We start from the raw sequence: 279,655 nt of genomic DNA, 5'->3' as shown, positions 1-279,655 counted from the left end.
TTTATATATACATAAAGAGAGAGAGAGAGAGAGATACATACTGTATATATAATATGTATATAATACAGTTGAATATATAGTATATACATTATATAAATACAATAGTTATTTTTACTGGTTAAATAACTTAAACATGAATGCAAATAGAATGACAAGAAACCCTCCATAATCAGTTTTAAAAATGAATGTGAACTGTACATATAGTCTATCAAATTGATTTCTAAGGGAAAAAAAATTCTTAAAAAAAAAACAATATGAAACCATGGTTTAGTTTCTGAAATTTTAATTTACTTCTCATACCTTATGTAATTTAATCTAAACTTCTCTTTACCTGTATGTGGGGTTATTGATGTCTAGTAAATACGTTTTGTTTCATGTGCCTATGCTGTATTAACTATTGGAATCTGTTCAATAAAGTTGTATCAATATAAAAAATAAATATATAAAAATAATTTTGAAAAACTGTTTCCCGTCGCCATTCAACCCTGTCTACACAGGAACGTCTTCTATTCTGTCTGTACTAGAACAGCGATTTGGGTGTTTAAAAATGGAACAATTTGGAAACGAGCTCCAGAGTGAACAGTTTTCAGTCACCTCCCTCCATGCACACAAACAGTGCTGCTTTCTCGAAATGCGTTTGCGCATTGTGGTTGCAGTCAATTGCCATGCGCGAATACGGTTTCGCGCAGGCGCGGGGAAAGAAGGACCTAATACGCATGCGTGTGTGGTTCGTTGGAAAATCAAACCGCCAACGGCTGCCTGGTAAACTACAGCTTTTTCGTGTCTTCTGTGGTCTCGTGTGCGGAAATATTTCATAAAGTTGCTGTCTGCTCGTAGAACGAGCTGCAAACGAAGATGGAATACAAAGCAGGACATTGGCGTGTATTAATTCGACGTCACCCGGAGCATCAGCCTACGAGCTATTGGTAAGGTATGTAGAACCTCTTTTGTCGTAGTGTCAAATATTTCTTGAGTTCTTTTCATTCAGTAACACCACGTGTTTATAGGTAGAAGTTAAATGGGTCAGGAGGCTTTTTGTTTCAATTCTAGACCAGCCAACATTGCTGTCTGATTTGTATTTTTTGCTGTCATTTTAGCGTGGAGAACGTTTAACACTTGCTGTGTTGGGGACCATAAGTGAACCCCAAGCTCAGAGCTAACTCCGCCCACTTCAGACTTTTGAAAAATGTACAAAAAATGGGCGGTTGGGTGCTGGGAACACTGGGAAGAGGGAGAGAAAAAGGACGGAGTTTTCCAGATGAGGTGGGAGTGACCGTGAGGACCGTGATGCCCCCTAGCCAAAAAGTGAGAGTCCCGCCGCAGCACTGATGCTTCAGAGCGACCTAAGGTGAAGGATTTTTCCCCTTCAGAGTCATATTCATATCTGTGTTAAGAGTCCCCTGAGGCAGGCTTTCCAGCTTATTCCTACCCTTCCATGAATATGGGCGCAACTTCCGCTCCGTTCTATCTAAACGGGACTTTGTATAGAAACGAGATGCTAAACGTGACTATTAAAGCAATTTTGATACCAAACTACATAAACTTAGACTGCTTAACCTCAAACGGGATAATATTATTATTATTTCTCTAGCCTCTACTGGAGAGTTCAAATTGATGACATTACTTTAGATAACCTACACGGGCATATTTAGCTAACTTTAGTAGCTTTATATCAGTATGAAAAGATACATTTCTAGTTTGTGGAGTTGCTGAAATTCTCATTTTACAAACTAATCCCTCTTAAATATGGGAATTATATTTATAAAATTATCCATGACTCAAGTTGCCAGCTCTTCAGTTTGGTAAATGTCAAGTTTTGTATTAAGAATTAATGATAAATTAATACTAAAAGAATCACATCCCCGATGCACTTAGACAGTGGACAGCATGTTGTGAGAGACATATTTAACTTTGTCATAATATTAGTACCATGAACATAGCAACAGGTACTGAGCATTGCAGAAAATATGATTAAAAAATTGATTTAACAAAAATGAAGCAGTATTTATTACAGCAAATATTTATTTATTTCAGAACAACCACTGTTGACACTAAATCACTTTAGTAAGCCTTTGGAAGAATCATGTTTTTGCTATTATTGTTACTGTACTGGAAGTTCCACTTCCATTCATAGCTACAGTAGACCCCCAGGAATAATGTGGTATCCACCTTATTTACTTATCTACAGCTTATAATACAAACAATGTGAACATGTGATAACAAAAATATAAATATTTACAAATTCCAGAAGAATTCCTATTGAAACAACTGTCGTTCTTTGTTAGCGTTCATAGTTAGGTGCTGTACTAGAATACATGTATTTAATGTAGCCTACTTCCGTTTTGGCACCGGAAGTTTCGCCCATATTCACATTTGCAGTAGCGGCCCCAGGAATAAGGGGGATAGTGTGGTGGTGGACTGTGGTGGTCCTGGGCACTACCTGTTGGCTCCAGCACCTCCTAAATGCACAATGGGGATATGTGCACGTCAGTGTCATGGCACTAAAGATTTAATAGCTCACTTGATTTTTGCAGGATGCCACAAAGCTCAAGATTCAGAGAGGACAGTTGGAGGGCTGCTCAGAGGACATAAAGGGCTTCTCTCCTGTTTCGACAAAAATGAAGACAACCTCTTTTGCCTTGTTGAAACATTCTTGCCAGATGGGGTACCAGTGGAAAGCCTGCCCCATGTATTGTTTTTGTAGTAAGTGGATCTCAGAAACACTTTAAAGACTCATTTGGATGGTAATGGATGATTTGCTTGTAATTCTTTTCTACTTTTATCATCCTCCCAGGAGCCTCTTGCTAGGCTTCAAGGCAGCTCATGCTATGCATTGACCAGCATTGGGATCCACTCAGGAGTTCCTACAGAGGTAATAATTTTTCCTCTTTAGAGGTAGTTATATGGTATAGTGTAATGCTGGCAAAATGTTTTATTTCCTTCCAGCCGTGTGCATCATATGATACAATATCAGTTATTTTTATAACTGTGTTATCGTCACCTGTAACAACTGCTATCCTGAGGAAGACGGTTCAGGACAATAAGAGCCAAAACTAACAGACTGAAAAACAGCACATATCCCAGAGCAGTTGCAATAATAAACTAGAAAAACACTCAGAGAGCGCAGACCTCCGCCATTAGCCCTATCTCCCAATAGTGAAGAGTCCTTTAAAAATTCCTAGATCCAGACGATGATCTGAATCAGTCCCAAAATCAAATCAGTTCTTCCTTTTGCCATTTCTGACATTCCCTGGAAATTTCATCAGAATCTATCCATAACTTTTTGGGCTATGTTGCCAACAAACAAACTAACAAACCCTGCCAATCACATAACCTCCTTGGCAGAGGTAATAATAATTGCACTGAATGGAACTGTGCAAAATTTCGTTGTACTTGTGTACAATGACAATAAAGATTCTGGTTCAGATTTTTAGGTTTGATAGTGTCCAAATTTTCAAATTTAAAAAACAAAAAAAAAATAGATGTGCAGCATTTTTTCTAAACCAAAACTGTTGTGAGCAGAAAAAGCGCAAGGGCAAGCAAGATGACATACAGAGCTGTGGGATCAACACACACTCTAAGTGGAGGGGGTAGCACCAGTCACAGCTTAGTGTTGATTTTAGAAGAACATATAAACACAGCAACACCCGTCTGATAACTGCTTGACAGCTGGATCACTCTACATGTATGTCTGCATTTTTGTGTCTGCTGTAGCTTCTGCCACAAAACACAAGGGATGTGACAAGACATTCAGCTCACGGGACAAGAAGAGATTGGGTCCACTCCTTTTTTGAGTGAATTCAAAAATTGGATAGTACTTTGCAATCAGTGCATACATAAGTGTTCAAAACTTCTAAGTTGACATGATTTGGTGCTTTACCTTGTCTTCTATTTTTCCTTACTCTTTTTTAAGGTCCTGTTTCTTCTGCTAGTAGTGACTAGGACTCCATTACTTTATACTGTCTCCGGTATTCCACTCTTCTAAAAAGACGCCAGTTATCAAGGATTAATAATGGTAAGCCTTGCACAGCATTTGTACATACCTCAATAGATTCTTTAGATTAATCTGGTCATGTAGAAATACCCAGAATACTGCCATGCCACTGCTTTGTCCAGCTTGTTCTCAGTGTTCTGATGATCACACCATAGGGGGCCAATACAGTTTTCTGTGTGAGTCATATGTTTTCATTATGATTGATTTAAAATTCAGTGCCCATCATCTTTGTTACAGCAAAATCCTTTTGCACCCCAAAGCATTTAGGGTAAGTGTACCCATTAGGCCCACCAAAATCTAAGTTCACGTATTTTTCATAGATACTAAGATGGTTTATAAACATGATCATTTGTTAGAATGAAGGATTAATCCCTCATTTGAAGGTATATTTATTTACTTATGCATATTTTAAAGAACAAATTAAAGAAATGTTATGAATAAAGTCAAAAGTCTGGCATGGCCTTAATTGGTACCTAAGTACCATTTAAGCCCACGTGTGTTCCAAATAAGCCCACAACCACGTTTATTGACAGAAATTTAAAAAATTATTACATTTTTCAAGTAGTAAACATACATTAATTCAGTAACATGTTATACATGTTAAACACAATTTATTTTTTGAACTTGGCTTTAATGTTTGGCTTGTAACAATGGACCACCACAAACATGACTAAGTAGGCCTAAAACTAATTTTCATTGGCTTCAGTATTTAACATTTCATTGAACATTTTATTTAATATTGACAAAATTTGATTCAATATTGACAAAATAAAAAAATGTGTTTGTTTTTAAAAGTATTAAATGACATTACAGTGCATCAACAATATCTTATTGAACTTAGATTTAATGTTTGGCTGTCACAATGATGATTTTAGGACAGTTGCTGTAATTCCTCTTTTTTGTTGGCATTTTTCTCACTATAAACAAATAATTATGCAAAATTAACTGACATAACAATTCTTCTGGGCAGTGTGTGATCTGTGATGTACTCGTGTTAATGAAGTTAGTATAACAACATCCAACACAGGATTACAGCTAAAAGCTATCAAACCTCAAAATTTCATTTTTATATTGAAACACATAAGATGGGCTTAAATGGTACTACAGTGACTACCAGGAAATGAAGATAATATGTTCTCACCAAAATTAAACAAATGTTTAAAGAAATGCCTGTAGCCTAAATATGCTGTAAAACTTGCCATCAGTGTTATTCCTCTTCTGCCAAACTTTCTGAATTATCAAGGAATTCTTGTTCAAAGTTTTATGTAAGATTTATGTAAAATGAATCAGAAAACAGTTTGTGTACTTATCATTTTTAATCATTAAGCAGTGTATCTATCAGTAGGGCTACATGTATTGACTAGTGATTAGCTCGCTACGCTAGCTAGCATGACTCATCTTTTCACATAAAACTAAATAGTAAGAAATTACAAAAAACTACCTGTTTATACACAAAAAACAAATCAATAATTACAAATTACATAATATGAATGTACTTAACAAGTCAGTGGCTGAAAATGGTTGAAAAGAGGTTCCTTCTGAGGGGTCCCAAAACACCAAAGTTTTTAGGCGACTTTATCTGAGCCTCTTTGAGACTGCACAAATGTAGGCGGGCCTTTTTCAATATCTACAAATGTGATTGGTGTCAAACAAAAACTGACATATAATTAAGAAATTGTGTGATTGGACCAAATAATGTATAGCATAAGACAGGCCCCTCTTTTTTTTTTTTTTTTAAATTGACTTCAAAGTCGCCAGTGGGCTTAAATGGTGCCTGGGCTTAATGGGTAGGCTTACCCTAATACAATACAATAATAACTTTATTCATCCCCGAAGGGAAATTATATAGAAATTATATATAAAATTATATATTATATTTACATGTAAAAGCAAATTCTATATTTATTTGGGTGGTCTTACAAGTAAATATATATATAAAGAGCATAGTTTGCAAATATTTATCTTGTGGTTCAACTACCTAAAATCACAATATAACCCTTATGAATGGTTCATACCAAGGTCTTTTGCTAACACTTGTGGTTTGGGCTATTGTGTGTAGCTTTAAATCAGTGTTAATTTCGTCGACTAAAACTATGACTAAAAATGTTCATCGACAGCCTTGTTTTCCATGACAAAAACTAGACTAAGACTAACAAAAATAGATCTGTGATGACTAAAACTGACAAAAACTAAGTTTAGTTTTTGAATAGAATGTAATGTAGTTTTCGTCGGACATTCAAAATCCATGATATCTCTCCACTGTGGGTAATTCTGTCAAAAAACAATGCAGCTGTAGCTCTTCTGTCTCTCAGCTGTAGAAAGCAGGGACCCCAGGTTTGGCAGGGTGCAGAGAACATCCCACTATGACTTGGTGCCAGATTAAGCAAGACAATAAATGCTTGGACTAAAAGTAAAACCTAAAATGTGAGGACTTTTTATGGACTAAAACTAAATGGACAGAAATGACTAAAATGTGACTGAAACTAAAATTCATTTCACTTAAAGACTAAAACTAAGACTAAAATTAAAAATATCTGCCAAAATTAAAACTGCTTTAAATAATGACATCAATTCAAATTTATGTTTAGTTTTTACAGCAATAGCTATGTCACTTTTTTGTGTGGGTCCATATCTTCTTGGATATGTGAAGGAGGGGGGAGCTCAGTGGATACAAGCCTGGGCACCACAGCTTTAAACTATAGACAAAAGCAAATTGCAATTAATATGTCATAACTGTCTCATTATAATCAATAACGGAAAAAGTAATTGGCTGTTGTTAGGTGATTGCTGACTTAATAGCTGGCACTTGTGGGTACATTTGCGTTTCTTCACCATATTCTATTATAGAAATGATCTGTATGTACTGTACACACTGTTTATTTTATTCTGTTGTGCTGATTGTAAGCATGGCTTATTAGAGCCTAGTTTTCTCAAATTTACATCTGTGTAGGCATTAAACTGAAGCACTGAATCACTCTAACTTTGCTTTGTATATGTACTTCCTGCAGAGAGGATGGAGCCAGTCCAAAGTAGAACACCTGATGAACTGTGCTCTAGTCTTCAAGAAGATAAAGTTTCTTGGCCACGTGAAGCTTCCCAAGTGGAAGGCCTTCTTCAGTCAAGACTGGACTCATTACTCTTGAATCATTTAGGGGCAAGTGACTTTGTTTCATCTTCATGCATTACACCAAGGACTACCTGTCATACATATGGACACAAGCTTTTTCTTCCAAGATCTAAACTGCTTTGTGAGTATACAGAAAAGTTATCAGATGTGTTGAAAGGTTTTTTATTTCAAACATATAACTGCAGAGTTTCTTGTTGTTTATTCAGCTTGAATCTTTTGTTAAAAGTAGGAGTATTAGGGCACTACTGCAAAAATCTAGCAAATTAACTGAAATTTCACATGTTTTGTACTGTATTTTTTTACAGTAAATTTCTGGCAACCACAGCTGCTGGTAATTTACCGTAAAAATTTAAAGTAAGGCAGTATTAAGCTACTACTGTAAATTCTGCAAACATCAGCTGTAATTTCTCATGTTTTGTCCTGCATTTTTTACGGTAAATTTCTGGTAACCACAGCTGCCAGTAATTTACTGTAAAATTTAAAGTTGGGCAGTATTTTGCTACTACCGTAAAATCTGCAAACATCAGCTGTAATTTCTCATGTTTTGTCCTGTATTTTTTACGGTAAATTTCTGGTAACCACAGCTGCCAGTAATTTACTGTAAAATTTAAGTAGTTATAATAAAATACCGTTAAACATTATACGGGTCTACTGTTTTTATTACTGAGATAGACTGTATTTAGGTTTACAGGATTTCTGGTGTTTTTAAAGTAATTTACCGTAAACAGGTTTGTTTCATTATCGTTATTTTTACAGCCAATCCCTGTAGAAAATATTGTAATAGAGCTGTAATTTCTACATCAAATTACAGTAAGTTGTACAGCAAATTACCGTAAATATGGTTACAGTATAACTGTTATTTTTACAGCAAATCCTTGTATAAACGGTTACAATATTGTATTTTTTTAACAGAAATTTACAGTTAAAAAAAAACAGGTTTGAACTGTAATATTTACAGTTGTAGAATGTAAACACCGTTTTTTCTCACATTCTCACCGTAATTTTTACAGTAAATCTCTGGTAACCACAGCTGCCAGCGTTTTACCGTAAATTTAACGGAATTTTTTTTACAGTGCACACTTGTACAGTAAGAGGAGAGCCACGAGCTTGGTGCAACATTTCAAGACCTTTTTTTATGATTGTGCCTGCTCAAACAGTTTGACAGTTTCTGTAAGCAACATGGCAATAGCAGGCATGTCTGGCCGACATGGCCAACAATCTTTTGCTGCTTTTCGCCAATTTTTGGCTTTGATTGGCCACTTCTTTTCCCAAATTTTGACACATTTAAGAAACCATTTGCCCCCTTTTGCCTTTGTTTGGCCACTTTTTCCCAATTTTTCCAACTTTTTTAATCACTTTTGCCCAATTTTGCCAACCTTTGCCTACTTTTGCCCTTGTTTGGCCACTATTTGCCCACCCTTTTTAAATCACGTTAAACGATTTTTTGCCACTTTTCACCTATTTTACCATAGTTTGGCCACTTTCTTTGCCCAATTTTGCCTAATTTTTCATTACTTTTGCCTATGTTTTGCCAGCTTTTGCCTACCTTTGTACTTGTTTGTCAACTTTCTGCCCAAATTTGCCACATTTTTGAATCACTTGAACCCATTTTTTTCCACTTTTCACCCATTTTGGCCTTTGTTTGGTCACTTTTTTTGCCCAATTTTGCCACTTTTTTTAATCACTTTTGCCCAGTTTTGCCACCTATTGCCTACTTTTGCCTTTGTTTTATCACTTTCTGCCCAATTTTGCCGCTGTTTTTAAATCACTGTAACCCATTTTGCCACTTTTTGCCCAATTTTGCCACATTTAAAAACAACATTTTTCTTACCAATTTTTGCCACTCTTTGCCCATGTTTGGCCACTGTTTGCCCAATTTTGCCATGTCATCCTATCTGTTGTCTTTTTTCACAATTATTCAGTTCTGCTTTATTAAAGTTGTATCAGTATCTTCTGATTTATTTTCCAGCATCCTGATGTTTCTGCACCTATGACCTAGCTATGAAGTTGACATTATTTTCATACTCATTTAGTTCAGTGTCTCCAACAACATTGTTAAAATTACCAATAAAAAGATAATTTTGTTTTTATGGGATTGCATTTTAAGAATGCTTTATATTTCCAAAGCATAAAAAATAACACTATATTTTTTGTTTTATTAAGAGTGTTTAGTATTTGGGTTAAATATATTGGTTATCACAGTTTAACTTAACAACAGATGCATGGTTTTACTGACCTCCATGATCCCCCAGTTGGCTGGGCTGTAATGTTATTTGAAGAGTCTGTTTTGAATCGGTATGAAAATGGTGGGCTTTGAGATTTTAGCGTAACCTTAAGTTTGTCTTGGGCAAAAAACATTTGAAAACCACTGGGTTAGCACAAAAACTGTAAGCGATGGTTGTATGTTATTAACAATTCAGCCACAAGATAAGCTGACATTACACCATGACTTCGAAAGAATCAGCTTTAAATAAAACTGTGTACACCAGGCCTAAATTTGGATTGGATATACGTCGGATCTTTTACATTTGAGTGGCTCTTTCAGTGTCAGCATGGTTCAGCACAGGGGGGTAATTCATACTACCACACAACCTTTACTTCTTCCTCTTCCTGTGATGTAGCAAGAGGAGGAAATTGATTATTTTGACCTTTAGCACATATTTGTGTAAACAAAAATGTTCCCGCTGACTACAGGCTTTCTCAAAATATCACATTTCATCAGGTAGATTTCTGTACAAGGCACACATTCATGACAAGATGCCAGATACATTTATTTTCATAGGAATGGAGTCTCAACATGAAAATATTTTAAAATATCCTAAAACAAGAGTTAACTGACCAGTTAACTCAGCGACATGGGGTCAGAAAACAGAAAATCATTTTTTGCAACAAAACTTTGAAGAACCTTGTGTGTCTCTCCTTCTTTTAATTCTATTTTTTAAACCTTTCTCTCTGTTGTGTCAACTCCTCCCTGTATCTTTACCCTACTGTTTCCCTCTCTCCATCTCTCCATCTCTCTCTCACTTTGTTGTTTAGTCTCCATCACCACCTGCTCTCTCCTGCTCCGTCTCTGTTTCCTGGTTAAGGTCACAGTCAGGTTACATTCATATGGTTCAGTGAATCCATCACCAGAGCAGTGACCATGCATCATGACACAGAAAAACAAACAGACATGCTGCTACTTCTTAGGGAGTTGTTACTCACTATATTTAAAATGCCAACATTTCTGGAATGAACTCATGCGTTATATAAAACAAACAAAAGGAGAAAACAGGCCAGAAGTACCACCAGACTGTTCTATACCTCCATGAGGTTTATAATGTCCAGACTGGGAAAGTAAATGGGTCAGTCAATGGTTATTGTAGTTACTCCAAAATCCACATGCTCCTATGCTGTGTTCCAGGTGTTAAGAGCTTGGCCCGCTGGAAACAGTCCTGGAGCGTTTTGCAATGGAGCACAGCCCTGGGCGGCTGGAGACTCAAGATCACAAGATCATTAGAAAACACCAAGTAGGAGGAAAAAGTAGCTAAATGACAGATTATTTCATTGATTTTAGTATTTTCCATAAAATTTTGCTTCTGCCATGAGTGAGCACATGAAGAAGTTGAAAGGGTGATATTTGCTAAATGGGAAGTGTAGTTTCATGTAAAAAGCTGTAGTTTTCCACTTCAAAAGTTAACTTTTCCTCATCAATGGTGCCATAGTAGCTTTGGACCCACTGACCAACTGCTGACCTTTTGCTTGTGCCACATATTGAAACGTAATGTTGAGACGGTGTTGATTTAACGGGACTCTGTGCAGAGTGTTGTACTACGAAGCAGGCCAGATGCTTTGCATGTTTTTCAGCTGCAAACACTAGCACTGAAAATAGACCTGGCAGGTATCTCAAGCAGAGCAGAGTGGAGTGGCATCTCTGGGAAGCACCTGAGATGGGCCAGAATGCATGCATGAGTGGAACTGCAAAGACCTACTAGACAGAGAGTGATTAGCTCTGCAGGCGAAGTATGTGGAAATTGGAGGTATTGCATCCAGCTGCCACTGCTGTGCCATTGAGGCATGGAAATGTTAAAACCACTGCAACCGATTAGTCTCATGTCTAACATTTAGCCTTGTGTTGTCAGACAGAAGAATAGGTTCTTTGCAGATGACACACAGTAGCTGAGAATTTCCAACAGGGGGGCAAGAAGTGATTCTGCTGTTCTGAGCTGTTAACATCCAGAGTTGTTCCGATTCCGATACCAGTTTTGGAAATACATCAGATAATTTGTTATCGGCGAGTACACATGTTTATGAACTGATCCGTTTCACTTTATATGCTGCTTTGTTTAGCCATGCTAAATGTTAGCATTATAAGCTGGAAATCAATTCTTCTTCACTGCAGGAACACTGCATGCAAGAGCTACTGTATTTAGAACAGCGAAGAAGAACCAAAGGACCCACTGCAGCAGCAAAGTTTTGAGGCTCGCAATTATTCTCAGTATATGTTTGTTTGAAAAACCTTCAAGACCAGCATTGTCATACACAACTAGAAGTGACACAGTTTATTAAAAGTTAAATAACACTGGAACATATAGATTGTAGCCTCTTGCTTGTATTTCTTCTTGAAGCTAGCCGTTGTGCCGTCCCATTGAAGCTATCCATGCTTTTGAATTACTTACCTCAGTGTTTCTTGCAAGCCTGTAACTTGGAGAAATGATCAATTTTCAATCATGTGAGAGAGTGTCAACCAATGGCAGGCTGTTCTGTCATCACTACATGTTGCCTGAATAGATCATAATGGAGAGAGAGTAGGAGAGGGCCCCCCGTGCTATTGTTTTCTAATATTTATACGTAAACTCATAATAATTAGCATGAAAACATATTAAAGGGTCACAGAGAGGCTGTACATTATGATTCTATTTGTTAACCCATGTTCTGATTAAAATGTAGGGCAAAAATAATGTGCCAGCTTTCCACTGCACAGTCAGTCCAGAAAGTTTACTCTGGCATCGCATCAAACCTCAGTATCAGACGATAACCAGTGTTCTGGTAGTGGAATCAGTATTTGGAAGGAAGAAATGGTATTGGAACATCTCTATTAACATCTGTGCCAAGCATTCAGAGTGTGAAAAGAAAACATTCTTGGGCTGCTTTTGTGTTCTGAAAGTAGTGACACATTCAGGCAGAAGCAAAAGGAATTTCAAGAGGTCATGGAAAAAACGGCAGCAGGCAGTGATTGAAAAAACTCTGTCTAGCCTGGACCAGCAGTGTCACACATCGGTTTTCTATGGTCTGTTTCCACAAATTGTTTTGATCTAGTACAGTTTCACCATGGTTTTGTCTCATTAAACCCACATCAATAAACCACCTCGGCTGATGTCTTTCCAGTCTCATTCGTTGCAACAGGAAATGCGTCTCTTTGAAGAGATCCAGATCATTTGGCTCAGCTCAGTAGAGCTGGTTGTTTGACTCCCAAATGGATCTTCTTTTTTTTACAGTTTAGCTTTTAAATGTGTGTTCAATAATGACAAAAAATAGAGGGAAGAAACTGACACTCTAACCTGAGCTAGCTACTGTGACTCACATTAAAGAGCTGTTTCATTCATAAACAGTACATTATGATTCGGATGCTGGTGTTTATTCAGTTGATAGTTAATCACTGTTTCAATTACAATCAGGTTTGTGACAAAATGAGGATTTTATATATATTAAAGAGGCTTTGCTCACCCTTTACCTCAGTATAAGATTCCTCATATCTCTTGTCTTGCTTCATCTGACTAGATAAGGCTAGATGCTATAGGAGGTCTGCAGGACTGAGTAAGTTGTGACATTGATCACCTCAATGCAAGGTAAAACTGTGGGGGAAACCACCTTTTCTCTATGTTGTGAACTCAGTGTATGTAGAAATATCCTGATGATAATTGCAGTACACCCGTTATTACAGCTTTGTGAATGGATTACGGGGGGGTGGGTTAGGGGGTCGGGCAGGGTGGGTTTGGGTCATACCTCCTTTTATCTTCTTTTAATTAATCTGTCTGTGTGTAAAGCACTTTGTTCTACATTTTCTTGTATGAAAAGTGCTATATAAATAAAGTTTGATTGATTGATTGATTAAAGTACTAACTTTGAGGCTCTAAATAGACCTGGGTGGATGGTGGGGGTTACATACGCTCAGGACCGTCCAAAGACATGGCTGGGCCCCAGAGAAGCCCAGTGAATGGTTCCTTAACAGGTCCAGGCAAAAGGATCAGATTGGTACTAGCTCTTAGGCTTAAATTTGCCTTTTTTTCTTTTTTTTTTTTTTTTGGACTTTGATTGAATTTTGGCACATTTGCTACCAAGTTGTTGTCATGGTCAATTCAATCAATCAGTCTTTATTTATTAAGTGCCACTTCATAACCAAAGATATCTCAAATGTGTGAGCCAGCTCCCTGTCCTATTTTAAGGAACATTTTACATTTTAAAGGGGACATATTATGCAAAAAAACAAAAAACAAAACAAAACAAAACAAAAAAAAACACTTTTTCAGGCTTTTCTAACAAAAATGACCTGTCCACAATCCCCCAAGGTACCAGACCCCCCCCCCCCAACACCTTTCAGAAAATGTGTGCTGATACAAGCCCTTCTCATATTTTCCCCTCATGACCTCATGTGGGGAGTTAGCCCCACCCCAAGGTCAAGGTTTGGTTGGCCCTCCCCACTTGGAAGAAAGTTCCACCCTCCTCTCCTGACCCACCTCTCAGATCCAGAGAGGAGGATCAGGAGAGCCACATCCATTGTGCCACATCCATTTCCTGAAAGGGTCAGAGTCAGACAGCTCATTAACATTTAAAGACACAAACACAGACAGCTCGTTCTGAGCAGGGCTGAAACAGTGGGGTTTTTTTTAGACATACAAAAAATCTAATACTGGAGTGTTTTTTCAGCAGCAAACTTCACAGACATGTTTTGGGGACCTAAGAACAATATAAACTTGTCTTGAAAGGGTAAAATATGTGACCTTTAAAACAGGCTGCATTTTTATTGAAGCAGCAATAAATTGGATTTGCATTTTTTGCTGCTCCAAGTTTTTTGTCACAGGTTACTCTATTGTGCTGGGCCTGTGAACCAGGAAGACCTTAACAGTTTTTTTTTCTTTCATTAGGAGAAATTCATCCACAAAACAAAAATGATGGTTTAATGTTTCACAAATACACCTTATAAAGTGAAAAACTGTCCTCAGTTCAAAACAAGTAAGCAGTCTGAGTAGGCGGAGCAGCACATTTTTACCTGTTATCTTTTGGTAATGTTTTCATGGAGAGTGATAGAATTTACTTTGCATTTCACACCAATTTCTTTTTCCTCACTGCTAAATTGAAATACACGACTCATGGACATGTCTAGGCTTTGCTCATATTTGCAGCCACAGTAGGCTTTATATAACCAGCTAGGAATCTCATCTGTCCAAGACATACAAACAGCATGTGACATGAGTGAGCTCCAGAGACAAAATCAATTTGATTGCATTTTCTGTTTCTATTCCAGTGTCCGCACTCGCCACATGTGGCAAGGTGCACCAATATGAGCTGCTTCAGCTTCAGAGGCTTTCTTTCTTTGATTCCTGTCGGTTATAGATGTTCAGTTTTGTTGTTCAGGTGAGAAGATGTTTCAGCTAGCCAGACAGCAGACGACAGAAGTTTCCTCTAAGAAGGGTTTCTGTTTTGTTGTCAGAGTGATAAAGAAAATCTACCGTGCTGTACGTCAGTGAGGCACAGGAACTTGGAAATATTTCAAAATAAAAAAGTTTATGTTTGAAGAAGACTAAAGGAGGATGATGGCAGATTCATGTTGTTTCTGGAGTCGTTTCATCTCCAGTTTAACCTTGAGGACAGCTGAGAGGATTCACTCAGTAATGCTGTGGGAGTTGACCATCACATGTTTACATGCTTTAAGGCAAGTTTTAGGTGGATATATTAAGAAGCATAACTTTATAACCATCAGATTATTATTTGTAGTTAGAGGTTTCAACTTTTCTGCATTTTTTTCATCAATCAAGTGGATCAAATGGTGATTTGGCTTCCAACTGTGCTTGGACCTGGGCCTGGATCTGAGTACACTTGTAAGCCTGTAGTCAGGGGAGATCAGAGCTTTTTAAAGCAGTCCCTCATGGCTAAAGATCCAGAAGTTAAGTCAATTTGTTAAAATAAATGAATATGTTTAAGTTGAGATAGCAAAAAGAAATCTAAACTGATCAAATAAAATAAAACATGTAAACCAAGTAGAAGACCTATCTTAATAAATGTGCCACTGCTGTTACTCTCCTTTTAGTGATTGATCAGGGATTTAAGAAATGACTTAGAGTGACTTAAGTTAAGATCTGATTAAGGTACTTTGACCTTCATCTGTCTGATTCTTTTTAAAATTCAGTGGTGACACTGGATAAAAGGTCCACCTTTTATATAAAGATCCCCATCTATCTGTCCGTCCGTCCATCATCTTCTGCTTTTCCAGGGCTAGAATGCAGTCATCAAGTCAGCCACGACATCACTCTCCTCAGCAACATTTTCCAGCTATTCCTGGGGGGAATCCAAGGCCAGATGAGGTATATTATCCCTACAAAAAGTCCTGGGTCTATCCTGGGGTCTTCTCCCAGCTGGAAGCCCCCAAACATCTCCAGAGGGATGTGACCAGGGGGCATCCTAAACAGATGCCCAAACCACCTCAACTGGCTCCTTTTGAAATGAAGGAGCAGCAACTCCACCCTCGAGCTCCCTCTGGATGTGCAATCTCCTCATCCTATCTCTAAGGCTGAACCCAGAAACCCTCCTCTTAAACCCCCAATCTCATTCTTTCGTCATTACCAAAGCTCATAGGCAAGGGTTGGAATGAAGATCGACTGGTAAATAGAGAGTTTTGCAGCTGCACCCTTCTCCAGAACAGTCCAGTACAACGTCTGCAATATTGCTGATGCTGCACTCATGTGCACTTAAGCCTGGTCCGATGGAGATCCGATTCATATTTTAGAGTGGGGTACTCATCAGTGAGTGAACCAGTAAAGGCATTTCTAAACATCTTCTGTCTCTTCAGAAGCAGTCATATTCACCTAGCAAGGGCCCATTTCATCCTCTAACCTCCACGGTAGATGTGGAGTGATTGCCATGGTTGCTTTTTCTTTTTCTTTATGGTGTATTTGCAGACAGTTATGTTCTCATAGCCAGTAGTGTGCTCGGGCATGAAGCGATGCTACTAATGTGAAAGCAGACCAGCATCAACCTGCATCAAGGACAACAGCCTATCTGCACGGGGCAAGCAGACATAACCACTACACAGGGATCTTTAGTGCCTCTACCCATGATAGAAGCAGTGCACCTTTAATAACCACTGACTTACAATCATGTTCCCCTGAAAATTGCCTCCTACCTCTTTTCTACTCCTTCATTACAGCAAAAATAAAACTAGGTTTTTCTCAAGCAGACACTGGCTTACATGAGCACCAGGCCAGCAAGAATGAATGAAGTGAAACTGAACTACAAAGCAGAGGGTCAGCTGAAGCACAGCAGGCCACAACAAGTGATTATGGCTGAAACCAACCACAACAACCTGATGTTACTGAGGTGCAGTACTGTTAGAGCTGCAAAAACAAACCACCTCCTAAGCTGGGGAGGATTAAAAAAAAAGTTATTTTCAAGGCTGTTCATCTCTTATGAAGACTGCTTCTGGCAGCTGCTTCTCAGTGAATGTTGCATTCTCATGTTTTTTCCTCAAAACACTCTCCAGCTTGTACAAAAACCACCACTGGTGCTTTTAAACTCTTCCATTTGAATGCTGAATACTATGTTTGCACCTTGAAAATGTGGAGCAGCATTTGCCCACATGCAAAGATGATCGCACACTGAGAACAACTGAGTTAATCATGGAGAAATCTTTGTCATGATGTGTGATATACACTTCAGAATGACAATTTATGACCCTGATGCTACTGAAGATTAAAGGCAAACACTGCACAGTAATGACTGTTGTAAGATGCTGCATCCATTGCTTTGGATTTGTAGATATAGAGTTCAAATTGGCAAAATGGCCAAATCACATGTGGCTTTAAAGGTGGGGGACTGAGAACAAAAGGTGGAGCCAAGAAAGAATCAAAACTCGCAGCTACACCCTCAGTATGGTCACTTCACCACACAGAAAGAAAGTGGCTGTACTTCACTGGCAGTCACACTAGTGTTTGTGCAGGTGAAGGCATTGTACTGGACATAAATGGACACAGCAAAGTTACTGCACAGCATATACTACAAGCAGACATCAAGACAATAAATGCAACTTTAAACAAATGCACATAAAAAAGCTTCCTATCACTGTTTCTGCCCAGATCAAGCTTCTTACATGTGATCACAGTATGACTTGAGTCTGATGTGCACCTGGATCCAGGAGTATGCTGAGGGGAGTCCATTCATGTTTCTTCTACGGTTTGAGTGTGTCCCCAACAAGTGAAAAGTCTATGGTAGCATGAATCAACTTTAGGACAATAGTAGGGCTGGTATCACCCTTCAGGCACTGGGCAAAGAGTTACATGTCCTTCTTTTGATACTGGTGGGCTTTCTGCTGCACACATGTCCGGACAACGTTGAAGGAAGGAGAGAAAACTCTTTGTACTTGACTAGTCAGTGGCAAACCTTTTTGGATGAAACAAGGAGCATGAAGCACAAAAGATGAAATCATGACTTTTTAAACTCAAGCTTAACTCAGCTTACACTACTTGTTAAAATGTCTTTCAGTTTGTCTTTCCATTAATCAATGCAAAAGTATCAATAGTAGTATCAATAAAGATCTGGATTGATAAACAGTGTCAATATCAAAACATATAAATGATCTCTATCTCTAGGTATTACAATCTTGAGACTAGGGATGGCAATATGTACCCAAGTACTTTGTGTAATTGTTGTTATTTCAGTCAGGAGAGACTTAAATTAAAAGCAAACAACAACTGAAACAGTAATGTTCATAATCTTTTGGGATTGGACTTCATGTAGGGGTATGAAGCTAACGGCAGGTATAGGATACAGTTCTGAGATGCTGGACCGGGACACCTATGAGGTGGTTTGGAGGAGGAGACACAGGTATGCGGTATGAGATGAGCAGAAAACCAATGTGGATTTGAACAAGAGGCTGATGAACTTGAATGGAGGTGGCTGGGGTGGAGGAGGGTTGAAGCGTCCACACTGAAGCAACAGGTTCAAAATAGGATAGGTGCATGATGATTGGTTGTGGCAGAATCTGAATAGCTTAGTACTAAAAAGAGTTAGCGTCCATAATCAGCCGATCAGTAGAGCGGGGAGAGAGATGGAGGTAGTTAGAGATATAAACAAGGGTGATTTTAACAATGGCTGAACTACCACTGAGCTCCATTTGAGTAAAATGTCATTGCTAGTGCATGAATGATAATGAAACTTTCTGGTTTCAACTAAATGAATTTACTTGTTGAGATCTAATAAGAGGTAGGATATTAACAAGTGGTACATTCATTCTGCCACAGCTCTGGCTTTTATAGCACAGTGATCTGGTGAACAGCAACACGACAACAACGGTAACTTTCAAGGGACATCACACCTTGATGTCGCCTTTAGGTTTTATGCCCAACTAAAAACCCTCAGTGACATTGTCATCTTTTGTTATTTTATTAATAACTGCATTTAGAAGTACAGATTAGCAGCACACCACAGAAAATATAGTGAACCACCAGCTGACAGAATCAAGCAGTATCTTATTTACTTACATTGTGCTCAAATGAAAGTAGGCTGTAAATATTTTTCAGCTATTTTTTGCTGGAGTCCTTGGTTGTGTTCTCTACTGTGTGGGTGACAGATACTGGGCAGTTTGCATTAGTATCCGTGGGCTTAGTTGTTGATGGCACTGTTAGTCCTGTTAGAGGATGATAATAAATGAAGCTCTTTGTTGTTTGAGAGCACGGGCATCTTTCTGAATGTGTTTTTAGGCAGGCATGATGAACAGCTTGGTGTCAGCCTCAGGCCGGAGTTTCTGATCCATGCAGAGCCAAAATGACGATCTACCCGAGGTGAAGCAGGTGTGAACCGGATCGGCCTAATGCCAGGAATATTAAGATGAAACAAAAGCTTGATGAATTCATAAAAGCTATATTATATGCCATAGACCTTAGACTTGAATAGCTGAGTGAAGCAGCAGGGTGGACACCTGAATGTAATGTTATATAAAACTAAGAGCTGAAAGTGATGACCGACTAAAGTTACGTCCTCTGCAGACACTACATTTAAATTCCTGTTTGAGTTGACCCTGGGTGTATTTATACACTGAAAATGTAACATGAATGGGGTTGTAGACAGCCAAATGGTTGGGTTGTGCCCCATTTATGTGGGTGAGACCAAACGGCTGGCTCTATCCACTGTCCCATTTCTTTCTTATTAAGGTAGAAAACAGCCCTAAAATAAATCTTTAAAAAGGGTTACATGAAATCTTGAAAGCAAAACCCACTGGCTGTACGTCTTTTTTCTAGATTGACCAGTCAAAGGAATTAAAGCAAGATGGAAATCATCATGATCAGAGTAATCAGTGAAGGCTCCACTTTAGCCTGCAATCACTGTCTAAATAAACGGGACAATTTTCCCTTCTTGTTGGCATGTGTCAGACAGAAACATGGATTTGTCCTCCTTTCTTCAGGTTCTAAAACCTGACAGTTTGTGCACACTTCTTAAAAGTTTTTACTCTGTTTATGTCTGACTCATTAAGCTAAAGGAAATGGCTATACACTATTAAGTAAACAAATCTTGTGGGGTGCTAATTTGACTGAAAAGACTCATAAATTCAAGACAGCAGAGCAGGGCAAGTGTAAGAGGTTTAACACACTGTGGAGAAATGGTAAATCTTCTTTGGATAACAGCATGCAAGGTCATAAAAAATTATTTCTTTGGCTCTACAAGGATTCTCTCTTTTAGTTTCTGTTATCCAAATTTTCAGTAGATAGTTTTACATAAGAGGTTTTACAGGACAGACGTGTTTCTTGGCAAAACTCCCCACTTTACAATTGTTCACCAGTGCCAAGCAGCAATCTCTGGTGCTGAAAATGAAGCCGATACAGATGTGTAAAACAAACAAACAAAAAAAAAACCTACAGTTCTACAAGTGTCTACTTCAGAATGGATGCTGAAGCACAAAGAGTCACAATTTGCAAAGACAATATTAAAATTCTGATTTTTACAGCAGAAATAAAAATGTTTACAGCCTGGTTCAAAACAGATTAGGTTGGAATAGTTCAATCAATTATGAGCACAGAAGCCGGGGTCTGCCAGAAGGCTAAAGACCCGCCTAAGGTCCCCTTTTCTGTCTGTGTTGATCAAAGGTGTTTGAGACACTTTTTTCAATAAACTGGCATAAAAGCTTCCTTCAGTAAAAGGCTGATATCACCCAGACTTAGTCCAGTTCTTTCAGCCATTACAAAGGCTTTGAGCCTAAACCCATCTCAAACCAAAGATTCACAGTACAACAAGTCAATTTTAGAACCTCACTGGTGATGGTTGCAGCTGTCTGACCAGCTTTTTCCTTTGTATCTGAGAAAACTTGAGACCCACCAGACCAACACGAAAAAAGATAGTGGTACACGGCGGTCAAAATTAACAAACATTTAAAGTCTTTTTTAACTTCAATAAAATACCCCCAACACAAATGATCTTATCCAAAGACCATTGTATAAATCATTAAGTGTTATATCATGATTTTTGTTTTTGTTATTTAGTTATGCAACCCATGTTGCTACATTTTCTGCATAGCTAATGAATCTATAAGCAATGTACACTTATGCTGTGTTTGATATGTAGGTAAGTTACCTTCATTAACAAAGCTACATTAGCAATATAAGCTTTTACTACATTTCCTAAAGCTAATTTAGCTATACTAGCTATATAGCTACATTAGCTGTGTATTTAATAAATCTATATTAGCGAGATGTCAGCTTATGCTATGTTAGCTACATAGGTATGTCACCTTTATTGCCAAGGAAGCTACATTAGCTACATTTCCTGAAGCTAATTTAGCTATTAGCTATGTAGAAACATTACCTTTGTATCTACTGAAGCTATTAATGTTAGCTCATGCTACATTTGCTAAAGATAATTTAGATATGCTAGCTACTTAGCTAGATTACATATGGAGATAATGAATCTATACTTGATGTCGGCTCTTGTTATTTTCTAAAGCTAATTTAGCTATGTAGCTACATTAACTATAAAGCTAATGAAGCTAAATTAGCTACATTAGCTAATAGTAACTTAGCTATGTTTGCTGCTTAAGCTACACTCCTTTTGTAACAGACCTAGCTACCTAAGTAAGTTTTAGCTACTTTAAAAATGTTGTTAAGCTTAAGCAAACACGGCTACATTGGCTTATGTATTAACGTTAAATGTGTAGCTAGCGTAGCTATGTTAGCTTTAGCTTAAGTTAAAACACCTATCACAAGCTACTATTGGCTTGACTACTTCAAAAAATGGTCTTTACATAATGCAATCCCCATGTAACTACCAAAATTTGTTTATGAGTAAAGTTGAATTAAAAAAAACTTGAAAACATTAAATTTGTCATATCAACCAGTTAAATCATTTTGGTCCTGACGGATGCAGCATCTCACAGTAGTGTCCTGTGAGAGCTGCCATCTACAGCCAGCCCCCTTTTGAAATATTTGAAGATTTAATTCATCTCTGTGTTAAAAGATAGTTCGGCAGCTACTGTGTGAGTGAATGTGATTCATAGCATACCTTTTTGAATTGTCATTTTAGACACAGTTTGTTTAAACCCAACAGCATGGCAAAATACAGCAGAGCATCCTTGACTGTGTTTAATTGGTGCTGCTTAGAAATGTATTTGCTTTATGTCCAACCACCACATTTCTGATGTATTATTCAGCAGTAAATTTGTTTACATTCTTCAAAACTGATGTAGGCGTACGAAGATGGCCTCTGAGTGTCAGGATTCGTTGTAGAAGAATCAGCTCAAGGAATCAGCTCTTTCTCAATTGGTTGGCATGCCTTTTCCCGTGTGAGTTTTTGTGTGAGTGTGTGTGGATGTCTGCGTTATTAAATACTACCCAAATGTCAGTCTTGAGTTCATCAAATGTAGACCTCTACCACAAGGACGCCGTTAATGAAGCAGGAACTTTGCTGCTATTACTGAAATTAAAAACACAGCGTGCTTCACATGGTAATGACAGCTTGTCTTTGACACAGTTTTTAATGGACACACAACAAACATCATCCCTCTCTTTGAATCCTTTGATGTTTTTCATATTCAGAGACTTTCTGACTGGGCGAGAGAGGAACGGTCCACTTCAGACTGACAGAGTTTTTGTTGAGAGTAAACCGCTATAATAATAAAGAACTAATGGACTAATGGAGTGCACTTCCTTGTAGCTCTGAAGTGTTGATAGTGTTTGTTTTTTTATTGATGATACTCTAATTATTTAAAACAGCACTTTAACAGTTTAATGCTTCCCTCTCACTATTGTCTGACTTAATAAACAGATGTTTTATTGGTTGTTTAAAAGGACCAATGATGTAGGAAAACTGCCTTTTTATCTCTAAATGCTCTTCTTCCTTGTCAAGTTATGGTGTCTTTTCTCTCTTGATTTACATTCTAAGGCTTTTTGATTCTCTAAATCGAATTTTCAGTGCCAGCAGACATTGTCTCAGACCTTATTCATCTCTCTTTAGATTGGCAAAAAGGTTCTACACCTCCTTTTTTCATATGCAAAGGTACTTCCTATGACCTTTGACCAGACTTTGATTAGCAATTTTTGGGTTGTTGCCCATTGAGACCAAGAGTAATAAAAGAAATCAGATTACAGAGGTAATTCAGAACAGAACAATCTGCACAGTTTTTCTTCAAAGTCCTAAAAAAGTGACCTTAAACACAGACGTAGACCTTTCCTAGCAGCAGAAGTCACAAATATTGAAATGTTCAGCTTTAGGACCAACTCATTTTTCATTCCAGAGGTGATATTTTGCTGGTTACACAAAATGCTTCAACAAAATGTACCTTTCCACCTTCAAATATCAGTTTCAAAGTCGATTTAATAGCACAGTGTTTCTGGTGACGTACAATACTAGTATTTGGTGTCTGCCGAACGTAGAATCTTGTCTGATGGCCAAAAGCACCACTTTGGACTCATCAGAACAAAGTCTCTGCAGAGTCTCTCCCATCTCAGCTGCTGGAGCTTGTAACTCCTTCAGAGTAGTCATAGGTGTCTTGTTGGCCTCTCTCACTTGTCTCCTTCTTGCAAGTCTGTGAGGACGGCCTGAATTAGGCAGATTTACACGTGTCATATTCCTTCTATTTCTTGATGACGGATTCATCGGACTCCAGGGGATGTTCAATTGTTTGGATTTTTTTGTATTCATCCCCTGACTTATACTTTTCAATAACCTTTTCTCTCTGTTGCTCGGAGTGTTCTTTAGTTTTCATGGTGTAATGGTAGCCAGGAATACTAATTAACCAGTTACTAGAGCTCTAGAAGGGGGTGAATATTTATGCAGTCAGTTATTATACCTAACATGTTTTTGTTTAATTGACATTACTTTCTCAAAGTCTGTTTTACTTAGAAATTAAAGAGGCATTTTTTTATTTTTATTGTCAAAAATTCTAAATTATATTGACCATGATTGATTTTAAAAAAATCACTGAAGAGTAAAACATCCAAGGGGGTGAATACTCTTTACAGGCACTATTACCTTCAGGTCAGAGACCAAACCTCTGTTGAACCCCACAAATTAGAGAAAATAGGTCTCAAAATGTGACTTGAATGTTTCATCAGCAGCAAATTTAAAAAGCCATCTTGGAGCTTTGGCTGTGTTGAAGTGGCCCTTGTAGTAATTAATGTTTTTGTCTGGCTATTGTATACCCTACGGAGGCATATAACCACTAGGCGGTGGTTCTACTTTTCTCATCTATCTTGAAATTAAAGCTTACTGGAGACAGCTGCAGCCTTATTCAACAGCTTGGAAATTGTGAGCCTCTTTTTTGATTGAAGTTAAATCAGAATTATAAAATCCTAGCTATAAAGAAGATGATTTTCACAGAGATATGAGATTCTTAGAAAGTTGAAAATCTATCAGAAAATCCCATTAGCCTTTAAATGCATGTGCAGTGTGTGGGGGTGTCTGGATGTTTGCTTAACTCTTCCCTGAACCCCTGCGGAGCAATGTAGCAGCATCCTTCTCTAAATGGCCTAGTTTACAGAGAATGTATGTGCTGGTGGAGGTTATCACCAGCTTCTTGAGTTTGCCCTCCAGTCTTTGACTAAACTCTGACTGGGCTTTGATCACTTCCCTTTCCCTCTCCTTCACCCTCTGAACTCTCCTCTTTCTCCATCCCGATTCCCTCGCTCTTCCTCCATCAACCCTTCCTGAACCTCCCCCCCTCCCCCCTCTGAACCTCCTCTCCTCAGCGTGCAAGAAAAAAGAGACATCAGTCTCGAAATCAAAAGTGCGGAGTGTTGCTTCTCCACACGAATTCCTACACACCTTTGTAATTGCTGTCAGCCAGCCCCCCGACAACTCAGTTAATTGCCTGCCATCCAATTTAGGGTGAGATTGGGGAGGCGATGAGAGTCTGAGCAAAATGAAAAAAAAAGAGTGAGAGAGTGAAAGAAGAAAGAAATGACAAGGGGCACAAAGAGGGCAGAGGAGGTGGAGAGCAGAGCTGCAAAGAGATGAGGCTGCTAAGCAGTGAAAATGAGAGATTTGGGAGCATCGTGCTTAGGAAATGGGAACAGAATAATATTTCATAAAAAGGGAAATGTTAAACAATTATTGGATTCCCTCCATGCTCTGACAGGGAATCTCAGAATGAGCTGCAATTAGACCCATTAGTGACTAGACGTAATGATTCCAGGTGGGAGGACTGGACAGAAGCTGCCATTGTTCCTGCAGACGTTTTTCTGCAAGATAATTGCTCTAAGTGCTGTCATTAACGCTCCATTGAGGTATATATCGTTCCTCAGAAAAGGTATATGAAGTTTCTGAACCCGCCATTCTGTGCAGCAGTAACACCCACATATAATATTACCATCTGCAGGTGATTCTACCAACAAGGCTTAAAATACAGCAGGCCAGAGAAGGAGACCTTTGTAGTGGAGCTGTAGTGTGTGTCAGAGCTCTGCCAGCAAGGAGGAGGAATAAAAAACAAACAGCAGCAGTGATCAGCAGTCAGAGCTGAACTTAAAGACCACTCCACCCAGGGGATCTCAACCTGTAGAAACATAAGAAGAGCCAGGGCAGAGTGCAGGGAAGAATCTAATAAAGGAAAGCTGTTATGTTGTCTCTTACTCTCTCCCACCAAACCACTACTTACAGATCTCTAGTGTAGCAAATCAAAATGCATCCTTTATTTGTCAAGGCTAAGTTGGCTTTGTACAGATTTTGCCTTCGTCTGATGTCAACAGTCTTAAGATGTGGTAACTGTGCTGTGTTAACAAGCACAAACAAGCTGTCAGCACCAACTGGAGGAAAACACTAATGAAAGCCTGAGCGAGCCCGATGCACCTGTGGGATTATCTGATTGGTGATGGGACCTGGAGTCCTTAATTATCCCTTTTCACCAGTATCTATTTACGTCATGACTTCAGTAATGTACTTACACACTCCTATTGAAAGTTGCATAATTCCACCCACAGACATTCACCAAAAGAACATACGGTATGCTCTTATTTCTCAAGAGAAATGATGTGTCATTCAGATGCACTTTAATTTTGTTTTCTCTTGTTGTATTCCTTTAGTGTAAATCCAAATTCACAGCTTTTGGTTATCTAACTGATCTTTGATCCTGCAGTCACTCCATCACATGTGTAAATCTGCCTGGATGAAGCCATCCACGCAAACTGAGTGACCGTGAAAGAAGAAAACTTGTGAGAGAGTCCGCTAAGACACCTATGACAACTCTGCAGGAGTTACAAGCTTCAGCAGCTGAGATGGGAGAGAATCTGCATACAACAGATTTTTCACCAGTCAAATTTTTATGGGAAAGTGGCAAAGAGAAAGCCACTGTTCAAGAGAACTAGAGTTTTCTTGAACAGTGGCAATGATTTTGCTCTTCTCCCAACTGGCTTCAGCAAGAGTTTGATTCACCAACTGGCTCCACTGATAGTGAACAATGACAATGGCTGTCTGTGGAGCTCAGCATACTCCTTACCAGAGGTGGCTGGTGCATTTTTCTTCGGCGGGGGGGCTTACAATAAAATCCCAATTTAATATGTTATGTATGTAAGGGACATCAAAAGATGCTACTACACCTTGAGTTAGGTCATTCTAATATGACTTTTTACCGCCGCCAAGGAAGTTATGTGATCGGGTGGGTTTGTTCATTTGTTAGTTTGTTCGTTTATTTGTTAGTTTGTTAGCAACATAACTCAAAAAGTCATGAATGGATTTTGATGAATTTTTCAGGAAACGTCAGAAATGGCATAAGGTAGAACTAATTAGATTTTGGGACTCATCCGGATCACCGTCTGGATCCAGGAATTTTTTAAAGGATTCTTTACTATTGGAAGATAGGGCTAATGGCAGGGATCTGCACTGTTACCACTTTACACCAGGAGATGGCGGACATGAGTAACTTCAATTCCAGCATCATGTTTTTGGTGTGTTTCTATTCAAAGCTTTGGAGTTTCTAGAGTCTGAAGGACGCATGCTCAGTCGAGGAGACGAGTCAGAGGGTAACAGAGAGAAAGACAGCGAATTGTAGCAAGAATACTCACAATGCTAGGAGGAATAGAGGAAAATTCACCCTCTGCAATGACTAGGTGTCAGTTGCACTGTTATATTTTCAACTGATGCTGCTCTCCTGGTTTAGCAGGAAGTAAGCTCAGTTCTGCCACATTAGACAGTCGGCAAAGAAGCAGTAGATGCATATTCTCATATACGACTGTCTTTGTGTTATAATTGCAGGTGAGAGATAACTGCACAAGCAGCAAATACATTCAGATGAAGTTTATCTACATGTGTGAAGTAAGTTTTCACATTAGAATTATTATTTTTGTCAGTTAACGAGGATGCGCGCTAGCATCCAGAGCTAATTTAAGCTAGTTTAGTGCACTAGCTGTGATTAGCGTTTGTTAACTGACATGACTGTTTATATTGTCAGTGTATAATGTTTGCTATATGTTACATGTATGACTGGTTAACAGAGGTGTATTTTGTTATAAGTACGCTTGTCCAGTATTTGCACTCAGTCTCACATGGAGGCATTTAGCTAAGGTATCTTTTTTTCTTGAGTGACGTGTAACTGTAAACTTAAGCAGGAAGTAAGCTTCGTTGTATGGCTAGCACACACTGATCCATGCATGATGGTAGGGGGGGGCTGACATCACTGTACAGCATTTTCTAGCACTGTCACTGCTGTTAAGGGAGAGGACTTAAACATAAGACTTACCATGATTCTACATCAGACACTAAAACTACTTAAATACAAGGAGAAAATCATGAATACATATATGAGTGGCTTTTCTGTAGTTGTCTCAATCAAGAGATCAAAGATGGACATTGAAAATGAACTCTCACAGCTGCACCCAAGATCTGAAGCACTAACTACCCAAACTATTCATTAAATTATTGTTGGCCTGGATGTTTAAATCTTAAAAGAAGTTGTCCTCCTTTTTTTCTTTTTAGAGAGTTGATCATCATCAGAATCAGGCTAAAAAAAATTCTGTTCAAAGCAGAGAATTTTGTTACATCTTAAAAATGTGAAGTTTACTGTTGCAGTATAACTTTTAATTGCTTGCTCTGTAAAAGCTGCCTCTTTATATATCTATATTTACATCTATATCAGTCTATCTATAGATGTATATTTGCAGTACATTAAGAAAGTGATCTGGCCCATTCACTTTTTTCAATTTTCTTATGTTGTAGCCTGATGCTACAGTAAAAATATGTTTTTTAATCCTCATTAATCTACACTCAGAACCACATCATGACAAAGTGAAAGCTTAATTAAAGACATTTTGGCAAATTTATTAGATATAAAAAACTGGAATATCACACTGACTGAAGTATTCCTTTACTCAGCACTTAGTTGAAGCACCTTCAGTGGCAATTACAGCCTTGAGTCTTTTTGAATAAGTCATAACAAGATTTCCACACATGATTTTGGGATTTTCTGCCAGTCTTAGCTCTAGCTGGACCATACAGAGTTGTCCCTAAGCCACTCCTGTGTTGTTTGGCTGTGTGCTTCAATCATTGTCATGCTGGAAGGTGAACCTTTGGCCAGTCTGAGGTCCTGAGCGCTGCAGGAAGGGTTTTTATTAAGAATATCTCTGCTCCATTCAGCTTTCCTAGTCCCTGCTGCTGACAACACCCCCACAGCATGATGCTGCCACCACCATGCCACATGACATAATGTTTAGAATTGAGACCAGAAAGTGTCATCGTGGTTTCATGGTTTCATCAGAACAGAAATTCTTGTTTCTGACCGACTAAGAGTCCTTCAGGTGCCTTTTTTTTTTTTTTGCAAACACTAAAGAGAGGCTCCCATCTAGCCAGACCATAAAGTCTGCCAGTGGAGGGCTGCAGTGATTTCTGTCCTTGTCCTATCTCTGGAGCTCAGTTAGAGTGACCATCAGGTTCTTGGTGACCTCTCTTAAAAAGGGCCCTTCTCCCCTGATTGCTCAGTTTGGCCTGGCAACCAGCTCTTGGATGGGTCCTGGTTGTGCCAGCTTCTGTTTTCGCTGCCATGATGGGGCACTGAGTGTAGAATAATGAGAGAAAGCATGAATTTAATCAATTGTAGTGTCAGGCTGCAACAAAAAGTGAAGGGATTCTGAATACTTTCTGAATGTTCTGTATATTAATGATCCAGTTTATACACATTTTATGGGCAAGAGTAAGCACTGAGGGAGAACAGTCTGTCTTGATACAGAATCCGAACCAAGAAAGTTTTACTACTTAGACAAAGAAGAGTAGTGACTATGCCTTGTTAGCCAATTCTGGATGTCAGTACCTGGGTTCCTGACGGAGGGTTCCTGCTGCACACTCCTCCTGTCATTCAGCAGTTCTCTAAATATCATGAAGTCTGAAAATAGTTTCCTTTTTTAGTGAGAGACGTTCTGTGAATGTAATCCAACTAAGGCAGGCTCTGAAATTCTTCTGACAAAAGCTTTAAATCATACACCTTTCTAGTCTTCTGGCTCATCTAACATTACTGTGCTTTAATAGTTCTCAGTCCTTTAACTAGTTCAAGCAAGTCTGATTCAAACTTGGCAGGAAAAGCACACAATGCTTTGCTGTAATAAACCAGCAGGCGCACACATAAGGAAATGTACAGCCCAGGCACTATAAACACAAAGAGACACATAAACAAACCCCACCATTATTGACATCAAACATTCACAGTACCCCACACAGACCGCAGTCAACCTTTTCAATAATGCAAGTTCATCAGCAGCAGAGTCAGACCGAGGCAGACGAGAACAAAACAACCACAGCTAGACTTAAATAAACCCAGCGTTGTTCCTGAAGACGAAGCGGCCAATCCCTGTGCTCCTCCAAAACGAGTCTCCCCTCCAGGCGCTGGCTGCAGCTTTGATGAATATTCATGGGTACATTCGGCGGTACGAAGGTGGGGGTGGGGTGTAAACTTGGGAGAGGAGTCGGAGCAAGATGGCAGCAGGATGCGGAGGTGGTCGTTGTAGCAGTGCGTGTTTGTCGAAGTGTGTTTGTATTTGTTACTCTGGGGACTGTGACTGCAGGAACCAAAGATATATGAAGACCCCGTTGCCGTGGGGACAACTGACATATTAATCAGCTGGAGATTCAGAAGCCCAGAGGTCACAGGTCACGGATATAGGATGTGAACACGTGGGTGCACACTGGAGTGGTGTTTGTGTGTTTTGCTCTTGTAGTGGAATATTTCATCCCTCAGGCTTGTAACCATTCCTTTAAAGAAAAAAAAACAGCGGAGAAAGAATTTATTTATGTATCATCAGAGTACATTATGCTGCAGATAGGTGATGTTTGAAGTCGCATGAGCATTCGGCATTTGTTTGACATTTAAACTGAATGAGGAAAAGGAGAACAAAGCGCAAGGATAAAGACAGGCAATAATGGATTCTTGACAGATTCAGCAAGATGTCAAAACAAGTAAATACATCATATTTTAAAGGCAACACAAAATGTCAGGAACTTTAACCAAAAGCAGGAAAGCAGTGTAGATTATATCAACAAGCGCTTACAAATTTAAGTAAATATATATGCCCTTAAGTTTGAGAAAACCACACAACAAAACGGGCAATGCTAGTTCAGCATTCTAACAATGCAGAAACCCTAGCAGATTTTCATTTATAATCCACTTTCATGACTGGATTTCTTTGAACATTGGGGGGCGACTAGGTAGAGCTGGGTTTGATCCCCAATTTCGCAGTCAAATGTCAAAGTGTCCTTGGGCAAGACACTTAACCCCAGTAAATGTGTATGAATAAGATTAGCTTATACTGATGGCTGATCTCCATAGCAACCTCTGCCATCAGTGTGTGAATCTGGTGTGAATGGGTAGGAGTGACCTGCAGTGTAAAAGCTCTTTGAGTAGTCAGATGACTAGAAAAGCGCTATACAAGCTCTAGATTATTCTATTTCCTATTTAACCGACGAAGACTGGCTGAGATCGAGATTTCTTTCCCAAGGGTGACCTGGCTGAGAGCTCTGCAGCATACGTCAAAATGAATAATACGTATTCAAATAAGTTAAAACAGATAACAATTTATAAAGTCCAAATCTAGTTTGCAATCAAAGTGAAGGAAGCTGAAATCCCAGTAGCAATCTAATATCACAGGCACTGTTCCATGGTGGCAGGTTGTCAATCATTTACGATAGAACAAGTCAAATGAGTTCAGTCTTAAATCAGTCTGGAGAGTATACCATGCAAAACTGAACGCTCTTTTCCTCAATTCAGCCCTTACATAAGGGACAAGCAGATGGAGAATGTCATTAGGATGCAAGGCATAGTGGCTTTTACTTCCTTCAAGAAAAGTACATAAATGAGAAGGAACTAAGCCAAGCAGAGCGTTATAAAATAGGGGAAGCAAACACTCATAGATGGCTAGTCAGATTTGGCATACAGTTCACAGTGATGAGCAACTACAACTTGTAAGAAACCCAGCACAGTGATAAACAGTATTCAAAGACTTTAGACATTTGGCTGAAGCGCTCATATATCTGGCAGCATACACCAAGCTTCATTTTTTGTTTCGGGACCAAATTATGCTCTGGACGAAAGATTATGATCAATAAGAAAATGCAGATGAGATTGAACAACACTGAAAGCAGACTGTAAAGACTCAAAAGACCTCATCATGGTGTTGTTTGTATAAACATTTGACAGCTTTTCAAACAACAGCAATATAAATGGACAATAAAATAGACCCTAAGACCGAACCTTGGGGCACACCTTCAGAAACCTCCCGAAAGGAAGAGGAGGAATCAGCCATCTGAACACATTGTGTTCTGTCAGACTGATAGTTGGCAAACCAGGATGCTGCTCGGTATGAGATGTGAAACTGTGGTCTCAATAGAAAGAGTTACAAAGCATTTTGCCCTTTGATTCAGATAAGAGGCCTAGTCCAAACCCTGAAAAACAGCCCCATACCATTATCCCACCTCCACCAAACTTCACAGTTGGCACAATGCAATACAAAGGTAATGTTCTCCCATCATCCACTAAACCCAGACTCACCCATCTGACTGCCAAAGAGAGGAGCATTACCCTCCACTCCATAAAACACATTTCCACAGTCCAGAATTGGTGTGCTTTACAGCACTGTGACGCTTGGACTTGGTGATGTGAGGCTTGCATGCAGCTGCTCGGCCATGCAAATCCATTTCATAAAGCCTCCGCTCTGAACTTTTCAGCAATTAGCAGAGCGTTGGCAAGTTTTGCACACCATGCATCTCAGCAGTCGCTAAGTTGCTGTTGTTCCTAAATGCTTCCACTTAATAGTATAATATACAGTTGACTGCAGGGTTGAAACTTCTTAAACTGACTTATTGCAAAGGTGGCATCCCTCAAAGTACCATGCTTGAAGTCACTGAGCTCTTCAGAACGGCCGATTATGCGTCACAAATGTTGTAAATGCAGACTGCATGGATAGGTGCTTAATTTTATACACGTGTGGTAACCAGTCTGATTGAAACACCTGAATTTAATAATTAACACTGCTTTTGTCCATTTAGTGGATACAGAATACTATTTAAGATTCGGGTTCAGTCCACACCTGTAGTGAAACATCAAAGTCAACATTCTCCTATGTAAAAAAAAAATTAGATTCTACGTCTTGATTTGCCTGTGTTCAAAACGCCTTCTCTGACTATAAAGGAAAGAGCTCTGGCATGTCTTAACCACATATTTCAACATCATCATTAGTGACTCTCACATGCTCTGCTGCTGACAGGATTTTTCTGCAGGTGTTATCAGGCTACACCACACGTGGGTTGATAAGCGAGTCACAGTGAATGAGAGATTTTTCAGGGATTGCTGAGTACTTGCTGTACTCTGAGGTGATGTTGGAAGACTTAAGGCAAACCAGATGACATCAAAATGTCTCAGCAAATCTCCATCATCAGTCCAAATTTAATTCACAGTATGTTACAAATTGTCCCGAGGAAGGGATTTTGAGACATCAGTCGTGCTGCTCGCTAACGTCAAAGGAAAGCAGCTGCTGCATGACATGATTTCTAGGAATTACATGCAGAGAACTGGTGTGTCCAATAGAGAACTAGAGATTTATCACCATTTGCTGCTTAGTATAGCTGTAGTTTTTGTTGCTTTCTGACCAAGTTTAGTTCAGTGTTAAAGCAACTTCACTTGTACCACACAGGGATAAAGGCAGCAGGATAAATGAATGGAGGCAGCTAGAGGGATAGAAAGAAAAAAGAGGAGGGTGGGGAAGAGAAGAAGAGGCAGAGGGATCAATGGAGGAGGTGGAGGAGTTTGAACAGTGTAAGACAGAGAGGATTATGGTGGATCAAAGAATATTGTTCTAGGCAACACAAAGAATCCGACCGGTGGGAAGAAGACGGAGACAGAGAAAGACCTCAAAAAACTTAGCACAGGGGAAACAAGTCTCAATGATTAATTCAGCAGAACATCTATTAAATCACAGCAGAGGGATGGCTTTGTAGAACTACACTTTATTTCTAATAGTTAAAGTGTGTGTGTGTGAGTGTGTTTTGGCAGGGGAACAGGTGGATGTAACCACAGATGCTACCAGCTGCATTGCAGGGAAAGAGGGTCCGCATCCCCAGAAACCAGCAGAGAGAGAAGGAGCTCTAACGAACGCAGGGTAAAAATAGAAATGGCACTGAAACAGAGGACGATCCACGCTGCCAATATCAGCTGGAAGTCCTGTGGAGGGAAACAGAAAACCAAACTGGCAAAGCTGCCAGCACTTTCTGACATCCTGAGAGTCTGCTGCACCTCAGAATCACAATCGAGGTGGATAGATATGTCGATTTGTTTAGTCGGTGCTTTAATTAAATGTTCCGTCCTGAAGAGCCACTGCAGAATCAATCTTTCTATCCGTCCGTCCATCCGTCCATCTATCTTCATTGTCTTCTTTGATTCTTTATGAAAATTCTTAAACACCTGCATGAAAAAACACCAGAAAATTCAGTTATTCAAGGTCCCAAGAGGATAAACCCCAAAGACTTTGATTGTCTTTACTTTTCTAAGAACCACCAAGATGTAACCTTCAATAATCTCATGATATACTTATGAATCTAAAAGATACAATGTCCAAACTATAGAATTGCAGACATTCATGGTCCCCAGAGGATGAACCCCAGTGATTATGATGTTTGCTCTTCTTTCAACTCTACCGGAAGGTCGTCAATCTCATTAATTTGGTGAAACATTTAAACATCTACAAGAAAAAAGCAGCAAAAATATCATCACAGGCATTCTTGGTCACCAGAAGATGAACTCCAGTGTCTAGGGTGTCCCTTCTACTTTCTTCAGCAATACCAGAAAGTTGCCATTCTTATTTGTTTAGTTAAATATCTAAACATCTACAAGAAAAACAAACAATTAAACAATTAAAAAAGCAAAATTGTCATTGCAGAAATTCTAGGTCACAAAAGATGAACCCCAGTGATTATGATGTTTGCTCTTCTTTCAGTAATACCAGAAAGTTGTCTTCTTAAGTTATTTAGTGAAATTTTTAAACATCTACAAGAAAAACATTAGAAGCGAAAGACCACATAAAGGCACATAGAAGTCCCCGAAGCTATACCGATCCCATAGCTGAAGAGTTCTGATCACTCTTCTCTGTTTGGCAGTCGGATGGATGAGTCCGGGTATGCCGGATGGGGATCGGGAGTTCGTTACCTGTCTGGCTGCATTGTGCCAACTGTGAAGTTTGGTGGAGGAGGGGTTAATGTATGGGGCTGTTTTTCAGGGGCTAGTATTGTTGCCTCACAGCAGAAAGGTTCCTGGTTCCTGGTTCCTAGTCAGGGCCTTTCTGTGCAGAGTTTAACTGTTAGGTTAACTGGTGACTGTAGGTGTGAGTGTGAGCGTGCCTGCTTGTCTATATCTCTATGTCAGCCCTGTGATTGACTGGCGCCCGTCCAGGGTGTACCCCACCTCTTGCCCAATGACATCTGGGACAGGCTCCAGCCCCCCTGCAGCCCCAAACAGGACAAGTGGTATAGAAAATAGATAGATGGATGTTTTTCAGGGTTTGCCCTTGGCCCCTTATCTTTACTAAAGGGCAATCTCAATGATTTAGCATACCAAGACATTTTGGTCAATGCTATGCTTCCAACTTTGTGACACACTGTCTACACCCTGAAGAAGGCACACACAGAATGTGTTGGTGTATCTTCAATGTTTCTAGCTCTGTGAATTAACGGCCTTTTACATTTTCGTGTGCCTGATCCTGGATTATTTTTGCCAGTGTTTTTTGGTCAAGTTTTCCATTCCTATATTTAAATGATTACTATTTGACATGTTAGAAATACAGCATTGTAATGCGTACTAGCTTGTTGCAGGCACTAAGGAAAGGCTTCTTAATATATTCTCTGTAATTAAACAAGATACAACATCTCAAAGAAGACCTTCAGTCGACATGGAAACACTTGAGCCCATGAGGATCCCTCTGAATTAATCAAGCTAACAGTGTTTGAATACAAACTAATAAGGTTAAAGACTCCGTGTGGACAGTCTCCTTTCTTCTTGTTATCTAATGTCAGTGATGTACAGCATGAAGGAGCCGTCTCTCTTTTTGCTGTCTTCTTCATGGAGCAACAGTCGATACGTCATGGCTGCATGCGTCGGTTTCATCTAACAAAGAAGTATGATCTGATGCCTGTGGCTGTGAGAGACGCCTCTGAGGTCGGAGTGATATTGTCATAGCCCTGACTTCTTAGTTTGATTACTATCGGTCTGACGGAGTGGAGAGCGTATTGACTGAGAATGTGAATGGGCTGTCTTAGATATTTATGACCGTCCTTCGCTCATGCATTCCTGATGCCGTGGGAAAGGCCAGAGACAGATTGAGATTGTTCTTCGAATAGTCTCGACCGTAGAGTGACTAAATATGAGTATTCCATCTGTGCAGACAGAGAGGAGCAGTGCGTGTGGGCATTCTCTGTAAAGATAAGGGGAGGTCTAAGGTTGTTTTCTGTTAGTTTTATAGGAAAAGATATCAACAAAATACATTCAAGGGAAACTAACAAGTAACTTTATTGCTGTCAACTTTACAAATGATATTTTCCCACTCTAGAAAAGTGATATGTTCAAGTAGATGGAGGATTTTTGGGGTGTGGAAAGCATTAAATTTTCCCACAAGTATCATGTGCTCACATTCTGCAACATAATCTATATTGTGCTCGAGGTCAGTGTGGACTTACTAAATATTTAACCAAGGACTGCAACCTCACTAAAACATTAAACAAGTATTTCAGGGTGCCTAAAATACCAATAATAGCATAAAAGCAGAAATTACAGTGAACCACAGCTGCAATACTGACTCAGTGAGTTTATCAACTCAAGGAAAGGAAAGATTGAACTCAGGAAATTTTTATCTTTGTGGATTATACAGTATATTGTCATTTAGTAAGGAGAAATTTAAAATAATAAGAAAGAGACAAGGGACAACTTCCTGTTTCAAAAACTAATCATGATTATTGTAATGATAACAATAGGGGAAAGCAGGGTAAGATGAAATAAGATTATATAAATCAACAGAGAGTGTAAATTATAAATGATAGTCAGCAATCAGGAACAGGAAGTGCATTCTGATTTTCTTTTCAAAATACTATGTAAGGAGACGATCTGTTCAATCAATAAACTCTACTACATATTTAAGGCGGATAATGTGGATGCAAAAACAATGTCCGGCTAAAACGCTTAATTCAGAAGTGTAATCTGGTTTTATTTTGAAAGGTTTGTGTTCATTTCATCCCTACCAGTGGTAGATTTCACCAGAAGTTTAATCCAGATTTATCAGTGGAAGTTTTAGCGTGTGTTTTAGCAGAATTGGCATTGTCGGCAGGATCTCAATACAACAAAGTGTGTAAAATTTTTATTCTTTGCCTTTAATTCTATGCACTTATAGTAATTCTCCAAAATCTGAAATTTGGCGAAATTGGCACCCTGTGCTTATTCCAGTATTACTGATATTTAAATGAATTAAGATATTCTGGTTGGGAACTGGATTGTAGAGTTGGATGTGTTTGGGAGAATTTCTGGGGCAGACCCTAGGGTGGTCTGGCCTCGACAAAATAGAATTATTCTGTGAGCTTTTAGGTTTCTGGATGAGTTTTAAAAGTAACACGTCTCTGATAAGCAAGATCAGATCATTAGTTTTTGCTCTGGCAGGAAGCAGACTTAGAGCGATCAAGTTGGTGCACAATAAACAGTTTGTCAACTACTGATTGATAGCTGTTCATAGTAGATCCATGGTAATCCCAACACAAAAACTGAACAATAAACGTAATCTTTAGTATACTGAATATAATGAATTTCTGGAGTTGAGAAGATAACTTTTGAGACTTCTGATGCTGTTGCTAAGTTTACTATGTACATAGTGATGTTTCTGATCTTTCTTAATGATCTGATTTTTCTTACTGTTTGATGTTTTATTTTATTGTTAATACTATCATTGTTTTTTTTTTTGATAGACTGTAACAAGAATGGGTAATGAAGAGCCCACAACAGAGGGTAAAGATAATTCTGAAACATCAGTACAAAAGCCAAAAGATAAGTCTGAAAACAAAAATGCTGCAAATCTATTTGATTTGAATGGTAATGCACAGCATCTCAGGTCTTTAAGAGTGGCAGTCAGAGATGAACCGTCTGCAGCCAGACTGTCCCGGTTAATTGAACCAGAAGGCCAGGGTTTGGTTGAGCCACAGGCTGAATAGTTGCCTGGTTGTGTGAGGAGAATTGCAGTGGATTTAGACTTAGTTTTTTTTTCTTGAGTTTGCCTTGATATTTGCCAGCAGTGACAAGTAGGACATTCAGTATTAACCCAGTTCTGCATGAATTGCAGTCAATTTATTCTTTCCTAACTATACTTTAGAGCTGTTAACTTCATTATTTTTATTGATGTTGAGCAGGAGCCTGGATTTGTGAAAATGTCAGTGTGAGTTTTGTTCATTTTAAACAGGATTTTGTTCTAAAAATGTGAAATCTTTATGCCTTACTGAAGACAAGTGGCCTTTACAGTTGTGCCCTTTATGTTGAATAGTAGAAAATGTGTTCATTTTGAACATGATTATGTCTCAAAATTGGACTTTTATAGGTCCTATGGGGGAAAATTGGCCTTTAAAGTTGTACATTTTATCTTTAAATGAAACTTTTAAGAGGTCATTTGGCACTGAGTTTGTCTTGCTTTGATTTAGCATTATTGGGGTGAAAATATTCAATTGTACTTCAACATAACCTATGGCACAATTTACCCCAATCAAGAGAGCCATAAATTTAAAACGGTTTATTTTTATTTCAAACCAAATATTCCCAGGGATGCCCACATCCTGAGGTGTATGTACAGGTTTTATTTATAGACATTACTGTCATCCTGTCCCTGTAAGGACCGATCAAGTAAAAACTGGCTCATCACTATCCCCTGATCATGAAAATAAAAGTAAAGGTAACAGAAATGTTTTTTTCATAGTAATTTTTATAAAGTTCCACATTTAAAAGGCACAAAAAATATCATGACTATCACAACTGTACGCAAGTTCAAAGGTCAACAGGGAAGCAGGTCATGCAGTGTCAGCGATGGCTACAACAGAAATTCTCTGTGGGTGGAATGTGCTCTGAAAATAACACACCAGAGAAGAAATGATTATGGGCTTGTCCCTGTGTATGAAGAAGAAGACGATATGGACCGGCTTTGTCAAAAAAATTAGCCCAGTAAGCTAGCTACATTAGCTTTTTTGTATGTAAACAATGAGTTACTTGAAACACCTAGATGATGCAGCTTGAACACATCATCAGTGGTAAACCCAGGGTCTTAGGGTGTTCCAGGTCTCAGATCATCAGACTTCCTCCCCCTGGGTGACCCAACCGGGGTCGATCAATCCTGCACAGCTGGAGCTGTTTTAAACCAAAAGGTACTTTGCTCCAGTGATACATTTAACCGCAAACTCTCTTCTAACACACACAGGTGAGACTTCCTCGCATCATCAGTGAGCTGTTTTATCAAGCACCCTGCTTTTTCACCAAAATCATCCGTCATGCACAGGTAGTATGGGATCACCTGGACAGGAAAAAAGTAAAGCTTCAATCTGATGAACAACTTCAGGAAAGCTGAAAGAAACTGGCATAAATTACTGAAAAGATCACCCAAGAACACTTGAAGATAGACTCCTTGAAAGATTTTAAGATGTTCTCAGTACAAAGGCAAGTCCCACTACACAGTGATGTTTGCCTGAAAGCTGTGCAAACATTTCCTGTATTTTAGTTGCAACTGAATAAAGAAAGAGTAATTACTAAAGCTTGTGGTGTCCTTGGCCTGAGGCGTGTGATCAGCACTGCAGTAGAGAGAACACAGGGATGGTAAAGACACAAAGGAGTTCTTTAAAAAGTGTAAAGAAAAGAAAATAAATAGGCAGCAGAGGAATGTCAAATCTCATAAAAGCGTGTCAATAAATAAGAGTTCAGGAGGTGACTTTGAGAAATCAGCTTCTTTGAGCCTTATCTCCTCAGGCAGGTTGATCCAAAGTCAGAGAGCCCTGAGGGTGAAAGCATGGTCACCTTTAGATAGGAGACTTTTAAAGGAATGGCCAGAAGGGCAGCACCTGAGGATCACAGGCTGTGAGCTGGATATATGGTGCCAGTGGAGATGTGTGTAATGTTGTGGCTTTTCCAGATGTGTTTCAGTAAAATCTATGTTAGATATTAACCTTTATCTCACCAACAGTCGGATCTACATGTAGATTATCAAACCTGAGGACAAGGAAAGAAGAGTTTTAAGGAAAAACGGGCAAACCCTAATTTGATCAGAGTTAACAAACCCAAATCCGCTTAAGGGGGTAGTTTTGGATACGATTCACATGTATTCAGGGACAGTATGCACAAAGACAGTCATTGTTGGTGTCTTAAAAATAACTAGAAAAGCACTCAGAGAGCGCAGACCTCCGCCATTAGCCCTATATCCCAATAGTACAGAGTCCTTAAAAAAATTCCTGGGTCCAGACAGTGAACCGGATCAGTCCCAAAATTGAATCAGTTCTTCCTAATGCCATTTCTGACATTTCCTGAAAATTCCATCAAAATCCATCCATAAGTTTTTGAGTTATGTTGCTAACAAACAAACTAACTTACAAACTAACAAACCCTGCCGATCACATAACCTCCTTGGCGGAGGTAATAAAAACATCCATACTCTTCTGTAAGGTGGACTCCATTGTCCACACAGAGCATAAAACAAAGAAAAGGCTCCCGCACTCTCTCACCTTTGCTGATATCTTTATTGGATCACACCGTTTCGGTCTAATAGACCTCCATCAGGTACCATAACAGACCCTCATACCTGATGAACATCTGTTAGACCGAAACGGTGTGATCCAAAAGAGATATCATGGAAAGGCAGAGTGTGAGACATTTTTTCATTGTTTTCAAGCTTCACCCTCATCTCATGCACCTGTTGCACACTCAGGTGTGAGAAGATTTTTTCACTGTTTGCATAGAGCTTAAACAAATGTGGATGCGAGAAACGTAAAGCCTGCCTCTTTTTCTTTTTTTCACATTTTTCGACTTCACCCAACTCTCCATGCCAACAAGAATCAGGATGTCCTCCTCTTAAACATGCAAAACATAGAGTGAGAGCCAAAGTACTCATTCATGCTCCCTTGACCCATCTGTTATGATGGATAGACATGAAATGAATCTAATTAAAAGGAAACCTTCGTCCATATACAGAGCATACAGAGCATAAATGAGAACAAGGACTGTACTGAAAGTAGAATTTTTTTCCATTCTTGTAGATCTTGTGCGGCTGGATAGCCCAGTGGTTTACATTGCTGACTGTGGTATGGAGAGGGAGTTTGAGCGTGTTTTGCCACTGGCCAAGAGGCACATCAGTGGCTTTGCCAAGCTCACCAACACCACAATGACAGACTGAGACAAAAAACAATGAAAAATACAAATTTCAGACCAAGAATTTGTTCTTGAATAAACGTGCAGCGTAGAGACACTGGTCAGTTAAAGCTGAGAGAAGTCAATCAGTATGGGGTTAAACTTCTGCAGCATGAATCAGTTTATTAATTTGAACATTCAAGAATGTTATGAATATTTTTTTACCAATTGAATAAATAGCAGCTCAAACTGCAACAGATGGCAAACTGCATACCAAAAAGACATGAAGATGCATGGGTAATGCAGACCATTACGCACATCACAGCTGTTTATTTGAGGCAGCACCAGTCTGTTATTCGAAACTTCAGTTTTCTTTACACTCTTACAGCAAAACTGAACCATATCAGGACTGACGTTGTGTATGTTTTTAACCGATTGCCGTGTGTAAAGACAATCCCTCCATCATCCATATGCTCTCTCCCTTTCAAAAGATAAATTAAAAAAAGCACAATCACAACAGCATTGTTAAATATCTTGGACTGTTTTTGTGCTGAAAATTAAAGTATCTCAATGTGCCAAATATGCAGTGTGTGCGCCCTGTTTACTGGTCTCTTCATTATGCAGGAAGTACAAACAAGTTACAGAAAAATAGCTATAGTAAACCGACAGAAAAATACTATCACATATAAAAGAACTATCCCTACATACAGGAGCTAGCCCAGCTGGAAACTGGTTTCTATGTGCTGATTTATTTAAAGTTGTCTCATATTCAAGGCCTTTGCACACTGAGTCCATTTTTGTCTGAATGTTTCGCACATTAAAAAAAAAAATTCAGTCTCATGTTGTGCTAATTATGTTTGCACACTGACGCCGAATCTTTTGTCAGTCATTATTTTAACAGAACAGTTTGTTTCTTTTTATGGCATTTTTGCATCAGTCCATCTTCCCCTCACCACCCCTCTCTCTCTCACCCTGATGGAAATTAGTGACTCGCTAAATCTGGTGCAATCATGTTTTGTTTTTTTTACTTTTTATTGACATTCAGCAGTACATGTAACATGTGCATATACTTAAGTTATTAGTCACAACATATCAGTCTGAATGTCCACTTTCTGGAATTGAACAAACAGATAAAAAATGAAATAAGATAAAGTAAATTAAAAAAAAGCAAACAAACAAACAATCACCATAGTAAGAACATTAATACATAGGGAGTGAGATATGATTAGTGCTACATTCACAGTATATTATGTAGAATTGACAAAGAAAAAGTCTGGTCTGCATGGTGTTACATAGTTTATCCATTTCTTCCAGCGTGATTCAAACAGGTCCTTCTTATAATTCACACCTGCTGTTATTCTCTCCATCCTGTTTATGTTCATTGTGATGTTCGCAACCATGTTTTCATTCACTTTTTTTAAATGATCAATGTCATTGCACACTGTCCCTTGATAAATAAACTAAACTAAACTGCAGTTTTGCAAGATTTTATTAGTTGAATATTCCCACATTTACATGCATGCAAATGGCTCAGCAGTTTGCTTGTATTTTGTAAAAAGTTTGCATGGATTTCCCCTTGGCGTGTGATCTGTGAATCTATCTTTTTGCCATTTGCACAACTAAAAATCATGCAGATTGCATGTTGCATGTATCAAATTAAAAAATTTGTGTATTTGAAAAAAATGAAGGTATCATATTGCACATAAAATAATTTGTCTTTGCACTGTATTCACTTTAAAATGATTTTAAAAATCACTGTATTCTCTTTTTAAAAGGTGTCCCAACAATTTTGAAATTTGGGTTGCACATTTTTATGTTGAATGAGTCTTGATTACTCCCAGTATTTTCAGACACTAGTTTGCCATCACTGAGACTACGATCATGTTTTATAAAGTCTTTGGTTGTGGCTCTGCTTGTGTAATACCTAAATCAGAGACTTTATAGGCTTAATAGGCTTTATATATGCAGACCCAAAACTCACAAACCAAAAAGCTGTAGAATGAAAACTCACAGAGAGAAATACCAAGAAAGCACATTTAATCATAAATCTAGAGGAAGCCAAGAGGTTGGATTCTACACAGTGAACACAGCTGGAACAGTGTGAATGTTATAAATCATCACTCTGGTTGTACACTGTAAAAAAAGAAAAACTGTAGATTTATTACACATCAACTTATCTTTCATGAGGCAGAGTTTGATGTGGCTTTGAGTCATGTGTATCTATAGGGGATACAGTGTTTGCATTGGAGCATTATTCCTCAGAGTATGAGTCAGTGTTGGGCTGACATGTGTAAATTGGATCATGGCTATGTTTGAACAAGAGACGCTAGTTTGTGCTACATTCACTTTCACCAGCTGCTGCCATTCATAAGTCATTGTCATGTCGCAAATGACTTCAGAAAAAAACCCAGGGGGGAAGCGAGTAACTTGTTATTTTGTCAGCAGGAGACATTGGGTGCTATGACAAGGATCGGTGTCAGGTTGAAGAGGAGAGGGAGAAACGGGGGGGCACAAGGGTGGGTGGCTGGACCTTGAATTCAGGCTAGCGAGGGACGGGACCCAGCCGAGCGACCGGGGCTGGCAAGGCAGGCGAAAATAAACAGCCGGTCTGAAGAATCAATTCGGCGTGCCTGTCAAAGGGCTGTCAAACTCGCCTCCATGATGGACATTCTGGATGTTCACAGTCTATTTGCCGCCAGGCGCTGGAGCGGCGAGTAAGTGAACCGTGCCGGGGCCGAGCACAGACAATATGAAGAGAGAGTGCAGAGCAATATCTGCTGTTGCCATGCTAGATCAGCATAAACGTCAAGGCCGCTCTGGCGTGGCGTACGGGGTCTTATGGGGAGAAAAGCATGCAAGTGTGTGCCTCTAAGTGGGTGCTTTTGTCTTGTTTTATGTGTGTTTGCTGCAAATTTATCAATGTGATTGTGAGTGTAAACTGAAGCATAAATCAAGCTTGAAATCTTAATTAACCCGATCCATTTCTGTGTGATTTGTTTTCATGCTGCATACATAAACAGCAGCAAACAAGCAGCAGGGATTAATTCACTCAAAATTTCAAGATAGTGACATTGAAGTTAAGTAATTAACAGCCACTTTCTGTTCTCAGAATAATGCAGAACAACCCCCAAAACAAACAGCGTCGTCTGTAATTAGTCATAATTATCAGCGGCCTGGTAGCCATGCTGAGACTCCCACATTAACACGACATTTTAAACCGTCTGCAGCTTTGTAATGGTGTTCATCCAAGAGCTGGTGGCACGGAGACAAAAACAGCGCTCAAGTTGTGTTTTTAGGTTTTATCCTTTGAGTTTGACTTTCATAATGATCAGTGGTGAGTGGATTTCACTTATAACAGATTAATACTGTAGTAAAAAAGCCTATGGAGTCAAAGTCTTAGATTATTAAAGGCACTGAACTGCTCTTTATCAGCAGCTTTTGTTTCAGTCTCAGCAACGTCTGACATCAGATCCTTGAGGATGGCTACACTAGACAATTTTGAGTTTTAGCCCGTTTGAAAAACTCGATAGACCACAGACATGAGGACAGTTTCAACCGACTATTAATATCATAATCTTCAGAGTGAACACCTGAAAACTTGGCCTTACTGTAAGGCCACACCCCTGCTGTTTGTTGTAACAAATGTGACTTTAATAGAAAAGAAAAATTTGGGACAATTGAGATCCTTAACTGACTAAACATGCTCAGATGGGATTCCTTTGACTTTTGGTGCAACCTCAAGTGGCTACTTTAGGAACTGCAATTTTTTTGCACTCTTTGAGGCAGAGTGTGTAAAATTGGGAATAGTAGAAACATTTAACTGTCAGGTTCTGGATTGCAAGCTTACTCCTGGTGGTAACATCACAATAAGTAGAGCAACAGAATTTGTATCTATTATTTTGTCCCTTCTGTGGTACTGTAGGAACATACAAGATGCATGGGGGCCCTCCCTGTATAAAAGGGCTAATTCTAAGTTAAAATCCCTGTAAAGTGATAAAAAAAAAAAAAATCTTTATATTAGGTTTGTTGTATGACAGGCCACTGTGTTATGAACCACCAGGCCAAATTTTAGTCATGAGAAACATTTCTAAATTCATAAAATGAAGCTTCAAAATCATGAAAAATGAGGCAGCAATAGCTGCGTCTGTTGAATGAGCTGAAGCCACGCCAACTCAGCCAGAGCAGAGAGACAGAAGTTAAATTCACTGCTTTCTGGTGCAAATCTCTCCATTAAGATACTTTAATAACCTGTAGGCCACCCTGGCTGATAGATTTGGGAAATTTACCTCACACTAAACAAAAATGCAGCATGTAAGTGTCAGTGAAGGCAGTGACATCAGCTAACAACTGGACTAAGATGAACCGCTCTGTGATTTTGTTTCATTGTAGAGTTGTTAGAGGGGCAGGGCTAGTCCCCATAATGACTGGTGATATCATGGGCTTATATAGTTGCCCTGCCCAAATTAAACCAGTCCAGGAAGAAGGTGATTTTCTAATGGTCTAAGTCCAAAATTCAGTCCCACATAAATCTTATTGTTTTCACATGTTTACAGCAACTTTATTTAAACATATCTAGTGTGTTAAGACACAAAGTTTGGATTTAAATTTACAGGGACTTGAATAAGAATGGAACAATTTTATATATACTTATTCAGACAGGCCTACTTATAAATATTCTGACTTACTTTTACTAAGTTTGTTCCACTAAATGCTACACAAATATTAAATACTGTACCTTTTAATTACTCCAACAATATTAGAGTACAACTAAAAACAACTTCAAGAATAAAAACAATTTGTGGTTTTTAATTGAAGCTGAGATACATACACATGAAGTGTTTCAATCAGACTTGTTACCACAGGTGTATAAGCAAGCACATAGCCATGCAGCCTCCATTTTCAAACATTTGTGATATAAAATGGGTTGTTCTGAAAAGCTCAGTGACCTCAAGCATGGTACTGTAATGGATGTAACCTTTGCAATAAGTTTGTGAATGGTATAATCAGGGTTTGGACTAGGCCCCTTATCTCCAGTGAAGGGTGATCTTCATGCTTCATCATACCAAGACATTTTGGACAATGCTATGCTTCCAACTTTGTGGGAACAGTTTGGGGAAGGCCTTTTTCTGTTCCAATATGACTGTGACCCAGTGCAGAAAGCAAGGACTATAAAGACATGGGTTGATGAGTTCAGTGTGGGAGAGCTTGACTGACCACTTTTTTTCCCCTAATTTTGCCGTTTCTCTTTTTTTAATCCATTTCTACCACATTTGTACAACATTTAATCCTTTTAGGCCACTTGTAACCCATTTTTGACACTATTTTGACACTTTCAACTAGTTTTTGCCAATTTCAACCCATTGTTTGGCCACTTTTTTTTTTTTTTTTTACCAATTTTGTCATGCTTTTTCATCACTTTTAACCCATTTTTGCCACCTTAAGTGACTTTTTCCATCTCCATATTCCCTCATGATCCCTATTTGGCTGGACCCAGAAAGCTCTCCCCTCTATCTCCCCTTATAGGCCACCTTGACTGTAACATTACTTAAAAAGTCTATTTTGTATCAGTTTGAATATGGTGTGCCTTGAGATTCTGGCTTAACCTTAGGTATGCCTTGGGCGAAAAGAAGTTTGAAAACCACTGCTCTACAGAATGAATGGGCTCAAATTCCCACAGAAGCAATCCACAATCCTGTGGAAAGCCTTTCCAGGAGAGTATATTTTTCATTGCAGCATATGTCATATTAGGCCATATGCACAGATCTACATTTAGAAAGTGGTGGGCCTGGGCTTTATCTTTAAAAACTAAAGGTTGTTGCTCATTTTTCCTCTATTTTTCTGCCAAAACTAGCCACTGTAAAGGAAATTATAGGAAGTATTTATAATGCATCAAAGGGGCAGTCTGGTGTTGCATGTCTGCCTACTCAGTATGGGATATTAAGGACCAGCATATTCCTACTTCAATTCGTACCTGACAGGCAAATCCTTGAATCATCTTTACACAAAAACTCCTGTAAACTGATCTGTTCAGGGACTTGTAATTCATAGCATTTAAAATCCTGGCACTTTTAATAAATTTGCTGTTTCTGAGCAGTCCATAAAAGATTTTTGCTGAGAACTTAACCATAATCAACTTTTAGCCTTAAACTGCGTCCTTTACTTAAGCTACTGAAGTTATTGCCTCAAGGCAAGAGTTCCTCCCTATTTGACAAGCTCACTATGAGGTGATTAATGCAGCCAGAGCTCAGCAATCAGATTACTGATCAGATCACACATAATTCATAGCCCTGCAGCCCTGCTACAGATCATTAAGTCAGCCTTGTGTGCCTTTGACAAAACATACAGTTTGTGTCATCTACATGGAAAAGTGACAGCGCTGTTTCCATTTTAATGAGGCAACTTCTCATCCTGATACTATTATTTTAGAAATCCTCTGTCTAAAGTACTGGAGAAAGCTGTCCTGTCTCAGTTACATGAATTTTAAACTCATCATGATGTAGATGAAAAGTTTCAGTGGGGTTTAAAACCTCATCTTGGCACTGAAGCGGCTCTTTAAAGAATTGTTAGATTCGAATTTAACCATAAACTCAGGAGAAGCTGCTTTTCTGGTGCTTTTAGACTGAGCTGCCGCCTTTGACACCACTGATCACATGACCCCTGACATCTGGAGACTTGTGCTGGGGACTGCACTATAGTCGTTCAAGTCATACCTAACAGATAGGACCTTCCCTGTTCATCTTGGGGATTTTTCCTCATCTGAGACAGCCACTCTTACAAGTGGTGTCCCACAAGGCTTTGTGCTGGGCCCCATACTGTATTGGTTTGTTTGCTGATGATGTTCAAATCTACATAGCTGCTACAAAACTGTGGAACAGCTTACCCCTTCATTTAAGATCAGCCCCCACTCCTGAACATTTCAAATCACTGTTGAAAACTCATCTCTTCTCTTTGGTTTTCATGACAAGATTACATCATTTTGTCATAACAGATTTAATAGATTTACCTTTACGTTTCATGTGGTTCTATTTTTTTTATTTTTAGTATTATTCCATGATGATGCATTGTTGTTTTATGTTTTGCCTTTTTTCCTGTGAAACACTTAACAACCCTGATTGTTTTAAATTGGTTGCTAAATTGGTGGCTGAACTTTCAAATAACTAAAAAATAAACTGAGAAAAAATGTCTTTACGTGATTTAATTTTGGGACTATCTGTGAAAATGCAGAAATTGCTGCTATCTAGTCAAATGTTTTTTTTACATTGCAGTGTGGGAATAACACCTCAGAAGTAAAATGTTGAATCTTGATAAAATTGCATATCTGTGGATAAGTCAAAGTGCCCACAATGGTGCCAGTGGACAAAACATAACAAAATGTCCTTCAAAGTGTCAGCAGACAAATATGACTAAGTACCCTCTAGGATAGTGGTTCCCAACCTTTATCCCTTAGGGCCCCCTACTCATATCTAAGAAAAGCTAAGCCCCCCAGAGACCCATTTGGAAACATTAAGCATCAATTTTAATTGTTTTCAGTGAAAAAATCATAACAGGCTACATACATTTGTTCTTCACAGAACATCTATGTATAAACTATCCATTATGCATTTGTTTAATCTGTCTATTTCCACCGGGGTTTTCCCCCAGGTTTGGAAGACATCACATGTACTCCCACTGCATAAGGGTGGGGATAAAACTGATCTCAGTAACTATGGGCCCATTTCCAAATTGTCCTGTCTAGCTAAAATCTTAGAATCATTAATCAACAATCAAATCAAATCATTCGTCTCCAGTAATCATGTATTAAGTCCACATCAGTCAGGTTTTAGAATGAATCACAGTACGATCAGTCTAGTCACATCTGTCACAAATGATATCATTTCTCAGATAGACAAGAGAAAATACTGTCCTGCTTTATTTGGAGACTTAACAAAAGCATTTGATATTGTTGACCATTCCCTGCTCCTTCAGAGGTTAAGAGAAACTGGTTTTGACTCTCTCCCAGGACTACCTTTCAAAGAGAGATCAATGTGTTGTACTTGATAATTGTCGTTCTGTGTGTTTGCCTCTATCAAAGGTGTACCGCAAGGGTCAATACTGGGTCCTCTCTTATTTTCATTATATATATCAACAATATTACATCCTCTATAATATACTGTAACACACACCTTTATGCTGCGAATACAATATAATATTGTTTGCCAATGCTGCACATTCAGCCATTCAAACCCTTCAGCAAAATTTCAATCAATTACAACACGCTCTGTGTATTGCTTTGTTATACGTTATTGACTGAAGTAAGACATCTAGTGTCTCAAAGTGGTTATAACAATGCTTTTGAGTTGTTTGGAACCTTGAGCTTTCCGTAGTTATGCTGAAGTCAGCCATGAGCCCGAACGTAACTTTTCTTCTATTGTTTACAAAAGGTGTTTGTGATATGTTTCTGTGATAAAAGTTGAAAATCTGTGATAAAACCGAAGGTATAGCGATGTATGCTAACCGCTAGCATATCAATGTAATTTCCCGTTTACGTTAGCATCAAGCTAGCGCAATGTTTTTATATCGTTTTTTGGTACATAAGAATATTATAACATGCTGAATGTATTGAATAGGCATCTCTTATGAGAGAGTAATGTACATGTCTTTGTGTGTTCAGTTTTACAGTGCTTCTTGAGTAAAACTTCAAGTGGAAAATCCTGAATCAGAGTTTTCTTGGGAAACTGTTATCTATCTGCTAAGCTAAGATAGCTGGGGCAGAACACTCTGATTTAAAACTGGTTCTCAATTCTAGAAGACCAAATACATGTTATTCTCCAAGGCCACAGATATCAACAACAATAATTTTCACACAGAACACAGGATTGAAAGAGTATCTGAGTATAAATATCTTGGTATTTGGTTAGATCAAAAACTCACCTTCAAATTTCATATTGACTCCCTGGCCAGCAAGTTAAGACAAAAAATTTGATTTTTCTACAGGAATAAAACTAACCTCCAACTGCTAAGTAGCAAACGTATCATTGAAGCCGTCTTTTTATCTGCTTTCGACTATGGCGATGTTGTTTATAGAAACGCCTCTGCCTCTACTCTTAAACCCCTGGACTCCATTTATCACTCAGCCCTCACATTCATCACTGGTGAAGGTTACTCCACTCACCATTGCACTTTATATGAAAAGGTGGGCTGGGCACCCCTGACTGTAAGACGTGACAGGCACTGGTTCTTATTCATTTATAAAGCCTTACTTGGTAAAATGCCATCATATATCACATCTCTGTTAAATCAGTCTCATAGTACTCAACATGATCCAGTAACTTCCTGATGCTTGAAGTTCCACGGGCAAACACTGGAAGAACTGCTTTCAGCTTCTCTGCTGAAAAGATCAAACATTTAAACTGCAAGCACTTGTTCCTACTGGTCAGTTTATAACTATGATAATGAACTATTCTTCTTTTGAATGTAACTGTTGTTAATTGTATTGTTGATATACTTTTTACCAATTTTTCTTTTGATGCAATTTATTGGTTGTATTCTTGACATCATTGAAAATTAGGGAATGCCCTCAATTATTTTTTTGAGATTAAATAAAGGTTGAATGAATGAATGAATTACTATGATGGTGTATAATAAAGAGGATCTGTTAATTCAAAAGAAAAACTCAAAATTCTTAAGTTTAAAAAGTTGTTAATTCAGGGGGAAAAAAGATTTTCTTTTAATTCAACAGTTGTAAATGTACTTGAACCAAAATGTTGAGTTTTTGTGACTTTAAAGTTAAAAATCCAACCACTGTTTTCAGCTTTCTTGTAATTGTTTTTAACTTTTATGCTTTGTAAATTTTAGGTTTTAAAACTTGATATATTTGAGTTTGGTGTCAAAATGTAAGCCTTTATAAACTTTGAAAATTCAAGTTTTTTTCTTGTAAATTTCTAGCTTTGTAAATGTATGACTATCTCTCATTTATTACTCAGAACTGTTGAGATTTTTTGCACAACAAATACAAAAAATCAGCTTTTAGGTTGGCCCTAATACATTAGGTTTCTAATCATGGTTTGAAAAAAGTATATGTACTGTATATATATATATATATATATATATATATATACAGAATGTACGTCTAATTTTGACAACATCAGAGCAGACAGCCCCACTCCCAGATCTTTGGTCCCCAGGTGGGGGACCACTGCTCTAGGATACTCTTCCTGTTGACAAATGACAAAGTGTGTTCCAGTTTGGACACAACGTGATAAAGCCTTTCCTACCCTGTCAAAGTCTCTCAAAATACTACATATGCCTCATTGTTAGCGACAGCTTCTTTAGTAGATTAGTCTTTGGTTGAACTGAAGCTGACTTTACTGTGCAGCATTACCAAGCAAATCTGAATTCTGATCATGAAAAGAATATCTGTCAGGCAAAACACATCAGTCTCAATCTCGAGAGTCTAAAGCCCAACTACTAGGCTGACCAGTGACCCGGTCTGTCACAGAATTTAGTTTTAAACCTTGATGATGCTCGTACTCTTGCTAAATTGACTACTTTATATCAAAGGTCAAACAGCCCATTTCATGTTCATTATTGCTAACTTGACTGTTGAGCCCTGCAAGTTTCAGTTCTTTGAAAATGATAGCTTATATAATCAAATATTGATGCTGAGGGCCATGGGCAAACTGTCATATTTAGTAAGCAGGAAGTGAAACATTGACTTTAACATGTAATGTTGAATAAATACATGTTTTCTTTCATAAGCAGAAGCAGCAAGGTCGAATGGGGAGGTTGTGTTAAGTCTGGCTGTGTGAAAGGTTGGTTTGTATTCAGAAGAAGTTCTTATTCAAAAAAAAGCAAGGAAGACAGCGTTTGCATCAAAAAATGTGTATGCAGCGCTACACATCTTGTGCTCCAGGGGTTCGGAAATTGAAATAGAAAAAAAACAAGGTCAATTGTCCTCTCTGTCTTCTGTGATCCCTCCTCGCTGTTTGTATCACAGCGGCTCTCTGCACCGGAGCGTTCATGCTCCATTGCTCTGGTCTGAGTGCTCGGCTTGCCTTGGGGTGTCTGGGTCCTGCAGCACAAGACAGTAAATCCTCCTGAGTCCTGATAGCTATTGATTAGGTATTCACATCCTGCCTCCTGCCCGGGAGAAAACAGCGCTGGCCCTGCTCTCTCCCTCATCATCCCTCTCTTCTTATTCACAGTCGCACTGCTAGCAGCGGGCCCTCACACAGAAAATACAGTACATTATGCAGAATACTGGCAACGCTTCCTGGCTTTTCTCTCAGCGTCTCTACAGCTCTACAAACATCAAGTATTTGTTTATCTCACACTCTCCTCCTTTTTCCCCTCTTTCTCTCTGACTCTGTGCGCCTTTCACTTTCTGTCATCTTCCCTCTGCCTCACTTTCTTCCTTCTCTCCTCCTCTAACCCGTCACTCTTGTCCAATCCCAGAAGGAGCGCTGCAGCTTTAATTACCACCCACTGAGGGAGTGTGGAAACATGCTCTGGTTTTCTTGTCATCCCCGATTATGATTATGTATGCAGATGACTCTCACATTTTTGCATAAAGTGTATCCTCTTGGTGGGAGGCCTAAACATAGCTGGCCGGGCGTTCACCTTTACCGCTCAGTGACACCGGCGGCTAAGTGCTGAGTGTGCTTCCATGAAGAACCTGACGGTGTATAAACAAACAAACTCTCAGTGGGGTTAAAGCAGAGCCACTGCTTGTCAACAGGCAACTGCCTGAGGCCCCAGACCAGTAAAGGGCCTCTGAGGGCTGACAAACTTGAAACCACTGCAGTGGCTGAAAATGTGCAAACTTTGCAATGACAGTAGGAAACCTCCCTAAGGGGGCCCCATCTGACAACACTCTGTCTGGTTGCATAAGTGTTACTTTTATCATGCTTGTGAAAACCAAAGTTTGTCAGTGAAAGTCACTGAAGGAATGAGGAGGAATTATCCATCTGGGACTGAAAAAGAGGGAAAAGAAGAAGAGGAATAATAATAATAATAATAGGAATAAAGAAAGCGGAGATAACAAAGATTAGGCAATAAGGATGAGAATTCCCTCTCCCCAGCGACATTTTCCAACCTTTTTCAGGGGATCCCAAGGCTTTTCCCAGGCCACAATAGACATGTAATCCCATTAGTGAGCTCTGGGGTCTACCCTGGGGTCTCCCCCCAGGCATACAGGAGGTGTCCTTGTCAGATGCCCGCAACTGAGTCCTTTCCATGCAAAGGAGCAGCAGCTCTACTCTAAAGGCTGAACCCAGACTTCTTTTAGAGAAAACTCAGATCAGCCGCTTGTATCTGAAATCTCAATCTTTTGAGCGCTATCCGAAGTTCATGATCAAAGGTGAAGGCTGAAACATCTAGACTCATAGGTAAGTCAAAATACGGCGCCTTTTGGCTCAGCTCCCTCCTCACTATGACGGTACAGCAAAATGCCTACAGTATAGCTGACACCCCCAGCTGTCTGTCAGTCTCAAGCTCCATTTACAGTGCCTACAAAAAAGTATTCACTCCCTTGGATGTTTAACCCTTTTATAGATTTTATAAATCAGTCATGGTCAGTATGATTTGGCCTTTTTGACCAAAAACAAAAATTCTGAAAAAACTATAATGTCAAAGTGAGATCAGGTTTCTAAAAAGTATGTAAAGTTTTGACTCTGATGAAAACACAGTAGTCATACAAATGTTAATCCTCTTTTTGTGTTCAAGTTTCTCCTTTGGATGAAACGCCTTATGTATGTTACTGGTACTTTGGCTAAGCACCGACCTCCACCTGTGGAGGAGCTGAAGCGTTAGAGACTCTAAAAAGTAATACTAATAAAATAAAAACATGCAAGGTGACATAAGTGATTACGTAAATATTCACCCCCTTCAAGTCATTAAGTTGAGGCACCTCACAGGGATGGGGTGTGAAAAGCCTTTTTCAAGTCAAGTCACAGATTGAAGTCAGGCTGCCAAGAAGCACCCCCACAGCATGATGCTGCCACCACTGTACTTCACAGTGGGGATGGTGCGTTTGCAGTGTTTGGTGTCTACCACATGTAAAATCTTGTCTGATGACCAAAAAGCACCATTTTTGTCTTGTCAGACCAAAAAACTTTCTCCACTTAACCATGGAGTCTCCCACATGCCTTATGATAGACTCTAGTCAAGACTTAATCTGAGGTTTCTTCAACAATGGCTTTCTCTTTGCCACTCCCACTCACTGATGGGCAACAGTTGAATTCAGAGCAAGGTTACTATCGTGAACTAAAACTAACTAAATAACTAAAACTAAAATAAGAAAATCATTGTGGTTGACTGAATCTAAATAAAACTAAGCTTTACCCATACTAAGTAAAACTGTATAGTGTGCTTACAAAGCTAACTAAAATAAAATAAAAATAGAGACAAAATATCCTTCGTTTTACATCGCGTTCCACATTATAATGCAAACGACGTTTTTCTCTGATTTTCTAAATATCAATGCAAATGACAGTCATAATATTTTTCAAGTCATCAACAGTTAGAGTATGATTCAAATGTTTTTGAATAAACTTCATAATGATAACTATTTTTTTTTTTTTTAAATAAAAACCTCAAAATGCACTTTTCCACATATTCCACATTATTAAGCAGGCCACAGGTTTCAGCAATATGGGAAAGAAAAAGGATCTCTCTGCTGCTGAAAAGTGTTAAATAGTGTAATGCCTTGGACAAGGAATGAAAACATTCGATATTTCAGGAAAAATTAAGCATGATCATCGTACTGTGAAGAAATTTGTGGCTGATTCAGAGCACCGACGGGTTTGTGCAGATAAAGACATAATGAGGAAGGTTTCTGACGGACAAATACATCAGAATAAGAGAGCAAATGCTAAAATGCCATTACAAAGCAGCAAACAAGTATTTGAAGCTGCTGGTGCCTCTGGAGTCCCACCAACCTCAAGGTGTAGGATCCTCCAGAGGCTTGCAGTCATGTATAAACCTACTATTCAGCCCTCCCTAACCAGTGCTCACAAGCAGAAATGGTTGCAGTGGACCCAGAAATACATGAAGACTCATTTTCAAACAGTCTTGTTGACTGATGGGTGCCATGCAACCCTGGATGGTCCAGATGGAGGAGCAGTGGATGGTTGGTGGATGGCCACCATGTCCCAATGAGGCCGGGACGTCATCAAGGAGGGGGCGGAGTCATGTTTGGGCCGGAATCATGAGGAGAGAGCTGATAGGCCCCTTTAGGGTCCCTGAAGGTGTGAAAATGACCTCGGCAAAGTATATATAGTTACTGACTGACCACTTTCTTCCATGGTACAAAAAGAGAATCGTGCCTTCTGTAGCCAAATTTTCTTTGCAGCATGACAATGCTCCATCTCATGCTGCAAAGAATCCCTGTGTCATTGGCTGCTATGGGCATAAAAGGAGAGAAACTCATGGTGTGGCCCCCATCCTCCCCTGACCTCAACCCTACTGAGAACCTTTGGACCATCCTCAAGCTAAAGATCTATGAGGGTGGGAGGCAGTTCACATCAAAACAGCAGCTCTGGGAGGATATTCTGACATCCTGCAAAGAAATTCTAGCAGAAATTCTCCAAAAACTCACAAGTTCAATGGATGCAAGAATAGTGAAGGTGATATCAAAGAAGGACTCCCATGTTAACATGGAACTTGTCCTGTTCAGATGTTTTTGATTGAAATAGCTTTGATTTCAGTAAATATGACCCCCTGATGCAACAATTTCTACAAATGACCATTTTCAGTTCTTTACAACCTATAAAATGTTTTAAAAAGCTGTTGTGCTTAATAATGTGGAACAATGCATTTTGAGGTTTATATTTTTTATTTTTTAATATTTTTTTTGTCATTATGAAGTTTGTTCAAAAACATTTGAATTATGCTCTAATGGCTGATGACTTGAAAAATATTCTGACTGTCATTAGCATTAATATTTAGGAAAATCAGAGAAAAATATCATTTGCATAATAATGTGGAATGCGGTGTAGTTTTTGACAAAACCATACTGACTGGCACCTACACCTGAGTCTGGGGAGTGTATAACTGCCTGACTTAATTGGTTAAGACTTCACACAGTGATAGTTTTATGTCTGGAGTTGTATTCAAACATCATCTTTAAAAAAATTGAGAAGTGAATAGTTGCCTGTTTTTTAAATGTATGATGTTCACTCAGCCCTGACATGTATCTGAAAAAACAAACCAGCTGTAAAAACTAATTAAATCTAAACTGAAATTGAATGCAGAAACTGAAAATAAAATAAAAATAAAAATAATGAAAAATCCCAAACTATTATGTCCTTGATTCAGAGTCTCTCCCATCTCATTTCAGCTGCTGAATCTTGTAAGTCCTTCAGAGTAGTCATAGGTGGGCTTGGTGGGCTCTCTCCCTAGTCTCCTTCTTATGGAAGAAGATTTAATGTACAAGTTTCATATTTCTTTTATTTCTTGATGGTGGATTAAACTGAACTCTGGTGTGTGTGTTTCAAGTGCCTTGAATTTTTTTGTATCAATTCCATGACTTATACTTTTCATTAACCTTTTCTGTGGGTTTCTAAGAGTGTTCTGTTGTCTTCATGGTGTAATGGTAGCCAGGAATACTGATTGACCAGTGTCTGGACCTTCCAGATGCAGGTGTCTTTATACTGCAATCACTTGAAACACATTCACTGCACTCAGGTGAGCCCCATCTGGTGAATTGTTAGACTACTAGCACCAATTGGCTGGACCTCTGTTGATCCAGGTCAGTCACTTTAGAGAGGGTGAACATTTACAGTGCTGTGAAAAAGTATTTGCCCCCTGTCTGATTCCTGAGTTTTTTGCATATTTAGCACACTTAAATGTTTCAGGTCATTAAACCAATTTTTATATTTCACAAGGATCAACCAAGTAAATAGAAAATGCAGTGTTTGAATGATTATTTATTTTTTTAAGGGGGGAAAAAAATCAAAACCTATCTGGCCGTGTGTGAAAAAGTTATTTCCCCCCTTGTTAAATCATGAGTTAACTGTGATTAACCACAGTTTTTGGAAAGCTGAGTTCAGTTTCACTGGTCACACCCAGGCCTGATTACTGCCTGATTTGTTGAAATAAGAAATCACTTAAATAGAACCTGTCAGACAAATTGAAGTAGGGTAGATCTCAGAAAGAAAGACATCATGCCACGATTCAAAGAAGAAGAGTGGGTCAAAATTCCAGGAATCGGAACGGGGGCAAATAGTTTTTCACGGCACAGTGTGCACTTTTGTCACTTTTTTGTTTGTTTGATATATAACTTCGTAGACATCTGTTTTCACCTTGACATTTTTTCAGTTAAAAAAAAAAATACTGATTGATTGATGAAATCAGTAAAAGAATTAAACATCCAAAGATGTGAATACTTCTCATAGGCACTTTAAAAAATAGATAACTTTCACTATTTGTATTTGTATTTCAGAATACAAATACCCTAATAATAAATTCTATGAAGAGCCTTATATCTGTTTAATGATATGTCTATCATCTAGAGTCTATCATGTGGTTCTCTTGGTACCTGAGTTGTCCTTTCATGCTCCCACCACTGGGTTTAAGGGCAGCTGTAACACAATTAGAACAGCAGCAACTTCAAACAACGACAACAAAGGATGAGCTCGACATGATTAATGCATCTCTCTAATGAAAAATAATCATTGACTTTGTTTTGTTATTTTCTGCAGGAACCTCACTTCCTCAAAGCTGTGGCAGTAAAGGTAATTTAGTAAGGAAAAAAATTGCAGCTTAGCTATTTATAGCCTGGATGTGAGTAAACAGTGCACAAGCGTAACTTTCAATCACAACTTGAATACATCATTTTTATTTGCTCGGTATATCTCCATGCTGAGATTTCACTGTGTGTATTTACAACTCCTCCTTCTTGTCAAATTTCAACACAGCTTTGGCTAAAAATATGAGCGTGATACAGTTTATAGGTTGAAATACTGTTTTTTTTAACTGCACTGGTTCACTTCAGCAGGGTTTTATACTAAGTTCCAAGTGTGAGGATATGGTGTGGGTGAATGTAAATGTGAAACAGTGATTGTGTGCATAAATGTATGTACAAGGGGGAAGATGAAAAGAAAGAGGTTGTTTACTTTGACTCTCCGGGTGAAAGAAGGGTTGAGAGTGGGGATTTGTGTGTGCTTTCAAGATTGTTTGTCACTGCAGATGTCAAAGTTTGTGTGCATGTGTGACAGAATAGAGGATTACTGTATGTTTGTGTGGGTGTGTGTGAGGAAAAATAGAGATATGTATTCTATTTTCAAGTAGGTGTATGTTTACCGGGGAGACACATCATGATGTGTTTGCAGGTTGTGCACTTGCATGGGATTCAAAAGCAGCCAGGCCTCATGCTAGAGGCCTGCCCAGGATCCTTCACGAACCTTCTCTTAGGTGATTTAGGAAGCTATCGATTTCATGGTCCTGCTTTGTTTTTCCTGCTTTCTCATAAATAGCAGATCAAACTCACTATCGCCCCAGTTTGTTTTGTTCTCTTTCTCCTGCGGGCTATTTACTCTGACATTTCCACTGCTATCCTTGTTACATGGTGCAGTAAAAAATCATTTTTATTTTTTTCTGAACCTCCGCAGACTGTCGGAAGCAATGCCAATGGAGGTGAAGATGATGATTATGGCGATGAAGAGCCTGGGGACAAAAACGATGAAAAGCTTTTTATGACCGTGTGGAGATGATCGTGACTCCATTCAATTCAATTTTATGTTATTTGTATAGCACAGTTCCTACAAATGTAAACTCAGAGCTTTGAGGACAAGCACAGAAAATAAACAAGTTCAGGAGATCTGTATTAAATTCAGCTCACATTAAGAAATGACCCTGCACTTTTCCATGCAACACATTCACATATACTTGGTCCAATACTGGAAATATTACCATGCTGGAGTAAATGGGCATGGCACCAGTAATGCCAAAGCCGCCCACAAGGGGGGGTAAAGGGGAGCGCTTTCTGGGGCCCAACCAAACTGGGAGCCCATAGAGGTCAGGAGAACATGGGCCATTGTAAAGTTAGGATGTGATCCCCTTTTTTTTTTCCTGATTAATAACCAGTTGACAAATATCTTTTTTATTCGTTTGGGCTGTAGCCTTCTTAAAAATGTAAGCCCCTTCTCTTAAAAACAGCTAAAATGGGTTAAAAATGTTAAAAAAGCAACAATAGGGAGAAAAGGACTGACCAAAAATTGGCGAAAAATGTGCATAAAAAATGGTAAAAGGGGTTAACAGTGGCAACTAGAAAAGCATTCGGAGAGTGCAGACCTTCGCCATTAGTCCTATCTCCCAATAGTGAAGAATCCTTTAAAAAATGCCTGGATCTGTCCCTGTGTGCCCCCCACCACGGCATTCGCCGATTACTCCCTCTCTGGTGGGGTGGAAACAAGGTGAGGCTTCCCTACGGGTGCCAACAGATGCACCCATGGTCTCACCGGACAACTTGAAGTCATGGCAGAGGGTGAATATTCCTCTATTTCTTCCAGCACTTGTAAGTATTCTCGCTACAATTCACTGTCTTTCTCTCTGTTACGCTCTGACTCGTCTCCTCGACCGGGCGTGCGTCTTTCAAACTCTATAAACTCCAGAACTTTGAATAGAAACACACCCAAAAACTGCTGCTGGGATTGAAGTTACTCATGTCCGCCATCTCCTGGTGTAAAGTGGTAACAGCGCAGACCTCCGCCATTAGCCTTATCTCCCAGTAGTACAGAATCCTTTAAAAAATTCCTGGATCCAGACAGTGATCCGGATCACTCCCAAAATCTAATCAGTTCTTCCTTATGCCATTTCTGACATTTCCTGAAAATTGTATCAAAATCCAGCCACAACCTTTTGAGTTATGTTGCTAACAACCTAACAAACAAACTAACCAACGAACAAACCCACCCAATCACATCACCTCCTTGGTGGAGGTAATAATGGCTAAATAGTGGCAGAAATAAGACATCACTTTAGATGGCTCATATTGGTCTCTTAAGCATGTATGTATTTAATTTTATCTATATATTTTTAGGACTTTGTTCTAGTTTTGTCATCTTTAACTATTATATTTTACTATAAGAATTGTTTTACCTTTAATAAGTACACTTTTATAATTAATCATATACATTCTTAATCATCTACATTGTGTTATCATGACTATTTTATGTACTTTAGTTCCTTTTTGTAATTTAATTTATTTTATTTCATTCTTAATATCATTATTATTATCCATTTTCTTCTTCTTCCTTTTAAATTGTATTTATTTAATTTATTTATTTATTTAAACATGCAAAAAGCTGTGTATGTCATCAGGGGATTTTATTTGTATGTTTTTCAATTGCTAACAAAAAAATAGCGGCAGAAATGGGTTTAAAGTTGAAACATGACACTCATTGCAAGATTCCCCCTGGCTGGACTCCTTCATGACAATTTCTCTTCGCCACATTTTTGGGTATCATTGGCAAGACCATGTGTCTAATGCTGGTGTGCTAAGGAAAGCAGGGATGCACTTTGATGAGCACCTGGCACACTTTCCCAGGCCTGGTCCAGCTCACCAGATGCCGGGAGTATCCGCGATCGCCGTGAAGGGGATCCCGATGGGCTGACCCAGATGCCAGGAGTGGCCGCGATTGCCGTGAAGGGGATCAGGAACCGGCATATGCTACTATACCTGACCTGTCCTGAGTGATGTTAGAATGATACGAGCCATAAACTGTTTAACTGATGCGGTGAAGTGGTCAGGTCCATTTAGAAGTATTTCAGATTCGTCGGGGTTAAGATTAAGATTTAGGGATACCTGGTCTTTGATAGAGGTCAAGTAGTTATGGAGAGATTAGAGATGATTTAGGGAATGTAGTTTAGCAGAAAAATAAATCAGAGTATCATGGGCATAACAATGAAACATCCTCAGATTGACTGAAATTACCGCCAAATGGCAACAAGCAGAGGGGAAATGAGGATTGGTCCAAGAACTGAACCCTGGGGAACTCCACACAGCAGAGGAGCATGATTGTTTGAACAGACTGTCTGTTATTCAAATAAGATTGAAACCACCTTAATCCACTTATTCAGCTTGTCCAGGACTACACGTTTTTCAAGGATTTTTGATAGAAACTATTTCTTTTGGATGCCGATGCTCACTCAAGACTGTCATTCTGTTGTGTTTGCAGTTATCAGGGCTTCACCTTTTCACATTTTCATCATTAAGTGTGCTAAAAATAACACTTCCTGTTCTTGTATACTCTTATTAAAGGGGTATTTTTGTGACTCAGTTTCTTTGAGTTCTCCCTCAGACCTCTGGTGATGAGCAAGCACATGCTGAAAATGTAATAATGCTAATGTTATAGCAGCAGTAATGACACTGATGAGTGATGATGATGGTCACGATCATTATGAGGCTGCTGATGAAGGCGATGATACGCTGTCTGTAATAATGAAGACAAATAAGGTGATGAAGACAGATGAGGGAGTTAATAAGGTTTTTAATAATAACAAGCTCATGTACCAGTTATTTTGAGGAGTCAAATGTTTGTGTGAGTCACACAGGTTCATTCCCCACCTGCACCGAGGAGGTAATTTTGAGGGATTTGACACAAGCAGCGATGTGAGCGTGGGGTGTTTCTTCTGTGCTATTTTTAAGCCTATTAGCCGGCGATGTTATAACAGATTGTCACATGAGACCAGCTTATTTCTGGGACTATTTTAACATCCTGACATGGCTCTGAAACGGCCACGTTCTCTGGCAGTTTGACAAAGAGTAGCATGACGCAGTTTCCTAACGCTATTACTGCTATTTACAAGTGGGTTAAACATTCAGTGTGTCTTTCTTTTTGGTTGATTTATGCAATAATCTGCCGTAGCTCCAACATCACAGCAGCATCTGAGTCAAACAAACATCATTTAATTGATTGTGGACACACAGATGCTTGGATTGATCACAGTTGGACATCATCCCCTCTAACAGATCAAGGAAACTTCCCAGAGTGTGGGTTCAGTCATATAAACATGAGTCAGAGGTTGTTTATTAGAGAGAAACAGCAGTGTGCCACAGTTGTTTGACAGATGGGAGATGTTGATATGCTGAAGATATATGATAAAAAGGATAAAAGATCAGATCAGTCACATTACAGCAATAGCTTGTTGACAGCCATGTGGTCCTGATGACACACAAAAGTCAGATGGAGGGCAAGGAGTGAAAACAGCAGTTTGAAATTATTGGAGGAAAGTTCAGAAATGTTCTGTTACATATGGTAGAACGCCTACACTTTATGAAAACATGGACTGACTACTTTGCCTGGCATGGAGGCAACGTTGAGCTCACAGAACACTAGTTATCATAGATCTTGTAACTTTATCTTCAATAAGCAACTATCCTCTTATGGTGTATTTACTAAACCAACATTTTGGTACATGGAGGAATTTCATTTAATGGGGGGGGAAAGCTGTTAAAAGTGTCCTTCCTGGCTTTCCCAAAGAATATAGGTCCCTGAAAGCTCTGTAAATAGGCCCCACCCAGTTGTGATTTATTAATGATATCAGTGTAAGAGTTGGATCAGTAGCATTTCTTCATCCTCTTTGATAGTCACCTTGTTTGAGAACTGAAAGTGTGTCAAACTTTTATTCGGTTCTGATGTTGAACATGTGCTCATTTTTAACCCCTTTTCACCACAATAACGGGCAGTTATGCCACTTTATAGCCCATTCTTTTGCCTCTTTGAACTCATTAGTAATATTAATAATAATAGCTAGGACCTACATAGTGCCTTTCTTGAGACCCAGAGTTGCTTTACAGAGGAGTAGACGACAAGACACAACACAAAAGACAAACTCTGAGTGTACGTATGTAAGGGAGGCAGGTTTAGGAGAGACTGTAAGCTGTGGTGGACAGGTGGTGCTTGAGGAGATTTTTAAACATGTCCAAAGATGGAGCATAGTGGGTGTTTTTGGGGAGGGTGTTCCAGAGGATGGGGGCTGTAGTCCTGAAGGCTCTGTCTCTGTAGGCACGAAGTTTACTGGTGGGAACTAACCCAGTTTTACTTCTTTGGTCCAATTTATCGCCACTTCTTAACTCTTTTCCACCACTTTTTCTGCCCTATAGTTGCATCTCTTAATCACTTTGACTTAGAGTATTTGGAGTTCAGCAGAAGCTACTGTTGTAGTTTTATTCTGCTGTCCTTGAAAGCATAATCAGATATGGAATAACAGCCTGGTATGATCATTTATCTGTTGAGTTAAAATCACAGATAACTCGTCTGGTGCAGACTGCTGTGAAAATCATGCACCCATCTCTCCAAACACTATATGAGCAGTCTGTTGTTAGACAGGCACAGAAAATAGTTTCTGATCCGACCCACATTCTCCACTCTGAGTTTCAGCTCTTACCCTCAGGAAGAAGATTTCAGATCCCTCAGACCAGACTGAACCGTTACAAACGTTGATTTTTGCCCATGTCCATTAAATTTCTGAACAACAGGGGATGTGAGATGTGCCAAGAGGCTATGCAATATGCCAGTATGCCACTGCTGCCAGATGTTTGCTTTTATGTAGATGTAGAAAATTGTTAGATGATATGCTGCTGCTACAGGATGTTATGTTCTGTGTTCTGTATGGTCTCTATGTATGTATTTATTGATTTGTAACTGTGGGACAGAGTCCAGGATAAATTTCCTTACGGGGGACATTAAAGTCTATCTTATCTTATCTTATCTTATCTTATCTTATCTTATCTTATCATTTTGCCATGTTTGACCAATTTTTTGTACCAGTTTTCCCCTATATTACCGCTTTAACCCATTATTACCACACTCAGTTCATTGTTTCCACTTTGTAACCCCTTTTCCCCACTTTTTCTGCCTTATATTTGCATATCTTAACTGTTTTTACTACTTCTGACCATTTTTTAAGACAATTTCCCCCTATTTTTACCATTTTAATCAATTTATTGCCACTCTCAACCTACTGTTTCCACTTTTAACCCCTTTTCAACAATTTAACAGGCAATTTTGCAACTTTGTTGGCACTTCAGGCTAATTTCTTCCTCTTTTGGCCCAGCATTGGCATGTTTCCTTGCCATTTTTGCCTCTTTATACAAATTTTTGTCATCATCAATCAATTTTTCAATAATTAAACCCACTTTTAAAACACTTCAAACCATTTGGAAGGAGTTTTTGAGTCCTTTTCACCACTTTTTAACCCCTTTTCACCAGTTGTTTCTGCCCATATATGCTTCTTTTTAACCCATTTTTGCTACTTGACCCCTTTTTACATGGCAATTTTGCCACTTATGGACACTTTTTGCCCATTTTTGCCTCTTTTAACCCACTATTTATGTTTCACCCTACTTTGCCTCTTTAAACCCATTTTTACCACTTTTCCTGGCCATTTTTGCCTCTAATTCTCTCTTTGCAACCCCTTTTTGCCACTTTTAAACAATTTTTTACAGATTTTCCCTCTTTTTACTAATTTAACCCATTAATTGCCACTCTCAACCCCTTTTCACCTCTATTTTACCCATTGTCACCACTCTTAAACTCCTTTTCACCACCTGTCCCAACACATTTACCACTTTTCCAATTATTAAATCATTTTACCCTTAAAGTTGTCTCAGTTTCTTCTGCTTTATTTTCTGGCATGCTGCATTTGTGCACATTATGGCTTAGCTATGAGGTCCGACAATACTTTCCAAATGGTTTAGTTTAATGTGCCCATCCACATTGTTAACATTACCAGTAAGTCTGTAAGCAAGTAAGCAAGTCTGTTTCAAGAAAAGAGGTTGACATTTTGAAAAAGACTACATTGTACAAAAAAAATCAATGATTAAAAAAAAAACATGGTTTTTTACTTTGATAAGTGTGACAAATAAAATGTGGTTATCACAGCTCAACATAACAATGGACCGGGATCTAGCTGACCTCCATAGAGTGAGGTACGTGGTGGAGGCTGGCACGCTGAGCAGCATGTCTGGTGTCATGGTGATGCAATGTTGGAGGGAGAAGGAGTGGAGTTTCAAGTATGAAGCACTGCCATGCAGCCATCTTCTTCATTATTTTCTCATTCTTTTGTTCTTTTGTGCTGATAATTGGCTGTCATAAACTTGAGAAAATAATTATAACAATTTTGCACTCAATTATTGTGTCGGTAGCAGTGCCAGGACCCAGCAGAGAGCTCAGTGTAATAGTTGTTGTCAAGAACACACTAAGCACAGGTGAGCTGTTGTCCTACAGTTTTTGCATATGTCCAGATTAGTTCCCTGATCATGTGTATTCCAACCTGAACGCTACAGATGACTTCTTATACCTTTTTAAATGATCAATATTTCAATGTGATTATTAAGTATACCAAATCAACAATATACAACTCAGTTAAAACATTGTGAACTAAAGTGAGCCGTGACACTCCAGGGCAGAAAATGAGTCGTACTCCAGCCCTGCTTGGGCTCCAATTAGCAGCCAAAAAGTGTTTTTGCTCATGTAGAAAGTTTCAACTGTGCTCTCTCTTTGTGGCTTCCCCCAGCATGATTAAATGTAATTGTTTTATTTTTATACATTTCTGCATTTTCTTCTTGATTTTTAAAAAAAAAAAAAAAAAAAAAAAAAAAAAAAAAAAAAGGTTTCTTAACAAAGGAGGACTTTATTGTAGTGGGTAAATGTAAGTGGGGAATATGCTAGAGACAAGACACATTACACAAATAAACAGTGCCTTTAAAAAAGTGTTCCCCCTCTTTGATATTTTACCTTTTTATTGATATTATAAATCAATCAGTTAATATCACAGGCTTTTTTTGACAAAAGAAATCCGAAAAAGCCTCTTTAATGTCAAAGTGAAAACAGAGTCATTTATAGTGCTGTCAATTAAATAAAAATACGTAATGTAAAATAAGTGATTGCATAAATATTCACTCCCTTTAAAGTGACTGACCTTATTTAATAAAGGTTCAGCTAACTAGTGCTAGTAGTCTCACAATTAGGGAAATGATGATCACCTGAGTGCAGTGAATGTGTCTCAAGTGATTGTAAAGACATCTGTATCAGTTTTCCTGGCTACCATTACACCATGAAGACCAAAGAACACTCCAAAAAACTAAAAATAAGGTTATTGAAAAGTACCAGTCCAGGGCTGGATACAAAAAAATTTCTAAGGCACTGAACATCCCCCGGAGATCAGCTAAATCAATCATTAAGAAATGGAAGGAATATGGTACATGCGTGAATCTGCTTTTTGGCTTTCAGACAAGATGCTCTGTTTGGCAGAAACCAAGCTGCACATCACCACAAACACACCATCCCCACTGTGAAACATGATGGTGGCAGCATCATTCTGTGGGGAATGTTTCTCGCCAGCTGGCCCTCGAAGACTTGTAAAGGTAGAGGGTAAACTCAATGCAGTAAAATATAGGAAGATCCTGGAGGACAATTAAATTCAGTGTGCAAGAGAAGCACGTCTTGGGTATTTTTCAGCAAGACAATGACCCTAAGAATTTAGTGAAAGCTGCACAGAAATGGTTTAAAGACAACAAGGTGAATGTTCTGGAGTGCTCAATCCATTAGGGAATTTGTGGCTGGATTTGAAAAGGGCTGTTCAAGCCTGATCCTAGTGCAATCTGGCAGAGCTTGAGCGGTTCTGCACAGAAGCATGCTGTAAAATTGCAGCGTCCAGATCTGCACGAAGATTGAGACCTATCCACAGACTCAGTGCTGTGATTACAGGTGCATCTACTAAATCCAGTCACTTATTTTACACTGCATATTTTTGTTTAATTGCTATTACTTTGTAGAAATTAAAGAGGCTTTTTGAAATTGTTTTTGTCAAAAAGCAAAATCATATTGACATGACTGATTTATAAAATCAATAAAAGGGGAAGACATGATATTTAAGTCATAGGCTCAGACTAATGAAGGCTATTTTCAATCTTAAGAGTCCTTGTAAGTCAGCAGTCTCGCATTAGCTCAAAGACTACTTCTTTGCCATGAAACAAAAAATTATAAAAGCTGAATAGCAACCATTTATCTCACCATGATATAAGCAATGCCAGAAGGGTCCAAATTAGTTACAAAGCTTTGATTCATACTTGCATTTAGCTAATTTCCCACTGAGTTATCGTCCCAATTAATCCCACAAATGGCATTCCAATTTGTCTCTCTTTTTCGGGGATTCATTGGGGTTTTTAAAGCAGCGCCCTACTCCCATCTCCAAGAACACAGATGCTGCGTTGTTTTTCCTTCTCCGAGAGCCTCTAAACCCCCCACAGATGTGCTCATTTCCCCAGGCGAGGGGAAATGACATGCCTCTGTGCAGAGTTTGGACGTATTCCCTGCTAATGATATAGAAATACTCAGCTAGGCAAGTCTGCTGGGGACAGATCCTGTCTCATTTGGCAAGATTTTTGTTTATATGTACGCCGCTCTATGACTCAACTGTGTCCTTGTGTCGCTCGTGAGTTCCAGCGGTAATTAGGATGGAATCAAAGGAAAAGTGTTGTGCAATACATAAAAATAAAGACTCCTGGGCGCTAATGAAAGTGCGAAATTCTCCACAAAAGCAAAGTCGAATAGGAGAAATAACTGTGTGTAATGTGCCTAATCTGGCACTGATTCTGGTTTCTCCTATTGTCCGTTGTAATTGTTTTATTGGACTGTGGCTGACCAAAACGTTGCCCAGGGACTCACCACCTGCCGAATAATAATAATGATAAAGCCGGGTAAGGAAAATTGAGGCCAGTCTCTTCAGTCTCAGGTCTTTTATTCGACATGAGTCAGACGGCAGAATGTGTTTGTATCATCCTGCGAAACCTAAATTAAATCTAAGTGGATGAGAGCAGGCCTGGGGTACTCTGAGGACTTTGTTTCAGCACGAAAAAGATGGAAGGTTGAGAATTTATTGCGGCTGAAAGTAGCATTCGTGTTGGCAGTGTTGATTGTCTGTATGAGAGGGTTTTAGAAGAAGCTAGGCCGAACTGAAGCAGTGGAGTGAGCTCAGGGGATAAGATGAAGGATTAAGAGGAAAAAAATTGGAGGACGGGTGAAGAAGTTTTCAAAAAAGAGAGAGGGAGGTGAGCGAGAAATGAAGATGAAGCGAGGCAGAGAGAGAAAAAGGGGAAACTGTCGAGAAAGTGTTGAGACAGGGGATGAATGTTTGAGGCTATAGCTTTTTAAAACTCCAATAAAGCCAGCTGGCTCCTGGCTGGCCGCATCGGAAAATAGGGGCAGAAAAAAAGTGCGGCTTTGAGCGGCAAGTCCAGGGGCCAGCGGAGCGAGGCGGGGTCCGGTGAGGCCGAGCAGCAGGGGCAGCCTCCTTTTGTGAGCGAGAACTCATTTACAATGGTTAAGGCAGGGTGAGCTGCACTTAGCCGAGCCAAAACAGAGCTGCAGCTTTCATCTGCAGTATTCAGCACAACTCCAATCCATCATGTGTTTGTAATGAAACACCGGGTGTTCACAATGCACAATTATTCATCATACCCCCCCAAACAGGACCATAAGCATGCTTTTCTCCTTTCACCAGCTCCCCCTGTGTGACTTTTATACAGCACAAAGCTTTGCCTTTAAGCAGCATGGGGGTGAGGATGTGGAGGAAATGAGCCTGCTGGGCAATGATATGACTAAGAAGATACTCTGCTCACAGTAAACACCAATCCAGTCTGGCCAGGCTGCAATAATGACAGAGGAATCCTGCTAGGGCCTCCCTGCCTGCTTCTCTCCACCTTCAATATAAGCATCTTTTTCTGAAATACATTGGGTGGTGAGTTTCTGATCTTTCTTCTTTCATTGAGTTTCAAAGATGTTGCCTCCAAGGCAGAGACACCCAGCTTTTTGGCATGTAAACAGCTTAACTCCAGCTCTGAAAGGACTCTCTCTTCAATAACCTCTCTGTGTATTCAGAATATAGTCAAAACATGGCGATAGACTCTGTTGAAAAACATGCAGAATAGTCAGTATGTTAACATTTTGGATTCATTTTTACAAGTCTTTTTGAATAAAGACTAAAACAACTCATAGCATGTTAATCAGATATCTGTGTGTGTATTTTCTCATGTTTGTATCACCTGACATGGGCCTGCTTGTCTTTTTAAAGATTATTTGGGGGATTTTTTTTTTTTGCCTTTAGGAAGGCTGAAGAGAGACAAAAAGAAAATGTGAGTGGAGAAGACATACACCAAACAGCACCAAGACCAGAATAGATCCTGCAACAAGAGCGATGAGAGCTATAGCCTCTAGAGGGATCTGACTGCAGACCATACATCTCTGATGGCCACTCTCACAGACTGAGATGCCATATATCTCAGCACATTTTTAGTTTAAGACTTTTTTTTTTTTCAGCTTTATTCATAAAAAAGTCTGGCAATTGCATTCATGAAATAACCAAATATTACAGACTATAAAAATAATTAAATATATAAAACAGAGAAAAAGATCAGAGATTAAATCATGTAAAGACGCACTTTAGAAGTAGTTACCTGAACGATGGCTCACTTTAGCTTGGTAAGCTTTAGCTAAAACTAACAAAGCCACACTAGCTACATAATTTACGTTGCTACATAAGCCAGTGTTGCTAAGTTAGCTTTGGACATGTGAGCTTTTGCAAATGTAGTTAAATCTAACATAGCTATGTACATACCTTATGTAGCTATGTAGATAACATAGCTTACATAGCTTCTTTGTGATTTTTGCTTTAGCTACCTTAGCTACATAGCTACGTTAGCTACGCAGCCATGTTATCTATAGCGAAGTAAGCTTTAGCAACATAAGCTTTAGTAAATGTAGCTACAACTAATATGGCAATGTTGATAGCTAAGATATGTAGCTGATTTGTAAGATAATCTTTAGCTACATATCTACATTAGCTACATAGCTATGTTATCTATAGCTAGGTTAGTTTAAGCAACATGAGCTTCAGCAAGCATAACTACAGCTGAATTGGCTATGTTGATAGCATAAATACATAGCTGATTTGTTAGCTACATTAGCTACAAAGCTACATTAGCTATGTAAGCTACATATCTACATTATGTTAAGCTTAGTTAGCATTAGCAACATCAGCTTTTGGTGATGTTGATAGCATAGATACACAGCTGCTTTGTGAGTTTATCTTCAGCTATATATTAGCTATGTTAGCTACATAGCTACATTATCTTTAGCAAGGTTAGTTTTAGCAACATTAGCTCTAGCAAATGTAGCTACAGTTTAATTGGCTTTGTTGATAGCATAGATACAGAGCTGATTTGTGACCTTAGCTTTAGCTACATAAGCTACATAGCTATATTAGCTACATTGCTATGTTATCTGTACCTTGGTTATCTACAGCAAACTGAGCTTTAGCAAATGGACTCACAGCTAATTCCACAATGTTGACAGCATAGATACATAGCTGATTTGTGAGCTTAGCTTTATCTACATTAGCTGTGTTAGATATGTAGCTTATGCTATGCTGTGTCTTGTGCTAAGACAGCAGTGTCCAGTAGGACAGGGAACTCTGGATGGGAGTGATGCAGGCTCCGTTCTTTTTCCCCCCATGTGTGACCTGCTGGAGGTGTTCTGAAAAAGAAAGTTACATCACCAGTGTTTTGTTCTTTGATCATCCCTTTTTTTTATCAGAACATAAAACAAGATAAAAGACAAACTTTCTAGTTTTTTCAATTATTTTTGTAAAACTAAAAAAGAGAAACAGAAAACAAAAATCAGGAAACATAACCCCCCCCCCGACCCCCCCGCCCTTTTATTCTGTATAATTCCCGATTTAAAATGAACTCCCTTGAAGGACCAAAGGCAGATATTTGCCCTGTTTTGGTTTCCTTCATAATTGGGAAACAGCTTGTTTCTTCATTTTGGATTTCTGATTTCAAATTAAAAATGCATTAGCTGTAAAATACACAGACCAATTTTTCCTCTTTAACTTAGATTTTTAGATGTCCCACCTTTTTTAATAAATACTTGAACAAGTTCTAAGCTTAGGCTAACACTCTACTGATAATATCCATTCACCTTTCCTCCTGTAACTATCACATGTTGGTTGTAAAAAATAACTAGCTGATACCAATGTCGAGGAAAAACAGCACTTTTGGATGCTCTCTCTCTTTAAGTCATTTTTCTGCTTCCCAAATTTATCTTGCGATTCCTTCGGGGTTCTGGGGCTGCATGGTTGGGACACACTTCTTTACACCATAAATGTGTCAGCTATCTGCTCTTAAAATGTTTTACCATGGTGAGAAACCTTTCCCAGGAGGAAAAACGTTTATTTTTTGGACATGAACACAATGTTTCCTGGGAAGAAGCGTCTCCTGAGGGAGAAACTGATGATTTAACATGTCTAGTAGCTACATTTATATTTTACCTATCCCACTTTTCTGAAACCTGGGGGCTGTTGGAGACTTAAGGGAAGGGAATTATTTCTCTGCTGGAGCCATCCACATATTTCCTCCTTGGTATCGTCACCTTGGTAGCAGGACTTTAATGAAGAGCAGGACAGGAGTAGACCTGTTGAAGACTGGGACCATCAACAAAGAGAAAGCTACAGTCAGCTAAGAGATCCAAAAGACAATTCTTAGTCAAATCTAGAGTGGTATCAGACATTTCAAGCTAACATCAACCAGGTACCACCAACAGCATTCCACTAATACCACTGTAGTGTCCGCTGGGAATCTGCATCATTAACTGTTGAGCTGTAGTGTTCACTAGGAAGCAGGTCTGCTCACAGAGAACAGGCCCTCCTCAGCGGTGATTTGCCCATTTTCCACTTCTTTTTACCACTTTAACCCGTTATTAAGGCTTTTGACCCCATCTGTTTTTTACCAGTTTCTGTTGTTTTTGACAGTTTTTGCCATTTTTGGCCACTTTTGGCCTATTCTGCCACTATTAACCCACTTTTGTTGCTTTTGCCCATTTTTGCCACTTCTTTTTGCTACTTTTAACCCATTTCTATCACTTTTTGTCACTTTTTTGCCATAGTTAACCACTTTATTACCCACGCCGATGAAATCGGCAGGGGGTTATGTAAAGGGTTCCGTATCTTTGCGTGTTTGTTTCTTTGTTTTTTTGTATGTGTACAAGATAACTCAAGAACGGAAAGTCTCATCTTCACCAAACTTTCAGGGAATATTGGGATAGTGACAGGGAAGAATTGATTTGATTTTGGTGATGATCTGCTCACCCATTCAGTTTTTCTCGGTCTTCGAAATTTTGAACACCAGAGTAATCAATGGGAGCGTGAGTTCCTCGGTGGTGCTGTTTAGGCGTGGGTCTGCCGCCTCAGGCGGCCATTCTAGTTACCAATTGTGGCACTTTTAAGCCACTTCTTTTTGCTACTCTAAAACCCTTTTGTCTTGTTTTTTTGCCACTTTATCTGCTGCTTTCTGGCTTCAATGCCAATTTTTTGTTGCTCTCTGCCCTAGTTTGCGATTTTAAAATCAAATTCTACCTCTTTTTGCTCATTGTGCCATTTTTTTGAACTTTTTTCCCACTTTTGCTACTCTTCGCTCATTTTTTATCACATCGTTTTCTACTTTAATCTCTTATCTTTGGAACTTTTTTGCCATTTCTTTCTTTTCCAGTTCTGTCCATTTTCACCCATGTTCTTTCCATATTTTGCCAGTTTTTGCCAATTCTTATCAAACCCACGTTTTGACTCTTTTCCCAATTATTTAGTTCATCTCTATTAAATTTGAGTTCTTTTTCTTTTCTGGCCTACTGATGTTTGTGCACATTAAGCCTTTGCTCTAAAGTTGAAATTACTTTCCTTATTCATTTAGTTCAGTTTAGTTCATTTAGTGCCCATCGGTGTTATTAACATTACCAATAAAAAAAGGGTTTACATTTTTAAGAAGGCTACACTGTACCAAAGCATAATACATTTTAAAAAATCATTTTTGTTGCTTTGAAAGGAGTGGTTAATATTCAGGTTAAATATAAAATATGGTTATCAGCTTTACTTAACAATAGACCATGATTTTTCTGACCCTCAGAGGACCCAGTTTGCCCATGAATACTGATTAACCAGTGAGTAGACATTCCACTCAAGCTTCTTAGCATTAGCTTGTCACGCAATCTTTTCAACTTAATCTTTTTTTTCCTTTGACATTCAGGCATCAGTGGTAACTAGTTGCAGTTAAAGCTCACCTAACTGCGAACCATCATCATTAACTTGGGCAGTGTGCCAGTTTTTAGAAGAGTATTCTAAGAGGAAAGGGCTTAGCAACATTCAGTTCCTAGAAGAGTCAGTCTGTCAATTTAAAGTTTATTTTGGCAATTAAACACAATATATTCCTGGTTGAAGCCTTCTCTAAGTTAATAACCAATAATCTGTCATGATGATTACTTGTATTTTTAATCCCTCCCTCTTTTCTGCAGCCTTGAGAGTTTTCAAAGGTAAAAAGGTAAGAAAAGTTTTGAAATATTTCTCTGCCAGAATCATCAAAACATTTCTTTCAGAGCGTTGTCACTTTGGCAACCGGGCCTCTTCGCTGTGAACTGCAAATGAAAAGCAAGACAGGAGTGAAAAGGTGTTGTATGCAAGACTGTGAACATCAACAGAGTGGGCGTGAGTGAGTGGATTTGGCCAGAATGAGGACACAGTGCCTGTTGAGAGATGGGGCTCACCTCGCTGTTACCCATAAATCCCAAATGCTCTCATTATTTAGTGAATCCATCTTGTCAGAGGCCGGGACGGTGCTCAATTTAGGCTTCAGATTGCCGTCCAGCTTTATCGAGTGCTCTCTCCGCTTAGTCGGAGGGAAGAGACTCCTTGTGCCAAACTAGGCTGGTGCAATGACGGGCGCCATCGACATCTTTACGGCTTCATCCTCCACTGACTTTAGCGTGGGCTTACACTACATCCTCCCACAATGTGCTGAGTCATGCTGATTTGGTACTGAGGTCTTTTTTGTTGTCAGTGGTTGCTGAAAGTATCTCCATTTATCCTGTGAAGTCAGGCTTTGGCTCTGTTGCTTTTATGAAATCACCTTAAAATGATAATTTTAATACCACTCTGTTGTTTACTCTTCCCCGCAAATGCATCAAAATCAATGTGTGGACTCAAAGATACTCCTCTGTTGGTGGGTTTGTGTGGGTGGCGTGTCATTGTGCTGCTTTTTAACATATCAGTGAGAGGAGGAGCGCTGTCTCCAATCCTGTTTAAGACAGCACAGTCACCGTAGCATCCATGCCTGTCAAACCGAGTGTGTTATCATTAACGCGAGGCAGACTGCGAGGAGTGGCGAAACACGGGGAAACCAAGCCGTTGATGCGGCAGCTGCATGTCTCTCTGTCTAAAACTATCAGGTGTGTTCCTCTTTAGTTAAGCTCGGAGTGTTTTAACGCTGCGGTTGCTGTGATAAGCTTGGGGATGGTGTATTTTCACTGGATTTACCCCTTATGTTTACTAAAGGAAAATCACATGCAATGTTTGTTAATTTTCACTTGGTTCAGGCTCTAGCAGCCAAACTCATAGCTAAAAAGCTTTTGTAAAATCAGGCTGTAGCCAGGTTCAAACAAGTGCCTCCTTGTCAGGTCTTGAGTTTATACGAGAGCTTTAAAATAGAGTAAAAGCATGGGGTTTTTCTCACTGGAACAGATGGTACAACTAAATGAACCCCGTGAAGTTTTCTTGTAAACAAACAGTTATACACATGCAGTGCTGCTCATTAAAATTCATTGTGTGGATTTTTATGGCCTAGCAGGGATTGTGCGGATGTACTTCTCCATTTTTTTACCCTAAGAACATATTCTCAAAATTGATTTTCTGCAAAATCTGCACTGTTTATACCTACGTCTTTTTCTCTCTACACTTCCGACACCTGGGGAGATTCTTATAGAACACCCATGTTTATTTTATTTCCAACTTTCTGACTTTATGTCAGAGATTGTTGAACATACTCCTACATATACAGTGCATTCAGAAAGTATCCAGACCCTCTTCACTTTTTTAGATTTTTATGTTGCAGCCTGAAGCTGCAGTCATTTAAATTCATTTTTCTCTGAATAATCCTCACTCAGTGACCCATGATGATGAAGTGAAAACAGAATTTTAGAACTCAGTTCTTACCTGAAGCATCTTTGGCAGCAATTACAGCCTTGAGTCTTTTTCACTGAGTTTTCCCTAAGCCCCTCTTGTATTGTCTTGTCCGTGTGCTTAGGTTCATTGTTCTAAGCTTTGATAAACAGGTTTTCATTGAGGATATCTCTGTATTTTGCTCCATTCAGCTTTCCCTCAACCCTGTCCAGTCTCACCGCTGAAAAACACCCCCACAGCATGATGCTGCCACCACTGTGCGTCACTGTTGGGATGATATTTGGCAGGTGATGAGCAGCGCCTGATTTCCTCTCGTCAGAATGTTGAGAGTTGAGGCCAAACGGATCAGTCTTGGTTTCATCAGACCAGATAATCTTGTTTCTTACAGTCTGAGAATACTTCAGGTGCTTTTTGTGAACTCAAAGCGAGCTGTCGTCTGTTTTGTACTAAGAGGCTTCTGTCTGGGTACTCTGCCATAAAGCCCAGATCAGTGCCCCCAGTTGTTCCTGTATTTCGACCCTACCACTCAAATGTCACAGCAGAAATCTAGTCTCCTCAGACCAAGCAAGGTTTATCTTTTACAAAGAGATAGTTCTGTGTGAAAATCCCAACCAGAAGTTTCTGAAGTACTCAAAGCAGACCATCTGGCACCAGCTACCACGGTATGTAAAAAGTCCCTTAAGTAATTTCAGTCAGGAACACTCTCGTCATAGATTTAAACCTTTTATTGCCAAATGGAATACAGTTAGAGTTGGTGTTATAGCTCAGCCTGTCAGCTGATAACGGCTGGGCGTATGACTTCCGTGTCCTGCATGAACTTACGTAAACTTCATTTTTCTTACTGATTTTGATGCTCAGTTTGAACTACAGCAGATCGATTGACAATGTCGTTGTGTCTAAATGAATTACTGCCAGGTATTGAGCTGATTTGATATTTATGTTAAACACTTGAACAGGTATACCTAATTTAGTGGCCGCTGAGTGTACAGCCCATCTCTAAATCTCTATGTGTTTTTTGTGTAATTTCAAGATTAGGGTTTTGTACTTTTATTGAATCTTTTTTATGTATGTTTATATCCATTTTTTAATCTTTCCAGCAGTTAGCAGGTTAGCCCATCACCATATTGTCTGTTTGGATCTGAAAATGCATTGCAACTGGCCAGGCCCACCCACAGACTTGCCTGGGCCCTCGGTTGATTTTTACTGACAATATCAGTGCTTGAGTGTCAGGTTAATTAACAGTGGTGCTAACATCCTGGCTAAGTTGCCTCATTTTGTTGCTGAAAAGTGTGTTGGGTTCAGATGTTGAAATTATTAATTCATGCCATTTTTAACCCCTTTTCATCACTGTTTCTGCACATTTTTCCACATTTGTTTCCATTTTTTAAACTTTAAGACAATTTTTGCTACTTCTAAATCTTTCCACTACTTGAGCTGCTCATTTTGCACCTTTTTTTGCCACTTTAAATTGATTTTTGCCACTTTTAACCACTTTTCATCACTTGTACAGCCAATTTTTGCACTTTCTATACATTTTTGCAACTTTCAACCAATTTTTACGACTTTTTAACCACTTTTCACCATTTGTCCTGCAAATTTTTGCAACTTTTAATTCATTTTTGCCAATTTTTAACCACTTTTCATCACTATTACTGTCAATTTTAGCACTTTTAAATACATTTTTGAAACTCTCTAAACCCATATTTACCACTTCTAAACCACTATGAGCAAATTTTTACCACCAATTCTTTCCTCTGTCAACCCTTCTAAAGCCATATTTGCTGCTTTATTCCTTTTGGCCCTTTTTACCTATTTTTGCAAATTTTGACCAATAATTGCCCCCTTTAAACCACTTTTCACCACCTTTTTTGCAAATTTTTGCCACTTTTTTCTCATTTAAGGTATCTCAATTTCTTCTACTTTCTCTGGTATTCTGATGTTGGGCACATTATGACTTGGCTATGAAGACTGACAGTGCTTTCCCAATACTTTAGAAAAAAGTAAAACCATTTTTAAAAAATGGGTTTACATTTTGAAAAAGGCAATATTAAACTCCAGCATATATAACTTATTTTTGTTTGATGCTTTGATTAGAGTGGTTATTATTCAGTTTAGATATAAAATATCATGATCACAAAAGTTTACAAGAGACCATGTTTTTCTAAGGGAAGGGTCCCACAAATCCCCCCGAGTCTCTCTGGTATGTAAATGCCAGGCAGTATTTTCAGTTTTATACAGACTTCTGCTTTTCCCATATAGCGATCCAAAACTGTGAATTTTTAATCCTTTTTCATTATCCTTATCAAATGTTTGAAATTCTTTTTGCTTTTTGCACTTCTCTCTCATCCTCTACCTTCTCTTTCATTTTGTCTGCTAAAGCAAAAGCTGTATAAACATATGAGGATGGACTAACTGTAATGAAATGTGATAATGTGGATGTGAAAACCTGAAGCAAAGCAATAAAAAAAGGTGTTTGAAATTCAAATTCATTCTTCTGTTTCCCTCTTTTACCACAAGAACTGCATTTTGATTTATCCAACATGAAATTATCCTCTATTTTCTGTGCTTCAGAGTTTACTCATATGATCTTCAGCCTTCACAGGCATGTGGTAATCGTTAATATCTGCCACACACATGGTGCACACAATATAAACGATATCTCTCCAAACATTCACTGTCGCTGCACCTCCCATTTACAGCAAGAGATCTCCCAGATAACCCACTATCTCACAAATTAGAATAGTCACTCAGCCAGCTCCTCTTCAGCACATTCTTTAACGGCTGCACATTTGTGACAGTCTCTACTACCAGGATTCAATTTAAATCTCCACTTGACATGCTGAGAATGAGATGGTGTTTTAGCCTTATCTTTCCCATAGAGGTGACAAAGATTTTCCACCAACGCACGTCTCCATGCTGAGTACAGTGCCTGATTTGGAAATGGCCTTAAGTAAAGAGTTTGACCTTGTATGCTTGTTTTACAATGCAGTCAAATTGGTGGCATTTTCAAACAGAGTGTAAGCACTGATGAGCTTCATAGCTGCACAGCTTTAGTTTCTCATTAAGTCTAAATGTCAGGCAGTGCTACAGATGGAGGAGCTGGAGTCATTTAACCTAGCCTGTGACAGTAAACACAGGTACTGCCTTCAACCAGAACAGGTAGGACAATTTTGGACCAGATGTCAGCTTCATTTTAAATTGCCCCTTTCCTCTGTGACATGGAGAAGGCCCAAATCCTGTTCACTGTGCAGGGATCATAAACTTAGCACAAAAAAGTAAAGAAATTTGTGTTTAGTAAGTTATTTCTTTGTTGTAACAATGCTCCTTGGCAATAAATCTTATACTGTTAGAAAGCTTGTTTCCCTTTTAAACAGTGCCACATTTTAGGAGCATGCATTTGTCAGATGAGAAGCAGAGCTGAGTATATGGGTTGTCCATCCATGAATCCATCTTCTTCCGCTTATCCAGGGCCGGGTCGTGGGGGTAGCAGGTTAAGAAAGTCCTCCCAGACGTCCCTTTCCCCAACGACACTTTCCAGCTCCTTCTGAGGGATCCCAAGGCCAGACAGGATATGTAATATGGCTGGGCTCCACCTTAGAGATAGAGTAAGGAGCTCAGACATCCAAAGGCCCGCTGCTCCTTCACATCAAAAGGAGCCAGTTGAGGTGGTTCGGCATCTGATCAGGATGCCTCCTGGTCAATGCAGAAAGATACCAAGATGAGATTCTGCAACTAGTGGTAATCCCATATCTCCACAGCCTGGGACTGAACTCTATCGTCAAAGATGAAAATGCTCGCCCCCACACAGCGGGGTTTATCAGAGACTACATCTAGAATTTGGGAGTGGAGATGGGATGACCTGCCAGCAGTCCTGACTTCAACCCCATTAAAAACTCTTGGGATCAGCTTGGGTGTGCTGTTCAAGCGACTAACACAACCACACTGGCCGACTTGCGGAAAATGCTGATTGAAGAATGGGATGCCAGGCTGCTGTGGCTGTCTGGTTCTTCCACACATTTCTGAGGCTCCTGTTTGTTAAATGAATAAATTGTTTAATAGCCAGCATGTTTGTTTCTTCAGACTTCAGTCATCCAATCCATCAAGTTCTTGGGCCATCTGTACTTATGTAGACTTTCATTCTGCAGCTGGATTCTCCCCCAGTTGTATACCGGTACATAAACATCACCAATGTGAAGCTCTTGCAGAAACTTGGTGGCTAGTCTTACTGAAAAAAGTCAAAAATTGACAGTGTTTTTTTTAAATCTCAGTTTTTTCTTTGGTTGTCATATGCTTCCTTTTGAAAAGATGGAGAACAGAAATGCTAGTGATGCAGCAGTACTCAGTGGTAGCCTAAATTCCTTTTGCCTTCCAAGGCTCTGGAGAGGGTTCTGGCTGCACAGTGTTGTGGTGGAAATTTTTCTCTGTTGCTGCTGGTGAACAAAAGAAATATTAGACAGTCTGCCAGCCGACAAAAAAGGTTTATTATTACAAGGTAAATCACATGTACAGCAGTCAGTAAGCATTAAGAAGACAGACAGACAGAGAGAGAGAGAGAGAGAGTAAGGGAAAGGGGGAGAGAGAAAGAGAGAGAGGGAGAGAGAGTTAGAGGGACAGGGTCCAGGCAGTAGACTGTCCAAGAGAGAATGAGACCTCCCCAAGAGAAGGGACAAGGACCTTTATGCTTGCTGTGTCCCCTCCCCAGGATGTGTTTGAGCCACACCTCTGTCTGCATCCACTCCACATCTGCACAGGGTTGGGGGGGGGGGTTGTATCGGGGATCTGGAGATCTCACAAAGGAACCTTTTGGATCAGTCATGGAAGAGGATTTCACACCTGCACAGGAAACCTGGCCCAGCCAGCCTTTGTTGTTCTCTTTACATATGCAGTAAGGTCGACACCTATGGTTTCCTCTATGTCTTTGAGAGGATATGCGTCAGAGGCAAAGAGAGAAGGTATTGGGGGAAAGAGGTTCTCACAGCGGGGGTTTTGGGGTGTTGAGGCAGGAAGCTAGACTTGCTACTATAGTGTTTATTTCTGATGGCCACTCTGTTCATCGGAGACTCTGTATATCGCAGAAAGTAGGTTCTATAATTTGCCGGTGCAACGTGTTTGCAGTTTTAAATGGGTTTTTATTGTGAAATTCAACTTTATTTACAAAGTAAGTCTGGCTATGTAAAATAACCACACTGTAAACAGCTTTAGCTATGTTAGCTACATAACTACATTAGCTATGGCTAAGTTGGTTTTAGCAATATGAGCTTTTAGCAAACATAGCCAAACGTTTACTTAATTATGTAGATTTTATAGATACATAGTTCATACAGGTGCTTTGTGAGCTTAGCTTTAGTTACACTAGCTACATAGCTAATGTAGCTACATTAGCTACATTGCTTCATTATCTATGGGTAAGTTATTTTTTGCAACGTGGGCTGTTAGGAAACTAAGCTAAAGTGAACTTAAGTATGCAGATTTCATAGATACATAGCTAACAGGTGCTTTGTGAGCTTTGTTTTAGCTACACCAGCTAGGTCGCTAATGCAGCTACATAGCTGCATTAGCGACCTAGCTCCATTATCTATGGCTTAGTTAGTTTAGCAATATGAGCTTTTAGCAAATGTAGCCGAAGTTAACCTAGGTACATAGATGTTATAGATTCATAGCTCATATAGGTGCTTTGTGAGCTCAGCTTTAGCTGCACTAGCTACATAGCTAATGTAGCTACATAGCTGGATTAGAGACATAGCTCTGTTATCTATGGAGCTACATTAGCTATGTAGTTAACACAAATATGTAGCTAAGGTCGATGCTTTATCAGCTAAGCTTTAGCAATGTTAGCTATGTAGCTAAGTTAGCTACATTAGCTACATAGGTACATTAGTAATCAGGTTTTTCAGGTCAGGTTTTTAACACTTGATCTCAAGAAAATGATCTGTGAGAATGGCTAAGTGGACTGTCTTGAGCCTCTGAACCAGTTATGTGACACATAGCCACAAATTGGTATGCTTCTTGCAACTATAGCTAAGATTGTCATTCAACAAAATATGCTAAAAAAATTGTAAGCTAGTAACTTATTTGTGTTATTCTCATAGATTGCAATATAAGCCATGTAGGCTAGATACTACTCAGCTCCCTACAGCAAGGAACATGGAGGCATATTCTGTTAAACTGTCACATGATCTCTTTTGCTTGGGACTAGTTAAATGTTAGGTTTTGTCTGATGGTAATTGGCATATCATCATATAAAGAATGATGAATCAATATATTTCTAATGTCCTTTTTTCCACTGCAAGAGGAAGTTAAGTGCAGGAGACTGTAAAATGATAATGATTTCTTGTATTCTCTGTGTTTATATCAAATGTTACTTGCAACCAGGAACAGAGCAGTACAACACAAGAGTATTTCAACATAATGCCCCAAGCTTGGTGTCAGAGGAAACTCTCAGTGTCAGTAAGAGCTCTTAAAAATAACATTTCACAGACCTTTAAAACTCTTCCCTTGGTTTGAAAAAAATAAAAATTGTTGACCTCTGTGTTATGGAAGAGTGAGCAACACAGCCATTCACTACATTTACTCTGCGACTCAACCAGCGTATGACTCAGCAGCCTTTATGAGAAATGAAAGGTGTGAATCACACTGGAGGGATGATGCTAGGAAGTGTGCATTCAAAATGAACAAATGCTTGGAACTCGCTGCGATTCAGATGAATAAATTAACCCTTATAAATGATTGATGAAATGTCTGACAAGTTCCCTAAGTGAGCACAGCTTTTCAGTACAAATGGATCAGGAAATGATGATTGTTTCCTGTTAGGATTGAGGCTCACATTAAATTATTCCATCTGTTATTTCTTATTGTTTAAAGAGAGAATGTCAGAAAATCTTTACAAATGTCTGTCATAACTCCACGTGTCTAAAGGTTACTCTTTTAATTGGTTTCCTTCCACAGACAGACAGAAATGCAATGATAAAATGAGTCTTATTTGTACTGCTCAGGTGTATGTACTAGAAAGTAAACAACCAACTGTGTGGCTGGAGTTTCATGGATGAGATTCCATCATGGCCGGGATTCCAAGAAAAAACGGACAACTTTACAGACTTCGTGGAGGCAACTGTTCTACGCTGTGCATCTGATGGTTTAGGCCTCACGTCATCCATTAATCCCTGATAGTTGGACACCTCGTTGGGCATTAACCCTTACTACTGTCTCTGACACAGCTGGTCAAGTTACCTAGGTTACGTTTTCATTATTTGTTCTTGTTCATGATAATTTCCTGTTTTATTTTGTAGTTTTACTGACCCTTGTCTCTGTCTTTCAGATCCTGCTCCTCATGTTTCCTACCTCATGTGTCAGCTCCACCCCAATTACCCTCACCTGTGTCTCATTAGCCCCTGATTGTCTATTTTTTATCCCAGTGTGTGACCTTTTTGTGTTTTTATTTTTTTACTCTGCCTTTTGCCTGCTCCTCTGGATTTGTTTGCCAATTGTGCTCTGCCTTTTTGTGTATCAACCTCAGACTGTATTAAACGGCCTACCTTTTTGAACACCCCATCTCTGCGCCTGAATCCTTATCACTTATGCTGTTCGTTGTGTCAGTTTCCACCCTTATTTGCCACATTTGATTCAAAACTATACCAATTTTTTTTACCACTTTTTGACCGCTTTTCATCATTTTTGCCACTTTTTCCATTTTTAACCAATGTTTTCCACTCTTTAACCACTTTATACCACTTATTTCAGCCTATTTAAGCCACAAGTAACCCATTTTTGCCATATTTAACCCACATTTGCATTTTTACCACCCACTTTTTATCTGCTTTTCACAAGTTTTTACCTCCCATTTTTGCATTGTTTTCCTTCTTAACTCATATCTGCTACTTTATTCCATCTTTGCTGCTTGTAACACAATTTTGCCACTCTTTAACCTCTTTGGCTACTTATTTATTCCACATTAAACCCATTTCTGCCACATTTAACCCACTTTTGCCACTTCCTAACAACTTTGTACCATTTTTACTAATCATTTTGGCCACTTAAAGCCAATGTTTGCCACTTCTAACCCATTTTTAACTGGTTTTCACCTTTTTAATTGTTTATATTTGCATTTGTTTCCCTTCTTACCCATATTTGCTGCCTTTTCCTTTTCTGTCATTTTTAACCAAATTCTGCCATCCTTTCAAGGTTCAAGGTTCACTTTATTATTCCTGTGAAGGGCAATTTGTTTTGTAGCCAATACAACAATAACACATAATAAGAAATAACACAGACTTCAGCTAACCATTTGGAAAAGCTGTGGCAGCAGGGACAAAGTTTTTTAGCCTTTTTGTCCTGGATTCTGGCAGGGTGAATCTGCGACCGGATGGTAGCAGCTTAAACTCAGAAAATAAAGGATGGCTGTGATCAGCCAAGTTTGACTGGGCCTTTTTGAGAGTCCTAACTTTAAACAATTGAGTTAGGTCAGTAACTCTTTTAACCACTTTTGCTGATTATTTCTGCCTTTTGGGGCCTTTTTCCACTTTTAACTGCTTTTCACCATTTTACCACCTATTTTTTCCACTTATTTCCTTTCTTGGCCCATATTAGCTGCTTTATCCCTTTTTGCCCCTTTAAAACAATTTTTGCCTCTCTTTTACCATGTTTCACTACTTATATTTGGCATTTTTTGCCCATTCTAACCCACGTGTGCCACTTTGTCACTTTTTAACTGCTTTTCTCCATTTTTTCCCCCTTTAAGCCATTTTTTATCCACTACAAGACAAATTTCACCACTTTAAGACAGTCTTTGCCCTTCGAACCCCCCCCCCTTTTTTTTAACCATTTTCCTCTTTTTCCTGCAATTATTTAATTATTTTCCATACAAAGTTTTTTTTTTCCCCCTTGTACTTTATTCTCTGGTATCCTGATGTTAGGCACATCATGGCTTAGCGATGTAGTCTGATATTACTTACTAATTGGTTTTATTCAGTGTGCCCGTCCTCATCAAAAACATTAGTTTCAAGAAAAGGGGTTTACATTTTGAAAAGTCTATATTACACTGAAGTGTGAATGAGTAAATTAAGTTTTGGGTTAAATATTCAGGTTTAATATGAAATATAGTTGTCACAGATTAACTTTACAATGGACCATGATTGTCCTGATCTCCATTGCCCCCCCATGTGGCTGGGCCCAAGAAAGTTCTCCCCCTTTTCCCCACTTATGAGTGGTCTTGATGGGCAGTCCAAGGAAATGTCTTTCATCAAAGTTGCAAAAAAAGTCAGGGCCCACTGCGCTAAGATGCCTACTAACATCAAGGCAAACGCTAGCCTTAAAGCTAACTCTGATCTGTTTGATGATGATGAATGCACATAGTCCTCTGCCCATTACCCCCTGTCTTCTCTGTTTATGATTTGTTTGAATGTTTTAAACACTTCAAGAGTTCTCATGAGATTTCCTCTTATTACCACACTGCAATTTTCTTTGCATCATAATTATCCTGCCCTCTCTCAATCACCTGCATGAGTACACCATCCTGAAAACTTCTAAATGGTTTTGAGTTGGAGAAGGGCAATGATGATATTTATGATGTTGGCGCTGATAGTCGTGATTGGGAGCAGAGATGGTGGATAAAGATAGAGGCAGTGTCACAATGGGGGCTGTGCTGAGAGCTACAGTATGTTGAAAATTCAGTGACACCTGCTGGAAGCACAGCAGGCATGAGAGCAACCTCCAATGATGGCAACATTTATCTATATTTGACAAACAGTGAGGTTTCTCTTTCTTCCCACAGTCTATTTAAACACATATATATCCCTGGGAGCGGCCCTGCTGAGGTGGAGGCCTCTGCATGCAAGGTAAACTGAGATTATGAAGTGTGCTTAATAAAACAAAGGATTTCTCTGAGTATTTTTCATGCACAGTCCAATGATATCCCACAATTTAAATATAATCATTAACATGCAGGAATGCTGTTGGATCTTTGGGTTTCACACAGATCTGTCACTTTACAGACATGATGCAACAGCACCATCTACTGTTTAAATGCAATACAAGATCACAAAGGTAAATGTCAGAGAGTACTTACCTCCCTAAAGATTGCTATCACGTCCAAAAGCAGTTTGTCGTACATAAAGTGCACTTGGTGGAGGGCCTGATATTTTATGTGACAGCTGTTATTCAGCTGTTATAAGATTAACCTGGGGCTTAATGTTACTTGGTTGGGAATGCAAGTCAGCTGAGGCACCATTATGTGAAGAAAATCCTGAATTATTCACAGGCAGAACTGGACTAGGACCCAGAGAGTGTAGATATTTCATATGCCAGACGCTCAAGTGTTTTAGTCTAGATTTAGACCAGCCTTCACATGTCAAAACCCTCTTTCTTTCATTACACCACCCATGTTTTATTCATTGTAATGGGAATTCTCAGACACATATGCCAAGAAGACAAACATCCACTAAATAAGACTACATGAGGATGTCATTCGTAGGATTACTGTAATATTCAGCAGTGAGGGCTCTGCTCTGTGTGGTAGTGTTATATTTCAGAGAGGAGAAGACAGTTCAAGGAGAAGCTAAAAAGGTTATCTATGTCAACCATTTATGATCATTATGACACATGTGACACCAATTATTGGCTCCGTGCAGTGCTGACATGATCTTCATGCTCTAATACATGTCATGTGAATCCAAAGACACTTGAATGACTGCTACCTAATGAGTCTCATGTGACATTCGAATGGAGGCTATCTATATAAGGGCGTAGTAATGGAAGGCCGAATTGACTTACATGCATACATCTGATAGCACTCCATTGGCCTGTGATGACAAGTGATGTGTGGTTGTTTTCTTTAGATCTAACAGCGTGTCCAAACAGCCTGACACAAGTGTCAGTAGCACAATCAGCAGTGACTCATGTTACAGTGCCTTAAGGCTGGAGATATACAGTACTGACTGTATGCATGTGAGTTCTTGTAGATTTCCTTGTATACATGTGGCTTGTGTTACTGGACGGCACCACTAGAGGGCACAGGAGCTCATGCCATATACTACCTGATGTGCGAGATGTAAACTACAAACATGGCGCATTCAAGGAGGTTACTGTAATGTTAATTCTCAGATTAAAACTAACATGATATGAACATCAATGACCAACAGTAACATCACAGGGCCTAAGATTAACTTTTTAAACCCTGCCATTTGCAGGGTGGAAAGTAACTAATTACATTTACTCATATTACTGTAATTGAGGGTTTTTCTGCATGTACTTGTACTTTTTTGAGTACATTTAAAAATCAGTATTTCTACTTGTACTTGAGTACATTTTAACCAGAGTAACTGCACTTTTAATTGAGTGCAATGCTCTTGTCTTTTTCCACCTCTGTTGACAACATGATTCTGCATCACATCCCAAAACAGCTGTTGTACACAGCAGGAACTGGAGTGTTGATATCTCAGGGTTACACATTTCTAAGTTTATTTTAACTTAAAGTGTAATTTTAGACAACTGATCTTTGGACTTTCCCATCATGCCCTTGGGCAGAGTGTTTAGTTGTGTTTTATATGTGTGAAGTTGTGTTTGCATGTTGCCTGACATAATGATCCCTGCTGTGATTCCTTTGCTCATGTTCCTGGTGGATTGTTGTTTTTCGTGTGAGACACATCTGCACCATGAGTGAAGTTATTCACTGAGTTAGACTGCCTATGACTTTAGGTGCTGTCAAAGGAGGCATAGTGTATGTCTTCATCAGTATGCATTGCCTTGCAGGTTGTCTCTCTGCTTTGTTCTTGCCAGAGGAGACCCACCATGCTACAGATTTTTAGGAGTTACTATATGTGGTGTGGACCAATAAATAGTGTTAAATTAAATTTTATATGAGTTTAATTAACTCTATAAATACTGCTGTTTATTTTACTTTGTTAAAGAGGTGTGACTTTATACTTTATAATATACTGATTGGAGATATTGCCAATGAAAAAAAGATAATTTTTTACTGCACAACTCTTCAGTAGCTACTAAGTGCTTAAAGTAAACTTGAAATTAAATACTTTTACTTAAGTAGATTTACCAGCCAATACTTTTACTTGTCTTTAATTCAAACCAGAGTAACTGTACTTTACTTCCATATAATGGTCATGTACTTTTTTCCACCTTTGGCCATCTGGCACTGGATCAGTGTCAAATGAAAATTTACTGCACGCAGATCAAAAGTGTCTTAAGTAACAATTTCCAGAGACAGGATTTATATGGTTGATTATTTAAAGTCAGCAGCATTTGGGATGATTTTCACTCAGTTTGAAATCACTACTTATCCACAAAAATGTATAACTGCATGTCAAGATGCACCATTTTTTTGCAGGGACTAAGTGAATCAGTCAACAGACATAAATTTGTATCAAAAAGAATAAAAAAAAAATACTGGGGGGGGGGGGCTGCTCCTCCCTTTAAAATATCCAAATGGTAGTCCAGTGCTGCGAAAAAAAAATGGAAATAAATTTAATTTAACTATATTAAAATATTGCTCATAAGTGGAGAAAATACATTAAAATGCATAGATGTTTGTGAAAATGACACATTTGTTGCTTAGCTAGCCGGTTAGGGGGGCCCTGTGTAATTTCCTTTCTGGGTTCTCTAAATCCCTAGCTATGCTACACAGGGATGCAGGATATTGGAATATTGCCAATATCCAATATACATTTAAGCCAATCAAAAGCCAAAAATCAATACAATATACATTTATGTTCAAACCTTACACTTTAGTCCTTGAACTTTATTTGAAAGTTTGAGAGTTAACAACAACTTTGTCTAAACATCTTATCTTGTTATCTTGAACTAACAAGTCACATGTTGAAATTTTGAGGAAAAAAAAAAATCATTATCACAGAAAAACATAGAAATTATGGGTAAATAAATGTCTTAGAGAGTCTCTGTAATCTGTAAATAATTGTGTGAAATAACATGCTTGAAATATCTGAAACACATTCAGCTAATATGATCTTTACAATTGCATCTTTAGTCTCTGCTTTATCCTGTATTTTGCCCATTGTATAGTATAATCATTTTTCCAGTGTTGTACTTTCTAACCCTGATTTCAAACACTAACAACTTGATTTGAATCACATCCATTTATTCAGTTTCATTTGTTACATGGAGTCACTCACAGTTGGCCTCTTTTTCTAATTAAACAAAGCATATGGATGTATTGGCGCAGCAAAGCAGAAAATTGGACAGTTTTTTGTTCTGAGCAGGGTGTCTTTATCCAAAGAGTTGGCAAGATATCATTTTAGCAAACTGGCATGTGAAATGTAATTAAAGTTGAGAGTAATTGTTAAACAAAAAAACTTCTTTTCATCTTATGTGCAGGGATTTTTGATTGTGAATTAATATGGTAGAATTTAACAAACAGGCATTGTTTCTACTGAAAACCAAGCAAGGAAATGCTTACACTAATGTTATGCTTGTGTGGATTACTGAGCAGCAAGCCCCCCGAGCATCACATGCCACATTTACTGTAAACGCATTTACACCGTGACATGTGGCATGAAATTCTTGGCATAAACAAAATGTACCTCAGGGCTTGGAACCCAGAGGAAGCCACAAAGTAGCTGAAATGTATGGAAATAAAACAGCAGAACTGCAAATCTCTACCAGAGCATCAGGGATAATGCTCTGATTATGCATGAGTGACTCATGAGACAAAGGGAACCTGAGCATATGCATGTAAAAAAAAAAAAACACCACCAGTCCTGCATCAGGGTGAGACACTAATCTAAGGCAGCATTTTAGTGTTTGGCGGTGTCTTTATGGTTGATTGTGTGCCTGTTTACTGTTATTTTTGCATTTCCTAACAAGAAATGTTAACTGTCAGTCTAACTGGATGTTCTGGTTTGGAACTCTATAAACTTTTGGGTCATGGGGCATGTGCCAAATCTGCCATATTAAATACCACATACACCCATTATAAAAATGGATGATAAAATACTGGATTTAATCTGGATATAACATTTTGATATAAAGCTTTATGGAGCTGTTTACAAAACAGGTTGAAATAATATTAGATTAGATATTAGATATGAATCCCTCTTTATGACCTTCAACAGCAAAGGAGACAATCAGAATAAAGTGTGATCATTTCTATAAAGTTAATCGTAATACCTGAAACGGCTGCCACTAGGTAGGTTCAAGACAAAATGTTGAATTACGTGCTTCCATGATATATTTCAGTGATACATTTGACTGTCATAAGAAATCAGGAGGAAAGTTGTGGGGAAATAAAGAGGTGGAAATGTACATTGCTGAGTGACATGACATGCATATTTTTGTGTTTGAATCTTTTTTCCTTTTGATAAAAAATGAATCAGTGATGGCATCAATTTATTCCACGTAGGTCTGTCAAGATTAATTGCATTAATTGCAATTAACTGCAATCTACAATTAGAACTCTATTTTTAAAATTGCAATTAATCGCATGCTTTATTGTCCCTTTGGTTAAGCTACTCCAGCATCTCTGCACCCGCAGTGATGTTAAATAAATCCACTACTGCTCACAGATAACTCGATAACCCTTTTTTACTGTTTTTATCTTTTTTTTTTTTTTTGCTTTTCGATCTATAACAAATTCCTTTCCTGTGGCTAAGTCTTCAATCTACCTATAAAATCAGGTCTGTATACAATCTGTGGGTCAGTTACAGTTAGTTTAGGACATTAGAAAGATCCAAAAAGACACATAAACTGTTAGGGTTAGGGTTAGTGGATGGTGGAATGGTGGAATTTGAATGTGATAAAAAGGGTGTGATTAATTGTCTTTAACTACAGAAATCCTGATATTAATCAAAATTAAATGGTAATCCTTTAACAGCCCTAATTCCACTGAATCTGCATTGTTTTAATATATTTTCACTATATTTAAATTGTAATAAATTTCATATTTTGGCACCTCAAACCCTAAAGATGTTAGGTGGGCGTACGTCTTTCAAACTCTATAAACACACCCAAAAAATTCTGCTGGGATTGAAGTCATGTCCACCAAGTAGTAACAGTGCAGACCTCCGCCATTAGCCCTATCTCTCAACAGTAAAGAATCCTTTAAAAAATTCCTGGATCCAGACAGTGATCTGGATCAGTCCCAAAATCTAATCAACTCTTACTTATGCAATTCTGACATTTCATCAAAAACTGTCCCCAACTTTTTGAGTTCTGTTGCTAACAAACAAACTAACAAACAAACTAACAAACCCACCCGATCACATAACCTCCTTGGCGGAGGTAAATATAAAATGCACAATATTAACATAAACAATCCCTTCCATTATGTTTGCCAAAATGGACAGGTGCAGATTAAGGGTGCACTCATACCCAAACACACTTGGTCCCCAAAGTCCAGTATGAGTGCTCCAGAACATGCTCAGGAACAGAACACCTCCTTGGCCTTGGAAGTGGTGGGCTTCGACACAGTATGATTGCTCATGCATGCACACAGGCACTAGTGAGGAAAGTACATGTGGGATACAATCCCTGTGACGGTTCCCCTTGACAATCATTTCAAATAACGCCAGAGTGTAAGAGGGTGATCTGACCAAAACAGCTCACAGCATGAGTAAAGATGCAGTCATGTTGTCTGTGTGTTTCTCCATTGTGCTGACGCTGTGACACTGCGCTTCGTGTACACTGTGTGTGTTTTATTACAGTGTGATGACCTATCAGGCCCAGGCCTGGTTTGGCTTGGTGCAACGTGAGGAGTAATACTTGTGTAGCAGTAAAAATATTTATATACCTGCTATAGTGGCCAGAGGTCCAAATGCATGCATGATATTGAAGATGTTACATGCATAGTTAAAGTGATATATTAAAGTAATGAAATCATTCATTTTTACTGTTTGCATTACATCCTCATATATGTTCCCATGTATAACAAGAAAGCCTTTATGACTACTTTTCCAATTTTCAATTTAAAGTTTACATGAAATCATTAAACTCACAACACATTGTAGAACCCAATATTACCATAACACCACAATGCAATCCCACCTGAAGTTAATTTACAGTAACACTGAGTTATTGCTCTGCCCTCGTGGCTCATCATATACTGACAAGCTTTACTCATTAGCCCCTGAATGTCAATACAGGACAGGATTTAATCAGCAGAGTAACATAAAAACAAGAAGCAGCTTCTCTAAATGCATGACAGTGAATCAGACATCTGTCTCTGATCAATCATAACTAATGCTCAGTTCACACCTACATGAACCTGAATCACACAATGTGACAGCTGCAACTTGCAAACTGAACCTGATTATTCTGATGAGCAATGCATTGAATACAGACCCACAAACTTTTTCTTTGCTTATTAATCTGTGCAATACACATTACAGAGGTGAGTGTTAGCTTGAAGCAGTTTGTTCTTTGTATTCCTGTGTAGGAGGAAGAAAATCCAGGAACTTTGTAGTGCACTCTTGATGTGAAATGTCCCTGCAGCGAAATGAAGAGTTATGAAAAACTCAAGTTCAGCTAGCTGTTCATATGACAGAGTTTGACACCATCTCAGAGCTAATACTAGCTAGCATTAATGTTTGCATCCTATTTTGATCCTCAGCACAAAAAAAACACTGTTTTGACTGCACTGATACTGAAAATGTTTAGTAATGAGATAATGAAAACAATATTTGAGTTAAGTCAGTACAAATGCTATAATAAGATAATTTTAAGTTGTAAGTTGATATTATGCAGATTATCTCATGTTAGGGTGTATGTCAATGTAAACACAAGTTAGCTAATATCAGGATGTAAGTAAATGTAAAAGCAAGTTAGCTATTATTAGGGTGTAAATTGATATACACATAAGTTAGCATGTTACGATGTAAGTTGACATCAATGCTTTAAGTCTTAAGTGCATGTAAATGCAAATTAGTTAATGTTACATAGTAAGTTGATATAAATGCTAGTTAGCAAACATTAGGTTGTAAGTCAACGTAAACGCTTGTTAGCTTATGTTCAGTTAAAAATTGGTGTAAACACTGTTTAACTAACATTAGGTTGTAAGATGATATAAATGCTAGTTAGCTTATGTTAAGTTAGAAAATGATGTAGCACTATTTAGCTAATGTTAAGTTGATATAAATGCTAGTTAGCTAATGTTAAGTTCTGAGTTGATAAACGCCAGTTAGCTAACATGAAGTTTTAAGTTAATGTAAACTAGTTTGCTTATGTTAAGTTGTAAGATTATATCAACACTAGTTAGCCTATGTTGATTTGTAAGTTGATGTAAATGCCTATAAGCTAATGTTTGGCTGTAAGTCCATTCAAATGCTAGTTAGCTAATGTTTAGTTGTAAGTTGATATAAACGCTAGTAAGCTCATGTTAACTTGTAAGATGATTCAAATGCTAGTCAGCCTATGTGAAGTTGTCAGTTAATTTAAACCCTAGTTAACTTATGTTTAGTTGTAAGTTTATTTAAATGCTAGTTTGCTCATGTTAAGTTGTAACCTGTTTTAAATGCTAGTTAGCCAACTTTTAAGTTGTAAGTTGATTCAAATGCTCAGTAGTTAATGTTTAGTTGTAAGTGGATGTGAATGCGAGTTAGCTAAAATGAAGTAAGTGCTTGTAAACATTAGCTAAAGCTGAGATGTAAGTTTATATAAAAACTAATCAGATAACATTAAGTCTTAAGTATTTGCAAGTTACAATAGTTAGCTAACGGTTAGTTGCCAACATTAAGCTGTAAGTTAATGAAAAAGCTAGTTAGCTAATGTTGAATTGGTGTAAACACTAGTTAGCTTAAAATTAAGTTGTAAAATTATGTAAACAGCAGGTAGCTGTTGTTATAGAGTAGCAAAGTCAACGTGACATTATCCTAACTTTCACTAGAAATGTAACATTAGTAAGTTTTCTGTATAGTAACTATATAGTAGCTTAAATGTAGATAAATAGATAATATCCAGTGCTTAACAAATTTATTATACCACCTGTCATATTTGTCTCAAAGACCATCCAGCATCATGAAGTGCTTTAATGCGGACTCTTTCATTTTCAGTGAGCTCTCCACATTTTACCATTTTGAACAGGAATGAGGGATTTCAAACTGAATTCACCCAAATTTGAGCCGACTCATTGGGCTCCTCTTAGAAGTCAGAAATTAATAAAGAATAACATTCAACCACTAAAACTAATTTTTCTGTTCAGGAATGCAAGTAAATAACTATAATTTGACATATTAATCAATAAATATTAATGTGCTTTACTATTTGTTCAGTTTTTTTGTAAATCAGTACATTTGAAAATTCATGGAAAACAACAATAATTATATTTTAGCATTAAAAATATCATTTGGGTTAAAGAGCTTCTACATATTGGTGTATTAACTATTGCAGAAACATAGAAAATGATTTTGGTAATTACCAATGCTGTAAATTTAGGGCAGCTGTGGCATAAACCTTACTTTGGTTAGGATTAGGGTGGTCTAATAAATTTGTTAAGCACTGTATGTTGTCAGTATAAAGATGTTTTCTCTCATTCAAGCATATGTTAATATTCTTTGTGATTGTTGAATGGTTGAATTGCTAATATGGTTGTCTCTGATTGGAAGGCAAGCAAACTAGTAGTGCTAACAAAGGGTCAGTCATGACCAACTGTAGTGCACTATAAGAATCCATTAGTTTTAGTTTTCGTGCTAAAAAAAGTTCCATTCTTGACACTTTAACACAACAATGATTGCCATATTAGCTACATAGCATGAGGGAAGGACATGTGTCACGGCCTGGCTCATGGATCATGACAAAAACCAGGATGAGTCAGGACTGGCAAATTAAATGAAAATGTATGACAAAAAAATAATTCAATTGAAAATACACAGTGAACAGGGTTGAGTTAGATCAAATGAAAAGACCAGTTATGGGTCTGGCTGGGAGTGGCAACTGGGCCCAAGTGATCAAGATCTAGCAGGATTTTACATAATGCAGGGTAGACCATTATATAATGTGGCTCCCTGCCACTGCAGATTTCTTCAATTATACCCATAAAGTGAGTCATAAATAGGAAAAATCTGAGCTTGAGAAAGTTTCTTCCTTCCACTGTGCAAATCTGAAAATGTTACTGAGTCATAAATAAACAAATCATTTGACATATTTTTAAAACTATTCACTCTTTACCCAGTTACACCTTCTTCAGATTGGACAGAGGTTTCCATTGGCAACCAGCCTTTACACCCAGGCTCCAAATTCCTCATCAGACCTCGCTTTCATGCCCTAAGTGAAGTCAACATCATTAACAGCAGGCTTGACATTTTGCCACTCACACAATTAAACAACTTGTGTTCATGCTTCTGCCTCAGAAGAATAATTTTCCTCTGTGCCTCTCTCTCCAGCAGAACAGGAGGTTACAGGCGGTATTATTGGTTTTGACCTCATCCCGAAATTCATTCAAACTTTTAATTAGAAATTTTCCTCACAAACAAATCAGTGCTTGTTATATTCTCATTTATTTTAACTTCTGCTCCAGCAAAAAGTCATAATAGATGTTTATTCAGCCTATTTGTGTAATAACGGTTTTATTTGTTCATATTTTTAGCTCATTTACAAGCAAGCTGTTAGAGTGATGCTCTGTTTGCTAAGCACATGCACTAAAAATTATTATTATTTAAGGACATACTAGTCTGCTACGTCTGCTGTTGCAGTTCTGCCACATATTGCATTATTTTATTGATAGGTCATTTTACAAAAGGAAATATGTTGGGAACCACCATCCTAGGTTACCATCTGGGCATGTAGTAGGGTTGCAATGAGCCCCCAGCCATACTATGGATGTCTTGTGTATCAACAGGTTGAAAAGGCCTGGAGAATAGAGATGCCATTGATCTTGACTTTGGCTGCCAAGCTATATGTGCATCAACAAGTGCCAAGCTTTAGTCTGGCTGATGATACTCCCAATGTTCTCTATTGGTCTGGCCTTTATGCAGGCCAGTTCAGCACCCCAGCTCTTCTACTGTGAAGCCATGCTGTTGTCCTGGATGTGGTATGTGATTTAGCATCGTCTTCATGAAATAGTCAAGGCCTTCCCTGAAAGAGATGTTTTCTGTATGGGAGCCCAACTTTTTTGTAATTTAGGTTGTATTTGAGCTTTAATAACCTATTCTTGTTCCTTCTACATGTATTACACCTCAGCAACATTCCCATTTTTGTAATTTAGGTTGTATTTGAGCTTTAATAACCTATTCTTGTTCCTTCTACATGTATTACACCTCAGCAACATTCCCAAACTCCAGGAACTACTTTGTACAATGACCATTATCTGGCAAGATTGGTAACTTTGTTTCTTGAATGCTGATGCTACAACCTTTAAAAAGCTCTACAACCACAAAGAGAGCCTCCACAGTTATACTATAATGAGCAACGTTGTCATTGCACATTATGAATCTTGGTTTGCACTTAATCATTAACTGTCTCTCATGTTTCATAAAATGTTCCATAGCTTAGAGTACAATTTAATAAGTGTAATGTTGATGAATTTCTCCCCAGGTGTTGCTAATTAATATGGTAATGATATTCTAATGGAACCCTAATGATGTTTTAATCATGCTGAACCATTTTGTTTTGTTTCTTAGGATGGTGGTGCATATCTGTTATGGCATAAAAATGACTTACACAGTGTGTGTTTGTGCTGCTTTTACAGATCTCTGAATCACCGCTGAAATCTTTCATTTTTGAGCTATGAGGCTGTATTTACAAAGAAATAACACATCTTATACTTAGTGCTTGAGTTTTATATTTAATTTTTTTCCCTTTTTCTACTTCATCTTTCCTTCAAATGTATAAAATCTCCCACTCCATCCCTTACAAACTCTTCCAGTGTCTTAATCTTGAAAAGGTCAGCGGAGACAGAGACAAAAAGGTCAGGAGTGATCGACCTACTCTTGCCCTTTGAGAACAAAACTGATGAAGATATCACAGCTGGCTGACTGAATCCTGCACTGTGTTTCTTGTGTAGGGTGGGGGGCGATCTGTGGGGGGCAGGTGTTTCTCTGCAGCAGTGCTTGAACAGTTGGTGTTTTGCATGCAAATGCTTCTGCAACAATTACCTGCAACCCTTTGAACCGTGACTCCCTGGGTATGTGAGGAAACTGGTTGACAACACAAAACTAAAAGGTCTTCTGAGTCATGTTTTCCCTTTGGAACTGCTTACACATACACAGCTGAGATACACCCTCAAAGGGCCTAGGTGCACTGTGACCTGTCAGCCACATGATGGCGCTAGGGCACCAGCTACGGGAGCTGGGAAAGTGAGAAGGAAAACATGAGTGTAGGTGGGGGATGTTTTCGTGATTCAACTCCCTGCCACAGGAGTGAGGCCTCTCAGAAGGCATGCGGCATGTTTTTCATAGATGGATGGAGCAGCAACAACAAATGAAGAGCCTTTGGGTGTTATGAATTTCATTTAGTGACTTAATTCTCAAGCGAGACTGAAAATGGGAGTAAAAACATGAAAATACATCAGTTCAAAGAGAGAAGTACAGTAAATATTGCACGTTCAAGAGCAACCTGGAGCCTTTTTAGTGTTTCAAAGCATCCATTTACTCACACTAACACACACAGACCTTGGCTTGCCTCTATTTGATCCCAACTAGGGTTAATATGTGAGGATAAAAATAATGTTTACTCATATTAAACAGAAGCTGTTGCACTGAGGGAGTGCTGACATTCAAAAAGAACACAAGGAATGTGTTTGAGTCTAGTCAGTTGGAAATAAACGATCATTTCTGCTGCATGAGGTCGACATATTAAATTGAATGCTGTGCAGTCTGAACGATGACTGTGTAGGACTGAATAAGCAGGTCTATGGGGAGAATGCTGAGTGTGTTTATGTCCAGCTTTGACTGCAGTGCTTCTTTATATGACTGATGACTTGTCCAAAAACTGGAACTGATAAGCTTTCCTACTATATTATCCTGACAGTACACTGTTGTCTTTGACTTCTTTGATTGTCTTGCTGCTTTGGAGTCAGCTTTGTATAACCTTCACTTTCTGTTTCTTTGTGCAGCCTGACACTTTTTTCCTTCAAGGTGGTCATTGATATCTTTCCTTATCTGCAGATTACCCTAACACTAACCAGAGCCTGCAGGGGGGATGTCTTGAGTACAAGACCTACCCAATCAGAAACTAAGATCTACTTTAATTTGATCTTTTTATATTCCAAGTCTCTGTGATGTCACTGGCAGTGGTGATAGAGGGAGCAGAATAAGATGAGGAGTAAACTTCTGAAGGGCTTGACCCAGACACTGATGAGATGACAATGAAGTAGTGATTAAGGGATGCAGGACAGAGGAGATTAACCTGGACACACATGAGATGGCTTGGAGGTGGGGATGCAGGATGGCACAAAGGAGCTGAACCTAAACACTGATGAGATTTAATGGAGGTTGCTAGGGTGGAGGTGTACTGCAATGGCCACACTGATACTACTGACTGAGGAGAAAAGATTTAAAAATATGAAAGCTGCAGGATGATTTGATTGAGAGAAGCCGTGTCAAGAAGGTATTGGCTTGGAATTTAACCCTAGAATGTCCGGAAATCTCTTTGTACCGAAACAGCTGTCAGGCAAAATCTCAAGGTATTAGAGTGCCTTGATTTTTAGAAATAGCACTGATCAAGAACAATTAATTAACCACAAACAAAAACAGCTTAATAACCCTGACCTGGACGCTGATTAGATGGCCTAAATGGGGCAATTCATGGTTTTTAAATGACTTATTTATCATGTTGATTAGACAGATGTCTCACAAAATGCATATCAAATGTGATACAGTTGGCTTTAAAGGGTTAAGTGATGCAGGACAGAGGAGCTGGACCTGGACACAGATGAGATGGCTTCAAGGTGGCGATGAATAGATGCAGGATGGCAGGAAGAAGCTGGACCTGAACACTTAGAAATGTAATGGAGGTGGCTGGGGTGGAGGTGGGTTGCAGCGGTCGCACTGAAACTACTGACTGTGGAGGAAAGGAGAACAGATTTTAAAATACAACCGAGGCAGGACGATTGGATTGAGACAAGTCATGACAGAATGCGATTGGCTCCGAATTTAAGTGAGAAGACGCTCATACCAGCTGATTACCAAAGCAGGAAACAGAGTAGGAAAAGGAAAAATGTGAAGTAGTAATTATTAATGAATGAAAAGGTGATTTTTTTCCCAAGAAAGCATGGAAATTTGATAATTTCTCAAGGAATTTCCAATTTATCTTGGGAAAACTTGCTTTGTTATTGAGACAAAGGAGATAAATAAGTTAAAATTTCAGGAAAAAGATGTAAATGTACTTGATATCACAAGAAAACCTAAAAATGTATAAATGTTCTGTATGTTCACTTAGGACATTTATACATCATAAACTTTTTGCTGCATATTTTTTCTTGTCCCACAGTTGGACCCACTGGAAATAGCGTCACAACCCACTTTTTGGTCCCAACCCACCAGTTGAGAACCACTGTTTTAAAATATAATATATCACAAACTTAACATTACAATGATGTTATGGCTGAATAACATTAATGCATTACACTAACACACATTTGACTTCTTAATTCTACACTGTATATCTTTATAAGCTATTTACATTCATACCACAGGCCTAGTCCACATGTAGGTGGGTATTCTTGTAAACAGAGGATTCCCCCCTCTGTTTTGAAAAATAATCCCTTCTACACATGCTGTGTTTTATAGAAACATCATCCACAGGAAATAGAAGCACAAGTGTACTGTTATGTGGTGCTAAGAGCACACCATGCCAACATTAGTCTGTCCTTCACTGTGCAGGTGAAGCTTATTCACAGACAGCAACCATGTCCTTGACATGTGAAAAAGTTCTCACTATTCATCTTCACTGACCATTTGTTTTCAAAGTTGTTCCCCCAACCTGAACCAGGCCTTGTCCAAAATCTCTAGGTTTATGTCTTGGCATTGTTGTTTAAGCAGCAGTGACCTCCAAAATCACATTAGGTATCTGTGTTCATCAGCATAGCGGGAGAGTAAATATATGTATATGTCTGAGCATGTCAAAGGTCCAGTTAGCAGTGTTAACACCAGCACAAGTTTGATTATGTCTGCTTTTAGCATGGAAACAAAAGCGACAACTCTGCACATCAGTGACACCAAACAGAGGGAAAAGAGGTGCACTTTGAACTTTGATGTGGTGCACTTAGAATTGGCTTGGACCCTGCAAAACCTAGAGTCTGGGTCCTCCCTAGTGTTGATTCATTGATGATATCAGTGGGTGTGTGTTTGATGAGTAGCATTGGGACTAGTTTCCTGGCTGACAGTAACATCATTTTAGAGCTAGAAATGTGACGACATATTATTCTGATGTTCAGATTACTTGTTTGCGTCAGTTTTTAACCCCTTTTCACCTCTGTTTCTACCCACTGTTTTCCTCATAGAACCCATTTTTGACACTTTTTATAATACTAATAACAATTTTATTCATAAAGCACTTTTCAAGAACTCAAAGACACTGTACAAAAGTTAAAAGATATTACATGCCAAAGAAATCAAAAGACACTATAACAGCTAAACAGACAACACGCAAACAACAAGCAGATAATCAGACAGCAAAAGACAAGGCAAAAGAGTCAAACATTAAAAGCCAGTTTAAAAAGGGGAGTTTTGAGCAGGAATTTGAATGTGGAAGAGTCCGTACAGTCTTGGATATGTTTAGGGAGTGAGTTCCAGAGGGAGGGGGCGGCTATGGAGAAGGCTCTGTCCCCCCATGTTCGGTGCTTGGTTCTTATGGGTGGGGAGAGGAGATTGAGGTTTGAAGAGCGGAGATTACGGGAGGGGGTGTGATGGTGCAGAAGGTCAGTAAGATAAGCAGGGGCCTGTTGGTTCAGGGCTTTATGGGTGAGGAGGAGGATTCTGAATTGGATGCAGTAGGGGACAGGGAGCCAGTGAAGGTTTTGGAGGACACGGGTGATGTGGTCACGGGAACGGGTGTGGGTCAGAAGGCGTGCTCCGGAATTTTGGATGTACTAGAGTTTATTGAGGACTGTAGAGGATGCGCCATAAAGGATGCTATTGCAGTAATCTAGTCTGGATGTGATGAAGGTGTGGATGAGAGTTTCAGCTGCAGGGAGCGTGGTGGACGGATGTGGGCTATGTTTTTTAGGTGAAAAAAAGCAGTTTTAGTGAGCTAGGTGACATGCTGATGAAAGGTGAGGTGACTGTCAAAAATGATACCAAGGTTGTGGGTGTGAGGTGAGGGGGTCAGGGTAAAAGAGTCTAATTGGAAGCTGAAGTTATGGATAGGTTTTTTGACCAGTTTCTGCCTCTGTAACCCATTGTTGTTATTTTTTTTACCCATTTTGCTGCACTGATAAAAATATTCAGCCCAATCTACTTAGAAATACCATAGGCAACTTTTTACATCATTTTTTGGTAGATTAGCCAAATTAATCTTTGTAAAAACTACTACTCTGTTTTAGTTCAAGAACAAAAAAAAAACAAAGTGAAATTTACTTACATTTTCAAGTAGAAAACATTTAACTTAATGCTTTCTTTGAAATACATGCAATTTCAATTCTTCTCAGCTTGTAAAATTGACTCTTTCCTCTCTCAATGCAATCTAACAAACTAATATGAATAATATAATTTATGGTTCCCTCTCACTAGTGGTATTCATTAGAGACATTCGTAACAATGCTTGCAAATGAAGTAACTGCATTTGTTTCCACACCTTTTTCATTTTCCTTAATCAATGAAATTGGTGGAGAACAGTTACATTTTTGACTACAAATGTAGGTCAGGCAGTCAAACTGATTTTCAGGAAGTACTCTTTCCACTCATGGTACAAAAGTGTTGACCATCAAAATCAACAACAATCCATCAGAATGATGAACAAAGCAGTGATTTCTGTACAACATTCAACATCTAAACTCACCTGATCACATTAAAACATACTTAAACACGTACAAACACTCTGCCCCATGGCATCATGGGAAAATTCTGCCTACATATCCCCAGATCTGAATCCCACCAGTCTGATCTATCATCACTGCCATGTCTTCAGTTAGCAGTTCATCTATTCCTGATTGTTAGAAAAGCCATTTATCACTGATTTGAAATACCCACAATGCATCACAGGGTGCATTTATTCATGGATAATGTAGTATTTTGTAGTTTTGAAACACAGAATGAAACTGAGTAAAGGTAATCAAGTCAGACTTAGTTGTGTGGATAACAGTTGGAATATTGGCTTACATTACCTAAATTATTCTTGTTTAGGAACAAAATCACAGTGTTGTATTTTTAACAAAATAAACAACAAAAATAGATTTACTTATGTCAAGCTAAAAACTTGGATTTTTATGTTGATATTGAAGATTAAGTTAAGTTGAATTCACTTTTGCCTCTAACCCATTTTGCCCATTTTTAGCCGCTATTCACCAACTTTCTGCACTTTTTTTTTTTTTCTTACTGTCCTTTCTTGGCCCTTTTTCCCCATTTTTGCTTCTTTGACCCCACTTTTTTTTTCTTTTTTTTACTAATTTTTGCAAATTTCCACTTTTTATGCTTATGTCGCACAGTAACGTATTGTCCCCTTAAAGTTCTATCAGTTCCTTTTACTCTATACTCTGGCATCCTTTTTGCACATCATGGCTTAGCTATGAAGTCTGACATTACTTTCCAAATGGTTAAGTCGGTGTACCCATTCACATTATTAACAAAATGCAATTCTGTTTTAAGAAAACAGGTTTACATACTGGTAAATGTTATATTATGCTACAGCATAAATACTGTAAATAAAGTTCATTTTGACAATAGTGGTTATTATGGTTTATTTTAAACTATGTTATCACAGATTAACTTTACAATAAACCATGTTTTTTCTGACCCCCACTGGCCTTGGAAAAGCCAGTGACACCAGCTGTTCAGTTACCAAAGGAAGCTTTTTATTGCTATGTTGAAAATGCTGACTTCAGATCAACTTAGAAAAAGAGGAAGAAGGGATATTTTCTGCTTTAAAAATTAAGCACCAAAGCGCCAGATGTATTTTTTATAATGTAAGAACTGAAACTTATGAGGCAGAGAATTAAATATTAATTAAATATGATGAAGACACTGTGTGGACAGCAAGTGTGCTATGTTGCGGGACGCTGTGTGACGCAACATAATGTGACGCAAAGCAACACAAGATCTAACGATTGCATGCAGTAAGGACACGTTATGCCATTAGCACAGGCAGTTTGCTCTAATTAGTTTGGCTGGTACATGTGAATCAACAAACAGGCCTTAAGTTGACTCACTGTGTGATAAATTAACACAAATAAAAGTACATAACTCTAAGTAGGTGGTCTGTAGCAATGAGCACAAACAAAGTAGTAGGAGTGAAGGGGAATGGTTGGGTTCTTCAAAATTCAGTTTTAGGAAAGACACTGATCTGGTTGAATCCCTTGAGCAAAAAAAAAAAAAGCTTTTTTTTTTTTTTTTTTTTACAATCGATTGCATGGATAGACTTGTAAACTGAGGATAGAGATGTGGGAAAGGGAGCAACAGGTCAGATTTGAACCCAGGCTCAGGCTCAGTGCTTAAGATAAACAGCAGTGCTGATATTCAGTACAATATCACTCCCTCTCTTGTGATGATGCTCTTTTATATTATATCAACTCTATTTAAGCTTCAAGAAAGTAGCCTTTTAATTTTTTTCCACTTTTGTGTTTATTGCACAATCCAGCAAATCAAATTCCTTGTTGGCCATGAACCCAGTTCTGATTCTGACGAATCGCTCAAGCTCTATTTAGATTTTTATCACAAAACTAATTCTCTGTAAGACAGGTGTAGATGCTGAAACCACTTTTAACTGATGGATAAATAGAAAAACTGTCTGAGCAGAGCATCTAAGCAAGCCTAAAGTAAATCCCCAGTCTCCTCCACCTGGGGAAAAACCTGAAGAAAAAGTTTGTTTTATCTGTCTAGACATATTCCCAAATGATCTGAGTTTATCCAGCAAGATAAAAATACAAAATAAATAAGCTATTCTTTTTTTAAAAAATCTAACAACTTATAAAAAATGAAATTGGAGTAATAATGTGGAGGAAACGGAACATGCCTGCAGAAATATGAGAGGCTGTAACAAGTGAATGTTGAGACACAAAGAGCAAGATGTCATATTGGATAAGTTCAAGAGGTTCAGCACCTCCACCAATAGGGTGCCAGCTGAAGGTCAAGTTGAGTGCCACCCTTTAGGGGGAGTCTTACCCTCCACGTCCCCCAGTGGCACCAGGTCTGTCAGTCCGTGAACCTGGCTGCAGTACAACGACCTGACACTGGTGTGCGCACTGCAGCTTCCAGTCTTTCCCTTTCCCATCAGGTCCTGCATTAGCCGAAGTCAAGCCAGCTGGAGCCGCATTAGAGAAGTCACACCAGCTACACTTCAAAATAAAATAGAGAACATGTGAGGAATTCGAATCCGGTTAAAATTGATATAGGCACGAAAAAGGAAAGGTAAGGTGGTTTAAGCGTGCACATTTTTACGCAGTGAGATTAACAAGGCATTGATTTAGTGAAAGCTCCTGTACGGAGTTTTTAATGGTTATCAAACTCCATTAAATTACTGAAATTACTTCAAGTGTCTCCATATGAACTACATAAGCACCCAAGACCAACAGCGACAGCATTAATCAGGTCTATATTATCAATAATGCCTAAACCTCTGCCATGGTGTAAGTGACAGTCAATGTGGTAAAAAGCTGCTTAAGAAACAAACTCTGCTTACATTATCAAATCGAAATTAACAGGAAATGACACATTTGACAGTCAGATGATAGCCAGATTAAACTTTTTTTTAAAAACAGTAAGAAATACGACATGTTCCGTTGCCTGCAGGAAGTGCCATAACTGACATGAAATTAAAGTTTGTTACAGGAGATTTAAGTAGATAAAAGCTTAAAAAAATGTAAGAAGCAGTTAGTACGACATTAGCTTAGGATATTTAATATTTTCAAACTATTTTATGTTAAAATACCAAATTAGCTCACGAAATATGTACATCTTTTAAAGTTGATAAATAAAAATGTACTTGTAAAATTTTATTAATACAATTGAAGCTTTACGCGTAGTTTTTCGTCGATTAAAATTTTCCTCCAGCTGCCACACTACACTTTACTATAACCAACTAAACTCAAGCAGTTAATACAAGAAACATGTCATTAAAGTCCATGCTACTGTAAGTCGTGACCGTTCAGGCTCTTAATCTGAAAAGTCCTGACCGGAAGAGACGTCTCTCCCGGCTCTGGTTTGCTTTGACACACCGGCCATCCAGCACCCAGCAGCCATCCAGCACAGAGCAGCCCCGACTGCCGTATTCAGAGACCCCAGCTCTCCCAGTTCCTGTTTCCGCCGCAGCGTTTTTACACTATATTTTGGAACAAAAAATCTCGACTGCCGCTGCGTCACACCCCAGCCTCCGCAGCCCCGGTCGGATGCTGCTGGAAGCCGGTGTACCATGCCAAGGTAGGTGATAATAACCGTGCTGTATGGCGGAAATGTAGAAGCGACGGAGGTAGCGCTCAGTCCATAGATTCCACAGCCGCTACATCCCGGCCTGTTGACTGCGTCGCTGCTGAGATGACGGTGACCAAATAGCGGTCACGGTAGGTAGGGAGGGATTTCTGGTCCCGTTATGTCAACACCGCTATTCCGACACGGTTGCCCCGGTTGAACCGTTACTTCAGCGCACGTTACATCCATAGAAAGTGCGCGCGGTCTCCTTTGTTGCGTTAAGGATATCAAGTGGGGATATTCAAAACAATTTAACGGCCGCGGCAGATAGCTTGCATTTCAAACCCCCATTTTTAGCTATCTTCGGCAGCGTGAATGAACGGCTGTTATTGTGGTTTAATTTGGCAGCCTTGGGAAAGCTAAACACATCAACATTGCTAGACGCAAGTAGCCTATAAGCTAGCTGTCTGTCTGTTTCTGTTTGTCGTGTTCACATGCAGCCTCTCACCGTTAAATGACTGTGAAATGCGTGTGACCTCCACCCTCAGTCACCTCATACAGGCACATGACTTATAACTGGTTGGCGGTTGACGGTTGTATGTTTTCTTTCCTGTTGTTTTCTGTGACTGCTTCATGTGTGGGGAGTAGACAAAGCAGCTGCCTGTGTTTCAGCCTCAGTGCACCGCTGCCAGGATCAGACATCGCTTTGTGATAATCACCACGGCCAGGCGTGCGTTTGTTTTTAGAATCAGGAGGTGTGGTTAACGTGTAATAAGGCCTTCTGATATGTGATTATGAAATAAGTCGGCTCAGCTACAGTTTGTGCTGCCTTCTGCATCACATCAGGGCAGTCGGATGGAGCCGGCAGGGGGATTTCTGCTCCCCATCCTCTCCTCACGTGCACACTCCTTACTTAGCTGATGATAAGATAGATGGCAGCAGCAACATCCACAGACAGTGGATGCTGAGTCTGGCGTCATGGCTTGTGTTGCTAGAAAGGGGGTCATCCATTAGAGGATGTGAGCCTTCTAAGTGAGGAAAAAGTGAAAGTTAATGATGGTTTCCTTTTTCGTTTAGTATTGAGATGCTTTGGCTGGCAGTGATGTAGGGTATTGATTGCCATGTTCTACCAAAATTTAGCTTCAGTGTAGCACATACACATAGAAAACAGTATAGACACATGTTTCAACATCATGTTAGCAAAAATAAGTCCTATGCACCTTATATCTGGCAAATTCTTTTTGTCAAAATTGCAGGCAAACTCTTCTAAGCTGTTTAAACAGTCATTGCTACAGCCATAGTTGTACAATTTGCCTGCATGTTAGATGGATTTATTCCACTCAAACTCAGATTTCTTATGAACTAGATGTTGTTTTTTAAAAATATTGGGAGATTTTGGTACTTAAAATATCAGATATAGTTTAGTTTTAAAACACATGTAATGCAAATGATCAAACTAATGGATGCTTGGAAGCCAGCTGATCCAGGCCCAAACTCAAAGTACTCTTCTTTATGAATAATTAATGTTATCTGAAATCATTTAACCACCATGTGTGACTGTTTCCTCATTGTGTTGTTCTTTATGGCTTGTTTCAGCTGTTGAAAGTGTGAGTGTTTGTATTGAGACAGGGCTGCACAGCAGTGCAGGGGTTAGTGATGTTGCCTCACAGCAAGAAGGTTTCTGGTTTGCATCCCGATCAGGGCCTTTCTGTGTGGAGTTTGCAGGTTCTCCTTGTGTATGCATGGGTTCTCTCTGGGTACTCCTTCCTCCCACCATCAAAGACATGCTCCTTAGGTTATGGGTGACTCTAAATTAGCCGTAGGTGTTGTCATAGGTGACTGTGCCTGGTTGTTTGTCAGTCCTGTGATTGACAGGTGACCAGTCCAGAGTATACACTGCCTCTTGCCCAGTGACAGCTGGGATAGGCTCCAGTCCTCCACGGCCCCAAGTGGTGTAAGTGGTATAGAAAATGCCTAGATGGATGGACTGAAACAGCATTGTAATTGTTGGAGATTCTGATGGTTTTTGGTGCTTAAATAATGTTGAAAATATATGTCAAAGATAATGTGAGGATGATGGTAGTAAGTAAGCTTTTTATTATGGACAGTTAGTCATAATCAGTAAGGAGATGCAAAACCCTTTTGTAGAAGCTGCTCTGTTCCAAAATTCTCATCATAACACAGTGGTGTTTACACACAGTATAGGCTCATTAAGCTCCTTTTGAAAATAAATCTGTATACTTAAACAATACAAGCATCACTGCCCACATACTCAACCACGTCTGTTATAATAGGATGGACGTAAAGAAATGGATCCACAGGGGCCAGATGGCCTAGTGGATGGGTCAGTCCCCATGTAAGTGGGTGGCCCAGGTCTGTCCAGCCAATGGCTCCGTTCCTGCATACATAAGATTATTTTTGTGCCTTTTTGTTTATTGGGATAGGACAGTTGAAGAGAGATGCGTGCCTACTCTACCCACTGAGCCAAGCCGGTACCCACTGCCCCCATGAGAACTGGTGGTATTGCAGTGTTTGACCCTCAAGATTGTGCAGAAATATGGGCAAAATGAGTTTAGAGTATGGACAGAAAGCTTGGTTGTGATAATATTGACCAGTCCGTCCTCTTCACAGTCCTGCTTTGAAGCAATACAAATGTAGTTGGCACATATTGCCATGTTTTTTTTAATATTGCAACAGGAAGATGTTGCGGGGTAACTTATGCTATGATACAATATGATACATGGCCTGGGATAACAAAAATAACATGATACAATTCTATTACTGACATATTGCAAGATTGCAGTTCCAAATCTTATGGTGCCTCATCTTTTATCCCACTGTCTTCCTCTTCTTTGGTTTATCAGGTTCCATCAACTTTACCCTCACTTAGGTCATAAGCACCACTGTAAGGAGTCATGACGTCGTGACATGAGTCATATTCCCTGGAAAATCTGTTTAAAGTGACACAAGCTCTTTAAATTCAAATATCTACGTTTGGAGCCAGTAGGGGTGTGATGAGATCTCGCGAGATCAATATTGCGCAGACACTTGGAGCAGCAGCTTTCCTTACAGAAAACAATGCCAAACTGGAAGTTATAAAAGATCACAAAGATGCCCTGGATACTTTAAAATGTTGGTGAGAGAGCTAATGAAGAAACAGAGCTGATCCGGTATCCATTGAGATGACCGCTCCGACCCCCACCTCTTCCTCCGCATGCGCCATGTGGGGCCGCACATGATCCGCCTATGCATAATAAGTTCATCATAACGGTGTGAAATGATTAAATGTTGCTTCTGCAAACCTGTGCAGTCTCCATGAGGAGAATACAACATTTATTTAGTTCGTGTATGCACGTAGACTCGCTCATAGTGCCGCTATTTGTGACTTTGTCACTTTGATTCAGTCCCTTCTTGTCGCACCGTCTGTCAGTCACACATCCATCAGCTGTTGGCAGCTCGTATCATCAGTTGGAAGCTTAAATTGTGTAGCGCGACGGTCCGTTGTATACTGCAGCGGTAAACTTAGCAAAACAAACTCTGTCTAAATGCCATTGAGTCCACTGTTAGCTCTAAAAGCGAAGTTCTAGCCCCAGTTAAACACACCACACCACACCAACACACACACACATTAACACACGCTCATCCGTGCGTCATGTCCAACACTGTCAAAGCTCATATGAGGAAAAAAAGACCACAATACTATAAAATAATCTATTTTTCTACATTACAGCAAGCGAGTTATTGACAGAAAAATGTCTTTGAGTGTTATAAATATGGATGTCCTTAAAGAGGATGAGAAATAGATTAATTTTACTGATGCAGCTCTCTATATTTCAGTCTGTAAACAGTGCTTAAAGTACTTTCAAAATAATCCAAATGCTTTTATTATATATAATTCAATACAATATTAAATATAATTATTGTAGCGATAAGTGCTATTGTAGTAAATTAAAGATTTTACTGTTAAAATGAAATGTTTGATTTGAAGAGCATTAAAATGTACAGTTTGAGTCAGAGTTAGACAAGACAAACTGTTTGGAAGAATTGATAGCCTACTCAGTACAACAGGAGTTAGTTTAAACATTTTTTAATAGACCTGAATGCGTTGCAATTATGACTTTCAGTTGTGTAAAGAACATATTATCCACCCATGTTTTTTTTTTCCCAAAACTTAAAAAAGTGTCAAGTCTCATCTTGTGTCTCGTGGGCCCAAATTTTGGCCTTCGTGTGATGTCTCATCACACCCCTAGGAACCAGTGAAACATTTTTGTGTCAAATGAGGTAGGACCTTAGTGTATCACAATATTGTGCAGTAAAGCTTTGATGTCAGGCTTCTGATTTTTTATTTCACTCCTACAGCCCATGTTTCAGGCTCTTAGTGTATGAATAGCTTTAATATTGTCTTAACAGAACTGAGGGGGTTAAAGCATGCCATGCAACAACAACCTTATTACTTCTATGATAGATTTATTTGTAAAAAAATGCCATACCAGCTTATTGCTTTTACATGAAATCAATTCATGGTTGTTTTTTCCCTGCTGATCTGTACTATTTCATATCACTTAATTTCTCCAGCTGATATTACACGACATATTTCAGCCCCGTCAAGCACACTGTGATTTGTCTTCCTTTGACAGCATATTGTTTGACAGTAAATTATAGGCTCATATAGTGCTGTGAAGTACCACAATTATCCCCAAGTCTGGATCAATTTGCAGCCAATATCCATTGTGCTCTCATTTGAATTGTAGTTGCTGACGAGGGAGAAACTCAACACCAATGGACAACTAATGCATCATTAATGTTATCTAATAAAGTCAGCCTTGGTAACTGGAAGGAGATTGATTGAGTTAGTAGCCCTAACCCATTCATGAATAAGTAAACAGCCATATATATTACGGCGACAGCAGTCCATGCGATGGGTGTGAGAGGGGGGACTGTGTCTTAGATTCCAGCGGCGAGGATGTGCCCTACTTCTGATGGATGCATTTTTTAATCTGAACGGTTTTTAAATATCAGGGGCTAATTATTTTACATAAAGCAAAGTGACTCATGCTTTGCTGTGATCCAGGCTTTGCCATTTTTGGAACAGATAGGCATAGCTATGGGTGGACCCATTTATTTAAGTCAAGTGATTACTTTAGAGCGGGTTCATTCCTGGCTGTGTAAATTTTGATGAAGCGCTTGAATAAAATAGTAGAGATGACACTCAAACAAACCCTTGAAATTTACTTGGCGGGTTCGAAGTTCTTTTAGCAGAATGCCTCCCAGATTGTGTTGTTTCTGCTTTTTGACTTGATTGCATCGGACAAATGCTGCATTTGCTACCATGTAGCCGCTGCAACACATGATACTGCATCTATAATACACGAGAGGGTGCTTTCTAGAGAAGTAGCCCTCCCTCCTTTCCTCTCAGCCAGACTATTTTCTTCTCTTCCTTTTTCTCCCTCTCTGCCCTTTGTGCTTCCACCTTCGTTGCCTCATGCCACTGTCTGTCTTCATTTTTGACTAATGACTTCATTAAACAAATTAGTGTTGCTCTGCCAAAGAGGTTAGATGTGGTGCGCTGAGTAAAAATGGGCGGTGACTCATTTTATACTTTTATCTGTATTAAACACAGTGCACATTTGTCACGTGGCAGGCTCCATTTCTCTGTTTGGTTTAGCACAGCAAGCCACTGCAGAGTGGAGTTTTATTTAAAATAGCAGCCGGATTTGTTTTTCATTCCAATTCTGTCTGCAATAGCAGCCTGTCACCTGCACAGCAAGTGCCTCTGTTTGCATGAAAAGCCATTCTAATTTCAAGCATCACAGTGTTTTTGGCGCACAGTACAGTGTGTGTTTAATGCTTGATATTGGCTCCAGCATGCTGTTTTTACATCCCCTTTTCTTGCACTCTGTTGTCCCAGATATATCCTTTTTTTTTTTCTGGAAACGTCAGTCGAATGAGAAGAGAAGGCTGAATTGAGCTATGGAGGAAACAAACAACACATTTTTGAAGACATGTTCCCAGTTTGGGGGGGCTCATGCTACAAAAACACAAAGAACATTGAAGTGATGAGGCAATGCAAGACACGGCAATGCTTGTAGCTGCAGTAACAATGCAAGCAAAAGAGGACGGCTCATCTGGAGGCATTGTTTAACCGGTATTGTTAATCTCTGTTCAGGGTTTTTCTGCTCCCAGATTCCAGACAATATACCGTAAATAGAGCAGAAGCATTAGAAAAGAAGCTTTTTTCCCTTTGTTGCTTCTGCTTTGAGGAAGGAGAAGACTGAAATTTTACTTATGGACACATTCACATCTATTTTTGAGACACATTATCAAGGACTTGCTTTGTAGAGACTAGAAAGCAGAGTTGGTTCATATTGTTGAGTCACAGCAATAGCTGCATGTCTAGTGTTGGCATTTGGCTGGCATTTTCCAGGTGATTGTCAGTTCTATCCCTTTATGCTTTTGAAGAGATGGGAAAGAAAGATTTTAATTACTCTGTGAGGAATACAAGCAATGTTTTTGCTTTAAAAGGATGACTTTAACTGCTCACAATGTGCAAGGATACACCTGTAGTCTTTAGCTTCTTCAACACTTGCTGAATGCAGCCTTTTTAAAGGGCAAAATCTGCAGGAGAAAAGCCTTTCTGCAATCACTCCTCTTCTGCTCTCATCCTACCGGAGGGCCATTATTATCTGTATTGTAAGACAGAGTGCCTGTCTTGTGATTGTACGAGCCAATCACAGGGCGAGTGAGGGGCAGGTTTCCATGGAGAAAAGCAGGCCGGGCCGTGAGGATGCTGAAGCTCAGCTAGAGCAGCGTAGCCTGATCCAGGCTGATAGCATTCTCCTGCAGCAGCAAAAGGAAAAAAAGGGCCCCAGCAGACCTGCCTTGCGCTCTGCCTGTCTAAATGTCTCACTGCTCGTCTACCTGTCTCACTCAGCTGAAGGTCTGAAGACAGGGGGGTGTTCTGGGAAGGAATGCAGTCAGACATGCACAATAGGAGCGTGGCCCGGTAGCCATTCAGCATCAGATTGGATTTGTGAAGGGACTGGATCTAGTTCACATAATGCCTTAGCCGCCGCTGACTCTTGTGCGTCTGGAGTGTGTGCGTGAATGTGTGTCAGGTTTGGGTTGAGGGGTAGACCAGTCAGAGTTCCTGACCTGGAATCCCCCTCAAAGAGTGTGCTGCCCGAGCTCTGTTTGGCCCTGCAGGGAGGCAGCCCAGCCGGCAGTGCACTCACATCAGAAAGGATGTGTGTGCATTTGCCTATGTGTGCCTGTTTTGAGGTATCTCGGGGAGTTTTGTTGCCGCAGCCTGAGCTGGGAAGTGGGTCTTACGACATTTCTTCTCGGCTCATTGGAGCTGTCCTGAAATGGGCATGTACCCATCCACAGGCAGCACTTAAATCCTCTCCATCCTCTATTTTTGTCCTTTTCAGAAGGACAAACCTAACTGCTGCTTGTTGCACAGCCTTGGTCTTTGTAATTATTTGTCTTTTTACATGTGTATGCATGTGTGTATTTCTTCTTTCACTTCTGTCAGATCTTTGTGATTGCTTACTGTGGCTGCTCAATTAAGGCAAAAATCCACTTGTCTGGATTGGTATTGAGATCACAATTATTAAAGCTCAACACTTAAATTGTGATGCTTAAGTCATATGCAGCAGATTTAAAAGTGGGCTTAAGTAATTAATAACTAGGGGCGCATGATATTATCGGCATGTTATTTGTATTGTCAGATATGAACATTTCTGCCAAATACTTATCAGCCTCAGTACTGGCAGTATAAATCGTATATATGTGGCTTAAAATGTACAACTGTACAATCAGGTGTAGGTGGTTGCCCTTTTTGAGATCTGATATCTGCTGGAAACCAATACTGTGCATCCCTTTTTTTAACTTTTTTTTTTTTTTTGGAGTTTTCTGATTCCAGTACCAGCATCAGAAATGCGCCCGATACTGCTTAAATGTGGCTATAGGTATTGGTGAATACACGTGTTTATCCACCAATCTGATACCATTTTATTTAACTTTATATTAAAATGGTTTAAACCAGAAATTATTTCTTCACTGCTGGAAACACCGCATGCATGTGCTACTGTTATTAGAGCAGTAAAGAAGAACCAAACAACGGAGGAGAAAAGGACCCACTGTATCAGCAAATAGGGCCTTAGGATATCCATTTTATTTTTGACAAATTCCGTTTTTTCCATTTCGATTTTTGTGATTTTTGTGTTTGTGAAGTTAGGAACAGGTTGTGCCACGCATTAGTGATTCCCCGGGAATATTCTCCCCAGATATACATCCCTAACCTGACACGCCAGATGGATTTGTTTCACATATCCATCTGGGAAACCTCTCATAGACAGCGTCTGGGAAAGGGCAGAGCCTTTGAAGAAGAACTCGGAGGGTGATTGGATGAACGCTCTGTCTGTCACATATTTACGGGCCAATCAGAGCAACAGGACACGTGACGTTAAAGCCCCTACCAAGGTGCGCCCCTACTCCATAGAGAACTGCATAACACAAACCATGGCGACTGTAGATGTGTCAGTACACGACTTTTGTCGTTTTTTGAGAAGAAAACACGTCACTGCTGTCATTTGTTCTACTTTTAATGAGCAGATGTCATCAAGTTCTGATAAAAGTGACGCTTTTGCATTATCCACGCTAATCTCGTACGCCATAAACTGGCCTCTTGTTGCTGCTTGCTTACATCATGACTCAGTTGTGCCCAAATTGTTCAGATGGGAGCTTTGCAAGATGGGTTCGCCAGTGAGAAAAACGGAAACAGGCGAATCCATCTGCTTTGCAAGGTTAATACATTCCTCTTTCTCACGAAAACAGCATTTCAGTCAAATTAAGTCAATTTCCACGATATTCTGCGTTTAATAGTAGATTCCGTTTTATTTGTCAATTCTGCAATAAACTCAAAATCATAGGGCCCCAAGCAAAATTTGTAGGCAGAATTAAATTCATTATCCTCTGGATGTATTTTTTAAAAACCCTCTCAGACCGGTGTGCTCTATAGGGCCATTAGTGACAGAAGTGGTTTAAAGTTAAATCACTTTTGAACCATATTTTGTATGCTCGTACTTTTTTCTTTTTGTAGCTATGTGTTGTGCCGTTACAATGATGCTGTCCGAGGGATTGTAGCCCTTATGCACACTTTTTTTAGCGAGCCAAAAACTTGGATGACTTTTTGGTGACTTTGAAGATTAAACCTACACAGGTAGCTTCGATATTGAACGTCTTTTATCCATTTGTAATCCCTTTTGGAACATTAATGCCACATGCTAATGAATTCAAACAGCCAAATTTTTTCCCATAATGCTTTGTGAGTAGCTGTCTAGGGGTAGACTAACTATCAGCCTGGGTGCATTGTTTTTATGTATAAAAATGATAATATATAGTAATCATGGGATGTCAAAGTTGTGATTGAAATGAGACTATTGATTGCCTAGCGATACTGCTTGGCATCAAGAAAAGAGGAATACACTGAAGTTAGTGGCGCCTTCTTTGCATGAGGAACTGAATCCACAAGGGTATGACACATACTGAGAATTTTTAGCTTCGCAGAAGTTGCTGAGGGCCTCCCTGTTGGACACAAACAAACCCTCCTTCCTCTCCCTGCCAGCCACCCACCTACCCACCCACCTACAAAATCCCCTGATGCTCAGTGCCCATGGCCCATCAAACAGCCTTGTCAGCCCCTCCGAGTCCACAGCTCAGACCAGGATCAGAGCAGACATGAAGGGCTGGAGGGATTCAGGGATGCTGCTAAAAATTCTTCACCCCTTGACAAGATACTGCATAGTCTGGACCTTTAGCACCCCCACGGCGTCTAACTTAAAACAGTATCAGAATCCACTCCAGTCTGCAGAAGCTCTTTTAAGGCCCCCTGAAAGTACAAACGCACCATCAGTGGCACTTTTGGATGGATGGGACCAAGATTTGAAATGTGGGCGAGGCAGATGGGTACGATGGGCGAAATTAGGAGAGAAGAGAGAGGTAGTAATTGGGACAGCTGTGCAGCTTGAGGCATAAGCAGTCAGATCTCCCACCTCACTCTTACCCCCCCTTCCACAGCTCTCTCCTCCCCAAAAAATAAAAAACAGTGCCAGAGAGCCAGATGCTGGCCATTAGGATCACAGTGACAATAGCCCAAATTCGCTCGATGGCCAGAACACAGAATACAGAGCCCACAAAGCAAGGACACACACAAATACACACAAGAATAGGAAAGATCATGAGCTCATCTGACAGAATGGGTGCATTTCCCGCACTTGGTTAGAAAGGTTGTGTGACAGGCCTGCCTCTGCGCAAGGGTTTGTGGATATTATTCTGTTTTCAGCAAGAAGCTCAAACTCCCAGCCGCCAATCCACCTCCATCGAAGCTCAGAAGAAATAATGAATGGCCTCCATTTAGCCAGCGCTATTTGATCCAGCATTGGGTGGCCTGTGTTTGACCTCAGCACACATCCAGGGAGAGTTGAACCCCAGGCACCTGAAAAGTAGAACCTGGACTACGATGAAAGGCTTGCTTTATCTCTCTCACAGGCAGGGGGGCTATTTATGTAACCGATGCCAGCCATACTTCCCAGAGGGGTTTGTTTGTGATAGTGTTATGTTGAGTTCTGCACTCACAGTATTGATCCCCAAGGGTTAAATTCATCTCTGTAACCTCCATTGATGGGTCAGAATGCAAGGTCAGCTTCACTGCTCATAGCTGTTGTCGCTGGAGGGGATTCAGCGTTTAAGCCCCTCGGTGTTTGTACCAAGTTCATGAGAGGTGAAGCGGTTAATGTGCAAGTGTCCATCTCCATATCTATCAGTGTTCAGTGTGTGTTACAGATGGTTGGTGGTGTACGGTGGTGGCTGAGGGGATTGTGAAGGATCGTGGAGGATTGGCCTGATTGGATTTCGGTTCGCAGGAGTCTTGTCACCCAGCATGAGTTCAGCAGAAGACAGCATGGTAGCAATCACACAGCAGGGGCGCTGTGAAAGTACACAGAATCTGCATTTTTGCACTGCAGATGCAAACATCTGCTGTATATGAATTCAGTGAGCGTCATCATCAAGCTCAGTTTTTCTTCCACATACCACACCTTCCTTCCTCAAATTGTAGATACATTTGGAAATCCATTTAAAGAGTAACTAAACCTCAGAATTGTAGCTGAGGTGTATTTACACTGAAATTACAAAAAATACCTTTTAGAATGTCAAGCACATGTCTGGGAGGGAGGGGGGAATAGACAAGCCCACTTCCTCCCTCCTGCTAAACCTTGTCAGCCACATCACTTACTCCATGCTGCTCTTTAGATTTGGGGTTATACCATAGTGTTATTACTAGTGCTGTCGAGATTAAGTGCATTGATCAATCCCACAATTTCAACACATTTTAAGGACAGTGAACAAGTTGAAAGCCACATGTACTTGTATTATTAGGTATTTACTTTTTAACTGTCCCATTATTTCCTTTCAAATCCGTTACAAGTTCCTTTTTCCATGGTTAAGTCCATGTTAAAATCCTCTTATATTCTTGGATCTATTTATAAACGCAGGTCTGTATCCAAACAGGAAGTTTGTTGCCCTTAGTTTAGGACAGCAGAAAAATCTAAAATGACACCAAAACAGTTTTGAATGAAAAAATGGGAATTTTGATTAAAAGGATACGATTAATCATGATTAACTATAAACATTTTAAGATTAAATGCTATCAAAAATTGAAATCCTTGAAAGCCCAAGTCTTTATCAGTCAGTGTAGATTTACCACAAACTACCAAAGTGTGAAACAGATATCTGGTTGTATACAAGACATTTTGTATGTTATTGACCTTGTTTTAAGAAAAACATGATTTATTCACAATCTCAGCCAACAGCACTACATTACCGACAATCCTACAGTATCACAGTGACATTGCTGATTGACTGAACCCACTTTTGCCCTTGAAACATCTGCGTTCAGTCTTGTACTGCCGCTCAAAGTGAATTCAGTCGTCCTTTTCCAACAAAAGGCTGCATGATATTGGATTTTTGCAGATATCCGATATTCTGATATTTACAGATTGATTTGAGTTGATTCTGATATCAATACTTGAGGGCTGTGATGAGACACGACTCAAAAGATGATATGAGACGAGATTTAGGCTCATGAGAACTAGGTGAGACGGTATTTACGCTATTCTATTGAACTTTAATTACACAATATATGACAAGAAAATGTTTCTTTAATTCAAGTGAAGGACAAAAAATGCAATTAAATGAAGTCCATTTTGAAAAGTTTAAACTATTAATTCTCATTTACTAAATATCACTGCCTAATATAGCTTGTCTCGTCTCGCCATGACTCAAACATGCAATAACAGCACTTTTTATATGAAATAATCATGCATGTTAATAGCGAATCACATCCCCATTACCTCACCTCCGAGCAGTTTTATAAGAAAAAATTTTTTAAATGTGAGTAAAACAGACATAGATTTAAAAAGATTTAACAGTTTGATTAAACTATTTCTCATTCTCTGTCAGGGATCATCACTTTTACAAATGCTAGAAATCTGCCTGTCACTTGTCTGAAATTCACAGATGATTCATTCCCCACAGTCCGCCAGTAGTATGCGGCTCATATGTGCACGCTCACAGGGAATGTCAGCGGTGATTCAGACAGATGAAGGAGGGTCAGCTGTGTTCCGTTTCTTTACAAAATGCCACACAAATGATTTTAAAGTGTCAGAGGCAAAAACAAAGCTCTTTCCTCTTTAGCTGGACTACTGCATTGACCAGCTGCAAATGAAGAAGTCCACACTGTCGAGACATTTTTCTCTGTGATAAGAAATCTCGTGACGTTTTAGTCTCACGAGATCTCAAGGCACAGGATCTCGTCACACCACTACAATACTGGTAACCTGAGTCCTTAAAACACACCTTTACAGTTGATATGGGCAGATTTTTTTTAGCCTAAAATATCAGTTAGAAAAATCTGCAGAAATGTTCTCATCTTTTTTACATATTTTACTTTTTAAATCCAGTATCTGCTGATGAAAAATATCAGGACAGTAATATTGTGTATCCCTATAATGAAGGTATTTCCAGGATATGTTATCATATAGTAGACACGTGTTTATTTATTATCTGTGTAATTCTTGGAGAAACACGGGTTTATTTGCAATTGCTGTCAACAAGTGCAGCATAACCCACAGTCCTAGAGTGTCACAGCAACATCTCTGATTGGCTGATCTTGCCTTTATGCATGGCAGTTCTGCGTTCAATGGAGAAATGAAAATATATGGTCATGTGGAAGACACAAGCTAGTGTGTCAATGCATTTAATTGGTGGAGTGCAAAGTTTGGCTTTTGGTTCCTGAGTGAAGTTAACCTTCAGGGAAAATATGGGTGAGAGATTGCACTACATATGCAACAGACCACCAGATCTGCTTGTAGACATAAAAAATGTCGATTTGGAATGTTACTGATTAATAGTACCCCTAAATCCCCATGTACTTCTGTTTTCATCTGAAAAAAAGTAATCTGAGGGTTTAGTTACTCTTTGAAAGGAAACAAAGAGAAGAAAACTCGAGTGAACAGAAAATAATATGTATGCTGGTCAGACATACTCAGATAAGATAAGTGGTGATGGAAAACTGTAGAATATAGGCCCTGGGAAACAGCAGACTCTCCAAACGCTCAAAGTGAAGATGAGCTACCTATTGACACATGTATGAAAGAGGAATCGAGACTAAAGAGAGACAAGGACATCATGCACACGAGGGAAAATGAGACGAGGAGAGACTGACGTTTCTTGAGGTTAAAGACTACGACCCAAAACATCTGGAATGAGGTTCTGACAGCTAGGGAAGACAGAGAGGGGTCCCAGGACGGCTGGAGGTCCAGCAAAGAGAAGCATGAGTGAGAAGAGAGGACAAGATGGAGAAAGTAGGGAGGGGGCATCCAGCTTGGAGGCTCATGTGTTAGTAGGACAACAACAAAAGCAAGGATAGAGAGATATGTTGGTTTTCAGACAGCTTTAGTATCCTTGGAAACAGAGCAAACATAGACTGTAAATGCTAGGCTTTATAGATTAATTGACACTGAGGCTGAGCAAAGATATGGATGAAGGTTGCGGGTACAAGGTCTGAAGTCATTGAAAGAATGCACAACTTACTGAAAATCGTGGCAAGAAATTTTAAGTGATTTAAAGAGCTCTACAGAGCCAGACTGCCTGGTGTCAGCAGGAACTTCATTCCAGAGGAAAAGTGGACAAAAGGAAAGAAGTTTTAAAGTCATCTGAGGCACCTTAAAGTCTGTTCTGACATGGGTACACCACTTTATACCAAGTTTCAAAAAGTGTTTCCCAAGTCCTTGATTCTCCTTTTAAGAGGTGTTAGAAAATGTTCCCTTTACGGACAATTCCACCTTAAGACAGTTTAAACCATTAGGGATTAAGGTTACCTTCCAGAGCCATTTAATTGCTCGGTGGTATTTTTGCTACTCCAGACGACTTTCCTCTGGGAGCTGCTGGGTAGAGGAAGATGTCATGACTTACCGTCCTTTCATTAACTACTTTTACTGTAAATCTGCAGTTTTAGTGGTTATCTGCAAAGTCAAACATGCTTAGAATTGACGATGTATAAAGACAGCAAAAAACCCTTCAGGTACCTGTCTGTAATGATTATTTCTGCAGTAAACAACCTAAAAAAGACCAGAATGCAATGCAACAACAAGATACTTTGTACCTTAAAATTGCTCTTGACTCAAAAAAGCCCTGGTGTGCTTACTACCCCCACATAAACGCATACGCAAGATAATCGACGGCTGAATAAAAACAGTGTGTTCCATCAAGCTTGCCAGACCTTTTCTCTGAGGCTTGTTGAAAAGCACTCTGGGAAATATAGGAAATCAGTACCTTGAGTCAAATTAGAAGAGAAACTCTGAAAAAAAGTGTGTACAACAAAATAGTAATTATTCCAATCAGAGAATAACTTCAGGAATGTATTGTTCAGCACATATTGATGATTTTCTTTAGTTTGTAAGGTGGAAGTGTTTCTTTTTTGTTCTTTTTCACTCAGTGCTCCTTAAGAGCTGAAGTGGAATTCATTAAAGACATCAGCAAAAGATGGGGAAGGTACTTAAAAAAGGAATGATTCGAATTTTAATCAGATAACTATGAATGGTGTGCTCTTGGTATGATGCTTGGTGACTTATTTTAGATTTGATTGAGTTTTAAATTTGTTTAAAGAGGCTGAATGAGCTAATGTCAAGTTAACACTCAGGAGACAGCTTAAATACAGCGCTGTTTTATATCTGTCTTTCTGTTTATCTATTTATCAGCCATAGGAAATCATAAAATCATAACTTAAAACTACACATCATTGAAAAATCACAGCAGCTGCAGAAGAAAGGAAGAGGTAAATGCATCATCCCAGTTGAGTGGCTAGATCCAAGTTTAAGCTGACACAGTCTCCGCTCAACTTTTCCAGATCATATTACCACCAATTAGGGCATGGTAGTTCGATGCCTCAACTCAGGAAGGTTCCTGGTTCAGATGGAAAAGTCAGATAGCCCTTCTGTGTGGAGTTTGTACGCTCTGCTTGTACATGCATGTGCAGACACAGTCCAAAGACATGTTTGTCAGATTAATTGGTGACTCCTTATTGCCTGTAGGTGTGAGAGTGAATCTTGTTTGTCAATGTCAGGATAAGTGGTGGTGTAGGTCACTCATGCCCAGAGTCTGGGTCTGGACCCCAAAGTGGATTGTAGGAGATTTTTTAGGGGTCAGCAAATCAGTTTTCAGAATTTCTTCCCGGCAGTATTTTATGTGGCTGGGTGGTTTACGTTGCTGACTTTGGTATGGGAGATTTATGATGCGAATCCTTGTTAAGGCATAGTCACTATCCTATTTGGGCCAATGGGCAAAGTCCTTAATGCCATGAACTCCTGTCTACCTCACTGATGTATGTCACGTTGGACAAAAGCGTCTGCCAGATGACATTGTAACATTGTAATGTGACATCAAAGTCTGCAATAGGGGTCGGCTGATAGTGGTTTATCTGGGCTGATTACGATTATTACTCATGAGATTGTTATTTGGAACCAAAATGCATTTATAATGATGTACAAAATTTACTTAACTTGGCTAAAGTAAAACTGCATGATCAAAAAAAAAAAACAATTTAATCCAAGCTCTATCAGCAAGAAAAGCAGCACAACAGCAGCACAGCAACAATAGGAAAACAGGAAGTTTGGTTAGACCATGATGAGTGAACATAAGCCAGAGAGGAGACACACCCTGCGGTTAATCCAAAGTAGCACACTTTTTCATCACAAAATAAAATTGAATATCAGCAGAGCAAAATACTAATACCAATAATCAGCCAAATGCCAAATATTGGACTCGATAATCGGTCGATCACTAGTCAGCAATACACATAAAAACCACATCAGAGGCTTCACCCTAAAAGTATTGCATTGTTCCAGACCAGACAGCTACTGAATGCACTTTGTGGTGGAGCTAAAGTGGCCCCTTCCTGACTTACAAAACAGAAAGTGCCAGGTCATGACTAGAAGGAGTGTGGCATTAACATTAGCCTAGCTAGCACCAGCCAGCTTAACCAAACAGCCAAAGACAGCAAAGAAAGCGGGCTTGATAAACAATAACATATGGAAACAAAGTCGGATGTCATGTTTTGAGACAAAGGCGGACCATGAACAAAGGACTGGTTTGGCTTATTTCACATTTCAGTCAAGAAACACACATGGTTTACAGTCCTAAATATCTCTTTATTAGCAGTTATTAATTTGCTCTTATTGCTGTTCTGGGATGCTCCTACCCTTTAACAAGCCTTTGTGGAAAGCACCAAGCAGCACATCTTCGTGCTCTTCCCGTGCCTACAAGGAAAGTGTGAGGCAGGGAGGATAAGCATTAAACCCAGAGTAGAGCAGGCATCAATGACAACAGAATGCTATCAATTTGGATATGTAAAAGGAGGAGCTGGGGTGGAGGGTAACAAAAAACTGCTTGCATAGGGAGCAGCAAAGCCAGGCCAGAGCTGTTAATATGGCAGGATGAGTGCAGATAGCCAATAGCGTGCTAAGAGGGAATCAGCTGGCCGTCGACTGATGAGGGCTAAATACTTATTAAGTGGGTTACACATGATATGCCCCTTTAATCCTTTAGTTGGCTAGCAGCAAACATCCATAGCGTCTTGATTTGTAAACAACATATACCCTTCAGTTCAAGGTTTTTGCTCCAGACTAAGACATATCGTTTCATATATATAATCAAAAAAACTTCCATTTGCTTTGAGTTAAATAGGCCTCGTCTTTTTATCTGTGCCTTGGTGGACAACTCTGGTGCTTCTAATTTTGATCAGTGAACAAAAAGGAAACATGTCCGTACGCTCATTCAAATAAAGAGATCAAAGAAGTGTTAAGGAGCAGATTAAGCCTCAATCCTTTCAGTGATATGACATCAACTCATGCCTGAGTAAATTCCTCCCTCAAGGACAGATGAAAGTACCGCCGAGCCAAATGTGCAAAATGCAGACAAAACATCACATCAGCATTATTTCGACATAAACTGCAGCTGCAAGGCATTTGAAGAATAGATTTAAAGTTATATTAACTTAATAGATGTGACTTGAAACATTTCCAGAAGCCTCCACTTTGGATGACTGTGGGAATGAGTCCCATCGGGCCTCTTACTGATGTCCAATCACTTGTTGCTTAATGATATTTCTAGCTAATAAGGAGTTTTGTGTGCCAGCAAAGTCTCACTTCCAATGTTTTAGTTATTGATTGAGTTATAAAATGAATTTATAATGCGCTTGTTGCAGGCTTTACATTACAGGAATTGCTTTATTTTATACTGAAATATCAATATGGATTTCCAGCCTGTGTACACTGCAGGCGGCTGCTGTTTGTTTATTTGCACAGGGGCTCATATAAGTAATGTGCATGTCTTGTGAAAGTAACATGTATTACTCTCAGGGCAACACTGAACTCACTGGCTGCCAGGGGCTTTCTATCAAAAAGGGGAAAATTGATTTTTCAGGTCTGTACCACTTCTAAATAAATGATTGCATGAGTGCATTCTTGTGTAAATAGTAACACAACATTATGGTTGTGGGTAAATTAAGCTGTACATTTGCTAGAAAGCTGTGTTTGTTCAGACTCGTTAGCTTCGTCATATCAGCCCATGTAGAACAATGACTTCCTAAATTCTGCCATAGAAAATGACTTCCTCTTGTGTTCGCCCTTGAATGCAGTGTGGAAGTATGCTGCTCCAGTGTGTGACGCCCATCTATAACAGTGGTGGAATCAATCGTCTACAGCAGGGCTTCTTAACCTTTCTAGTCCACGACCCCCAAAATAAAGGTGCCAGAGACCGGGGACCCCCACTGTACCTGGAGGTGGTTGAACACAGCCATGCACATTCAAGAATAGTCATGTGCAGACAAGGTCACCCATTAGGGGGGAACAATGGGGCCCAGCCAAACTGGGGGCCAGCAAATCATGGTCCATTGTAAAGTAAGGCTGTGGTATATGCTTATCAAAGAAACAAATCTGTTTGTGTAGTAAGTAGCCCTCTTAAAAATACTTTTGTAAAAAAAAAAAAAGAATTAAACTACGTTAAAAACAGCTAACAGGGGTTAATAATGGCAACTAAAATAGTGAAAAAGGTGGTGAAATTGGATTTTCAAAGTAGCAGAAATGGGTAAGAATGGCCAACAATTAGATTAAAGTGGCAAAAATAACCAAAAAAATTGCAAAAATGGGTTAAAGTTGCAAAAACAAGTATATTAAGTGGTAAAAGGGGATTAAAAGATAGCTGAAATGGTGTTAAAGTGCCAAAAATAGGTGGAAATGTGGTGAAATGGGATAAAAATTTGATGTAAACTGGCAAAAAAGGGTAAGCTGAGGCAGAAATTGGAAGAAATGGGTTAAACTGGCAAAAATGGGCATACCAAATTGTAAAAAGTGGTAAAGAGGGGTTAATAGTGGCAATAATGGGACAACAGAGCCAACAATAGGCGGAGGATGTCAAGATTTGATTTAGAAGTGGAGAAAACAGGCAGAAAAAAAGTGGTGGAAAGGGTTTAGAAATTGAGAAAAAATGGGTTTTAAGTGGTAAAAATGTTTTAAAATTTGGCAAAATTGGTGTGAAGTGGCAACAGTGTAATTTTAAAAATATTCTTAGTTTTTTTTTTGTTTGTTTTTTCTTTTTTTTTAAGATTTATTTTCAGGCTTTTTGTGCCTTTATTAGATAGAGGAGGACAGTGGATAGAGTCAAAAACAGGGTCAGGAGTGGGGGTGAGACATGCTGTAAAGGGCCTCAGGCCGGATTCGAACCCGGGTCGCCCGCGCACATGGGGAGCGCCTTTAGCCACTAGGCCACCTGCTCCCCATTCTTAGTTTTCTAAGGCATCTGGAGACCCCATCTCAGTGTCTCGCGACCCCCAATGGGGTCCTGACCCCAACGTTGAGAACCACTGGTCTACAGTATGTAGCCCCTCTTAGCATCGAGCTTATTACTGATTCAGCGGAGGGTTCAGTGTTCTCTTGTGCCATATCATAGCAGTGTCCAAAGATTAGCTGGTTGCATATAGGGAGGAATTTCAAAAGTGAGTTAAAGGAGCAGGAGAATTGTGGGAAATTTTCTGAATTTTTAATTCATGGAGTTGGAGTTCAGCTCCTGTTTCTCTTTGATGCTTCTTGAGGCTCACCCATGTTTCTTCATTCACTACCTTCTTGTTTGCTTGTGTTCATATTCTTGTTATGTTCTTCATACTATTTTTCTTTTTTCTGCTTGTGTGGAGATCGATGAGTTCAAGCTTACAAGAATTGTAACATGTTGGTCTACATTGCAACACATCAACATCTGCAGGAACGTTTCTCCTTTCATAGCATTTAAAATGATTTAAGTTTGAAAAACTTTCTCTTTACCACTTCTCATCTAAGTTTTAATCACTTGTAAATGAAGTTGTTTATTGCTTTAACTTAAGATTTATGATCACCAGCTGGGCCGTATGCCTGAAATACCTCACTTTTCAGAAAACGCTACAAAGTTAATCAGTTTGAGTCTTAATTAGGCTAAACATCTTCCTTTTTACCACCTGCCGCTTCAGACTGAAAATGAGAAAAGCTGCAAAATGCTGCATTTTTCAATGCTTTTATTTCTTTTCCTGGAATATATTCTGTATAGAATACAAGATTAAAACCTTGATTTGATAACAGTTGAAAAATTACTTGAAATTGAGACTGGCTTGAGCACATCCAGTTGTAAAAAATTGCAAGACCAGGACACCCTGCTGTACCTGAAGGGGTTAAAGCGTAGTTGAACACAGCTGTGCATGCTCAAGAAAAATGTGCAGACTTGCATTTTTTTGGAAGGCATCTGGTGACCCCCTCTCAGTGTTTCATGACCCCCACTTTGGGAACTACTGAGCTAGATCACCCCTCTTGAAAAAGAAGGTGAATGTTCACTTGTGTAATGATGTGTCTAGTCGTTCACCCGCCATGTTCATCAGCTTTTGTCAATGCTTCTCACAGCCTCTACTACCCCGTTGATGCCCCCTCAGTCTTCCTCCAGCGTTCGCTGGAGTGGCAGCACTGGCATTCACCTGTGGCAGAGCCCATAGCAAAGCAGCATGAGACCATTTGCATCTGACATGCCTGTCATGTACTCCCAGGGGGGCTAGCTTCACACTGTGTCACCTCCGCCCCTTTTCTTTCTTTTCATGTTACCGTGGTACCACCCACCAACACAACCCTGCTGCTCGTGCCAGTGCCATCAATGCAGCAGAGACTTGAAAGAGCCCACTTGGCAGACCCATTCCTCAGTTTTAGCTGTGGTCTGGGAGAGCAATAACAGCATGCCAGTCAGATATAAGAGCCCCTAATAGGACTCAATGAGGTGACACAGCAGTCCAAGGCCTATTATGCTGTTTGAGCTGTGGGACAGATGGGCTGAGGAGGGGACGAAGCAGCTGAACATGTCCAGAAATATTATAAAGAAGTCCTTACGGATCACAGCTGATAAAATGTGACTGGATGGAGGTAGTCTTAACCAGTAGGATGTGCTCTGTCACTCTGCAGGTGACCTAGGAGTACTTTTGACGAGACAATCCTGTGATGCCAGCCACTACCAGGTTTGCAAGTACACATAAGGCTGTGTGACAAGCTGCTCCAGAAACAGAAAACAGCCTCCCGTAGCCTGTTTTTTCCTACTTTTCTTTGATCTTGTGACAACAGCAAAGAATTGAAGTTGGCACATCAACTCGGAGAAGAGATTTAAACACCCGGCAAGGGCTTTGCCTCCACACTTTGATTTGCTGAGTAAATGAAGGATTATTATAGATGAATCCAGTGTTATGGTTGTCCTCCAACTCTTGATGTTTTAACAAAAAGTTGAAGAGTGCCACCACCTGAACTGCAGTGCTGTCACTTAAGAGGATGAATGAGGCGAGCTGAAACTCGTACTTACTCATCATTATTCCACATACACAGGGTGGAGAACATATTATAACCATACCCAATAGTTATTGCAGAATAACATACCCCATATGCATTTAAGAGCTAATTACACGCTAGTGCTTGTCCTAGTGAGTGGGAAAGTCTTTACAACATGGAGAGGGTCAATCCTGGCCATTGTCAAGTTGCGTGGCTTTATTCCAGCGTTTAAAAGCTGGTTCATGCACTGGGCTGAAATAACAAAACATCCTCCAAACTGTTTCTGTCTTTTGTCATCAGCCTTACTCGCTCTTTGCTCTCTTTTGGCAATCAGTGCCCTAATTGAGGCCCTCTTGAGCCATGTTTATCACCGTGGCAACATTGCTCTGCAGATAATCATTGTCTTTTGGATTAGCATAACAACAGCGGAGAGGCTTTGCTTTAATTCCACTAACACTGGACCAAGCTCCTTTGTGTCGGATCGCCTGCCGGGCTTGTCTTAACTGGGATTAGGAGCATGGGCCGCTAGTGCCCACCAGGCCCCCACACTTTGCTCATACCCCTGCCAGTGCACTTGAGTGAACCCTCTTCATAACCTTGGATGTTTTCTACAGGCAAATCCAGGAAATCACTATTTTCACCTCGCAATTATATTATGAACCCTTCCTGAAAGTTCAGTCGAAGCGTTTTGTGCTACAGCTTAACCTGGAAAGATTAGTTCACTATTAACTGCTTATACCTGTTGACCTAAAGACAACACAACTAGAGCTGCTTGTGTGGTTCTATCCTGGTCTCAAAGGACTGAATTACACAAGAGTTTATTTTATAGCTAAGATAAAGACATAAACATCGAGCTTAGTCCCAGCACCTTGTCCTCAAGAGTCCTCAACTGAGGACACAATTAAACATTCCTGATGGCTGACAGTCATAGACTTAGGAGCTCTACCACTGTGTCTTTGTGATGCAGAAGTCTGCACCTCTTTCCATCCTTTCACATTCCTGACACGCCACACTAAAGAGCCCACCAAACAACAGAATTATCATTCATTATTCTGGTTCACTGAGGGCATCTTCATCCACCAGTTTGGTCGACTTTGCCCAATGCTTCCATGTTCTAGGCTCTGTAATAGGGATGCACGATAATTATTGGTACCAATAAATTATCATCCGATATCGTATATATTTTACATATTTTGATTATCCCGATAATAAAATATTAACCGATAAAATCCACCGATAATAAAGGCGTTTGTTTTCTTTCTCACAAGACTACACATTCTGAAACAGCAGGGGGTGCCGCAGTCCACGACCCACTGTTAAACACCAGAGAAGAAGAGGAAGCAGCCCCTGTGCTAAAATGCAAACAACACGGTGGCATTATTCAGTATTTACGGGGAGGATAAGACGACCGTGTGTGTAAAATTTGCCCTGCAAAGGTCCCAAAGAGTAGAATGAAGTCCTTGACGGATCTTGTAAGTCACTTAAGAGTCATCATCCTAACGATGTTAAAATGAAGCGGCAGCAGCCACTAGCCTCAGCCGCTGGCATTAGGACTGAGCCAACAGCTAATACCAGGCAGAGCACTGAACGTAAGCAGGCATTGAAAACTGCAGAAAGTTTGCCAGAGCCAAAAGGCACAACGTTATAATAACAAAATCAGTCTGACAGTCTCCTGATCCATCGCCACTTTCATAGACGTATACCTGCCTGCTCTGTTTGACGTGGTTTCATTCAGTCTGATCGACATTAGGAACAGAAGTTTAGCCACAGACCACAGTGGACTTTACATTCTTAAACTATCTCGGATATGACTTATGTCATCTTTAATCTTTATGTAAAACATCAGCTCTCTTTAATTATTGCTTAAGCAGCAAAAAAAAAAAGGTATCGGAATCGGTATCGGGACCAGAAAAGGTGGATCGGTGCATCCCTATTTCTAACTTCTTTAGAGCATAAGAGCTTTGAAAAATAACATGTTCTCTTTCCTTGTCACTGCTCTGTTTCTACCGCAGGACACTGGCACTTGCTCACATTTGACCAACCATCACTGACCACCGTCTCTCTCTCCACTCTTGGCATCTTTGGGTTGAAATATAAATGTAGATCTGTTTTATCTTCAAAACGTTTCTTTCGATTCTGTCTGACGTAGAAATAACGGCTATTTAATTATTTAAAGCACACAGTATCGAAAGAAGTATCAAAGTATGAAAACTTTAACAACTCTAAGCAGGGGAATGCAGTGCTGTGTGTGTGCATGTCTGCTGGTGTGTTTATGCAGAGCTCCTACTGTGCCATCCTCTTTTGTTTTCCTGCAAAGCTGATATGCACCACAGGATGGTTGGGCCCCTTTCATGTACCCTACCATGAGAAAATAAAAGTCAGTAAAAATTAGGGGTGGGAATCACTATTGGCCCCATGATATGATATTATCACAATACTTGGGTCACGATTTGATATTGCGAATTTAAACATTTTGCAATACAATGAGTATTGTGATACCATATATTGCAATGTATACTGCAATCTAAACCATTTTTCTTTTTAAGATTTATTTTTGGCCTTTTTGCCTTTATTGGATAGGACAGTGGATAGAGTCGGAAACAGGGAAGAGAGCGGGGAGAGGCATGCAGGAAATAGTGCCACGGGCCAGATTCGAACCCACGTCGCCTGCGTATATGGCGCGCGCCTTAACCACTCGACTACTGGCGTGCCCAATCTAAACCATTTTTCAACTGTTTAGCATTAGTCTTGTCCTGACGTTTGTCATATTTCCACAGTGTTTTATTTTCATCTAACACTTCTTGCAAACCTCAGGTGTCATGTACATCTCATTCGTGCCCTGCTGGCATTCCTAATGTCCTTCCCGTGGTGCCGCCATGTTTGTTGTACTAACTTTCTCCTGCTCTGCTGACCTCACTGGACAAACACTTGTCCAGGCAATTGATTTTATTTTTCCATTATCATAGACTTCAGTTTATATTAATTTGAAAAAAATCGATGCTTGGTGGACGAGACGATACGGTACATCATCAGACAAAATATTGCGATACTGTGCTGTATCGATATTTTCTCCCACCCCTAGTAAAAATCAATGTAATGTAGGTGAAGACATGCTATGTGTTTGGGTATGCTTGAATGGCCAATTAATGTCTGACAAGGCAAACAGTCAATCATTTTAGGAGTTTTGAGGGAGGGGGGGTTCAGAATTTGGGGGCCGTGGCTGGCCCTGGCTACCACAGGCTCTACCCCTGGAACACTATTGATACTACTACTTGCTGCCCTAATTCATGAGGACGTTATAGAACAGGATATTGGTCACATTTTGGTTGCGGATGTGTTTAACATTTACAGTACTGTCTCAATTTAGTCACAAGAACATATAATTGGGCCGCAGGTGGCCGAGTGGTTATTTACGCAGACGGTCCGGGTTCGAATCTGGCCTTTACCCCATGTCTCTCCCCCGCTCTCGTCCTTGTTTCCAACTCTATCCACTATCCTCCTCTATCAAATAAAAGGCACAAAAATGCCCAAAAAATGAACCTTAAAAAAAAACAAAAACAAAAGAAAACACATGATTAAATTTGACTTGTCAAAATGTTTGTTTACAGAATAAACACATTAGCACTGCCTTGTCTAACTAAGCACAATACAGTCAAACACAAAGTTTGTGTTCTAATGTGTGCCATATTTTATCTTATTTTTTTAATTTGCTCAAGCCAAACTATGCGGCCCTGGGGCCATAGTTTAGACACCACTGAAATAAAATCTCAAGTTATAATGACGACAAAGTTGCAGAATGCGCTGTGAAAACACCCTGTCTCTGTCTGATGGCAGGTTGTTACAGTGCTGTTTGTAGCTCTCGACATCGCAGAACCTGCTTGGTGCTGCTGTTATTGAATGCATTTATTTGAAAAAGAAAGCATCTATTGATCACAAGAGAGTGAAATGTTGTTCTTTTGTTTTATGTCTTTTAGGAAGAGTAACAGATAAATTCTACTACATGAGAGACTTGGTATCCTACACAATCATTTGCAAAATTTCAGTGCCTGCTTTCCTTCACAGAGAGGGTGTTTACACTTCGCCTTAACATTCATCCTTGTTGATCTGATAGCAAGTGAATAGCACTCAAGTAAGGGCATTCACACTTTGCATTAGCAAAGCATTGTCACCGAGTACTTGAGACCAGAATTCATTTACCTGCCTCACATGCAAAAAAGAAGCAAAGGCCCTTACAAGTCTTAAGCCTTTTCTGAATAACCCCTGCCAAAGGTAGGTCGAATTGTTGGAATGGAGTTCACACAGCAAACTTTCAAACAGTCGCTCTTTGAAGGCACTCACAGCTTTGAACTTGGTTATAACATTAAAAAGTGACAGGAGCAGTTATTTTCTCCTCACTCCTGACCAACTCCTTCTCAAAGTCTGCCTGTTATTCAGACTGTCAGTTTTAAAAAGTTACATTAGTTGGGTTCAGTCTCTTTAACCGAGATTTTTGAAGGTTACGGGGGAGGCAATTTCAGATGCTGTTCAATGATCCCAAAACCACTTTGTTCAAGGCATAGAGGAGCTTTCATCTTAGCTGGTAATCATATGCTATTAGACGCCTACTGTTGTTCAAAAAAAGTGGAAAAAAAGTCCATATAATTGATTAAAATCATGACACATTGAACTGGCATGCAGAATTGCTTGACTGGTTTTTATGAGGAATGAGTCACAGTTGGTAGCAAGTGGGATCTTGGTTGGCTGCAAGTGCTGGGACAGGAGGCAGGCATGTAACAGGAGCGTGCCATGATGTCCTGCCCTGATCCTCCTATGTAGTGCGGCAGGGGCCCCATGGGATGCCGGGTGTAAGCACTTGTCTGTTTCCACTGGCAGAGAGGAGAGGAGTGCGTCTACGCAGGGGGGGAGTGAAGGGAAGAGGAAAGGCGCAGGGTGGAGTGGGGGCAGCCGCTGACCCTGTAAGCACACACGATTAAGAGGAATAATAAAAAGGGGTCTTGCCACTGCGTCGCTAATATGCATGGTAATTTAAAGATGCTCCAAAAAGAAATGTCAGTAATGTGTGGGTGGGCAAATTTATTATGTATGTGTCTGTGAGCCAGATAGAGACGCACACATCAACAATCTCCATGGAGGATTTCTGTGGTGAAGCATTCTCTGCTTCTCAAGCAAACAAGTGGTAAAGCATGCAAAAAGAATTTCAGGCCCTCTCAAAAAGATGACCACACGAGTGTAAGGAAGCCCCTTTAAATGATTATCAGACTCCCTTCGCTTCACCACAGACAGAAACGCACACAGAAACGTTCTTTGTCTCCCAGCTGATTTACTTGGTGGGATTGTGGTTTCACACTTTTTTCTAGCAGCTGACATTATCTAAGGATGTTTCCCTTTGCCAGACTTTTTTTCCAGGCCTAATGTGCTGTGTTTAAAGCTACCATCCCAGCAGCCAGCGGTGTTTATTCAGCAGAACTCGCTGTGAAAGTACTCGGCAAGGCCACCATAATGTGACACAGCTGGCAGCTCCGGATAACATTTGTCTGATTTAATCTGAATGACATTTTTGAACCCTCGCGATCATTCACTGACCCATGTTTGAATTTTACTTTTCTAACACAACAATATAATGGAATCCAAATAACTAGCAACACTGTGGGCTCTGACTTCCTCTTTCGCTGTTGTGTTGTTTACGAGTGGTGGGGGGAGGGCGGAAGGCCAGTGGTCGTGTGGCAGACAGGCTGCAGGAGCAGGTGACATCTGTGACCCGGCACAGCAGCAGTGGATGCCGGACACATGCTCCTTCCTCAAAGGCTACTGGCACCCTTTCGCCTCATTGGGCCCATGCCCACATGCGCAGCCTCACACACAGACAGACTCACACGTTTAAAATACTTCATTTCGATGAATCCACTGCACATAATTCTATCTCAAGGCCAACGTGATTCAACATACCTAAAGGGCTCAACAGTTATAGAAATACCCCCTCCTGGAGTCTTGTTATCAAATTTTTCATGAGATTTTTGCTCTCTTTCTTTCATTCTAGGAGGTTGACCTACTCTACAAGCTGCTAACAGCTACTTTGTGGACATGACAGACTGCTGAACATCAGGATCATCGGCTTACAGAAAATGGCTCCCCGATATGCACTGCTAAGAGCTGATTTTAGGTCAGTTTTTCTACTGTTTTACACAAAATATCTCATGGAAAACCCATTTCATCTGCTCTTTGCCCTTCACTGAAATAACAGCACACACACGCACAAACAAGTTTAGTCTGGTCGCACAAGATGTGAATGATAAAGTTGAACTTTCCCCCTTTGTCATAGATAGGCAATCAGATGATTAATCTTTCTTGCTAGTTTATCAGCTCATTATATTTAAAAAGTCATTAGCTGCACATTAAGTGAACTGTTAATTAAAACAAAGGTCTTAGTTTATTCCAGTCAGGTCCATAACTTCCCACACTTAGCTAAAGACTGTTTATCAAGATGGACAGAGAAATGGCAGCCTGGGAGTGAAGCCAAAATATTTAGAGCTTCTCCTTCTGCAACGCTGGCCGTAAATCCAACCTCCTCTATGTTAACAGATGGGTCAAACTGTAAAGTAAGAACACACAAATACTTCTTGTCTAACCCTGATTGTGTCATGATAGGTAGTTAGTATTGTGGCTACTTTCAGCGCAGGAAAATGAATGTCTACTTGTAAAGAGGCTCAAAGCCCAGCAGCGACAAAGTGGCTTCATTTAGTTTTTCAGTGCCACTGTGATCCTCCTTAAGTAAATTCTGACTGTTTCCTGAATGTTTTCATGAGTTTAGACTAGTCCAATAAAAGTAGTTATAATTAGCAGATTTGAAATGATGGGCCTAGGAACATCAGTGATGTAGACCGTGCTGATTGGAGGGATCTTTGGTGTGTATTGGTAGGTTAAATGTGTGTTTCTGTTCGCGAAAGAAGTATCGCATCAATATCCCTTTTTTTTATCATGGAGCACTCTTCTGGTCATTTTTTGGGTCCAAAATAAGTCCAAAATATGTTAGCTGAGGCGTTTGGCTTCACTTTTGTACAATGGAAGAGGCCATAGATATCTCGTCCATATGAATGTATACAGTCTGAGCTCAGTTCATAAACTGACAGAGACCAAATATGTAGACAACAGAATGTTATACATTAGTCCTTCATTTCTGCTCTCTTAGATGATCTAGTTCATAGTTTCATTTTAAATATTTGCTTTAATTTTCTTTCTGTGCAGCCCCCCATGTTTTTTACCCCCCCCCCCCCCCCCCCCCAAATCCCTTCGCCACCCTCTCCCTGGAGGGAGTGTGTTTCTCCTGGTTTCTTGTTGCATCCTGATAGCACAGACGCTCACTCTGATGTCTCTTATCTCCTCTCATCTCCTGCAGTAAAGACGCTCTCTGTTTGTTTTATGCTTCCTGCCAGTTTTTTTTTTTTTTCCCTCTCTCTTATTTCCCCTCTTGCTCCTTTTAGGTGACACCCAGTGCCTCTTTCCAGTGTTGTGTGCAATGGATCAAAATTGTCAGAATAACTTAATGGTGTGCTGACCTGCCTCCTGACCCCCGCTGTTTATCAAATTCCATCATAAACTGTAAAGCCAGATACCCTCGTCTCCCCTCCCCGTCCTTCTCTTCTGTGAGGGGTATAGATTTGTTGCTCCATATCTCTGGCAGTGCAGTACTCTGCTTGCTTACTGCTGTTGACAGAGTGTGTGTCCAGTGCAGGCTACGCTTGGCTGCATCAGGGTAATGCTGCTGGCTAGCTCAAATCCTGCAAACAAACAACATATATTACATTGGAAGCAGGGAGAGTGGTTATAGCCAAGGGGGCTCTCAGTGTATGTGTTTCTCTGCAGACTTGTGTGTTTTTTGTACATGATTGTGTTTGTGTGCACATTGACCTACAATCTAGGCAATACTGAAAGAAGCAGTAGACCCAGACTGTGTTGGACCTGCTCTCACCAAGCTTAAGGCAGCGTGGAAAGTCAACCTTGTCAGGAGAAACAAGTCAAACTCAGCACAATACACACATTTTTTAACACTTTATGCCGCTTTGCATTTCTTTGTTGATTTGCACTGTATGGCTTAGGCTTTGTAGGGATTAAGGCACAAAATGTGTCTGGTAAGTAAAGCAGCATTTATAGGTAAATAACAGAGGTGAAAAAAAACCCTGAATATTTTTTTATCTGTTTAAAAAGTATGTATTGATATAGGCTAAAGCCAGTGTTATTTATGACATCTCTTCTCTAGAGTAGTCTGCAGTAAACTGGTTCCATACCATCACCAGTATTATTTGTGCCATGATATGGAATTTTCACTGGTTGAAGCACGCATCTTATCACCATACAAAGGTCGTGATCATATGCAGTACTGTGTAGAGGTTTTAGACATTTTGGGACTAAAATTGTGACTAAAGTAAGGTTTAAATGTGGAGAGGAAGATACCTGAGGGCCCCACTGGGTGGAAAGGAGGATTGACACAGCCCCAGGTGTGCTCTGGGTGTCCTTGCATTACCAGTCCACAAAGTCCTCAAACAAAGTCCACACCTTTAGGACAGAGTAAAGGATGGATGTGGCGAGTAAGCAGGCATGTAGTAGGGTTGTCACAAGCCCCTGTGTATGCCCCTGTGTGTGCTGTGTATGTCCAAAGGGCCCAAAAACCACTAGCAGTCTCTGGGCTTTTTACTAGGGGTGAGTAAGTCAAGATAAAAGATGCCATCAAGCTTGACCTTGATTGTGAACCATGTAGTATATGTGGAAACATGTCAAGCTTGACCATCAGGCCTCATAATGAATCCTTAGTGCTAAGGATGGGCGATATGGACTAAAAAATTTATCATGATATTTTGCTGTATTTATTGCAATAACAATAAATCACGATAAAAAATAGCACCATTCAACACAACCTTTTTGGCTAGGTAAAATGTATCAAATGGGCTGCTTAACTACACCAGCTACAAATAAATTAGTGCTGGGTATTGCCACTGATTGCCTGAATCGATTTAATCCTGATTCTTTCTCAAGGCCCCGATTTAATTCAGTTCTCGATTCAATTCGATTCGATATCAATTCATGGTTGGATATTTTAGTAAAAAAACCTAAATTGCTTCAACCTTTAAAAGATTCAAAGAGAAATTTAGTTGGAAATAGTACAAAAAATGTTCCAACTTGGCATATTTCTAAAAATATCAGGGTTTGCATTAAAAACTGACCCTAAGCTAGAAGTATTTACATTACCATTTTACCTCCATGTGGCCCATCCTGGATATGGCCTCTTTTGTCCAGTTTGCCTCTGACTCTAGTGTTTAAATCCAAAATGCAGTCCAAAATGCTCCACCATGTTAAGATAAGTCACTTACTGCAAGTCCAAGTTGAAACTCTTGCTGTTAAATTAATAGCAATAAAAATAAGTGAATTTGATACATTATTTTTAATGAAGTTTGATTAAGTCCATGATGTATAATTACACTGAAGCTTATAGTGTGGTAGTAGTAGCAATAGTCACATTTTCAGATAAAGGGCATACAGTGTGGTGCTTTAATGTCAAATGTCTTTTTACTTTGCATCTGCATTAAATGGCACTGCAGTTTTTGTAATGAACCGACGAGTGTGGATTAAAGTGTATGACTCACTCAGTAAGCAGCAGACAGAAACCTTTGTTATCAGCTGTACGACTCAAGGCTCTACAAAGGAAGCATAAAAGTGCTGCTAGTGATCTTCTGATCCCATTAAGAAGTTGAGGGAAATTCTAACCTTTCAGTACATTCAGTGCTGGATGCCACACACTGGCCCAGAGTGGGAAGCCTGTTGTAGCTAAGTGCTAGTTAGCTTGATGTCATGTGTAGATTAAGATTGGTGTTGCTGCAGTATTTTTCCTTGTTTTTGCATAGCTTGGTTATTCAATGACTCATGTCCAGCTCTTGACTCTCTGGTATTTGAAGAAACATGAAATAGGTTACTATCGCTGCTTTCAGACTTTCTTATCCAGACTATCAGTAATTTGCCTTGATTTAAAGCAGGTACTGCAATGTGTAGTTTGGCATCTGCTGCCACTTGTTGGGTTTTTATTTAAAAGCACAATAGGGATTATTTTAAAACTGTTATCATATCATTTGTGGCCATATCAGTCCATTAACATCTGTATCAAGTTTGTAAGTAGGTGAGGATATTTTGCCAAAAAATGACTCTACAAGTTAGATGTTATTAATTTCACTAAAATAACACAGACTAGTTCCTGAAACTGACTCAGTTTTTCTTGAGCCTAATACAGCCATGAATTGCATCCCAATTAAAACAGCTTAAACCAGTGATACTCAACTGGTTGGGCATCAGGACCCACTATCACCTCTTTAAGAGAAACTCTGATCCAAATTTTTAAAAATTTTTAAAACCATGGGGTTTATTTAATGAAAAATGTTACAATTTGAACCCAAAATGGAACAAAAGATAAATGAACAGAGACTTATCTTACTCAGTTTTCCAGAGACAGCATGGAAATGTGGCAATTTCTCTTGGAGTTTCCTCTTGTCTTAGGAACCCCAGCTCTAATTGAAAAAAAAAGAAAAATCTTGAGGCGAACACTGAAATGTACCTGTCATGGTAGGAAACCCTAATAATATGCCCATTCAATCCCTTTATAAGGACTAAGAGCTACTGTACAGAGCCTTTAAACCATTTTTTTTTTCTAGCACACATTCATGGCCCTCAGTAAAAAGTTTCATGACACACTTTTGGGTCCCGACCCACCAGCTGAGAGCCACTGGTTTTAACAACTTCTCAAAACTGTTATGAGTGTTTTAACTCATGATTTGCTTGTTTTAAGTCAAAACTGGTAAAATTGCTGGCTGCGGCTCAGATTGTGGTCAAAGATCCAAGCTGTAAATACTGTGGCTCTATACATTTGCTCTGCTCCAGCTATTGTAAGTTAATGAAAAACATCATTTTCCAACAAGTTGTTCACAATGAAAATCCCCAGTTTGTGTTTGCTTCGATTCTGAACAGTCACATCAGGAAATGGGTTGGCTTTAAGAGCAGCTTCTCACACCTTAGCATGATAAAAGAAACTTTAAACCACAGTTTCAGTTACATTTTAGAGCACTCTGAGAACTGAACTGACTGACCTATAAAAGCATCTTTCTGTGATCTAATTCACAGCTTTAGGATGAGTATCAATTCATGGACTTGTTTTAGGAGAAGGAGGGGTCATAGTGCCCTGACATGCATTCAAATGTATCATTCCTTTTAATTTTGTAACGTGGTAATGTTTCCACAAAGACAGAAGAGAAGGGGGAAAAGTGATAATAACACAAGGTCATTTCACCTAGCTCAACTTCTTATCAACATTATATGGGGAGAATTTCTATTCTGTCTTTTCTCCTCAAAATTTAAAACTGAAGGGACAGTGACAGTGGTTCTGTTAGTGAAAAAATACCATTCAGGACCTTTCTGCCTACTCAAGCCACCTTCCTGCCTGTCCACACTGTGAAGTCTGGCATCAATACGGGTCTTTGTTGTTCTTGCCTAACCCCAAAACAAATGCCTCCTTCTGTCTGCAAGACAGCAGCTGAGGTAATGTTTTACCATGCATTTATGATTGACTTTAGTAGGAATGCACTCAGCCCTAAATAAATGGTTCTGAGCTTCATTTCTGCCCATGTAGGCAAAGCATTGATTTCATTCCATGCCCAAGTTTAAAGGTAGACTTTTTGGGAACTTGCTCTCATTTTCATCCTGGACATTTCTTCTCCTGTTGTATTGTTTTATCATTCTTACTGATCATATTTGTTCGTCATTGTAGGGTTTGTCATGTGAAGTCAAATGGCCTAAATCATGTGTTCCGTATCAAAGAAAGAGCAGTTCTGTTCCTGTTGATACGATCCAACACACTTATTATATCTCATTTCCTCTCCATCTGTCACTGTTTGTCTCTTTCTTTATTTCTTGTTCTATTTCCTCTTCGCCTAGTCTATTATACAAACAAAAGAAGCTGGTATACAATTGTCTCACATACAAACACACCCTTTTTTATACCGGCAATATTTCTTGAGCCCAATCCCTCCCTGTCTTTATCTACAAAAACACACACACACGTTGTTCTGGGATCAGTCATGTGTGTGTAAGGTGGCAGTCTGCTGTCTCTGTTAGCTCCTCATCTCCCACCAGCTCTCCAGATGGCCATAGTGTTGGCACCACACCTTGTGCCTACATGACACTCTCTTCACCCATCGCCATTGCCCACATCCCCTGCTCTGTGTTACACGGTATTCTGTTAGAAATAAAGTGAAAAATGTCTTGTACAAAAATCCTCATTAGCATTGATCTGGCACTGATCACAGTTCAGGGGATTCTGGCAAATCTTCAGTGTCCTCCAAGGTGAATGGAAAAGACGTTGAAAAGACAACGACATCCATGACCAAAACGCTCACAATAAATTCATAATTTGAAAATGACGGTTGATGATATGATGTGATCCATATTTGTCTCGATTGGCAAGTATAGAAATATTTTAGAAACCATCATTAGAATTGCTGTGATTTGACCTTTAAACTGTCTTAATCTTGGATTACATTATTTCCTGTATGAAAAGATGCAAAAAATACTTCTGTAACATTTTCAGCCAGGCTGTAAGTTCCACAATTTGTTACGTTGCCTGCACTACATGTGCCTCTGATGTGGGCTAGTTACATTGTCTCGCTGTGTTGCCCCGCTACATTGCCCCGCTACATTGGCTTGCTACTTTGTCTCGCTACTTTTATTCTTGCTACGTTGTCTTGCTACATTGTCTTACTACATTCTCTTGCTACATTTTCTCGCTACTTTTATTCTTGCTACGTTGTCTTGCTACATTGTCTTACTACTTTGGGACTTTTATCTTTTTTGCTTTGAAATCAATGCAGGCTGTTTTTTACATGTTAAAATGTATGTTTTTAAGTCATGTTTAATAGAGGTTACAAATCCATTTACACAGTGTAAAAATGATCATGACTGGCAGCATGCAGGCAGTACCACATGTATCAAATAGACATCTTAAAATGAAATTTTGGAATCATTTGTTTAAAGCTCAAAAAATGATAAATTATGCAGAACATTATTAAATAAATATGGGCATGCATGCAATTTAGTCAGTCTTTTTTTATCCTGATATCTTTTAAAGTGCTTAAAAGCAGGACAGGCTCATTTAAGTTTGAACAAAGCAAAAGGTTGTTGCTGTTTTAAACCAAATCTAACTTTTGATATAAATACGTAATCACATTCAAAGACTGTTTTACTTTAAAAGGAATAATCAGCTGCCTTTTCTTTGTGAAGCTTTTTTTCTTTTTTTTTACTTGTGAAGGACCTACCAGACGGTTATTTGTCTTGTAGGGGAAAATAAAGAGCTTTTAAAAACTAACTGCAGATTGGATTGCTTTGGCATCGGATCAGTCAGCTACAGAAACCAGAAAAACAGACTTTTATGTCTTAAAACGCAGATCATTAAATTATTCAGTGGAAGTTTGCAGAGGATGTGCACCCTTGTACTGAAATATGCTTTATTTTTTGACATTCACACAGCAACTTAAATTTGCTCGGGGAATTCTGCAGGAGAATACCATGTTTGTTTTGTTCGGAGCAGCTACAGCTGAGCAGATTGGACAGCGTGTGCTCCACTTGTGCTCTGCTTGCGGGTGCATGTGGGTCTCGAGGAAGGGTGGGAGGGGTTATTTATCCTGCGCCGGACCACTTCTAGTCACAATATCATTCTCGTCTTTTAATTCCGTCCCCGTCATCTCAGTCATTACTGCTGCGGAGTTCATCTATTGAAAAGCTGTATTCCCATTCGCTCTCTGCACCTCTTTTCATTAACGTGCTTCATTCACTCCGTGCTGTTCTCTATTAATACATTCCTCCTTTCAGCCCTGGGTGGATTCCTCTGTACTGTATGTATAAACTCCGTATTCGTCGTCCACTATCATGATCATCCTTCCCTGCCCTCTCTACTTTTCTTTCTCTCTCTCTCTCGCCTTTCAATCTTTCTTTATCATCACCATGTGCTCTCCTTATCCGTCCTCCCCCTCCTCTTCCTTTCCTTTCGTTTCTATCTCTCCCTGCCTGCCTCCGTCCTCACTGCAGGGTTGAATCATCCCCGTTTCTGCTTGCCTTGTCACGTCTGCACCCCCCCCACCCACCACCACACACACACACGCGCATACACGTCGGTCCGTCCAGGCCTCATCACACGGCGATGGCGCGAGCCGGGCTGACATCTCACCACAGCGCTAAGGGCCTCTGATGTCCCTGACGCTAGCTGCTGACCTGTCCCTCACTCCTCAAAGCACTGACATCATCAAAGTGGGACACAATTCTGCCCCGGGGGCTATTAATTGCCCAGTATGGTATGAGCCACATTTTTATCTATGACATTTCCAGAATAGAAGAGGAAGAAGGATGAGTTTTTTTAAAACATCTCCTTTTTCTTCCTCTGCCATCAAAGATGCGTTCTTGCTGGCTGCAGAAGTTTGGATCCTCCCGTCTCCTTGTTTGGTATTATCAGGCTGTCGTCAGAAAGAGAGGCACTACATCAGCACTATTCTCTTCAGAGCGTCGTCTCACAGGGGAGCGTCCGCTTCCTCACACTCCGCTTCAAAAGAAACCCCTCAGATCACACATATGTGCGCATACACTTCCAAAACAGCAGAACCTTCAGCCTTGATGCACACAGAATGAAAGGCCCCGTGTCCTACATGGTGGAAAATTGAGTCACGGTGCTTCCGCTCGCGTCGTCTGACTGACAAACCATGCGAAAAATGGAGTCAAAGTGTCCCTATGTTTGGGAGAGAGTGGGCAGGAGCAGTGGCAGCACAGTGCGGTTCTATAACAAGCCCATGCAAATCAAGTCTAACAAACCCCGGGCTCATTAAATAAAACATGGCCGAGGACAAAAGCCTGCTTCTACTGTAACCTTGAATATTCATAATGAGTGCTCCCTCCTAATGTGGAGCTGGAAGATGTTGACATTACGTGACTTCTTGGATGTGTGCTGTTGTTCCTCACACTCACACAACTGTAGTATGCTGTAAGTCTACTATCAATTATCTGAGACATTGATTCTGACGTTATATGGTCCTTATGGTCCAGGTTTCTCATTAAGAATCAACAAAGAGCTTGGCAATCCAAACAGTTAAGTCCTCACTTATGTAGGTATAGCTTTGGACATCTGCGTTTACAGTAATAGCTCTCCAGTCAGAGGACATTACTGAAGAATGCAATGAATATTTCCTAGATCCACATTTAAATGCTGTCATAGCTGAGGTCAGTATGTAATAATGCACTCATATGCTTCAATTTCCCTGAGTCCCTGATAGAAAAAAATTCATCCTCCCATATGTAATAAAATAAAAATGTAACCCACAGAGAGTGTTTATCCCATTCTGCAGATTTTTTGGGTCAGTTTTTTGCCTTTTTTGGTTATTTTGACTGAGTTAATACTGACATGTTTTAGTGTATTGTTTTGTTTTTTTTCCACTGAATTTTGACATTTAAATTCCCTAACCAGTACCGGGTTAATAACATTCTCTCTACACTTTTTGTATACACTCAAGCTGTTCATTATTAAAAATGCCCCATTGAAACCCATTAACACCAACTTTTTTGATCCCCAGCCATCACAGTAAACATGCATTTTGTAATATCAGACTTTCACAGACTTTTTTTTTTTTTTACATGATAGAAAAACATGTTTTTTTGCTCTTAAGCTGGCATTGAAAGGGCTATATTCCTAAAACTTAATCACTACATAATATTTATGATCACATTGGTTGTTGATTTGAAAATTGATGCAAAAAAAGTCTATTTTCTGACATCACCAGTCTTGATTGAGAATTACCTCGCCCCCTAATGCTACAATGATAAAATGATATAAATTCACCAGGTAGTTAATCTCAATACAGTCATAATTGTGATTAAGAGTTAACTTCCATGCTATTTTGTTGTTCAGTATGAAGTAAATTTCCCAAATCTATCAGCCACAGTGGCCTACGGGTCGTTCAAATGATCATAACGGAGAGATTTGGATCAGAAAACAGTCGATTCAATCTCTGCTCTGGCACAGAGCCAGGCAGCTCCACTCTGATCAGAAGCATTTTTTGGGATATTTTCTGATATTTTTACAGCAGTAGCGCTCAGAAACAGCGCATCTTCAACTCGTCACAAAGTTGCAGGCTGTTTGTTTTGAAGTGGCACAGCTGAGTCTCTCTTCTCTGCCCTCCCTCACTGTATCAACTCCCGCGGTCAGTTTAATTCACCTGTCGGAAAATAGGCTGCGTGGTATCATCTCCCTTTATCATCTCCTTAAAGTGTTCACGTTAGCGTTAGCTTCTCTTACAGACAGGCAGAAAGCAGAGGAGATAAAAGACGATGTCTGCTGGTCATTTCGTCCCGACTAGCAAACTTTTTCACTCTCACCTGCATAAATAAACGCTGCATGCTGCCTGCTTTGCGCTCGTAAATGACACGGCGTGGGCTGGATCAAGTGAGCCTGTTAGTAGTTACTGTTATAAATGAATGAAAAGCAATGATCTGAGGTTTTTTTGTAGGCAATATGAGTTTGAAGAGTTACCACGCTAGGATCATGGAGATCATATGATCAAAGGCAGGTGCACGCTGATCGTCTCTTAGTTATTTTTTTTTTTTAGTATGACGTCATGAGCCTAAAAAATGTATTAATGCATCCAAAGGCTTGTTATGTTCATTTTAGGATCATTTAGAGTACCAAACAGACGTGGTAAGGAACCTGTATGGATTAAACTGGTCCCCAATGAGGTGATTTTTAAAATCTATTTTATTATTAATTTTTTTACCTGAACAACTAATCGATTGGCTGGTGCCTGGGTGTGATTTTGGTCGACCAAGTTTTTCCTTGGTCGACTAAAGGCCTAAAACTTAGAGATGTTTTTCATGTTTGAAATTTGGCAGTGTGGTTCATAACTCAGTGGCCTGCATGCAACAAAGACGAAGAAGCCCACTGTAACAGTAATAGCAGGACCACTGTATTGACTGACTGTAATTTGGTGTCACTTTCACCTCTTATCCCACTGTCAGATACTATTCCACTGTCTTCTTCGTCTTCTTCTATTCTGCTGTCAACTTTTTCCGGGGCCAATTAACTCTCGTTCATGCTACTCTCATCCGTGTCATAACTGCCACCATGAGGAGGAATGGAGCGGTGACGTGGTGAGTCAAGTTGGCAGAGAAACCTAATTAGAGTGTTTTTTTTTTTTTTTTCTTCTTCTGGTAGTTGAGTTGGCCGACTCTCAACCATAAGGTTGGCTGTTCGATCCTCAGCTCCTGTAGTGATATGTCAGAGTAGCCCTAGGCAAGACACTGGACCTTAAATGACTCCTGCTGCTTAGTCAGCAGTGTGTAAATGTGTATGAATGGGACTAGTTAGAAATGCTTTACACAGTATCCTCTGCTATCAATTTTATGAATGTGGTGTATGAGTGAATGAAACATATTGTAAAAAGGGCTCTCAGTCATCAGAAGACTGAAAAATCACAACACAAGTTATCTATCATTGACCCTGTCATTAGTTATTGATATTTGGTGCCAGTAATAAAACTATTAGCATTGACAGGTGTTTCCTTTAAAGGTGTAGAAGTGTAGGCCTGTGGTTTTGGAATAAGAAATAAGTTCCTTTTTTTTCTTTCCAGAAATAGTTATAGTCAGAACAAAAAGCAGAAGTTTAGACATGAGACTACAGAGTGGGGAGTTTAAAAAGAAGGCAACCAACTAAACTTGATGGTACAGTTGTACATTTTGCGGATATTTAAGGCTAATGATTTATACTGCCGATATGTACAGCTGATTTATCAGCTGTACATATCGGCAGGATGTTTTTTGGTGTGACTTGACCTTAAATTTAGGGTAATGGACTTCCTGCTTGGATACAATGCTTTAGGAAGGTAGATGATTATAATGTAAACTTAACAAGTATGAAGGAACTTGTTATGGATTGAAAAGGCAATAAGGGTGCAGTGAAAGGTAAATGTTTGATAACGCAAGATGACTTTTGACTTGTCCACTGAGCGATCTGTGAGCTTTTAAAGTGAAAGAGACATTAAGGATCAGTGGTGGACTTATTTTATATCGCTGTTCCTGCAGGGAGACGCTGTCATGGCTTAACCAAAAAGGGACAATCAAGCAATTTATTGCAGTTAGAAAAAAGGTTAGTGCACTAATTGTGGACCTTGGTTGACTGCGTTTAATGCAATTGAAAGCCCTTATTTGTTAGATTAAATATCATATAGGTACATTGTTGGTGTCATTTTTAAAACTTGGCTTTTAAACTGATTTTTTATCCTTCTGAGAAGTTTTTCAAACTTGGAGTCAGCTTACTTTGCTCCTGATTTTGATTTTGTCTGCAGCACTTCCGAGGTAGTTGTAAACTCTTGAGGGAGGTGGGCTAAGAGGCTCGGATTAGGCCCTTCCACTGATGTTGGTGATCCTTGTCCAGTTGAGCAGATTGGAGAGAAAGAGGGAGAGAGAGAGAGGTAGAGGGAGAGCATTTAGATGAGGCCATGCTGATCCATCGCCCAGAGTGACGGGTGAGAGCTGTGCAAAGAGGACCAGGACTGTGACAGGCAGTGTTCATTAACGCTCCAGCCTCTGCTGTAGAGTCCAATCAAGGGGCTCCACACACAAGCACCCTCCAACACTCTCTCACACATACACACTCTCTCTCACATATGGCCATCCAAGCAATGAGACAGGCGGGCTAAGCGTGGGCACTGATGGCTTCACTGCCTCAATTGATGGGTGCTTAGAGGGGGAGTGAAAAAGGAGCGCTGGAGATACGAAGGGGGAGAGAGGGAGTCTGAGTGTGAGAGGGAGATGGAGCGGCAGGGTCTGCTCCTGTCGATGACTCTCAGATAGCTCGAGCTTTAGCACCACTTCTGCTCAACATGCAAAGCCATTACATTAACCCACATGCCGCCCAGCTGTTTCCATTAAACGCTGCAGTCCTGGAAATCTCTTTAGCTGTCACAGATACACTACAACCCTAATAAAGCCTCCCCACTCCCAGGTGCTGAATTATCTCGCTAAAGAGCTGTGTGATATTTTACAGATATTAGGCATTTAGCCAGCCAGTGTATCCACAGTGAGTCACAGCTAGGGCGGCCATAGAATTAATTTATAGTTGTAAATTTACAGACGTTAGAGGGAACCAATATGTCATAAATATCAGTCTCTACAAGAAGCTGGCATTGCTGCGGTGGTGGCAGAGTGTGATCTACAGTTGCCGCTGTGTAACAGACTCTGCCAGGCGAAGAGATGCGTCTGTCACCGCACCGCGTCTGTTTGTACTGTCATTCAAATGTTTACCTCCCAAATACCCATCGGAAATGTAATCAGCAGTGTGTGCATTGATCGTAAGCTTGTTTGGTGCTGTGATTGACTCAAACGCTGGACAAACAGGACGAGTGCCTGTGAGCTTTTTTCTTAGATAAAAAAGGACAAATACTGACCGGATGGAGGCGTTTCGCCCTGATCTGTCCTTGACCTGGCTGAATGGGAAGGTAGTGAGAAAACAAGCTCATACAATGAAAGGGAATGAGTGCAAAGGATGCTGTCAAGGCAGCTTGCCTCACTGAGTGAATAAGAGGTAAGATTCTTCCAGTGTAGTAGTTCTGATTATGCTCTAAATCACTGATCATCAACTGGTGGCCCGGGGGCCATATCAGGCCCCCCAAAGCTTCCTGTATGCCCCGTAGAAGATCATTAGATTCAGGAAAGCAGTAAAAGAAGATGTTGTTGGCTTTAAATGTCTGCAGTTGTTAAATCTGTCCCATAAACAATTAATAGTAAAGTAGTTTTAGAATGATTTAACATTTAATCATTCTTTATAGAAATTTACTTGCCAGCCATCATTAGTAAATATTTTTTTAAAAAGGGTTAAAGTTGGCAAAAATGGTGCAAAAATTGACAGATAAGTGGTTAAAAGGGGTCAGAGAGTGGTAAAAATGGGTGATAAATGGCAAAATGGGTTGCAGTGTGGCACAAAGAGGCAAGAAAAGTGGTGAAAAGAGGTTAAAATGTGGAAAAAAGGGGAAAGAAGTTTGAAAGAGGGGTTGAAATTAGCTAAAAAGTGCATAAAATGTAATGAAAATTGGTTAAAAAGTGGCAAAAACAAAAGAAAAGTAGCAAAATGGATGGAAAAAGTGGCACAAAGGGGATCAAAAATGCAGTAAAAGAGGTTAAAGAGTGGCAAAAATTGGATTGAATTGTCAAAAAAGGAGCAAAAAGTGGCAAACACTTAGCAAAAATAGTGTGGCACAGTAGTGGAAATGTGCTAATGATTAGCACACAGGGGAAATAATTAGCAAGAAAAGTGCAGAAAAGGGGGTAAAGAATGGCAAATGGGTGAGAAGTGGCAAAATTTAAAATGTAATTTTTGTTCATTTGAAAGTCTGGCCCCCAGAGTTTCTGCCAAGACGAAATCTGGCCCTTGTGTAAATGTACTTGATGACCGCTGCTCTAAATCCTGGTAGTGGTTAGAATATTTGTTATACTAGAATGAACACTATATCTTGATGCAACTGTCATAACATCGTCTACAAACAACCTTTACCTATTTGTTTTTTATCAGTTTTTTTGTGTACGGCTCACACTATGCCAACATTTTTTTCACACGTTTGACCATTTCTACTGGAATTTGCACCTTTTAGTTGCAGGAGTGTGAACAGCGTGGCTAGTTGCAAGCATTTGCAAGGTTCAAGGTTCTTTATTAGTACCCAAAAGGGTAAGTTTGTTGTGCAGACAGATGTTCAGCATCCCAGAAACAAAAACAACAGTAATTAACAATTCAAAAAAATGCATTAAAAACTGACATTAAAATGTCAAAATAAACATTGATGCTTTAAACCAAGTCATGATAAAGTTCTCTAGACCAGTGGTTCTCAACCGCAACAAATTGCAACCCTAATTTCCAAAAATGTTCAACAATGCACGTTTAAATAAATAGAAATATTGCACTTAAGATCTTGGATGTAACAGAATTTATGACAGGAACAAGGAACAGGGCAAAACTCCTGTTTTACACCCCCCTTCCCCCGTGATAACGTAAATTTTAGCCAGTTTTCCAGAGATCATGGGAAATTACTTTATTGACACGGTAAAAGCTGCTCTTTTATTGCAAGAAAAGGAGATAAATATGTAAAACATTCAAATGTACCCATTATCACAATGAAACAGTGAAATAAACAGACGGTGGGGGGGGGGGGGGGGGGGTGGTGGGGTGCTTTCCAAAAACAAAGAGAAGTGTAATGAGGTTTGAAAACATGAATTTTATATATCATTGTGAAAAATATTGTTAACAAGAAGTCAATTTGAAATAAAAACATAGTTATCAAGTGATATTTGTGCTTAAATGTAAGTAGAAGTTATAAACATGACCTAGAATGCGAGCTGTGTACATGATGCTTTGGGCATTATTGTGTACCCCCCAAGAGAAGGTGGGGGTCCCTGGCTTTTGACACTAATTTTGGGGGTCACAAGCTGAAAAGTTTGGGAACCTCTACTGTAACATTTAGTTTTCCCTGTAGGAGCAACAAAGCGTCGACCAGAGGGACAAAGTTGAAACTCTGAATTTAAAGGATGAGAACAGTCAGGGAGAACAGAGCTGGCTTTAGGCTGCAGTATGAGGAATAAAGATCTGATAGGTTCAGCTTTTCTCATAGCATTCTTTTTTCTTTTTTTTTTTTTTTTTCTGCTCTGAACTGGGTTTAATGAAGTCTTAAGTGTTTTTTGCTATTAAATATGCTGCAGATGTCTGCCTCTGCAGGGAACTGTAACTCACCTCGACTGACACCAACCCTGTGGTTGTCACAGCAGTTTCAGGCATTAAAAATTAACCATGCTAGAAAAAAGTCAGTCTTTATAATGCTGATTTAATTTGCATTTTTAGGTCAAATGGAGGCTTCAGTATTAATTTTTGTCTGTTTCATAACATGCAAAAGAAACTCACAGCAGGAGCTTTGATCAGAAGCCTGCTCTCTTATTGTTAGGGTAGTTTTACATTACGTGTCACATTAAGTTCTATAATACATGGTCACTGACTGCACTGTGGGCAGCTTATTGAAGCCTTTAAAATGATTAAAAATCAAATCACAGTCACTTCCTCCAGTCGTTTCATCTGGCTATTCCAGAGAAAAACCACAAAAAGTTTTTTTTTAAAAGGAAAGAGGAATAAAGACACTTCCTCCTGTCGTATTTGGCTCCTTGATAGTTCTCACAGTTTCTGTATTCGTAAGAAACCGAAGCTGGAGTTTCTCTCAAATATGCAAGTTCATAGCCTGGTGCAATTTTAGCAAAATGGATCGCTGAAAATATCTTCAATCAAAATGCAGGCAGGGAAAAAGATCTCATTGACAGAAAAATGTTAAATATGTGCAAATCCTCAAATTATGCTGAAAAGTCTTTTTAGGAGGATGTTTTAGTCCCCTGAGAGCATTTCACTGTTTAAAAATACTTCTAATACCAGTCAAACTCTCCATTTATGTGGTAAGACATTTTTTCCATTTGACTAATTGGTGTCATTAATATTAACAGCCTTCATCAAACCCTGTTTGTTGGTTCCAAACTGTCATGCACTCAGAAGTGATTTGCACACATCATGCTCCTCATTTTAAAGAATGTGTGACTGCAGGAAGCAGGGACAAGTCAGATCACAATCATGTGATGAGGCGATACGTGCTGTCTGTGTGTGAGAGCAGTTTCATGTATTCACCAGACATGTCACAACCAACATGCCTGTGTCCCTGTGCGCCGCTGGGAATGCAAACAGATCAGGTTGTGCTCCATCAGGAGCGCGAGGCGTCGGGCTGGGTAATGAATTCCAGGAGGCTGAGCATGCTAACAAGTTCATTATTCCAACTCGGTTTAGGAGTAATTACCATTTTGCATCCAAAGCCATTCAAGTCTGGGTTTCTCTTGTCAAATTAAGCCAAGTGTGAACTCCGATAAATATTTGCATAAGCGCAAATGCACAGGGCGCTCCTCTGTGACAGACCGAGATTGGAGCAGCCATGTTGGATGTTTTCCCCCCTCATACCCTCAGTGATGATGATGTGCTGAAACTCACGTCTCAGTGAGCATTAGCTGATTTTAACAGTGAAATGTGGTGAAAACATGTTGACTTGAGTCTGAACAGCTAATATCATTCTACAACAGGTAAAATACAGTTACATCAGCAACATGGTACAAGGCAACAGAATCGTTTTAATTGTGATTACTTTTTAAAAATGTTTGTGTTGAAAGAAGCATGGAAATGCCAGTTTCACTGACTGAGCCCTGAGTACCTAATAATAAACAGTTCAGGAGAGTTTTCACTGGTTGACCTTCTGCAACTGATTTTGTGTTGTTTAATTCAAATATAAAGTCAGACTAAACGGCTAGACTAAAGGTAAGAAAGGAATATCATCAGGTAGACTATCATATTGGTCTGTCTTATTTGGATAACATTAGCAGTGCTAGCACCACTAACCTTCAGTCCTCCTTGCTCCTCGTATTAAAATGTTTGCAATGTATTAACAGTGTTACAGTGTAATTTAGCAGATGCTTTTATCCAAAGTGACGTAGAGGTAGACAGGTGTTTATGGCGTTAACGACCTTGCTCAAGGGCCAACACTGGATACTTACCATGCTCTAGCTGGGATTGAGATGCTGGTTAATATACACGGCCTACATGCAAATTGATCTCCGTTTTCTGTATCAAAATCCTGCCAAAACACCGTGCTCTACGAGAAACTAACCATTCACTGTGCTTGTGTACACCCCAGTAGAAGAGCCAGGAGAGAAGACCCATCAACTGGAGCTTCAGTGTCTCGTGTGTCTTTGTCATGGCAGGTAGCTTGAGCTTATAAGGCTCTCTGGTAGAGTCAGTTTTCTCAACGAAAGGTCAGGGGTAGAGATGTGCACGGTTAACCGGCTAAACAGTTAAATTGGTGTATCAGATTAGCCAGTGCAAGATTTATGAGTTTGTTAAACAAATTACCTATCAATTTTGATAAACACAGGCCTGAAATACAACTTTCCCCCAGCACTTCACTGGACGTACACATGAGAAGCCAAGCAGTTAGCATGTCATAGGGACAGCACAGCGAAACCCTTTTTTTTAAAACTAGAAAACAGAAATGAAGTGGTAGATAGACTGTTGAGGGTTATACTCAGCCGAAGTGAAACAAGGCCTCATATCAAACCAAGATATCAATCTGTAAAGAGTAAAGACGGCTGTGAAGCACTGTGTAGATGATCAAAAGATAAGGCCAAAATTGCCAGTGTGTATGTGAATGATCTTTTGGCAAAGGCAGATTTCAGAGAAACCTTTGCTCTGCACCTAGACCATAAATCATCTTCTTTCCATTGAAAAATTCTCCTTTGAGACATTTATGAACATCCTTTCAGTGTTGGCCATGGAAATCTTGTAAACGCTAAATAAGGAGCTGAGCAGCAGCAAGCATGTCTCTCATTGACTGATAGCTTTCTAGGTTCTAAATCTCATGGTTAGAAACTGACAGCAAAGCCTGATATGAACTTATGACATCCTTTTTCATACAAGTCTGCTTTCTAGCCCCTAAAGCCGCTCTCTCACAGGCCATTTTCATATTTTCGCACGAGACTGAAATGACATGATCCTTATATGCAGCCATGCATAGAGCCTACATCAGATAAGTTGACTCATTTAGGTCTCTGAAGAGCATCATTAATTATAAAAGGGAACAGCCTCTGGTTGTCTGTGTTGGTACACTTACTCCCTGACTTCTCTGAGTGCACAGTGACACGGCTGAATGTGTAAATGTATCCACTGCAAGTGTCAAAACTATCCTATGCATCATTAAACCATTTTTTAACCAAACTTGTTCAATCAATTCAACCAAAAAGATGGATTTAAAGCCCCTGTGAGGAGTTTTTAGCTGGTTATGTAACAGACTGAAATGAATATTAATTAGTCTTTATGAACTACAGAGGCAAACGAGACCATCAGAGAAAGGACTGGTCATTTCTCATCAGTTATTTTAATGTCTGCAGTGTTTTAAAGCAGAAAAAGTCAGTTTTATCCACAGGGTTGCCCCAACTAAGACAACCTAAGAAATTCTCACAGAAGTTTGAAGTGCAGTGGATATTAAAAAGTCTTCACAGCCCTTACAAAATAACATGCTTTTGTGGTGAAACAAAATGAGGTCAAGGCAAATCTTTGCAGAACTTTTTGTCCGATTCATCTTCAAGGAGGTAAATAAAAAATAGAAATTCTGGTTGCATAAATATGCATGCTTGAGTCTCTAATTTTTTTGATGCACCTTTAGATATAATTTAAGAGGGCTTTGGGCGAAGAAAAAAGACAAAAGGAGCACCCTCCCAACAATAAACTTCTTACTGGTGCACAACAAAAAAGACTTACTTACACTAAGAACATCAGCACTCAAAATGTCCTTTCAAGCAGTTTTATTAGGCTAAGGCATAATGGATGCGTTTCAATTTGTGGAATTCTTCAGTGTTGACAATGTGAGTTCTCATTTCTATCACATACTTTAATCATGAACATTTATGCTACTCAAGGCAAAGCAACTACAACTAACAATAACTGAAAGGTGCACCCTTCACCAGGAAGTCCTCTTCATCATGTGTTATGGTTGCTCCCCACAGGCCAGACTTCTTTAACTTAGTCAGTAACTTCACTCATGGTGCAAAAGTGTCTAATGCCCACTTGGAATGTGGAAAACTCACAAATTAAGGGATTGTTGTCAAATAAGTTAATACAATTATGAAAAATACTCAAATTGATAGAGTACTGTGTACTTACAACTAAAAATGTGTTCAGTTAACTCCTTTAGCTGTCCGGTTTTTCAGTAACAGACTTCAAGGTGAATTTGATCTAGAAAATGCACTTCAGCAGAGTCCTGTACATCTTCCTCCTCTGCTTAAGTTGTTCAGATCTTTCCTGGTTTGGTTTAATTTGAGCAGGGCAAATACAGATGACATCACTGGTCTTGATTGGGAATTACTCCGCCCCCCTCATGCTACAATGTATGTATCTCAGTACAGTCTGTTGTTAACTGGTGTCACTGCCTTCATTGAAATTTAACAGGCAGTTACATGCTGTGTTTCTGTTCATTGTGAGGTGAATTTCCCAAAGATATCAGCCACAGTGGCTGTGGATCATTGAAAGTATCATAACTGAGATTTATTTCAGAAAACAGTGTTTTTACTTCCAAACTTCTCAGTCTGATCAAAAGCGTTTTTTTTTTAATTGAAGAGGATCCTTTTTCTCGTGAGTTGGCTCAAGCTTAGAGCTGGGAAATTAAATGAAAAGTAATCAAACTGACATTTAGAGCCTCTTACCGACGTAAACTTGCCATGTCAATTTATTCACATTTTTCCCCTTTTCTTGGAAAAATTTGACTTTTTACGAAAAACATTTTCATTTCAGCTGGTGTGTGTTTTGATTTCAAATGTTCAATGAATAACCATAAATTGTTAATCTGTGCCTGTTCCTTTCAGTTGTTTGTTTTAAAATTATACAAATATTTTTAGAACAAATGGAGTCGGAGGTTGGGGCTGGATTAATCATTCAGTAATCATAATTAAGGTAAAAAGTTCAATTAATCGTGATTTTCATATTTGCCATAATCGCCCAGCCCTACTTGAGCTCATTCAACCGACACGCCCACAACATCCCAGAGCAGATTTTGCTGCCTCGTTTTCATGAATTTGAAGCTTAATTTCATAAACTTAGAGATGTTTTTCATGACTGAAAATTGGCATGGTGGTTCATAACACAGTGGCCTTTCATGAAACCAACCTAGAATAAAGTTTTTTTTCTCACTTTACAGGAACTTTAATAAAGTTCTAGTTTGGGTTGTGCATATTTATGCAACTAATTCTCTCTTTTTTTTTTTTTTTTTGTAAATGGATTTTTATTTTTACTTTTATATCCACTGTAAATCAATATTTACATTTACATTTACAATATTCAAGTTTGGCTTTTTTGGCTTCCTGTCATTAACACTTGACATTATTCTATGTCCACCTGTAATTCACAGAGCATAATGCATTTTTCAAAAGCAAATGATAGGCTTAGCACAAATAATTGTAATCATAATCTTAGAATTGTTTCCTTTTTTGTATTTCCCCTTTATTATAAAAGGAAAAAAAAAATCAAAGCACGTGCATTTGTGACTGTGTGAAGCTTAAGTACACATGAGAGGTATGATTACAGGTCATTATCTCTTATAATTCACAATAGTTTGTCCCTATTTTGCATAAAGCCATTACCGTCTACCCTTTATTAAAGTAAATAATACCCACGCAACTGTTACAAACAGATAAACAATACGGCAGAAAAGAAAATTGCTGTTCAGGGGCAAATAATGAGCTGTTGCATCACGAGGTAACAGTTTGTTTGAATGTAAAACGAGCTCTTTGTTTAAAACATTCATAAATACATTAGTCTGTGGAGTGAGACAGTCTGCAGTGGTCAGACACAAACGCTGACAACAGTAACACAATGTTGACTGAGTGCATTGTAAGTCCGCACCCAATGGTATTTATCACAGTGGGCCTTTGTTGTCTTGAATAAATAGACATATTAGTGCGAGTCCAGAGTTCAGCCCACACAGCCGGCCAGCCACAGGCACACGCTCAGTCTTCAAGGGAAAAATATTCTCACTGCTCCAGCATTTGGACAGGACCTTCATGACTCATATGAAACATAAAGGCATCGGAAAGACATCAGAATAAAAAGTTTCCTCACTGCGATATTTCAAAAACAGACACCTACTTCAAAAGCCAAAAGGGAAGTTAGTAATTGTACTTTTTAAAACAGCTCTGTTAAAATCTGAGCTCTGTTAAATGTGGAGGAGAGCATGCCTGCATCCAATTATTCTTTTCAAAACTCCTACAAATTCAAATTTCATCTTTCTAATTTGCATTCATTCAACTGCATGACAAGCACAGCAGATAATCTGTAATGGGTTGTCTCTAACCAGTACGTTTCCCTGGATTCAAAGGTTGTTATTTGTCCTAGTTCCTACATCTGCCCTGAAAATACCCGTGGCGTCTCCGCTGTGGTTTTCCCCTCTGTAGATGTGACAGAGGGATGTGCATTTCATTTCAAGAGCGCACCACTGCTCGTGCACCACTGGGATTTGTAAAGTAGAAGTCCCAAAGATATCTTTTTCCAACCTTCGCTCTCAGAAATGTGAAACTCAAAAAGAAATCATAATCTAGCGGATTTCTGTGGGGTGAATATTTAGTTGCTAGGCAACAGTTGTTGGCATTCGACAGGAAGCCCTCAAGTAAAAGAAATCGGTAAGAGAGGAGGGAGGGGCTGGGGTGGGTTTGTGGCGAAAAACATGAGTGGATGGAAAAATAGGCTGTATGGACAAAATGGCTATTTTCCCAGACCTGAAGTGGATCTGCTGTTTTCACAAATTGGCCCACATGTAGGACAGTCGTTTACCAAACCAAGGCCATCTGAACAGCATGGGCCATTACTGGAACCAGTTTAGACAGCACTTATTTCTACCTTTTCACTTTCAGTTTGTCATTTCTCACGTGTCTGACGGTGAGTTTTTGAAGTGATGCAAAGCTGCTGTGCATTTAACACTCAGTCTATCATCTTGATTGATTTAACCCTTAAAATGCCATTTTATGCTAAATGCAAACATTTTTATCAATGGAAAAAAACAAACCAATAAAAAAGACTTTATTTCCTCATACTTTATGCTAAATGAGACTTTTTGAAGGGCAGCCTTTGTCATTGATGAACAGAAAGATTGATTTTGATTTTTTTTTATACTTCTTTTTACTTTGTCCAATAAAAAAACCTGCCTTGTTATTTGAAGTGATTAAAAAAATGCAATTTTTTAAAATTAGATTAATATAAATCAATGTCTTTTTTTAACTGCAAAAGACTTGATTCTTTTCACCTGCTCTATTCCTATTTCTTAAAACTAATGTTTAATATTTTTTCACCATTTGAATCCCAACCTGGGCCCTGAATCCACCATTATTTCTATGAAGAGAACACAAAAAAACGCCATGGTGAAAAATATTGAGGCTCAGCTTTATATTAGAAGCAAAAAAACAAACCCAAACAAAAACAGAGACAGTGATTTGATGCATTCATAGTTAGAGGATAAAAATTGATGTTGCATTGGAAGTTAATGGGGACATTTTCGTCCTTAACATGCTGATAAAAATAAACTACAAGTTTTAGGGGCTAGGGTAAGGGTTAGAGTTAGGGTTAGAGGGTTAGCGTTAGGTTTAGATACCACCCATTTACTAGAGAATTGCCACAGCATTATGAGGAATTACTTAGATAATCTTTATTTAGACTTGAAAATCATTGAGGGCGAGCCCTCATTTACAATGATTTCGAGCAGATAAAGGAAACACGCATAATAAACAATACATATCAGATATAACAAACATATTCTATACATATAAAGTACAGTAACAAGATAAAAAAAAATGACATAATATCAATTAGAAATGGAACAACAAAGTCAATTAAAACAGGTGCAATCACAGAACAAGAAATTCTGAATTAATGAGCTGAAATGCCCCAAAGAAATGAGTTCTTTGACTTTGAAAGTGCTCTGTAGTGAGTTCCAAGCAGACGGAGCAAAGAAGCTAAAGGCAGATCTGCTGAGCTCAGAGTGAACTCTCAGAACCTGGAGTGTAAGCCAGTCATTAGAGCGGGTGTTATAAGCTCCAGAGGACCAGGCTAACATGGAGGAGATGTAGCATCCCAATAAGAGTCTTGTAAATAAACATGTGTATGCAGGTCACGTCTCTCTGAGAGCGATGACCATCCAACTGTACTGTAGAGGATGCAGTGGTGAGTGTTGTAGGCATCACCAGTAATGAACCGAAGTGCAGAGTGGAAAACTGCATCAAGGGGTTTTAAAGTAGCAGCTGAAGCATGCCTAGACAAAATATCCCCATAATCCAGCACCGATAAAAAAGTTGCCTCAACCAGGGTTTTTTCTACAATGCAGAGGAAAGTATGATTTATTTCTAAAAAAAAGCCAATCTTGTGATGAGGTTTACTTACCAAGTTAGACACATGAGTTTTAAATGTGAACTTCTCGTCAATCCAAATGCCGAGATATTTATATGCTATCATTCTTTCAACGCTGGTGCCACCATGAGCAGTGATAATGGCACTCTCAAAGTCAGTGTTCTTAGCTCTAAAAAAAGAGCATAAATTTAGTTTTCTCTGCATTCAGAACTAACCTGTGATTGGTAAGAGCACCCTCCAAATCATTAAAGCAGCTCTGAAGAGAACCCACAGCAGACTGAACATTATCAGCAGTGCAGTACAAAACTGTGTCATCTGCATAAAAATTAATTTTACAATTTGAAACCGCTGACACAATATCATAAAGAGTGATTATTACTGGACCAAGGACAGATCCTTGAGGAACACCATTTGGAGGTGTAATAAAATCTGATTTTACATTTCCCAGGGCTACACACTGCTGTCTGCCTATGAGATAGCTCTTAAACCAACAATAAGCATTTTTATCAAATCCAATAGTGTCAAGCTTGCTTAAAAGCACTGCATGATTAACAGTGTCAAAGGCTTTGGAAAGGTCAGTAAATAGAGCAGCAGGGTGTTTTCTGTTATCCAGGGCTGTTATAATGACATTTAAAACAAGAGTGGCTGCAGTAACAGTGCTGTGTTTCTGTCTAAAACCAGACTGGTGTGAACTTAAAACAGAATATTCTAAAAGAAATGATTTGAGCTGCTCATTTACTAAAGACTCAAATATTTTTGAAAGGCACAACAGTTTGGAAATTGGCCTATAGTTGTTTATAACGTGTTTCACCACCATTGTGTAGTGGAGTGACATAAGCAGTCTTCCAAGCCAAGGGAACAGTACACGATACAATTGGCAGGTTAAAAATATATGTAACATAGTGCACTAAAATAGAGGCTGCAAGCTTTAAAAGGCAGGGATCAAGTTAATCCTCACCAACTGAATATTTCGAGTCCAAAGTTAATAAAGCATTGAGAACTTCATCAGGGGAAACAGACTCAGTGTAAATTTTGGTCTTGCGTGGCCTGGGAGGAATTATCAATAATAAGGAGAGGGGGTCCTGTGTAGATCTTTTCAAATAAATTTCCAGCAGCATTAAAATGATCATTGAAAGCAAAACAGATGTCTTTGTGGTCAGTTATTATGGAGCCGTCAGCTGAGGTAAAGAAGGGGATAACTTCCGATTAAGGGAATTTATTGTCTTCCAGAATTTTGAGGGGTTAGATTGGGGATTAGGAACAAGAATCCAATAAAAATTCATTTTAGCCTTCCTTATTGTGGCGGTACATTTATTTCAACCAAATGACTGGCCTCACCAGTACGCCTGGCAAGGGTCCAGGCCTTATTCCTCTCTCTCAGCAGAGCTGAGATTGCAGCTGAGGACCATGGAGTGTTTCTCAATCTGTGTTTTTTGGAGGGTGCATGTTTATCAACAGCAGAGTTAAATGATTTACAAAAGTGTTTAAGAGCCAAGTCAACATCTGGGATTTTAGAAGTATCATGAATGTCACTTCTATAAAGGTCAGATAGAAAAGCTTGCTCACTAAAATATTTAAGATTATGACTGATTACAATATGGGGACAATCCCTTTTAACTTTGTATTTCTAATACAAGCGATGGTACAGTGATCACTGAAACCAAGCTCAAATACACCAGAGTCAGAAAGTTTTTCAGCTTTGTTTGTGAAAATTAAATCTATCAAGGTTGACTTAGAGGGGTCTGTTAGGTTTGGCCTGGTGGGAACTTTGATTAATTGTGTGAAGTTAAAATTTTCACAGACTTATCTTAGATTATCCGAAGCAGAACTCAGCCAGTTTAAATTAAAATCACCTAAAACAATAATCTCAGAGTTTATGTATGGAGCTAAAAGATTAGCTAACATGTTTAAAGCAGAAGAGGAAGCAGAAGGAGGTCTATTCACAGAAACCACAGTGATAGAATTATTATTTTCAGTGTTCACCGTCAAAGCCAAGAACTCAAAACATTTTCAATTGAACTGCATTCAGAACAGAAGAATTTAAAAATGCTCTCGCATAGCCACAACACCCCTAGATTTTCTGTCTGTTCTAAACAGATTAAAATCGTCCAAGGCAACCTCAGAGTCACATACAGAGGATTTCAACCAAGTTTCAGAGAGAACAGTAATGTCTGGATTAGTTTGGATTGTCAGGATTTTTAACTGATCATTTTTTCATGCTGAAAGATGCGTCATATTTAAATTAATTAAACCTAAACCTTTCCTACTCTTAAAATCTGAGGGTCCAAAAGACATTGGCTGGGATATCTCTGTATTTGTAGATGACGGGGAAGACCGAATACGGTGGGTGGGGTGTGTAAAATTCTGCTTGGACTGTCATGCTGAGAAAGCCTTTCTCATGCAGAGAAAGTATTTAACGATAAAAGACGGGAACGTGTGATTATGATGGAGGGGCTCATGTTTAAATAGGTCGAGTCTTTTATAGAAGGATGTGAAGTTGTCCACATAGGGAATGCCTCTGTTACAGCAGTAGTCCTTCAGCCAGTTGTGAGGGAAATGCTCACTGTATTGCCAAATGTTTAAAATCGCAATAATATCGAGTCATGACCAAAGTATCATGATAATATTGTATCATGGGGCCACTGGTGATTCCCAGCCCTAATTATTACTTGTTGATACTTACTTAATATTACTGAGTTATAACTTGTTAAAATGCAAACTGATTACTTGGTAATTATGCCTTTTTTTATTTTTTTTTTTTTTTTTTTTTTTTTTTTAGAAATTACTAGATAGTTAAACCTATTGCAGAATTACTCTGTAATTAGGGCCCACTAAAATAAAATGCCACACAAAGTTCACTATTTGGACATTTTCTGTGGTGTAACTGGAAACCGGACAGGCTTGTCCTTTTAGAAACTGCAAATGATTGAAGTGTTTTCAGATGAGTGTAGACTTGTTATGTTTTAACTTTACTATTACTGCAACATTACTCCATCATGACATTGGAGACTCTGCTCCTCTCCTACATGCTCTGTGCACATTAGGCTGCTGTGTTGATTCGCTAGAGCTCATGAATTCTTTGTCAGATAGAGAGGGTGAGAACTGAGCCAGAGGGGAAGACTGACATGCATTTGAGCCAAAGTAGTGCACTTTTTATTAATTGATTGATGAAATGAAATGCTGATACCAATAATAACAGCAAAATGCCATTTATTGGCCCCAATTATCAGCTAGAGTGATAATTGGTTGAACCCTTCTTCACACCACGTGTTTCTATTACTGCTTCCTCACAAACCTCCCAGAGTAGCTGTCCCTCTCTCCCCGCTGCTGTATTTCCTTGCTCCTTCATCTTTTGCTCGTCTTAGCCATTAGCCTGCCTCTCTGCCCTCTGGCAGAGTGAAGAAGTCCATGACAGTGATGCAGGATTTTCCTAACACGGATCCCCATTCGAGGCCATTTTCTTCGTCAGATTGGAAGTTGGGATATTTGTAATCTTGGGGCACCAGCTAATGGTATTTGCAGAGTGAAATCAGTTTAGTGCATGTTTTCCGTAATGGCCTTGACTGCGTGGCATTGCCGGCGGCCCTGTCTTGAATGGTGGAAGGATGGCTCTAATTTGGGCTAATGGGTGACTCAGCCGTCATCATCATGTGTCCCCTCGGTGGGCTGCAGATGGCTGGTGAGGCATGGGTGCAGCAGCCGAGCCTGGGTCGCACACACCCCGACACAACACAATGCATCAAGTAAGTGACACATGCAGCAAACGCTGACATTTGGAGAGTGACGGAGGGAGGGGGGAGTAAGAAATGAGACTTGCTCAGGCATAAGTGCACAAAACACAGAGGAAGAGGTTAATCAGTGGCCAAGCTAATCGAATCATTTGTCATCAGATTAGATTAAAGCACTGAACCTTCCCTCGGGCAATCATCTAGGGAGATATCTGCGGCTGTGCAAGGCTCAGGTATCAAATAGCTGTGAAATGATAATGCATGCTAAGTGACTGCTCGCTTTTGTTCAAACTCCGCTTATCTGCACATGCTTGAAAATACAGACGAGGAGAGCAAATCACCGTGGCAACTGGAACACAAGGTGGGTGCTAGGAAGGCGGTTTTAACAGGGATGTATTCCCCGTGTTTGGATGCCTGAATGTGCGAGGGATGAGGGTGGGGGCATCGAAAAAGACGCTGGATCCCTGATGGGGCAGCGTCTGACTGAGGCCGGGCTAGAGGAGTGCTGCAGTGGCTAGTTTACATTCCACGGAGTCGGCTAAGCTTCACCAACCTCTGCTCTACTTAGACTTGCACACACTAACACACACACACGCGCACATACACATATATATATGCTGATATATTTGCAATTTTACAAAAAAAATCTCCCCCTGTATGCCTCCACCTGTACAGAATTCCAATCCCTCCTCTACTCCCACACCACAAGGACACAATCATATCTCGCCTCCCATCAGCCATGCAGCCAGATAACAAACCACCTCATCTGTACCTCCTGACCCCGCCCCCTCCTCCAATCCCCAAGTAACCTTGGCAACGGCGTCACTTTACTTCATTGCGGTGGAGGACAGTAGAACGGGGAGGGAAGGTGACGAGAGGTTGCAGCATGGAGGGAAGTAAGTCCCAGGGGAGGAGCCGACCAGTTTACAACTGTACCGAGCAGAATAGGTTTGCCTCCCCTCCTCAACACCAACCCCACCCCCCCAGAGACCCATTACCAGAGGTCAGAGCTCTGGTCTCAGGATGGCTCTGTGCAGGCATCTGTTTGCAACCTGTCAAAGATCAGCTGCGTGACCTGGGTACATATGGAGGGCATGGCTGAATAGTGAAGAGGTAACTGGGGTCTACTGAGTACAACTAGTGAAGGAGCTGCAGCAGGAACAAGGAGGTTGACTTTGATTAGAAATGTAACGATATTACATTTTTATATCATGATGGTGAAAAATGGATGAAATGATTCATCACATCACGTGATTTATCACACCACTGAACATGTCTCCACAGTCCAGTGTCGACCTTTACACCAGTCCATCTGATGCCTGGCATTGGACTTGGTGATGTGAGGCTTGCATGCAGCTGCCATGGAAACCAATTCCATGCAGCTCCCACCGCACAGTTTTTGAGCTTATATTAATGCCAGTGGAAGTTTTGAATTTGCCATTGGCGACTTTAGCACCATGCGCCTTAGCAATTGTTGACCATGTTATTTTACAATGTCATCTGCTTTGTAGTTGAGTTGCTGTTGTTCCTAAACACTTCCATTTTCAAATCATATCACTTACAGTCAAATAGAATATCCAGCAGGATCCAGCATGAACTGTCTTATTGCAAAGGTGGCATCCATCACAGTACCACGCTTGAAGTCACTGAGCTCTTCAGACAAATGTTTGCAAATAAAGACTGCGTGGCTTGGAGCCATGGTTTATGCCAGAAGTGAGAATCACAATCCATGATCTGACTGTTAGATGTTACTAATATTGTTGCACCTTTGATTATAATTCAAGTGTTAATGGTATGATAACCATGGGAAAAATTCTTTTGCAGTTATCATCAAATCCGGTAACTATTTCATCTCTGACTAGGATGTTTGCAGATTCTGTATTTAAAACCAGCAACAGGACCAGGTTTGGTTTAAATTGAATTACTTCTGCTGTGTTGGAGTACACTTGTATTTTTGTTCATGCATTAAGGTGTTTCCAAACAGTAATTTTCAGCTTTAATTGGCAGATTTGCACAGTGAAAGCTCCAGATAATTTGCCTAATGCTTTATAAATACAGTGAGCACAATGTGAAGTTGAAAGCGCAGGTAGGATTTTTGAAGTGTCTCATTCATTGAGTCTAAATGATTGTGTCAACGGTACCTTTTTTCTTTGTCAATCATCAATTGTTTTGGAGAACCAGTGACTAAATTCCGACATCATATCAATTTAATCTAACAAACAGGCAAATCTGTCTTATGCATCTAAAGCAGGGGGAGCTGAAGCTGCCTTTCTGATGCAAATTTTGTGATTTAAAGCAGCAGCATTGTTTTTATTACATGAAATCCTTGCAGATTTCAAGGGGAGAAAAGAGTAAAAGTGACTTATTTAAATAAAGTGTTTTAATGCTTTGCATGTATGATGTAAAACACAAAGTTCAGACACAGTCAGATTAATACTTGTTACAGTGCAATCCAATGCAACAGCCTTTCAGGAAATACAAAGTCCATATTAAAACGTGGATTCTTTTATTACATTTAGAGAAGCTGTTCAAACCATAAGATGTTTTCACATTGGATATCAGTGACAGTGCTGAAGCTCTGCCATTGTCACGCCTGAAGATATTCCCATTGCTGTCTAGACGGCATATTAGGTGTCCATTTTTGGTTTTGCAGGAAATCAAGAGAGCAAGGCACATACATGATCCTGACCCATGTTCAATAAATATGTCCATTTATATGTAAATGCACAATTTGAGGAGTGACGTTTCATGTTCAGCTTCTTACATTGTTGTTTTTAACATGACTTCTGCTGCTTACTACATCATCCTGTGCTTCTGCGCTCTAGGAGGATGGTTCTAATACATTACCTCATCTGCAATAAGCCTTTATACATGCAGCTCACCTGCTATCATTATGTAATATCAAGTGACAGATTTCAAGAGTTAGGTCATGTTATTTGAGCGTCTTGATACAACACACTGCTGATAATTACCGTCAAAAGAGCAGAAAGTCACAAAAAATAAGCCTGAAACATTTTCTCATTTTGTGGGAAACACTGCTGTCATATAAAATAAACAATGAAAGAACAATTGATGTGTGTAACTAGCAGGCTCAGATGAATGTACAGGTCACAACTTGTCCACGAGAGCGTTTTGGAGTTGTTGGATTGTGTATTTGATGAGTTTGATGAGGGAAAGCCGGAATACCGTCTGCTTACATTGAGTTGGCACAGCTGGTCCGAACTCGACAGCGGCCGATCTAAAAACAGCTTGCATCGATGACTGAAGGTAACGAACCTATTACTAAGACTACAGGAATTATGGCAATGGGCGAATTTGCCAAAATGTGGAAGTATCCCTTTAAGCCTTCTTTTCTTATTGGTTGTCATTTGTTTGTGACGACAGTACCCTTGAGGGGCAGAGGTTGTAGGTGTTCAGACTGGTCCGTTTAACCAAGAGCAGTGTGAATGCAAACCAAACCAAAGAAAAGTGCAACAATGTTGCAATTTCTGTTTCAAAACGGACCGAGTCCCCCAGACTATCAGGTGTGAAAACGACCTAAAAGTTAAAAACCTAACCTGCAGAGCCTGAAAATGTTCAATTAGGCTGAGTAGACAGTCTGCCTATTGGAGAAAAGCTTGTCCTCTATGAAAACATTCTAATACAGCAAGCAATGTTAGCTGATGTAGCTAACATAGTGGCTCTGTAAGCTACATAGGAACATTCTCTGTGTAGCTAAGTTAGCTTAAGCTATGTTTTCTAAAGCTCATGTTGCTAAGGCTAACTAAGCTGCATTGGTTATGTAGTAATTACGTTGCTAGCTCTGTTTTTTAAAATAAAATGTTGCTTAGTCTGTAATCTTTGTAATGCAATTTCTTTCATGAATGTTACTGTCAGACTTTGTTTATAAATAAAGTGGAATAGAAAACATCTTAAATGTTGTATCTGCAAATCACGGCACCTCTGTTCTGAAAACAATGGTGTTTCAGGTGAACAATCTTTGAGGGTTGCTGTCAGAGATGTACGCGCTGCAGACAGACTGTCTTGGAATGTATTCCTTTTTTTTTTTTTTTTTTTTGAATAGTGGGCTAAACTCAACTTTGAATTTATTTAGATGGGAAAGTATTTGCCTAGGAACAGCCCTAGGATAATGTAATCCAGCATGACCCTAGTGCAAACTAGAGCTTCAAGAATTGCTACCGAGAAGGTTCAGTATATCAGAGTCATTGTCAATGAAAGCTGTATTGTAACCTTCACAAAAGAAGATGTATTGCATTGGGTTGCATAAGAATTGTGGGATTTTGTCCGTTACCTGTTTGGAGATGGCAATAACCAAGCAATACAGCGACGACCTTGAATTAAACTATCTGCGCAAGATGTCATGATATTTTCTTATTTTTTAGAAAACTGGAGATTTTGTGGATTAATCAAGTAAATTTGCATGTGCAAACGTGGTTAACTCTTGTCTCATCAGTTTGTGGGAGTGGGAGACTGTTGTGTTGAAGCAGAGATGAGATATCAAGCTGACTAAATGAATTGTCAACAAAATTACTGCCAATATACAGCCCACTTTAATATGGACACAACCAAAAATGTATAAAAACAACTGTCAAACAAGCGGTGGGAAGAGGATTAAAGAGTATTTACAAGCCATTAATAAACACATCCCACGACTGCATCCCCCGTGATTACTATTGACTGCCAAGTATTGGGAAATGGTGCCTGTACTTCAAGTAAGATCTTTGTATGTGGACACAAACTGGCCAGTATCTGAGTCTGTGGGCCATTAAGAAAGCAGAAATGTGCCAGTATGTTTGTGATGATGTATGTTTTTGTAAGCACGTGTGGTCTAAGCTGTGCACGCCTGAGTACGCATGGGCTGCCAGAGCCGTGCCTTCCTCCCTCGTTTCGCCCCCCGGCTTTCTGATGGAGCCACTGGAATCAAATCAAATAAAGTCAAACTCATTTCTTGCCCGCCCCTCCCACCCCCACAACCCACCTCACTCAACACCCCCACCCTCGGAGGAACTCCTCTGACGTCCCAGGCACCAACAAAAATATAAAATGACATTAAGGGAGCGTGTAAACATCCAGCTGAGCAGCGCAGGAGGACGACACTGAACACATGCCTGCATGCACACAAACACTGACACAAGCGTCGCTAAGATAATTCAAAGCTGTGGCAGATGTGACAGGTCGTGCACATTATGTTCCTCCCCCTCTACCCCTGTGGTCCCACAATGTCTAGTTGAAAGGACCTGTTGCCCAGCATCCCAGCTTACATCCTTTTTTTCCCCCAGGGGACAGCATATAATGAGAAAGCCCCATTATGGGTCCAGCCACAGCCCGTGTCTCTGTGCTGCTTCTGCTGCTGCTACAAAAGTTACCCATGAGGTCTCTCTCTTTGTTAGTTAAGGGGAAGAGCAACGGCAGACGTCCCCCGCTCTCTGCTTGTTAGCCAGCAGTAATGACTAGGCTGTGGGGAGCAGGGCTACCCGGCCAAGGCACTGGAAGTCCGTTCCCCTTCGCTGGCCCTCGGCTCACCTACAGGAAGGGAACAGAAGCAGACACCACAGAGAACACTCTGGGAGGAACAGATCTGACAGACTGAAGAGGCAAGGAGGGAGGGAAAGGGGGAGGGAGGATTTCTACCTAAGGATGAACCAAAACCAAACTGGACCTCTTCTGAATCATACACTAGACTAGAGCACAGGATCCTACTATTAACTTGGCTGTTGACAGATCTAGCATAAGATCAGTGCCAAGATAAATGTGGGCCTTGTACAGCATGTGCTTTATAGGTGTATTAAAATAAAGACAAAAATATGTGCTTATATCGATTACACCCTTGTGCCCTACTGAAGTGTTACAATAGGCTACAACATGGCCTGTATTTGTCACTTTAAACCAAAAGCATTGCCACCTTTAAAAACAAAGGCACTGTTAATGTTGCCTTCCAGGTAGTGAAGCCACCAGTACTGTACCTTACTACATGGCCCCATTCATAGATATCACCTTTGAATGGGGCTCATAAAGCCACCCCTGATGGGCAAGAAAAGCTTCCTGTTGCTTTATACTAAAGAGAGGTTGACCATCTTGGAGGGCAACTGCTAGATTTAGCCATTTTTATTTCAGTTCTTGAATGAAAAAAATGCCTTTCAGCTGGATGCATTAATTGAGACAAGCTGGGTTTGTTCTTTTACAGAACACCGACAGAGAAAGAAAACTAAGAGAGGAGCAAATAGCAGATAGGGAACAATGTAGTAGCACCCATTGACTTCTCCTAATCCTGACATGAAATATTGAGTTAACCTGAGCAGAACTAACACTCTAGATGCTGATTATAGCTATTTGCACTCACATGTGTTTCAGTGGTGATACAATTTTGCTCTTTGACCTTTGTTGTACCACCTGAAATGGAAAGTGCACACTTTCACTTGAGCAAAATTGTAATGAATCATCTTTAAAAGATGTGAAACCTCCTTTACCTTATTAGAATGAAAGTAAATAATCTTAGAGCTTTAAATAGTGTTAATTATTTTATATAGGTAGACTTTTTGTGGTTGCACCACCTGACATTTGCAACTAATTTCAAACAAAGAGATACTGTACTTAGACACTTTATTTGTTTTGATAGAAACTGGACACATATTTTTAAGACAAAATCAAGAGTATAATGGTAAAATACATTATTGTCCCTTTCAACTAGGGATTTTCCTATCCTATTTCCCCATTGGGCTAAACGCTCATTTAAAGGGGACATATTTGACCCTTTTAAGACAAGCTTTTATTGTTCTCAGAGGTCCCCAAAACATGCCTGTGGAGCTTGTTGCTGTAAAAACCCTCTAGTATAGGACTTTTGCATGTCTAAAACTCCCTCTGTTTCAGCCCTGCTCAGAAGTAGCTGTTTCTGTGTCTGTGGCTTTAAATGTTACTAACCCGTCTGACTCCATCCCTGACCACACCCCTCTCAGGAAATGGATGTGGCACTCCTGATGTTGCAATATTACAGATGTGTTAGCCACGCTGTACAGAGTATATCAAGCTCACATCCACCCACTAACATTAGCAGCTAGCGCCGACTGCCTTTGTTCCTTTTTGCAGATTAATATCATGCTTTGATATGTGGCCTTTTCACTTTGGTTGAGTAGTTATATGTGAGTTCAACCTTTGACTTCCTACAGACCACTTTATTTCTTTATATTACTTAAAAAACAGCCATACTGCGCTGTTCCTACTACACTCTAACTGCTAAGCTTCTCATATTTACATTCAGTGAAGTGCCGAGGGAAAGCTCAGACAGGAAGGCAGCAGCTGTTCACCGAAGCTACAGCGTCTTCTAGTGGTTGGAGGGTCATCACAGTTTAAAAGAGCATTATAGACCGGGATTTTAAACCTTTGTTTTAAAAAAATTATAGTTTTATAGTCTAACCAACTTGTAAATCTTGCGCCGGCTAATTTGTTAAGCAAGTTAAACTGTATGACTGCACACATCCCTATTTTCAACAAACTTTGGTTAAGTCGCATCCCAACTCCCTGCAGCCACAGTGATGTACAGTAAGTCCACCACTGTGTGTTAATGTCTCATTTTTTGACAATTGACAAGCTAGAAGTCGTCTGAATCTTGTGTTATTAAACATTTCGCTTTTTACTGTTCCCTGATTTCATTTTCCATCTTTTACAAGTTCCTTTTTGTGTGGTTAGGTTCATGTTATAATCTTTGATCTACCTAATGTTAATTGATTTATAGGCCATTTTGCTCAGTCATGAGTTTCAACTTGAGTTAAATGGATGTGCTAAATCTGTTTTAATCACTTCATTTAGAAATAAAAGTCCCATAATTGTAGTTCTGCCACCCTGACATATAAGAACTTCCACTAGATTTAAAATAATTGATTATTTGATTTCAAAGATTTCAACCCTACAATCATGCCAAAGTCTTAGTTTTGAATTTCCCAAAATTAAAATGCCATTTTAACAGTGTCAGTAATCTGTTCATTTCTCCCTCTGACATTTTTAGGGTTTGAGATGCCAAAATAGGAAGCTAATTTTACTATTGAAATATAATGAAAATATATCCAATGCCATTAATTGATTCATTTTTTTCAAAAGGAACTAATAGACTTAAACACAAAAATATATACAGTATGTCATGTCACTGACCTGTCTGTACTTCAGTAGATTTTTACCCTGGTGGTGGTGTAAGGGGAACAGTTTTCCTCCACTTTGGATGTACCAGTATGTAGACTTCACTGAAGTGAAGTTCTAGCTTAGGCTTTCCTGATTTTAAGTATTTAAGTAGTGTCCCTGTGCTATGCAAAGATCCAATATGATAAAAGAAATCAGTGCAATTGAATATCTGAATTTTTCTGTGGATACAAGCATGCATTGTTTTTAGGAGATGGAGAATTAAATTTGCTGGTGCTGTAGCTCCATGTAGTGGTCAATAGGTCAATGATTGCTACTGTCCCAAGCTTTTTTTCCCTCCCACCCTCCATGCTGACTGAAAGCTATGCATTAGCCCCCACAACCCCATAGCCCAGTTGGTTAGACCAATGAGCAGAAAGAATGAAAGCATCACAGTGGTTGTGAAGTGGGCCCCCCCCCTCATTGGTGTTCCATCTAACTAGGCCCATTACTCCTGAGAACAGCTGGCTAGCCGTTATTGTCCAGCATACCCACTCACCAAACGTCTCCACTCTTGTTGAAAAAGTGAAGGAAAAAAAATGCATGTAATCCTGGTGCCAACAATACGCCTAGAAAAAATGACTTTCAAGAACAAAGGAAATAGTGTTTTTCTTCCGCCTCTGTTTTGGCCCAGAACTAGCATTAATATATACGATCAACCATGTGGCTGTTTGAATTTGAACACTTTGAAGTAGGGAACGTCTTGGCTCATTATCTTCCAATATAATCAAAAAGGAATGGCTTTTATCTGGAGATGCAAAACGCAATAAGATATTCTTGAACAAGAAAGAAATTTGTGAGCACATTTCTAGGTCAAGTTGTTTCTAGGATGTTCAGTAGTGTCCATATGGTGTTTGCTTTGCAATGATAGCTGCACACACTCATATCCTGTGTGCTGTGACAGAAGAGATTACGATGTCTGCTTACTATGTGTTACACATGAGCAGATCAATAATTCAGTGGTAGACACACGAGCCATGTGCATTACAAAGCAGTACAGCTGCAATAACACAGTTTGACCCGTTGTCACCATGCCCATCAGATGGTGTTGATGCTGTATGCTAGGCAGTAGATAAGGATGTTTTATACAAGGGCTCATAAACAAGTGCAGAATATCAGACAGAATCCTGGAGACACAGATGCTGTTGAGTCTAGTTTGTTTGGTTTGCAGCTGATTATGAAACCATCAGTGCAGCCTAAGGGGTGGATTAGCAGTTGAGGAAGCATTTTGTTGCTCAGCTTGGCTTAAATCGATGGATTGTGGCGGAGAAGTTGTTATGAGCCATGGCAAGAAAGCTGTGGAGGGCGTGCAAAGACGGAAGCAGTTTACATCAAATTATATGCATCGAATAAAATATTTATCACACTTTGTGTGTACTGTAGAAGATGGTTGCATTTTTATCTTTTATTATCATCATCATTTTGCTTTGTAGTGCCTCAGCCAATGGCGATAGTCCCCATCACTTTCAGTGAATTGTGGATCGAGTGTACCGTTGTGTGAAGACTAACAAACAACATCTGCAGCAGTGGCAACCAGGCACTCCCTCTGTGCCTCATTCTCCTGCCAAGTCCGCCCACGTTTCCTCTCATCTGCTCAGGCCATCATCCCTGCAACTCCTTCCTTGCTGTTTCCACTGTCGTTCCCTTCCAGAAGACCCATCTTTCATCTGGGCTGTTGACTTAGCACAGACCTTGCCGTTCTGGCACCATGGATTCACTCAAATGGATCTGAGCTGAGCTAACTGCAGTGCTGAAACACAAAAGGCGGTGCATTATTGATTATGTTTGTGATCTAACCTTGGTGCTTAGGAGTAGCTTTCCTCCTCCCTGCTTCTTCCCTGTGCCCATGCATAATTTCTGCAGCAAAAGTGTGAATTTTTTTTCTCCCCTTAATGGAAAGTTTGGGGGAATTCAGAGATTTTCAATAACTCTGGATACACCACACAAGTTTGCTCTCTCTGTTTACCCAGGAGTAGATTCTAGTTATAGGCCTGTCAAAGGTCAGAATGGCAGAGCGAGAAAAAGTCTATACTAGAGTGAAAGAGAGAACTCTTAGAAATAGATGCCATCCATCAGAGGGGACGTCCTTCATTTGGCAAGTGTCAGTCCTGGAGGGAGAAATGCATATTCAGTCTTGAACAATGAGTGTCAGTCACTTTGCTTTCAACAGACACATGACAGCTGGGCACAGTGGCTGGTTACACACTTGTAGAATGGGAGCTGCAAGCGAGCGAGAGGGGGAATGAAAGCCCAACGAAGGAACTGAAAGAAGCAACAAAACAGTCCTCTCCCCAGAGGAAGATTGATGGACTTCCCTGTGCCATTTCAGACGATGAGTATCAGGACTGACGTTCAGGAAAATATGCCAGTGTAACACTATGCAACAATGCTACCACATCAGATGGGCTGCTGTGTGGACATGCAGGAGTCCTAGAGTAAAATGAAGGACACAGTCTTCCCCATGGGTCATCTCTCAGCTGATCCTCACAAGTGGAAAGAATGCCGTGTGTCATTGGTGTTTTATTGAAACAAGGATGCAGCTGCTCCCAGTTGGATCACAATGCTCCTCTAGCATTTAGTGTCTTTCTCAGCTTTCTGAATTTCAGGGCTGTAGTCAAGCAAAGAATAAACTTGGCTGACTGAAAATACACCCACTCACCAGCCAATCTATTGGTCCTTTAAAAAAGAAAGCAACCAAACAAAAATGATAGTGCAATCAGTGGTCCCTGGCTGGTAATTTGAATGAACTCAAAAATAAACATGAAAAGCCTTATTTCAGAAAGATAAAAATTTTAACCTCATTATGTTACACTGAAATAACAATTGACTCAGAGCCAACCAGCACGCACCAGCCTACACTCCATTCGATTTCCATTTGTCCTACATCATGATAATCACAAAAAACGGTACCCACTTTTCCAGCCCAGGCTCTTTAATCTCCCCAACAAATATAACTGCCACAGTGGCATAACATGTTGGTTTGTTTACTGAAATCTACAGGTCACAACAATAAAAACCTTTTAGGGACCATGAGAAATCACTGCCTTTCTTTTCTGCTCTCTGTCTGGGAAATACATTAACATTTACATGCACAATTTAATGAGATCATAAAGGATCATAAAGTCTGCAACGAATTTGCAGACAGGTGAATAAAAAAGGCAACAGGGTTTTAGGCACATTCCTGCATGTTTGTGTTGATGTGTTTCTCAGTTCTTTAGAGCAGCAGTTTTCTGGAGAAAGCAGAAAAAGGACATAAGACTATGTCTTTTTAAAGTTTGAAATATACCGGATTGGTCCTGTAATTTGCTAAGAGGTGCAAGCTGATCACAATATGAGACAGTGCAAAGTCTACTGCCATACTTAGGCTAGCACCAAGTTTGGTGTCCAAACCATCAGAGATGTTTTGACAGGATGCTAAAGGAACTGCAGTCACAGAAAAATAAAGATACCAAGGCAACAATGGCCTTGACATGATTGGAACAATACCAGGCAAGTCAGAAAGTGTTGGATGATCTGCAGTTATTCCTTTCCACAGCGCAACCCTGCGTCAACCACACAGACTCAATGTTTTTATTTATCATCAGTGCCCAAGGACCAACCTTGGCAGGCGAACCCTATTAAAACTGAGGGAATTATTCTTCTTTTTAGAGAATTAGCAAATAAATTGCTAATTTTGAGGCCTTAAAATGCCCCAAAACTCATCAAATTAACTTAAATCCTGCTGAAAATATAGGTATGCTAGCGCATTTGGGCATGTCCATCACAAAAATGGCCCCACAGGGATCTCAGGGGTCTTTTTTCAGGGCCCTTCAACATAGTGTAAGCTATATGCATGAAAATATACACATCTGTATCATGTCAAGACAAAAAAACTGATATACTATCTTTTAAAAGTATGTACAGGAAGTGAGATCATAACAAGCAAAAGTAAAATTTTGCAATTTTTTTGACATTTCATAAGCTGTGCATTTTCACAAACTTGTCCAAGGGGTTTACATCTGATGGACTCAAGAATTTCTTTGTTGATTCCAGATAAACTGGAGATTTAAACTTTTCAAATGCTTTAGTTTTCAATGAAGGGCAGGGCCACAGTCTGGCCCCAGTTTTTGAATTACTGTATGTTATTTTGCCCCCATATCACTTCAAACAATCAGCCCCTGCACACCGTTCAACCTAGGCTTATGATATTTTGTCTTCATAAGAATCATCATGAGTCCTACAAAAAAGCCTCTTGGACCCATGCCAAAACCCCAACAGGAAGTCCACTGGCTTCACCTTAGTTTCAGTTTTTTACGATGTTACATGATTTAGCTCCTAATTACTTTTAGATCGAGTATTCTGTGTTCTTCAGAATTTTCTGGCAAGACAACACTATCTCACTAAACACACCTACATGCAAGCATTTACTGAAAGCGCCCCCTACTGGCAACAGAAGTAAAGCAAATGGACCATTTGTTTATTCCTATTAATGTGCTGGAACTGTGAAGCTCAGATTTTGAACTAAAGTCCTCAATATCTGTCCACAACACTGGCACGTTTCATTGAAAGTCACCTTACTGCTGATGGCAAGCATTTTGATATGTCGCCAGTTTCACAGGAGGTTGGTGTAACTCTCATTTGAAACTTAACATTTATTACTCTGCAACTGCTCTTTCTCTCTCTCTCTTTTCTCCTTTCTCTGCATGATTGTACAACCGATGAGATTTTGGTTTAAACCTGGACTAAATGACTAACTGATGGAGGGTGTCACCCCCTCGTGAATTTACAAAGTCAGGTTGTGTAAACTCCTGCATCAGCAGCACCAACAATTCATAAGGCTTCAGCAGTGCCAGCACTGGGTTGAGGGAAACGCTCCCTTTTGCAGCAATGCACAATTTCATTTTTCTATTTTCCTCTGTGGTAGACAGAGTAGTAAATGGTTGGATTGTGTTTGCAGGCATGATTGCATCAGCAAAGCGTTAGCACAGCCTGACACACTACGTATTGAGTTTTTTCATTTGCTGGTAGTTAATGCGATTCGAGCAACAGGTCCTGCTTAGTGGGCCAGGGTTGCAGAGAGTGAGCGATATGGTGGCTGTTTTTTAAGAATCCATTAATGAAGGGCCAGGGAAGACATGTTGCTAGTATTCCTCCTTAATCATGTTAAGGAAACTTCAACCTATCTTATTGGTGAGGCAGACTTTTTTCTTTTTTTTCACTCATTGTCCTCCAGAGGAATGCAGAGTTTTGCCATGCAGGGCCAAACCAGAATGACTACTCTAAAAAAAGCTTCTGGTTATGGGAAGCCACCGAGGGAATGTTTGCACTATAGCCTGTAATTGTCAGTTTCATTACACTAACAACAAATGGTAGCATACGTCTGAGTCAACCGAGTGGGAGCTGAATATAGTAAATATGATTAGTGTCCCGGAAAAAGCAGGAATCCTTTCGCTAATGACTAGATTGTTTCCCACAACACTAGACTCAACTCTCACTGAACTAGTGTGTTGGATTGTACCAACCATTGCTCTTCTGTTACACTCCTTTGTCATTTGAAAAGGGAAATACATCCTAAAGTTGTTAAATAGTTTAAAGCATAACACAGCTTAATTGTGCTTAATCCTGTTGCTACCGCTGTTTTCTAATCTACCACCGTTAATTCTCAGGGCTTATATACATCCAACTAGAGGCCTGGTCTGAAGTAATGTTTACTTGCTCTTAGCTGTCTTTTCATGGTGGCAATTATAAGCTATATGCCAGGGCTATTCATTACAAATTCAACTGGGCCAGGTTTTAAAATCAAGAATTGTAGCCAGGCTGGACATGTTTGGTACCCATTAAACAGCTGGTAATGTCAAATTTGGAGCCAATACAGATCAATTTGATGAAAAATATGCACTTTTTATTCATAGTCCCCCTTACAAATTTGGCAACATGACAAAAGGACCCCAAAAAGTTTATAAAAAACACAACAACAGAGCTGTATTTGAACATAACTTGAACTAGTAGAAATGTTTTTTTCAACTTGAATAAAAATCAAATAAAATGGAAAAATGAAATTATATTCTGTAAATAATAATGTTGGTCACATCTTACTCAGGCATGTTTTAAAGTGCAATCAAACTAAATTTGCACAGTTGTAGCTATGGTTGAATAGGACATGTTTTATACTCGGTATCTTGGGGCTTCTTCTGTCAGCATCACTAGTCACGCTTCAAAACAACGCAGTGCATTGTAGGTACTAGTAGACTGTTGCTAGGCTACGCAGAATGTTGCATTCACAGTCTGAAATACTGTGGGAATTTATGAAAACTTGCAAAACAGGTTGCCCTCTGCATCTCTGGCATGACCACAAGCTGGGCCACTTGGGGGTTGGTTCTGGGCTGCATGTGGCCCCTGAATAGGCCTGCTATATGTTTTGGTAGTGTCAACATTGTCACTACCTGGAGCTTGCTACTATTGGTCTACTAAACATGGTGATGCTGTTTGGGCTGTAACGCTGGGGTGGGTGAGGTAAAGCCTCAGAGCCAGAATGCACTCTGATATACTGGAGATTTCTGTTCAGCCTTCTGGAGGTGTTGTGGGAGCTACTGGGGTGGTTCACACTTCACAACCATGGTGAATTGCTCTTTTTTTGCCGCCCATCGGTCTGCATGGTTGACTTTGGGTGGGTGGGGGGGGGGCAATATTAAAGTAATGTTAAATGTATAACTCGCTTTAGGGATTTCTTCACAGAAAAGTAATATTTTTTAGTGGGGCACAAGTATTTTAGGTTTACTTCAAATATTTAAGAAAAAACAGCCATTTCTAACGTGAAGCACACACTGATGCAAGATTTTAGTGGTATAATATAATGTCAATATAATTTGGCTTTAAAAAAAACAAAAAAGAAAAAAAACTCCTTAATATCAAAGTGAAAACAGAACCCTCCAAAGTGATGTCATTTAAAGGTGTGGGCTTCTTAAGATCATTCACCTTGTCATCTTTAAACCACTTTTTTGTAGCTTTCACTGTTACTTTGGGTCATCGTCTCACTGAAAAATAAATCTCCTTCCAAGCCATAGTTCTTATGCCTGTAAAATACTGTGCTGCAGGATTTTCCTATGTTTTACAACATTAACCTTTACAAGCCTCCCAGGGCCAGCTGTTGAGAAGCATCCCCACAGCATGATGCTGCCACCACCATTCTTCACCATGGGGATGGTGTGTTTATGATATGCCGTGTTTGGTGTCCACCAAAAAGCCCCATTTTTGTTTCATCAGACCAAAGAACTTTCTTCCACCTGACCATAGAGTCTCCCATATTCCTTTCTGGTGTACTCTAGCTTTCTCTCTGCTCTTCTTTACGGTGAGTAGATGTCTGTTAGCCGGTACCTGTGGAACGCCCTGGTTGAGTGGATAAACAAAAGTGACATCTCAGGCAAGTGAACAAATGGAAGCCCTAAGCAGAAAGCACAACATGATGTGGATGAGAAGTTCTGTCATCAGTGCATGTGGTACAAAGCAAAGAAAGAGTCTGAAAGAGAGCTGGGAGTTGTTAGGAGTGGTTGAGAGCTTTGGTTCTGAAGCGCAACAATTGGGTTTTATTTTGAAGATTCTATCCAAAAAGGTAAAGTATTTCCAGTTAATCTCCCAAAAACTCAGTCAAATCTGAGCTCTTTTGATTTCCAGCATTGCTAAGTAATTTCTCAACACTAAATGAGAGCAAGAGTATTTAACATTTTTAAACAATCCTGACCTAAAGCAAAGCAATTAAATGGAATATTCTCTGCAAGCTTACCCATGTCTGTTCAAAGCAGGTCCCAGTGGGTTTTGGGCTTTAATGTCAAGCTCTACCAATTTTTTTTAAAGATGAGGAAGAAAAAAAACCAAGTTAAAAAGGAAGCAAGCAAAGCCAGAATAAAGCAATACAGAGTGGAACAGAGAGTTGAGTGGAGGACAGCAGTCAGGCGGGAGCACGGCACAAAAACACCCCATCTCGAGTTGTCAATTATTAATTTTTGTGGTTGGCTTCAGCATTATTCGTGCAAGTCACCGCTCCATCAGAGAGGCCAGTGCGGACAGACTATTGCATGCAGCTGTCGGCAATTTCCAGTTTCTCATTTCATCTCGCATGCACGTCTTCGGAGTGTGGGAGGAAACTGGAGCACCTGGAGGAAACTCAAAGGGAAGAGCAAACGCGGAGGTCGAAGTCGACGCAGAAAAGAACAGAGCTGAGAGTCAGGGATGTCTTGCTGGGAGGCCGACTATCAGTGAGCAGCCAGACCACTTTCAGCGCCTGAAGAGTTGTCTTTCAAATGCATTAATGCAAGGACAAAGAGTCATTTCAGACAGCTTTAATGTGACTAATGCAAGAATTGCTTCAAAATAGGACGCTTTTCAAATCCAAGAAATAGTGCAAGGCATTTGTTTGAACAAATGTCCGTGAAGCCATTTGCTAATCAACTGTCTCCAGATGTTTTTCTCACGTCTTGGAAAAAGCAGAATTTTAAGGCCGCACAGAGGATGAATAAATAAGTGACTTGTTAATGCTTACGTGTTGTTTTTCAGGCCTGGAATTTAAGGTCACAGAGCAAAGGCTTGTAGACAAGAGAATGGAGGTAATGTAGCAGAGAGAGAGCAATGAATCGGAGGGAGCTGTGTTACTGCTGTTTATAGAACTCCTTCTCAGTATTAGTCAGGACTCCGGGCCCCTCGGGGAACACTCTTCATCTCCCCCTCTGTCTATGTCTACAGCCGCCATCTTTCTTCCCATTACCACCTCCCTGGCTCGCACTTTTCCTACCACTCTATATTTTTTATTTCTCCCCTCTGTCTCTCTTTGCTTTTATTTTGTGGTTTTGCCACCTGGGCATTCCTGTGCTGTTTACTTCATCCAACCTCTTGTTGGATGAAGCTGCCGTCTAGATCTCTTCGGCCATATCTGCCCCATACCTGGTTGTTGCTTCATCATTCAGCTCATGGCCTCGGAGAGGGCACTTTGACTTGTGGGGGGTGTCTTCGCCTTGAGTCACAATTTAATGGGAGGTAACCATTGACCGTAAATTCTGTGGCAGAAGATGAGTGAAACAGAGAGCGTTCATGAGTCAGGGGTGCGCTGCTTATTGTGTCGGAAACGTAACCTACTGCACAGGAGACCGCCGAGCCCCCGCTGTTCTCGTCAATCTCAGCTTTTATTGGTAGATTGCAGAGGGACATCAGGATCATTTTTTATCACTGTCTACCTCTGCTGCTTGTGTCCCCTAACCGCTGGCTCCAACCCCAGACACATTTCTTCTCCGTCTGCTCTCAGTGTGGTGTCATTTCTGATTTCCTGCCTTTACCTTCTTGCCAAGCCTATCACTTGCTCTGTGGTTACATTTTATGCCGTTTCAGTGGGATTTTTTTGATGCCTGAACAAAGGAGTTGTTCTGAAGTTCAAGCTGCTGGGCGCCTGTGCTCAACTAAGGAACACATATTGCTTCTGCCATGGGTGTGTTCATTAAAGATTGACTAAAGCCCAGAGTTTTAACTGGAATTTCAAACCCACTCCCTTCCACTCCTTCCTACTGTCCCTTATCAGCCACATCTTTCAGTCTGTGCAGTTTTTCAGATTTTACAATTAGCCGTAATGTCATAACCATCCTAGGTAGACTTAGCAAAGGCTACCTCAGTGTCAATCAATGATATATGGTCATAAGAAGACACAAGTTGGGAGAAAAACCTGGGTTATTTGAGAATTGGTCAACAGCACTACATTTCCCAGAATCCTTGGGTGTCAGAACTACATCTCTAATTTATCTCACCTTTACCTGAGAAATTACTTGTGAATATAATGGTCTTTTTTCAACAAAATAAGGTTGAACCCATCAGAGAGGCCAGTGCCACCCTTGATTTAAGAAAGACAGTTTATTTGTGATGTTGGACAACAGTTAGTATATTCCCCAGAATCCTAGAGTGTGTCTCTATTTGGTTGACTGTGAAACCTCCGTGTTCTGTTGCTGCTGTAGAATTAAGCAGTGTAAATGGGGAAATGTAGATATATGATTATGTAGAGGACATGCGTTTTTATATTTTCACTGTATTTTAGGTAAAATCATTAACTCATAGTCTCTGGTAACGGCACTAAATTACCCACAACCCAAGAGTATTACAGTGACATCTCTGATCAGTAGATCTCTGCTTTTCCTGTAAAACTTCCACACTCTGCTGGTAGTAGTGATTTAGCAGTCTTTTTAATAAGACAAAAAAAAAAAAGAAAAAAGAAAGTATGGTTTATTATCAACCTTGTTTCAAGAAAGACACTGTATTTGTGATGTTGGGCAACAGCACTACATTACCCTAAATCTTACAGCAACATCTCTGATTGGTGGAGCTGCAAATTTTGGCTGTCTGCTTCCACAAATGATGTTACAGTGCTGGAAAAAGTGGGTGGTAACTGTTGAGCTCTGTGGTGACGACAAATGACATCTTTGCACCAGATTGAGAGGAGCTCTGGCTACTGCCTGCCGCTCATAAACGCCCCTTCCTGTTGACCACCACTGTGAGACACCTCCCCTGTCAGGACCAGTGACCTTATTTGCAGGTCAGGTGTATTTGCTGTTTCAGTCGGGACCACTTTGTCAAGAAACACACATGATTTGCAGTTTACCATGAGCAGTTATTAATTAGCGCTTAGTGCTGTTATTTATGTTTGGCGGTGTGGCTGTTCTGGAATCCCCTTGCCCTTTCATGAGCCTACATGGAAAGCATCAAGCAGGAAAGGCACACTTTCCTGCTCTTCTGGTGCCAGTAAGGAAAGACTGAGGCAGGGAGAGAAGTAGCAAAAAACCCAGATCGGAGTAGGCATCAATGACAACAGAAAGACACTGATTTAGTTAGAAGCAGAATAAAGGAGGAGCTGGGGTGGAGGAGGGTTGCTTGATTGAGATTAGCCAATAGCGTGCTTAGAAGCAAATCAGCTGGTCATCAGCTGATGAGGGCTTGCTGAGATCAGCTGATCCCAATTAAATGGCATTGCTGACTCCGTGGCTTGCCTAAACTAACACTGTTTGCTTGATTTAAGAAATAGTTGTGCGAACAGTGGCTAACTTTAACTTTATTGTGTCATTATTGTGTTTTCGAGGAGGATACACTTTTTGTCCTGCAAGCACAATGTTTAGACAGCTAGATTTTGTAATTAGGTTTTGCATGTTAAGGTCGTTCATTTTGTTGTAAAAATGACTAAAGTTTGTAATAAAAATGCTGAATTTTACTGTCATTGAGGCAGTTCCTAACCAACCCTATCCAACCGTAACCCTAACCGTAGGTGTAACTGGATTTTATTTTGAAAGTTTATGTGTGTTTTTCTGTCCTGACAGTGGTGGAGTCTGACATTGCTGGTTTGCATCCAGACTGTCTTGACTAGATCAGCCAGTTGAAATTTTGCCACAGATGGTTTCAACCTGAAGAGGAGAGTTACTATGGACATTTTTAACACAAAACATGGGCTCCATAGGATCCTTACTAATCAGCAGTACTACTAAAACCCCACATACATTGGTTGTCCTCTGAAAGAAGTGGTCTGAGGGTTTAGTTGCTCTTTAAAACCACTACATTTAGAGCCAGGTTTTCCTATCCTTTTACAGTCTTGCTTTCACAGTGGGTTGCAGTCAAATTACATAGCATCGTAATCATGATATGAGCCTGACCACTTCCAAGTCTTGTTTCAAAGGTCTGATTGTAATCTGAGCAGAATCCATATTCATCGGATCCAGGCGTATCACATTATGCGTTGATGCATATTCAGATGATAAAAATCACACAGTTTAGCAAAGTGTAACACTTCCAGCTCCCTTTTTTTTTTTTTTTTTTTTTACTTCCTCTCCTGTTGTCCCCCTTTCTCTCTGGCCTCTCATTTTCTTCTATTATCCCTTCCTTCACTCTCTCTTCTCTCTTGTGTGTTCAATTAGTCATTAGGCCTCTTTTAAGAGGCTGAATAAAGGTTGGCACCCTTTGTATGGGGTCACCGAAGGAACCTCGGCCCTTCCTTACCGCCCCCACATCTCTTGCTCGTAGCAGGAAACCCAGGCCGTTAAAGGTCAACCGTCATTGGGACTCATTACCAGGAACTGAAACTGGAACAGACAGAAAGTTTGTATATGTCACTGTGTGTGGGTGTGGACGAGTCCAGGCAGCTATATAGCTCAAGGTAGATGGATAACTGAGACCTTGAGCTTCCCCTTCTCTGTTAGTCGCAAATAATGATGGTCACACTTCTCTTTAGTTAGCTCTCTGGCGTCCCCACCACCGCTGTGCACAAAATAAATGATCAATTTGTAATGATGCTTAGTTCCACAGCTTCTCTGCAATGCATCCATCGCCAAATAAACACCAACTCACGCTCCCACATACACAGACTCAGACACTTAATGTCCTCTTGGCTTTAGGCGTGATGCATGCAGCTGCTTGAGTGGCATTGACTCTTGCTCTTTTCCCTTCTCTCTCTAACACACAACCATTGCAGGGCCAGTTCATCACCCACACTGACACAGTGAATTTACAATGCTGTCCTTGACCACGTCTGAGCCCTGAGATCCACCTTCACTCATCAGGAGACAGATTGGGTTGGCAGGTGGGGTCCCCCGCCCTGGTCCCTGTTTTTTTATTTGGACATAAAAAGTCATAAACAGAGGGATGATTGGTTCCTTTTTACTGCTAATCATGTGTCCCTCCATCCCAATTAAAAACTTGTTTGCATAAACCACCAGCACAAACATCCTCACACACACTAGCCAGCAAGGTGTGGGTGTGGTGCTGTTTTGTGTGTTTCGGATCTTTATGTCACTGTGAGTGCAAGAGCGCGTGTAAAAGCGCGTGCGCGTGTATTCCTGCTGTCAGCGAATTCTCCACAGAGATAACCTTGAAGGAGAGGCTGTGTGCTTAGCTCTGATACCGAATGCCAAGCTGCAGCCGGCTCAGCTTTTGCACGCCTAGAACTTCTGTTAGACCTTTAGCCACTTCTGTGAGACTTAATCCCAAAGTTGTGATGATGTGGGCTGGCTTCAGTGCCCAGGTGGCGACGCCGCTCACATAGTTGGTGCTCAACGATGAAAGCATGACACTTTGTGAGTACACAGCTCTCTGAGAATTGACTTGTGTTTGATTGTTGTACTCTGTTGTAGACATGATCTTAAGATATTTAAGCTCTCCATGGTTAAAATATTAGGAACCAATATGATACAATACCATACAATACAATAAGATGCAACACAGTGTAATACAGTGTGATAAGATGAGATGTGGTTTGATACGTTACCATATGACACAATTAAATATGATCCAATGAGATACAATATGATAAGCAATATATGGTCGATAAGAATGGATAGTAATATGGTATTTAAAAACTAAATGAATGTATCCCTTTCCAGCAGCAGCACCATTGCCTGTGTGAAGATCCTTTATGAGTGATGACAGACTGTAAACAGCACTGGGAACATTACTTCCACATCCTGTCTGATAGTAATTTCAGGTCATCTTTTCTAATGTTACCTCTGAATGAGAGAAGAAAAGAGAGCGCTATATTAATGCCATACTCGAACATTTTGATCAGTTTTGAAAAATGTATACCACTCAATTCTCGTGACCCATAATGAAAATATTGTGCAACTCTGTGATGATTAACATTTATGCACAGCCATTGTATTATGATGCATAATGATATCAAATTTCACGTTGCTGCGTTTACCTCAGCTGAAGAGGACTACCCGGGTCTACGGCCAGCCTCTCCTTCTGTGTTGTATTCAACATGAAAGTGTTAGTCAAGCTTCCCTGGATGAGTATAAAACTCCTGTCTGTGGATGATAATTCCCTTTGACTTTGTTTTCATCTTCAACTTGGGTCTTGCCAGAAACTAAACAAAGCAAAGGTCTTCAGACTGAATTTTGTTCTGTTTTCTCTGAATATATTCTTCAAATCATGACTGTGGAAATACTTTGACAGAACTATTCTCCCTGCCAAACACCTGATTCAGATGGAAAAATACCACATGCTTCCATTTTATTTCATTTGGACTGAAATGTTTTGCATAGAAGATACTACACCTTAAATTGAAGGCTCCAAAACTCAAAAGAAGACACCCTCCACAATCCCATGTGAAACTTGTGTGCAGTGATAGATCTTGACCTCCTGTGCAGGCTGGTAAAAACCTCCAATTTCCCATGAATAATCCTGAGAACATGACCTTGCCGTCCTCTGTGTTGGCTATTGCCATTTAATGTGTCCGTATTAACACCCAGTGCAGTTATTGCCCTTTACTCTCCAGCTCTGTTCTCTTCTCTTTCCCCATGCCGGGCTTTCTCTGTTCCATTTAGCCATAGTTAATGGACTCCTCCACATTCAGGTTAGAAATGTTGTGAAGTAAACAGCAGCTCATGAAATATTTACCACTCTCCTGTATGTGTGAGAGGGTGTATGCTGCTCTGTGTGTGCATGTGTGTGCAGCCAGGCATACCCAACCACCAGGTGACTCCCGCACCCCCCCACCCTTCAAAATCCCTCAGAAAGCTTCGGGTGTCTCTGCATCTCGGCTCTGAGCCAACTGAGACGCAAAAGAGGAACTGTGGGAGTGGGAGCACTCTGCTGCTGGATGAGTCAGACACTTGCTGATATTCATATTGATGAAAAAATCACAGTAACTCCCACTTAATTGGGATGTTTTTCGTTGCAAATGGCAGGAAACAAGGGAGCAAACATTTCAGGTTACGATCTTTCAGCCTGAAATATTTTTGATGTTATTCTCCCTTGCCTCTGCTTTTTAGAATGAATATATTATGATTCACTGATTCTCTTTTTGTGTCTTTGTCTGATCCATTACAATTGAGTGTTTTTGGTCTTGGTACTTGGATTTGAAATGTGTCACGCTGTGTTCCCGACACTGTTGTGATCCGTCCCTTTGGGAACTGGGGTTGAGGCTGTGAGGTCGTCTCTTTGAACCTTCAGACCAGCTGAGAAAATAGGCAGAAAATCTGCAGCTCAGTCTCCATTTGTAGGAAACTGTGGCAGCACCAGACTGCTATCAGGTGGAAACAAGCATAGCTTTATGGCTATAAAGATGGCCGTTTCTCAAGAACAGCTTGCTCAGCAAAGCATCACTGGATAAATAATGGTTAAAATTCGCTGCCAGAGTTGGAGTTGATGTTTCTCCTGCTGCTTTTCTCTGGTCCAAACACCTGCAAGCTTCCCTAATGATACTGAGAGCCGGACTTCTCGAATAAAACTGGTCGTATACTGGAAGGAAAATTACAGCGATAATAATGGAATCCTTCCCATTGGCATCCTTGTAATGTTTCTTCTCATTTCTACCCGATGCTCTTAAACTGCTGCTTTTCATGCAGCATATTCCTGCATACCCCCTGTAAAGTAGACCCTTGTAGCACTTTCTAATACACTTGTGCAGTGGAACTTTTCACTCTTGTAAAAAGATGGATCTGGGAATTATTGTAGGTCTTCAAAGGCTGCTTAGAAGATCTGACTTCATAGTATATTTTTTCATATTTTCAAGTTGATTTTTGGGTTTTGTTCTTGATTTAGATAGAACAGTGGATGGAGTCAAGGAGAGAAATTGGGGAATGATGTTTGAGAAAGGATCTTATAACTCTTTAAACACAACAATTAGCTGCTCCATTAACAGCTTCCCTGAGCTTTCTGTTGTTGCCTGTAGCATTGCCTTAACAAAATCCATATGCTTTCATTTCTTCATCATTCTTTGTGGTCCTGTGAATGCACAGTGGCAGCGTAGGGTGTTTTTATGGATACGCATTCATGCATCTATTATCTTACAAGCATGTTAGTATCCAAAGTTAGCATTTAGCTCAAAGCACCAGTGTTCCTAAATATGGTCCTCTTTTGTTTGATTTTGTGCCGAGTCGTCATTAGACTGAACACAGACGAGAAGCAACACATATGTGCTGAACTGCATATGAACTCTGTCAGCCCCAGTATGAAGCAGTTGTGTTTGTGTAACTGAGTATCTGAAGCTTGTGTAAAGTGAGATTGTCAGCATTTTCAATATTTTTTTGTACCCACATACATTAAACCAGTGGTTCTGACCTGCTCTGGCTTTGGGACCAACCATAAACATATACCTTAGATGAAGTATTAAGCACTATTTGATCAAATCCGTTCCTAGATGAGGAATAATGTTTAACACAAGGTCTTATTGTTTGACATTCACTTCCTTGTTGTGTACTTCTCCATACAAGCATTGTGTATCCCATCAGGGGAGCAGTGGCTGTATTTAGGGCACTGCTGCTGTATCATATTTGACCAAATGTGAGGGGCTAAAAGGCCAGAGCAGAATTTTTGTCTCATTCTAACCTTGGAGAGAGGGTGGCAGGATATAAGGGTTTAAAAAATCAGAAGATACGTCATGCAAAGAAATGCCCTTTAAATTCGTGCTGCCCTCTTTAGGCTCTAAAGAAGTTAGAAACACACCGACACCTCCGCACAAACATGAAGGAAGATTCAGGATTTTGGTTGATAGATGCGGACTACATGCCTTTTTCTGCCCTCTGCATGCTCCGCCCTCTGTCCCAGCCTCTGTTCTCACTGTTTAACTCACTTTTCGATAGATATGTTTAAAGTCACTTTAGTGTTTGACACATGCATTTACAGAAGTGTCTGGTACAAGTAGATAGAGAGCAGAGAAGAGAGACAGCGATGTCTCCTGGTCTATGAAAGATTCTTTTACATCCCGACCTGCAGGCTGATGACAGCTTCGCAGCCCTGCACCAACACGACAAATAAAATGGCCTAAATATGATTAAAAACAAGGATAATAAAGAGAGCAGAACCACTGCTTACATTTCTTCAGGTTTATTAATGATAACTCTTTATCTTAAACAGAACATCAAACCTTTCTGGAGATTTAAAAAATTACTAGTTTTGGGTAGCCACAAGGTCATTTTTGTAGCTGTAGTATCCAACAAATATGGACATTGTTGAATTTTAACTAGTATAGTATTGAATTTTTAATTGGTCTTATAACAGTTGTCATGCATGCTGTGTAATTCAGTAGACTCAATCTCTGTGCTTATTGCCAGAACATTCTGATAGATGACCTCTGCTGTAGCCTGAGTCATGCTGTAGATAAACCGGCAGGACTGAAAGCAGGTCGCCTCTGCTGACCCCTCGGGCTCCTGCATGTTGCTGCAGCACAGGGGATTCATGTGACAGGGGGCGACAGTCCAACTCACACTCCCACATGCACCAAACCATACCTGCCTCACCTTGCTGTCGCAGCAAGGTAAGAGAGAACAGTGAGGTTTGAAATTCCAGGTTGAGAGGGAGGGCAAAAGGTCAAATTTATAAACAGCAGAGGGTTGCATATGCCTCTCTTTGGACTCCACATTCAAATAAAAACAGCAACATATTTTATTTTGTTCCAGACCTTGCTATCAAGAGAACTGGTAGATGTGGAAGAAGAAAGAATAAAGTGCTGTAACTCCTCTAAAACCCCACTGTCAGCACATCTGTCACACTTTCCAACTTAGAGACACTTGTGCCACAGCAGGGAGCTTTTATATATTTATTTCAGTGACATTATTATAATTTCTATTATTTATCATGCCCGCTGGAAGCAGCCCCAGGGCAGATGTGGAGGCTTTGAGAAAATAAAAAAATGTTCCAGTGCATGACTTGTTCTGACTTAATCTCTGGTGGTATCTTCATCATTAGGATAAACTGCAATAGAGTATAACTTTCCCTTCAATCTGTGCTCTTTCTGCTGACACAGGCCTCGATAGATATCTGAAACTATCAAAAGACAAACCCTGAATGCATCACAGCCAGGGTGAAGCTAAAAAACACAGGAAAAGGAAAATCATTATGTCTCCCTCACTCTGTCTGTAATGGCTATAATTTTTAAAGCAGACTTTCACCAATGATTATTGGTGTTTTTACCCTCTGAGGTAGAGAACATCTCTTTAGTAGTGATTATCTGCTGCCTTCTGTAATTAATTGCACATGGTTGATCTCAGGTTCTGTTTCCTAACCTCTGCACACTTGTGCTCCCACTAATGTGACCAGATTAGCTCAAACTGTTCCACCCAATATTAGGGAGAATTTGCTTTTGCTATTAATAGCACATTAGGCTGTGTAGCAATTTCCCCCCAAAGTGTGAGATCAGCAGAGTCCGCTGCCATTTTCAACAATCGAAAACCCATATTCATGACCTTTAGTGTGAAGGATATGTTTGTCAATGAGCCTGCTATTTTCTACCTGATTATGCGTATCGTTTTGCGTCGCCCTTGATGTTAATGATGTTAGCTTGTGTTTCAAGGCTATTAAAGGGGCGCTACGGCATTTTAGTGTTGCACTTCAGTGTTGTAGAGGGACTTTCACAAGACAAATTTACGAAAGAGTCAGCAAAATCAAATTAACAGAAGAGGATATTTCAACTTTGACCTTTTTCTGAAAGGAAAACTAGATCCTTCATTTCCCATAATGCAGTTCCATTCCATTTCTTTCAGGCTTTCCTTGCCTATTTAAAAGCGGTGGGACAATTTATTGGTATGATGTAGGGATAGGCGTTTGGAAGAAACCTGCCAACTTGAGCATCCATAATTTTAACGATCAATTAATTGATTAATTGTTATGTATGTATAAAAACATGCATACATGGGCATATATGTATATATATATATATATATATATATATATACAGTGCTTAAAAATTTATTAGTGCTTTAATGCGGACTCTTTCATTTTCACTGAGCTCTCCACATTTTACCATTTTGAACAGGAATGAGGAATTTCAAACTGAATTCACCTTTTTATACCCAAATTTGAGCCGGCTCACTGGGCTCCTCTGAGAAGTCAGAAATGAATCAAGCATTTCATTCAAGCACTAAAACTCATTTTTCTGTTCAGGAATGCAAATAAATAACTATAATTTGACATATTAATCAAGAAATATTAATGTGCTTTACTATTTGTTCAGTTTTTTTGTAAATCAGTAAATTTGAAAATTCATGGTCAACAATAATAATTATATTTTAGCATTAAAAATATCATTTTGGTTAAAGAGCTTCTACATATTGGTGTATTAACCATTGCAGAAACATAAAAAATGATTTTGGTAATTACCAATGCTGTAAATTTAGGGCAGCTGTGGCATAAACCTTACTTTTGGTGTTGGTCTAATAAATTTGTTAGCACTGTATGTGTGTACAATATTTCCCTATCAAAATAGATAACTGAGTGTGTTTCTCAATGATGTATTTATTTTCACCCTTCCAAAAGCCTGGGGCTCTTAAACATAAACTAGGCATAGTCTATTGTAGTACCTATTGCAGGGATGTGCAACAAAATATGCAGGCATCTCAAAATTCTATTCAAACCCAAAAACAACCACAACAAACAATAGCCTTAGTTGGCTACCATTTTTTCACAAAATAAAGTTAGAAGGAATCCAAAGTCTATAGCCCATCTTATAACAGGGAGCGGGCCTCATAAACAAAAACAACAAACAAACAATACCCACTCACAATGTCATGACGGTAGATATTGTTGTGCACTGCAGAGTAAGACGAGTTTAGTCTCTTTATAAATGCCAACATCAGATCAACTAAATTCCTGTGATTGACCAAATTCTTAACAATTGTTCCCATCCCTAATATGATGATATATATCATTGTCCTGACTCTGACAATCACAAATATCAGTGTTTTAATGTTCAACTTTAATATCAAAATGAAGCTAAAAGGAAACACTATACCAGCTCTCTTTACTACTGTAAAGTGAAGATGAACTCATCTCTGCATAGAGAGTTAAACTCATCAGAGATGAGTGGACTTAACTGGCAAGAGTCCTACAATACAATCACTGCCAGTTCTGTTGACGAGTGGGAAATGCATTGTTCATGCTACAAACTGGGCTGAAGCACAAAACTCACATAGGTGCTTATATGGCAAGAGTTTTATGTCTACAGAGGAATGGAAGCTGACTAAAAAAGATTCATGTTCTGCCATGTTTTTCTGCTTGTTGAAAAATGCTACCACTGTGAAAATGCTTAGACTATAAATATTTACTGTCAGATATTCTCCCAGCACATAATCCCTGTCCATTGCATTACAACTGATTCTGTTTGCATGTTAACAAAAGTGAAAGCATGTTTTAAAACTGTTTAACAAAACTTAATACAAGGTGACATAAAAACTACAGTATCTCAAATATTCTCTAAAATATTCAAAGACAGTTTTTACAATTGTAATGGGACATGTCTTTTTGTGGTGGCTGCCATAGTTTATGGGTTCAGTCACCCAGACCCAACTCGGTAACATGGAAACCCCCCTACACTCAGCATTTGGAGGAAGGAGGGTTCCCGGTTTGGGGACCTCAGAATTTCAGCTCTGCTTTTTGCAGATGATGTGCTTCTTTTGACTTCTTCTGCCAGGGACCTCCAGCAAGCACTGGAGTAGTTCGTCTGAGTGTGAAGTGAGTCGGGATGAGGGTCAGCACCTCCAAGTCCAAGGCCATGGCTGGTTTGCTGAGTCCTTGCTTCAAGTAAAGGAGTTGAAGCATCTCAGGGTCTTTTTCCCGAATGAGTGTAGATTGGACCATGAGATGTACAGGTGGTTTGGTGCTGCGCTGCAGATGTTGTTCTGGACTGCAGCGGTGGAGAGAGAGCTGAGCTCTTGGTTTACTGGTCCATCTTCGTTCCAGCCCTCACCGTAGTCATGAGATCCCAAGTTCAATCAGTCAACATTAGATTCCTAAGGAGGCTGGCTGGGCTCAGCCTTAGAGATAGGGTAAGGAGCTCAGACATGTGGATGGAGCTTGAAGGAGAGCTGCTGCCCCTTTGCGTTGAAAGGGAACAAGTTGAGGTGTTACGGGCATCTGATTAGGTTGGCTTCTGGATGCCTCCTTGTGGAGGTCTTTTGGGTTCTTCCAACTGTGAAGAGACCCTGGAGTAGGCTCAGGACTCGCAGTAGGAATATATATCTTACCTGGCTTGGGGGGCCTTGGAAGAGCTGGAAAATTTTTGCCGTCTGGGTTGACTTGCTGAGCCTGCTGCCACCGCGACCCAGCCCCAGATAAGTGGAAGAAAATGGATTGATGGATGGATAAGACTAGCATTGCTCAGTTTCGCCCACCTCTGTGGTCTCCTTCTCAGTTGTATGACTTGCTTTGAATTGAGGACCCTGCTGGTGCAATTTTACATACTGTGTGCTTGAAGTTATTGATGTAATCAGTCAAAACAGCTTTTTTTGTATTGCACTTTTTCAGACAAAATAATATACTTGAACCTAAAAAATACCAACATATCCCTTTAAGAATATACACTGCCCTCAGGTCTTCAGATAAGCTGTTTCACTGGCGGGGGCCGCGGTGATAAAAAGATGCCTCCCACTTCCAGAAGTACCGAGGCACTCTAATGGGCTTTTAAGTTAAAAGCACTTTGGATATACAGAAATGAGCAAGACCATTAAGAGCTTTATAAACCAATAAAATAATCTCAATATTAATTCTAAAACAAAGAGGTAGCCAATACAGAGACTTTTGCATAGTAATACATGCATTACATCATGCACTTTTTAGGCTTATTTAAACACTATGGTGTTTAAATTAGTCAGGTATCATGATGTATCAGTATTGTGTTGCAATATGTCAAGTACTGCAAAAACAGTGTATCATGATATCATTGTTGTTATACGTTTTACATCATGAGCCAAACACTGATTCCCAGTCCTCCTTTTAAATGCCCGTGTCTTTCAAATTCCATGGGTGAAGTTTTTTCTCCATTGACACACAAGAAGTGTTTTTCTTTTTTTCTTTTTTTTGTGGCATGTTTTGACTGCTGGCTTCCTGCAGTCTTCCTCTTTTGGAAATCAGCAGTTGAAACATGTCAAAGTAACAAAAAAACTCTACTTATCTGTCAATGAGAATACACAGAAAACAATTAGAGTTTGTGAAAAGATTGTCAGAGTTTTCTGTCCATCAGTATTGGTCAAGTGTTTTTGAAGACATTTCCAGCACGGCTTTGGCAGATGGCTGTCAACATGAGTCTGGTTCTGCTCGAGATTGGCTATAAAAGGAAAGGTTTGTCTTGCCCCTCCAAGTAAATATTACTAATGCTGAGCTCATGGTCATGAGTACAGGTCTTTATATTAACAGGCTAAATTAGAATTAGAGAGTACGGTCTGGACCTGCCCTCTTTGTACGTTTTTTTTTTTTTTTTTTGGTATATATCTTTTGTTATAAAGTGGCGCTATGCAAACTAGGACAGTCGCACTGCAGACCAGTCATCTGACAGCCACTCTCACAGATTGTTCATCTGAGACTACTTAGCGATTTAGCTAACGTGGCTAAAGCGAAGCTCACATAGCAACTATGTAAGTTACAGATCTGGCTTAACTACATAGCTGAGTTAGCTTTAGCTACATTTGCTTCTAATCAAATTGCTAAAGCTAACTTGGCTAATGAAGCTACACAACTAACATAGCTACGTAGATAACATAGCTAAATCTAAGCTCATAAAACAGCTACATTAACTACATAGATTTGTTATCTGTGTAGCTATATTAGCTTTAGCCCTGTTTGCTAAAGCTCAGGTTGCTTAAGCTCATGTTTCTAAAGCTAACTTAGCTACTTTGGCTTATTTAGTAATGTTAACTATGTAGCTAGTGTAGCTATGTTATGTTTGTGTTAGCTAATGAAGCTAAAGCCAACAATCATTCCCATAGTCACTTCTGAAATAGGTTTATACATAATTTAATCCTGTATTAGTTTGTAATGTTTGTATTTTGGTTATTTCATGAATGAAACTGCCAGACTTTGTTTGCTCTTCATTTCTTAGATATACGGTGTCAAAGATAGTTTGTGAGAGTGGCAGCCAGAGATGTATGGTCTGTTGTAGGGCTGGGCGATTATGGCAGAAATCAAAATCATGATTAATTGAACTCTTTACGTTGATTCTGATTAATGAATGATATTCCACGCCCAACCTCCTACTCTGTTTGTTCTGAAAATCTTTTATGTAAAAAGTCAAATTTTCCAAGAAAAGTAGAAAATAAACAGCTTGTATTTATTTATAACAAAATAAATTATTTTTATACTGTTGTATAAAATGGTGGAAAATAACTTTGCTGCTCACATTGCACAGTCAGCTCTGTGTTTGAGTTTTAGTGGACTGGATGAGGATGAGTACATGACTAGTACTTCTTCTCTTGGGTTTACAGCAGGCTACATGCCTCGCAACACCTGGCTACCTATAACGTGACCAGTGTTTTTTTAAGGGTGTGGCACATTAGTAGAATTAGAATTAAAAAGGAAAATAATTAAAATAATTGACACAGTAGGTTTATGTCAGTTATAGGCTCTAAATGTCGATTTCGATTGTTTTTCGATTAATTGCCCAGCTCTAGCATGCAGCAAGACCACTTTCATACAAGGAAAGACTGATTTATTGATTAACATCCCTTGTAACATCAGTGGGACTATTCTGTCAAGAACCAGACCAGAATATCAAATTAAGCGGACTTCCCCTTTAAATCACGTTTATTATGGTTGGTGTGCAGCAAAGTTTATCATTTTCTTCAGCTTTTGCCTCTTTTATCTGGACTGATATCACTGAGTAGGCCATTAACTGCAAGGAGTTCATGTTAATTTCCCCTGAGTTCTATTAATACAACAGTAATATATTACTGGCTTAGCTTGACTTTCAAGTATAAGCAGAACACTAGCAAGGAGTGTTATCACAAAAAATCCCCATATCCTATTTGCAGCAGTTGCCTGCCTCATCCCACAGCTTTATATATATCAGTTTTAGTCTACTGAACACAAACCTCATTATGGCTCCTCAAACACAGTGACAAGGGCTTTTGCAGGCTGCCTTTTAGTAAAGTCCCAGTTGTGCATTAGCTGGTGGAGTGCTACCCTCTTGCAGCTCTTATTTTCCATAATAAAACACAGCTCAGCACATCTTTGTGCTGCATGCATAAAAAGGAGCTACCGTGGTGTCAGCCTAGGTTAGTCGCAACAGGATCACCGGCAAGGAATGAACGTCTGTGCAGATTTCAATAATCCCACATCATTCAATAAGAAATGAATGGGCATAGATTGTGTCTCATTGCTTTAGCGTTTTTAGCTGCTATTTTCCAAGCTGTTTTCACAAGTGAAGCATGAAAAGTCTCTCTGGAATTACAGCATGGCACCATTTATGTCCTACATATCAACTATGCAGCTATGGTAAACATGATGTGCCACTGTTAACCTACTTCTGAGCTGCAAGGCGAACCCCAGCAGGAAGACTTCCTCTCTCTCTTAACGCTCACAGACGGAAGCACCAGAGACACTGCGACGTGTCAATCAACCCCACCCCACCGCCAACACCACTCACGTAAAGTCTAAGATGTTTGGCATTATTCCAGCGCGCTGTGGTACACTCTCAGAGATGATAGCACTCATACTCACACATACTTAGATGTTGTGCACTCACACACCTGCCAGTCTTCATCCCATCACACGACCAGCCTCTGTTGCATGGCAGGGCTTTGTTTGTGAGTTGACAGCAAAGGTTGCTTCATAAACCCGGCACGCGTCCATCCCCGTCTCCCCCGCTGCTCGCCGATGAAGGGAAGTGATGATCCAGGGATTTTTTCATTCCCTCTGCTCCATTGGGCTCACGGTATCACCTTGACAATGTTGCATTCCGTCACGGAGGCTTCGGGGATGGCAGCGGGCACTTTAGGGAGCAGGAAATGCTCGGGGAGATTTTTGTGGGATTTAACCACCTCCAAACAAATCCATTAACTGTCTGGCTTAGCCGTGCTTTAAATAAGAGCAGAGAGAGAGCATTGGAAGTGGGGTGTGGGGGGGCTGTGATGAGGATGTGGTACAGGGTGTCAGGGGGGAAAAAAGGATGTATTTAGTTATGCATGACTCCTGTATGTGTCTATGTTTGAGTGCCAGGACATGGCAAGTGGAACATCCCTGTCCTGTCCCGACAGCAATGCAGCAAGACTCTAGGACTGCACATCACTATGTTAATGCAAATTGCAGCGTCATGCTGATCAATCCTGTATGCTGCTGAGACAGGGTTATGTCGGGACCAGTCTGCTTCTTGGCTGTGTGTGTCGGCCTGTCTGACCTGCTCTGTGATGAGACATGTCTCATGCTTTGCTCACTTCTCAAGGAGTATTTGTCTGTCTTGCTGGATCCCTGTCCTAACTCTTCAATGAATTTAGTTTGCTTCAAATGCTGTATATGACATAAAAATGTAGTTTCAGCATTCAGTGAAGTGAAGCTCAAGGAATGCCCTAAATCTGCAATCCCTGCAACAACCCACAGAGGGCATCTGCAGATTCTACTGTATGAAATAACACTTATCTATAGACTTTTTTTTTTTTTTTTTTTGCAGATTTTATAGTTGACTAAGATCACATGATTCAAGTCATCTCCAACACATTACAGGATTTTCCTATATTTTGCTGTATTCCTTTTACCCTCTGCCTTTACAAGCCTTCCAGGACCAGCTACTGAGAAGCATCCCCACAGCATGATCCTGCCCCCACCGTGCTTCACAGTGGTGATGGTGTGTTTGTGGTGATGTGGAGTGTTTGGTGTCAGCTAAACACTGCATCTTGTCTGATGGCCAAAAAGTACCATTTTGGTCTTGGCCATGGAGTCTCCCACATGCCTTTTGGCAAATTCCAGTCAAGAAATTTAATATGAGGTTTCTTTAACAGTCGCTTTCTCTTTACCACTGTCCCATAAAGCTTTGACTGGCGAAGAACCCAGGCAACAGTTGTTGTTTGCAGAATCTGAAGCTTGTAACTCCTTCAGAGTGGTCATAGGTGTCTTGATGTTCTCTCTCACTCGTCTCCTTCTTGCACGGTCACTCAGTTTGTGAAGACGACCTGATCTAGGCAGAGTTACTCATGTGCCATACTCCTTCCATCTCATGATGATAAATTTAACCAAACTCTGGGGGATGTTAAGTGCCTTGGACTGTTTTTTTATATTAATTCCCTGACTTATACTTTGCAGTAACCTTATCTCTGAGATGCTCAGGGTGTTCTTTTGTCTTCATGGTGTAATGGTAGCCAGAAATACTGATTAACCAGTGACTAGATCTTCAAGACACAGGTGGCTTTAAATTAAAATGTTATTGGTGGAGAACATCTCGTGACCCACCTGCAGTGCCTCCAGCCCACAATCTGGAAAGCAGTGCCTCAAAGGCATGGCTACCTGTGGTTGGCAAGCCGCTACCACAGTGACTTGTCAACCTCAGTAGAGATGATAAAAATGAGATGTGCTTTCACCTTGTCATCCTAATATGGAGCCTTCTGGTTCTAAAATACTGTCATGGTGACGGTTACCAAATGAATACACTCTTCAAAGGAGGGTTACGGACTAATAATGCCATCACGGTGGCTATTCTAACTTCTCTAATACATGTTTTGCTTCAAAAGGCTTCATTTCCAACATTTTTACTCATATTACAACAAAAAACTGATTTAGCCTGCGAATATATATAGCAGACTAAACTCTGGGTTTGTTGGTCTCAGCTCTGTGCTGACACTGATGGATGGAATGATACTTCCTTCAGCTTAAGATTCATTCTGAGGTTCAAACGTGTTTCATGGCTGCTATTCTTTTCTTTTCCTTTTTTGCATGAATCCCTCTCTCTCCAACCATAAGCCTGGATTCCACATGGAGGAAGACAGGTGGCCCCATTCACACATGAATCTGTTTCTTGGGGAAATAACTGTTGTTGCAGAATACAACTGAAGAGGGATTTACACCATTACCCAACCAAACAGATTATTTTCTTTGGACTGAAAAGACAAATAGCAACCAAATCTATTAAAAATGCATAATGTCTTATAAAACTGATTTCAGAATCATTTTTCAGTTGTTTATCAGCCCTTTTCTGCCACTCTCTGTCTCACAGATCCTTGCTGGTAAAAAAAAAAAAAAAAAAACAAAAAAGAAGGAGGGTGTGAGGGAAGTTTGAAGGTAGATGGGAGCTCTGAGCTGAGGGATGAAGGTGGGGACTCTCCAAAGAGAGCATTTGTGTTGGTCTGAAAAATGCGTACTCAATTTTGCATTTTAAGCCTACCAAGAATGTTAAGTGTTTTTCAGACTTGTCAGAATTGAATGTCATTTGCTTAACTTAAAATTGTCTTTCTCTGTTTCTACAGGACACTACTGTAGGACAAGAATCGCCTGGGACAAAAGGAAACATCCAGACCGTGTGGGACTGGTTAACCAGGAGCTGGTTGAAACAAAGAGAACCTAACCTGGCTGTTGAAACACATACTTCTGAACGTGCTCGCCATGCTTTAGCACAAACAGGAAACGCTGGTTGATCGCAGGAGAAACACCTACTGCCTTTTCTTCACACTCCTGAGCCACAAGCTGACATATCCTGCTCTCACCTGTCATTCCCTGACCACCATCGCTGCAAACATGCCAACGTTGGTGCTGCGGCACTTGTGGTGACGGGGGACAGAGTGTGTGTGCACATCCGGCAGGAAGGCCGGGTGGGTTGGTGGGTGTACAGGCACACTGACACGTGTTTTTCTGAGCCCGTGAGGCTGAACCATGCGGCCTTGGGCGGGTTCATGGCGTTGGATTACCCTGGTGCTGTTGGCCTGGGGGACGCTCCTCTTCTACATCGGTGGTCACTTGGTGAGAGACAGTGAGCACCCAGAGCGGTCCAGTAGGGAGCTCTCCAAGATCCTGGCCAAGCTAGAGCGGCTCAAGCAGCAGAATGAAGACCTGCGACGCATGGCCGAATCGCTCAGGTAACAACACACAATGGAGGTGGTGGAGTTATTCTGTTGAACTCTATAGCTGATGAACAGATTTATTCTCAGAAAAGTACCTGAGCCTTCAACTTTCATTAATAAACCAATAAAGCTAAAAGAAGGGAAAACCAATGTAACAATTTGTAATCAAGGGGATACAGACAGTTGATCTGTGATCCATTTGGATCATCCCCTAAGATTCACACTGCACATTATCTGTGAATCAATGGAAAATGGATCAGCATGTTGTAAAATAAATGTAGTGTCACGTAATCCCTGTGCAGTGTCTCAGTAAAAGGAAAGCAGCATTTATTAGTGTACTGGCACCATTGGGATTCTCTGCACAAATGGAAAGAAGGTTCAGTCTTTTACAGTACATTTTCATAGTTATTAAAATTCATGGAGTTGCATTTAGATTTTTAGTGCTATTAAAAACAAAGTTTGAGTCGGAGTTTGGTTAACAGAGGAGTAGAAAAGTTATATGATAAAATGTTCTGTTCTGCAATCTGAACCATGAGATTTGTGATCCATTCTTGACACTGGCATATGAATGTTGTTAAAGTTACAAAACTATAAGAATCTCAACACAGGCTAAAGGTCTTTGCTCATCGAGTCTGTTCTTTTCTTCTAGGTTGCCACATTTAAAATAAAGAAAGATCTCAAGTTATGCTAATTATATTTGCAGACTTACGTTTGTCATTGTTTTCAGGACTGGTCAATTTTTTTTTTTTGCGCTGTCACATCCCTTTCAAGTCATTTAACGTGTGATTGACTATTCAGAGCCGTGACTGTAGCTCCTGTCTCTCTCTGTCTCTCTCTCTCTCTCTCTCTCTCTCTCTCTCTAGCTCATGTATTATGCCGATATCAGAAATAAAACATAATGGATAAAGGCCAAAATTTGGACCTACTGCAACATACTGGGACTGAATAGAAAAGTCGCAAGCCATCACTCCAACTTGGCACAGAGCCATGATACATGAGATTGAACCAGAATGTATGATGATCTCTGTATCTCTCTGGATATACCCAGGGTTTTCCTTTTCAATTAGTGAAAGAGTCACAGAATCATCCATATTTTCTTCCTTGGCTGCCTGAGTCTGATTCCAGATTGTGCTAGTGTGTTCTATACGCCCTTCAAAACCTGGGATCCCTGATTTCTGCACTGTTGTGCACTGTTGAACCATTCCTTTCTTAGTAACTAGCTAGCCCCTGTGCCACAATACTAAAGAAAATCTTTCCCTCTAAATTTTAAGAGTGAAATGGTTCTAAACTGGTTTAGATCAGGGGACTCCTTCTCCTTAGGAATAAGGATTCCCACTGCTCTACACCAGGCTCTGGGGATAGATTGTTTCCTCCATACTAACCGTGGTAATCGCCACAGAAAAGAATCCTTTGCATGCCTTCCTAAGGCTTGCAATTCCTTCCACCTCGGTAGTTAAATGAGTAGAAAAATTAAACAAATCTGACTCAGTGTGCAAGGTTTGAGTGGGTGACTTTTTTATTAGACCATGGATGCAAAAGACATATAACTTATAACTTACTCAGTGTGTAAAAACCTTTAGAGCAGTGATGACTGTCGGATGTGCTCGACGGCGGAGCGTGTGTAAGAGAAGAAAGCAGAGGAAGTCCGCAGGTGGTGCATCTTCAGTAAGCTCATTCACTGAGGTGTGCTGTCTATGTTCAAATTGAAGCTTCCCATTTCCTCATTTTAGCTTTTCTCCAGCAACGCCTGCCAATGCTCTCTCACACCCATATCTTATGACAATTATGCGGATGCGCGTCATCAATGAGTAGCCTATAATTCACAGATCACATGCGAAGATAACGTAATATTTAATATCTAGTGAAAGTTGTTCAAACGTGGGTGTTTTATTTGATCTTTAATGAACCAATGATCAAAAATATTGTCAAAAGAGCAGAAATATAAAACCAAAGCTCCAAATAAGGCAGGGTGTTACGATGTGTCTGGAGAGCTGCAGGTGTGAGGCAGGGCTGGTTTTAGTCATTTGGAGGCCCAGGGCAAAGACCAAAATGAGGCCCCTCTCCCTCTAACTAAAGAATTAAAAATGAGCAGAAAAAATTAGAAAGCATCTCTTTTATGTTAATAAAGCCACAGAACTACAGTAAAGGCCCCAATGTGAGATATGAATACCCAAATAGCCAACCATAATTCATCATTTTCTTTGAAAAGCATCTCAGAGCTCAAACTCAGCATATTCTAATATCTTAAAAAAATCTTTAGGCCAGGTGGAACTTTCATAATGCTGGTGTTAGGCCAAAGACTGGTATCAACAAAATGACCATTTTTCAGGGAATGAAAATTTTATAATTTATAAAGATGATATAAATATGATTTATAAAAACAAATTAAAATCATCAGGTTTCAGCCTGATGTCAGTGATAAATAGAATAAATATATGCTCATTTTCTATGACATATTGGTTCTTCTGACACTGTGCAGACATTTGTATCCCGTTTAACCTCATAATTATTCACCAATCCATTGTTTTATTTCATTTCAACTACAGATTCACTGATCTATTATCTACTTTACATTCCAGGTTTGGATTGTGGCTCTCACTAAAGTATTTTTTTAGACAATGTAGCTCTTAGGTAGAATAAGGTTGAGTACCACTGCTTTAGAGTAACTTGGATGCTAGGGGTGGTGCACGTATTATGCAATAATACAAAATATTAAAATAGAAACATTAGGAATACGATATAGGGCTTCAAGATATTAAAAAAACTGACATTTTGATAGTTTTTGCTTTCTGCTATATATTTTGCATTTTTGGTTCCTTTTTATGTGAACTTATGATATTATATCATTGTGTAGATTTTTCTAAATAATTCTTATTATTGAGTCTCTAAGTCATTTTCGTATTAAACATATCACATTGTACAACCTTTTGACAGGAACTCCAACACACATGAAGGATGAGGGGAAGGATAGATATAGAGAGAAAGCAAGTAGTTTCTTTATGAACTTTACAAAAAAACTGGCAAATGTGGTTTTAAATGTCATCAGCCATTTTTAAAGATGTTGAAAGTTACGTTTAGCCATCATGACGAGATCCATGTGTGTAACTGAAGATTAAAAAAAAATCTATTCTGCAGTTATGTACATATTGCAAAACAATCTTATGATTGTACACAATATTAGATTAAATGAAGAGTATAAAATGCCCTCAGTTGACTTCTGTTTACATTATGCTCACTCATGTTGAAATGCCACAGCCAGGAGTCATGCAGCAGTGATGATGTGAGCCAAAATGGAAAATTCTTGTAGAATGCCAGTTTTTAAACAAAAGTATTCATATTTGGCACATGTGATACAGCAATGATATCAGACATTGATACTTAATCCATCCCTACAGATACAACTTAATACATTTACACAAGCATTGACTTGGCAGGTATCACTTCCCTTAGTAAAAAACTTAACTTAAATAAACAGAATCAAATAAAGGTTCCCCAAAAGTCAGAAGATTGTTCATCAGGTTAACTTTTGAATGTTAAGAAATAAAGAAAGAAATAAACCTCATCAGGAGTAACTGCTGTGGTCCTTATCCTCAACTTTGGCAAGAAATCAGGAGATTTTCTGAACATCTGTATGAGTGGCTATTTTGACCTGACTAGGTCTGTTAAGTTTTGAATAAATAAGAATAAGCTATTGGATGCATTGCGCCTATACTGTATGCATGGTCAGTTTCTTTTTGATGTACTGCTGCTGCACTGCATCATTTCCCTTAAACTTCTACAAAGACCAGCAATTACGTCCCTCCTCGGGCTCCCAGGCAGTCCAATCAGTGTAATTTTTCAAATGCCAGAATGCTGCAATGAGATTGTTTTTTATTTAAGTTTTTGCAAATATTCAATCAGCATCTGATTAAGTTGGCATCTTGAGCCGTGCACTGTTAAACAAACGTTGCAGGAAAGTTTCATCAAAAGCCGATCAGTGGCGCTGGAATGGATGATGTGTGTGACAGACAGATGGATAGACTGTCGCACACCTCACCAGACTTTATTGTGTTATTTTTTTGCAGACAATAGCACATTGTAGAGCCCATTAACCACGCAGCATCACTCACACTTTCGAGCTATGTGTAATAGAGAGACAGATGGTTCTGCTCTTATCTCCGCATGCTGACAGCATTCCTCTTTACACATAAACACAGGGTTTTCACTCATGTGTGTGCTAGACTGTGTGTGCATGTGCTGGGAATGCAGTAGCATGTCCTGCTGTGCTTCACATTAACAGGGAACCCGACGCTTCAGATGTTGCCATTGCTGCTCCTCTGTGATATTGGGATTCACTTTGATGCGGGGCCCTCATCAGGGGCACACACAAACATTAAAAAGACACGCACACACGTTGCTTCAGACAGCTGGTCCCTGATTAAATCCCTTGCTTTTGTAATTATTCAAAATTGGCTCAAAAACAAAGGTGGAATTCATGGCTTTAAAAAAGAAAAAGAAAAAAAAAACAAGTGCAGCTTTCAGTGGACCAGTGTCCAGATGGGTCCCCGACACACTGCCTGCTTGTTGCTTGTTATTGAGTTCGGTTGTTGATCTGGGACTGAGGCCTCCACAGTTGTTTACTGGAGCAGTAGTGCTACACTGCCTTCTCAATCCCTTTAAGCTACAGCTAAGTATCTGCTATCGCAAGTCCAAAGCAGGCGACTGGCTCACTGAGGTCACTGAGGACTTATGAGCCACTAGGCCTGGACAATTTTTCCTGCCCTTTACACTAATGGTATTATATTACAGTATTACAAAATTAATAGAGATAATGCTTTTGAATGCATATTCAGGTGTTCTAACCCCCCTTTCTCCCCCTAAAACAAGCCTTTGATGGTATACTGAACTCATTTCCGGGTATAAGATCACAAAAATTGATTTATTAAGGTGTTCACTTCTTTGTAACTCCACCTGAGCTGCATCAAGCTGCCGCTAGATATACCACATTGCCTGATGTGGGGGTTCACAAGAAAACCTCTTTGAGAAAAGTAGCAACTACAGACTATTTTGAGTTTACAGCAGCTTCCTTGATTTCATTAACCCCAAAGCTGGGTTCTTTGACTTTATATGGATTTCAAACAAGCAAGTTGTGAGTTAAAATACACCTTTAAAGAGACATTTCCATATTTTTGAAATTAGGCTATACAGTAGTGCTGAATGATTTGCAAAAATAATTAAATTGTGATTTTTTTTCCCTCAATATTGCTATTGCAATTTAATATGAGATTATTCTTGGGTTCCTAATCTTATATATTTTTCAACAAATTCAAGCAATAAATCATTCTATACTATAACCTACATTCCGATAGAAACACTCTCATCATACAGTTTACCATTTTATTGCAAAATGGACATGTAGTTTTACTTGACAGAGAAGGCTCTGCTCAAAAGAAGCTTCCTGAGTTGGTCAACCAGCATGCATAGTCTTTCCAGAGAGTGAACAGCTGGAAACTCCAATATAGACAGATACATTTATGACAATGTGTATTGAAAACAATTAAATTATTTCAGGAGCAATTCATCCATAGTAGCATGAATCTGAATATGAGGGAGCAACAAGCTTTAAGCTATAAAGGAGGCAGCTGGGGTGGAGGAGGTGAAGCTTTACCAGTAGCAGCAGCGTGTGCATCAACATTAAAGCAAGCAGGGATTAGTGAGAAGTATGTCATGTTTAAATTAGCCGCTGTTTTGAGAGAAAGAGCTGTGATTGGCTGTAGGAGCTGGTAGGCAATGGTTGGTATCAGCTGACTATCAGCTGATCATGGCTGATTGTAAAACTGCAGTGAATAAACACCAAGCGTCATCGATATTAGATGGAATGAACTAGGGTAGAACAATTACCAAAAAAAAAAATCTAATTGCAATTATTTTAGCTCCTGTTTTTAATTTGTTATCAATTGCTATATTGAAGAGGATCATCATTTTATGTCACTGGTTTTGATTAAGAAAAACATAAAAAACACAAAAGGAGGATTTTTGTAAACCGTTCTAAAAGAATTATACTTGAATGTGTGCATAATGTGCATAAAATCTCTGCTGCTGCAAAAAATTAATGCATCAAGCTGGTATTTGAATACATTTTAAGTTAAAGGTATATTGCAGCTTCTGCAATTTGTAAATTTCACTAGGTCATATTGTGATTTAATCTAATTTGTGATTAATTGGCCAGCCCTAATATACAGCACCGTAGACAGCACAGTTACAGTTACTCCGTGTAATTTAACGAGTTTAGGTGAAAATTGGCCAAAAAGTGGGGATGATTTGGAAAAGAATTGCATCACATTTTTTTTATGGCTGGACCATACATTTTTCTTGATTTTTATACAATTCTATTTCATTCAGATTTTTTTCCTACTTTTTTTTTTGTTTGTTTGTTTTTTCAAGTACCAGTGAGATTCTCACAATTTCTCAGCTTTAGCAGATCGCAGATACATTATTTTTCTTCACAATCTCAGATTGTCCTATCTTGCACCCCTATGTTGCTCCAAGTGTACAGTATATCCGTGAAGCTTCTGTGGACCTATTTTACAAGGCAACCTTCTGCTACGCGTTCTTCTGCCACAGTGTATCGTTTTGTTGTCTCTGAAAGCCTGCGAGCCCAAACAGCTGATCAGGAGATGACGATACATTGTGGCGGAAGTACACATGGCCTAAGATAAAATAAGACACTCAAAAAATGTTAAATCAAGCATACGATTGAGCCAGCATTCTTTTATGGACTGTTTTTACCTAAACTCGCTAGATGTGATGTTGCCAGGCACTCATCCTGTGTTTTTACGCATCCACTGGCAGTGGCATTACAGCAAATATGGCATTATGCCGAACTCACCTACATCACTCTGCTATGCTAACGGCAGCATGTGTAATGCCTTGTGTGGACACTGCAACCTGCAAGATAATGCATGCATTTGAACCGGTGATGATGGTGCTGCAAAAATCTCTTCTGTGGGAGAAATGTTTCCAGTGACCGTATTGGCACCAGTATACCACCCGACACTATGAGCCTCTGACAGACAGGAGTTGGTTCGTCCTTTGTTCAGTCCTGTGTCTTTCTGTGTACCTGTGTTTGTGTGTCTGCTTGTGTGAGTGTGCAGTGGTCAGATACAACCACAGGAGAGAACTCCACTAGCACCTCATCATGTCGTGTCTCTTATCCTTATATTAAAGCCCTAATAGACGCAAAGAGGCTGTTAGCGAGCTGCCCATCACTCCTGTCACTTCTACAGCCCCTCCCTTTGCCTTCTCCTGCTCCACATTTCACTCCTCCTCCACCTCATTCAACTACCAAACTGCTGACAGAGGCACGGCACCCAGCCAGACTCTGGCCGGCAGGTTGTCACAGACTGACTGACTGACTACGTAATGACTCACTAGTCTGCTGATCAACTAACCCACCACATGACCGACCCAATTTACTTCAACATCCTGCAGATTTGGACTAAGAACATGCGTCTAAATCATCAAATAATAATGAAGGATTCATCCAAAGCACCTTACCTTTACATTCATTTTTTATGAGAGGCCTCCAAGAGATTTAAACCCATAAAACTGACATTATTACACATTTATTCCTTTATTGTGCAGTAGAAACCCACTGCATTGCGATTGATTTATAGTTCTGTGTGGGTTTTAACTTGGTTAGTGCCATCTCACCACAGCAGCACTTCAATGATGAGTACAGTATTATTGGGCAGCTTCAAGCATCCATCATGTACCTGCGGGGATGTTGTTTACATTGTTCATTCCCTCTGCGAATGAGAATGATAGACGTTCTGGAGCAGCTTTTTTTTTAATCAGATATTGATTTTCTTTGATTATAAGTTTGTGTAGCTCCATTTAGATGATGTAAACTTTATGGAGTCTGAGAGGGCCGGCCATTTAATGTTGAAGATCTGACTCATAAGCCAAGGACACCCTTAACTAGGGTTGTCATGATTAAAGGCTTGTTCTTTGAAGATTTATTGTTAGGCTTTTTATGCCTTTTATTTAGAAGGAACAGAGTGGGACATGTGGAATAGGAGCCATGGGCTAGACTTGAACCTGTTCCACCTCCAAGCATTATGAGCAACAACATCATCTGTGCCTCGGATGAACTTTGTTACTAGGAAAAATCAGTTGATTTTGACACCTGATTTTAAAGCATGGCAACAAAATGAAAGATCTAGCACCAAATATTGGACAATTTTTCTCATTCAATTATTAAAAATTGCAGGTAACTACTGTCTAAATTGCACCAAAACATGCCAAACATAGCCGTTGTTTGACTGCAAGTTCTGATGAGTTCATCCTCCTCTTCTTAGCACCTGCCTTGAACTTCTTTATGCTTAGGGCCAACATTTAGAGCAGATATTTCGGTTGTTAATTTCAGCATGTATTTCTATATCTGCTGAGACAGATAGATACCTTGATATCATATTAATAATATTGTGCATCCCTACAATCATTCACGTCATTGAAATAATAAAGATTGAACTGTTTTAAACATGAACATTCTGACTCAGTGACCCAGCATTGGTGTTTTTTATAGACAAACCGTTGCGCTCTTGTCTCTGAGCTACACCAGGCTGAGCAAAAATAAAGGAAAAACAGCAGGTGGTCAACTTAAATACCCATTATCCCTCAGTGTTCATGGGTCTGTGTTTCTTCACAGGCAGCCGAATTATTCACAGAGGTCTCCTCTAAAACAAACTGACCTGGCGAATAAATCTATGAGGTAAAAATACTTATTAAAACAGTTTCATGTCAAAAATCAGTGTTTCCCAAATGCACTTTGATAGAGAAAAGACTAAAGGGTGCTGTTAGCACAGCTGCTGCTATATCTAGTTTGTACATGCTCATCTAAGCTTAATGGTTATGTTAAGGTTAAGAAAGACGTCTGCATTCAACAAGGTTCTAATTGATTTTGAAGAAGTAAAAAAACATTTTGATCTCACTATAAAGTCTGCAAAGTCATAAAACGTAGGATGAAGTGATTCCCCCTGTACAGAGTTGCGACTAGGACCGACCTAGCCAGGGAGTAAGCACAATGCTTATGTGCATGTCTGACTGACTGTTCTGTGCTCTCTCCCACTTCAGCAGAGACGTAATGCACTAATGTTGCAGATATGTGCACTCATGTAAATGATAGTTTATGCACATTAATGAAATATATGAACAACTCTTTGTTTTACAGGCTATTACACTCTGCAGCAGTGGTTTAAGTTATTGTAGCTACTGATCGCAGAAAAACAATCTTGAAAAAATACACAAGGAGTGTACACAGTACAAAGAAACACCCTTATAAATATGAAACATAAAAGTGTAAATGAATAAAATAAGATAAAATAAAATAAAAAGAAAGAAAGGGAAGATAGATAAAATAACACGGCTGTTAAGATTTTAAAGATATCCATTGCACACAGAGAATTAATTTACAGAAGTTATTGCACACAAGTTATAGAAACTATTATTGACTCAGTACAGAAGAACTGCCCCGTGAACAAGAAAAGTGTCAGAATAATCGTCAGAATTAAAGCATTGTTTAAAAATGTGAGCATTCTTTTAATTTAAAAAGAAAAAAAATATTTGTGCTTTCATTTAAAGTTCCTTCCATTCCCTACAAACTTACAGGGAAATTATTGACCAACTGGATGCAGACTGTGATTCTGCCGTGGATACAGCGTTTTTCAACTCTTAGTTCCTCTCAGAGCATGTTTGCGCATTCAGAGGCTTCAGACTGAGCTTTGCTCACATTGTCGTTGTTGTCGTGTAAACTGAAAAGTTTAATTCACTGTTCAGCAAAAATATGAACATTTTTTTCATGTCCAAGAACTTTCTGTGTTTTAATGGAGAGATTTTTCTCTCTGCATCATGGCATGTGGCACAGCAATTGTTTAGCCTTAGTAATGTTGTTTTTACGATAGTTAAATCAAAACTCAGTTAATCTTTTTCCTCACCAATTAATGAAAAAGATGGAGGAGCAAAACTCAATTTTGTCAGCAAATGGAGAAGAAACTAGCCTGACTTTTTTTAGGGATTTATTTCCAGATGTTAAGCTGCTGCTAAAGCTAGGACATCATTCCTTTAAACTGTTTCTGTTCTATCTTTTGTAACATTTTCTTGAAGAAAGGCATACCCCGCTACTTCAAACAGAAGTAAGTAGGGATTGTAAGCGGTTAGCTGGCCCTGATCAGTCGTGGTTTATGCAGGAGTAACTTGGTTGGACAGATGTGAATGTATGGTGGTCTGTAAGAGCATGAGGTAGCTGATTAATGTGTCTTTCAGGTGAGTCTCATGTTAGCTGATGAAAGGCTGTAGTGTCACCTCAAACTAAAAAACTTAGGAACAAATAGTATTTAACCAAAGTCAGGTGCAGTCTTTAAGATTCCTGACACACTGCTGGCCATGTGTTACCTTTTCATGCGCTCAGTTGTTTCAGAGAGCATGTGTCTGATGAAATTAACCATTCTTTAATCAACATTCATGTTCAAGCAAGTATCACCTGGTAGGCCTCCGATTCAGTCCAGTGGCTCGGTTTTCCAGGCCGTTTCTTGACTGATTTGAGTGGCAGGCAGCACGCCAGCCCACTGCTCAGCCAGCAGCATTAATGAGAGGTGAGCACTAGGTCGAGCTGCACAGTCTTTCTGGCTCCGCCCCCTCTGCAGCTGTCAGTCACCCCGGGCAGCGAGCCACGGGCCCCTGCAGAGACAATGACACGCGGCAGCCTGATGGTGTGACATCGAAGGGAGCGAGGGGTTAGAGTGACAGCTGGGCTGAGCGATGAGGACCTGATCAATCCCCTAGGCATGCCAACAGAGGAAGGAATTGGGAGGGAGCGATGCAGAGGAGGTGAGATGGAATGGACCATGATGGATGGCATGAGGACTGCACTATGTCAGTAGTAGTGACGTCATGATGCCATGGATTCCTTTCTGGTATAAATTCCCATACAGTGACTAAAGTTTTGGCTTTTGTTTGCCTTATTTTGGTCCCTATCTTTCAAGTCAAACATCTTCACTGTCAACCATTCAACAAGTTTGTTAAGCTGATACCAAAGCCACTGTCTTGTGATATGAAGGGGCGCTTATGGACTGATTGATCCTGTAATTGTTTTAGCTCCATGCAGCACCTACTGTAGATGTAACTGTTCTAGACCTGAGCCCCCATCGATCCCACTGTAATTCAGGCTGGGCCGATCTAGATCTAAAACCGCAACTACATATCAACCTTATTATTGGAGCTGTCTAATGTGAGGACATCACTGTCAAGTGGTGGGCTCAGAGCGTAACTGGCTAGCGTTTGGATGTACTGAAGCGTTGAAGCATGCAAAGCAAGAATGCAGCATTAAAAATCGGTTTACTAGGAATTGTGCTTTTCGAGCCAGTGGGCAGACAAACATGGACACGGCAAAAGAAGGAGACACAGAGATTAGATTAACTGATTCGACACAACAAAGACATATTCCTACACAGCTTTTGAAGAGACAAAGAAAGTACAATCTGATAATTTCTGGCTTTAACATTGTTGCTTTTGCTATCTTTCCAAACAAGTCTTTCAACTTTTTCATTGTGCCAGAATTTTCTACACATCTGCCTTTCCCAGCTTGCTTATTTATGTGTTTCTAAGCTTGACTTATTGGAGTCAAGTGTTTTTGTACAACACATGGTGAGATTCCAGGAAATGCTGGACCTTGTCAGTCCATTTGGCTACGCAACACTGTATTGTTCCACATGTTTATACACATTAGTAGAATAGATGCTTTACACTGTCCCTCGGTGCTTTTGTGATTTTTAAGTGCCGGTGTCTGACTGTGTTCAACTGCATACTAATTTGATGTCTGTTTCCTAACCTAAAAGGAAAGTAGATAAAAACAGTCTGTTTCAAGAGATAGACGCTGTGATTTTTTGTGACGTTTAGTAGGAACACCACCCTTCTGAGACTTTTTAATAGGGATGTTGATGCCAAGCAATGTTGGGAATTAGTTTTTTGTGTTATTATTTACATGATAATGTAGCTGAATGTTTCTTAAACTAGTCTCCATCCTCCCACATCGATCATTTTCACATTATGCTATGCTTAGGGTGGGAAGCTCAGATAGTGTACACATGAGTCTACAAACTGGATGATAAAATTTAGGGAGGCCTGCAAAATGAGAGGGCAGTGCTGGGCAATGCAGGTAGTTAGATTGACAAAACAGCAGTTTTCTGATTGTTTCACAGCAGTTACGCTTAAGATAACTTAGAAACAACACATCTCCAACTCAATACAAAGACACAAAAGGAGGCTTGTCTTGAAATGGCGCTTCATGTCTGTCTGTACTTAAATTCACCAGTCAGTGATAGCCTATTTTGTATTAAGTCTCTTTATTATCAGATTTAAAGGTACCTTTCAGTCCCAAGATTCCCTTGATATATAAACGCTTAATGCTGTCTGATGTGCTCGTAAATAGCACAACACATTCAAAACAAGTCCTGTTTATACTTTTTGTTATTAATTAAGATAATAAACAATGATCTGAGGTAATTTTGTACGCTGTATGATGCTAAATAGTTAATTTGCCATGATCACAGAAATGATGAGACTAAAAGCAAGGGCATGTTGATTCACTCTGGGTCAGTTGTTATTTCAGGACAACATTATGAGGTTGAAATGAATTTAGACTACTAGAAGGGTGCAATGAGGAACTTGTCACTGAATAAATTGGTTTGAAGATAATGTGCAGCTTATTTCAAGTAACACCTTTTTAAAATTACAGTCGATTGATCAGTGCATGGGTGTAATTTCACTCGACCAATTTTTTATTTGGTTGACCACAGGCCTACAGCTAAGTCGGTTCCCTTCATAGTCCTCACCATAATCATGAATTAGTTAAACTGATTATTAATATTTTTAGCATTTCAATCCCACAATCGAATAAAAACGTTCCGTCTGAACTGGAATGTAGCCAACCGCCCTCTTAGCCCCTGTAGTTGTTCTTAATGACTTCTGCCTTGCTGTCACAATGCTCTTTACTCAGCTTATAACTGACAACGTTGATAGCAACTTATACGGTTATTTATATTTAGCAGTGAGACTGTTCTGGAATCCCCCTGCCCTTCCATAAGCCTACATGGAAAGCATCAAGCAGAAGCAGCTAAAAACCCCAGAGCAGAGAAAACATCAATGACAACAGAATGACAACAGAATGACACTGATTAAGTCAGAAGCAGAATAAAGGAGGAGCTGGGGTGGAGGAGGCTTGCAAAAAGCTGCTTGTAGAGGGAACAGCAAAGAGAGCCAGGCTAGAGCAGCTTAGATATGGCAGCATGAGTGCGATTAGCCAAAAGCACAAATAGAGCAAATTAGATAGGGGCTTGATGAGGGCTTGTGGGAGATCAGCTGATTGCAATTATGTTACAGCGCTTAAATCCATGGCCTGCTTGAACTTACAATATATGCACAATTAAATTCAATCTGACTGGGTTTTTTATTCTTTTTTGGTTGTTTTTTATGGATATCCCAAGTTTTAAACTGGACTTAACTACAGCTGTCTGAAGTATTTTGTAAAGAATAGGAGAAACAATGTTACAATGTTATAGCTAGGGTGACTCTTGAAAACCATGGCAATTGTATTTTTTTAAGTACTATGTGGTCATTAAAATATAATATCGTATGTTCTTATATGAACAACATGAATGCAACTGCATTAATGTGGCCCGTCTACATTTTTTCCTTGCATCCCACTCAATATGAATAGTTTCCAGGTCGGCACATGGGTTTTCTTTTGAAGTTGTGATTGAATCAATCCACGTAGATATGCATGCGCAACAGCGCCACCCATGCCCCCTCTGTTTAAACCGCTCCGCCCGGCTCTGATCACCCCGTGAACTCCACAGCTCCCGGGTGTAGGGGAGAGAGCGGACGCCTCGACAGCTGAGGCAGCTTTTAGAGGAAACTGGGTTACATGCTGAACCTCACCTGCTTTGCGGCTCAGTGCTCAGCGCCGGTGGGGCTCATCACCCCCCCTCCTGCTTTCATAGCTTGTCTTTCACTGCACGGTACCCCCCACTCTCCTCCTCACCCCCCCTTTCCTTTCTGCTCCACCTCACACAAGTCAGTTTATTTTATTTTTTTTTGTCTCATCTGCTCTCTCTCCCGTATCGTTTGATTAAGACACTGTTGAATCCAGCTGCCTCATCTCGTCTCTGCTTCAGGTTCTCTGGAGATACCGTCAGGGATCATTTGTGTATTTGTGTTTGCCTCCTTACTGCGTGTGTGCGTCTGTGGGTTTTGATACCACTCAGAGTTTGGATATATTTTATATCTACATCTCTTAGTCAGGGGATGCTTGTGTTTCTTTCCCTGCACCAGCAGCCGTCTCCACAGAATATGTTAGCTAACCTTTATCAACGTCTGTAATCATTAGCCTGCACTGGTCTGGCCTAGTTCTTCTTCTTGTTCATGGAGATATCCTGTTGCTTATATTCACTTTTAGCTGTGCTTGAAACCCCTGGGAAATGATGTCACTTTGGAAATAGTCCTACTTCCTGTACAATGGTGTTACAATCAGGTTAGGGTGTGTCCTCATTGAGCATTGTTTTAGCAGACTCTGCAGTGAGAAAAGACTGGAGAGTTCACACCAGGCAAGGAAATGCACCTGGGTCGTATTACAAAAGATGTATGTCATATATAAGGGGAGGAGGGAAGCTTTAAGTTATGACATACATACAAAGTGATGCAACAAAGGTATAGGAGGGTTTATGCCTGTCAGTCATAGAGTTGCATAACCAGAAATCCCAATACCCTCTCTTTTCTCTTTAGTTATTTCCCTGACTTTGAAGCACAATGCTCAGTTCGTGCTCAGTGTTGGGGGGGGGCTGGAGCATCTCAGGGGCCAGGGCTCGAACAGTAAGGGGGGGCAGGCAAGCAAGCTATTGCAACTTTAAAAGTCTCATCTTTATGCCTGCCAGCGACTGATGTTCCTCACTCAGCGAGCAAATTGAGTTTGCATGCCTTGATGACTCATTAACATGGCCTTTGCAGCACTTCACCAATGCCCCTGTGCATTCCGACATATTCCATTTTTAATAGTTTTCTGTGGAGGAATTGATTCTGTGTAATGGCGGCGGCGGCGGCTGTTTCTTTCTTTTTCCTCAGCTGGTTTTGAACTCCGTGTTCTTTGCTTGTCAAGAGTCCTCGTTTGTGTTTTTCTCGTCATGGATTCAGCAGTTATTCATAGATGTGCAACACAGAGGTGTCGACATTCTTATTTATATCTTTATGTTAATCAGGGAGCAAACAGCCCCAACAAAGAGCAGTTTTAATATTTATGTATGTATGCACTTGAAAAAAGGCTCAGTGCAACAATGTGGAGTATAATAAATGGACTGTAAGTCTGCCCAAACATCATTTCAAATATAATGAGCAATTAGGCTGTGCAGGATTATCAGCTGTAAATTTGCTAAGCCTTTTCAGTGTGTTTTTTTGAGCTCACATCTCTTATAATGCATGCTCACATTTAAATACAGCCCACCACAGAAACCAGGCAGTTAAGATATAATAGTATAGCTTAAATTATAATACAGATATAATTTGTATTAAGTTAGCTGTGGACAGCTCACTTAACATGTTAAAGGCCTGCATGCCCACTGCAGCACCAGTCAGCACACTAATAATGAAAGGGGATTTCCAGTGAAGCCACAGACAAACGGTTAAGTACAGTTACCAATTATATTTAATCTGTTTACTGCACTTGAATAGCCTTTTATGGTGGCTTTTATTTGAATGGCCGACCTAACAGAAGGAATACTTTATTAATCCCAGAGGGGAAATTGGATAGTCAAAGAAGCAAACGACGTTAAACATTTTGAGTTAAAGAGCAGCAGAAGAAAAAAAATTACACAAGCAAAGAGAAGTGATGCGCAACAACACCAAATTTGAACACAGCAGGGTGCAGACAATGGCAACTTTAACCACCAACCACCTTTTTTAATGAAATCTAATTTGTCCATGTATGTTTTGACCCATAAAATTAGTTTATGGGCACTTTAGTGACACTGTATGAGAAGCGCAGTATCATCATGTTCAGCGGCAGTTTTTCTCATTTGCAGGCCCCAGATAAACACCAATATGAGTATTCAGCTGCCCGGCCATCACACCAACACAGACTATGATGACATTGTATTCAAATATATGGACTTTTGTGTAAATTTGTGCCCATTTTTTCTGTAGTGCATTTATGAGGTCAGGCACTTATGTTGGATGAGAAAACCTGGCTCGCAATCTCTGTTCCAGTTCATCCCAGTGGTGCTCAATAGGGTCAGGGTCAGAGCTCTGTGCTGGCCAATCAAGTTTATCTGTACTGAACTCATCAAACCATGTCTTTATAGTCCTTGCTTTGTGCACAGGGGCAGTCATATTGAAGTAGAAAACAGCCTTCCCCAAATTGTTGCCACAAAGTTGGAAACATAGCGTTGACCAAAATGTCTTGGTGTGCTGAAGCATTAAGATTGATCATTGGAGATAACGGGCCTAGACAAAACCCTGAAAAACAGCCCCCTCACCATTATCCTTTCTCCAACAAACTTCACAGTTGGCACGATGCAGTCAGGCAGGTAATGTTCTCCCAGCCTCCATCTGCTTGGCCATGGAAACCCATTCCATGAAGCTCCCACCACACAGGTTTTGTGCTTACTTTAATGCCAGTGGAAGTTCAGAACTTTTCAGCTATGGAATCAGCAGTGTTCGCAACTTTTACACACCAGTCATTGTCTCTTCTGCTAAATGGCTGAGTTGCTGTTGTTTTAGGGGCTTGAACCTTGCTTTTTGGGGCAGGCCTGCATCTCAGGAACATTAGCTGATAATAAAATGTTCTGATGCTCCTTTTATTTACTCTTGGCCCCTTATGTGTGATTTTCGACATGAACCTTATAATTTGATGGACAAAGCTATTGACTATATCTTGAGGTCCCGTCATCTTGTGTCGTATCATATTTTACTGTTTTGTTTCAAACTTGTGCTATGTAGAGAATTATAGCGTAACAAAGTATTTAATAGCATACAGTGTAGTTGTATATTTTATCATTTTGTATAGTGTAATTTAAGTTACTGTATATTTAAACAGGGTGAAATGCTTAATGTGATGTTTAACTTTGTACTGGCTGAACCTAACAAACATGGGGAAAGAATTCACAGTCTTATACATTAAATATAAGCTTAGGATAAATATCTTAGGACAGGTCTTTTAAAGGCTTCACTGAGGTGTCTCCGTGTATGAAACAGAATTTTTACTGCTGAACTCTACAAGGTGCCAGCTGTCAGAGCTCAGCTTTCAACACAACTTTTATGTCTGAAATCATCTAAATAAGAATGGAATCACCTCTGTAAGATCCAGCACGGATCTGTCAAGGCTGCGCCTGTCAGGGTGATAAACACCCTCACGCTTCTCCAAACTCCTGCACCTCATTAACCGCTATCAAAACTAAAGCAATGAAGATGTAATACTGGAGCAGAGTTCTGCAAATGTGTGGCCCCTGCAGCATTTCTCTGCAGATTTATTCAGAGAGTGATTTTTGTTGATGGTGTAAGAGGAATATTTCACAACATTTGCAAACCAGCCTCCGTGTTTTTCTAATTACAGTCAAGTGAGAGGAGTGCACATCATCCAGTCAGTGGTAGAGATGGTAAATGATGAAGACTAAGTGAAGGAGAAAACCTTAAATCATGATTTGAAGTGCCTACTTTCAACTTCTTATGCTCGTTCATTTATGGTGTCTGATGCAGTAGAAATTAGGTCTGTCAGCATCTATATCTCAATTGTGATGAGACTAAGGTCTAAAGGTTGCATATTGCATTGTTGCATGCTATTTTGAGTGTTGTTGTTAAGCTAACATTCACCAATCATCAGTGTCTCCCTGCTCCCACAGTGATGGAAAACAAAATACCACCTAACCAACTGCTGGGAAGAAAATTATTATTACATCAAATACAGTGGACTATCGAGCACAACAATAGCACATTTGAGATTATGCAAAACCCTTCCTTGGGTCTTAGTGGATGTAATCCTATTCATGGACTAAAATATCTGACTGGATTTAGATTGTGGGGACTCTTTCTGATTCAGCAGGACTGTTTTTGATGGATTTTTATGATCAGGAGAGTACAGGAGAGCTTCTAATGATGAGTTGTGTAACTTTTATTGTTGTTTGTTTGTAACCTGACAAGTGCATTGACTGTGGCTGCTGTGGTGTTTTTGACCTGGAGTGGTTAACACGGTCATAATCCTGAGAATCAAAGCTCTCTGGTGGTGTATAACATGGTTTACTTAAGAACAGTCATTTTGTAAATAAAGGAATGGTTGTAATTATGGTTTTAACTACATAACGCTAGCTTGACAGGCAGCAGTTGTCATATCAATACAAAGTTTTTCAACAAAATACATATTTTTCACTAAGAAAGGTTTTCAGTGGATTTTGCTGTTCTTCTAATAAATAAATAATGAAACTGCCACATTGCTAATAATCTCTTCCCCAGCCACCATTGTTTACAGGCTTGAGGTAGCTTTAGCTAAATCACCCTCATAGCTACCCCCTTGTTTGCCTCAAATAACCCTGATCGGTCTGCTCATTCTCTGCACAGCGTTCCAGCTTAAAGCTTTGTAAGACGGATCCACATGATGACAGACATAGAATCTGGCCAATCCATCAGTTTTGCAGAGTGAATTCATCATTGAAATAAGAAAGGATTTCAAAACATATGGCACTGATTTTTTTGATGTATGAAAAATGCTACAGCCTTAGTTCCCTGTATTAAATGAGTGAAACATTGCGGGATTGCAATCTCAAAACACTTGACAAAGAGGGCAGGTCTAGGCCGTGCTATCTGTTGTGACCTATATTGATAGACCAGTGTTAATCATTAATATTGCAATAAAGACTATACCCTGGTATGATAAACACCAGCATTAGCAGTACCAATCCCCATTACAGTGGTGACAAAAAGCTTCTCTGACTATAGGGCAGTGCTGTTGAGCAGACCAGACTCGTGTTGACAGCTCTCTGCCGAAGCTACACTGGGGTTAGAAAGGGCAAGAAGGAAGGCTAGTGGTGAAGAAAAGCAAGAAGAAGAGAGGGACAAGAGAAACAACAAAAGAACAAAAAATGAAAGACAGATTTATAGCAGTTTTGACCATAAACTTATCTCCCAGTTTGTAGGAAATTATGCATGTTTGCATCAGTCTAGTTGCTTTGTCACTGACTAGCAGCATTCTTATCTCTGTTTTATATTTTTAATAAATTTAGAAAGCAAAGTCCTAAAAAAGTGTCTCAAGTTTTTTGATTTCCTGTTTGATTTTAATATAAATCTATGATGCTTTATGTCAGGCAGGATGTCAGATATCAAGATGTCACTTTGGTTTTTGAAAACTTCTAATGCTTGTATTTTGTTAACCCAAAAGTATCAATTCCACTCCACCAGCTGCAATTCTTCAAATAATTTATCCAATCAGGGGCTTTAACTTTACTAGGATACAGATTTAGACTTTCAGTAAGTCTTCCCTGCACATGAAGATGTTTTCTGCGGTCTCTGCCTCTCTTGATGTGCACACATGCTCCCATGCTCACCCATCACATCCTCCCCTGTGTCTTTCTCCCACAGGATACCAGAGGGTCAGGCAGAAGCCGGCTCCCTGGCTGCTGGGAGACTGCGATCCCTGGAGGACCAGCTAACCAGAGCCAAACAGAAGATCCACAGCTTCCAGAAACTCACCGGAGATGGTAAGCGGAGCACTGCCGTCTGAAAAGGTTGCAGGCTAGGATTTGGCCGCAGCCTCTCAGAAATGTGAGAGGATTGATTTTTAAGGTAGGGCAGGATGACTATATATGGTATTAGAGCAGTCAAAGACTTTCGTGAGCTTTCCCCTCCGGCAAAGAATCTCCGTCTATTCCTTTGGTAAACCTGCTTCAGCTCAGTAGCAATGATGGCTGGGCCGTTCTAACAGACAAGCAGGGTTATGTGCGCACTTGCCACTCTAAGCAGCGGTCAGAGGGGCATGAAAGCTGTCGGGGTAGAGGGGAAACGTGTGAATGAAGTGCAAAGAGTGTGAATGCCCCAATGGCAGAGGTGGAAACAGAGGGAGAGGAGAGAAAAGAGACCAACAGAGAGAAAATAAAGGACATGTGAGCGTGGAGGGCAGCGCGAGGTCAGCTTTTCCATCTTGCCGCAGGGGAAGAAAAAGCTAAAAATACCCTCAAGCTTTTTTTTTTCCCCATCGAGGGAAGGAGAGAGCAGAGAAAGAGTGTGAGATTAAAAAAAACTTTTCCTCTTCACCAACACCTCCTTCTTATCCTGCTTCAGGCTGTCCTTCCCATCCTTTGCTTTTTTTGTGTTCCTCTCCACAGAAACCAGAGCAGGCAGCTGTGTTGTCCATGCAGATCTCTCCACATTGTTCGACTCGAGAGGGGTGTAGAGTTCCTTCCTGTTGTTAGAATTGTGTGAGAAAACAATAAAAAAAAGTGCTAGAACGCTCCTTAATGAGGTCAAAGCAACACCCAAGGACATGGTGTGAAAAAGGAAGTTTTTATGGTTATTTCTGAAACCTTGCTGTAAGCCGTTAGCTTGTTTAGCTCTCATAATTTAATGCTCAAACATTCCTAAAGCTCCTGGCATCCTCTCTGTTCTCATTCCTTCGAGCTGTATTCTCACAGAGCTGCTTTGAAAAAAAGTCATTGATTCATTGTTTTAGATCATACGTGTGCTTGACTTGTCACGCTGCCGGTATCTGTGTTTTTTGTTTTGTTTTGAGAGCCGTTTCTTACCACCCTTCGTCTCCTTTACAGGCCCAGGGCCCACTCAGGAGGAGCTGCGGAGGAGAGTGGAGAACGGCGTCAAGGAGTTCTGGTACTTTGTGCGCAGCGAGGTGAAGAAATTGGCCAACATCGAGACCAGCGAGAGGCAGAAGTATGCCGACACGCTACTGCAGGACCTTGGACACCAGGAGAGGTGGGCTAATATGCAGTCTGGACAGAATCAAGTGGAAATGTCAAAATGTTCCTCAGAGACTTCAATCAAGGGCAAAGCAGACACTGAAATAAGTTTAAAAATACAGATCTCTGGCGTTACTATGGCAATTTCTCAGTGGACAGCCCTTGAAGAGAGAAGGTCAAGATAGACCTGACTGATGAAACCTGAATACTCAAGACTAAATTCTCTTTTAAACATAAAAAAACTTAAAGTGCCGGAGAGCTTTAAAGCAAGTATTTCTTTTATCAAAGGTGGATAGTGATGTTCAGTCTAAGGAATCATCATCTATATCTTTCAAGGTCATTATAAGCTTAAGTGAGCAGTCAACTGGCATGGCGTGTACTTAAAGCTATGCATAGTAAACCTGTTTTTTTTTTTTATGGTGTTAACCTTACTGTATTTGTAGCATGGGTTATTCGACAAGCATCAGCATTAAAACATTAACTTCAGAGCAGTTATTCCTTTACTTGTTGATTCGAATTTGATTTTTCACCTTTTGCTTTAGTTTCTATTATGTTGTTAAAAAACAAAACAAAAGCCTTTTAATGAAGTTAAAACAAACAAGGGGATGAGCATTCAAAAGAGGTTTTAAGGTTATTTATCCCAACAGTTTTCTGTAAGAGAAGAAATTAAATCAGAAAATCATGAATCCTCAAAGATTTCAAATTAACTCCCTCACTCTGCCTTAACTTAAAACAAACATCACTGGCAACGTTTTGATCCTGCTGCTAGAGTTTTAACAATTCATCATTGTGGATCGATGCATCACTTGGTTTATCAAATATCCAGTCAAAAGTCAAATCATAGATTAACGCTGTCATCTTTAAGCTACACCCTCAGGTTCAGGTTACTTTATTTGTACATGTAGGTAGATTTGTTTTAGATTACAACATCCATTATGACACACAGGTCACAAGACAGGAGTAACATGAAACAAACAACAGGTAGAATTATACCTATTAAAGCCCTCTAAAACATGGAAACCACCCCCATAAAGATGCACAATGTGATAAAAATCATAAAAAGATTGAAAGATAAGAGATTGGAGTGCTCAGAGTTCCATTAATCAGGACCTAAAAAGAGAGTGAAGTACCATAAAATAAATTAAAAATTCAAAAATTAATAAATCATAATTAAGCCAGGCTAAAAACAAGTTTAAGACTCAAATGCAGGAATAAATACATAAATAACAAAATAATATGTAAAATATGGCTGCAGCTTGTGAATGTCAGCAGTAGCAGCAGGAACAAAGCCGTTACTATAACGCTAAGTTCTGCACCTTTAAGATGAACGTCCTCTGTCCAGAGGGGAGAAGCTGAAACTTACTGTGCAAAGGGTGATAATCATTATTTCAGATGGAGTTAGCTATCCGCTGGAACTGTCTAGTGCACAGGGATGCTGGATAGAGCTGTGGCTCACCCTAACAGATGACTTGACCATTTCACTATCTTGGTGAGAAAGTTTTATCTCTCAAAGAAGTGTGACCAAAGCATGACACCAAAGAAAAAGACACGACTCATTCAGTAAAAAAGCATGATAGAACATGGGCATTGTTTTGAAAATACCTTTATTTAAAATTTCTCCATGACATGTTTGGTACTTGAAGTATTTGCCTGTGTTTATGTCAACATAAACACAAATTGACTTAGTTTTATTTCAAATTTAATGTTAATCTGGAGCACATTTGAAATAATAAAACACAACAATTTCAACATTAAGAAATGGAACTGTACACTGTAAGACTGAAGAAGTTGAAAATACTCAAAACTTTTGTTTTGTACTGGAAATAAATTTTGAGTCATCTCCAATGAGTTAATAAAACTCAACATCAGAGGCAACTGTTAGGTTAACTCAAGTTTACACAGCAAGTAACTTCACTCAAGGTCCAAAACGTTGATGCCCAAAGGCATTCTGGGAAAACTGCAGATTAAGGGATGATTGTCAAATCATTTGAGAACAATGACAAAAAAAAATACTCAGAATGATTGAGTAATGTTTACTTATAACTAAAAAAGATTCAATCAATAGATTCAGAAAAATAGAGCTTAACTAGATGTTTAGTATTTTTAAGCTAACAAAACTCATCTTTTGAGAACATTAAACTGTTTAGTCTTACAGTGTAAGGTGGAATGCAGCTTTTTGTTTTGTTTTTTTGTTTTGTTTTTCATTAAAATGTAGACACCTTTCAGCCATTAGATTTCTGAAACTGTCTTAAGTAGATACATCGTATCGTCCAATATCAATCAAAGGCTCCAGAATCAAAATGGTCTTTTTCTGATGTCAGAAAATACTGATATAATGTCCAAAGGATTAAAATTATAACATCATATTGTAGCGTTTCACAATGAAACTTGATTTGCACCCCTAGCTGGTACTTGCACAAATCAATATTGAATCAAATTAAATTGTTTCATATCTAATTGTACTGCTTTATGTTATGTTGGGACAAATGTTGTGTCATTCTATACCTTATTAATTCATAAGATATCTGTATTCCGTTTTTTTAGTTTTCGTACATTATCAAATGTTGTTGTATTGTCCCGTATCATCTTTTATTGGACTAAAATGGACTTGAGCTTGTGTTGTGCCAGTTTACTCCACACTCATGCAGTAATTACAAAGGCTGGGCTGCTATCAGTATTAGCCATCCCCACTCCTATGCATCTATAGTTCGTATCGTATTGTGCTGTGTCGTGTGTTGCATCCATTACTTTCTGTGTAAAACAGTTCTTATATGCATTTCTCTTTATGATTGTTTTAATTGATATTTAAATGACTTAGAATCTCTTAAGATTTTAGAAAAGTCTGTTCTGCCTCCTCAAATTCAGATCAGCTTTATATCTTACAGACTGAACAACTAATCAGTTGTTTAAACAAACCAACGATTGTGTTTGCTGAGACTGAAATCATCATTAGGAGAAGCCCTGGGTGGTTAATGTTTGTAACAGAAGCTCTTTTGTTTACATCAGAGATATATATAGCTCAGGATCCTTGCGGTAGTTGTATCAGCATCTTAATCTCTCCACTTTTCTTCATTGTTGATGCATTCAGAAGCGTTCTGTTCAGGCTTCTGTTTACCACCTCTAGCCTTTTTTGCTGACAGTGTCAAAAGTTGAAACTATTTACAGGAGCACTTGAAAGCAGCACTTGTAGTGCTTTAAAGGAAACAAATGGGCAAAGGTCATGGGCACACCCTGTCTACGATCTGGATGGCCGGCTTCCAGTCACCTGAATGAAAAGCAGCCCGGTGTCACTTAGCCAGGAGGTTCATTGTAATCCTGCTGAAGTGGCTTACTGTGTCTATTGTCTCAGTCATCGCTGGCTAAGCTTCTTTCCAAAGACTGATTCCTAACCCCGTCTCACATACACACATGTATACACACACACAAATCACACTGTCAGAGAGTTTCACATGAGTTCACTCTCCGTCTTAGCCCCTCAGCTATCTTAACGTGTGTGTGCTGCAGGCAAAGGCTGGAGTGGCAGCACAGATAGGCCGGGGTGGAGAGAGCAATAAAAGTTTAACTCAAATGAAAATGCATTCAGTCCCTATTTGAATTCTGCTCAGGAAGAACATTTCACAAGTTAAATAAATGTAGCATATTAATAAAGAATGCAGCTACTTTCCTTCTCTGACAATGAAAATGATCCCAGTATTTTAGTTTCACTGTGTTTTAACAGACAGCTGAAAGGAAACAGTGTAGAAGTAAAAGAAATCTACTAAAGCAACTCTTCAAAGTTGAGCTGGTGTTTGACAGGAAATGAAAGAGATTAACACCTTTGCTGCAAAAAAAAACACTCTAAGAAAACTAGTGTAAATGTGTCAGCAACATCTCCTCAGGGTCGGGGCACATCACTACTTTTGGGGAAATTTAAAAAACAAACGCAGTACATTTGTAGAAATGTAACATCACAAAGTTGGCGTTATGCCTTTCAACATAGTCAGTTTCAGGTATTGCCTTTGTCATAGTAACTCCAATCTAAAGGCGAGATGTGTAGAAAAAAGATTTGATACTTTTCATCAGTTTATAATTTGTGAAACCCATGGCCAGATTTAGTGAACAATGACACTGATTTACAAATATGATTAACTGATATTCCTGCTTCAAAGCACCAATATACTTGAATGAATCACCGTGTGATTATTTTTTAACTGTGACATTTTTTGTTCATTGTTTACTATGATAAAGATCCTGCTTACTCATCTATTACAAGCAGTGGGACATCAGCCTTGGCATTTTTAACTGATCATTAAAAACAAATCATTCTTGCTGTTATGAATTAAACATGTGTTTGCACAGATGCACATAGTTTAGTTCCAAATTTGAAGATAATCATTGGCCCTTAACTTCATATAAGACAAAAATGTATTTTAAACAAAATAAATGGTAATGATTTGGTAACGATGCATGATTACGATTATACTGGACAATATTGTGACTGCAGTTATGATGCATTACGTAAATGGTGTCATGCAACTACTTGCTTGGTTATCAAGGAAAATGCAGAGAATAAAGACAGTTTTGAATTGTGTATTTCTCAACTCAAAAAAAAAAAAAAATATCAATTAGCCTAAAAGAAGTTAAAAAAAAAAGCTCAAGTTTTTACATTACTGCTTTTAAAATTACTTAACATTTTTCCCCAAAAAAGATTTACCTTTTTGAAAATAAAGCTACTTCCCCAAAGATCAATAGTATGATACTATTGCTAACTTTCAGCAGTACAAATACATCTTAATACAAAATAATTTCAGCATTTCTGTACAGTGTAATGGGGGTTTTTGTTCAAAAGATTGTGCTTCATCACCATGCGAACTCTTCAGTAATTAAAATGTCATAACTGTGTTAAATTGGTGCATAATATCATCTTATATCAATCACAAGCATCTAGACTGAATCAAAATCATACTGTGGCAGACTTTGTGATATATACAAAGTATTGTACCATGTCCACATAATCAAAACTGTATTGTATTGTGATGAAAACTGATGATTTACACCATTAGAACTCAATATTTCAGTTTAAAGGTGCAGTGTGTAAAATTGGGAGTAACAGTGACATCTGACAGTTGGAATTTAGATTGCAGTGCTCACTTCATGTAGCGACCGTGTCAATCAGTGAATTTAAAAAAACTGGTATCTGTTATTTTGTCCCTTCTATGTTGCTGTAGAAACATGCAAAATGCAAAAGTCCAAGATGGCAGAGTCCATGGAGGGGACCCTCCCTGTATATGAATAAAAGGCTTTTTGAAGTCATTAAAAATAAATAATTTAATAAGGGCTGAACAATTTTGGAAAAAAATCTAATTGCAATTTTTTTCTCCAATACTGTGATTGCGATTTGATGTGCAGTCATTCCTTAACTCTCTTTCATTTCCAAACAAGGGCTGAACAATTCTGTAAGAATATCTTATTCTGATGATTTTGACTTGTATTGCAAATTGGATATGAATTGCTGCATTTGAAGGGTTTTTGTCATTCTCATATTTGATAAGAAAAAAAAGTACAAAAATGAAGGTAGGATGATATGTTGTGCTTAGCATCTCTGCTGCTGAAAAAAAAGTTTAAAACTGCTTTTTGGACACAAATTTCAGGTCAAAGTAATATTGCACTTTCTGCAGTTTGACAGGTGCTGCAGGTCATACTGGAATTTGATCTAATTTTCATTTAATTGCCCAGCCCTCAATTGAATACATATTCAGGGGATTTAACGATAATTTACTTAAAAATATGATGTTTAATTTGTTTGTTCTGCAAATGCTACCAGGCTAAACATTACATACAGCACCTTTAGTATGATAGCTTCTTAGATAGGGATGTGACAAGACTCTTATCTCATAAGATGAGGGGGCAATTATGATATGTGGGGTATTTAAACAAACTATGTATTAAGCTTTCCAAAAGGGATGCCAGACCTGATTACAAAATGCCTGAATGTAAAAGAAAGAAAATTAGTTTCTGGTTAATCAGATGTTATGGCAGTGACTAGAGTGTGGCAAAATATGCATATACAAAACTGTATCCATATATAAAATCTTTGATAAAAGTAATATTCTTGACATCACATGGATCACTTGCTGTCTTCATGGAAGCTAAAGTGAAACATTCTGAGTGTAAGCGATTTATTTGTAAGACTTTATAAACTGCTGAGGTTTTTGTCAACAGATTAGACGTATGGGTGAAGAGAATGGGAGAAGCAGCAGTGAGGGGTGCAGACTGAGCTTATGTGTCTGTGCATCTGTGAGAGGAGAACTGGAGGGGAGAAAAACAAGCATTTTAAAGCCATTCGTTTAACATAGAAATATACATGGAGAGCATGGTTTATATGCTATAATAATGGAGTTAAGGTAAAACACTTGTGAAGGTTTTACCACACAGCCATGTAGTTTCAGTCAGTTTCAGTCATGCTTCTTCTCTTTTTTGTAGACAAAATTGTGATTGTGATTACAATTCATTTTCAGCTCTAGTCAGTATTTTATTTGGTAGTTAAACACATAATCATAGTTCAGCTTTAAAGTCATAAAACTTTATTTGTAGTATAGTAGAGGTGTAATGGCTCACATCAGATTGAGGTCACAGTTCAGTAAAAGTTCCATTCCTGTGAGCAACCTTTGTGTCGATTTGGTGCCCCCTATGGACAAAGCCTAACTTTTTACTTCTTTACTGATTTGGCCTGGATATTTATGTTGAATTCCAAAATAATCATCAAGCGTTCCTCTTCTATCAAGAATATTATGAATCTTTGCTGTGAACAATGTCAACAGCATGTTTTTCTAGCATGCTGCCAGTCATCTCATCTGGCTCCTATGGTACCAATTATGCATTAAAAATATAGGTCTTTTTTTTAGTAGAAAGTTATCTTGTAGCAGATGGTCTTGCTTGCTTTTGTTGGTTATTTAAAGGCTTCACTTTAAGTTTCACTCTGTTTCATTGCCAGTTTAAAACTTTTCAAAGGAGCTTTAAATAGAAGTTATGTTGAAGAAAAGGAGGTTAATCTCATGGGTGCCAAACACTATGAAACACAGCACAGTCATGCTACAGGAAGGACAGGGTGGTTGGTGAAAGCTGTTGTGTAAATGAGTCATAAAGTAAATTGCTACATAGGGTAGTTAAATACAGCTTTCTCTTTGTGTGTCACCCATCCTCTACCTTGCCTTGCTGGATGATTTTCACATTTTAATATAAACCTTAAACCTTGACATTACTCTCCCCTTGGTGTTTCCTCAGAGCTCAGAACAGCTTTACTCTACTGCCAAGCCCCAGCCTGCAGTTTGAACCATTCTGAAGCACTGGGGAAGCCCACTAGCTTCTCATGCGCCTCAGACCACACACCACACTTCTATACACACAGGAGCCAGCACACCTCCAACACATTTGGATGTCAGGACTGCAGCACTTCATTGCGGTGTGGTGTTCCCGCTGCCTCGCTGCTAAATCCCTCAGGGCCTGTCTGTTGATTCCTTCTTGTTAAGATTTGCAGCCGGCCAGGTTTGCTTTTCCCTCCCTCAGAGGGGCGGTGATGGCTCCCCTGTGCGCTCCTGAAGGAGAGTTTGACATCGTTCATCACACACGCTCATCACACACCGTGGTTCCCGCCTTAAATTGGGACAATGAGTAATGATACCGTGTTAGTTGTAGAGATAGGCACTATTCACCCTGCTGCACTGTTGAAACACTGCCTGCTACATTTATCTGCCTCCTATGTGTGATTGTGTGTTTGCAAATCTGTGCATGCACTACTGAATACGTGCAAAAGATTCCTCAGTCACACAGGATGTGACTGATTTGGGTCGAAGATGTGAGTAATAAATTAAGCTTGCATAAGTGTTTATGTTTGTGTGAGTGTATGTGATGGGTTTGCTTTCTGCCCTCAGCTGCATACTTCAGAGCTCCCAGGGACGCTTGAAGTGGTTGGTCACGATATTTGGCAGTGTTTGACATGTATACAAATTCACTGTCAGAGGCTTGCAGATGGCAAGCTTAATCCTAAAAAGAGCCAAACAAGCAGAAAGACGCTGACGTCGTCAGTCAGCTTGACAGAAATGACACTTATTCTAAAATTATCCTGAAAGCATGTTGAGCCTTGGCAATGTTCAGCACACAGTTCACTGTAAATATTTGCTGTCTGGTGGGTGAAGTTTATTTAGTGTGACATGTGATGAGCGAACTTTTGGAGTTGTGTTGGCTGCTAATTTTAGCGTAAATGTCAGTCTGTATGAACATGGACATTGGCTCACTGACATCACTGGTTGGTTTCTGAAAAGGTTTTATAAAGCCCAACGATAGTGGACGATACTGTAGAAGGGTTGACCCCAACTAAAACCTGAAGAAGCAGAGGTGGAGCTGAGGCAGGCCAAATTAATAAATGGTTATTGAAATGCAACCAGCTACCTTGACAAGCTTTTGACTAGCTAGTTTAGTCAAAATTATGAAAATAAAATTTACAAAGTGTCCAAACGATCTGTAGTAAATTATAAATTGACCCACAGCAAATGTTAAAAATAGAATAACATGCAGTACTGTGCAGAAATTTGAGCCATGTTTTGGCCAGAAATTGAGGTTGCAGTAAGGTGTAGACGTGGTGAGTAAGCTGCCTGAGGACGCTATCAGGCAGGAAGGAGGATTGACAACCCCGGTCGTGCTCTGGATGTCCTTGCATGTTACCGGGGGCATAAGAAAATAATCTGTTGAGAAAATAACAAAGAACACACCTATAGGGCAGAGTAAGAGGTGGATGTGGGGAGTAAGCATGGCTGTCCAGGCAAGTAGTCAGGTTGCTATGAGCCCCTGGTTGTGCAGTGGATGCTCCAACGGCCCGAAATCTGCCAGTGGTCTCCAGGTGTATTACAAGGTATGAAAAGGCCCGGACAAAAGAGATGCCGTCGAGCTTGAACTTGGCTGCCGAGTGAACCACAACACAGCCAGAAAATTTTATTGTAAAACAATAAAACTGGCTGGGAGAATAGTGGTTTTAAATGTAGTTTATTATTTCTTCAGAATGCTGTTTTGACACAATTTAAACCCATCCTCTAAGATTCATGGCTCTACGAGTGTTTTAAGACTCTGAAAAACTACTTCCTGTTTCATGGCAAACTAAAAAAATTTCATGACTACATTTTGGATGTGACTTGAGCTTAGGCTGACGTGAACCAACTGGCAGTTGTAAAAGAGGCCACAACGAACAACACTGACCACAAACATGTAGTTTTTTTAATGTTCATATTTCATTTGTGGCAAATTAACATTTTTAAAACAGATTTTTACCTTTCCCCAAACACAGTAAGTCCCGGCAAATGCCATAGTTGTTTTTGTGGCAACTACTATAACATTTGCAGGACATTAAAAACCTTAAGTGAGATTATTGCACTAAGAACTGCAGATTTGCATAGCGTTTGCAGTTAATTGTGTTTGTGGGCAGTTATTACTTTTGCATGTGCAACACACCGTTTTGTTATGCTTTACTATGCATAACTCTTAGCCTTAATATAATCATAGTCATCATAATGTTTTACATTAAATAAGCAAGCTACAGAGACAAAGCCTACTGTCTAAGAGAGTGGTAAACATGTTTATTTCTGCTGTAAAAATGGGTTTTCTAATATGGACTGAATAGAGATCACATTTGGAGGAAGCAATGTTTTGTACTTCTGCTCTGGCTTCATATTTCAACATTGGAAGCTGCTGCTTCGTAAAGAGTCTTTACTGTACCTCTATGTTTAGGTGAGGAGAGTAAATTTTGTCCTGTGTCTGAGGATATGGCGCAGCAGCACGTGTAGTGTCTGCCCTGGTCTGAATTAAAGATGAGTAAGACAGGTGTGCCAAAGAAAAAACAGGTCACAGACGAGATGTGCAGCCATGTAATGTGAGACTCATAAAATATGCAAGACATAGTCAAGACCATGTTGACAAAACTGGTCTGCATATTCAAGAAGGAGCGGGATGATATGTATGTGGACAGCATAAATATTACATCATGTGATAGCATCATATGGTAATATTGGTCACTTTTTAAAGTTAAGCATTTAATCAACTATTTATACAGAGTATTTGGCAGATAAAACAGACTTAACAGCTGTATTTCAGCACAGAAATGTTTTGACTTAGTATTTCTCATTGACTGTATGACAGAAATGGCAAGGTTTTGAAACCAATCCTAAATAAATCCCAGTTTAGCAAATAATGAATTTAGCTTTCAAAAACAAGAAACCTGTTAAGGTCAAAATGATTGTGTTGTCTATGTATAACTGTTTATTTATCCTCCTAAAATAATAGATAGTTCTCGACATGTCTGCCATCAGAATTGACCGCGCCCCTGAAAAACCCTGCTGGGTGATATCAATGTGTGTGTTGGATAAGTACCATTGTCGCTAGCTACATTGCTTCATTTTGGAGCTGACAGGTGTGTTGATCTATTACTGGGTTCTGATGTTTAAATTATGCATTCATGCCACTTTCTAACCCCTTGTCACCATTGTCTCATTTATTTATGCTGTTTTTTTCCACCTTTAACCCATTTTTGCAACATTTAACCAATTCTGCCCATGTGTGCCAGTCTTTAACTCAACATTTTTGTCACTTTTATCTAACTGTACCACTGTTTGACCATTTGTTCCACTCTGTAATCCCTTTTCACCACTTTATACACTATTATTGTAATATGTTTTCCACTTTGAACCCATTTTTTTGTTACTTTTAACCCCTTCTCACAATTTTTGTTACCAATTTCTGCCTTTATTTCATTGTAATAACCACTTAGCTGCTTTTTCTCCTCTTTTTCTCCAGTTTTCTGACATTTTTTTCAACTTCATTCTAACCCATTGAATCCACTTATAGTCCACTTTTAACTCAGGCCTCCCACCAGTTTTGCAAGTAGTTGTATTATGCGATTGCTTTTAATTCTTGTGTTTTTTGAACAAACGCAAGTTAAACGTCATTGTAAATAGGGTTGAATGTTGTTTTTAAAAAAGGCCATATGAATTGTTGTACTGAAGGGAGTCATTCATTCTGATTTTTAACAGGAAAACCACATACAAAAATGAGGGAAGTAGGATTTTTTTGCAAACTAATCTTCAAAAAAAGTCACTTGAATGTTTGCATGAAATGTAAAACATCACATCTCTGCTGCAGTTGTTTTTATTAAACTAAAATTTTGACTCACATTTCAGGTTAAAGAAACATTGTCATCTTTATATTTGTGCAGACCAAGGCTTAGCTATCAAGTCTGACATTACTTTCCAAGTGGTTCACTCAATGTATCCATCCACTTATTTAAGATTACCAAAAATAGGGCAATTCTGTTTACAAAATGGAGTTTATACATGAAAGAAGGCTATATTTTACTACTGCATAAATGAATGAATTTCGGATTTTGTTGCTTTGATAAGTGTTACTATTCCAGTTAAATATAAAGTGTGGTTATCAGAGATTAACTTTATAATGAACCATGATTTTGCTGACCTCCATGGGCCCCAGAAAGTTATCCCCTTCATCCCCCCTTACTGGCAGCCTCAGTTCTTGATATCTATCTTTTAACACATTGTCTGTCTGCTGGCGTAGAAATTAAGGTGTGGTTCATTTTTTCAAGCAGTTATCTCAAGTATATCATGCACATTGTGATTATAACATTAATGGTTGTGTCTTGTATTCAGCATGCTTACCTTTCTGATGGTAATCTCATGCTCCATGTCCCACTTTTTCTCCAGTTTTGATTATGATGCAGCACATGAACAGAGCTGAGTCCACTCCGAACCACTCGACATATTGATACACAGACTCTCTGTGGTACAACAGCAGCCTACCTTGCCCAATTAGAGGGAATATAATTTGGACTCAGCCCAAACCAGGTCCCTGATCAGGCATTGGTTGCCAGGAACCTGGAAGACATACTTATCCCATTCTCATCAGCATGTACACATCTGCTTACTTTATACAAGGAAACATGCTTTTTCTTATCAGCTTGATGAATAGATCCGACAAAGACATGTTTATCTTTAAATTCATTCAGCTTTAGTGTCATTATATTTTTTAATGTTCATATTTCTCTGATCTAGGATATGTGCACTTTGTGCCAGGGCTAATGAAGATGTTTATCTTTGTCTTATTTTTCCACAATGAATCTCGTTAACCCCATGGTGACCATGCACTCGTTAATAAGCCCTGCCACATAAATGATTTTTTTGAAATAGCAGTGATTTTCCCTTTTGTATTGTTAAAGTGCTTTTCCTGTGTTGTGTGTACTTGTATGGTTGCTACCTCAGCCAGATCTCTTCTAAAAAAACGATTTCAGTCCCATTAATCTCAATAGATCTTGATGGTTAAATAAATAAAAAAAATATTAGTGGCTGCCAAGAAAGAAAAAAGAGGACTCTCAAAGAAAGGCGGGAAAGATTTACTGCTGTGCTAGCTAACAAAAGGCCTCCTTTATATGGCTCTTTAAAGCTGTATGCAATATTGGACTTAATGGAGGCTAGTTGGTTTTTGGAGTCAGCCACAAGTGGACACCTGGGGAACTGCAGCTATTTGCAGGATAAAAAGGATGTATACACCTATTATCTGCCACTATACTGTAAATATTTCAGATATCTAATTGATTTCATCATTTAGCATTATAATCTTAACAGCAAAGAAAACAGACAGCAGAGTAAGAAAAACATGACAGAATGAATCCCCCATGATAAACAATCAAAAAGCAAAATGAGGAATTGAATTCCTGCCTACAAGAAATTAATTCAGCTTCTCCCTGTTGCATCAAACTGTTGTAGAAGAGCCTCCACATCTATTCCAATATCCTGATAAATGTTCATCAGTGCCAGTCCACTTGATTACTCCCAGACTAAATGATGAACTAGCTGGCTGCTGCCTCCTGCTGTACCACAAATGCTGCTTAGCAGAATCTGCGCTAGTATTACGCTTGGCATGAGCTTCACTGTGAAATTGCTTTTTAATGCCAAAAATCTGCAAAGTGTTCAATTGTTTGTGTTTGCTAATTTGAGCTTCTTAAATTCTTCCCAACACACACAATCAACTTAATCCAGCATAGATTAATTGAGAGTTCAGCACCAGAAATATTTTGTTAAAATAATCTTTGACCCTTTATGGTTATTCATCATACACCAGTATCACACCTTTATATGTGTCCGCACCACAATGGATGCAGCCAAAGACTGCAACTCATGAACGAAAGGGGAAAGAAATGAGAAAGAATATGCATTGCATTTTAAGACAGTTTAAGATGTGTATTTATACTAATGTAAGAAAGTTAGTCTTCAGCTGAATGCATTAACCCAGTGGTTCGAACTTTTTTTCCCTTCTTGTGTGTAAGAAAAGCCCAGGGGGGCAAAAATGAAAATAATCTGTCTGATATATTGCTTTCAAAAATCAACACTGATTTTCATTGGCTAAACTTTAAGGAAATAGGTCTACACTTTTTTTTTTTAACAATAAAATCGTTATAGAACTGGTTCATAAGGACTTTATCATGATTTTAGGCAATATATGTAAATCATATTTTGACCTTAGACCAGACAAAGATTGTGCCCCCCCCCCCAAGATCTACTGGTCCTGGACCTAAGGTCAGGAACCAATGCATTGACTGATGAGGAGACAGTCTGAGTTATACTAGTGCATCTAGAAAAAATAGAATATCATGAAAAAGTTAACTTTTGCTGTGATTTACTTAAAAAAGTGAGAAGTCATACAAAGTGAAACATTTTAAAACTGTTGTTTTAATCTTTATAATTGCAGCCCATAGCTCATGAAAATAAAAGTCCACTATTTCAAAATATATCAATATTGTGGAAAAGTCTATTTTGCAATGGTTTTCTGGGTCTTCAGTTTTTCACTCTAGTTCAATACACACAACAATCATGGGGAAGACTGCCGACTTGACTCTTGTCCATAAGACAGTCAATGACACCTTCATCCTCCACAGGGAGGGTAAGCCACAGAAGGCCACAGCAGAAAGGACAGGCTGTTTTCTGTGGCTGTATCAAAGCATATGCATGGGAAGGTGACTGGAAGCGAAGAGTGTGGTAAGAAAAGGTGCACAGGCAACAGGGATGAGCTCAGCCTTCAGAGGATTTTCAAACAAAGTAGATTCAAAAATTAAGAGGAGCTTCACAAAGAAGTGGGCTGAGGCTAGAGTCAATTGATCAAGAGCAACCACACGCAGACGGGTCTAGGAAATGGGCTTCAAGTGTCGTTTCTACTGTTGAGCCAATCCTGAACCACAGACATTATATGCATCTTGCGTGGGATAAGGAGAAAAAGATCTGGATAGCTGATCACTGGTCCAAAGTCATCTTTTCAGATGAAAGTATATTCATTTGGAAATCAAGGTCACAGAGTCTGGAGGAAAATTGGAGAGGCACAGAATCCAAGATGCTTTAAGTCCAGTGTTTCACTTTCCACAGTCAGTGATGGTTTGAGGTGCCATGGCATCTGCAGCTGTTGGTTGACCAGGCTTTATTAAGTCCAGAGTCAACACCGTCAGCCATCTACCAGGAGATTTTAGAGCATGTAACCCTTATATCTAGTAAGAAGCTTTATGGAGATACTGATTTCCTTTTCTAGCAGGACTTGGCACCTGCTCACGGTGAAGCCAAACTGCTAGAAGCTGGTTTGCTGACCTTGGTGTTATTGGTCAGCCAGCTGGTCTGACCTGCACTCCATAGAGAATCTTTAGGAAATGTCAAGAGGAAGATGAGAGACATTAGCATCAACAATACAGACGAGTTAAAGGCTGGGCTTCATAACACCTCGGCAGTGCCACGGACTGATTGCCTCCATGCCCTTTCACATAGATGCAGTAGTTTGTGGAAAAAGAGCTCCTGAATGCATAGATTGGCATAATTGTCCAGGAGGTCAATATTTCTGTATCAAAAATCCTTTTTTGGACTGATGTTTAGTGATATTCTAATATTTTGAGATTGTGGATTTTTTAATTGTTGTGAGCTGTATGCCATAGTCATAAAGATTAAGACAAAAAAAAAGTCTTGACATGAATGTAAAATATATTAATATTTCATGTCTTGATATAAAACACAGGAAAATAAACTTTTTTATGATAAGTTGTTTTTTTAGATGCACCTGTACACAAATTTTACCTCTAACTATTCAGATCTAGCTATTTCAATAGTAGCCAAGGTGTTGTTTAAAGGTCAAAGTGACAACAATTTTCAGTTTAAATTAGTGGCTTAGCGATGTAAGCATCCTTTCCATGACATCTTTTTGTGGAGATGGAGAATTAAAATGTCCTGTGCTGCAGCTTCACGCAGCAGTCAGTGGTAGCTGCTCATGTCCTCCACACTGGTTATATGACAAAAAACTGTGAATAGGCTGCTGGTTATCGGTACAGGTAAGCAGATTTTGCTGGATTGTCTCCATTTTCTTTAAATTAATGTATATGTTTAAATGTGTCTCTCTGCAGGTCCATCATGACAGACTTGTACTACCTCAGCCAGGCAGACGGAGTGGGCGAGTGGAGAATGAAGGAGGCTAAAGACCTGTCGGATTTGGTCCAGAACAGAATCACCTACCTACAGGTATCTACAGACGCACCTGCTGCTTCACCAACTGGCCTGGAACTCCCTCTCTCTCTCTCTCTCTTCCTCTCACTCATACACACATATAGAGTCCTACACATCCTGAATGTTTCCCTCTCACGTATGAGCGCGCATATGCGTTCTTCGGGACATCTTTCACACTTGCTTGTCTCATTTGCACCATCCATAACTGTCAGCATCAGTTCCCACGAGGAGCAGGTGAGGTGTGTGATAGCAGACTGTTCCAGCAGTTGGATCTGACACACAGGATTCTTGTTGCTTGTCAGCGGTTTAGTGACACACACAAACGGGCACGCATGCGCCACGGCACACAGACGCACACTCTGACTTGCAAAATGACAGATCGGCAGACATGCAAAAATGCAGACGTGGTACGGGGGACAGACGCAGACTCAGATAGATGCGCATATGCTTACAGCTCCATGTGCGCAACCTGAGACCCGTGACACATCATCTTACCCCCAGCCCAGCTCTGGCGCTGCTCGGGTGGGGTGGGGCAGGGTGGCGCGGTGCGGCACCGGGCCCTGCAGCATTAATGAGCCGGTGTGTTTGATGAAGAGGACCCAGTCAGTCTGGCTGGGCGGAGACAGCGCCACTAACAGCTGCTGTCACCACCGCTGAGGGATCACACCGCTCTACCAGCTGCCATCACTAATTCATCACACACAGAGTCGTGCACAGATGGATTCACCCACACCTAAGCAAAAAATTGGCGCACACGTATACCCCTTTGCCTCAAGATTGATGCACATACTCATACACAAAGAAATGCAGCGCGTTTGTGTGTGCGTGTCCTTTGCTATCTCTCCCACACACTCACATATCTATATGTAGACGCTCAGACAGAAAGACTCCTCCCTCCCCTCCTGCTGTCTGTGCCACCCACACCAGCCTCTCCCTTCATTCCTGGTTTAACTAACTCCATCTCTGTGTCTGCTCCATCTGTCTGCTCACAACTCTCACTGAGCATGTCTGGCTTCATCAGATGGACTTCTGTCACATGCACTTTTCATCTATTTTTGCGTAATGAGCCTTTATGTAGAGGAACTGATTGATTATGAGTGAATTCCTTGATCTGTAGCAGTGTTGCACTGCTTTTCCAATGTTGCCTTTGTCACTCAATGAGATATCCTCGAGCCTCTGTGAGGAATATTTTCAGATCAACAGCTGATTATGCAGATTATAATAAACATACAGAGCAGTTTAACATGACTCAGCAGTTCTACTCACCTTTACAGATTCTTTTTAGCCTCCTAAAGCTTGTTGTTTTGCTTTTTGGGTGACATGTTCATGTTCATTTAAAGTTGTGAAAGGCAGTGGCTTTAAATTAAGAAGGAAAATGCTATCAGCTCAAAACAGAAGGACAAATTCAGAGTCTTCAGAAGCATTTTTAACATTGAATAAGCACAGTGTTCTTCATTGAAGATAGAGGAGACCTCAATCAGAGCCAAAAGAAGGATGATATACTAGGGATGTCCCAAGACAACTAATTTCAAAGTCGATTAAACACTAATTTAAATTCAGATTAGTTGGCTCTTCTAAGAGGGAAAAATCCACTCTGAAATAAAAGTTAGATTACACTCTGCACACAAAATTCATCCTGCGTTATGAGCCGGCATTTGTTCGTTGCACTGGTTTGCATTCAGGTATTAATCCATCCAATTCCTTCACTTTTCAGGGGTTGGGTCCTGAGCATTATGGGAGGATTGGCAGTAGCTATTTACAGGAGTCACAGTTTACAGGAGGAGGCATTGCAGGCCTGAAATGATAAAATATGAATAATGAGTTTAACGGATCATTTCAGTGCCAACTTGCAAGCGTGATAATGTTTACCATACAGTCTGGCGTATAAACTACAGCTACTTTTATGGAGCCTGCTAAAGGCAGAAATGGTTTAAGCAAGTGGTTCTGAACTGGTCCTTAATGACAAATTGCAACTAAAATTTCTTAAATTTTTAAACCCCCAAAAATGTTTGATAATAAACGTGGCCATTTTGTTTTGAGGTGGGACAAAAAAAAAGAACTATTGTCAACCTTCTGCAATATTATGCTTCTTTATGCACTCCATACCACGTAGCATTGAGGCGATCAGTCTGTGGCACTGCTGATGTGTTATGAAGCCCAGGTTGCTCTGATAGCAGCCTTTAGCTCATCTGTATTGTTGAGTCTTGTGTCTCGTTTCTGGTGGTTTTGGCTTCACTGTGGTCAGGTGCCAAGTCCTGCTGGAAAAGGAAATCAGTATCTCCACAAAGCCTCTCAGCAGATGGAAGCATGAAGTGCTCTAAAATGTCCTGGTAGATGGCTGACAGCGTTCGGACATATTATGCCCTGAAAGAAAGGTAGAAACTACAGTATGAACAAACCTACAGGGGACAGTTTCAGTCCTTTTTTTACTATCCTTTTATTTTCTCATGCTTGCATACTTTTTCTGTAAATACCCTGTGTGTCAGTGCAAGATTGAAAATCAGCAGCAGAAGAGGAAACCGAAAAAAGAACAAGGAAGAAACAGATGGACTGTATAAAAAGGGTGTGCAGAATATAGACATAAAAAACACATTTATGTTTGATTAAAGGCTTGATGAAATGTTGATCTTAGCTGTGCTAATTTTGGCATTTAAGTTTATTATGCACCACTCTCTTTAAGATGAGTTTTCTTTCAGTGTTAGAGCTTACAGTGCAGTTGTTCTAAAGCAGTGGTTCTCAACACCCACCACGAACTCCTCAGGGAGAACATGTAACTCAAATTTCTTTTATGCCTTGACTAATCATATTTATTAAGAGTCCCTGTAAAGTGAAATCAAAAATGTGTGTCTTAACACTCTAGATGCGTTGGAATATGGTTGCTGTAAATGTGTGAAGATCTGAGATCTAAGTGTGACTGAATTTTGGATTTAGACCGTTAGAAAGTTTTTCACCTCTTTCCTGATTTGGTTTAATTTTAACAGGACAAATATAGCTGCCTACAACCTCCATGGTCATTTTGGGGACTTAGCTCACCCCCTAAAAGCTACAATGATAGAAAAGTTCAGAGCAGTTCATCTCAATAAAGTCTGTTAGCTGATGTCACTGCCTTCATTGAAAGTTAACAGCCAGCTACATGCTTTGTTTTTGTCCATTGAGAGCTAGGAGCAAGCATCTTACCTTCTGAAGGTGTATTTAAATCCTTATTTCAATTGCCTTTAGTCCTGAATGATTAAAGGTAGCAGACTGTGGCTGTCTCTCTACAAGCAGAAACAGTTCAATCCCTCCTGTCTGTTAGCATCGCTATGCTAAAGTTTAGTGAAGTGTCTGATGACAGACACAGTCTATTCCTGCCAGGTCTGTCACAATAACAGCATCTTATGCAAATCAGCATTGAGTATTTTTATTTTGAGGTGCAACTTCAGGAAGTAGAGTGTTTTCAGCAGCAACTGAACAAATAGAGATATAAGGAATATCTGAATAGTTAAACACAAGATGAGAAAATGAAACTGAGGCGTTATAGCTCTAAACTGTCTGTCATGACATGGATGTGATTGTTTCTCTTCTGGCTTAAAAGAGAGTTGTAGCAGAGCCGGCAGATTCATACATTCAGTTGTTGCCTTTTTTTTTTTTTTTTTTTTTTTTCCAAGGATCGTATTATTCATTAGTGGGTGTGGCTTTGGCTCACTACTACATGTAGTAGTACCTGCCACATTTTTCATGATTTTGAAGCTTAATTTATAAACTTACAGAGGTTTTGCATGACTGAAATTTGGCATGGTGTATTATATTACACTGGCCTGTCACACAACAAACCTAAAATACAGCTCTATTATCACTTTACAGGGACTAATGAAGAATCTTACAGTTTGAACCTCATACAGAACAAACTATGTCAAATCCAAGGGACATGACATTAAAAAGTATGATTTATAAGAGTTTTGGGGACTATTTGGAGCAATTGTTGTTTCCAGGAACATGTATGTGACACACTGAAAAGGGCTATGCGGCCCACTTTCAGGTCCCAACCCACCTTTTGGGAACCACTGCTGTAAAGAGTGGCCTGTTCCTTCTTCTAGCCACAGCCTGTGCACAGCAAGTGTTTTTCCGTGAGGCATATCATAGCAGTCTTTTAGCTTTATATATAGTGAGAATCATGGATAACGTCTCTAAAAACTGAATAGGAGCTGACGCTACACCTCTTCAGATGTGTGAGGTTTCCTTTCATCCTCCATGGCTGTTTCCAGTGTGAGCATCACAGCCGATAATTACCTGAGTTTGACACTCTATTCCCCATATCCAGTTTGTCGCCGCCATTTTCCCGCTCATAAACGATATCACTTCACTGCATCACGCTACAACTGCCTCTTTGTTTCACACTCAAAAAGGCACCTCATGTAAAAAAGACACTTAACCTGGAGTACTCAGACGCTGCACATCGCTGTCATTTCCCTCAAACCGAGTCTCTCTCAGAGTTTCCCAGCCATAGTTTTGGCCTCATGGCCTCACATTGATCCTGTGTGGAGGTTGTTGCTCAAATGTTGGGGAAAAACAGCTTTATGAGTTCTTTTTGTCAGGACGCTGTTGTAGATTATTAGTACAGTAAGTCAGCTCAGACCTATGGGGGTAGTTGTGAAGCTGCAGCTTGTAACTCAAAAGGAAGACCTACGAGTTCTGTCAGCTGCACGGTTCCTATACTGGGGTCATATTATTAAAAGCAATAGTGGTATAAGACATAAAGAAGCCCCTCCTGTCTTTATTTTACCTTTCCCTTTTCATCGTCTCTGTCATTTTTCCTTCCTCTCTCTTTTCCTCTTTGCTCTCCTCCTCTGCCCTCACCCTCCCTTTCTTCCTCTTCCTCTTCCTCCTCTCCTGCTAGCGTGTGATAGGCAGTGTTAGCCGGTGGGTGCCGTGCGCCCTGATTACTGTGAACCATCCACAGCTGCAGCAGCCTAATGAGGAAAACACTCCCATCAGCCAGTAATTGCTGTTTAGGAAGCTCGGTTTGCACGAGCAGTTTGCCGAGTCGCTCACACCGGCTGCAGAGCAAAAACACAATCCGCCCGGCAAACTCATCGAACAACGCAGCGTGTGTCGCTCTGTCTGTTGTTTTTCACTTTTTTCCCCCCACATTTTTTTTTTTTTTTTTTTTTTTTTTTTTTTTTGCAGAAAAGAGAAAGCCTTGTTTCTTCCTCCAGTGCTTCTCATTTGGTATTCTTCCCCTCCAACTTTGTTTGATAGAGGAGCTAATTTATAGGGGATGAGAGCGAGGGAGGGTGGGCAGGAAAAGGAGGAAAAAGGTAGACAATCAGAGAGAGTGGGAAAACGGAAAAGGTATCATAAAAAGAAAGGAGAGAAGGGAATGAAAAAGGAACAACCAGGGATTAAAAGGGAAGAATTATTAAGGGATAAGAGGTGATATTCTATATTCTTCTTATTGGCAAAAATCCACAGAAAAAAAAAAAAAACATTCCACAGCTCTTTTGTCATTTCCACTCCACACAAAGCCATATTGGACTCCTGTTGGAGTCTTAAATCTTTAAAAGGTGGTCATCAATTATTTTTTCAATATTTGAGAAATGGCTAACACATCAGTGTTTCCTCTTCCTTTCATTTTACCACCACAGTGTGACCTCCAATCCCCCCCAAAAGAAAGAATACTTTGTTGGAGGGACTATGGGGGGCTCTAAAAATATTCAGCCCCTTTTATTGATTTCATAAATCAATCATGGTCACTATAATTTGGCTTTTTTGACAAAAAATAATGCAAAAAAATCTTTAATGTCCAAGTGAAAACAGATTTTTTTTTTTACAAAGTAATGTAAATTAAACAAAAATATTGTATGTAGAATAAGTGCATAAATATTCATCCCTCTAAAGTGACTGACTTAAATCAACAGAGGTCCAGCCAATTGGCGCTAGGAGTCTCACAATTAGTGAAATGGAGATCATCTGAGTGCGGTGATTGTAGTTTAAAGACACCTGTGCCTGGAAGGTCCAGTCACTTGTTAATTGGTATTCCTGGCTACCATTACACCATGAAGACAAAAGAACACTACAAGCAACTTAGAGAAAAAGCAGTCAGAAAGTATAAGACAGGTCTCTTGCTCTGTAACGGCTGGGACTGGCTCCAGTTACCTGTGACCCTGAATTGAATAAGCAATGTAGAAAGTTTATAGACTTAAATTAGATCATTTTTTAGAGCGTATACTTGCCAGGGACTGTTTCTAGCCATTTATTAAAGCGTTGTTGTAAATATTTGCAGCACCAACACAGCAAATGCAGCCTGTCAGAAAGATAATTTATAGTACCCATGTTCATAGTATTGAAGAAACATGTTATCCCAGTGCACCCTTACAACTCATTTATAGGTTTTCCATAGTGTTTGAAAACCAGTGAAAGAAGCAACAATTGGATTTGACTGAACATATGAATCTTAATGCCATGAAATTAAAATATAGAACTTAACCCGTTTTATTTTCTATCAATAAGTTGATAAGTATGGAAGGAAGTGGAAAAGGTTTTTAAAAAGGAGCTTGCAAGGTTATCACAGGAGAAAAGAAGAGGGTAAAAAAGAAGCTGGCTGGTAAATGGAGAGTGGAAACGGAGAAATCGAGTGAATAGGTGTAAAATTAGAGTGGAGTGGAGTTTGAGACAGACAGGTGTGGGGAACAAAGGGAACAATATCAGCCTTGTGTTATTACAAGTCAGAGAGTGGGAGCTTTGAGAGATACAAGACCAAGGTCAAGCAATAACAAAAAAAAAAAATCCTGTCTTCCTTTCAGAACCCCCCTGACTGCAGTAAGGCCAGGAAGCTGGTGTGTAACATCAATAAGGGCTGCGGTTACGGTTGTCAGCTCCACCATGTTGTCTACTGCTTCATGATCGCCTATGGCACCCAGCGCACCCTCATACTGGAGTCGCACAACTGGCGCTACGCACCTGGAGGCTGGGAGACGGTCTTCCTTCCTGTCAGCAACACCTGCACTGACCGCTCCGGGGCCACCACGGGACACTGGTCAGGTAGGTTATCAAGATACCGGACTGACACATTTGACACATTTCTGCTGAAATTAACCGTTAGTATACCTGCTTTGATGCATCAGTAACAACAACACAAGTCCAAGGCATCCAACATTGGGCTGCTTCTTGTTTTATTAACCTCCTGTGAGACCCACTAATTCATTTTTATCCTCAGTGGGTGGCACGAATCTCTGGAGGATATTTCTTAAATCTTCAAACTGAAACCTGCTGTGCAATATAGATGACATCCTGGCCTTTCCGATGGGCTCATTTTTCTTTGGTGTCATTCACAACAGGAGTTCTGCCTTTCAAAATGGCTGCATTTCAAAAGTTATCAGTGTAAAAATAGACATTTGTGTATGTTCTTAAGCATATACTGTATTTGATGTTGTATGCAGAAACATGTTTTATCATTTATGAAAGTGGTTCTCACAGTTGACTCTGACAGATTTAACATTTTTAGATTGTGGATTGAGACTCAGAGTTTGAGCTTCCACATGAGGAGGAAATGGGAAAACTGTGCTTGTGGTAAATCCAGATGTTTCAATCAGACCCATAACTTCAGGTGTGTAAAATCAAGCCCCTAATCATGCCGTGTCCAAATATTTGTGATACAAATTGGATTGTTCTCAAAAGCGCAGTGACTTCAGGTGTGGTACTGTAAGAGGATGCCACCTTTGAAATACAGTTCATGAAATTTTATCCCTGCTGGATATTCCACAGTCAAGTGTGAGTGACATTATTAGCAAGTGAAAGCGTTTAGGAACAACAGCAACTAATCCATGAAGCGAAGAGACAATATAAAACCACAGTGTCAGTGGCTGCCTAAAAGTCACCAGTGCTCTTTGGATTCCATAGCTGGAGAGTTCTGAACTTCCACTGGCATTAGTGTAAGCACAAAAACTGTGGTGGGAGCTTCATGGAATGTGTTTCCATGGCCGAGCAGCTGCATGAAAGCCTCACATCACCAAGTCAAATGCCATATGTCAGATGGAGTGGTGTAAAGCACACCGACACTGGACTGTGGAGCAGTGGAAACGTGTTCTGTGGAGTGACAAATCACGCCGTGTGCATCTGGGTTTGGCGGATGCCAGGCCGTTACCTGCCTGACTGTAATGTGCTAACTGTGAAGTTTGGTGGAGGAGGGTTAATGGTATTTGGCTGTTTTCCAGGATTTGGGCTAGGCCCCTTATCTCTAGTGAAGAGCACATTTTAATGCTCCAGCATTCCAAGTAAATTTGAACAATGCTATGCTTCCAACTTTGTGGCAACAGTTTGGGGAAGGCGCTTTTCTGTTTCATCATGATGGTGCCCCAGTCAGTGCACAAAGAAAGGACTATAAAGACATGGTTTGATGAGTGCGGTGTGGAAGAACTTGACTAGCCCCGAGTCTTGACCTCAAACCCATCAAGCACCTTTGGAATAAACTGGAACAGAGATTGCAAGCCAGGCCTTCTCATCCAACATCAGTGCCTGATGTCATAAATGTTCTACAGAATGATTGGGCACAAATTCCCACAGACACACTCTTGAGAAAGCCTTCTGGGGGGGTCCATATTAAAGTATATGTATTTAGCCTTTAGTGGTGGCTTGTTAGGTAATGATTGGAAACTCAAAAGTCTAGACTGACTGACATAAGTTTATCTAAAACAGTGATAACAGCTGGATAACTACAGGTTTATTAATACGGAAGTGAGTCTAGTCATTTAATGGGGTTTTCCTCTGCATTTATATTGACATACAGTGTATCTGCCCAGCATAACTGCAAGTGCAAAAATGGGGGATAATCAGAATCTTGCTGATTTTATTTTATTTTATTTTATTTTATTTTTTTTCAGTTTTCATTAAGATTTGCTTCCATGTTTGTTGGTGCAGAAGGGTTTTGGTCAGATTCAGATGCAATGCAGTAAATGAGTCATATCTAGTACTGAATCAATGCCTAAGTATTTGTGCAATACAGCCCCCCCCCCGACCCTTCGACTACCTACATGTTGTGGTGTTGGGATCTGTACTCATGTTAAAGCTGTTCTTTTTGATTGTGTAAATCATTGCAAATTTTAAAAAACGGGTCACAGTTTTTAACAAAAGAGCTTCTATTAAAGCCTGATCAATATCAATACCTCTTTGGATACAGGGCAACAATACTGAAGCCCAGAGGACCCTTATGGCCTTTGTCTTTGCTCTAATATGCATTGTCAGCTGTGAGGTGGGCCTTTCTAAATCATGTCCAGTCAGTTTATTTTACCACAGGTGGATTCAGATCCAGGTGTAGAAACATCTCAGCAAAGATCCAGAGTAATGGGAGGCACCTGGGCTAAATTTGAAGTGTTTGTGGAAAGGATCTAGCCTGGACCCCAGGGAGACTAGCTGTGCCCCAGGGTACAGCTAATGGGGATCCAAATTAAATAAACAAATAGATCTGAATTTTTATTTAAGCATGACATTACAGTTGTTATTTTATATAAATTTGAAAAATGTTATTTTGGAGTGATTGAGTACTGAATGTAGATTAATAAGAATACAAATGTTGTTGTTTTTTTCAACTATATCACATTTCTGGCCTTTTTCTCTCCCTTGCTTGCAGCAGCTTTTGGTTAAAGATCTGGGCTGAATATCTTCGTAATTTATTCAAAACTTTTCAATAATGTAAATCAGAAAAATTACAGGGATCGTATCCTGTGAATACAAGATATCAAAGAATCGAAAAGTTTGTAAGTTTTAAACATTTTTAGAATTTCAGTATCCACTGAGGGAAAACTGGTGAGGTAGGTTTATATTAAAGTTGTCAAGATATAAGTGTTCCTTGAAAAGAATCATCTAATATTGGTACCTGTTGGATACCATAGCAATAAAAATAGAAGTTCCTGAGAGTCAAAATTATATAACCTCTAGTATTAAATGACCAAAAAAATACAGATAATTCTCCTATATCCCATGTGCATTGTACAAATACTTTAGACACAAGTTCGAGTTCTCTCTCTGACTCTCAGCAGCTGCCAGTTAAGGATATAACTGAAGATCTGTGGTTTCCTCTAAAGCTCCAGCACTTTTTAGTGGTACTGATCATTAACGTTGTAGAGGTTGTATTTTTTTAAAACATGGTATTGAAAATTTTTGACAGTTGTAGTTTGTACACCAATATAAATATACACAAATACCAGCAGGGCTCAGTGCTGCCTTTAATTAAAGTGATTGGTTGTTCAACAATAAAAAAGCCTCTCTCCTTATTTTGATTATCACAGCTAAAAAGATTCAGTCTGCCAGAGCCCTCGTTTGTGCTGCTACAGCGAAAACAAAGTGTGAATTCACTGGCTAAGCAGGACTATGCAATTCCAGTTAAAGCTCTTTGGCAGCCGACGGTGCAGCAGCAGGTTATTGTTCAAAGGTTTCATTGCCAAGAAATCACATGACTCGATCTCAGTAAACAACCCGCTCCTCTGATTTACAGTAATCCTCTACTCACAAAGAGAGAGGGAGAGATGAGAATCATCTTTTCACAAGCGTTGTCTATTATTTATTAACTCAGACTCCTTGCAAAACACTCTTCATGAACGACAGCAGAAGAGAATTCATAGTCTTCACAGAGGAAACCCGTTTCTGTGTTACAGCCTCTGGTTGTTACATAATCTGACTGAGGGTCTTATATTTTTACAGCAAATGCTTGTCTCATGCAACGTAAACATTTTCCTGACAAATCCACCTTGGCATCAATATTTAATGTGGTTTTGAGGGTGAATACTTTGCTCTTCTGAAGACACGAAATTGAATTTCTACTTAAACTGACAACCCTCTGAGCAAAGGTCTATTTCTCTTTGAGCAGATGTGAGCAGGAATCGATTGAAAGTATGTGTGTGATAGTTAGGTCTTGGTCTATGCAGGGTCTAAGCTTGTAATTAGCTTTCAATCTGAACTTTGTGGTTCCATTTTCTCAGCGGTACCTGTAGCAAAATAAAAAACAGCACAGGTTTGTGATGCTTGCTGAGGGCTGTTGTGTTCATAAACACAGCCTTATAAATCAAATATACCCTATGTGAAATATGAGTGGAGTCAAGGCTTGGTTTGTTTTTCTCAGTTCTGTTTTTACACCTCGTTGAGCAGTGGACTCTGTGCAGACCCCTCCTCCCCAAAAAATAGAAGTCAAACTCAGTCTGGGTTTGTTGTTCTCAGCTTCCTGTTCCATAGAGGAAATTGTGCTTTCTTTTGTTGCACAGTTGCACTTGATTGGAGCACCAAGTCAGGGCAGGCAGATCCTCAGACCACTGAGAGACTCTAGATTCTTGGCCAACCCTTGTTTTGATCTGAGAGACTGGTGCTCTTTGAGCAAATTTTGGGCCTTTTTTTCAAGTGATCCTGTGTGGATTGGGCCTGATCAAGTCCTGATTGAAAAAGAAAATAACGGCTGGTGCATTATATGCCCACCACTGAGAAGGTTAGGACACACCAGAGGAATAACAGACTCTTGAGATGGGAGTTTTCACTTCAGCAGTGGTATAAAAGCAAACACTGCTGAAGTGCAAAAGTGGGAGGGTTAACAATTAGATGTAGTGGATCTCTGGAGCTTTATGTCAGTTGCTAATTAGAGAATGCTCTCATGACAACACTCACTAATTAGAAAAACATCAACATTTCAACATGTCATGTAAAAAAATCTTTGCATGCTGACAGTAGCAGTGAGCTATCAAAGCACAGCTGTGACTGCAGCAAAGACTTGTAGAGTCAGTATTTAGAGCAGGGGTGTCCAAATGTGGCCTGAGCATTCAGTCCTCAAAGATGTGGACAAACTGGTCAAAGTATGCAGAATTCCTGTTTTATAAACAATAAAGAAGTATTATTTTGGAGGGGGCCTTTATTAGAGAGAGCCAGAACAGTGGATAGAGCCAGAAACAGGGAGGTGTCATTTGGGTTTTTATCCGATACCTTTGCTAAATTGAAACTTTGAAAATGGTACCAGTGCCAAAACAGTGCCTGAATTGATACCTTTAGGAGAAAATAAGGATAATGATCAGTAAACAAACTTGAAACTTCAAATTGACCAATATGTTAAATCTTAAAATCTATCAATTAATAACCCAAATCATAGAAATTGTATTTTTCTTAACTGCTCCACCCTCTACACTTAACTAAATTTTTAATAACTTATTTCTACAGACTTTTAACCATTATTACCTACTTATTTTTTTAGCTCTACTTTTTTTTCAACTACAATCATTAAGTAAAATTTTTTAATAATAAAGGCTGATCTCTTGTCTTTGTGAACACAAACTTTATCCCCCCCAACAAATCAGGGCCTGGGCCCCCCAGCCAAAAGTCTAGATTCACCCCTGCTCTGAAAGTAAAACAGTTCATACATGTTAGATAAACAGCTGCCGCTGACGAGTCTCTGTCTGCAATTACACATTTACACAATGTTTCATAGAAACACTGACAAATCTTTAAAGCAAACCGGAAATACAGAAGGTAGTGGTTAAAGTTTATGCTTTGTCTTGTTGTTTATAAACTAACCTTTCTGTTGAAACGAGCTTAACAATAAACCGTGCAGTGTGCAACGCTCTCCCTCATTAAAGGCCATCACTCTACCTCTCTCTGCTATAATTAAAAACAAAAACGATCAATCCAGATCTTTTCTTGAACAGAATCTAAATAGTCAACACCATCAATACTATTTTTGCTCAGTAATAGCTACCTGCTAAAACCCACATACGTAAGTCTATTAAAAACATTAAAGACGGTGTGTGAAAAAAGCTGCATTAGCGTAAATAATTAACATGAGTACATTTAAAGATGCCTATAGAGCATGGATAAAAAAAAGCACTGTTGTGACAGCCTTATGTAAAATCTCGGTGCTCCATCACAGGCGACTCATATCAGTCAGGAACATTCTCATCATACATTTTTCCATTTTTACCAACAGTTTTACTTGGCAGAGAAGGCTCTACTCAAAAGATGCTCCCTGGGTCAGTCAAATAGGATGCTTTGAGTTATAACTGGTGACAATGCATGTTGAATATGATGAAATTAGTTAAAAGCAATTAATCCATAGTGGCATGAATCTGAATATGTGGGCGCAACAAGCTTTATGCTATAAAGGAGGAGGCTGGGGTGGAGGAGGTTTAGCTTTGCCAGCAGCAGCAGTGTGGTGCGTCATATTTAAATTAACTGCTGTGTTGAGAGAAAGAGGTGTGGAAGCTGGGAGGCTATAATTAGGATCAGCTGGCCATCAGCTGATCACGGCTGGGCGTATGACTACCATGTCCTGCATGAACAAACACTAGGCTTTATTAAGGAAATGGAATAAGAAGCACTTGAGCAGAGAGGGTGGCATGGAAAGGTACCCACAAGAAGCACCAAGATCCTTGTTTTGATTCGGTTTGGTAGGTATCAGACGTGTTGGCACTGGTGCCAGGTTGGTATCAGAGTTTGGTATCCATCCGTCTCTGCGTCCCAACACTTAAGCTGACCCTGTAACTTCACTGAAATGAAGAGGCAGAGAAATTAAAGCTCTTTTAGCAAAGTTAGATTGAGTTTGTGGAATTTCATGTATGGCATGCCCATGAGATTGAAGGCTAGAGCCACTGACAGTTTTAGGAATGAGTAGAGAGCATAAATAAGAAGGCCTTTCATGTTGAAGGGCCTTATAAATATGTACCAGTGATCCATCCTTCTGTTGTTTAAGACTAGCCACCTTTCTCATACAAGACGCAGTGATGTATGTGTGTTATTAGAATTCTGCACCAGTCATGGGCTGTCCATAAAGAACATGATGTTCAAGCAGGAGGTAGTTCATATGTATACGAGGTTTCAGGGTATCGCTGATCAAAGATTGATGTGCTTGTTTGATGGAAATAGATCTTCCTGCTATTTCATGAAGCAGATTCTCTTTTGAATGATGCACGGAGGCTTGAATATAAATTGTGATTTTGTAATGATGAATGGGTAGTCTTACAGTGTAAGTATGTTGTATCTGCTCAGCTAACAAAACAAACGTGTTTGTCTATAAAGATCAGTTATAATTTGGAGGTTTTATAATGTGTCTGTGTCTGCCTCTCCATCATTTCCGTTCCCTGTCATTGCTTTCTTGTTCTCATCTCTGCATCCTTTCACCTCCTCATTTTTCTCCAATCGCTCCATTTGACTTGTGCTCTCCTGGGCTCTCCTTTCTTATCTCCTGTTCTCACAGCGCCTTTCTGTTTTTTTTTTTTCTTTTTCTTTTTTTTATTCTCCTGCCTTTCATGTGTCCTTTCCCACTATCTGTCTCTGTCTCTGGTGTCTGGTCACACAAACCGCCTCCTATAGATCCATATATAGCCAACTCGCTACAAACACCATCCCCTCCTTTTTGCCTTTTAGCATTCAGAATTCTCATCCTGATAAAGTTTTGCATTTTGCAGAGGCAGTGTTTTCTGATGACCAGGCCCTCTAACTAGCAGTGCATAGCTAATGTAAGCCTGTTTGGTTCTTGGCTTTGCCTGTGGTCATGCCTGTTTTGTTAACAGCACAAGCAGAACATTCCTTGGGGCACTGAACCACAGAGGGATGCTAAGACCTTGGATTAATAAGTAGATATACATTGAGTATCTAGCTAATTAAATGGAGGGTTTTTCCAGGCTGGTACAATTACAGCATTTGAATAAAGTGATCTCTGAAAACTTGCAGTGGTGCTAAAGCAGCCCCCTTTTTTCAGTTGTTGCCTTCTATGTAAATAACTACAGCTGATAAAGGGTTTTGTTTTTGGCCTGGGTGGCAGCAAAATTTGCACCTCAAGGACTCTAATTTGGCTACACCTGAACCCTCATCATCCTGCATCTGCCATGTCATTTCCAGGTAAATACCATCACTTCTTTGTGGTCACCTTCACATTAAAATGCCACTTTCTACTTTGGGTGTTCTGCATCCTGAGCAGTTGTTTGCTTTGTTTACATACCCTTGTGTTTGTGGGAAATTGACTTTGCCGGTGTTTTCTGCAGCAGCTCTACCAGATTCCACCTTTTCTCATTTATCTTCAGATGGTTAGCCCACTTTCTGTTAAGTGTTTCCCCCCAGGATGTGAGGCATCTAAAGACGGTGAGAGGATGCAGAGGGAATGCATCTGTGACAGGGGTATTTCTGTCAGGAAAACATATAGCCTCAGGGAGCAAATCACAGATTGGGATAAAGTCATTATGGGACCTGCTGATTTTCTTTCCCCGCTTATGGGAAATGAGAAAAACAAAACATGACAAGAAAATCCCCATTCAAGTAATCAGCACATACAGGGTACCCGGCTATGCAGCTCTGTGCCAGAAAAATAGGACATTTTAGAGGGGAAAACAAGTTGTAAGCTGACTAAACAGAAAGATGAAGCATTGGATTGTCAGTGTAGAAATTGGAGTCACCCAGTGAGCTGACCCTATTGAAGAGTTGCAAGATGTTTAAAGTTTGCAAATGCTTAGGAATGTAACAATACCTACAAATAATACAGTCACCCCTGATACACTGAATCATTTGAGTTAGGGGATAGGGGGAAATGTTGGAAAAATGATGCTACCCCTTAAGCCAGTCACCAGCACAACTATTACTATTACTAGTACTCAAGTAAAAGATAAGTTACTCTGGTTTAAATTTACGTGTGTACAAGTAAAAGTACTAGACTTTAGATTTACTCAAGTGAAAGAAAAGGTATCTAATTTAAAGTTTACAGTTGTACAGTAAATATATTTCCTTACCAACAAGAACGACACGTTAATAGATCTTTATCTTTAGGAGCACATAAAGTCACAGGTGGGAACTCTGACTCAGCTGAGAACTTCACACATGGTGCATATGTGCCACTGTCTACTCAACAGAGGCAGTAAGACTACAAGAGTATAGGTAATTTCAGGTAATGAGGAGGCTGCTAAAAGTGGCCTTCTTAAACATACTGGAATCGCTCATGGTGCAAACCAGAAAGGGCACTTTTAACAGATTTTACCCCTTACTGTGTGAAATTTATCAATGAAACCATGATGTTGTTTTACTGCTGCAGATACCATCTTATCTTGATCTGAGTCAATACAGTACTTGCATTGTACAATTCCAATACAGGAAGTATGCACTGGAGGTGGGCGAGCTGAGCAGCAGCCTGGAAATGCAAAGTGGGGCCAGAGTTTCCTTTTTTGTCTGTGGCCAAAATGACTGTCAGTCCTCAAGAATTCTGGATATTGGCTTCAGATGGCCATATGTGACCTGTACCCTCCATTTAACAGCAATAGAACATGTAAAAACCTGAAAACCTAAAAGTCCTGTCCTACAGCTTCATAACTGTGGTAAAGCATGACTGGGGACACTTTTTTTTATTTCCACGAATTTGTCAAAGGTAGATTTACCGACTCATCAAAGTCCACTACAGCTCTCTGTTTGGCCCGGGCCTCATACTAGATGTTGCATCTGTGTTTTTTTTTTCTTTATTATCTGCAGTCCTTCCATACTTCTGATTTACCTCCATAGTGTTCAGTAGCTCTAAAGTGGAAGATAGGCTTTGTTTGACGCCATCCACGGTGATCACATGAATATTCACTGCCTAAACTAGCCATGTGCTGTCTTATGTACATAAACTACCCTGCACCAAACAGGAAGTGTGTCGTAGTAAAATTACTTTGAGTTTAAAGGATCACAACATATCTTCTTACAACATATCTGCTTGATAACATGATGTACAATATGTAATTATTCACTATTTACTGATTTGGTTATTGGCAGATTTTTAAGCCAGACATTTTGTCCATTGATAAACTTACCTGCCAGACTTCCAAATGTGAAACCAGCCAAAGACAAAAAAATACCAGCTAATGGAAACTTTAAATGGGGCCGTCATTTCTGTTATGTGGAGGAGCTTTGGCAATTGAACTTGCAGCCAAAAGAATAACCGTGGTCCATCTCAAGTAAGAAGTGCAAAACATGACTGAAATGCACCTGCATAAAGTAGCTTCCAGTAGCAGTTCACACATTTCTTTTTGTAGCATTCTTTCACATCATATGTGGTGTTTCTACAGTAGTGGATACATTTGTCTGCCATGGTGCCCTGTCATGACAGCCGCCATAAGAAGACAAGTATAGAAATTAAGAATTTCTGTTTATTTGGGATAGTGTAAGTGTAAGTACTCACAAAAGGATATATATTTGACCTTTTAACTTTCTTAAGTATTACTTGTTTTTAAATAGAGTGCAATGATTAGGTTTTTTATGCTATTTTATTGTCAGAGTATTTAAATAAAAATTTACATTTATATTCAGGAGTTTATTTTAGTCTTTATAAAGGTGGAAAACCATTTTAAAAAGAAGTTAGAATTGCACTGTATAACAGGGTAAACTATTGTATTGGATCAGCTCAGTCTGTGAGTTTATGCTGCCACAACACCACATGCTCATCTTATAAATTTTTAGTTATATTTTCACCAACAAAGATGAATATTTGGTAGGAAAAGTTCTTATTAAAGCAACCTGTTCTCTCTAATGATCTCTTTAGAACTGAAAGTGTATTTTGATTGAATTAAGAAGCAAAGATTAGTCAACTATAATTGGTCAGTTAAAGAGATTATAAAGAAAAAGTGGATAAATTTTGATCACCCTTGCCTGTCTCTTTGGATGGGGAACTGGATCCTAGTTGTAAAACCTTCATTTGAGTTCTGGTATCCCAGCTCTACTTTCTGATACCTTACATGAAGCTTTATTAACATATTTCTCTACAAAACCATTTCCATGCTTTAAAAAGAAGCCAGAGTTCTTAAATGTTATAAATTATCCAAACACAAGAAGCTGTGGAGAAACTCTCTGAATAAAACGCTGGTGTGAAATTGGTTTTAGTTAGAAAACCATGGCCATAAATCTGAACAGACATTCACTACAAGTTTTTTGTACTTGATAATCTTACATTCCCTACACTCAGATACATTCCTGTCAGTACCTAGAAAGAGTAATGAGTTTCCAATACCCAGCCTTACTGTCTATTTAGCCCAGCGAAGCATGCTGCTGTTTAACTACAACTTTTATGTTCAGTGGACAGAATGAGAGGACTTAGCACCATCTCACATCCTGTGCGGTATAGAGGACTTAAATTCTGGAGGCATAAAGCAGAAAGTAGTCTTCTCGTGGAACAATGGTTCGTTGATCAAAGGGCTAATTTGCCAAAGAGAGTGTATTCCTTTGAGGTTCTCTGTGGAGATATTACCGCCTTATGAGTGTGAGCAGCAGGAGAAACATAATGTTCTCTGCAATATAAAGACTAGAACAAGAGTTCTCCAAGTTCATAAAGTAAGTCTCAGATGGATAATGAATGGTGAGGTTTTCTATTTTGTGTCACTCTAGCCTCCCTCTGTTTCTAAGCTATGTTCATCTTATGAGATATTTATAAGGCACACTATACAGAGCATGATGGGTTTGTAGGAACTCTGTGAGAGTGCAGGCCTATATCCTTGAAGTCATGATGCATACAGGGGAACATATGCAGAGGCTTTGGAGTAAAGATCAAATTTAGAAGCCTTGTGATCTAATTAAGCAGCAGTGGGAGGAAGGCATACGGTGTACGTATCTGTACATTTTATGCCAAGAAGTGCAGACCTCAAAATACGCCCGTTCCCCCCTTATGTGAATCATGCCAATGCTGTTATATAAGCAGAGACAGGCCTGGGAATATTTTTTTTTCTCCTCAATATTTAATGCTTCCACCAATTTATATTCCGTGCATGCTTAAGCAAACACACACAAATTGAGGCCTCTGTTTCTGTTCTTGTTTTCTAGCACGTTCTTTAATGTCGCTTTTCTGCAGAAGGCCATTTTTAATGAATCATTGCGCCATTTATTTAGAAGTGTGTCGTGGACGCGTTCGCAGTCGCATTAGGGGCTGTCTGTTGCAGTTAGAGAAGCCACTTTAGTCTGACAGAACACGGGCCTCTAACTTGTTTTCACGTAAATCGGTTTTCACACACACATACACCGAGCGGGAAAAAAAAAAATCTCTCTTCGGGTTTTAAGACTGAAAGGGAGTGAAGGTTTTGTCTGCCAGGCATATCCCTTCTGGTGAGATGAGATTAGCCCAGGCTTTTGTGGGTTTGTGCGTTATGTTTGGATGTGTGAATACACATTCACTTTTTATTTTTGTTGTATTTCAATCCTTTTAGATCACATTTTCTGTTGCTGTTCAAAAGACCCTGCACATGAGACTGCATGTATTCCACCTTTGTTCATACATGTATTGTGTATGGACATTTGGCCTTGATGTGTGGAGGTCTGGCACTACACTAGAGCTTTTGCTGCCCAGAGAGGTGACCTTCGTAATCAGCCGCCGCTCAACCTTCTGCCCAGGGCTAAGTCTTCTGCCAAGCAGCCTGATGGGGCCAATGCCAGACCACCAGCCCTACAGTCTCACCTTCAATCCAGCTCCTTGAATCAGCCCCTGGCCTTAACACAGCCTTGAGAGAAAGGAGCTTACCTTAGCTTGGCCTTACAGCAAGGACAGCAGAGAGCAACTATCAATCACACAAGCTGGCCTCGCAGAGGAGTTGGACGATTTGGATTCCTGTTGGAAATCAAACAGGAGAGAATATAATCAGACCAAAGAAAAGTGCTGAAATATCTCACTGCATCACATTTTTCTTTGACAGAGTAACATCAGTGAAACACACTGAAAGGCTGTGTAACACCACAGAGTGGTAGTTAGACAGATTTATCAACTGTCTGACCGACAGCTCTGCTGACAATCTGCTGATTTCTCAAAGTTTCATGTTCTAATAAAGAGTGCCAGTTTTTTCCTGAACAGGTACATCAAGTACATCTCATTTCCTCACAGAGTAATACTAATTATATGAGGCTGGATGGGGAAAAAAAAAGCTCAAAGTCTATAAACACATCCAACAGCCTATTTGTGGGTGCTGCCATTTCAGGAAACTACAGTGACAAGTGATGGAAAATCCATCTATTTGGCTCAGCCAAGTCTTTTGGCTCCCAACTGGCTCTTCATTTGGTATCGTTTCGGGTTAATTATATCAGACAAATTTAAGCAATATTTTTGGCATAACTAAAATTATAAGAACAGACATCAAAGTGGTATACCATTGCAGTAATGGCTGCTCTTTGACTTCTGTTTTTCCCCAGATTTGTCTATAGTCCTTGACAAGTAAGATAAAATATGTCTTGCTCACTAGCAGGAAATATTCTGGGCAAAGTCAGGGTTAAAATCGTTGTTTTTTTGCAGTTTTGGTCTTGCATGGAACAATGCAGCCCTCATTTCCAGACCTGAAGAAGGCCAAAACAGCAAAGAGAAGGGAACAAATGCAGAATCTGCTGGCTAAAATTAAAACCTGGCTCAGTTTTAACTAGACTACAATGCAATGGGAGGAATTCTAGTGCTGGCCTGTATCGGATGGGGAAAGGGTATTTTTGCTGCTCAGTGAGGATATGGAATAACGATAGCTGCCTTTTCACTAACTTTCCAGGATTGTAAAGTTCTGTCTCAGAGGATTATATACAACCATGGTGTGTTTTGGCATCTGAATCTTCCAGAGTAAAGTCTATCACTTAATCCAGCCTTCCTGGATCATTTTTCACACACCACTGGTACCTGAGCAGGTAGATAATGGAAGAACTATATTGTGAATGAAATATCTTTCAGTAACAGACTGTTTGTTGCACATAGTAAGTATTAAAGGGATCCTTCAACATTTTGGCAAATTCGCCCATTGCCATAATTCCTATAGTCTTAGTAATAGGTTTGTTTCCTTTAGTTGTCGGTGCAAGCTGTTTCTGGATCTGGGGGGACAGATATACCAGCTGCACAGCTAACGCTATGGAAGCAGACGGTATTTTTTGCTTTCCCTCATCAAACTCATCAAATACACAATCCAACAACTCCAAAACACTCTTGTGGACAAGTTGTGACCTGCACATTCACCACACTATGAAATAATAACGTATAATTATGTAACATTACGACACGTGAAGCAAATACTCGGAACTATTTCTTGAGTGAACCACGGGGCGAAGTGACACAGTGCAGTAGCCATGTTTGGAGTGTAGTTCCCGCTTTGCATTTAACTTTAAAACATCTCCGTCTCGTTATGTTCCATGATTATCTCATAGCGTGGTTAATGTGCAGGTCACAACTTGTCCACAAGAGCGTTTTGGAGTTGCTGGATTGTGTATTTGATGAGTTTGATGAGGGAAAGCAAAAAATACCATCTGCTTCCATAGAGTTAGCTGTGCAGCTGGTATATCGGTCCCCCCAGATCTAAAAACAGCTTGCACCAACAACTAAATGAAACAAACCTATTACTAAGACTATAGGAATTGTGGCAATGGGTGAATTTGCCAAAATCCAATCCAATACACTTTATTTATATAGCACATTGCTGCACAGTAAAATCAAAGAAGTCACAAACACTGCTAAAATTAAAAAAAAAATAAATAAATGATGAAGTATCCCTTTAAAGTCCATATTTCACTCTCTTGAGCTTTTATGTGTCTAATACTCATCACTCACGTCTTTGGATCCTCCAGGTGAAGCCCACGATAAGGACGTCCAGGTTGTGGAGTTACCCATCGTCGACAGTCTCCACCCTAGACCCCCATACCTGCCCCTGGCCATCCCTGAAGACCTGGCCCCTCGTCTGCACCGTCTCCATGGCGACCCCTCTGTCTGGTGGGTGTCACAGTTTGTCAAGTACTTGGTTCGGCCACAGGCGTGGCTAGAGAAGGAGATCCAGGAGAGCACCGCCAAGTTGGGCTTCAAACACCCCATCATCGGGTAAGAACACACTGAGATCATTGCGCTTCCATTGCATTTTCTCTGTTCATTAACTCTTTAGCGATAATGAAAGTATTTGTTTTATAAGTCATTAATTTGATTTAAAAAAGGCTATGCAATGAAAGAAAATAGAGCCATAGCTGTAAGGGATGTGGATAAATACAAACAGTTGGGTTGAGGTGAATATGAGGTTAATTCAATAGTGCTGGATGTAACTTAATTTGAGATTCATGTTTTTTTTTTTTTTTTTCAGTTAATTTTCACCTTTATTCATCCTTGGAAGAGTTTTCATTACTTCAGCTTAACACTAACAGTGCCTCTAAAATGTATATACCCCCTGACATTTTTTACCATTTTATTGATTTTATACATCAGTCATGCTCAATATAATTTGGCTTTTTGACCCAGAACAATAAACAAAAAAGAAAAAAAAAATTAATGTCAAAGTGATAATAGATGTCTACAAAGTAATGTCAGTTAAATAAAAATATGTAATGTTTCAGAAGTTATTGCATAAATATTCACCCCATTTGAAGTGACTGACCAATTTCAACAGTGCTAGTAGTCTCACAATTAATGAAATGGAGATCCCCTGAGAGCAGTGAATGTGTATGGATTGTAGTATCAAGACACCTGAGTCTGGAAGGTCCCATTACTGGTTAATCGGTATTCTTGGCTACCATTACACCATGAAGACAAAAGAACACCCCAAGTACCTCAGAGAAAAGGTTATTTAAAAATATAAGTCAAGGGATGGGTACAAAAACAATCAGTTAAATCCATCATCATGAAATGGAAGAAATAGCTTATGTGTAAATCTGCCTAGATCCCATCACCACATAAACACCATCCCCACTGTGGCGTATGGTGGTGGCAGCATCATGCTGTGGGGATGCTTCTTGACAGCTGGCCTTAGAAGGCTTGTGAGGGTAGATGGTAAAATAAAAGCTGCAGTATAGGAAGATCCTGGCAATGATAAACTTACTCAGTCTGCCAAAGAACTACAGCTTGGGAGAAGATTTTTTTTCCAGCAAGACACTGACCTGAAGCATACAGCAAAAGCTGCAGAGAAATGGTTTAAAGACAACAAGGTAAATGCTCTGGAGTTGCTGAGCCAAAGCCTAGATCTGATCCAATAGTAAGCTTGTAACTGGACTTGAAAAGGGCTGTCCATGCCTGATTCCCATTCAACCTGACAGAGCTTAGACAGTTTTGGAAAAAAGAATGGAATAAAATTGCCGTGTCCAGATGTGAAAGCCTGATTAAGACCTATCCACACAGACTTAGTGCTGTGATTGCAGCCAAAGATGCATCCTCTGAACACTTACTTGAATGGGGTTAATATTTATGCAGTCACTTATTTTACATTACTTTGTTTAATTGACATTATTTTGTACAAATCTGTTTTCACGTTGACATAAAAGCCAAATTACATTGACCATGATTGATTTATAAAATCAAAAGGTGAAACATTCAAGGGGCTGAAACCTTTTATAGGCACTATTTGCAGCTTATATGCATCTGTCTTCAAACATAACATTATGATTCATTTTTTTTCTTAGTGTTAATGATAAATGTCTTATTTACCTTATTTATGCATTAATGCAGAAAACAGATTATAAAACTGTTGTCAAATTCAAGTCATTTTCTAAACGATACTTGTCTGATGCCGTTGTTCAAGAAATGAAAAGCTTACAGTTTTGATAATCAGTAAAACCAAAAGGACAAAAAAGAGAAGCTTAGAAGACAATTAATGACAGCGTTAAAAAGAACTGCCCATTAATTAAAGGATAAGACTGAATCTGTTCTCTATTTTGGTCAGCAAATCCCATTAAAATACCAAAAGCAACAATTACAGTCAGCGTGTCAAATGCCTGATTGAGCTTATTCTTCTGTTAAGCCTTCATTGTTGTCCACAAAAGCATTAGATAAGCCCCACTGGGTGACATGCTTCCTCACAGGGCACTCTAGTATATCAAAAGTTGAGTATTTATATCTGTTTATTTTTTATGATTAGTGATTTGTTAGAAATAAGCAATGGACAATAGCCATGCTGGCAGCTGTGTGAGCTGTAGATTAGCCTGCTGACGTTTCACAGAGACAACATGCTGTGTCCACTTACACAAAACCACAGCAGCCAAGTAAAATTTTCCCTTTAAAAGTTTGAAATTGAAAGAAATTAATGATATGAAATCCCAATCAGAATGTCTGTACATAATTGCAAGGGGAAACCCTCTGATCACTTAAGGAATACTTTGCTACTTAAGTATTCCATTATACTTTGCTTGAGGGTCCTTAGTAATCATTTCCTTTTGAAAATTCTAAGGGAGCCATACCAGCCTATCTTAATGAAAATAATTAGTGAGAAACAGGACAATGGCTTAATCAAGAGTGATTGTGGAAAATGAAGAGGAAGAAAGATGCACTTTTAGATACAGGGAAGGAACTCGCTAGATGCTTTGGGGGATTTTTAGAAAACACAAATTTAACCAAATTTAGCCATCACTAGTCTGTCCTCTAAAACTTAAACACTGACACTGGTTAACTAATAAGCCTCCATGCCTTTCTTTTTGGCCTCCATTTATGAGAAGTTAGCTGAAATTGATTATAACACTGTCGTCTAGTGGAGGGAATAGCATGGAATATAGCAAGATACAAAAGGATGTGATACAATACCAGGGTTCCCATACACAGACAATTCTACAACATGCTGCCCAGTTATATTCACAATGGCCATCCAAGTTTACCTGACGTACCAGATAGACTGTTTCCATTTATCCATTGCATGTATATATTTCACATTCATCTGGGAAACTTCCCATACAAAAGTGACTGAACAAACATTCTATTTTCCGCTTTCATTGCGAGCCAATCAGAGCGAGAAAACAAAAAGAGGAAGTAGACAGCTCCAGGTCTAACTTGAGCTATACAGGCTAGTGCTACCTTAGTGTTTGATGAGCAAAGCTTGTTGGTGGCTAAAATTCATGTCAAAACCAGAAGACATGTAAAAACATATCTGCAGAGAGAAGTTTTGCTGCTGTTTTTATAATAAAGAAACGGGGTCTGATAAAACTGTTGCTGTTTCTAGCTATTGGCTTAACCATCTCACATTACAAGCCCCCGCCACCTGAACTCTCACAACCTCATGCTGAAGCAGGTCAGCAGAAGAGCAAAAACACCTTTTCTGCCAGTGCTGTTCTTTTCTCTTTTCTTCATAAAGAAATGTGGTCCAGTTCTGATAAAACTGCTGCTATAGAGTGTATGCCCTGACGTCAGTTTCAGCGACTGCTCAGTCAGGCTAAACAGCAACACAGCCTCAAACACTAGCTGCTAAATAGGAAACTGATGAAACTGTGAAAAACAGAGTGATAGCCACTTAAATTATGGATATTTAGATGACAGAGATCCATACCATTTCCTGAAGACACAGTGGAGCGTGGATATTGATATGTGTTCATAAAACGAGTTTCCTTACACTATATTGGCCTAATGAGTTAGTTCCATTATTTTCACATTACAACACTCTTTTCATACTTTATTGATTTTGCCGCTTCATGTTGAGCATCTTTGAGAAAGTGGGGGATGGACAAAGTAGAGGGACAAACTCAAAGCCTGATAATGCTTTTCCTGAAAGACATAAATTTAACAGGTGGGAAGTGACTAACTCAGTTGATAACTTTACTCATGGTGCAAAAGCATCTTACTTGAGAAACAACATGAATCCAGTACAAGAGGCGACATCAAAACACATCTAAACATTCTGCCCAAGGATATGTTGGGAAAACTCCACCCATACATCCCCAGATTTAAATTGCTAGTGGATGGAGCTTATGCCTGGACTAACACTGATGGCTCAACAACATTATATAACACCAACAGTATGACATTTTAACTCAACATTGAGTCAACTCTTGAATGTTTAACACTGAAAAATCAGCACTCCTGTTTTTGCTGTGTATGACCTTATCTGATATGAAAAGGCTCTGATTACAATGCTGCACTCGGCGGAACCTCCACCACTAAAGTACAGACATATTCAGTGGGAAACACTGGAAAAGGCCCATGATGTGAATAATATTTCAGTACAGCAATTATTCACTAATTGATATGATGCACAACAGTTGCATAATGATCACAGTCTCTGATTAACTTCAAGGCCCTGGACGCCCACCCAGGTGTTTAAATCAAAGACCATGATTGGACATCTTCTTAGCAGTGTTTGAGTGTGGATGATTTTGTTTGACTGGTAACTCCTAGACCCTGTTGGATTTGTTGAGTCTGTTGTCTTTTCTGCTGGTGCTCAGAATTTATTCAGTCATAAATTCTCACTATAGCTCCACCTAATTTCAACCTTTCCTGGCCTTATCAGCCAGAGTGATTGAAAGCACCAGAGTGGCTGCCTAGAGGCTTGAAGAATATTAAGTTGGCCCATAAAGTTAAGGTGAAAAGTTAACGAATTTACTCTCCGAGTTTGGTGCAAGTACTTTTATATTACAGTTCATCCCTGAACTTCTTTCACCACATTATCCTGTTGTCTTCTGTTATTCAGCCAGAAAGTTACCCTCTTTCATGTCATAGGTGCCACTAGTTGGCTGGGCTGTCCCTCTAAAGTGCCATGTTTCTTTCTATTAACACCAATATTTGGCACCAGCAGTTCAGTGTTTTTTATCACACAGTTCAGGACAACACTATGCTGCCGTATCCTTATTTTGCCCCATTCCTGTGGTGAAGTAAAAGGATGATGCTCTTAAAGTGCAGACGTGTTGTGTATAACAGTAACCGGAGTGAAAGCCATGGCCTAAACACTTAAAAACGAGGCAATGTAAGAGGCTTTATTCAATCCTCCTAAGTGAATCTAGGAGCTTTAGGAAATATTTTGCATGAGAGTTGAACTAAAGTTGAAACCTAGGGTAGTTCATGCAACTGAGCATTGATATTAAGTACTTCTAAAGTTTTCCAACCATAGTTCCAGACAACTTTAGTCCAGACAACAAAGAGAGAGCACAAACTGACTTTTGTCATCTCTTGTTTCCATGCGGCTATTAAAAAAAAAAAAAAAAAAAAAGTCATCTTTATCTTTGAGCTACACTTCTTTGTACTTTGGTTAATCTCCAAATCCTCAACAATACATCTCAGTGTTCTAGCGTCTGAATACACCGCCTAGATTTTGCTTTTCATGAAACTTGGCCTAAATGGCGCAGATGAAATGACACCAGCAGTTCCAAATCTGACATTAATGGGTCTGATTTCAGTTTCTGATATGGTCTGGGTATTGTTTTGCCTCCAGAGATTGTGCTCTCTCAGCGTGAAGCTGACTAGGGACTTGTTGTTTCCAGTTCAGCATAATTGGAAAGGATTCATCAGTGTGAGGTCTTTGGTTCCCATGAGAGCCATTCTGTCCCTTGTGGGACTGTATGAAATCACAATACTGAGAACTGCTTTTGATGGCAGCTTCTTAGAAATGGCTTAGACAAATGTTTATTTTTCTCTTCGACCCCATCAACAAACTCTTATAGAAACATTTGACAAATAGATATCACAACATTGAGACGCACACATCTAGACTAAATAGGTATTTGAAAGAAATTGCCCTCATCCTTTTCAGTCAACAAATCAATCAGTTTTATTTATATTCACCAAAAACAAAAAAGACGCTTTATTTAAAGAGTAGGTCAGACTGTGGCAAGATAATGTAAGTCTATTTATAGAGCACATTCAGCAAAACAGCAGCTCAAAGTGTTTTACACAAGATAACAAATATCATGACAAACTGCAGTATTATATCATTTAGATATATGTGTAATCTATATATATATGTGTATATATATATATATATGTATGTATATGTATATATATATATATATATGTATGTATATGTATATATATATATATATATATATATATATATATATATATATATATATATATATGTTGTGCAAGTCTTGAGCTATCAAAGATGCACTTTTGATTTACATTTTATGATCTTTAAAGTTGGCTGCCACGTACGTACATGCCAATGGAACCTCAGTATCAAGTGCTGAGACATGCGCTGTCATGACTGCAAGAGCATCTGCCAACATCACGCATTGCACAAGCCTTAATGCTATTGAAACTTCCCCTCCATTCATTGGGCACTGCAGCAGTTTCCTCATGGCTCACATTGCGCTTGGATTCATAGCAATGCCAACAAGACTGACGGGGGTTGGCAGCACTTTTTTCTATCATTTCTCCTTCGTTTGGGTCATAATCTGCATGTAAAGAAAACAGAGCTTTACTGATAAGTATATAAACCTTGTAGAGTTCTGGTTTGATTGGAAAGACTCTTCAGTTATTAAATAGAATAAGTGGCCAGCAGACGTGGGCAGAGCTTCTCCTAGACTGTGTGTCTGAACTTCACAACAAGTACCAAAGGCAGTATGGCTATCAGGAGTGTAAACTTGCAATCACAAAAGAACTAGGAGAGCTAAACATATGAGAGGGAAATCATCATGCAGGACAGTTTGATCCCTTTTTCCCTCTAGGAAAGACCCAAAAATGAACTGCAGCTGATACACCAGTGCAACCTCAAATCCAGACTTTGCAGTATATTCAAAACATCAAGAGTTTTAGAGAACCTACAATTTAATATATACAGAGCATTAAAAACTGTGATTGTTATGGGGGAAAGGGTTAGTTGTTGTGTGAATGGGTGTGTACAATGGTTGCTAGCAGAGTGATAACAGTGGTGGTTTTGTCAGAACTGAACAACGTTTCTTTATGAAAACACGGGCAGAGAGCAACACTGAAAGCTTTTCATGATAGAAACGATGGATTTGCTCTTCTCCCAGTCGGCTTGGGCAGTTTTGGTCACAGATTTGATGCAGAACTTTAAGGACAGGGTGGAGTTGAGGATGATGCCCAGGTTTCAGACCGCGGAGGATGGGCAGTTGGGACTGCCGTTCACATTAAGCACAATATCTCCAACCTTCCTGAACAGTGCTTTGGGGGCCACAGCCAAGAACACATTTTTGTTGCTGTTCAGTTTGAGTTTGTTGGTTGACATCATAGACTGTAGAAAGAATTGGACAAAGCCTGTGTGACGTCAGCCGTCTGCTAACAATAGGGGGCCTCAAACAGCTTTTGAAGCCAATCTGTGGCAGCTTCAATATTAAAATCTCTGTCTCAACTGAACTTTCGATCACCCTAAAGGCCTGCCCACAAAGCTCAACTTCCTGTCAGCTAGCTAGCAATCTGGTTGACAGAAACATAGCTTCTGCCTGTGAAGTTATCTGTCAATTGAATGAAACGTGCCAATCAGTCCACAGTGAGGTTTTTTCCTAAATATAATTGAAACGATTATAAAAATTCACCCCCCACAGTGAGAAGACATGAATACATTACCTAATGAGACACATTTGTTTTTTTTGGAACCAGGCTGTAAACCAGTTTATTTCTTGTGTGAAAAAAAAGACTTTTTAACATATGTTCAGACGGGACGTCCGGTGTTCCTGCAGCCAGCCTTAAGTGGACGCTCACTATATTGCAATTTTTTGCACATCCACATTGGCTTTTGAGGACCTGAGGTTGCTGCCTGGTTGACATCCAGGTTTTGATTTTCTTGCAGACAGTTGACCAGTGAGTTGGGGGGAGCTGAGCTAAACTCGTGGTGTGTAGATGAAGCTGTGTGTAATCGGTGAAGAAATGAAAGCCAAGACTGTTTGCGAAGGATGTGACCAAGAGGGAGCATGTAGCTGTCCAATGACAGAGCCTTGAGGTACGCCACTACAGGGGTTGGAGGAGAGCGGGATTTGCCGATCGTGACAGATTGTTTTCTGTTTGAGAGGTGGGACTGAAACCAGGAGAGAGATGTTCCGGGAGTGCTTGGGTGGTTGGATAGGGGGTTGAGGAGGATATGAAAAAAAAGCTACTATAGCCATCACTTGTATCCGGTTTTGGTGTTCTTAAATGTAAGTAAATTGGACAGAATCTTCCTGAAATGTTAATTTGTGCATGATGCTTTGTAGACTTGATCCTCTTCTTGGGACGGCAGGGGACTGGTCTCTTGTGCCATTATTTTTGGATGTCACAGGCTGAAAAGTTTGGAAACCCCTGGCCTATGGGACAATGTACGGTCACGTGTATGCTGCAGCTGTCTCCAAAATCAAACTGAAGTAAGCCAGAGTGAAACCTCTGTGAAACTTACTACTTACTGTTAAACTGAGACTCACGAGAAGCAGATGAATGCTCGCTACTCTGGGGGATTTTATAAACTGAAAAAAAGGCATATGGGACAGTGTTAGACAATGATAGATGCATCAGAGGAGATTCACCACATCACGACTATGTGCTGAATGACTGATTAGCTACAAGTCATGAGAAATTTACAAAATGACTTTCAGGTACTTTGGTGGGATTGTCTGAAAGTTACGTGCTGTCCCATGAGGCTAACTCAACCGTCTGCTCATGCTAACGCCCAGAGTTTTTTCCTCATGGTTTATAAATTCAGTGTGGTTTCATTCTGTCATCCCCCTCATATCTTTCTCATCCATATGTTAAAAGTCCCTCTGCCGGCTCCCTGCCCTTCAAAACTTCTCTTATTCTCACCTTCCTCTTAACACTTTGCTGCAGGCGATCAGCGCTCTTCTCCCTCGTTTTTTCCTGTCCTGCTCTGCTTGGTTCTCTCTCCCTGATGTTACACCTTTTTTTTTTATTCCAGTACTCTTCTCTTTGGTTGTTACCTCACTGCCTTTCATCAACCTGGCAGCAGCAGTCTCTTTGACTCTCCTCCCCCTTTTTTCCTCCCCATTTTTTATTTTCTGTGACTCATTCCTACTTTTCTCCCATCTTCATTTGTTCACCCTGCTTCCAGATTGTTCAAATTTTTATATTTCACACTCACCTCTCCCTCACGTTCCCCAGGCGCACATCCCTACCCACAATCCTCTCGCTCTCTTAGTTTTACACTCATCTCTACAGCTGTTCCTTGTGCTCCCCACCCCCACCTCCACACACCCGTTTCTCCCTCGTATCACAGGGGAGAGGGTTATTGAAATGAAGTGCTGGGTAGAACAAAGTTCTCTCCCCTTTTTAGCCCTCCCTCCTCGGCTCTTGATACCTCCATCCTTCTCTGCACTGATGTAGCAACAAAGTGCCTGTGTGCTTCTATCAGCACCAAGGGGGAAGGTGATATATGTGTGTATGGAAAAGTGTGTATGTGGGGGGTGTGAGATATAAAAGTGAGGTTGAAAAGGATCCATAGTGTCAGCACAGGAACAGAAAAAAGGTGAGAGCAGTGGGAGATGTCAGGGTTGATGGTGAGGGAAACCAAGAGGGAGAAAATGGCGACTTGTCCCCAGAGCACCCAACAGCCACCAGTCGACCCCCACCCGCCTTCAGTCGTCACCACCACCACAACAAATCTCTCCCTAAAGATGCAAGCAGCAGGAAGGCTGGGAGCCACCAAATAAAAGCTGCTATCAGCACAGCTCCATCCTGCCACCATTTACTGCCTCCTAATGGGAGAAAGAGAGATATTGCTTCTGTCATTGCCATGGCAATGTAGTTGCCAAGAGCTGAATACTCTAAATATAACTTTTATAATACCTCGTGTCAGGTCCGTTGTATGAAAAAGACCCAGATTGTTAAACAGAATTGAATGAAAACAACTCAGTGCATGTTTTGTATGCAAAAGGTTTAAACTTGTCTTTGACTTTTGCATGCCAAAGTATGCAAATAAAAGTAACACATTTTACACAAGGTGGTACAAAAAAAGACACATTAAACATGCTTGAAACTAGGGCTGAACGATTTGGGAAAATTATCTAATTGCATTTTTTTTTTTATACAATATTGCAACTGCGATTTAATATGCGATTATTTCTTAAATTCCTCATCTCATGTATTTTCCAACAAGAACAAGCAATAATTTATTCTATACTATAACCAACACAATATTAGACTAAACTAGGGCTGGACAGTTTGGACAAAATATCAACTTGTGATGATTTCGACTCATTTTGCAAATTGGATTTGAACTGTTGCATTAAAGGGATTGGTAGTTTTAATATAATTCTCATATTTAACAAGAAAAACATACAAAAATGAAGAAAATAGGATTTTTTTGTACACTATTCAAAAAATATGCCACTAAAATGATTGCATGATATGTCATGCAAAGTGTCTCTGCTGCAAAAAACTTTTAAGCTGATATTTTGTCACAAATTTCAGGTTCAAGAAATCTGCACCTTCTGCGATTTGAGAATTGCAGCAGGCCATTATTGCAATTTAATCCCATTTGCGATTAATTGCCCAGCCCTACATGAAACATCTAACAAAACAGGAATAACAGGGGATAATTCAGTCTTTGTGAAATGGGTTTGTTTGAGGGACTTTCCAACAAATAATAATGAACAATGATAGTAATGAAAGGAATTAGTCATGAACACAGAGCTGAGTACAAAAAATCTTAGAAGAGTTTGACTTTTTAAAATTTGTTATATTACTTTTAAAAATGTTTCAAATCAAACTTTTCAAGGAGGATACTCCAATCATTAGGGTTGTTTCAATTTTGATACCAGTGTCAGAAATATGTCCAATACTGCTTAAAATGCAGGTATTGGTATCGGCGAGTACAAAAAAGTATGCACATCCCGATACCGTTTGGTATAGCTTTATATTTTGCTTCATTTAGCCATGCTAAATGTTAGCTCTATAAACTGGAAATCAATTCTTCTTTGCTGTTGGAAAGCAATGTATGCAAGGGGTACCGTTTTTAGCTCAGGGAAGAAGAACGAAGGGACCCGCCAAAGCAGCAAAGAATGGGGGCTGTGTGACAGTTTTATCTGAATGTGATCATTGAAATGCCTTCCAGACCAGTGCTGTCGTACAAGAAGAGAAGTGACCCAGTTAATCAAAATTTAAATAACTTTTGAACCATAAATGGTTGCCTCTCTCTTGTTTTTCCTCTTGAAGCTAGCCGTTGTGTTTTCCCATTGAAGCTTATGATGCCTTTGAATCCCGTGCAGCAGGAAGTCGTGTGACTTTTGGGGACTTAAATGAATAAATCCACACCAGTAAGCCCAATATTGAACATCTTTTTATCCATTTTAATGAAATTATAATCATTTATTACCACTTGCTCAACTGCTAACCACCATATTGTTACTCTCTTTGAGTGTCTGTCAGCCAATAGCAGGCTGTTCTGTAATCACGTGGTGCTGCCCAAAATAACAGAAAGGAGAGATAGCGTTCAATGCACTGTAATATTTATACATCTCTATACATTAAGTACATATCTGTATACAACAATTGTTAATGTGACTTGTAAGTTTTATATTGTTTTTGGAAAAGTGCAGTAAAGTTTGTGTTTAAAAAAAGAGAGATAGAGAGAGTCTGTGATGCAGCCCCCTGTACTGTTGTTATTTTAATATTTAGCAGCAAAACTCAATAATCAGCAGGAAAACAACTTAAGGGTCACAGAGATGCTGGACATTTACATTTCTATTTGTTGAGCCAATTTTGAGTCAAATATAGGTCTAAAATTATTTGTTAGTCTGCACAGTCAGTCCAGAAAGTTCAGACTGGTATCGGATCAGTACTCGGTATTGGCTGATCCCCAACACCTTGGTATTGAAATCATATCAAGAAGGAAAAAATGGTATCGAAATATCCCTACCAATCATGATTGACTGCCAATCAAGACAGGACAATGTATAACTTCACCAGGTTAGATCTCTGGCATTTGCAACTTCTGCTGCAGTTGTTGCTAAAGCCGCTCTTGATGCTGCTCAGTCCTCCTCTTGAAGTAGCTGTTTTAAAATCTCATTTTTGTTTAGACTCCCTTTAGTTAAAAAGTATTAATCCACTGTAATTATTGATGCAAGTCACACAAAAAGACGTAATGAATGAACATTGTGTGATTTAGTTTTCTTTACTGTAGGGCACTTGTCGTATTGCTCCTTTGGATGTTTTTTTTTGTGCTGCTCTGCTGAACAAAGTCAGTAAAAGCAGGTGAATAAGGATTGGCTTTTGTGGTCCTTTTATCGGTATATTCTACTTTTAGGAGGCCTGAGTAACCTACAAAGCCAAGTAGACTGACTGACCACTAAACTAGCTGCTATAGCAAAGCACAAAACGTGTACAGTATCATATTGGTAAACAACAGATCTCACCCATAGGTAATCCCTACTTCAAAAACCCTTTGAGTTTTATCAAAATTGCATTTACCCTTCTTTTTCTTCATACTGTATTTGAATTGTAAGATTTCCCCAGTCTTTGCAGGAAGGCATAAATGAAAATACACAACAGTACTACTGTGATTTTTAAGCAGCAAGAAACAGAACAAATTAGGAGCATGAAAACAACAAGCAGGTACAGATGGTTGAAAATTGCAAAAAAAATAAACTTTCTGGACAGAAAACAATATTTAGTTGTGTTGCACCTCACTTAAAAAGTTGGCTACAATTTCCTCAGTGCAATCTTGCATCATCTGTCAATAATTAGTTGTAATCGTTGCTTTTTGTAGTAGAATTGATGACTTTGTTTGTGCTTTTATGGAAACTTATGTCAGTCTTTCCTTTAGTCAAACTGTCTGTAACCTCGAGTGTAAGGCCAGATTTAAAAGATAAATCTGATGTTTTGACACCAGTGTTCATTGCATTTGCAGTCATCTTAATGCAAGAATTGATTTGTATCTTGTGAGCTGTTTGAAAAGATACAAATGACACATGCCAAGTAGCCCAGAGCATCTGTATTCTTCTTTATAAGCATCAGATAAGATTCGAGAGCACTAATGTTAGTAGTTGTTACAATCTGCCCGAATCAGCACATGCTTTGTGTCGTGTGGGTGTGTTTGATGTGTGCTTTTACGCCCACAGTGAGGATTGCCCTGACTTCCCAAAAACTGTATGAATAGAGAGAAATGAATTGAATTATTGAGGCAGGAGTGTGGGAGAATGCCGAGAGGGGAGATGAGAGAAAGAGAGAGAGGGATGGAGGAGATGGCTAGGAGCTAAGCAATGACGGAGACAGAAAAGGCCAAGACAAAAAGGGGAACAAAAAGGAGTCGACATGAAAGGGAGGAGGAAGCAGGAGAGAGGGCCCTGACAAAGGATGGAGTCAGGACCTCTGTGTGATCACAGAGAGGGAATGAAAGACTCCTGCTCACCCGCTCACCCACTATTCCTCACTCTATTCTTTGGGTATTTATTTGTCACATAAATAAAGGGTCTATTTCTCTAGCTGGTTACTGATTGATCTCTGGCAAGTGGTAGAAATTAGGTACAGCATCTTTATTCTCTCACACACTCTCTCTCTCTCTCTCTTAACCTTTGACTCTTCTTTTCTTTTAATTTTCCTCCTTTTCACAGCCTCACAAAAGAGTTTCATGGCACTCAAGTAAAGAGAGGCTGTTTGGGATCACTCAGGCAGGGTACGCTACAGACAGTCATTTTTAGGGGGTACAGTTCCCCCTTTTCAACAAAACTAAACAACCCACATTTCCTGATGGTTCTATGGGTTATCTGGTAGATTTTCATGTGTGTAAAGTGTGTTAAGAAGGAATCAGATTTTGGTTTGGTGCATACCTCAGTTTTGAATAAACAGTTTCAGTATGGTAAGGGGAACAAGTGCAACACATAAAATTTCCTCTTTCTTTATTTGGAACTTAAAAACTTCCCGTTTATACATGGTCTAAAGTGCAGCATTGGCAGTTCTGACTCTAAGGCGGGCTAACATTTCTTTTTTATTGGACTGTAAAAATAACAGATTCATCACAATTCAATACCTTGGACAACAATCTGATATTCTCTGCTATCACAAAATCTGCCATGATACCACTTTTATTAGATTCTGTTCAGGAGTCTTTGATCGACATCAGGCAAAACACAACCAAGTGTTAATTCAGCTTCCAAAGTGTTAAATTTAACGCTTTTACAGAGTTTATATACACTGTAAAAAATAGTATGAGGGACCAACGTAAAATCATCAAAAAGTTTTACAGCTTTTTTGAGTTGAGGGGTCCAGTTTAATACCTCATGTTGCTACTTAGTTGGCATAACATGCTTGTAGCTAAAATTGTTGAGTTGACAGAATTTTTTCCAATAGAAATTTGTATTCAGTTGACTCAACTAATGTAGCTGCCCCAGCTTGTTGTTATCAAAAGTGCTTGGTACTTCATAATTTTTATGAAGTACTGAGTGCATTCTATTGAGTTAATTCTACTTCACTTTGAGCTCAGGAAGCTAGTATTTTTATGTTTAATTCAATGTGAAATGACAAATTACAATCAGTGCATCAACAGCTGACTTTCCTCTCGCTGTTTAGCTGTATAGCCTGTATCAGCCACAACTCACACTACTTCAGCCAGTGGTAGATGGTGTGTTTTTGTCGGTAAACAATCTTAAATGCCAATTGTATATAAATTTTTAAAAAATGTAAAAATGGTCCCAAATATATTTCAAACAACATTAGAGGATCAAATACCTTCTAGCTGCTATGCAGTTCCTAGGCAGTTAGCAGTTCCCCATTTAACAGCTTGAGTGAAGATTTGATTAACCAACTGTTGTATCAGTCCACACCTGTAGGCCACTGCACCCTTATTTTTAATGTTGTGGGTAAAAAATGTATTTGTATTTCTTCAAACGCAAACAGGAAATGTCATCTCACTGTTCATTTTGTTAAGTTTCTCTGGAGTATAATAAACCCTGTGTATTACATTAAATAGAACTAGTTTATGCCTTAAATTAGAAGAGCACTTATGAAGGGTCCTACAAATAGCAGACCAGTTGTCTTGATGTATTTTCATATGAAAGCCCTGTACCTTCATATGAAAGGTACTTTCTTTCATATGTTTTGGTCATGTGACCTACTCTTAGCATTTTAAACAACATCTGTTTTCATGTTGACATCTCAGTATTTACATATTTCTATTCCCCTTTCACCATGTTTAAGTCTCCTAGGAACAAATATGTCAGACAAGTGGAATAACCATGGATGTAGGTCCATATATTTTGCCTTATTTTTTGTAAAAAGTATAGTCCCAGGAGGAATAGATAACCCAAATGTTGCGTCACGCCCCATATACAGAGACTACTGTACTCAAAGAGATGGCTAAACTGTCATACTTGTTTCTGGCACTTTTGGCTGTCTTACACATCTTAATGGTATAAAATCTAGAAATAATTGCCAATTCTCCCTACTCATCACCCTCCATATTTGTATTTAGAAACAATAATACAAAGTTGTGTGGTATGGTTTCTAAAATGTCATTTGGTGCAAAAATCTGTACTTTATATTTATATGTCAATTTAATTTCCCCAAATTAAAATAGCCTCTGGTGAATTATTAAACAATCTGCACATCATTCTTTTTCTTTTCAATGTGTATTAAAATTGTCAGGCTTTCTTTGCTGTGGTTTATTTTAAGAAGCAAGATACTACCTTCAACTACAACAAGCCTGAAGAAACCGCAAGTACAGAGGCTGGCAGATTGACACTGGACAGCTAATTTGTGAAATTTGGACATTTTGTCAAGAGGAAAAAAAAAAGTAAGGGTTGTTTTCAGAGTGGTTCTGTGGTAAAATATGCCATATTTGTTTACTCTGGTTGCATTTGATGCAAGCGTTTTTGGGAAATCTCCCGTTTTGAGAGTCTTTTAAATGAATCATTATATCATGTGTGGAGTCTCTGATTCAGTCAGTCAGTGTTGCATTTTTTATTGTGGGCTAGACTTGAGACAACAGGGAAATCCTGGCAAAAAATAGACTAATATTGTTAATCATCCATTTACTCTGCGTGTCCTGCTCAGTATGATGGGGGGAGCGGGAGCCATTTCAGCTGTCATTGTGCAAGAAGTGGGATACACTCTGGACTGGTCGCCAGTCAGTTACAGGGCTGACATGATGGAGACAAACAACCTTACACAGTCACAGTCACACCTACAGGTGATTTAGTGTCACATGTTAATCTAACAAGCACACTACAGAAAGACCGTGTTTGATTGGGTGTTCAAACCATGAGCCCCTCCTGCTGTGAGGCAGCAGCATGAACCGCTCCACCATCATGCAGCTCTTTGTGAATCAAAGTGTTCTTTTAAAAAATGCTCACTTCTTAAGATGTTCAAGTCTTCAGTAAACAGCAGGTTGTTCTGGGCAGCTTCTACATGTAACTTTATAAATGTGGAGGGTTCGTTTTTGTGAATGTTGACAAAAAAAAAGTTTTTCCATTGGATTTTTGAAATTTTATTTGCTCTTCAAGGCCAGAAGTCAAACTGCAGCTGTAGCCTGGTGCTTTTATAATTGAATAGCTCTGTTTGAAATAAAATCGTCTTTCGGGATCCATCAGTTTGAGGGATGCCTCCATGTCAGCAGAGGAACTATTTCTGCCTTCGCCCCTCTTTGTTCAGTTTAAAAGCTCCTCTTTCGTTCTCAAACATACAGCCGCTGAAAGCTCTCTTTGTCCTCTCTTATTGAGAGCAGCAACAAGGACACAGCAAAAAATACAGTTGTGTTGGTTATTTTTTCTCTTTCCGTCTGCCCCTCTTTCAAGCTTTCTTAATTTCTCAAACTTCCCTGCTCAGCTGCAGTTTCCGTTATTTCTCTTAATCCTTTGTCTCATCTGTTTTCTTTGTTTAGTTTTTCATACCAATAAAAGGCAAATTTCTAAAGAATACCATTGAAGTTCAAGTAATGTTTCTTTTATTGACTCCACAGTGAATTAAATTGTTGTTGAAACACATGAGAACTTCAGTGAAAACACAAGAGAGTGGCATTTTGAATTAAAAACTAAATGAAAACATGCATCAACAACAAATCCGTGACTGACATAGGAGATTGATCTGTTTATCCAAAGCTGCCTAGATCTTGTTTTTTAAATTAAATCCGGTTGTCTGAGTCTCATATCACCATATATTGTACATATGGATTAACAGTAGCAGTTGTCGATCCTGCTTTTTTTTTTTTTTTTTTTTTCTGTGCATTTTTCCCAAAGTTTGCCCAGCAGAAAGATGCAAGCATACTCCTGCACGCTGCAAGAATACATTTCAGTCAGGACAACTTTGTCAAGAAACACACGTGATATTTCTTTATTAGCAGCTTTTAATTTGCACTTTTGGCTGTTCTAGGATCCCCTTGCCCTTCCACGTGTCTACGTGGAAAGCATCAAGAAGAAACAGAACACGTTCCTGCACTTCCTATGTTGATAAGGAAGGGAGAGAAGCAGCAATAAAACCCAGAGCAGAGCAGGCACCAATGACAACAGAGTTACACTGATTAAGTCAGAAGCAGAATGAAAGAGGAGCTGGGGTGGAGGAGAGTTGCAAAAGTCAGCTTGCAGAGAGCACAGCAAAGCGTAGCTAGAACAGTTTAAATGTGGCAGCATGAGAGCGATGCTTAGACCAAATCACCTGGCTGTCACCTGATGACCTGCATGAGATCAGCTGATCTCAAATATGGCTGCTCATGATTCCATGGCCAGTCTGAACTAATGCTATATGCTTGATTTATTAAACAGACAGTAGCCAGATGCAGTGTGTCGCTGCGTCTATTGGCTGAGCGTGTCTGCTGACGTGCAGGCAGCTGCACAAACGTTAACTAAAAACCTTTGTAAAGGTAAACACTGTCATCAGTAAAGATTCATGGGAGGTCACATCAATAAATCTGTTACCCACATAGAGAAGACTGGCTATAACTTCCAATTTTCCAAAATTAACTTCCAAAATTATTTTAAATCTGTATTTTATTACCGTCGGATGCACTTGACGGAGGAGCGTGTGGAGAGAAGAGCACAGGGGAAGTCTGCAGGTGTTGCGTCTCTTCAGTTTGCTCATTCATTGAGGTGTGCTGTCATGTTTAATCTGAAGCTTCCCATTTCCTCGTTTTAACTTTTTCTCCAGCCACATCCTGTCAATGCTCTCTCACACCCATATCTTTTGACAATTATGCCGATGTGCATCGTCTGCGAGCATAACACACACGGATCACATGTGGAGATAACGTCATATCTAGTGAAATTTGTCCAAACGTGGGTGTTTTATTTGATCTTTAATGCACTAATGATCAGAAATATTGTCAAAAGAGCAGAAATATAAAACCAAAGCTCCAAAATGAGGCAGGGTGTTACGATGTGTCTGGAGAGCTGCAGGTGTGAGGAAGGGCTGGTTTGAGCCATTTGGAGGCCCAGGGCAAAGACCAATATGAGGCCCCTCCCCCTTCAACTAAAGGATTAATAATGAGTGGAAAAAAATTAGAAAGCATCTCTTTTATGTTAATAAAGTCACAGAACTCCAGTGCATGCCCCAATATGAGATATAAATACCCAAATAGCCAACCATAATTCATCATTTTCTTTGAAAAGTATCTCAAAGCTCATACCCAGCACATTCTAATATCTTAGAAAATCTTTTGGCCAGGTGGAGCTTTCATAACACTGATGTTGGACCAAAGATTGGTATCTCCAAAATGATCACTTTCAGGGAATGAAAAGTTTATAATTTATAAAAATGATATAAATGTGATTTATAAAAACAAATTAGAATCATGAAAAATTGAGATACAAGGTTTTAGCCTGATGTCAGTGATAAATAAAATAAATATATGCTCATTATCAGTGACAGATTGGTTCTTCTGACTCTATACAGACATTTGTATCCCATTTAACCTCATAATTATCCACCAATCCACTGTTTTATTTCATTTCAACTACAGATTCACTGATCTATTATCTACCTTACATTACCAGTTTGGATTGTGGCTCTCGCTAAAGAATTTTTGAGACAGTGTGGCTCTTTGGTAAAATAAGGTTGAGTGCCACTGGTCAGTAGCATTTTAAAGGGGCACTATGTAGTTTTGGGGAAGACATTTTTAATCAAACAAGAAAAATCTTAATTGGTTGGTTTTCACGTGTCGGCAAAATTTCTTCAGTTTCATGGTGAATAAACCAAATAGAAACAGAAGAAAAGCACCATTTTATACTTGGTGCATATGTAGTAGACCCCACCACCTCTCTAGTGTCAGTGTTTTGCTGACCTGATTTTCCTCTGAAAATAGTTGGTTTCATCAGTTACAAAAATGTATCTGAGTTTGTATTATTACCTTATTGTACCTTATTGTAATTATGAAATTCCTGACTTTGAATTTCTTCAGAAAACAACCTGGTGTGGTTTCACATTGCACTGATCTGTACAAAGCTGAATATAATTTTCAGTGGGCTAACACATAGCTAATAAATACAGTTTTCTTTAGAAAGAAGTGTTGTGTATTGCTTCCCACAGTTGACAGGCAATAGATTTTCACAATGTCTGATTTTTGCTGATATTGGATACGACGATACACTCTGTATACACACAGAGTTGTCCAAATTGTCATTGGCCTACAGCGATTAGAATAAAATGTGGCTCGTATTAAATAAGAAGCTTGTGCTTAATTGCATTGTATTTCTTAATTTTGACACTAGACCAGGGTTGAATCTGGTGGTAACAGGCCCCCTTTGAAATGTGATTGGCCACCTCTAGCTCCTCAACATTTGAATGGAATATCATTGTATTTAACAGGGATGATGCAGTTTAACATAGTTTCACAACAGAGCATGAAGCTGATGGGCTACAATTTTCTGATTTCCCAGTGTTTACTAAACTTCAGACGAGTCAAATAAACAATTAAAATTTGCATCAAATGGGATTTGAAACTGTTGGCCTGTGAAGATCACTAGTTTTAAGATAAACCAGTGAATCTCTATTTCACTCTGCTACAGCAGCATGATAAACAGGTGCAATTTTATTCAGGTGTTTTTGACCTGTTCTGTTGTTTTTAATTCCCTGTGAGGGACTGCCATATTTTTATACCCTCAGTGGCTTTTTTTGTCTCTGTATATCAGTCTGTGGTTTGTATAGTAATGCCAAGCGCTACAAAAACACTGAAAGGGGAGGACACAGTGCTCTGGCACACAAATTTTTTTTGCATGTTTTATGATTTTAACTATGTTGGAAGGAAAATGTGCACATTTTGCTTTCTCTTCTGGTCTGTTTTTCCATGTTTTGTCTGCCTACTATTGAAGCATTTGAATGACTTTTTAAAGATAGTTATTTCTGGCTGATTCCTTTGAGTGACCAAGGTCCACCTACAGTGTACCCAGACCCTTCAATGTGCATTATGTAGATTAAGATTCCTCTTGTAGAGAGAGTATGTAGAGCTGAAAGGTCACTCTAAATGGCACTCAAAGAATGCCAAGTTTCTCAGTTATTTCAGTAGGAGCACAAGACGAAGGATGATTGTTAACTGTTACGAAAATTCTTTCAGTCCAGAACACACCATTGGAGAGCACCGAGGCCACCGCTATTATTGTGTTCTAACTGTCTGCTGGGTTAGACTTCAGTCGTCCAGAAGTGAAAAGTAACATTGTTAAAGTGGTCAGAGGTGTGTTGAGTCTTACCTCCTCTTTGTTCTTATTTGTGCTCCTGCAGAGTCCATGTAAGGAGGACAGATAAAGTTGGGACGGAGGCAGCCTTCCACCCTATAGAGGAGTACATGCTGCATGTGGAGGAGCAGTTCCAACATCTGGCCCGACGCGTCCATGTGGACAAGAAACGAGTTTACCTCGCCACTGACGATCCCTCGCTGCTACAGGAAGCCAAGACCAAGTCAGTGTCTTTCAAACATACATAATCTGACTTTTCCTGTGACTACATCCCACGCTGACTCCCCCCTGATTGTCTCCTCCAGGTATCCAGACTATGAGTTTATCAGTGATAACTCCATCTCATGGTCAGCCGGCCTTCACAACCGCTACACTGAGAACTCACTGAGAGGGGTCATCCTGGACATCCACTTCCTGTCTCAGACTGACTTCCTGGTGTGCACCTTCTCCTCACAGGTCAGTTCGAATCCCCTCCTCATATTGAAAGACCAAATTAAACATCATTTAAAGTGGTTTGACTGAAACTAAGAGTTGTAATGGCCATAGTGTTGGAAGAAAAGCGTCCAAACTAGTAATGAGCAACATTGATGAGCACAGAATACTTCCTTAGCCCATGCATGGATGGAAGAGGTAGGCTTCGGCCCATTTTGGTAAGACAACTATGACTGACGAGTCTTCTTGACAATCATTTCAACAGCAGAGTGTTGGAGGTAATAAATCTGACCAAAAAGACTCAAAACAAGATACAAAGCCAGGAAAGTAAAAATCTGTGTTGTTCTCCATTGTACAGACTCTGGCCACAATTTGTAAACAATTTCAAGCATGTCTTGCATTACAAAATAATGATGTATATACAAAGCTTGGAGTTGAGGAAAGTACGGGACGAGATTGGAGGGGGGCGATCTTGCTTCAGCACAGTACAGGGTAACTGGACCAAATGTGAACGCACCCTTAAAAACTGGCAAAGAATTTGAGCTTCAATACACTTGGTCTTAAGCCCTGATAATGAAAATTTATGTGCAACTCTTATGCAGCCAATGATTTGCAAAGAAGTAATCCCTTTATATTTACCTATAAAGAAATGGAATAAAGAAACCAGTTTGTATCTCTTGTGCATTTTTATTTATGCTGTAAAAACACACTTTAACAAGGGTGTTAGTGATCCTTTTGTTTTTAAAGCCAGTCTTAAGAGATCACTGCAGCTTTTTTACACTTCTGCATTGGCTTAATTTGTTAACACCAGAGAATGCAGCTTGGTTGTTTTGGAAATTAAGTAATAAGTCCAATCTGATAACCCTTTCTTTGATTTTGCAACTTTTTAAACAGAGTAAGAATAACAAACACACTGTGATCAGATTAACAAGAGTCTCAATAACATTGTAAATCAGGAACAGAGCTTTAGAAGACAAATTCAGGTTAAACTTACTAAAGCTTTTTTTATTCGAACAGCTGCTACAGCTGAAGGAAACACAGCTATCACTTAATGTATTAAGTCAGTCACATGGAAAAACACAGAGGCACTTTGACAGTCTCAATCATGTGATTTTCAACCTCCTCATTGTCTCATTATCACTCACATGTTTCAAAGCAGAGCAACAATTAGCTCATTTACTGCAGCTTCAATATTACAATGGCACTCATCAGCCACTATTCTGATCATCTTGAATGTAGTGTGTTCAGGCATCCTGCCAACACTAAAAATAATGCATGAGCTTCATAATATGGTTTAATTCACACCCTGGGTTTATTAATCCACTTCAAGGACCTGAGCAGAATGAGACTGTTAGCACATTTATCCGCCTTTCAGAAGGAGGGAAATTAAAAGCATGTGTCACAGTGAGACACCCTTTGTCCCCGGACAGAGGGATCTTTTGTCTTTAAAGCTTATTTTTAGGACAAATGTATTAACTTTTTTACAGGCTTTTTAGTCAAATTCCTTTACAGGCCCTAAATCCAAAAACGTTTGGACATCGTGTAAAGTGTGAACAACATAAAACGGTGATGTGTAAATTATCTTAAACTTTTCTTCAATAAAGTCAGCACAAAGACAAGATGTGTAATGCTAGAATTAATTTACTTTTTAAAGACTAATATCCACCCTTTAAGAATTTGATGCCTGCAGCTCTTACCAAAAACATTGGGACAGGGTAAGAAAAGACTGGGAAAGCTGTGGAAAACTCCTGGAACAGCAGGTGATAGTACCACGGCTGCAAATTAAAAGAGTTCTCCCGAAAGGCTCAGTCTTTCACAATCAGTAATGGTGCAGAACTCTCTACTTAGTAAAAGACTGCAGGGACAAACATGAACGTATGTGTATGTTGCTCCTTCTACGCTAAATATTAAGAATTAAAACATTAACGGAATTAGGGGAAATTCTTGCACATTATGAGTAAGATAGACGAAACATTAAATGCCCTTTAAATTCCACGTTGTTCAGATGTTTAAACGGTGAGTTTGTTGCACAGACTGTAGACACAGTCTCATAAATGGTGGCTTTAATTTTAGATTGAAGTAATTGTTGATTTCTGTGAGTTGCTCTGTGTGTAACTGTGTCCGGGCACCACAAAAAATGATCGGTACACACTACACAGCTATTTCTGGGAAATAATGTCCCCTTTAAAAAAAATAAAGTTGTTCAGTTTGAACATTGATTCCTTAATTTTATAATGACTAAAATGGATTTGTAAATCACTGGGTTCTGTTTTTATTTGCATTTTACACAAACTTTTGTGGATCGGGTTTTATATTTTTGTTTTTGTAAGTTTTAATGAAATGTTTTAGTTTTTATTTTTAATTTTCTTTAATTACGTTTTTGTCTTTTTGTCTCTTCTGTATTTTATGAACTAATGTCCTCCTGATTTAACTTTAATTGATGTTACATTTAATTGTCTCATTTTGGTTCCTGTTGTTGTGCTTCCTGTTTTTGTTTGTCAGGGTACTTTTTGAACTCCTGTTAGTAGCAATAAATATAAAGTTTTATTTATTTATTTTTATTCTAATCTGCATTTATAGATCTAAGTGTAAAAATGCTAATTGGGTTTTTTCTTCTTTTCAAAGGTCTGCCGTGTGGCTTATGAGATCATGCAGGTGCTTCATCCAGACGCCTCCTCCTTCTTCTACTCCCTGGATGACATTTACTACTTCGGAGGTCAAAACGCCCACAACCAAATCGCCATCTACCCACACCAGCCGCGCAACAGCGAGGACATCCCCTTGGAGCCTGGTGATGTCATCGGCGTGGCCGGAAACCACTGGGACGGATACTCCAAAGGCATCAACCGCAAACTGGGCCGTACTGGCCTCTACCCCTCCTACAAGGTCAGAGAGAAAATCGAGACGGTGAAGTACCCCACGTACCCAGAGGCAGACAAACTGCTCAACTCTCAAAGGAAGTAAATAGAAGACCTGAAAAAAATAAAAGAAGAAGAAATGGAGCGAGGTGAAACATGCAGTCTCCCATGCCAGGGAAGGAGGCTGCTTTTGTACAGAAGAGAGAGGCGTACTTAGTGCGCTAAGCTGAAGAGAAAAGAAAAAACCTGCACCCAGGGGTGATAGGAAAGAGAATGCACTCTGTGTGTTAATGTGAGAGTGTGTTTGTGTGTGCGAATGTGTGTAAATGCCTGTGCGTAAGTCGGGTTCATGGCAGACTTGCACCCTACCACTACTCCCCCGCCTGACGCTGTGACGTCGGCTCTGTAGAGATGTAGACGTGAACATTGATTTTAAATAAAAGCAAGAAAACAATTAAAATCCACACAACTGACCGAGCTTGCTCGCTCGCTCTCTCTCTCTCCCGGGACGCGCCGCCTGGGACTACTGTAAGACTGACACACCCCGGAGCTCGCTTCGAAATCAATGACTGAGAAAAAAATGACAAACTGGAAAAAAGTGTTTGATTTTTATTTAATTATTTTCAGTGGTTTTGATTCTAATCTTGCCTTTTTTTGTTTCTTCCTCTCCTGTTTTTATTTTTGTTTGTTTACTGAATGTACTGTATCCTCTCTTTGCCATGCTCACAGCTGCCCCCCCCCTGAAAACACAACCACATCTCCTGCTGCTGCTCCTCCACTCACTGTGCTTCCTCCATCTCGTCTCTACATGTGCAATTATTTTTTAAAAACCATTTTGTGCTTTTTATCAAGTGTTTTTAAACGGTCTTAATTTTGTGTGTATGGGGCTTGTGCATTGTATACTGTACAGCGTGTTTGCGTGCGTGGATGGATGTGCGAGAGATAAAGCGTGCCTGTGTTGAAGTCTAAGGGGCCATGTCACGACCTGGTGCCTGGTTTAAATGATGATCAGTGTGCATTTCTCTTATTTTCCCGCTATTCCTTCACCACTGATTCATGTTTGTGTGACCGGCTGGAGACTGGCAGTGACAGAGGCGGGATGACTCCGATGCCCCCCACCCACCCCAGCACTTGGAACAATGGTGAACTCCAGTCACTCCGCTGGTGACCTCTAGTGAACAATGGTAAGATTATGTGGAGTACGGTGAACTCGCGCAGACACAGGAGCCGTCCACCCAAAAAAGAAGCACTCCACTGAGAAAATGTCCTTTTATTGAGCATCTTGTCTGTCCATTTGTTTGTTTTTTTTTTACTTTTAACATTGCTGTTTTAAAATAAACGAAGAACAATATGCCTATGTTTAAAATGATAACGCTATGTCATATCAACCCCCCTCTTTCCCCTCTATCATTAAGGCTCTTTTTTTCATAATTTATGTTCTCGGGCATTGTCTTTGATAACCACAGATCGAATAAACTTGAGAAACCAACACGGCATTTTACCCCCACTTTTCTGGTCTGATTCTGTTCGCCATCTGCTCCCTCTTCTCTTAACGGGTGACACCTGCTCTTTCAATCATGCTTCAACTCCACAACACAGAGAGCAAAGTGAGAATCAAGGCTTTTTACTTGTTCATATTTGAAGAGCTCGTTTCCAGAAGGGTATCCATCTATTTTTGAAGAGGGTGGAAAAAGTCGTCGCCTGGAGTTCATCTTTTGATATCTTCATAAAAAGGAGTACCCTTCTTCTTAAATGAGTGTCATTTTGGCATCCAAGGATTAGAGCAACCACTAGTTTGTTTTATAAATCATTCAGTGAAGCCGTTTCACATAAACTCTCAAATCTCTTTGATTTACATTTCAAACTAAAGCGCAGGATCGGTACCTTTAACGGAGACATCACTGTACTTCACTTAAGTATTCCTGGTGACAGCTACATGACATTTGTGCCCTAAATACCAAGCATTTCTCCCCACGGGCCCTGACGTAGTGTAGGTACACCATTAAAGCACCAGCACACTTCCTGCTCCTTCTTCCTGCCCGTCTCAATCGTTTATGATCTCATTCTCTGCCTCTTATTTATGAGGCTGTCTAGTTACTTCCTTACAGAGGGGGCTGTGGGAGTTTCATTACAGATCCCTCTTTAATTTCAGCGATGATCTGCATGCTTCATTGGACACCCATAAGGAAAGCCGCAGCACTGGTAGCGGAGATGAGCTTTTCAGTGCGTGTGAGAAGTGAGAGTAATAGTTTTATTGCCTTTCCCCCCCCTTCCCCCCTCCCAGACAACAACCAATTTGGCCCACGTTGACAAAGCGTTCGCAACGCACATGCAGCGTGCAGCAGCTCATTGAACATCTCTTTTCTCTGGGAAGGAGTCCCTCGTGGGCTTTCTAAACGTACACGCTAACTGGAGGGCACTTTAATTAAAATACTACTCGTTG

The 279,655-nt window shown here is 39.6% G+C and overlaps 1 protein-coding gene across 1 annotated transcript; it reads left to right on the top strand.

The window, feature by feature from the left end:
* Positions 1-103,895: 103,895 nt before the first annotated feature.
* Positions 103,896-278,701, top strand: fut8b (fucosyltransferase 8b (alpha (1,6) fucosyltransferase)). Its single transcript, XM_041805375.1, has 11 exons — positions 103,896-104,102; positions 131,568-131,690; positions 194,632-195,237; positions 214,873-214,991; positions 216,054-216,216; positions 231,664-231,778; positions 238,546-238,783; positions 253,289-253,535; positions 273,969-274,145; positions 274,228-274,378; positions 276,980-278,701. Exons 3-11 carry the CDS (start codon positions 195,035-195,037, stop codon positions 277,316-277,318), a joined length of 1,752 nt encoding a protein of 583 aa, XP_041661309.1. The 5' UTR covers positions 103,896-104,102; positions 131,568-131,690; positions 194,632-195,034; the 3' UTR covers positions 277,319-278,701.
* Positions 278,702-279,655: the final 954 nt, after the last annotated feature.

The sequence above is a fragment of the Cheilinus undulatus genome, linkage group 14, assembly GCF_018320785.1.
Source record: "Cheilinus undulatus linkage group 14, ASM1832078v1, whole genome shotgun sequence".
Taxonomy (NCBI): Eukaryota; Metazoa; Chordata; class Actinopteri; order Labriformes; family Labridae; genus Cheilinus; species Cheilinus undulatus.
The sequence above is the reverse complement of the archived record's forward strand: the minus strand, read 5'-3'. Positions and strand labels throughout refer to the sequence as shown.

What these genes read in the sequence shown, in the direction of transcription:
- fut8b (XM_041805375.1), top strand. Translation starts at nt 195,035, where the DNA reads ATGCGGCCTTGGGCGGGTTCATGGCGTTGGATTACCCTGGTGCTGTTG. An exon ending in CACCACGGGACACTGGTCAG is followed by an intron (nt 238,784 to 253,288) that starts GTAGGTTATCAA and finishes TGGATCCTCCAG; the next exon opens with GTGAAGCCCACGATAAGGAC. An exon ending in TGTGCACCTTCTCCTCACAG is followed by an intron (nt 274,379 to 276,979) that starts GTCAGTTCGAAT and finishes TTCTTTTCAAAG; the next exon opens with GTCTGCCGTGTGGCTTATGA.